The 288358-nt window shown below is 49.0% G+C and overlaps 2 protein-coding genes and 1 long non-coding RNA gene across 4 annotated transcripts; 1 reads left to right on the plus strand and 2 right to left on the minus strand.

The window, feature by feature from the left end:
- Positions 1–98210: 98210 nt before the first annotated feature.
- Positions 98211–105005, minus strand: LOC123354934. The gene is made up of 3 exons (XR_006574968.1): positions 104896–105005; positions 100668–100697; positions 98211–98409 (listed from the first exon to the last, which is right to left on the minus strand). It is a non-coding gene; the product is annotated as an uncharacterized LOC123354934 (long non-coding RNA).
- Positions 105006–105244: 239 nt separating this feature from the next.
- CDON (cell adhesion associated, oncogene regulated) lies at positions 105245–198637 on the plus strand. 2 transcript variants are annotated; one of them, XM_044997127.1, is made up of 20 exons: positions 105245–105364; positions 139796–139930; positions 143154–143426; positions 150634–150780; positions 151072–151215; positions 152307–152594; positions 153902–154171; positions 155013–155366; positions 159437–159729; positions 161509–161683; positions 163261–163389; positions 165299–165505; positions 166395–166576; positions 169086–169191; positions 176400–176522; positions 179167–179394; positions 180583–180869; positions 183413–183492; positions 192401–192654; positions 194518–198637. In XM_044997127.1, the coding sequence occupies exons 2-20, from the start codon at positions 139855–139857 to the stop codon at positions 194682–194684; spliced, it is 3783 nt and encodes a 1260-aa protein (XP_044853062.1). In that variant the 5' UTR covers positions 105245–105364; positions 139796–139854; the 3' UTR covers positions 194685–198637. The 2 variants fall into 2 exon arrangements, with proteins under 2 accessions (XP_044853062.1, XP_044853064.1); XM_044997129.1 differs by lacking the exon at positions 105245–105364 and adding an exon at positions 107577–108952.
- Positions 198638–209438: 10801 nt separating this feature from the next.
- On the minus strand, positions 209439–236543 carry VSIG10L2 (V-set and immunoglobulin domain containing 10 like 2). The gene is made up of 12 exons (XM_044996732.1): positions 236465–236543; positions 234976–235323; positions 230076–230351; positions 229250–229525; positions 226574–226834; positions 225017–225277; positions 222211–222501; positions 219665–219979; positions 212739–212861; positions 211355–211379; positions 210689–210816; positions 209439–210399 (listed from the first exon to the last, which is right to left on the minus strand). Exons 1-12 carry the CDS (start codon positions 236541–236543, stop codon positions 210290–210292), a joined length of 2493 nt encoding a protein of 830 aa, XP_044852667.1. The 3' UTR covers positions 209439–210289.
- Between the last annotated feature and the right edge of the window lie 51815 nt (positions 236544–288358).

Genomic DNA, 288358 nt, shown 5'->3' on the forward strand with positions numbered 1-288358 from the left:
TGTGATTTATTCCAAGGTAGTTAAGTTGTGATGCAGCACAGGCCACTTCAGCCAGACTAGCTGGGCGTGGTCTGAGCCAGCGTACGTGCGAAGCAGACAGCTGTGCAGGGAGGATGCTGGGACCCGAGAGAGGATGTACAGTCACTATCATTAGCACGTAAGCACTGGGGAGAGAATTCACTCCAGTGGATTGAAGCCCCTAGACTGTGTGTTTTCTCTCTCTCCCTGCGCATGAGAACTTTCACCCGGGCGGTGCGTTTTTCCAACTCCAAAGGGTGAGAAGTCGTAACAACGCTGCTGCCTTTTGAACCTGCAGTGCTCCGCTACAGAATTTGCAATTTATATATTTTAAAAGCCACAGATTCCCCCCCGCTCCCAGTACAAACTCTCCTTGCTGGTTTGAGAAATCTAACCGGTTTAGATACATTCAGACATCCATCCCCAGAGACAGGCAAACAAAAATGATCCTAAACTAAATAACCGCCAGAGATGGGCTGTTTTGGCCACTTTCCACCAGGCCTAATCCACGCTGCTAATCTGTTTTGTCTTTTCCAGTAATTTAGCACATTAAGACAGTTATGGTTACATTCTGTTTATTTTTCTAACCCTCACAAAAACCCATAATATAGCCCTGGGCCGAGGGGGGTGGCGGGGAGGGGAGATGGCTGGGAGATTTACTGAAAATTTTAAAAAACAACAAAAACAAAACAAAAAAACACTGAGGAGGGATATTGAATTTTGAGTTGTGTTTTCGGCTCCCCATCTGCAGCACAGCTGTTAGAATGGTCTTTCAGGAGGTGGCGGCCCATTCCAATGCTCAGTTTGCATTCCTCTCCCACCGCCATGCCTTATGCCCCTAGAATGATGCAAGAAATCCAGCAGGGGTTATTTACACAGGGCGGGATTAGCAAGGGGTGGTGTGTAAGTGTCCCCAATTGGTGGTACAGGGCCAGTGCAGAGAGGGTATGAGTCTGCTAAAGCTGCAGTGATTTAGCAGGTGCCTGGTTCAATTTCTGGTATGCTGGCCAAGGTGGCAGCCCGCACATAAATTATTTACTACTACAGTGACTGAAACCCCCCTGGTGCTGTACGAACGCAGAAGAGCCCCAAAGAGCCCACAATTGTACATGACAGAAATGGCGACTGACCTGGGATGTGAATTGTTGGGGGGCCTCAGAGCCTCGGGATGAGCTTCCTCTTTCCAGAGGAAACCCAGAACCCACAGGTCAGCGTGGCCGTGTCCCTGTCTGCGCCGTGTCCCCGGAGCTCATGGGGCCTTCACGATGCTGAGCTACTGAGGTTGGCTCTTTCAGCTCAAGCTCATGCTTTTAGCTCTGGAGGTCAGCAGCTCAATCTGTGGTGCAGCCAACACATAAGCGGCCCCTGGAGGTACTGTGACTCAGAGACGGAAGCAAGATTCTCCCCCAGCTTTGGGATGGAGGGGGAGGAATCCTGGCCTAAACCAGCTAATTATGACACCCTCTGTGCTGACTCAGCTGTGCCGGCCTGCCTGTGGGTGTGTACAGAGCCAAGACTCCATCCATCCCTCCCCTCTGCTCCGGAAGGAAGCGTGCGGGTACCGCGTGCCCACGTCCGAGACCTGGATAGCATGAGGGAGCCTCTTACTGCCTTCTGGATTGAGATCAATGGGAGTTAAAGCACCTAAATACATTTGAGGATCTGGGTCCTTAATGTTTGTTACTTTTGAAAATGAGACATGGGTTCCTAAGTCACTTAGACGCTTTAAACTTTTACTCTGGGTCTTTTTTTAATAGGGTTGATGTTTTCTCCCATGTCAGTTTCAATATTCCACATTCCCCATGTCAGCAATATTTACAGAAGGACACAGAGAGACATCCCAGGTGTGTGTGGGACAGACGGGAATGTGCTCTGAGGATGAGTGATGCCCTCAGAATGAGGGGACGTTGCCAGTCAACATCGCTCATTTCACCTCCCTCCAATTATGCTTCACTGGGTATTTTCTCCTCCGATTTTCGGCCAAGCTTTTAGGAACTGAAATCAAGCGTATGGACAAAGCCTCTGCTAATGAAATGAACTCCCTCATGTGAGCAGTGGTTCTTTGTCACACCCTACGTGTCCTCAGTCTAAGGAATCAGAGCGAAAGGTTTGAGCTAGAGGAAATAGTGTCTTCTTTGTAACTTGAAATCTTTAAATCGCAATTTGAGGACATCAGTGACTCAACCATAGGTGATGGGCCGATTTCAGGAGTGGGTGGCGAGGCTTGCAATGTGCTGATGATCAGACTGGATTGACCATGGGGGTCCCTTCTGGCCTTAAAGTCTAGGAAATTCATTCCTGTGCAGAGGACCAGCACCACTTATATCTCACTGGGGGCTTAAAGTGAGACTTCTGTGGCACACGGGCCTGGAGGAAGGATCAGATCCTTTGATACTGTCACGGGAAGGCCTGCACTGAACTGATGTGATGGTCCTGATTTCAGTGGAACATCTAACGCAATGCAAATAAATAACTAAACGGGCCAAGCCTCTGACAGCTGGATTCACACACAGCAGAAACTGTGTACCTGAGGAGGCTGGGACATCAGAGGTTTTGCACCGTCTTTCAGCTCCTCCCCATCCTGATCCTGTAGGGGCAAGTTGGAGCAGCCTTGGAGCGACCTGAGCTTGTGATACTGATTAGCACCCCTCAAGGGGCTGATCTCCTCGTCAGTGTTGTCCCTTTCCATTCCTCGCACACACACCCCTTCTCCCAGCCTGCCCCAGAACGCCAGCATGCTGGGGGCTGGCGGGTGGTGTGATGTAACTCACCAGCTGAGGATTCCTCTCCACTAGTCCAATTTTCTGGCGCTGACATAAATCTCCTTTGTGCCACTCCAGGGGCGGAGGGTCTGGCCCCCCCAACACAGTCAGAAGCAATGCTAGCTGGGCACAGGAGGGCCACAAAGTACAAGAGCTTAGTCCAACTTTTCCATGATGTCTTCCAGGATTCATGTGACCTCGTGTGACGAGGGAGTTTGCACTGATTCTGTCTCTGCGACGTCCAGGAGTCAAAGGCCATATCGCCAGAGGGATCAGTTAATCACCAGCCCTCTTGTGCTAGCAAATCAGCTGGAGAGAGGGTGGCCTTGGGGCCCAACTACAGGCCTGGGAGGCCACGACTCCTCCCATCTATTCCCAGCAAGTCACCTCACTGCTCTGTGCCTCGCTTTGCCCATCCGCAGAACGGGGATAATCATCCTTCTCTGCCTCGCAGCAGGAGTGTTGTGAGGCTGAATTCATGCATGTCTGTGAGTGACTCACATGCCCTGGTGATGAGCATTGATGAGCTGCTGGCTGGTGTATAAGCACCGATCAAGGGGGTGGAGATGGTGGTCAGTGCACAGGGGGTGAAGTGACTTACCCAGCAGCAGAGCTGGGACTAGGATCCAGGCACTTTGACCACTCTCGTGAGCTGTCTGGTGCAGCCTATTCCTGGGGGGCTCAGAGATACCAGGGCACCCTCGGTCCTGGTACTGGGTCTCTTCCTATGGAGCCTGCCGGGGGAATGAAAATGGCAAGCATGCTAGCCAGGCTTCTCCAGAGACTCAGGGCTTGGGGAAGGGATCAGAAGCTCTTATTTCACCCAGTGTCCTTTGTCCATCCCTTGGAAATATTCTGTACCGCAGCAGTGTCATTTTTCTTTCAAGCACGAGCTGGAGGGAGCAATGAATGCCACTGACATGAAGGATTAATGTCAGCCACATGACTGCCAAGCTGACTTGAACCACCAGCCTTCAGGCGTCCCCCATTCTCCAGTGGGAGCCCCTCCAGCATGCCAGGGCTCCGCGTACCGGAGGAACTCTTTTGACAGCGCTAGCTTGTCTCTTCGCCTTGGCTTGTCAGCTGCTCTCTATGAATCAGGAAGGGGCTGGTCTTGTTAATGAGCTTTTCAATACTGACCCTAGGGGAATGCACTTGGAAAAAGCCAGCCAACTGGAATAACATTAGTTCAGAGCCGAGGGAAGAGAGAGCGTTTCCCTCTGCCTCGCGGCGCGGCAGTGCGCGTTCGGGTGACAGCTTTTACTGCCATGTACGGTTGCAGAGTGCAACAAGCAGGGCAGCACTCAATGTCCTGAAGCTAGATCAGGGCCCGAGCCAACCCTCAGATCACACCCTGGTTTGGGTGGGTGGGAAATCCAGGCTGACCAGACAGCAAGTGTGAAAAATCAGGACAAGGGGTTTGGGGATAATAGGAGCCTATATAAGACAAAGCCCCAAATATCAGGACTGTCCCTATAAAATCAGGACATCTGGTCACCCTAGGGAACTCCTTCGCCAGACTTTGCAGCTCTGGGTCATCTCCACACAAGCCCCATCTGTGCAGTGCTGGATGCTCAGGCCACATGGGCCATCATGGCTGCTGCTGCCAAGCCTTCCCCACAATGCTCTCCTGGGCTACCTTGGGTCTCTGCACCACAGCTTTAAACACTGAGGGTCTGGCTATTTCACCTACCGCTGCCATACCAAGAGCAGCTGCCCTCTGGGGCAAGTGTCCTTCTCAGAGAGGAGACCCTACTGAATTGCTGCCATCACTCCCTGCTGCAGCTGGTGGCCCCCCAAGGTCTCCTGCTCCAGGGCCTACCACTGCTGAGCTTGGAGGACTGGCAAGATCACAGCCCTGGGGGGCACAGTGGCTCACTACTTTAATGAAGAAACTTCTGGGAAAACCAGAGAACTAGTAGAAGACCAGTTTCTATCCAATCTATCTCCAGGCGTCCCGTCCATCTAGCTAGGGACGTGCCGTTTGTTCTGGAGGCACCCCGATTCTTGCTTCTTGTGATGGGCCCTGGGGGTGAGTTGCACAGTCATGGACCAGCTGTTTAGAAAGCTCCATCCCCCAAGATGCCCGCATCTCTCCTTTGCAGCACATTGTTCCAGGGGGGCCATGGTGGCACTGGGAGAGATCCCTGGAGTGATCATTGGGCAGCTTTGCGTATTGGCCCACTCCTGGCTTCGGTTCCCTAGCCCACAGGGAGCGCGTGGAGAGAGGGGACCCTCCAGGCGATCACTAAGCAAGCTGACTACTGCACGCTGACCCACTGGGAGCTCCTGCGGGGTCGGTGGCTCCGTTCCTGCAGGACAGCAGTGCCTGGGTCACCATGGCCAACTCAGAGGCTGATGGGACAATGCACGTCGCCTGCCCAGAGTGCAAGGCTAATGGAGTCTCCTCACCTGTGGCTGACGCCGTGCAAAGCATCCAGGCGTCATGTGCCCCGGCAGAGCAGCAGGGGTTCCGGCACAACAGCTTCATCATCCTGTCTGTGGAGTTAATGTTCTCGCTAGGAACAGAAAACACTCTCCGAGCTGATGTCTTGGCCCTGCTGCCAAACTAAACTGAACTCCACTCGGCACCGTTATTTATTTATTTCTCCAGAGAGCTTGCAGAGACCTCTGTCGAGCAGAACGGCTCCGGGAGGGAGGTGGCTTCCTTCCCAGGAACCCTTACCAGCATCTGCCTCTACCAAGGGGGCCGGGGCTTGCCAGCCCTATTATTTTAGTGCTAATGCTTTCAGCATGTGTTTGTTTGGAGAGGGCGGCGGGTGTGCAAACCGGTGATCTTGCGTGAAGGGCAGGCACTGGGACCAGGGAGGCGGGACCCCGCGCCCGGTAGAGTGTGCAAGTGTTTGTTTTAGAAGTGTTGCTAGTCTTCGGGCTGGGATTGCCAGCAGAGCAGCTTGCGAACAGGCTTTGTTTATTTAGCTGAGTGGAGAGACAAGTGCAAACTCCGCCTGGCCCGCTCTCTGCCTTGAAGGGAGACGGAGGCTGCTGGACGCAGGGCTGTGTCCAAGGGGTTCATGGCAGTAGCAGGGAAGGGTCAATGTCCTGCTGGAAGGGCGTCCTTCTCCCCAGGCTCAGCAGCCCCTGGAGAATGCAAAGCACACAGGCCAAAGCCAGCACGCATCACCCCCCCGTGGGCTCCTGCCAGCCCCTCGGGCGATGGACACCTCAAAGGAGCAGCTCCATGCCTGGGAGGTGGTCTGGGATGCACCCGTGATGCTCACTGCTGGGCTTGTTTGGCCTGTGGTTGATCGTGGGGCCAGGGGCGGCTCTAGACATTTCGCCGCCCCAAGCACGGCGTCATGCCGCGGGGGGCGCTCTGCCGGTCGCCGGTCCCGTGGCTTCGGTGGAGCCGCGGGACCAGCGGACCCTCTGCAGGCACGCCTGCGGGAGGTCCACCGGAGCCGCCAGCCGCCCTCCCAGCGACCGGCAGAGCGCCCCCCGCGGCATGCCGCCCCAAGCACAGGCTTGGCGTGCTGGGGCCTGGAGCCGCCCCTGCGTGGGGCTCTTGTCCACCCATCGGCAGAGCTGCGAGCCGGCACTTTGCAGGCAGAGAGCTTGTCAGAGTCTAGAACCGAAGCCGGGCTGGGCCCGGTCAGCCCTTGCTTATAAGAATAACTGGTGGTCTGAAGGACTCACTAGGGGGCGCTTTTCCCACTGAGACAGCTGGGGCTGGGGCAGCTCTGTTTGTGTGAACGCAGCCAGTGGGAGTAAAATGCTCCAGATTAACTCCACCGTCTCCTGTTAGACAAGATCTCCCTGTGCACGTATCGCTTGGGCAGGAGCTGTGAGTGCCCGCCCTGTGATCTCTGGCTTTTTTCCTAGCTACCCGAGTTGGCTTCACCAATAGGACCCTCACCTGCCTGCCTAGGAGAACTTTTCCCTCTGTTTCCAGAAGGCACCTGCCCAGTGCTGGCACCTGCCCAGTGCTGGCACCCCAGGTATGCTGCAGCAGCACTGGCCCTGCGGCACGTGCGCTTGCTCCCCCGGCTTGTGGTTACTCAGGAATCCCTCCTGCTGCCTCTTTGGCGGCGATTACAATAGGAACCAGCCATGGTCGGAAGGAGCCTTTCCTGCTGCTAAGCTGCTTTTGCAGGTGAAGGAAGAAAGGAGGCCAGGCAGCGTGGGCCGGAGAGGGAGCTGCCTTCCTGAGTTTTGTGCATTCGGGAGGCAGGAAGTAAAGAGGCAGCAGGTTTTGTCTTTCTTTAAGTGGAGGGAAGGAGGCAGCCGCACAAAGATCCTTTTCTTTGCAGCCTGGGATCCTTTCAAAGGGACCTGGGACTGGTGAATAGAAGCCGGCCCCAGGTAACAGCCTACTGGAAGCCTGCTGCTCGGGGGAGCTTGCAGGTGTGTGTTAACCCTTAGAATTGTTGAATGATAGAATATTAGGGTTGGAAGAGACCTCAGGAGGTCATCTAGTCCAATCCCCTGCTCAAAGCAGGACAAACACCAACTAAACCCTTCCTGACACTGATGGACACAGCCGTGCTCCACTATGCTCTGTGTCTCTATGAACATCACCACTCCACCCCACCACGCCCCTCAGCATGCACTGCAAGATGTTCCAACCCTTCCTATCATTGGGGAGCATCTCCTGGGGGAAGCAGACCACTGATCCCTCAGGTCCAGCCCCTCCTGTGTGTCCTTTTCGCTGGCCCAAGGCTGAGGACTTACAGGATCCCAGTAGAGGATACAGAAGTTCCCCAGTGCCCCTCCCAGTCAGAGGTTTCTCTGGAGCAGGCTGGCCTGTGGGAGGGACTGAAGTTACCTGGAGCTAAAGAGTTTCTCTGTAGGCCTGGATGTTTCAAGCCACAGAAAGTTTTTGCATTTCTAGTACTCTCCAGCATAGCAGTCCCTTTCTCCACCCGTCCCACCCTCCTCCTCTATAATCCAAATTAACACCAGCACCCCATTTCCCTTGTTGCAACCCCCTGGACACAGAACCAGATTTACAAAGGTCTTTAGGCACCTAACTCCCTTGGCACATGTGGCCCACAGTTACTAGTCAAGGACCTGCTGATCCTGTATTTCCTGCCGAGCCCAGCGCAGGTCTGGACGCTTTGTGGACAGGCTCCTGCCCTGGGGGGTTTACAGTCGTGGGACAATTACTCAGGACAGAGAGGGGCGCTTTGCAGCTCTGACCCAGGAAGCAACTCCTCATTCTTAGCCAGTCCAAGAGTGGGGTCACTGCCCCGCCCTCTCGGCACAGGCTGCGCTCCCCCAGCCCCAAAACAGCCTGCACCTACAAAACATTCACAACAAAAGTCTCCCCTCACTTTCCACTGCCCCCAGCCTCTGGTGAGCCCCTAGCCCCCCAGGAACCACCAGCACATCTCCTCCCCGATCCACCTGTTTCTGGTAGAAATACCCTAGCAGAGCACACCAGCACCCAGAACGCAGCTCACGAGACACCTGCAGCCAGTCAGCCGCAGCTCAGCAACAGCAGCTTCACACGAGCATCAAGTGTGCCAAGGTCACACGGTCACGCAGTGCAGCTGACCCACCAGCTACTGCCAGGGTTGAACCCCACTGCCAACACCAGGGCCCTGCTAGCCAGGGCTGTGGCACTGATGGCTAGATGCCTCTTGGCCATGGGCAAAGACCATCCATCCATTCTCTTACAGCTGGGCCGCTCCACAGATTGAGCTGTGTTCAGCCCTGGAGTTCCGCGGCCCCACCTGCAAGACATGGCAGGGTTCAGTGGGATCCAGCTGGCTTCCATCGTTCATCTCCGGCTGCCCCCAGAGTGTCATGACAGCCTGCTCCTTCACTTCCAAAGCCCTCACCCGCGGAGTCCCGTGGGCATCCAGCCTCTTCCACAGCCTACTCAACATGGAGCCACTGGAGAAGACAATGGGACCGCCTGGCCTGAGATCTCAGCTGTACGCAGATACGTACACCTCAGATACGGTGAGTACCATTTCCCAGCTCTCCGGCAGCATGGTGAGAAGCAGCTGATGATGAACCCTGGAAAGTCAAGGTGGAGAGGGAAGCACTTCCTCCACTGACTCTCTGATTTTTAAGGAAGCCTGCAACCTTGGCGTGCACTTGGGCTCCTCTTTGCTCCAGCAGATCATCATCAGAGCAGGCCCAGAGATGGGCCTACACGACCCCAGGGTCCATCTGACCGGCACATTCAGACCTGCCATGACAACGCCATCCCAGGGACAATGGAACAGTCACCCTCCAGAGTGAGATTAGTGAGAAGGACACGGAGCTTTTGCAACAACTGGCCCAAGAATCCAGAATCCACTGAAAGCCACCAGAGAGACTGCGAAGCTCTGTGCCTCTGGCGCAAACTGCAGCACCCGCCTCCTCAGTAACAGTACGTCTATAAGCAGCACTTCTGGCTGGAGGGAAGGCCGGCTTTGCGACTGAGCTGCGACTCAAGAGGCCTGAGGTCAGTGACTGGCTCTGGCATAGGCTTCCTGTGTGACCGTGCAAAGTCACTTACCCTCTCTGTATCTCGGTTTCCTGTCTGGGACCATCTATCCCTAAGTCACAGTGTGTTGTCTGGAGAGACCGACAGGAGCGTTCATGCGGAGCACAGCAGCGGGGGCCGGATAACGGCCGAGAAAGAGATACCGCAGTGACAGGTGCCACATAAGATTGGCTGGCAGACAGAGGTGATTTACCACTGGTGCTGCGAGAGAGAGAAGTAGTGAGCCCACGCTCAGGCGGGATCCGGGCAGGCTGAGATACTGTGACCCAGTCTGAGCAGCTCCGTGAGTGGGGCTTGAACCTGGGTTCTCCAGTATTGCTGTAGTGAGAACCATTCAGAGTTCTTCCTTGACTCTTTGATCCGAGTCACTGTGCACTGCAGCTAGTGTGGGACGTCTGGAAATACAGTTCGAATTTTGGAGAGTTATGGCTCTCGTCTTTTTCATTAGCAGCTTGGAGCCTGGCCAGAGGGGTTGCTCTGCCTCCTTTGTTTGCCAGATGTGATTGGAACGGGTCTGTTTATCCTTAAAAAGAAATTTCTTGCGTCAATCAAAGAGAAGCATTTGTGAGGGGTGAGTGAGGCCTGTGCAAAACCATCCATCTTTATAAAGATAACATGTCCCAGGGGAGAACCACGAAGATGGAGCCATGGCTGACAAGGGCTTCAATCTGCAAACCTTGCTCCAGTTTGTTGAGGCCACAGCAGTGTGTTTCAGACACACAAACTCCACCGCAATGGAGATGACCCTATAAGGAGAGCCGTCTGCACCACATAAAAGGACCTCAGATTTCAACTGTTTGATCTGATGCCTGGATCCAGATCCAAAGGAATCAGTCAAACACCCTGAACTTGGAACTGGGATCAGAGGGGAATTGGATTTGGGATAAAAGCACTAGTAAATGTACAGAGACATGCTTGTGCTTATTGTCATGCCGGGCAATAACCCATCGCAGGCTGGAGACCAAAGATCAGGCCGAGCAAGAAGGGAGAGGGTGGGTAGTCGGTAGATAAACAGGTGAGAGGGAGTCAAGCAATTACCTCCAGCACAAGAACCTGGATCCACGGCTGCTCGCTTCCCTCTTTCCCTCACAAAACCCAAGGGCAGGCAGCTGGTTCCTGCGTAGCCCCAGTGCGCTTTGGTTGGTGAGAAAGGCTGGATTCCTGGGTCACTGGATCTGTCTTGAGTGAAGCGTTTCTTCCCTTGTACAGTAACCCGGATTCAACAATAATAGCCTGGAATCGGAAAAGTCACCTATTCACCATCCTCTCTCCGGAAACCCCAGTGTGGCACCTGCATTGGGAGGCATGAGCATTTGTTAAACTTTTGAATACCTTATTTTTATTGCATTTGTGGCCCATTTCATGACTTTGATTGACAATTTGCATGCATAATTTAACCTTGTCATAGAAGACTGACTGGGAACGCCCCGCCCCCATATATATATCCGTGAGGTTTGAGGAAAATGTCATTCTCAGAAAATCTGGAAGGTTCCACCAGATTCTACAAAGGTCCAGAACATTCGAGGAGGTTAGTGGAAAATGAATCCAGATCTGGAGTACCCTGAAATGTTACGTCAAACATTCTACCTTCCCTTTTGTCGCTAACCATAAAAACAGCCCCCCCAAATCTGGTGCCCCCAAAGCCCAGCACCCCAGGTGTTTGCCTGGGTCACCTGCTCCTAAATCCGGCCCTGGACACTAGCCCTGGCATGCCCAGATTGGAGGCCAGAGGGGTTACTGTGACCATTCAGCCTGAGGTTCCATATCATGCAGGCTGGAGATTTCACCCAGCCTTTCCTGCTTCGAAGTAGGTACCTTGTGGCTGAGCCAGGGCACGTCGCTCACTGAGCATCTCCGACAGGAAACTGGAAAAGTAACAGGGATGCAAAGGAGAACTGGGCTAGAAGATAACAGAATTACCATGTCGGAGAGCAACAAAGAGTCCTGTGGCATCTTACAGACTAACAGATGTATTGGAGCATAAGCTTTCGTGGGTGAATACCCACTTCGTCAGACGCATGTCGGAGAGAATTCCCTGTACAGGGACACACACACACAGAGCAACAACCCTTCCCAACTGGGGGTCCCACCTCCCCATCTTCACCTCTGCTTTTTAAGGGGTGCCTGATTAAGAGTGTCTCACAGATAGCACCTGCCAGGAGTTGGCCATCCCCAAGGCAGAGCCGGCCCAAGAGAAATCCCCCAGCCTGGAGAGAGGCTTGGCCTATTAACTCTGCTGCCTCCAGCCAGAGCATGTCCTAGGATGCGCAATGAAACCACAAGGTCCTTTCACAGCCACCCCTGAGACCTATCAAACAGCTCCCCACTCCCCCCAGACCTCAGCCCCCAACAGATGGTTCGTGTTACTGTAGGAGCCTGGGATTGCCAGGAAGGGATTGTGAGCTGGGGCGTGGTGGTATTTACCCTTTGGCTTCCCATAAAAAGCCCAGGTGTTATCTCTTTAATCTGCAGGGTCAGGGGGTCAGTGCTTTTGACGGCACAGTGAGCAGGTTAATGGGATGTCAGGTGGGAGAAGACTGAGGGAATGGCTGGCAGGAGCAGGCATGGCTGGGCTCAGAGAACACAGCTCATGGCTTGGCTCCTGCCAGGGCCCAGGCAGGCGGAGGAAGCCCAGGGGATTGCTCAGCATGGGAGCTCTGGGTGAAATCCTGGCCCCCGGGAAGCCCATGGTAAAAGCCCCGCTGATTTCAGCAGGGCTAAGATGGTGGGGCTGGGAGAACACCACATGGAAACAATTCACAACAAAAAGGCATTCCAAGAGGAAACAGAGAAACGTTTCATTCGGAACAAGCTGAACCAAGCAGGCCCTTAGTCACCGACGGAACATTTCTTGTAATGAAATGTCAGTCTAATCGGCAGAAATTCACACATGTCGCCGGCACCACATTCTCAGATGGAAACAGTTCCAGTTTTCCCAGCCCACTCCAGCTTGCTCTGAGAGGGAGCTGGGGCACGCGGGACAGGATACAGAGCTGGGGGCTGGTAGCCAGCCTGGCCAGTGATGCTGTTAGGCTGGGCAGTCCAACTTGTCCCAGCTTTAAGGAAGGGGATCCCACCCACCTCCTGACCCACCCTAGCCAGGAAGAGCCACAGACCTGAGGCTGTCCACCCTGCCCCTTCGGCACCCAGCAGTGCATGCTGCTCCCTCTGCATGGGTGAGATGAACACGGTCCGTTTCATTACCCTCCGGGTCACTTTGCAGAGAGGCAGCCAGTTGCCAAGAATTTGGATTCAACTAAATCTAAAAGCCAGAGAGAAACAACTCGCCCCAGCACAGGCCAGCTTATGGGATGGCTCCCCCAGGCTCCGCTCCTGCCCCCTGCATTCCTCACCTCTCTAGGTGCATCTGTCTCCGTTCACACCTTGTTATCTCTCTCTCTTTCCATCACTGCCCATGACAGCACTTCCCCTCTCTCTCTCCCCCGGCCACGTCCAGTCCAGGACCTTCACTCACAAGACCCCTCAAGAATCCTTGGCAATAGCTGCCGCAGTGGTGACAAGGAGATGGCCCAGCACCTGGCGCAAAGGATTGTGAGGGGTGGCTTGGAAGTGAAGGTGTCAGACTTGGAGTGGACAAGTGCGGAGAGGCAACAGGGGAGGCGTGGGAGGAAAGAGATGGGGATGTTACTGGGATAAGGGGAAGAGACGGGGAGATGGTGCGACGGGTAATCGGAGAGCACGGAAGTGGGTGGGTTAGGGGAAAAGAGGAGGCAACAGGGCAGAGCCACTGAATTGAAAAGAAGGCGCGTACAGTAGCCGGAACAGCCCTTCGTGAATATTGTCCAGGACCCAGGCCTGATCTCGGTTCCCCTGGGTAACTCTGCAGTAGTCCCAGGGCAGCTAATGGGATGTGGTGAGAGCTCTGTGGTCTGCGTGAGCACAGGGCAGCTGAGGGGACACTGAAGGGAGGATCGTACAGGCACAGGCAGGGGTAACGCACATAGATCCCTTCTTGTATAGGAAGGAATCCATGCATCCCTCTGACTTGCCTTTAAACTCTTCCCCTCCGAGAGCCAGAGGATTCCGCCGCCGGGCCAGGGCGGTGACAAAGCCTGTGACTGTCTGGACAGAGCGTATGGGTGTTGGGTTCCGCTGCCTGTCACTTTAAGGTACCTGTATCACCCTGGCAGGGCAAAGGAACAATAAAGCCTGAAGCCCCAGCCCTAGGGGCATGTTGGGGGGTCGTTGGCCAAAGCACCACTGCCCTCCAGCTATCCTTGACTGCAGGACCGGCCCCTTGTGGGCACAGGCAGCCAAAGTGAGAACAGCCCTGAGGCTGCTGCAGCTCAAGCAGGGGGCTCAGCCCAGAGCAGGGGAGGCACAACAGTCATTGATAGACGCCTTTGCCTGTCCCATTCCTGCACCAAACGGAGCAGAAAACCAAGCCCTGCTGGCGGGCGCTCAGCTATTCTGGCTGTACTGCAGGTGAAGACACCTGAGTCTGCTCTTAGACAGTTTGATCCCGCGAGAACCAGAGCGGGGAGAAGGCGAAGGTGAACAAAAACGCTTTAACGCCCTCGGAACGACGTAGCTACCAGCGCCGACTCCTTCCTGAGCAGCACAGCACGTGTCAATGCTCGGAATTCGCAGGGCCCGTTCCAAGACACATCTTGATAGCTAATGCCATCCGATGGCTCGTAAAGACGTTGAATCAGAAAGACAAAGGGAACATCTGCAAAACAGCTCCCTCCCCATTTTGGCTTTGCCCAACATTCCCCCTGATTTCTGTTCTCTCTGCTGATTGCTAATCTCTACCAGCTGTAACCGCTCACAGATGGGGGAGGGGCTGTGGGATCACGGACCCCAAAATACATGAACCCTCCCAGACTCATAACCTGCCCCCAGGGAGGGCAATACCCTGGGGACATCATTGGGTAATAAGACTCCACTGTCCTAAACCAGCTGCATTATCTGTCTGAAGGTCCCTGCAACATGGGATGGCGATTGTCCCAAAGCCCCACTGAATCACCGTGTACCTTTTCTGCAGGATTCTTGGTCTCCTCCCCTTTCTGCTGATACCTGAGCCTGCAGAGGTTCAGACGTTCAGTTCGGGTAAACACTCCGCATCCCAGATGCTCCTTCTTAGCTCATCTGAACCTCTTTGGCCAAGCTCATGTCTGAGCCAACTGGGGCCGAGGAGAGGAGGTCAAATAATTCAATGCACTGGAGAGAAATGAGGTTTCTCCTTGAGGTCCCAGAGGAGGTCAGGGCCCCACCATGCTAGGCACGGCACAGGCACAGAACAAGAGACAGTCCCTTCCCCAAAAGCTTTACCAGCTAAATAGACAAGACAGGTGGGGGAGAAAACACCATTATCTGCCTTTTATGGATAGGGACACACAGTGTAGCGAAAGCAGGGCCCAAACCCTCAAAGCTGTTGAGGAGCCAGGCCTGAGTGACTTACCAAAGTTCTCTCTGAGAGGCTGTAGCAAAACCAGGAACTGAAGCCAGTTTTTCTGGGTCCTAGCCTAGTGCCTTACCCACCCACCATCCTTCTTGTGGGCCAAATTTTGCCCCTGAGCCTGCTCAGTTTTCCCAGGACTCTCTGATAACTGAAGAAAATTCATTCATGTGGCAGCTCCTTTTGGCTTCATAGTTTGCGAATGAGCAGCTGGCGCAGAGCTGGGCAAACAAGCTAATCATCAATCCAAGCCCCCTTCTCGTTTTGCAAATCACGCACCCAAGCAGGTCCTGAGCGCTGCGAGTGTGGTCACTGTCTGACACGGTTTGGTTCACGTTTGATGGGCACGTGTTTTGCCCAAGTTCGTACATGAACCCCCATTGCTCTGGGGTGCCCAGCAAAATGGGGCTCTGATCCCAGCTGGGCCTTCTAGCTGCTAACAGAATACAAAGAAGAAGAAGAATTAGCTGCAAATTGCATAGCTTTCTCTCCTACTGGGCTTTTATACTAAATTCGTCCCCAGGAAACTATGGGACAAGGACTGTCTTGTTGTTCAATGTTTGTACCTAGCACAATGGGATCCCTGACTAGGACTCCTAGGAGCTCGGTAATACAAATCATATTAAATATGATAATAATGCTAGGCATTTCTGTCTAAAACATCAATCCACCCAGGAGCCAGACTGAACCCTGTACCTGGGGTTTCATTGTAGCTGGGACTCTGAAATAGGGAGAGGAGGGGACGTTGCAGTTCAATCAAAAACCACCCTCTGTGACGTGGTTGTTTTTTCTGCCAGCAGCGAGTGACTCTGTTCAGCTCACTGCAGGCCCATGCGACGTTCCCTGAGCTGAAATTGCAGGCAGGGGTTTTACTGGTGTCATAAATAAACAGAGAGGAACGGTGTCAGAGGAAGATGTTCGGGGAAAGCTGAACGTAAGCATCACAGAAAACGAGTCTGTCAAATTTGCTTTGCCAGGCTGCCTGAGCGTGAGCCCCGGAAAACGGCTGAGCAGGGATCCTTCTCTCCAGGGGCCAGAATCTCCAGCCACCCAAGCTTGGTAGAGGATTGGGAATGGTGAACCTGGCGGGTTTGTTTGGCATAAGGAGAGCAGTGACTGGCACCAGATCTGGTTAAGCAGGAATCCTTGGATCCGGGTCTAGTTTCCCAGGTGATCTGCTAGCACCATCCCCATTCGTATGTGCAGCAGAGCTAGCTGAGCTACAAGCCTTGCTATCCACTCACGTGCACGCACTATGCCCGCATTTCACAGCAAGGGGCACTCCCACGTGTCTTCTGTGAAGGGTGCCTGAGTGTTTGGAGCCTCGTGTCTCTAGTGTGTCTGACAGCAGCTCGTCTTCATCTGTACATGCCTGACCCAGGGCATTTTGTACCAGAAGATATAGACTCCCTCAACAATGCTCTCTGAGCACAGCTTTGGCCATGGCGTTGTGTTGGCTGGCTGGCTTTGCAGCATCGAATACTGCAGTCTTCACAGAATCAGTGCTTACTGTCTGATTTGTATTGGGCTTTAGAAACAGCCCCAAAATGTGTGAATCTAGAGTTTGAAATCCTCAAAAATTGGACCTGGCAGATCCAGAGGCTGGTTCGTACCACAAAAGAGGAGGGCCATCTGGAATACCTGGCTCTGGAGTACAACTCCTCCGACAGTTTGGGGATGTTTGGAATGGGAGGCTGGCTTAGGAATTCTCCCTAGGTTTTTGTTGTGACTATAACGATGAACGACAGCCATTCATTCTACCCAATATTTTACTACACCAGAACAGAGAGGGATTGAAAAATGAGTTTTGATACAGAAAAATCTAACACAGCCTCACCATTTCCATCACTATGAGCAGCCTCCCAGCACAACCCACCACTGTACTGTTAGTCCCACCAGAATAGCAAACAGGAATTGCCATGCTAGATCCGACCCAAGATCCACGTAGTCCAGTATCCTGTCTCCAGCAATGGCAACACAAGATTCATAGATTCTAGGACTGGAAGGGACCTTGAGAGGTCATCGAGTCCAGTCCCCTGCCCTCATGGCAGGACCAAATACTGTCTAGACCATCTAACCTACTCTTAAATATCTCCAGAGATGGAGATTCCACAACCTCCCTAGGCAATTTATTCCAGTGTTTAACCACCCTGACAGTTAGGAACTTTTTCCTAACGTCCAACCTAAACCTCCCTTGCTGCAGTTTAAGCCCATTGCTTCTCGTTCTATCCTTAGAGGCTAAGATGAACAAGTTTTCTCCCTCCTCCTCATGACACCCTTTTAGATACCTGAAAACTGCTATCCCCTCTCAGTCTTCTCTTTTCCAAACTAAACAAACCCGATTCTTTCAGCCTTCCTCCATAGGTCATGTTCTCAAGACCTTTAATCATTGTTGCTCTTCTCTGGACCCTCTCCAATTTCTCCACATCTTTCTTGAAATGCGGTGCCCAGAACTGGACACAATACTCCAGTTGAGGCCTAACCAGCGCAGAGTAGAGCGGAAGAATGACTTCTCGTGTCTTGCTCCCAGAATGCATCCCAGAATCACGTTTGCTTCCGAGGAAGGTGCAAGAAGCCTACAGTAGCAGAAGTGGGACAAACTGCCTCTATATTCTGGTCTCATCCTAAATCTGTCAGAGGAGTTGGACTCCAGAGCCAAGTGTTTCTGATGGCCCTTGCCTTTTGTGGTATGACCCAGCCCCTGGACCTGCCATGCCCAATCTTTGCGGATTTTAAAATCCAGGTTTGCTCCGTGACCTTTGGGACTTGGGCCTGTCTCTAAAAACAACCCAACGCACATCAGACAATGAGCACTGATCCCGCAAAGGCCGTGGATTGGTTTCTGAACAACGCTGCAAGGGAGGATGGAACAAAACCTTTGAATGGCTGAGAAAGACGAGACAGTAAAAGCGTGGCAAAATTGGCTCCCTTGGTTTTTAACTTTGAAATGACCTAGCTTTTTTAAAGCAAGCACTTACTGTATGAAAAGCCCGAAAAGCCCTCTGAAATGGCAGCCCTCTTGCCACTCTTCTCTGCATCCTTCCTCTGTCAAGATAACAAATTCCCAGTGAGCCGTCGTTATTCTTTTTCAAATGATATGTAACTAAACCAAAGCCAGAGTCCACCATCCCTTGGGTGCACCTATTCCAATGGGGCCACTGGTGGAGTCAGGTGAGCAAGTGTCACAGCATCCAGAATAGCAATTCGCTGTCTTCATTGTAATAAAAGGTTCCACAGCAAGTAGGTTCGTTGTGATATGAACACTGCAGCCTTTCTTAAAGAACTGCCCCTTTGGGTAGTTAGAGGGCGGATGGTATTTTCGACTAGCTCAGCATAATCTGAAGGTATCAGAGTCACAGTGGCTTGACATGTCTCAATACGATCCTTTGCCTCTGGCATTTACAGGCAATGTATAGTTCTTTGGAGAGTCTCTGCTCCAAGGACCCTGCCAGCCCTGCTATTGCTGCTGCATTTCACTCAATAAGAGAGGAATGTTTCCATAACCTAAATCCAAAGGTCACATTGGCAATTCATCCCCCCAAACAAGCATATATCCCATACGCTGACAGAGCTCGGCTGAAGGCTTGGGATCCACACACACTGCTGGTGCTTGCGCTGTCTTTGCTTTGCAGGACACATCACTGACCCTGGGGTATCCAATGGATTTACACAAATCCACGAGCTACAGATAAAACAGTCCCACGTCTGTGGATCCAGAGCTAGAATCGCAGCTCCTTGGGCTCCACAAACATAGGCTTTTTGTCTTTTTCGACTGTAATGTATAAGCTCTTTGGGGTACAGCGCCTAGCACAATGCAACCAGCCTGACTGTGGTCTTTAGGCACTACCACAATACACATGGCAGATAATAAATAACTAATCCCAGCCTGCACCATTTGAGTTCAAAGATGGTGTTTTTCTAAATGCAAAGAACCACCATGTGCTTTCAATCTCAAATTACTTTTATTTTAGGATAAGACAGGGAAAATAAGAAAGAACAGAAGTAAAGTCTCTGCAAGTTTGCACATAGTGTGTGTGTATAGCTACCCTCTAACATGCCCCAGCAACTCTGAGGACAAAATGGATGCTGCCTCTGCACCTGGGCAGAGTTCCTAGGGTCTCAGGGCATTACAGTTTCATGGCCACATACATCCCAGAGAAGCTCTCCTTTAGCTCATGTTTCATCTACCATGTATGGGGTAATAACAGGAGAGGGCTCCATGCTGGTAAAGCTAAACTGTCCCTTTACCAAGAGAACTATTTACAGAGGTGCTGAAGCTGCTGCTAGCATTCCAGCCATGTGCACACAGACTGACTTCCTGGTGCCTCCTCCAACCTCTTCCCTCCTGCAACCTGTGCTCATCCCTCCCAGCTCCACTCTTTCCTGTTAATGATTGTTTCCTTTGTGACAGCCTTTTCTGACTTGCTGGGGCCAGAGATTACTAGTATATAGCCCACCATGTGAACATAGCCTGTACTGCCCACCCATGGCTGCCTGTTAGGGTGGTCATTTGCATTCCCATAATACCAGACATTCCAGTACTTCTGGGAACAGCGTGGACCTGCCTCTGTCAATGTGACCCCACCCCCTGCCAGTGTGACCTCTGACACACAGTGTGTGTGAGGTCACGCTGCATGGGCATCACCATTTTTAAGTGCACACCCCGTGAGGGGAGAGCCATTTTTCCAAGCATGCTGCCCCACCCTCGCTGGCATGATCTCAGATGCACGGCGTGTACAAGATCACACTGTATCAGAGAGGGGCTTGTACGGTGTGTGTGAGGTCACACCGGCAGGGGCAGAACACCGTGCTTTCAAAATGGTGTTTCTGCCCAATACCGGACAAAACCACGTCTGGCTTTGTCTGAGTACCAGACAGGGGAAAATCCTAGAACAGCAGTATGGGTCGGTTTAATACTGGATGAGTCACTTGCCTACTCAGAGTCCTTCAAGTAGGCTGGTCTTCAAACTAAACTGGACTTGTCTGTGTTATTGCTCATGATGGGGGGCTTGCACCTACCCTGTGGCTGCCTTTATTCTGTTGGGTGGCGTCCTGTCGATCCTCTGTGTTCCTCAGATATCTCATTTCTGCTGACGTGCTTATGTCTGGCCAGCTGCTGGCTGCGGCTCTTTCTAAGACCTCCCGGTCCTGGCCTTGGTCCCGTCTGGCCAGGTATGCTGGCTGTCTGCTGCTACTCTGCAGTTGTCTTAGGTTTCATCTCTGCATCTGTCCTGAGTGTGTAGCTACTTCAGATGACCTGTGTCCCACTTCAGCTTGGACTGTTGCTTTTTGCCATTGACTATTTGATGGCTGGACCCAGCACGGCTCATCTGTCTATAGTGGCCTCAGGTCCTGGGATCCTTTGCTGTAGTAGGCTGCCTGCTTATCTTGGCATTCTCTTAACTGCTTCTGGGTTTCTCATCTATAGTCTGCATTAACCTCACAATGGTTTTATTAAAAAGAACAGGAGCACTTGTGGCACCTTCGAGACTAACAAATTTATTTGAGCATAAGCTTTTGTGGGCTACAGCCCACTTCTTCGGACGGTTTTATTGTACAACCCCAGCACCTGGTCACATTTCGCCACGCAAATATTGCTGTTTATCAGCATTGCTGGGCTTCACGGCAGCTGGCTTCACAATCAAACTGGTCATTGATCTAATAGCATTGTTGCAAATATGGCAACTGAACGGTTGGCAGCCTTCTTCTGCAACGCCAGTACATTGAGAGGCTTTGGCGCTGCTAGAGGCAGACTGCAGATATCCTCTTCACTGGAAGTGTCTGCATCCTCAGGCGCTGCATGTACTGCTGCTCTTTTCTTCCCACGTTGTTCCGTTTCCCACATCTGTTGCATCATTGCCCATAGCTTGGGACTTTTTCTTTTGGCCTTTTGTGTTGCTTTCCCCAGTACAGACACTGGACCACGATGCCTGCATGCTCAGTCAGTCTGTCTCTCTCCTGCCTCCTGGGTTTCGTTAGTTTGAATCTATATACGTGTTCTGCACTCAGAGCTGTTATTATTGGATCGTTTCCTCGTTCAGTTCAGCCACCCTTGCTCCTTGGAGGCATTTCTCTAGGGCTAGGTCCGTTTCTCTCCTGTAACCTGGAATCATTGGTCCCACAAATAATCCTCTCTCTAATCTGGGAATTGTTTGTGTCTCCAAAGCTCCAAAGGTCTCAGCTCTGTAATCTAGTCCCCCTTCAGCTTCTTGGTTTCTAGCAAAAAAATCAGTGTCTCTCCACAGTCTCATTCTGTCTGGAGTCACAGTACTCATCAAAGCCCTCTCGCTGCGGTTCTGCTGTGTCCAGCATTATTCCTGGCAACAGTGACACTTCTCCAGTGTTTTCCCCCCAGTTAGATAGTAAATGATCTTTTCCTTTTTCTCATCGTTATCCCCCACATTCATCTCTGGTTACAGACTCAATTTCTTGCTTCCATGCTTGTGCCAGGTTTTTTGGTCTGGAAATCCAGCATTTCTGGTGCTTTGAGTCCTTTCATGCTGCCTATCAGTGCTACTTCATTTTCCTGTTAATCACACTCTCTTCCTTGCTGTTTGTCTCACTAGACTGAAATCTGCCACTACATCTCATGTACCACATGCTGGGTAATATCATGAGAGGATTCCATGCTTGTAAAACGAAACTGTCTCTTTATTAAATTTATTTACATTGATGTTGCAACTGCAGCTAGCATTCTAGCCATGTGCACACAAACTGACTTCCTGGTGTCTACTCCAAAGTCCAAACTCTTCCTTGCTGCAATCTGTGCTCCTTCCGCCAAGTTCCCTGCAGGTTGCTACAGCTAGTGTAGTAGGAAGAGAGCCTGAGACATAAGCCCTTGTATCAGAGTCCTGGTATGAGGCAGGACGTGCTCACAGAATCTGGTAAGAACAGGGCTGATATTGCAAAAATACATATTCCTAAGTGCTAGTCACAGAGTACTCACGCAAACACATCCCAATATCAAGTGGTATCTGTGATGTTGCACCCCATAAGGCTTTATGGAAATATGCTTGTGAATGTAAATATGACATAACTGGAACATGTTTTATGCTACATATGCCATGTAACATATCTCTGTAAAGATTATGATCTACTGAATCTATTCCTCCTATTTGTATGCATGTACCATTTTTGTATTTGAAGTTATGAATATTGGCTATGGACTTCCTTGATTCTAAGTAGCCTTAGTAAAGCATTTGGTCAGCTTCTTTAAAAAGGAATGTGCATGTTAAGTGCTCAATCAAGAAACACTTAATGGACAATGGATCTTGGAAGGCTCCAATCCACATAAGAAGTTTATCTGATGATGTTCAAGGTAGCATGTGAACAATGGCTGCTACCTGTAAGTTCTGAGTCATGCATGGACATGTGACTTGCCCATGTGACTCCAAATCTCCATCTTGTAGCTGGGATTCTACACAGAGGGAGGGTGGGGTGTCCACCCACAAGCAAAAATCTATTTAAACCCCTGGGAGACCCCTCCATTTTGTCTTCAGCTGGCTCAAGAGAGAGCCTCTCCACCCCAAAGAATACCTAAAAGAAACTGGGACAAAGGACAGGAACTACAGGGTGTGTGAATGATTGCTGGACCCAGACTAGAAGGAGACTAGTCTGCAAAAGGAAGTTTACTGGAACACCTCTGAAGGTGAGGTTTTATCTGTATTCAGTTTTCTTACTGTATTAGGCATAGACTGGTGTGTTTTATTTTATTTTGCTTGGTAATTCACTTTGTTCTGTCTGTTACTACTTGGAACCACTTAAATCCTACTTTCTGTATTTAATAACATCACTTTTTACTTATTAATTAAATCAGAGTATGTATTAATACCTGGAGGCCGGGGGAACAGCTGTGCATCTCTCTCTATCAGTGGTATAGAGGGCGAACAATTTATGAGTTTATCCCGTATAAGCTTTATACAGGGTAAAATGGATTTATTCAGGTTTGGACCCCGTTGCGAGTTGGGCATCGGAGTGTTAAAGATAGGAACACTTCTTAAGCTGCTTTCAGTTAAGCTTGCAGTTTGTGGGACGTGGTTCAGACCTGGGTCTGTGTTTGTGGCCGGCAAGCGTGTCTGGCACAACCAGGCAGGATTCTGGAGTCCCGAGCTGGCAGGGAAGCAAGGGCAGAAGTAGTCTTGGAACATCAATTGGAAGCCCCAAGGGGGTTTCTGTGATCCAACCCGTCACAGTACCAAGACATCCCAATATCAAGGATGGTACAAAAATATTCCCCAAGGATAACAGGAACACTGACTCCTCCTAAAAGGTAAGGTTAGGATGACAGTACATAATAAAGATGTTTTGCTCAAACCAGTCTGCATAATGTAAGCCTGGCTAGCTCAGTTAGTAGAATATCAGATTTGTACTCTGAGAGTCCAGGGTTCAAGTTCCTGATCAGGCAGGGAGCCTTTCCCCTGATAGCATTCTCCAAGAACTACAAAATGCTGGCAGCCCCAGTGACCTAATGGCTAAGGCATTGGCCTCGTAAGCCAGAGATTGTGGGTTCAAGTCCCATCTGGGATAAGTAAAGCTTTGTTTGATAGCAGCCTTCAACTACCTGAAGGGGGTTCCAAATAGGATGGATCTAGACTATTCTCAGTGGTGGCAGATGACAGAACAAGGAGCAATGGTTTCAAGTTGCAGTGGGGGGAGGTTTAGGTTGGATATTAGGAAACACTATTTCACTAGGAGGGTGGTGAAGCACTGGAATGGGTTACCTAGGGTGGTGGTGGAATCTCCATCCTTACAGGTTTTTATGGCCCAGCTTGACAAAGCGCTGGCTGGATGATTTAGTTAGGGTTGGTCCTGCTTCAAGCAGGGGGTTGGACTAGATGACGTCCTGAGATCTCTTCCAACCCCAATCTTTTATGATTCTAAGGTGATGAGTGATAACTAGCCACGTCAGGGGGCAGTAACTAACTATGTCAGAGGGGCAGTACTGATTTGCTTGTATCGGGGTATAAAGATGTATCTCACAGGGAGTATTTTTGTCCAGCCTAGAGAGAAATGGGAAGTCCCACCGTTCACTGAGCTGGTCCATTGTTATGAGCATACATATATTAGTGATCCGGTAGTGTCTGTGGGATACTAGTACTGTGCTTTGTCGACAATAAACCTGGCTGGGTGCCTTCGTCCCTTAACAGATCTTGTGGTCATTGGGCAGTTCGCTCGAGGTCTGCCGTGCCAGCTGTCTGTGCAGGGCTGGGGCGGCACACAAAGGGAACACACACACACTGCCAAACATCTATCAACATCTAACCACATTGGTGATCCACAACTGCTAAGACAAGTCATAGAAGAACTGGAAAAACGGAAATTAATCTGGAGGTGCTTAGCACCTAACACGGCACCAGTATGGCCAGTAAAAAAGCCAGATGGAACATGGAGATTAACTATTGACTATCGAGGGTTAAACAAAACTGCTAAGCGGGGGGGGGGGCATGGTAGCTGCTTATCTTGAGCTGTTGGATATGGTATCCCCTGAAATGAAGTGGTTTTCTGTACTGTGCAGAGAAGGGAAATGAGGGAAAGAGAACATGAATAGCTGAGTAAGAAGTCTAATGAGGACTGATCGGCTACCATTTGAAATGCTTGTCTTTTCCAGGACTAGTGGAACGTATGGGGCACAGGAGCAGATAGAATCATAGAACTGGAAGGGACCTCGCGAGGCAGGACTAAGTATTATCTAGACCATCCCTGACAGGTGTTTGTCCAACCTGCTCTTTAAAATTCCCAATGATGGAGATTCCGCAATCTCCCTAGGCAATTTATTCCAGTGCTTAACCACTCTGACAGACAGAGCTATAAACTGAAGGGTGTAAGTTCCTGATTTAGTGGGGACTGGCTGAAGCTTTTTTTGCTCCATAAGGTGCTCAGTTTTTGGATTGGAGACCCTCTAAAGAAACCCAAATGCTGTAAAAAGTGGAGTTAGTGATTGAATAAACGTCTCTTTCCCCTCTGAATCACTCACAGTTGGCTCAGCCCCCCTTCTCATCCAGGGGTGCTGTGCAGCTGGAGACACAGGCTAAATCCATTCCTGGGGTAATTCCTTCACCTTTTTGGATAAGATGTAAAATACCCCATGGCACTTTTTGAAAGAGTCAGGGGGTCAGAGAGAGCATCCTGTCCAAAGTCCGGCTCCGTACTTCTATTCCAACACCCTACCTTCTGCCTTGATATAGTTCCTGTTGGAAACAGTTGGGTAGCATTGTTGTTAAACTGCTGCCATGCTTCACCCCAGAAGTGGCTGCATTTTAGGGAGGGGTAGAGGAAAGGATTTCTCTCTGCAGTTTCCCAGGTGGCTTGGGATGCCTGGGGGTGGGAAGTGCTATGTAAACATAAGACAGTTTGATATTTCCACTTGTTACTCTGAATCGGAGAGGGGATTTTCTGCTCTGTTTCCCAATCAGCAGGACACTTGGAGAATTTCACAAAATGATAAGAACACACAGAACAATAAAGGTGCATCCCAGGAAATGAGTCATCAAGACTCTAAGCTCCAGGGCACAAACTCTATCCTCCTTCACTCCTCCCAGCATGAGTTTTGCAGCATGGGGTCTGAGCAGTTCCAAAGAGAGAGGCTGAACTGCCCCATAACTGGCCTCTAGGGGCATCGAGAGTGAGGATCTTCGCTCAGCAGGCTATGGGCCATGGGTCTGCACCTGCCCCATTGAAGTAAACGGGAATTTTGCCACTAACTTCAGCAGGATCAGGTGCAGACTCATTGTGTCCAGACCAAGCAACCGGCTCTGAATTGAGTCTCAGCGTCCAATCTTGGCCTTGGGTCTCTCCCACTTCAGCACATTGCACTAGCAATGCTGCTCATCATGGCTTACTGCACTGGCACACCCAATCATGCAGGGCAAGAGGCCTAGTACTGAAGGCAGGGGTCAGAGAGAAGAGCCCATAGGGAGGGTGGAACTCGGATGGAAGAGCTCGCCGGAGAGGGTTGGGGGGAAACAGCCGTGTTGGAAGAAGATGGGGAGTAGGGTGACCAGACATCCCGATTTTATTGGGACTGTCCTGATATTTACTTGTTTGTCCCATGCCCCGACTGATGTTTGGTCGGGATGCAAATTGTCCTGATATTTTGCCCTCCGGCGCACAGGCGGAGGGGGCTCGCACCCCCCTGCCCCAACTCCACCCCGGCCCTGCCCCAACTCCGCCCCTCCCTTCCCATTGGATCCCTCCCCAAATCCTCGTCTGGCCCTGCCCCCAGCCCCACGCCCTCACTGCCCCCCTCAAGGCACACACCCCGCCTCCCCCGCGTCCCGATATTTCACATCTCTCATCTGGTCACCCTGATGGGGAGACACACTGGTACCGGGGGCGAGAGAGGTGGCAGTTCTGGGAAGGGAAAACGACAGTGCACTGACGCTGGTGTTAGCAACAGAGTTAATGGATGGAGCAGGGAGCAGAGGGGGTAGCCAGCTGTGACTTTAATGGACTGACTCTGGATTTACACTGGTGCATGTGAGATCAGAAGCCAGCGTCAGTCTCCAAGCACTAGCCTCGCCAGTCTCCGTGGCCAGCCCCACTCTCCAGCATCCCTGGTCCCAGGCAGCACAGCGAGGGCGTACTTTTCAAGGAATGTAAGCACTTTCTCAGAAATCTAAACTGTATTTAACTGGAGACAAATGGCCGCAGTGCCTGCCAGAAAGATCTGCCCATTGCCGCCTGATCAAAGAGCTGGGGAATGTGCTGAGGCTCAGAGAAAGGCCCAGAGCTTTATTATCATCGGATGGTCATTAGCTGCAGGTGGATGTTGGTTTGACTCAATGTATCTGGCTGCAGCCTCTGGGTGGCCATCTTTGATGTGCTTCTTTTTGATAATAAAAGCTTCAGACACCCAATTAGAGTGCAGAAATAATACCATGGGACTTAGGCAACCAATCACACACCAGAAATCACAAAGAGTAGACTATTGGAGACATAGTTGAAACAGAGGGTTTGCAAACAGCTGCAAAACGTTCACATCAAATACTCACTGAACAATTTCAAATGACATATTGATGACGATCAAAGTCTGTTCATAGACAACTTGTATGCAGAAAAGGGAGCTTAATGTCTCCAAGAGTTCCCCAGCCCAGGGAGTTTCCAAAATCGGTCGTCTGCTTTTCTCTGTGTGAAAGTGTGGTAGCTAGGGAAGCCCAACGTGCTGTGACCATGCTCTCTCCATTCTGTTCCTCTCCTTTGTGTCTACTCTGAGCTCTGGACACAGCCCTGCCTCCTCCAGACCAGCCAACTTCTGGGCAGAAGCTGGGTTGGAACCTCCACTGCCTTGCATGTTGTGTCACCATTTACATCAATGCAAAATGGGGGCAAAAGTCTTTCAGCCTGTAGGCAGCAAATGACATTGATAAGAGCCTTCCAGGCAGGCAGGGTGATCTCACTTTGATTTTTCTGACAGAAAATTGAATTTGGGGGGAATTCCTGTGGAAAAATGCAATGTTCTGAACAGGGCATTTTCCACCAGAAAGTTCCCAACCGGCTCTACTTAAGCTCTTCCAGCCAGGGAACAGAAATATTCCATGTTATTCCACGGGCACAAGAGCAAATTATCCCACTGCGTAGGAAAGATAGGAAGTATGGGACGAGATCATCCTGGCTTAACCAGCTCTTCAATGATCCGAAATTCACAAAAGAGTCCTAAAAAAAAGTAGAAACTAGGTCAAATATATAAAGGACAAATATAAACAAATAATACAAGCATGGCACAAAATGGCAAGGCACAAAATGAGATTAAGCTAGCTAGAGACATAAAGAGTAACAAGAAAACATTCTACAAATACATTAGAAACAAGAAGACGACCAAGGACAGGGTAGGCCCATTACTCAATGAGAGGGGAAATGTGGAAATGGCAGAAGTGCCAAATGACTCTCTTATTTCAGTTTTTACCAAAAAGTTTAGTAGCAATTGGTCATCTAACATAGTGAATGCCTGTGAAAATGAGTTAAGATCAAAGACTAAAATAGGGAAAGAACAAGTTAAAAATTACTTAGACAAGACAGATGCCTTCAAGTCTTCAGGGCCTAATGAACTATATCCTAGAATACTCAGGGAGCTGACTGAGAGGTATCTGAGCCATTAGTGATTAAAAAGTCATGGAAGATGGGAAAGATTCCAGAGGATTGGAAAAGGGCAAATATAGTGCCAAGCTGTAAAAAGGGGAATAAGGACAAATCGGGGAATTACAGACCAGTCCGCTTAACTTCAGTACCCGGAAAGATAATTAAGCAATTTGCAAACATCTAGAAGATAATAAGGTGATAAGTGACAGTGAGCATGGATTTGTCAAGAACAAATTGTGTCAAACCAACCCAAGAGCTTTCTTTGACAGAGTAACAAGTATTGTGAATGAGGGGAAGCAGTAGATGTGGTATATCTTGACTTTAGTGAGGCTTTTGACACTGTCTCGCATGACCTCCTCATAAACAAACTAAGGAAATACAACCTAGATGGAGCTATTGTAAAGTGGATACATAACTGGTTGGAAAGCCATTCCCAGAGAGTAGTTATCAGTAGTTATCAAGCTGAAAGGGCATATACAGCGAGGTTGTGCAGAGATCAATTCTGGATCCAGTTCTGTTCAACATCTTCATCAATGATGTAGATAATGGCATAGAGAGTACACTTTTAAAGTTTTTGGATGATACCAAGCTGGGAGAGGTTGCAAGTGCTTTGGAGGATAGGATTAAAATGCCAAATGATCTGGACAAACTGGAGAAATGGTCCAAAATAAATAGAATGAAATTCAATAAGGACAAATGCAAAGTACTCCACTTAGGAAGGAACAATCAGTTGCACACATACAAAATGGGAAATGACTGCCTAGGAAGGAGTACTGCGGAACGGGAACTGGAGGTCATTGTGGATCACAAGCTAAATATGAGTCAACAGTGTAATACTGTTGCAAAAAAAGTGAACATCATTCTGGGATGTATTAGCAGGAGTGTTGTAAGCAAGACATGAGAAGTAATTCTTCTGCTCTACTCTATGCTGATATGGCCTTAACTGGAGTATTGTGTCCAGTTCTGGATGCCACATTTTAGGAAAGATGTGGATGAACTGGAGAAAGTCCAGAGAAAAGCAACAAAAAATATTAAAGGTCTAGAAAACATGACCTATGAAGGAAGATTGAAAAAATTGGGTTTGTTTAGTCTGGTTGAGAGAAGACTGAGAGGGGACATGATAATAGTTTTCAAGTACATAAAAGATTGTTACAAGGAGGAGGGAGAAAAATTGTCCTCCTTAACCTCTGAGGATAGGACAAGAAGCAATGGGCTTAAATTGCAGCAAGAGGGGTTTAGGTTGGACATTAGGAAAAACTTCCTGTCAGGGCGGTTAAGCACTGGAATAAATTGCCCAGGGAGGTTGTGGAATCTCCATCCCTGGAGATTTTGAAGAGCAGGTTAGACAAGCACCTGTTCAGGGATGGTCTAGATAATACTTAGTCCTGCCATGACTTCAGGGGACTGGACTAGAAGACCTCTTGAGGTCCCTTCCAGTCCTACGATTCTATGATTTATATGTGACATCACCCATTCATAACTAACTAACTCACCTCAGATTTGAGCTATTCAGTGCGCCCAGCAAACTGCTCACCTGTGAGCTATAGATCAAGAATTATTTTCAGATCATGAATAAACATGAAAGAGCTCTGAGGCACTCACAGACAAATCACAAACAGAAAAAGAGGGGGGAAATGTTGAACAGATGATTGGCTTGCTGTGTTTGTTTTTGCAGCCATGGCAAAAGTGAGTTCATTCAAGTCAAGACTTTCCCAAATCTTATCCATCCATCCCTACGCAACCAGCAGGTTATTTCTTTTCCATATACTAATGACCATTATTGGCAAGCAGTTTTAAATTGCTACGTAAGTCAAAGCAGAAAGACAGACACGGGAAGAAGGTATATAAAATACTACTTTTTCCACATTCTTTCCAACATATTGAAGATGTCTGCAGGGCAATTTAGCTCAGTCTATTGAGAGTAAGAGCCAGACACAAAACCCATTTCAGCCTGAGTTTCCTCTACGTGAGTTGGGGAGAAAGCACTTAGCCATGTGGCTTGACTTTCTCATTCTTGTTTATTTCCCATCAGAGAAGAGAAACTGGTGGACTTGAGCCAGGCATGTAAATGGAACCCAACTCCGGAGAAGTGAGGGGCAAAGAGAACGCAGCTGATTCTTCCAGCAAGCAGAAAAGGAACATGCTGCCTTGGTGGGAGGGAGCTCTTTGCCGTCAGCAGTGATAGCGATTATGTGTTGATGTTTGTGGCAGGCATTGCAATCCATGCCTGGGAAGGACTATGCAAGTTCAAGGTGTTATAGCGAGTCTAGGTGTATTGCTGGGGATAAACTGGGTTCTGTTCCCATCCGTTTCTCCTTCACCTAGTCTGGAGCTGTACAGAACCAGCCCGGGTGTTGACCCGGGGCCATTGTTTCAGTGAGTTTGGGTTGCTCGGTAGCGACAGGTAGTAACGGTGCGGCACTCTGTGGTGTTCTATCCCCAGACCAGTCATGACATGGGGGTTGGCCAGAGTGGAGTCTGGGGGGTTGTGAGCCAAAGGTAGAAAGAAGGTTTGAACAACTGCCGGTGAAGCAAATCTGATGAGCGTCATCCCGGCCCCAGCTCCCACCTTTTTAGCATGATTTCTTCATTCTGGTTTGGTAAGATCTGAGCCATTGAATCTCGAGCTTCAGGGAGCGAGCTGATCCCCAGCTGGGTCAGGAAAGAGCCCCGAGGAACGTCTCTGTTCTGCCCACTCAGGGGCTGCCTCGTGAATTCTGCGCACTGCTGTGCTGGGCTGCGTTCCTGCTCTGCTGCCCCCAGTCCCGGCCCAGGGACGGAAGGGAGGCAGCACATACCAGCAGAGAAAGGGCTTTCCCAGCGCTGAAAGAACCAAGCCGGGCCTAAAGAGAGATGTGTAAAACGGACACTTTGCTCACCGGCGGGCCAGGTGGGATGTCACTCACACAGCCTGGGGAATGCCTCCCCACTCTCTGCCCTGACCTGGGCTGACTCCATCCGTTCTCCCAGTCCCAGAGCCCCAGTCTGTCAGTTCTGTTCCTGTGGGGAAAGGGAACCATTCTCCTCTCTTCCGGGGGGAGCCACAAAGCGTCGCTTGGGATGAGATTCACACTCACAAGAATCTCGTCACGTACAAAGCGGTCATGGCGCAGTGTGGCTGGGCTCTGATGAGCTGACACGAGGCTCATCACCCGCCATGTCAGCTCAGATCAGTGTTTTCCTAAAATAACGCGGCACATGCAAATATGAAGGGAACCCTAAAAACACCGTCGTTGGGACACAACACTGGGCTTTGCTGGCTGTTGAAATGATTTTTTTTTAGTACATTAGAGAGGGGCAGATAGCTTCAAACCTTTATTCTATCTACCGACCTAGCTATCCCATCTTCATCACCACAGGATCTTCACCCAAGCTCCAAGCAGACACAAATTCTTTCCCAAGGTTTGGATGGTTGAGTGTGTGTATGTTTTCAATTACTTAATTTTTCCCTAGCTCTGTCCTCAGGGGTGCCTGCTGGGACCCGAAGAAGGAAAAAGCCCAGGCTAAGTTTCTCTCATGGTGTTTCCAGCCCAGCTGGAAGCAGGAAATACTCAGTTGGGCCAAGGAGGTGAACCTGTTCTCTGGGGCTTGCATGCTGAATTTGACCCTGCAGCTGGCTGAGCGCCTACAGCTCTCAGTGAGAGCTGAGGGTGCTCAGTGCCGCACAGCAGGAGCTCAGCACTAGAGCTGAGTAGGGTGACCAGACAGCAAGTGTGAAAAATTGGGACAGGGGGTGGGAGGTAACAGGAGTCTATATAAGAAAAAGCCCCATATATCGGGACTGTCCCTATAAAATCGGGACATCTGGTCACCCTAGAGCTGAGCCAGTTAGTAACTGCAGTTAATATTCAGCCCTTTGTCATCCCCAGCCCGGTCCTGATTCTTGATGTGTCCTCATTCACAACAGCTTGTCCAAACACATTTTAGCCTGTGGGGTGCTTGTAAGCTGTTTGCTTAAAGTAGTTGCATGATTGGTTGCTTAAATCACATGGTCTTGTTTCTGCTCTCTGGTTGGACCTTCGTACGGGAGGCTAACGAATGACAAGTGGTAGATAATGAACAAGGCCTGCCCCGGTGTGGATTATCAGCTAAATAGTCATCCAAGGTCACTTTCTTTTGGCATTTGGGAACATTTCACATAGAGTGGGATGGCTGGGTTGCTGGAATACTCACAAAAGATCCTGCAAACTCAACATATCCATCTGTTTTCCCATTATTCAACCAGCTCCTTGCAGCATTTTGGAAAGCCAGGTCTAACTTTTTCAGCTTTCTAGTAGCTGGAAAAAGCATGTGGGCTAAACCCTTCACCGCTAGCCATCCCTGGGGAATTTTTATTATTGATATTATACCTTGAGGCCCTGACTGAGATCAGAGCCCTGTTGCGCTAGGTTCTGCGTAGACACAGGGTAAGAGACAACCCCTGCTCCAAAGAGCGTCCAGTCTAAACAGGCAGAGGGAAGAGCATTGTCCCCATTTTACAGGTGGGGACATGGGTGGTGAGTATAAGAGGTTTGGGGAGGCCTCCCCAAACGGGACAAGACACGCTGGCTGCGGTACACCTCCCTTTGGAGGCGCGCCGGCCCATTCCTTTGGAGCACTGCCGCCGCCAGCACCCAGATCATGGCCCCGCCCCGCTCCACCCCAAGCCCCGCTCCTACTCGGCATCTTCCCCTGTGGCCCGGCCCACGCTGCATCTCTTCCTGCCCCTGCTGCGCCACCTCCCGCCAAGGCCCTGCTCTCATTCTGTCTCTTCCTGCCCTTCCACCAAGGCCCCCACCCAACCGCTCCTTGCTCCGCTCTGTCTTGGGGGAGGGGGCAGAGTCGGGGGGGGGAGCATGGGCGGGGCCTTGGGCGGAGAAGGCCGAGCGGGGGTGGGGCCATGGTCCAGACGCCAGGTCCCCCCGCCCCACTTCTAGGGAGCTTCCAGTGCTTGTGCCCAGCCTCGCCAGACGCAAGAGTCACACGCCGCTCATGGGTGGGGAAACGAGGCAGAGCGCGGAAGTAACGTTCAATCACACAGCAAATCGGGGGCCAAGTCTGGACTTGAACCCAGATCTTCTGCATCCCAAAGCAGTCATCACAAGAGCACCCTTCCCCGTCTAGGCAAGAAGCAAAGTGTGGGTCACCACTGACCACTGGCTACCAACTCTCCTCCCCAAGTCCATTCTCTGGTGACAGATGCTTGTCACCGAGCCTATAGGACCTTTACTTAGCAGCAGCAGCAGGATGGGGCTGTCGAAAGTCTGGAAAGAATGCCTTCTGCCCGTTCCCCTGGGGCAGGGCATGGGGCTCATCTCCTGAGCTGACCCCCGGCCCCGGGCCGGCACAGAGAAGGTGTCTGTTGTGAAAGAGAAGCTTGTGCCAAGTGGCAGAATGGAGAAAGCTGTGGAACGGGGGGAACTGTTTTATCCAAAACATATGTTTTTGCCACTATTCTAGTTATCTGGGATATTTCCTGCATGCTTGTTGCTAGGGCAACTGGCCCAGCATGAAAGCTCTATTTACTAGGCCCTAGAATAAGAAACGGCCATGTGGTGTCAATTTTAAAACTTTCTTTCCTCCATCTGTCTCCTTCCCGTGCAGTCCCCTCCGCCGTGTTCCCGGATGGTACGGAGCCGAGCCCCTGAGTCGAGAGCCATCCCTCCCCGCTCACCTCCTTTCCCAGCCAGTGTTGTTTTTCCTTGAGTGAAGGTTGTTTTTCCTTGGCTGCACGGGGAGAGCGACTGGGCAGGCGGCCACGGTGGGACAGGGGGCTTCACTTGGAAGAAAACGTTGAGAGAAGTGCCTGGTGCCTGTGAGCGGGGAGGAGAGGCTCCGAGAGGAGAGGAGTTTGCTGGTGGAGCGGGGGGTAAGTGACTCGTTCAGCTCTTTGGAGGCAAAGCTGGTGGGTTAACAGAGGCATATCCCCTTCCCCTCTCCCTGAAGAGCCCAGGACATCTAACCTGCTGGCTCTCCCAGGGCAAGGGAGATGGGTGCTGCCGTTACTGTCTTCCACTGCTTTTTAATAACCAAACCCTAGGAAAGTATGTGGTCTAGGAGTGCCCGGGCTGCCTGCATAGTGAGTGGGGCTGCCGCTTTGGCTTGAATTCACAACAGGACCCGCCAGACATTCTCACTGGGTCTCCCGTTGGGGTAGCAACGTGACTAAGTCCTAGGACAGGGTCTATTCATGCAGCACCCAGGAGCATGGAAACAACCTCCTGCCGGCTCCAGGTATCACCATGGAATGATCTGTGTCACACGCGAAGCCTTCCTAACTCTTATCCTCTCTCCTGCCTGAAAGGTCCTGGGGCGTCGACAGTGACTTTCCCCTGTCAGGAGAGCGTCCAGGGCATCGGGGCCTGTGCTGTACAGAGCTCAGCTTTGGGTTTCAGTCACGGTGCAGGCAGATTGTGGCACACTGGTTTTTGCCTGACTGGCTCTGTCAGCAGCTGCAGGCCTTAACCAGCAGGTGCAAACCTGTCAGAGTCCCACTGTACACAATGCCAGGCCCGATAACGGCCCTGAGGTGTGAATACAGGCAAAGGAGATCTTTATTTTAATCCTCGCTCTACGGGATGGTTTAGTGGACAGTATGGGTGTGCATGCGTGTGCGTGCCCATTTGTGTAAGGAAGGGGTGATGTAGCTATTGCGATTGGCTGAGGCTGCAGCTGGAAGCCTTATTGAAACCCTGGTGCTGGAATCGCCCATAGGGCTGGTTCTTTCGCTGGCATCTTGGATGCTTGGTGCTTCCCGCTTGACTCTCAGCTCTGCCATCTTTGCCAGACTCCATGGTCCAAGGGTGGGGATACGGGCTCCTCTGCAGAAAATGTCTGCACAGTCACCCCTCTCATGCATGTTAGCTTATATATATATACACCTTAACAATGGAACCACAGCTAGCACCTCTATCGTAGAGATAGGCGTATTATGTATGATACAAATGTCCCCTTTCAGATCAGAGAAAATTCTCTCTCTGTGTTGTATTCCTGTAGTGCCCATCAGGGTGGTATCTGAGCTCTGAACAATGTAAATTAGGTCTTCCTTAGCACTGTCCATGGTGGATTCAGCTCTTCACCCCCACAGCTGCTAGGAAGTCCTGCTTGTGGGCTTTTCCATTTCGTTTCCTTAGCCAACGCTACCTTTCCTGTCTGCTCTATCTTACATCCCCTGTGGCCCCAGCATCTGGACTGAACCACAGCTAAATGTAACAAGTGCAAGGTTGTTCTGAAGCTATATCCTTGCAAGAGGCTGAGTGAAGGGTTCACTTGGTTGAGATGAGTGTTACTGTGCTTTGCGGTCCGTCATATCCCCATCCATTACATTCAGGACCACTTGGCAAGCTGGTTTCATTTGGACCATAACAGGAAAAGCTAAATGTTTTGGCGGTTTCTTTACCATCTTACTCTCCTGACTGGTCAGAGTCATGATGGCAGGCTGCATATCACAGGTCAGGGTCAGGCATGGGACAAGTGTTAGCAACACCTGAGAAACAAACGCAGTCAGGAGCGAGGCTCAGAAATGACTGCTCTGACTCAGAGACTATGACCCCAAGCCAATGATGCAGGGTCCCTTTGGGGAGGTTGTGCACAGATCCTGAAGTGAAACCAGAGGCAACCACTGCAAGGCATGGCTGTTTGGAGGCGGGTTTCCGTCCTGTGTATCCCGCTGCAGGTTCCTCTGAATTCCTAGAGCAGTGGTTCTCAAACTTTTGTATTGGTGACCCCTTTCACACAGCAAGCCTCTAAGTGCGACCCCCCCCCTTATACATTAAAAATGCTTTTTTATATATTTAACACCATTCTAAATGCTGGAGGCAAAGCGGGGTGGAGGCTGACAGCTCACGACCCCCCCCCATGTAATAACCTCACAACTCCCTGAGGGGTCCCGACCCCCAGTTTGAGAACCCCTGTCCTAGATCATCCCCTCTGTAGAACTTTCTCCCAGGCATGGCGAGAGAAGCTAGCAATGCTCAGGAATTGGGAGCGGGGGGAGGAGTTGCGGCTCTCAATGTCCTAAAGTTTGTGAGTTTGCGCTGGAGTTTGCTTGCAATATGCTTCTGTCCGGTGTAGTCTCAGTCCGAGCAGTTTGGTTTCTGCATCAACACTTACTGTATGCCTGTTTCTCTAATAGCGTTCCAGCTTCCTCTTAATCAGAAATAAACATGAGCATTGGCCTGCTAAACCCAGGGTTGTGAGTTCAGTCCTCGAGGGGGGCCATTTAGGGATCTGGGGCTAAAATCTGCCTCGGGATGGGTCCTGCTTTGAGCCTGGGGTTGGACTACATGACCTCCTGAGGTCCCTTCCAACCCTGCTATACTCTATGAAGCTAGTACAGCCACATGATGCTGCTACAATGGGAAGCAGGGAATAATGCTCTCCCAAGGGCAGGACATAGCCATGTTATCAGCCTCTATAGAAAGATGATTGTGCTAAATTTGGCCCCAAAAATTAAAAGACGCTTTGGCAGAACCTAAGACCATTTTTATATTCCCAGAGAAACGGGTGTTTAACAAACCAGCCTTCCCCTGCACTGTGTGTAACCCAACCATTGCCGCCTGATGACAGTGCTGAAGCACTGGAAAGCAAACCTCACTAGAGAAGGTTTCAGAGTAGCAGCCGTGTTAGTCTGTAGCCGCAAAAAGAACAGGAGCACTTGTGGCACCTTAGAGACTAAGACATTTATTTGAGCATGTAGTGGGGTGGATCCCTCCTCCCCCGCTCCTGCCCTGAAGGGCTTAAAACAGCCTAGGAGGGGGGCTGGGGCTGGGGCAAGAAGCCAGGGCTTATTGGGGAAAGTAGGCTCAGCTGTGGCCATGCCCCAATCAGGCCCAGCTGGCCCCTATAAGAGGCTGTGAACCAGAAGCCCAAACAGTCTCTCTCTGTTTGTAGAGGGAGAAGGGCCTGGCTGCAGGGAGCTAGACACAGGGTACCTGAGTGGAGCAGGGCTGGGGACAGGCTGAGGAGCTGGGGAGCTCCAGCCTGGAAAGCCCCAGGCTGCAGCCTAGCACAAGGTCAACAGGTAGTGGGGGTTGCAGAGGGCAACCCTGGGTAGGCCAAGGCAGCAGGTCCAAACCCCTTTGCCTATGATGAGTGGCTGATACTGCAGTCTGCCCCAGGGAATGGGGGCTAGACAATGACTGGCAGTAGCCTGATACTGAGGCAAGGTGGGGATAGTGGGTGGGGGTTCCCCAGGGAGGGGAGACCCTAAGACTGAGGGGATTACTGCTAGGGAGCAGCACCCCAGGTAAAAGGGCACCGGGTCCTGGGAGGGACACGGGGCCAGAGGACAGGTGGATCACTGGCCTGCAGAGGGCGCTCTGGAGCTGAATCGAGCTAATTCCCAGAAGTCACCAGCAGGAGGCGCCGCAGGGGTGAGTCCACTCATCTACAGAGCATAAGTGTAACTGACCAACTTCTGTCCAGTGCCCAAGCTGAGAAGGTGAAAAGCCAATTAGATTGTCATTCTTTCAGTTCCAGTCATCTAAAGCGGCTCGTGGAACCAAAGTAAGGAGATTTGCTTTTTTTGAAAAAGCATATGAGGTGTCTGAACCCAAAAGGGTCTTCTGAAATGCGCTGTACTGTGAAACAGGGTCAAAACAGATAAGTAGCCAGGGTACTAAAACAAATCCAGGATGTCTGCCCTCACGCTTCAGAGCATAAGCCATCTGCTCAGTCACAGGGGGCTGGGAAGGAACTTCCCCCTATGGGAAGATTATTCCATATTTATCTGATTCAGGGTTGCTACTTCTTATAAAGTTGCTACTCCTTCTTATAAAGCATCTTACAGCCGCTGTCAGAGACAGGGTCAGGGCTGGCTCCAGACACCAGCGCGCCAAGCACGCGCTTGGGGCGGCATCCCCCGGGAGGGCGGCAGACGGCCCCGGTGGACCTCCCGCAGGCATGCCTGCGGGAGGTCCACCGGAGCCACGGACCGGCAACCGCCAAAGCGCCCCCCGCGGCGCACCGCAAATCCGAGAGCCGCCCCTGCCGGCAGCCGCGGGGAGCTCAGAACCCTTTAAATCTCTGCCGCGGCGGGGAGTCAGAGGGCTCTGGGCTGCTGGCAGCCGCGGGGAGCCCAGGGCCCTTTAAATCTCAGCCACGGCCGGGAATCAGAGGGCTCTGGGCTGCCCGCTGCGGCGGGGAGCCCAGGGCCCTTTAAATCTCAGTCGCGGCCGGGAATCAGAGGGCTCTGGGCTGCCCGCTGCGGCAGGGAGCCCAGAGCCCTTTAAATCCCAGTCGCGGCCGGGAATCAGAGGGCTCTGGGCTGCCCGCTGTGGCGGGGAGCCCAGAGCCCTTTAAATTCCAGTCGCGGCCGGGAATCAGAGGGCTCTGGGCTGCCCGCTGCGGCGGGGAGCCCAGAGCCCTTTAAATCCCAGCCGCGGCCGGGACTCAGAGGGCTCTGGGCTGCCCGCTGTGGCGGGGAGCCCAGAGCCCTTTAAATCCCAGCCGCGGCCGGGACTCAGAGGGCTCTGGGCTGCCTGCAACCGCGGGGTGCCCAGAGCCCTTTGAATCTCAGCCGTGGCCAGGACTCAGAGGGCTCTGCGCTGCCCGCAGGGGCAGGGAGCCCAGAGCCCTTTGAATCCCAGCCACGGAGGCGGCTGGGATTTAAAGGGCTCAGGGCTCCCCGCGGCTGCCAGCAGCCCAGAGCCCTTTGAATCCCACTTTCCCCCGTGACATACCTAGGGATGCAGGGCCAGCTCCACCGAATTGCCCCGCAGGCGGTCCCAGTGCCCTTAGGTCGGCAGGCGCGTTTCCGCGGCAGCGCAATTCAGCGGCAGCTTCTATGTTTAGCTGAAGCCGCAGGGGATTCCCCCTGCCCTCTCCCCCCCCAGCCCAGGACGGCAATTCAGCGCGCTGCTTGGGGCGGCAAAAACTGTAGAGCCGGCCCTGGACAGGGTACCAGGCTAAAGAGACCACTGCTGCTCTAGCAATTCCTATGTGCTGGGTTCCTCTGAAAGAATAATTTCAGCAATATAAAATCCGGATCAAACAAAACAGCAGTGGGTTCTGTCCAGCTTAGGGGGAGACAATGTGCAAGCAAATCAAATGCATTTCACTCTGATACAATCTAGCCTGTATTTCAGACTCCCCATCCCCTGCCATTGTAGGATTCCCCACCAGCTGCATCCGACGAAGTGGGGATTCACCCAAGAAAGCTCATGCTCCAATAGTCCGTTAGCCTATAAGGTGCCACAGGACCCTTTGCTGCCCGCCAGCTGGAGACTGTAAATAGCCAGTGAAGATTGTAAACCGACAGACAAATTCTTGTCTCTGGTCCACAAAAATGGATGATGGGCCAGAACTTCTGCTAGGGTACATTGATGCAGGCCCATCAACTTCAAGGCTGAATCCACTTACAACAGCAGAGCATTTGACTCCAGAATTGGATGCCAGCACATCATCCCTGCCTAGAGAGGAGAGCAGATTTTGGAGCCAAGACCTGCTGTTGCACAGCAGAATTTTGTCCTGGACTCTGAATTTCTTGGCATTTGTCATTTTAAAGGAGACACTCCCCTGGATCTGGCAGTCAGAGTCTCTATGAGTGGGTTGATCTAACTCCCATTGAAGTCAGTGGAACCCCCTCCCCCATTGACTTTAATGACAGCTGGATCTGGGTAGATCAGATACATAGATAGACTTTGTTGAATGAGAGAACTACATTTCCCTGCTGAATCTATTCTGAATAACATTTTGTTCATTGTCGTTATAACTGAGCCTTTGGGACAGAAAATAACCATTACAAACCTCTTCAAAATTGTGTCATGTGCTTAAAAAATACTACATACCTGCCCTTAATAGGCTGTTCCCCTGTGGGTTCCTAGACACGTGCAGATTGCAGCGTGGTTTATGCTGGGGGAGACATCCCAGGAGGGCAGGGTCATGGGACATTAGCAGGCCTGGAACAGGGAAAGAAAAAGCCATTTAGCCACTCTGAGTGCCTTTTGCATGTTGCTATTTGGGACACCCAGCTCCCACCAACCATGTGCTTAGACCCTCTGAGCTGATTTTATGCCATTCTTATGCATGTGGAGTTACTGTTTTCAGAACTCCTGGAAAAAACAATAGCCCCTGTGGTACTTTATGGGCTAATCTGCCAAGAGGCATTTGTATCCATGGCCCTAATGGAACAGGCAAGGTACGGAGCAGGGGCCAAAGAAAACACCTCCTGAAATCCACTTGGAAAACGAAATAATTTGTATATTAAAAACAAACAGAGACCAGCAGCTGGGCTGAAATAAACCGCCATTCCTCTTGGAGCAGAGCTGGCGTCTGCACCCACAGCTGGGTGAGGGGCAGCAGAGAAGGGGTGATTAATAAGACTCCCTGCTATGAGTAACTCATGTCAGCCAGGCAAGGCTCCACATCACCTGAAGTTTCAGGTTTTTGCCTTCACCCCAGAGGCATCAAATAAAACGTATCACAGCAAATGGCCAGCACCATCAATTAAGGGCCTGCCTTAAAGCCCATTGAAGTTAATGGAACCCCTCCCATTGGCTTGGGAGATAGGGCCCTACAGGCAGAGTTGACAATGATTTTGAAGCCGGAGGCTGGGGGAGAGCAGAGCTATTCCCCACCAGAGATGACCATTCTCTCCCAAAGGCAGTGTTTTACCCAACCATAGCTCAAGAAGACCCTCCCTGCTGCTTTCATTCCTCTCCTCTATCCGTAATCAATGGAGCAGAAATCCCTCTTCGCTGGGACTGTCCATGCAGCTGTACCTGTTATGTGCCATGGCCCCAGGCAGAGAGGGTGGCATTCAAACAGGCCACGTGATGCTGTTTTGGCCAATCAAAGTCAAGAGGAGTGTGACATATAGCGATCAAAGAAAGGGAATAGAGTGGAAAGCAGCATGGTGGTCCCGCAGAGTCCCCGTTCAGCCCCCGAGAGCTCTGGCTGGCTGTTACATGAACCTTTCAGAGACAACACAAAAGATCGAGACATGGAAACAGCCAATCAGACAATGAAACTGCAGGTCCAAAAGTTAGAGTGAGGGTCAAGCCAACACCCTGGGCACCAACCTGGGGGGACTTGTTCTGAAGCTGAAATTTGTGGCTTGGGCCCATCTCCACTAGCCCTCCCCTGAGAGAGTTGCCCAGAAGGTACAGGTGTGCCCCGAGATCCCATGCGAGTGTGGGGAGCAGGCCCTGCCAGGAGACACTCAGGACTGCTAGAAAGTCTGAGTGACACCTGCTAATGGATGGAGCAGCTGGGGGAAGACAGAGCTGTGAGAGCTCAGAACAGCGTTGCTGGAATCCTGTTTTGGAAACGAACTCACTGGTGGAATCTGAGCTTGGAGGTTCTGAACCTGGTGTCACGGGGTTGTGAGCACTCTGCCCTTTCCTATGGCTCAATGGCGAGGCGCTGGCTAGAGGGAAGAGGCGTCCTGGAGACGTTCCAGAACGGAAAAGATTGAGAATGGCTTATTGAAATGACTCCACGCCTCTATCTGGTCTGTCACTAGCATCGCCAGCGACACGTTGGGACTATTTTCCTGATGTTAGTGCTGCTGGCTCAGGGTGGGTTACAAGGTTGAAAAGGTGAAAGTGTATTTTGAGTGCAGCACAAATGAAAAGTCCAGGCCTTACAAAATGGACACTGCCCCCCCCCCCCGCGCCCTCAAGCTTGTTTTTATGCACCTCCCTCCCCCGGCGTTGTGCCCCGCTCTTTGTGAAATGTGGTATGTTCTGTGCTTAGAGCCCCTGGAATTAGCTTAACTCCATGTCCTTTGTCCTTCTCAGGAATCCTTCAGCTGTGAATCTCAAAGCACCTTCCAGACATTCATGACTTAAACTCCCAACCCCACCTGGGAAGTGGGTCAGTATCAATATCCCCATTTTGTGGCACAGAGAAACTAAGCGGTTTTTGGCCAGGATTAACACAGGAAGTCAATGGCAGAGCTGGAAGATAGAACCCAGGAGTCCTGATTTCCAGGCCTGTAACCACTGGGCAGCGCTCCCTCCATTGGGTGTTGTCAAAAACACAATAGATACAAAAAAAATGCAGCTTCTTTGTATAGCAGGGGGAGCTTGCTCAGAATCCCAGGACTTACCCTGTCCCCAGAAGTCACAAATAACATGAAAATTGCTTGTCTAGTATGCAGAGCTAGGGCCGGTGTCAGGTCTGCCCATATGCTCTGTGCAAGTATAGCCAGCATGCGGCTCTACCAGGGCCATGGACTCTCTATGCTCCTCTCTGGAGAGGATACTTAAGTCATTACATGCCTTTTAAGAGCTGTGTCTCCTCCTCAGCCAGGCAGGGAGAGCGCTGGTCATTCGAAGCTGCGAAATACCAAAGGCCTCTAAACAGCCCTTTACGAGATGCTGCGTGTCCGGGCCAGGCAGCCGTTTGATCCAAAGCAGTCATGGCATGTGCCCGTGCCCGGTGTGCCAAGATGACAGAGTCTTGTTTATAATAACAGCGGGGAAGCGTGTGTGAGAGCAGCCTATAAAAGGCAATGTGGGCTAGGGGAGGAATGTAAACACAGCTATTTTTCATGTTCACGGTTAGACTCATCTGCACCAGGGCACAGAGACCTTGCCACGCCTCCTGGGACAGACTGCTGAGGAGCCCCTGACACAGGGAGGCTTGGAGCAGCTCCGTGGCCGGGCCGCGTAAATCAAGTGGAAAAAGCTCTCCTGTCGGGGAATTTCCACACTCTTTACAGAGTGCTGGACGCGAGCAGCCTCTGTTCTGTTCCGACACCGATTCCCTGAGTGGCCTTGGGCGGGGTCACAGCCACCTCTCTGAGCACTGCTGTCCCCATCTGCACAACGAGGATAATCCTGCCTTACCTTCCAGGGCGTGGGGAGGGGTTGCAAATCGTGTGCTTGGAGATCTTCGGCTGAACGCTGCCCTAGGAATGCCAAGGTAGCATGGTGACAGTGGCTGCCCATAAATCAGCCCTGTCAGCCATAAATTCAGAGAGCGGGGTCCCACACGTGTGCCTTGGCAAAGCTAGCCAGGACAGAATCCTTAGCACTTTCACCCAGAGATCTCCCAGCAAGTGCTTTGCAGATCTGGATCCACCACAAAGGCAGGGAGCAGCAAAGGGACGGGAAGAGCCCTCACATCAGTCTGTTGCTGGAGCTCTGGGAGGGCAGGGAAAGGGGTTTCCAGTCTGTGCTGCTGGGGCCTGCATTTCAGCTCGAATTCCCTCCACCTGCAAAGCTCACTGGCCCGCTTGCTGGGACAATAAACACCTGCCTGAGTTACAGAGAATCCATCGTTCTAGTGCCATTAATCTGCCAGCGCATCCCATCTAACTCATCTCGGAGCCCGTAAGCAACTGCTCAGTGAACCGCAGAGGCTCCCCCGTGGGCCATAACATTTGGGGCCTTGCAGGGAGAGCTTGGATGAGCCTTGTGCAACTTCCTGAAGGACAGCAGAGGAGGCAGTTGCTTTGTTAATTACCTGGGGGGATTGTCACCAAAACAGGGGGGTGTCCTACTCTGTTCAAAGACCTTTTTCTAGATCTGTGAACTCGCTGCTGCTGAATGCTGCTGTCCTGACAGGCCACAGGACTCTGTGCTGCTGCATAGTGACAGGGACCCTCCTCTAGTGGGGAGACAAGTCTGGGACCTCCATGAGCTGCAGCTGTTTGTGCTGTGGGACTGGGCTGGGCTGCACCAAGTCATCTCACACCAGGCGGCGAAGAGCCTCCTTGTGCTAACAGGGTCCTGCTCCTTGAACTGCTCTGCTACTGGGCAGCACATCCCAGACCTCACAGGAGCGAGAGAAGCAGCCGAAAGGGAATTGTCACTATTACGGGCTGCTTGCACCTCTGACCCCATTTCTGGTCTCTGCACATGTACGTGCAGGCACACAGACACGCACACGTGTTAGGCCTCGTACCCTCTTCTGTCCTGGGATGGAATTTCACCATTCTTCGCAGACCAGGATCTGGGTACATCCCCCCACTCTCCAGTGGAGCCAAACACTACCAGGCAGCTCTGACTCCAGACCTGAGCCTTCCCTTTGGCGGGTGGAGCGGTGACCAGAGCTATACAGATGGGTGCACCAAAAGCTGTACGGCATCCAGCAGCCTTCTCACAACAAGCGCTTATTAGCAAAGGGAACAAAGCAGCAGTAAAAAAGGGTTTTAAAACAACAACCACGTGACATGTGTCATGGCTCCTGTATCTTATCCTTCACCACAAGCTAGGTTAGATGGGAGTCCCTCCAGAGTAACAGCCCAGCTTGCATTCCTTTAGCAAGCCCATGGTTCCTGGCACCCAGCCTGGTCTCACTTTGCCTTCTAGAGATCCTGAGTCCCAGTCTGTCTGCTTCCCCCTTCTCCCCCCCGCCCCGCCCCGCCCCTCCTCAAAATCCCACCCTCCCTGTGCGAGCCTCAGCCCAATTGCCGTATTGGTCAATGGTCTTGTTGCAGGGCCTGGGAGAAAGTTTTTGTTTAACCTCCCACCAGTTTTTCCTAATCCCCTGCCTTAGACTTGATCTGCGCCTAAAATTTACGTTGACCGAGCTACATTGCTCAGGGCTGTGAAAAAATGCTCTGGATGCTGGCAACTACACATGATTCCAGCCTCCTTCTCCTCTTCCAGCCTTCTCCATAGGCAGCATCTCCCATTGCCCAGCTCCATATTAACCCGCACACATATTTGTGTAATCCCTGATTTCACCAGCATACCAAACGTGGCAGGACTTGTATTAAATCTGGATTTGAAAACCCAAGTTCGTAGGGACTCGTGTTTCCAAACCGTGGGAGTCAGGACTCCTGGGTTCTTTTCCTGGCTCTGTCACTGACTCTCTCCATGACCTTGGTCGAGTTGTTTCCCTGGTCTGTGCCTCAGTTTTTCCATCTGTAATATGGGGATCATGCCCACCTCATGGGGCTGTGAGGCTGCAATTGCTAAGGCTCGTGAAGTGCTTTGAGATCTTTAGATGGATGGGCTGGTAAGGTCTAGTTGTCACGTCGTCTTGTTATGATCACGTAACTGACGGGCTTGTGAGGGGCTGGCGGGGTGAGGGCCAGATCGTGTGAGGCGCTGAGCGTTTCCTGGGCAGTGACGAACGCCTTTGTTCCCGGGGGTTTCAGTCAAAGCTGAAGGCTTTTCTTTGATCTGGCCTTCTCTAATATAAACACAGAGCAACAGGTATATCGACCACCATCACCCACAAAAACCCCACCCAGACAAGACACTCCAATCCACAACCTTCTCCCTCTGGGGAGAGGATGGGAGAACAAACACCGCATCACAGCTGTGTGGTCAGGTTGTGTAACGCACAACAGATGGAGCTCAGCTACTATAAAACCCTCCATAGACTAGAACAGGGCAGGCACTCAGCCCATTCTGGAAGGTGCTCGGCCAGGCCTGAGGGGGAGCTCACCCCTGGGCACCCCTCAGTCCCCCTTAAGCCTGCAGTGGCACATAGCCCTGGGCGCCGGGCGCAGCTCAGGAGGGTCCTGGTCCTGGCTGGCATTTGGCTGGGGACTGCATCCAGAACACCCAGGCTGTTTGCTGTCAGCAGAATCGTGTGCAGGCCCCAGGAAGCGGGGGAGCAGCCTTGGCTCCAGGCCTGAAGCTGATAGCGGGAGGCTGGAGCTCTGCCCACCAGTACCTGGCTCTGCTCTCGCCTTCTTCCCAAGCAGCCGAGAGGAGGCGGGGAGGGCTGGCAGGTCACAGCCCTGTGGGGTACAGCCAGGTGTGGGCTCCCAGCTTCCTAACCCCTTCCCCTGCCCTCAATGGGCTCCGGGGAAGCAGGCCCCTGCCAGGGGAGCCGTGCCGCCGGGAAGCACTGGCTGCTGGTGTAGGGATCCCAGCTCCCTCGTGTCTCCCCCTCTCATAAGTGGGGCCCAGTTCTTGGGTTTGACTAGTCCCTGCTCCAACTCCAGTCAGGACTCAGGCTCCTTAGATGGACCAGAGACATTGAACGCAGGATTGGGACTTCCTAGTACGGCTCCTGCATGGAAACCTGGGGCCTCCCTGCCCCCTCCTGGGAGCCCTGTCCTACCCCCGTCCAGTCCCCCCATCACCCTCTCCCCCATAGGTCTCCACGCACCCCTCCCCTCCCATTTCTCCCTCACCTGCCTGTGCCCCTGCATTCGAGGTGTCCCCCAATCCACCCCGTCCCAGCCATGTCTCCCTCCCCTTGCCCCTGTGCCCCCACCCTGCTCCCCCTCAATGCCGACACATGTCCCTGCTCCTCTGGGATCCCCCTCACTTCCTGCCTCTGCCCTTCCCGTTCCCCTGGCATGGCGCTCACCCCGTCCCCTGAGGGTGCCATGGAAATGTTCCCCCCGCCTGTTGTGGGAACCTGGGCACAGCGTGTACTGCACGGCATCAGCCCGAGGGCAGGGAGTGGTTCCCCCGTGCCACGCCGGCCTGCCAGGGCCGCTACCCTGCAAGAGGCTGCAGGGCAGTATTGTGAGAGCCGGGCCGGAGTGGGCGAAGTGCCGCAGGCAGTGGGATTTGCATACATCAAAGCCGCAGACAAGGGGCCTGCCATCTATTTGTCAGCCTGAGTTAAAGATGAGCCAGCCCAACGCCATTGTCCTGCCTTAATCTAGCCCTGAAAGGGCCACTTTCAATATCTGCAACGCTTTCCCCTGCATCTGCGACTCGGCGCGGGGTCTCCAGCTGTGTAGCCAATGGGGCTGTCATAGCCGTTAGCAGCCGGGCTGCTTCTGGGGCCCTCCGCTAGACAGACAGGCTGGCAGGGGCGTTCACACTCAGCAATCTGGCAGGGCCCAGCTGCACACTCAGCGCACCGAGCTGCTGCCTTCCTCACTTGTGGGTGGCTCTCAATGGCAGGTACCCTCCCCCAGGCTCCGGGACACCTTCACCAGGCCCAGCCAGGGAGCCGAATGCCATCAGCCTACAAGAGCAGCTGACTCAGAGGCCCCGTCCCCTCTGCAGCCTGGCTGTGCCGGGGCACTGGGTGATGGCGTGAGAGTGCCCCAACCGTGACACAGCTTCCTTGGCCCTGGCCCTATCCCCTGATACACTTTGGTGTAGATGGCACCAGCCAGGCGAAAGGCCTGTGAGACAGCCATGGAACGGCAAGAGCAGGGTCTCAGTGGCTGTGCTCCACCAACGTCAAACAGATGGTCTACACCAGCTCAGAATCCAGCCGCAAGGCTTCTGCATGGTTCAGTGATAATGGTTCGCAGCTCCCCAGGCAAAATGAAACCAATGGATGGGGCCACACTGGGTTATAATGCAGATGGGCACAGGCATGTATCAAGAGGTACCAGCATGGGCGATATGCAGTGCCCATGCCAAAGAGGTGAGTGCTAACCAGGGAATGGGGGGAGGACTTTGTCTGTCTTGTGTGGCTCCTGAGATTGGAAAGGATGGGCCAGAGTAATAATGATGCCCCTTCCTGCGCTTGCACTCCATCCCTCTGTCTCTCTCTCTGTCTGCAGCCTCTCTCTGGCTCCAGGAGCTGCTGCTGCCTCTTTGCAACTCGGCCCTCCTGCCAGCTCACTCAGCAGCTTCTCTCCTGGGGTGTCTTCCAAAGTCTCTTGCCACAGAAAGCGTCAGGCAGTCCTCACGCCCGCTGCCCTGTGTCACTGCAGCAGTGACTCCGGGGGTCTTCCTATCCACTGTCCTTAACAACACCACTCTGCAGTGCTTGGTAGGGGACCCAGCCCCACCCTCTGCTCTGGGTTCTCCTCCAGGGCCCTGCAGGGAATAGTCAAACTCTGACCCCACCTACTGCGCCTCCCCCTGGACTCCTTCCTACCATGCTGCTTCTCCCCTTCCTCCTCCCTGCCCCTTCCCCGGGCTCGTTCCAGCCTCTTGGTTTTCTGCCTGTTCCCTCACAGGTGAGCTTCTTTCTAATCAAGGCTCTCCACACCGCCGAAATCTGCCTCGTTTGCCACTGAACTGGCTGATTGGGCCCACTTGGCCTAATTCAGCTCTTGCAGGGCTGGGGTGGGGAGTACCCCCCCATCAACGTTGCCCATCGCAATGGTATCTAGGTACAGAATAGGTGGCTCAGACTGAGGCTAAGCCAATTCTCAGGTATCGGGAGCCAGCACTCCATGATCCCCGCTTTGAGCCATGAGGGTAGAGATTGGGGGACGTTGACAGCAGCCTAGGGGTCAGAGAAAACAGAGCAAGGGCTCAGGGGGAAAGCCTGGAGAAAGCAGCAGCCCTGATGCTTTCTGAATGGGATCTGGGTCAGGGCTGGGGTGAATTCTTGGTAGGAGTGAATTCTTGGAAGCCAGGGCCTCTTCCTACATTCCCAGCCTCTAGCTCATCAGGTTCAGGGCCAATCAGGGGTGGGAGGGAAGATGGCCATTTGGCTTGGGCCTCAAGCTCAAAGGGGGCCTCAAATTTAGACACTTGTTAATTTTTTGGCATTTGATAAGTTTCACAACTTGTTTTTATGCGCATCCCTATCGGACTAAAATGTGACACACACTCTCAGCTTAGAGCTGCAAACTTAAGCAAATAAGAGATGTGATCTGGTAAAAGACACAATTTTTTTGTTACCTGATCATAGAATCTCAGGGTTGGAAGGGACCTCAGGAGGTCATCTAGTCCAACCCCCTGCTCAAAGCAGGACCAATTCCCAACTAAACCATCCCAGCCAGGGCTTTGTCTAGCCTGACCTTAAATACCTCTAAGGCAGGAGATTCCACCACCTCCCTAGGTAACCCATTGCAGTGCTTCACCACCCTACTAGTGAAAAAGTTTTTCCTAATGTCCAACCTAGACCTCCCCCTCTGCAACTTGAGACCATTGCTCCTTGTTCTGTCATCTTCTACCACTGAGAACAGTCTAGATCCATCCTCTTTGGAACCCCCTTTCAGGTAGTTGAAAGCAGCTATCAAATCCCCCCTGATATAGATTTTGTCATATTAAAGAGTTTAAAATGTTCATAAATATTAATAAAAAATATATTGGTTCTGATGGCACAAGATTAGACCATGTGTTGTCATTTTTTATTTTTATTATTGCTGCTCTGTGATGCCCAGGGACGCATGAGAGTGAGGGTATAACAACATCAAAGGAGCCACAACCCTACAAACCAACGTTCCTTTCCTCTGGTCTCTGACCAGGGTCAATATTGGATGGTTCAGAGGAAGACATGACTCACCTCTCCCATAATGCACTGGGAGTTTGAGGTGGGGAGGGGTCTTCCTGACCTCAGCTGGTGATTGGCTTATGGCCTGGAGCAGGAGCACTGATCTTTTCATTGTTAATGGATGGGAGTTACACATGCAACTTATGGTGCATCAGCAATCCATTGCACAGGTGTCAGTGCTGGACCGGGATCTATATGTAGCTGGATGTCACCCGTGCAAGGGGAGGTTGGAAATCAAGAAACAGACCAAACACAAAACTCCAAATCCTACTATCTAGACTGGTTTCAGTGGTAGCCGTATTAGTCTGTTACAGCAAAAAAACAAAACAAAACAAAAAAATGAGGCATCCTTGTGGCACTTTAGAGACTAACATTTATTGGGGCATAAGCCTTTGTGGGCTAGAACCCACTTCATCAGCTGTATGAAGTAAAAAATACAGAAGCAGGTATAAGTACATGAAAGGATGGAGGTGCTTTACCAAGTGTTAGGTCAGTCTAACGAGATAAATCAATTAACGGCAGGATAACAACAGGGACGAAAAACAACTTTTGAGAGGCCCATTACAGACAATTGACAAGAACTGTTTGCAGTGTTGTTGCGGCCATGTTGGTTCCAGGGTATTCAAGAGACAGCAGATATTAGAGGTAATATCTTAATAGAAGGTATTACCTCACCCACCTTGTCGCTCTAAAACATCATATAGTTATTTTTTAACAGTGTCTTGATCTTTTTCCCCAACCTGATGATTTTGGGGAGGTCCCCGTGATTGTTGAGGTCTTGAGGTGGGCCGTCCTCCTGGGAGTAGCTGGTGTCTTGAGCTGAACGTTCGCAAGCCACTGTCCTGGCGGAGAGAGGAATTGCTGTAGAAGAGACAAATGGGTAGGGGAGCAAATTCTGTCTGGGGAGTCAGAGACCGAAGATCTAGAGCGGGGCAAAGTTTTTAGACTGAAACTTTTTTTCTTGGGGTGAAAAATGCAGATTCGGGTCAACCAAAACTTTGAGCAAAAATGGAAAGGTTTGGATTTTGTTTTCAGTTCAAAATAATTTTGGTTTCAAAATGTCATTCAATTTTATTTAAAAAATTAAAAACCAGAACGAATCCTGCTCCCAAAATGAAATGTTTTGACCCCAAATGAATGTTTTAATAGGTTTTTTTCCCAGAAGTGCCAGTGAGTTGAAAAATCAGTTGTGTGCTCAGCTCTAGCAGGGCCTGGTATACGCTAGGATTTAGAGTGGGATATTAGCATATCTCAGCTAACACATCTGAACAGCCTAATGCAGACAAGGCTGCTGCCTTGAACTCATGCCCAGCTGGTCAACCTGAAGCCCAGTCTCCACCTGAAGCCAACGTCAGCCCTTCAAGCCCTAGTCTAGACAAGGCTGGGGCAGGGCTGGAGCAGGGTGCCATGGTGTTGCAAACACACCCCCATGATCCTTTGCTGCATGGGCCTTTGTGCAGGATCCCGCTTGCCAAGCGAGTGCTGTGCTGAGATGCTGGCTGGTTGTCTATGGAGTAAACATTTCTCCTTCCCCAGAGCCTAGAGACGCTTGCGTTGTTTTTCTATCATAAACAAGAAGGCAGAGGCTTCATCGCGGTGTTTATTTGACTTGTCTCCTGTGCTGCGCTGAGCGTTGTGTCTCTAGGGTCATGAGGAAGGGGAGGGAGCATCCTGGGGGGTTGCTGCCTTGGGGCATGCTCCCTGCTACAATCTTCCACCTGGAAAGCTCCTCCTGCCATCATCTCACAGACTACAGATAAACGCGGTGCCAGAAACATCCCGGCTTGGGGAGGAGCCGTGTGCTGAACCCATCGAAATGGGAACCGCAAAGAGAACAGGGAGTGTTAGTGCATGAAAGCCTGGAGCGGAGCAACCACAGTAATAGTATTGATGGCACGGACCACTAGCATCAGCTGAGGCTCTCAACTGGCTTTGGAAATGAAGGAGTTTGTTCTCACAGCAAGGGAGTATCACCCCCTTTTACAGAGAGAAAAACTGAGGCATGGAAAGAGATGCGTAAGTTACTCAGCAAATCCATGTAGGGTCTAGATCCCCAATCCAAGACCCCACTGTGCTAGGAGCTGTATGTCTATTTAGTAAGAGACAGTCCCTGTCCCTCAGAGCTCACAATCCAAACAGACAAGACAGAGCAGGAGTGAGAGTAAAGAATTATCCCTATGTTCCAGATGGGGAACTGAGGCACAGAACTGAAGGGACAAATGGCCATGGAAGTGACCGGAGATTTCCTAAATCCCAGGAGAGGGCCTTGCCCAGGAGACCTTGCTTCCTGCCCGAATCCAGGAGTCCTGAAGCCTCATCCTTCAGTCAGTTAATGTGAAAGGGAACTTGCCTAAGGATAAAATTTTCAAACATGCTAAAGTGACTTAGGAGCACACCTTTGCATTTTCAAAAGTGATTTAGGCACGCTATGGTATTTAGGTGCCTAACTCCCATAGGAGCCAATGTTCGATTGACTACCACTGAGACTTTGACTCTTGGGTCACTTTTGAAAATGGAGCTTGGGTGCCTAAATCACTGAGGCACTTTTGAAAATGCCACCCTAAGTCCCATTTGTAAAGGATCAGCACAAAATCCTGTGAAATGTCTGTGACCTAACCCTGTGTCACTTACAGTGCACAGTGGCTACCATTAAAACCCAGGCTTTGCCCATGAGAGGGTCTGAGATATGCTCTTCCAAGGATAGGAGATAACTACTCGCTGCACGGGTTGTCTGCCAGCAAACGCTCACTCTTTCACGGTAACCTTTGCGTCCCAGAGCAGCACCATGTAGGTGTGGTTTGTTATTTGTAGAGCGCTGACAGTGTGATCAACCCTGCACAAAGCATAGAGGCATGATCCCAGTCCTGCAATGCTTACAGTGAAAGGCCCAATCCTGCAGTCACAGTGAGGTGCACTGCTCACAACTGGGTAAAACTCCTGCCTGTGCAGGTGATCAAGTCACCCCTTAACCTTCTCTTTGTCAAGTTAAGCAGATTGAGCTCCTTGAGTCAATCCCTGAAAGGCAGGTTTTCTAATCCTTTCATCATTCCCATGGCTCTTCTCTGAACCTTCCCCGACTGACCAGCAGCCTGCTTGTATTTGAGTTTGAGTTCAGGTTTCAGAGATGAATGTGGAGGACGTGTTTCATCTGACCGCCGCCATGTGGCCCCTGCCAGTGCCTTAGGGTTTGGTGATGTATTGGGATTGTGAAGAATTTGAGGAATATACCTCACTCACTGGGGGTAGATGGGATTTAGGGGCAGGTGACAGCAGTGGATGGGATTAAGGTCTGGCTCAGATGGATCCCTTAACTGGACAGTCTCTGGCTGTGATAGGTGTGTGGGGTGGGGAGTGTGATCCCTTTTAAGCAGCCCTAAGTTATAAAGCGCTTTGTTTGTTGGGATAATAATATGACTAGCACTGGGCATGGACGTGGTCCGAAGCTCTGAGAAATCAGTGCAAAGACTCATGTGGATCCAGTGGGCTCTGGATCAGGTCCATGCAGTCCGGCGTGTCCCTGTGTTTAGCCCCCATAAGCTGTGTGTCACGTAGTTCCTGACCTGGGGATCGCCTCGTGTCCTGCAGCTTTAAATCCCGTGCTCAGCATTTCTTTAACCCAACTGTTTGTGGTGGCCTGTGGTTAGTCTTGGCTTTGGTTTCTTGGAGAGCAGAGCTATTTGCTTTAGCGCTCAGAGTTGTCTCTCTCTGTGTTTGGTACTTGGAACGTCGGCTCCTTCGCAGGCTGCTTCTCCGTCCAATATTCCCGCTGGACCTTTCCCGTGTTATTTCAAGATCAGCGGAGCATTTGGCGCACAGAACAATGGCTCTATTAATATGCTTGTTTATGTTACAAGAATTTGTTTGAAAGGATTTTGGTGTATTTTTAAATTTACAAGAAAAACTTTCTGATCCTCCGGGTCCCCTGGTGATTGAAATAAAACCTCTGACTTTCTTATACAGCAAGAAACAAAAGCGTTCACAGATGGCAACGGGGCACTCTTCTCACTGTGGGCAAGAGTCCCGGGTGCTTTTGTGCATGGGATTAGAAACACGAGTTGCAAACACCCACCTGGGTTGGCAATGACCTTGCTCCGAGCTACCGATAGTGCTGATACACACCTTCCAGTGTGATCGTGGGCCTTGACCACGTAAAATCTTGCACCAATTTCGTTTCACTCCATCAGCTAAGTGGATGCAATGTGGATGTGCTTCTTTCAGTTTAAACGAGGCTTATTGTGGTTTTGCCGACTTTGATTAGGAACAGGTTTGAGACCAGCCAAAATGAACCCCTCCAAAAGAAAAGTGTTCACAGAGGGGTTTGCACCAGTTTAATCCAAATCGCTGTGAAAACTGATTTAAGTTAAACCCGTGCAACTGTCTCATGTAGACAAGACCACAGCCTTTAACACCAGTTTAACTAATCAGGTTTAAAATCACCCCTAACATTAAGCTGATGTCACTGACCATGTGGACGTAGGTAGCCCTTTAACTATGTCTACACTGAAAAAAACCCCACCTGCATCAGCGAGTCTCAGAGCCCAGGTCTACAGCGCTAAAAATAGCCATGTAGACATTCTGGCTCTGGCTGGAGCTCAGGCTGTGAAGCCCAGGGAGGGAGGTGGGCTTCAGATCCTGAGCCGGAACATTTATCCAGCTGTTTTTAGCACTGCAGCATGTGATGCATGAGCCCGCGTCTGTAGACCCGGGTTCGCTGCTGCAGGGTTCTTTTCGCAACGTAGATGTACCCTCCGAAGCATCCGAGCAGAGTTCCTCGCCGGAGATGGGAAAGCCATTGCTCTGGTCTTGGCATGTCCCACCAGCGTGGACGGGTGGCCCTTTCCCAGCGCTAGCCCAGTTTTTATATTTCCATAGCCCGGGCTCAACCTGTGTCTTTTGGCCTTTCGCTGCCTCCCAGTGTATCGTCATCTGGGTTACAGGAGTACAAAGAGGTCCCGCCTGAGACCAGGGCTGCAATGGACTAGATGCTGTACATACTTACACAGTCCCTGCCCCAGGGAGATTACAGGACAAAGGCAATAGTTACCCCACTTGATAGCTGGGGACCTGAGGCTGAGAGAGATGAAGTGTTTGCCCAGGATCACACAGGAAGTCTGTGGGAAAGCCTTGGTCTGAACCTAGACCTCCTGAGCCCCAGTTCAGTGCCCTGGTCACAAGGCCATCCTTCCCTCGGGCGCTTGGTAGTACACTGAGGAACTGGTGGTGTCCACCTTTGGCTGGGAGGAACAAATACTACCGGTGCTAAAGAGAGCCTGCCATGCTGGAAAGGGAAGAACATTCCCCCACCAGCCCTCACCCTAGGATGCTTTGGACTTTAAAGCCTCTGTTCTAGGGGCATCACAGTGCATGGACTAGAAGGAAGACGCAGTGTTGCCAGCTCTGAGCGTCAAAAATCATGCTGGGCTCCCCCAAATCAGTAGCTTCTCTTCCATACAGGTTCTTATCCCGCCCTGACCCTGCAGTATCTGAGCACCTTCCAGCCATGACTAACATCTGCCCCGTGTGGGTCATTCGTTCTCTCCTCCCCTCCCCTGGGGGGAACTGTGCTATGTCCACAGTCTATGTGCTATGTCCATATATTTTTACTATGTCCACACTGCTCTGTGCTGGAAGTGGAAGGTAGAGAGATATGTGATGATCCATACCTCCTCGGGGAGCTCGGTCTACAGGCCGAGAGTAGCTCTGACTCCAGCACAGGTGAGCTTTAACCTGATGGTAAATTGGCTTAAAAATCATGAGAATTAAAAAAAAACCAAACACCATACATTTTGGTCCTTTGGCTTTGTTGTCTGGGTTTTCAGCCTTCGGAGTCCTGTTTGAAAACTGTTCTCTGCCACCAAACAAACACTGAGATTCTCACCAAATCACTTGTCTTCAGGAGCTGTGGCTTTAAGAAAAACATCCGATGCCACAAGACTCACAATGAAATTGTGAGACTTGGCAGCCCGGGAGATGGCCGTGTGGTGACGAGGTCAGATAGTCATTACAAGCGAGAACCCTGCTTTAATTCATTTAACTGTATGTTGATTTATAACTGAACATGAACTCAATTAAAAACTCTCCTTTTTATAAGCCACACTGGAGTAATTCCTGGGTTTCACAGCTGGACAGCAGGGAAGCCGGCTCTGTAGCTTGGCTTGCAGACAAGCTCTGGTTTGTTTTATTTTGTTTGTTTGGGTTTTTTGTTTGGGTTTTGTTTTTAAAAGGGAAGTATTATTTAGAGTTTGCATGCAGATACTTAAAGGTACCAAGCACTGTGTGTGTGTATTTACATACACACACTCCTCAGGATGTGTGGCTACTCCAGCAGGGTTGCACACGTGTTGCGAGCCTGAAATTCATGCTTGGGGAGCAGCCAGCCAGCACAGGCTTAGGGGCTGCGTTAGCCACATTATGAGAGTTGTAAGTGGTGCATGGACCTATTGTGGGCTCCCTACACAGTGGGAAATTTCATCCCAAGCCTGGAGAGACTCAGGCAGTGTATTCCCCCTGGCAGACATTCACCTCTCTGCTGGCCTTCTTCACTGGGTGAATTTAACCCATTGTGGACCGTACAGTGCATTGGCATGACAGATGCACAGTACATTGCACTGGATATTGCATGGTACCTTGTACAGCACATTGGCATGAGAGATGCTGCACAGCTTCATTGCTGGTAGGAGCTCCCAGTGCTACAAAAAGGGTGGTCTTGTATTTAGGGCACTGGAGGGCTGGTTTTGAATCCTAACTCTGTGTCAGACTCCCGCTGCGGCCCTGGCAGGTAACTTAATCTCGCCCTGCCTCAGTTTCCCTGAGGATATGGGGATAATCATTCTTCTCTAAATTCATCCACAGGCTTGAGTTGCTCAGATACTATGGTGACTGGGGCTCTATAAGAAGGTAGATAGTAATGACTAGAATTGGTCAAAACGACTCTTTTTTACTGGGGCTCATTTTTTTTAACCATTTCCATTCCAAATATATCGGAAACTTTGAAAGGTTTTAACAAAACCTTTCTGAATGAGTTTGTTTGTTTAGAACATTTTCATTTTGTTCCGGTAGGCAAATCCCATTTTCTGTTATTTTTCAACTCCTCCCACTGCCCCATTTTTCCCCACTCGAGGACAGGGTGGAGTGAGGCAGAGTTTGGGGACGGGGAGCGGGGGGCATCACTTTTTTAATTTCTCCATTTTGTGTTGCTTACTCTCAAAGAGAAACAGTTAAAAATTGAGAAAAAAGTGTTACACTTTCCCCAGTAAGTGATACTTTACAAAGGGTTCTTTTCTCTCCCATTTTGCCTTTCCCCTACTATTCCAGTTGATAAATATGGATGGAGGAGGGTAAATAACTGAGAGAAGGTGGACATTTCCCACCGTTTTGAAATGCAAAACTGAAAAATGTCAGGCTTTGTTCCCTATATTTTTCATTTTGAAATTTCTTTGAAAAATGTCACCAGAACTGAGTTTTTTTTCCACATAAAATTTTATTTTTGACTAAACCCTGTTTTGAGAAGGAAAAAAATAAATAAAGCTTTTAGCTGAACAAGTTTTGAGCAGCTCCAGCGTTGACATTCTGTCCACCTATCTTACTCCAGCAGAGCCAGTCCATGAAAAGGTTGTTCTGCAGTTCCTGCCCTAAACCAGTTGTTTTGCACTGTGAGCTGTTCTGTTCCACCCCAGAGACGGCTGCATTTCAGGAGTGGGCATATTGAGTCCTAGGGGACGTAAGGTACAAAGTCTTTGGGGATCATTTTGGGTGAGAGCTATTGGAGGGGTGAAAGACAGTAACTATAAAAAGAATAATGAACAAAAAATCTGGTGTTTTTTCCAAAATGTTTGCAGCTCAGAGAGATTTTTTTTGCTGCTGTGTTTCTGGATCCCATTTTATCCTCCCAGTTCAGAGCTTGTCATGTTTATTGCTGTGTTTGCATCCAAGGGAGCGGGTGGAAGCCTCCTACACTAGATATATCAGTTGAGGTCATTCTGGGAATGCATGAGGTTATGTAGGAAAGCAGGAAAGTATTCAGTTCAAATCAAAAGGAAAATAGGAGGTGGATGGAGCAGCCTCTCTCTCAGGACTATCACCAGGGCAAATGATAAACCATTGAGTTTGAAAAGATGAAATGCGCTCTACAAATGTTCTTCCCCCCATGCTGTGCTCCCCTGGTACCTTATCTGCCTTTGGAAACATCCGAGACAGGAGCTGAGCTCTGCAGAACAGTCAAATCTTTGAGTATTTCCATATCACAGCCTCAGTTTGCCATTGCAAAGTCTGTTCTCTGGAGTTAGATGGAGAAGGCAGCACACTCAGTACTGTTAGATTCAGAGAATAGGGTCTGATTGTAGACGTGCAGGCATATCTTCACTATTGCCTCTAGGAATCACAAGCCTGGATCAGACCCCAAGTCCTTCTAACCCAGTATCCTGTCTGTGACACCACCAGCACCAGCGGAATGAGTAAGAACCCCGCAGTAGCAAAGGTGGGATAATCTGGCCCTCACATAGGTCTCATCCTGATCCCTAATAGTTGCCAATTGCCTTACGCACAATGTTTAATATCCCTTCCAGAATTTTAGTTCTCATCAACGATAACTGGATATTCTTGGTATCCCTATAAATGTTCAATCTCATCTTTAATCTTGTGACGTTCTTGGCCTCAGTGACTTCCTTTGGCAGCGAGTTCCACAGTTCAATCGCGTGTTAGGTGAAAAGTATTTTCTTTTATCCATTTTGAATTTCCCACCTTTTCATTTCATTGGGTGTCCCCTTGTTCTCGTGTTACGAGACAGGGAGAACAGAAGCTCCTGATTTATCTGGTCTAGACCATTGAGGATTTTACATTCTTTTTTAACGTGCCCTCTTTCTGGTCTCCTATCTAAAATGACAGTCCCAATCTGGTTCAGCTGCACCAGCAGGGGCTAACAAGGTTTCATTACAATAGCAAAGAGAAGCTGAATTTTACTTGACTGGGCCTCATGGCCCATTCAGTCTAGTGCTATTATCAAATATGCCAGCTAGTGCCAAATGAAATATGGATGCGTGTGCATCATGAACTGGAGCGAGATTCCCTAATTTCATTCAAACAATCATCAGGTGACAACGATATTCAGTCATTGTCCTGGAGTTGAAAAGTGCACCCTCTGGTCAAAGCTCATTACCAATCCCCTAAACCAGCCAGCCCTTATGGAGCAGGATTTATTTCCATTTCTATACTATATATTAAAAAAAAAATCAGTGCATAAGACAGAGTTTTCTGTACTAGAGAACTCTCCTCAATGCATCCACTAACCCAGCAATTCTAGCTTCCTCTGTCCATGTGATCTATGTATGGGCAGATACCTGCAGGGGTGGATACCAATGCTCCACACATAAGCCAAGACTAGCTGCGTATTTCTGCTCATGGGTGAAATAGGTAATAATGGGTTACATGAACATCGTCCATGAAAATGTTCATTTGGGTCAAAAAGCCAATTTTCCTCACGAGAAAAAAAAAAAGATATTGACCACCCTTAATAACATTTTCAGATCTAACCTTCTGTTATCACTTGTTCATAACTGTCTGAAACACTCTCCTTTAGGCCTGCTATTTTCCATACTTAATCTTTTGGTGAAGACTAATTGTTTTGGAAGATTGGATGAAAAAATCTGTTCAGCTATTTCATAAGTAAAAAAAAGCATTTTCCTACTTTAAAAGACCAACTTGTTTTTTTTTTAAACCACACAATTCGCTCAGAAACACAGGAGTTTGACTCTTGCCAGTGATTCGTGGTCACTGTATAATCCATCAGCAAACAATATATATTTTTTAAATTGGGTGAATAATAAAGTTCTAAGCCACTTTTGAGCATGCTCAGTGGGCATTATTTTTAGCAGAGCCTAATGGAGTTTTGTGACAATGTACATTCCCCCTGACAGACATACCGCTTTAAGCTGTGTCTACACTGGCAAAAATAGTACCCATAATTCCTCTGTCAACAGTAGCAATGTTGGAAGCTAATGTGTAGATGGCACTCATACAGACTCAGGAATTTTACTATCCCTGAGAGGTAGGTTTAATATCATTAGGACCATTTCATTGTCAGCAGGATATGGGACATTTCTCCCCACCCCCACCCCCTTATAAACAAAAAACCAAGGAGACTCAGTGCCAGAAACTTTGTTAATGGACCACCAAAGTTACATAGTCACAAGAAGGGAAAAAAGACAGGGAATGCAAAATGCTTGGCCACGTAGTACATTTTGTAGAGTTTGTGGTCTGGAGCAGTTATTCTCAAATAGTTTCATAGTGGGGAATTACATTTGTAGAGAGATTTTCTTGTGAATATCTCATGTCCCATGCCCTAATCCTTGTGGAAGCTATAACACTGATTCAAACAGAAAAGTAACATTGGGAGAGGATTTAATATAATTTTAGCTAGAAACCATGAGAAGCCAGCATTACATGATCAGATGGGTCTTCGTGGACCACCGTCAGAGTTCCACGGATCCGTCAGGGGCCACAGACCATGAGTCGCTGGCATCAAACTAACAATATAAACAAACATATTAAGCTTCACATAGAAGAGGCACAGAACAGTTCATGTTGCCAGTGACATCTGAACTTTGAATGGGGCCCTCAGGGCACACAAGTCATATTGCTGGGCAACTGTGAAGCACTGGATTCTGCATCCCACCCTTTTGCAGCTTTCCAAGAATACTTTCTAGATTCCCCATCATCGATGTGGCCAACGCTGTGATTTTATTGTGAGGCTATGAGGTGTTTTTCTTGAAGCTTTAGCTCCTGGTGTCAGGTGCATGCATAAGACTCAATGTTCATTTAAAAAAACAACAACACCACTGTACATTTCTAGTCTTCATGCCTGGGGAGAAAAGACTGAAAGTGTGACCTACATCCCCCTTCCTCCCAAGGCTGCAAACAAACACTAAAATAAAGACCCAATCATAGAATCTCAGGGTTGGAAGGGACCTCAGGAGGTCATCTAGTCCAACCCCCCAACATTTATTATTTTTTAAAACTCAAGATTTCTGAGCCAGTCCTGTGACATTGAGGGGCCTGATTCTGGAATGTTTAGGGTCAGCAAGCCCGCGTAATAGAAAAGCTGTAAAATTCAGAACCCACTCTGGATTTCAGACACCCGGCGTTAAGTAGGGTCCAACTCCGGGGTTGTAGTGTTGCCCCTGATAAAGAGAAGCAAAGTTGGATCTAGATTTTGAACCTCTTCAAAACACAGGGCTTTTCGAAGGTGGGGTTTTGACTCAAGCAATCTTCACTTTCAATGCTGGTTTCTTTCCAAGTGAGCCATCTTAACAAGGGCTTCCCCGTAGAACATCCTGACCATGCCCCTCTGTAGAAGTTCCTCTGCAGATGCACGGCTAACTCATAGTACATTTTTGTTGCTTTGCACAGATTTCTTATCAAGCCTCCCCCAGTTTCAAAGCTGATTTGGGGTGATGGTGGCCCTAAAGCCCCTGATTACCTTAATCCAGCCCTGTGAGCAAGGAGAGGAGACAGTGAGGAAATTGCCTCTTTTTCTATTCCTGGGGGAGCCGCGTTTTTGTTTGAAGATGGTTCTTAATTTCCTGCTTTGCATGCTTCAAAGCTGGAGGCTGCCTAAGGGGGTGTGTGGGACCGTGTCAGAAGCAATGGAGAGGGCGGGGTAGGCCAGCCTTGTGGGGGAACGCCAGGGAAAGTGACAGCTGGAACTCTAAAGTGATTGCTGCTCTTCAAAGACAAGATGAGCTAAATTACTGACAAGCAGGCGTGTGCGCGCCACTCCCCAGAGGAGTAAATAGTTTCATTTGGGCAATGGCTTCCCAAAGAGAGGGACGGCCACATTTGAAGAAAAGGTGACCCCGCCAAGGAAAAGTACTGGCTTTGGAGATTTATTTTTTGCTGGGGGGAGGGGGGAGAAATGTGGGGAGGAGGAGTTCTTGATTTTTATGTTGGATCTATCATGAACTTCAAGTCTTGTCTTCCCTGTTTTTGCTGGAGGGCTCCTTGGAATCAAGGAGAACTGGAATTTGAGCTCTCTCAGCCCTTAGTGGAAGAGACAGGTGTGCTGAATCTTTAACAAAGAGATCTTTCCTCCCAACTGTGCTCTGGGTGTTTGAGTTCAATATATGCTAACCAAATCCCACTGAAAATAAAGAGCTTTGAAGAGACTGATTAAAAATCCATTCCCCAACTAGGAGCTTGGGTTTTGACATCCTGATACGTGTGATATCATGATCCTACCAATTCTCTAGTTACTCCCAGATGTTCCAAGAAAAACAGCAGCCCAGAAAAAGCCCATGTTTTGGGAGTGAGAATTTTCGTTCGTATTTTTCATGGCTGCAGGGGGCTGAAATAAATACAAGATCTGATCTCCTCCCAGCATTTTCCCTGCCCTTCAGGAACTGATTCACCATGAAAAGACCAGGGCTTGGATCCTGATCTCTGTTACTTCCTCCAGACTGACACTGGTGTAACACACAGATCACACTCTGGCCCCAGATCTCACTTCCTGTTGGTCATATACGTGGCTGTGAGACACTAAAAAGCCCATGAAAAAACCTGGAACGCAAACACCTGAACCACAAGCTAACCATATTCGGGGCAACATTCCCGGAACGATTTCTTCACAGGCAGAGATACACAATAATCCCCCCCAAAAAGCCGGCACTTCCCTACCCACATGCACATAGACACAACACCCTCACTCCCACACAAGCAAGCAAACAAACAAAAGCCCCGTGAGCGAAAGGAGTTGCTTCTCCTACAGGCTGGGAGGGAAGGGAGAGACAGATCGCTAACTATTGCTAGTTCTGTTACTCAAGCTTGGCTGGCTTTTGGATGGACACTGCTGGGGAGCAGATCTGGGCATATAGACAAACTGTCCTGGCGAGCTCCTACTTACCTTACTGCCGTAATTCGTCCAAACCCACTGAAGCCAGGGTACTAGGAGATCCCAGCTCAGTTCATGCGCCTCACCCATATCTTTCTCTTTCCAGGATTCTAGCTTGTGGCAGCCAGGCCATCCCAGTATCTGCAGCCCCACAGGGTAAGTGTGCTTTGGGATCTTAATTCTCCCTATGTGACAGCTGCCTCTGGCCACCCCAAAGCCTCCTGAGCTAAACGTGTGAGTTGCTCCAGCTTGAGTTAAAGCTCTCTAGGTAAGGGTGTAACTCATATCCTCTGGAGATTGGCACAGAAGGGCTTGTAAGACACACTCTCCATACTACCCTCCCCAGGATACAAGTCTCTGTGCTCCCCCAACCCTCCTGGGACAGTGGCTGCATTGATCTCTCTGGCTGCAAGTGGTAACAGCTGATAATTATCTAGCACTAAGCATTTCAGGTCAAGGTCAGTGGTATTATTATGGCAAAGTGTTTGCACCTTGGCTTGTTGATACAGATGGGGGCCCCTGGAAATGGCTGAGACCAGGAGGCTCTTTCCCTGTGTAAATTGCTGGCTCTGGAGTCAGGGCAGTGCAGACAGGATCCTTTGTGCCTTTATTCAGGCTGCTTTAGGAGTGCAATCAAGCTCTAAGAGGGTCTGCCAACATCTCTCCGCTGGCTCTCAGCCACTCACCCCTGTGTTTGCACTGGGAAAGCCGTCAGAGGGGTTCCAGGGTTGACACACTGACGGCAGCTATGGGGAGGGAGTGCGGCCCGCTTCATTCTGGGGTCCACGTGGACTGGGCGTGACAATCTGTGGTGGGGAACACTGATTCCAGAACAGCTGTCCTCTGTGAGCATAGCAGGGTGCCCTCCACGCCGGAGAGCATGGCAGTTGCAATGGTGGCTGGCCCCTGTGCCTCACCCCCATGCCCACTCATGTGGCAGCCACCAGATGGTGCTACGGAGTCACTCCTTCTCCTGGAGCTGTGCTGGAGCCAGGGCCGGCTCCAGGCACCAGCGGAGGAAGCATGTGCTTGGGGCGGCACATGCTAAGGGGCAGCATTCCGTCCATTCTTGGGGCGGCGCAGCCTGAGCGGCTTTTTTTTTTTTTGCTTGGGGTGGCAAAAATGGTAAAGCCGGCCCTGGCTGGAGCCTGGCGTGTGGGTCGATGCCTGTCCCCCAGAGCTGTGGGCTGCAGCCTGCAGCGCTGTCAGTCCCACTGGGTAATTTTCTCTACAGGATTCACAAGGGGGTTATTGGGAATTCCTCTGCAAAACCCCGTACAGGGCATTTAAACTGACCAATGAGTCCCCTCGGGGCACACCTAGGATGACCAGATGTCCTGATTTTATAAGGACAGTCCTGATATTTGGAGCTTTTTCTTATATAGGCACCTATTACCTCCCACTCCCTGTCCCGATTTTTCACACTTTCTATCTGCTCACTCCAGACCCTCCATAGACCCCAGGGGTCAGAACTGGGCATCAGCCCTGCTCTTGTTATATTGGGGTTACTGGGGGGTCCTGTCGGCCCTGTGACCTTGCTGGACGTGCCCAGCCCAGTGGCCACGGTGCTGTGTGGGGCCGTTCTGAAATGCTGGGGGAGAACACGAAGCCTGGCAGGAATGGGTCTGAGCTGCAGCACTGGCATGCATGGCTGATCTCCCTCAGACAATGGGGGCTCTGGCCCCTCAGTCCCAGGGACACCACTGGTGGCTGCAGTGACATGGTCATGGGTAACGGGGCGGGTGGGCAGTGGTGGCAGCAGATCATAGGGCTCCCTCTAGGCAAGGCCTCCCCCCATCCTGCTCCAGACAGTCTCTGGCTGGTGCTCTCACAGTTGGCAGCCAGGTCCCAGGCGCATGTACGGGCTGTCGGAGCCGCAAGCGTGGCCATCTCAGGGGAGCTGCGGCTGGCTGTTCCAGGGGGCTCAGCTCCTCACGGGAGCCCCGGCAATACAGCCTCCCCCTGCGCTGCTGAGCTGGACGAGGTGCGATGTGAGCTGGGTCTAGGGCTGGAAGATCTGGGACGGGGAGCTGGGTTAGTGCCCGTCCTTGTCCAGGGCTCAGAGTCACCCCTGGGTCTTGGGATGACGGGCAGGAGGCTGGGCAGGAATGGAGCGCCAAGGTGTAGAGTGGGCGCCTCTCCTTGGGAGCGGCTGACAGAGGCGAGGCAGGTGGCTGGCAGGGTGGAGGGCCTTGCCTGGCCAGCAATGAGAAGGCAGTGCCCTGTGTACCCTGGGGTGGTTTCCTGACAGCCGCCTGCTCTCTCAGTGCCCCTAGCACCAACACTGGGTTCCCCAGGGCCTGGCTCATCTCTGGGCTTTGTGCTGCCTGCCATGATGCATCTGGGATCAGAGCCATGTCACACTCAGGGCCTGCCCGTGCCTGGCTCCCAGCCAGCTGGGGTATCTCCACAGCGACTCTCCCCCAGGCCACTCCAAGCCTCACTCTGCATCTGTTCCCTGGCGCTAGAAATGCTTCCCTGCCCCTCGGCAGAAACAGCGGCCTCTGAAACACATTGAGACAAGCTGCCCCAGGCCTAGCGTGGCCTGGCCAATGCAGGCCCCTCCCTGGGCACGTCTGGGGCTCTGCGCTCACCGAGCCCTGGGCTATAGCACCGGAAATGCCCTCCCCACCCCTCTGGCCCCCCTCCATTGCTCAAAGAGGCAGAATCGGTGCTAATGAACCAGTGGAACTGGCAAGAGGGTCTCTGACACGACACGACTCCGTGCTCAGGTATATTGTGGCTGCTCAGGTTGCCGTCAGCTTTACTTCTTCTACACGAGTCGGATGCTCAAAGGCTCTGTGAGCTTCCGCCAGATTTTTACTTGGACTGTTTGCAGCCTCTGGGGCTGCTGCTAGTTCTGCGCCATCACTGTGTTTGCCAGCAGGCAGTGTGGTCTAGTGCCGAGAGCAGGGGGGCGTCCCCTTCTGATTCTGCTACCAGTTGTCTGTGACCTTGGGCAAGTCACTTTCCCTCCAACACAGTTTCCCTGTGTGTGATGCAGGGCAAAGGACACTAGCTTCTTGGGTGGGGGTTGGCAGGTTCATCAACCATGTTTATAAAGTCCTCTGAGAGCCCCAGACGAAAGCAGCAGGATACACAGGCCGTCTGCTTTCTCCAGGACTGCAAAGCACCCTAACAAAGCCTTTTATCACGAGATTTCCAGGCTAGGTTTGCAGCCAGACTTTAGCTATCTGCATTCATCCAAGCTCTGAGGAACAGGTTCGGCGGTAGATGTAATTCCAGTGCACCCTAGATGGGCATTACTCTTCTGCACTTCGGCACCCTTTCTTTCCGAACGAACTGCTTGGGAGCGGTTCGGAAGATGTTGTGTCTGTCTCCAGCCTGACCCGCCCTGCCCTAATTTAGCAACCCAAGAGCTCACACCATGGTCGTGAGAGGTAGAGCCTCGGAGCTGGGAGGGTGAAGGGTGAAACTCATTACTGAGCAACCTTCATGCCTACGGCATCTGGAATATTTCATCAGCAGGAATGTGGCTCGGGCATCTCTTTTCCAAATTTCTCCAGCAATAGCGCTCTGAGCTCTCGGAGCTTGTAAAAAAGCACTTCGTACATTAAGGACAGGGCCGGAAGATATGAAATATCACCTGATACGTTATCACGCCGGAGCAATTGGCTAAAAGCTTTTAAAGAGTGGAATGAAATGTCATTCGCAGGCAACTGCATGGGCGGGGGTGCGGGAGGAGGGAGGAAGAAATAATCTTGGGAGTTTCCTTGCTGTGTCTTTTATTCTGTTTCCAGGATCTGTGGCAGGCCAGGGCGTAGATTACACGTGTCCACCTCATCCCTTTAGGCAGCAGTTTATTCCGCCTGTTGAAATGTTGTACAGAACTGTCTTGACTTTCCAAGTCCCTCGGCCTGTGCGAAATGTCACCTGGGCAGCAACATGTTAATGCATCGGGAGGGGGTTTACCTGCTTTTCACGGAGAAACCGAGGCTCCTGCTCAAGCCACTAACTCACTCACACCTGCCTAAGTTGTTACCCTGTTGCAGTCGGATTCTTCAGCTCTGCATCTGCGGCGTGGCTAGACCTGCTGCTACAGCAGTCACCAAAGCATGGGAAGTGAAGGTAGAAATGGCTTTGTGGGGCTGTCTTGTCCATTTCTCCCCCATCCTCTGCGAGCCAGCGCAGGATTGCTCCCTGAAGCATATTCCCCAGGGCTTTGGGGAACCCACCACTGGCCGAGTCAGGATTGTAAATGAGGGAGCACAGGGTTCAGAGGTCAGGCCATGGGATCGGGGATGAGGAACAGCAGAATAACCAGCACCCTGGGTCAGGTTCACCCCTGGCGTTATGCCTTTGATGTCAGTGGGGTTATGCCGGGACTCAGCATGACTGCCAACGGAAGGACGTCCAAGTGACCATCCCTTCAGTTGCAGAGCACACGCCACCAGCACAGTGCCCATCCATGATGGACTGCAGCCGAAACCTCCAACCCAGACCCCCCAGTTCAATGCCCAGTGGGCAGATCCATCCTGGCAGCTGTGGACCAGCTGGAATGGAAGGAGCATATTGTCTGGTTTCAGTTCTGATGGAGCAGAAATCTCATGCACACTGCGAATCCGGAGAGGTTTCTGCAGTTTTGAGACAAAGTCTTGTGATAACAGATCATGATGTCAAACCTTAGGGAGCCAGTACTGCCTAGTGGATAGAGCAGTGGAGGGGGACTCAGGAGACCTGGGATCTATTCCCATTTCTGCCACTGGCCTGCTGGCTGAGCTTGGGCAAGTCACTTCCCCGCTCTGTGCCTCAGTTTCTCCATCTGTAAAATGGGGGGTAATGACACTGCTGTCCTTTGTAAAGGGTTTTGGGAGCTAGGTGTTACTATTATTAACCTAATCCCCAAACTCCAGTCCTGATTCAACCCTACACTTGGATCCTGAGCCTAGCCTAAATCTGAGCTGGAGGTGGATTTGGGAGATTCGCATTCAGGTCTTGATCCCAGCATGGCCAGAGCCATGTCATGGTCCCCTGGATGTAAAACCTCCGCCCCCCGCCCCCCAGCCTTGAGGGAGGCTCATTTTCAAAAGCCAGATCTGGATGACTCAGGTTCATCACCCATTTGGATGTGTAGCCGTGAATCACCTTGGGAGGTTTGCAAACCTCCCACCAAACCTGCTCCACGTTTGTCATGAAACTGGAAGCTGAGCACGTGCCAGATGGCTGCAGCGGGTTCCCATGCGCGCATGTCACTCAGGCCGTACGCGTGAGAGCTCGGTGAAATCTGATGAGCAATGCCCGGGCATCGCTTGAACACCTGCATCCCGTACGTGTGGACCAGATGTGGGCCCCTCCCAGGGGCCAATGGGTGGAGCCGGGACAATCTCTTTTGCCATGAGAATTCCCTCTGCTTCTCCATTTGACACACACAGCTCCGCGGGGTAGGGGCTTGAGCACAGACAGGATGAGCTGCACGACCAATCAGATATGCATGCCCAGAGCAGGCAAAGGAGCCACACCCCTAATTTTGTGGGACAGATTTAAGGGGTACAGTGAGGCAGGCTCACAGGTGCGCTCTGTTGACCTGACCAGTCTGAACCATGGCTCCCACAGGAGGAGGGAAGCGACCTCATGAGGCCTGACTTCTACTCCCAGATAGGATGTAGGAATCAAAGCCCCTGCATGATTCTCTTAAAGGGACAGCAGGGGGTAAACCCTGCATGCTGCTGACCCTTCCTACTGCATTCGCGAGGAGGCCGTGCCATTTCCAGGTCTGGGTGTTGCGCCTTTCACACCCCTGCCTCTCCAGACAGAGGTGTCACTAGTAAAGGTTTCCGGTGCAGTTGTGGGAGGGATGCATGGCCTAGTGCAGTGAGCAAGGGACAGGAAGCCAGAAAATCCCAAATTCTAATTCCATCTCCCACAATTCATCATCATCTCCTGTCCTCTTTGCATGCCTCGGTTTCCCCTTCTGTACAATGGGGATAACAGCCCAAACCCAAGCCAGAGATGGGTTGGGAGAGTGAATGAGTTAATGTTTCCATCACCCTTTTAAAGCCTAAAGTGCTAAGGGCTGTTATCACCATTCACCTCCTACCTGGCTAAAAAATAAAAATACCGGGCTGAATTTATCTCCAGTGCAGCCAGTGGGTTTGCCCCAAGGATGAATTTGGCCCCACTGTTTTGAGGCCCCAATAAATCTTTTAGGCTGGAGTGTGCTGGTGTGGTATGAAAGCAGCTGTGTTTTCTTAGGCACCAATGAGCTGACTGATATGGTTTTTATTGCTACCACAGAAGCCGTTAGCACGTAAATGTTACTTTAGGGTTTTATAGACCTTGCTGTCTCCCATATTAACCTTAATATATCTAAGGAGGATTTGAAAAGGTGGCACCTCCGGAGAGAAAAGCCTGCTGCATGCGGAGAATCCTCCGCACGGCAAACGTTTCAAAGGTCCAGAGAGGCTGAATGGATCATTCTGCTGCCCCCCACCCCCATGCACACCTCCTCCGGACCCAATAGCAAGGCAGAAAATGCATTTCAATCAGCCAGCTATCGAATCTCTCCCCTAAGAATGCCATAATGCACCGGGCAGCGAGCCAGCAATAACAGTCACGTTCCCAGAGGAAATCTGGAAACCCTTTCATTTCGGAGGGTCCCCAGACACGCTCTCCCCGTATAGGGCATGAAATATAAAACTCGCCCGGGGGGGCGCCGGCTGGCCAGGCGGGGCAGGGGGACATTTGCAAATGAAGCTGCCCGTTTACAATCTGCTGAAATGTTACCGCTCGCGTTCTGATGACCTGTCCGCAGCCAACAAAGGCCGTTTTGCCAGGCAGCTTTGCATGCGTGGTGTCTGGGGCGCGACGGGCGACCCGCGGCCAGGAGCCAGCCCCGCCGTTCCCAGAAGCAGGGGAGCGAGACAGGATGATTTGGAGCGCGGGGCCGGTTTTATTGTCGCCTTTTCCCCGGCCGCCCCATGCTGGTCCGGCTTGGCAATTTGAAATTGATTATTTTGTATGTGTGTATGTAAAGCCCGCCCCCTCGGCTGGCTAATTAAAAGTGGCCTTGTGAGGCAGCGTGCTTTTAAATTGCTGAGGATGGCAGGCCGGCCCCTCAACACAAAAATCATTAATTCTGAAGTGACAGTGTTTCTTTAAGAGGCCCCCATCGTACAGGACGGGGGTCGGATCGAGTTGATTATAGACTCCTGTTCTCATCAATCTCGCTCTCCCCAGGAAGGTAGCGGAAACACGGCCAGAAACTCTGGCTTGCTCTATCGCTCGGCGGGGCCGGGGCCGGCTTCTTTCTCAGGCTCCTTGTCTGTCCCAGGGGGGGGAGATTAGGGAGGGGGCGGAGAGGGGGCGCTGGTCTGGGACACATACACCCACATGCAGGGCAAGTCGGGTTAGCCATTGGTGAGACGCCTTCAATGCCAGCAAACCCCAAGCAGGGCCGCTGTCGTTATTCAGCCCGGCTGGTCAAGTTCCCCGGGATTATCTCAGAGCAGGGTGTGAGCTATCAAAGTTGGAGGAGCAGGGCCATGTCAGCTCAGCTTTGTGGGATTCACTCCCATGAATGCATGAAAGGCTCCCTGTACAAACTGCATTAGATGCGCTCCAAATGTTCATTCCCGATTGGTCACGCTCTGACCCGCAGCTGCATTCCCTGGCTGGAGGAGTGAAAGATGCACTGCCGCTTTGTTCTGCCAAAATCAGTGCTTGGAACCATGACAGGACGATCATATTACTGAACGAGAGGGTCATCCGGAGAAAAAATTCTCCTCGCTGTGACTCGAGGGGGCATGTCCCTCTTGGAACAACACCACGCGAACGCACCGGATCTGTTGCCGTTGAGACGTGCTGGCTGGAAAACAGAAAGCTCCTACGTGGGCCCAGCACTGGACAGCAGCACCTCACTCCTGGCCCATTTAGGACAGTCAGTCCATCCTAGACTGGTCTCCTTTGCTTTCGGTGGGAGGCGGGGTGTTGAGAGAGTCTGAATATAGGCTTCATTTGAAGGGACACTGGCAGGTGAAAAACGGCACGGGCCACACTTATCGGTTCACTCCGGCCTTGCTGAGGCAAAATGTCCCTCCTGGAGCGTACGGATGAACACGGCCCCGTAAAAGCAAATCTCCTGCCTCTAGCCCCACTGGAGGGGATTCACGTGGAACGGATTTCAAAGCGTCACTCTGATCCCTTGGGGCCGAGGGGAGCTGCCACCTGCTCCGCAGCTGGGAGCGCCAGTCTGGGGCCCTGCAGCAGTCAGGGTGTGCTTCAGAACGGCCCTCGGCCCTGGAGAGTGGGCCCCAGGGGTGTCAAGTGAGGTGCTGAATGAAATACAGTCTCTGGGATTCCTTTCCTCTCAGCGAAGAGATCGGATTGAGAAAGGCAAACAGTGTCTGGGCACCAGGGGCTCACAGCAGCGTGTGTACTGCTGCCTTGCCCTGCCCAGCCCAGCCCAGCCTAGGCAAAGCCAGGCCCCTGCTGTTGGCTTGCATCTCTTTTTGTGTGCGCCAAGAAGTCTAATAGGCACCAGCTGTTTCCTAGCCCTTGATGGTTAACCCTAGCCTTCCCGGGGTGGCGCTTTCTGACCTGCCACCGTCCTGCTTTAGGCCGCAGCTGGCTGCTGCCATGTTGGGAGAGGGAACTCTGCAGCGTGACGTGTTCAATTTCTGGGCTCGTAAGCACTTTTCTAGTGGGAATTTTAGAAACTAGAACCACGGCTTCCCTGCTGCTTTGCGGTTCTGTGAAAGCCGCTTTCTGCAAACAGCTGCGTTTGGGCCACAGTTTGACCCGGCATTTGACCCCTTAAGGATTCGTGCTTTAACGCCACTGCTCCTGGGATAAATGTTTCTCTGTCAGTAGAACCTCTCCTGGGGCCCGACTCTGCCAGCTGTACACACTGAGCAGAGCCCTACCTCAGGCCCTTTAACTTCATGCCCAGAGGGGACCCTCTACTCAGAGCTGCACCCCACTTCTGGCTGGGAGGAGGGAGTCCAGACATCCCTGTGGCTGTATTCTCCCCTCCCCTAGTCCAGGGTCTGTGCAGGGGAAGGGGAGGAGACGGAGAACAAGGCAGCACAGCAGCAGCATTCCAGCGAGGACAACAAAGACACTGAAGATGAGCTGGTGTGGGTCAAACCTCCATCCGGTCTGGACGATCTAACTGATTTGTGTATTCAGATTGACAACTGCCCAACCAAGCAGCATGGTTCAGCCCCCAAAACCAGCCTGGGCCTCTTCAAGCATGCAGTTCACTTCAAGATCCAGATCTCAGGCAATTTGACCAGGTCTGCCCATGTCTACCAGATGCATAAAACCACAGACACTTTGCAGTGTGATGTCTGGCAAAGACTGGGCCGGTCGTCGCGTCAAGAAGATGCTAGTCCCCAGCCTTGATAAAGAACAGTCTGCGGCTGAAGCCCCATCCCTTGAGACCATGCAGAAGGGACTGGGCAAAGTAGGAGCACCCCACCTGGCTGCGGGGTGGCTGGGCTAGGGCTCCTCCATCTGCGATGTTTCTGTTCTGGGATTCTCTAAGTGCTGGACTCATACAAGGGGGAAGGAAGGAAGAAGTGTCTCTAGTCCATACTTGGTGTTCAGATGCTTTTACGGGTCATTCCTGTCTCCTTGTTAGATAATCAACATGGGATAACGGTAAGAGAAGGCTGAGACGACGTGGGGCCCAGTTCCCCATTGTCTCATGCCCTGGGTCGCTAATCACCCTCTGCAAAGTGAGGGTAAAATGTGACCCGGTCAGAACATTTAGTATTTTACATTCTTCTTGCACACCTGTCAAGCAGTGATGAATCAAGCCTTTGGGGCAGGGCCCGTCTATTTGTTCTGTGGTTGTACAGCGCCTAGCACCATGTGGTCCTAGTCTGTGGCTGGGGCTGCAAGGTGCTATAATAATACAAATAATCCTTTATAATAATAAAGGAAAGAAGCTAGGCAGCTGCAAGCACCTTGAAAGAAAGGGCTTAGAAGGAGAAGCCTTGAAACAGGCAGGGAGAGGCCACACACAGTTGCAGAATGTTTTGTTAGCACTTGAAGTGAGACTTCAAGTGAAGGAAGAAGCTGGAGAGAGAAGAGAGGTTTCTAGAGGCGAGGGTAGTGGGACGGGGCTACAATGTGCTGTCTGGCCGTGGCTATGCAAGCTACCGGCCAACTTGAGGAGCAATGACGCAAGATTGGAAAGTGGAGGGAGCCAGTGCATCTAAGTTCAGAGAGGTCCAGGATCACTGGTCACTCACATGTTCATCACGGACTCCTGGTCCTTGGATCTTCCCATGATCTGGTTTTGTCAACAGACCTGTGGCCTCCTCTGACCGGTGACAGAAAAGCAGACAAAGGTTTTCCCTTTCTGAGCCCATGTTGGTTATTGCTCCAGACAATAGGGATACGGGCCTCCTCGCACGTCAGTTCAATGGCACTGTGCAGCGTACAGAGCAAATGAGCCGTGGCTTCCTGGAACAGAATCCTCCCTGCCCAGAACAGCGCTATTAAGTTCTTGTGCTTGCTGCTGCCTGGAGAGCCGTGCGAATATAATAGATTCCTCACCCTCTCCCGCAGCCTGCAACATCTTGGGCAAGAGTCCAGCGTCAACCACGGGAGTCGCGAAGAACTGGCTCAGAATGGGAGCCGTTGGGACCTCTGGCCTTACTTCCCCACCTGACCTGTATTGTTATTCTTTACAGTTCTTTACATAGTCCCCCAGAGCATGGGAGGTGCCTCGTAAACACACCTCTGTGACCTGAATCCACCTCCATCCTCCATATGTTCCTCCTGAACCTGCGGTCTCCAATCAACCTCCTTCCCCAGGCTATCTACCTGCAAATCTTTCTTCTGATGGGGAACTTTAGTTTGAATCGCTCCTGAAACCTTTTGCCTTTGCCACTATCTGTCTAGCGCCCCCATAACGTCACAGCACCCTCAGGAGGAGGGCAGTTCAATTATCCCCATTTTACAGATGGGACCTGAGACAGAGAGAGGCTAAGAAACTGGCCCGAGAGCACACAGAAAATCAGTGGTAGAGTAGAGATTTGAACCCCCATCTCCTAAAGCCAAGGTTAATATGCAGACCACTGCTCCCTCTTTCCTGCTGCTCAGGGAGGTGCTTTGTGACTATATGTTAAGGATGCTGATTATATTATATGCTCATGGGGGGGGCGGGGGGGTTGCCACCCCTGCTCCCAGGAGGGGAGGGACAAAGAGGGAGCAGAAAGAGCCTGCAGCTCAGAGGGGCTCCACTCCTCCTTCCCCCCATCTTCTCCTGGGAGCAGGGCTGGCTCCTTTGCTCCCCACCTCCCTTGCTGTAACACCTACTCGGGAAGGGGCAGAGGGGTGAAGAACCCCTGGACCTGCCTTCCCCCAACCCCACCTGAAGAAGAAGGGCATCCTGCAGCAGCCTCCCCGCCCCCCCACCCCCCGCCAGCCGGTAGTTGCAGAAATTAGGCCGGTGGACCTCCCGCAGACGTGCCTGTGGGAGGTCCACTGGAGCCGCGGGACCCGCGACCGCCAGAGCACCCCCCCGTGGCGTGCCGCCCTGCTTGGGGCGCCGCAAATCCTAGAGCCACCCCTGGGCTGGAGGGCAGAACAGATGGGGGCTGGCGAGCAGAACTGATGGGGGCTGGGCAGATGGGGGCTAGAGGGCAGAACTGATTGGGAGCTGGGGGGCTGGGCAGATGGGGGGCTGGAGGGAAGAACTGATGGGGGCTGGTGAGCTGAACTGATGGGGGCTGGGCAGATGGGGGGCTGGAGGGCAGAACTGATGGGGGCTGGCGAGCTGAACTGATGGGGGCTGGGCAGATGGGGGCTGGAGGGCAGAACTCCTGGGGGTTGGGAGGCTGAATTGAGGGGGGCTGGGCAGATGCACTTTAGTTTATTTCCCCTCTCTTTCCTGTTGTGCCATGTATTGAAACTTTTCATTTACATTTAAACACGTTGGAGCGAGACTGCGTTGGTACCTTTTGGCTGACAGTGGCACTCTTTTAATCAGGCACTTAGTCGGACGTTCATGAACGATAGATGAGAAGCTGGATATGAGTCAACGGTGTGCCCTTGTTGCCAAGAAGGCTAATGGCATTTTGGGTTGTATAAGTAGGGGCATTTCCAGCAGATCGAGGGATGTGATCATTCCCCTCTATTCAGCACTGGTGAGGCCTCATTTGGAGTACTGTGTCCAGTTTTGGGCCCCACACTACAAGAAGGATGTGGAAAAATTGGAGAGAGTCCAGCAGAGGGCAACAAAAATGATTAGGGGGCTGGGGCACGTGACTTACGAGGAGGGGCTGAGGGAACTGGGGTTATTTAGTCCGCAGAAGAGAAGAATGAAGGGGGATTTGATAGCAGCCTTCAACTACCTGAAGGGGGGTTCCAAAGAGGATGGAGCTCGGCTGTTCTCAGTGGTGGTAGATGACCGAACAAGGAGCAATGGTCTCAAGTTGCAGTGGGGGAGGTCTAGGTTGGATATTAGGAAACACTATTTCACTAGGAGGGTGGTGAAGCACTGGAATGGGTTACCTAGGGAGGTGGTGGAATCTCCATCCTTAGAGGTTTTTAAGGCCCAGCTTGACAAAGCCCTGGCTGGGATGATTTAGTTGGTGTTTGTCCTGCTTTGAGCAAGGGGTTGGACTAGACGACCTTCTGAGGTCTCTTCCAACCCCAATATTCTATGATTCTATAAAGAGATCAGGAAGTGACGTGCTTTCATTAGTTAATATGATTACATGCTGCACAGTACTTTTCTGGGAAAAAAGATGGTGTGAGCGAATGTCAGAATTTCCGTCACCAAGAAAGGGAGATTACATATCTATTAACCTCTGTGAGATTAACCTCTAATTTTAAATTCATCATTTTAATAGAAGTGATATTAACAAGCTGTTTTAATAGCATTACAGTGTATTTGTATAATTATTCCTTTGCAAGATTTGGTTGGAATATTGTCTACCAGCACACTTCATCTTGTATTTTGAGATTATTCAATACAATCCAGCACTTCACCCTTGGAAGGCTGTGACCACTGTCCGGTAGCAGGCTCACTAGAGAGCAAACACCTGAAGATCCTTTTGGTTCTAGGGAGTTCCCTTTGGGCCACTGAAATGTGGGCGTTGCCTTATCCGAACACCAGAAAATATAACTGAATTCCACTGCTGTAGGTAATGCAGTAATTAAAGCCATAGCATCACTATGTGTATTACTCTGTTATGTGCTGAGAGTTTGTTTTATCTTTCATTTGGCTTTATAATTGGTATATCACATTGAAAAAGTGGATCTGAAATAACCAAGATAATTAAACAATAGAGTGCTTACCATCGGGCATAGATGGTAGTAAAACAGTAAAGTGAAGGAATTGAATAAGCAAAGAGGGGTCCCCATCAAATTAATCCGGCCCTGCATAGGAGGTAGAAAGGGAATGGTTCTCTAGAGACAGAAGATCTAGGGTGTGGGCTGAGCAGGCCTGAAGGAGGAGCTCTAGGAACAGTCCAGCCTGGGGAGAAGGTTTGAGCTGAACTTTATGTGATCCTACTGATGATTTCTTAGTTAATAAACCAAACTCCAGGAAGGAAAAGTTTGGTCTCTACACTGTATGGTCACCACCATTTGCAGTGTAGGTTGTGGAAAGTGCTTGCTCACAAAACATCACATGGAAATCTCACTTAGGTGTCTGAATTACACTAACTGCATCAGAAATTTCTTGCACCTGCAAAACTGTGAATATAAAGATTAAGACATAGATCAAGGCCTGGATGTAAGTTTGTCCCCAGAGCCCTCTGGAGGAAGCAACTGTAAAATCCAACAAATCCAAGTACTGAGGAGTGGAAAAATGGGTATAGAAGCCTCTGACCTCGCCTAGTCCACAGTGTCCTTCCTCCCCCGAACAACTCAGGTTCCCTTCTCTACCTTTAATGAAAATCGAGGCCTTAATGGGGAGCAGAACGGGCTCCTATGGAGGATTCAATAGTGAAATTGTCACTGTATGAAAATTTGAACCCAAAACATCCACATGGTCCTAGAAAAGAAAAGGCAAGAGGGTGTGAGATCAACAGTTGCCCAGGGACAACTTCCAGCCAAGCAAGCTAGACGACAATGGAAGCAATAAAAAGAAAGGCAGAAAGAGAAAGAGCCATCCGGAAGAGTGACACCTTGTGTCCTCTAAACACCTTGTGTCCTCTGGCTGGTAATAACCTGCTCTAGTTGGGCTTGGCAGCAAAAAAGCCAAAGCACCTCTGTGTGTGTGTGTGTGTGTGTTTGGGAGGTGAGGTTACTTTTCCCTTTGAAACATGAAAGGCAGCTGGAAGGCTCCGAGCAGTAATGGAAAGTAGATGGGCGCAGGTCAGACTAAATTAGCCTCTCCATCTGAAATGAAAACCAGCTTGGCTGAAAAGACTTCCATTCTCCAGCTCTCTCCCACTCAAGTCCCTAATGAAGAGGACGGACAATTTATCCTTTGGAAAATGAAAGTGTTAAGGGGAGGGTGTGCAGCCTGCTGTGATTTTCTGCTTTCATTCTGAAGCCAAAGGGTAAATCTGCATAGAAGCAGCTTTCTCCTGCCTGGCTACTTCATGCCATTTCAGCTTCTGCTCTCTGTTCAGGGATACTCTGTGGTGGATCACATAGTGACCTGGCTGGATCCTGGGGGAAGAAAAACCAATGCCACAACAGAGTCCAGAGGGGATCTAGGGAGCAATCCACCCCATTTTACTACCATAAATTAGACTGTTTGGGGCAGGGGCTATCTCTTATTCTCCATCTGTGTTGGGCCCCAGACAGTGGGACCATGATCCCGATTGTGGCCTCTGAGCACCACTGCAAAGGAAATAAATAAACTCAGGGTAATACTAAAGCCCTGTTGTTATTGTGGCGTGGTGTATGTGTCTGTGGCGTATGTGTCCCAAGAGCAGTGTCTTCCTGTGGCCAGTTCCAGCCCTAGCCCAGGAGGGGCCGAGGTGTACACAGTTTGAAGTTCCCCATCCTTTAAAGCATGACTTTAATCATCAAAAAGTGTTAGCGCTAGAACCATAGAATTCCAGCCCTGTTGGCTCTGACCTTGGCCCAGGGGCAGGGCTGTTGTCTTGGCCAGCAGGGCAATCTTTCTAAAAGTGCTAAATGCCCTAGGAGCCTGAGTCCCCACGAAAGCCCAAGCCTAAATTGCTTGAATGCTTTTGAAAATTTTTACCCACAAATCCCAGGGTGGAAATCAGGACACCTGGATTCTGTTCCGAGCTCTGCTGTTGACTTGGATCATCCTCAGCAAAGCACATCACCGCCCCCTGCCTCGGCTTCCCCATCGGTGAAACTGGGGCATTAAAGCTCATCTGTCGCGCTCGGTGGGTGGGGGGAGGCTTTGTTACTGTTTGTGAAATGGATTTGAGATCCATGGGTGAAAGACACCACCAAGTGTACTGTTTATTCATCGACGATTCTCCGTTCTGATCACTGACTATTATCTCGTCTGTTTCTTCCATCCTTGGCCTGTAGCTGGACTAATCTCCAGTGGATTGTCTAAGCAGCTCTTTGCTCTCGCGCTATCATTCCTGGCCCTACCCTGGGAGAGAGACCTCTGTGTTCCATTAGGGGAAGGAGCTAACTGAGAGTGCTCCTGCCATCCCCTCCCCTTGCCTGATTTATGGCTGCTGCGTGGATCAGGGCTAGCAGCCCGTAAATCTTCTTGTTGGCCTGCGGCCTTTCTCAACGCCTTCCCCCAGAGAGCAGCGCTACTTTCAGGAGTGCACCTGGCTGTGATTTGGGGTCTCAGCTGGGAGCCTTCTGCTCACGGAACTGAAGGGCAAAGTGCTCCGTGGATGAGAGAAACAGAATTGCCCAATGTCCAGATTGTACGCAAGGTTGATACAGAGAAAATAGCCCATCTGGCTGCCAGCCGTGGTGTTCTCCTCACCCTCTGGAGTTCCTGGCCAAACGTTACATCTAAGGTGAAGGATGATTAGTGTACAGATTCACTCTGCCTCTTTCCCTTCTAGACAATCACAAGCTCAGATAGTTTCTAATCCAAGTGACACATTCCAGGTGCTTGTTCCCCAGAACCGATGCGTCCTATTAACTTTGTGTCACTCTGCTTCTAGTTGGGACAAAATTCTCCCCTCTGATCCACAGTCCTCATCGCTGTTGCGTACGTTGAAGGCCTGATTTTGCGCTCACACTGTTTGTGACTCCACTGCAATCCCTTCTGATTGACACCACATCAGAACTAGGCTCTCCATTCGTCCCCTGGGCAGAATCCAGCTGACGTCCATGTGAATTGTTTGCGTGGAGCGCTCAATGGAAATCTGCAGCCCTGAGCGGAGGCATGTAGCTCACCTGGCAAATGTGAAGAGGTTTAAGGACAGAATTCCCAGGAGAGCACCCTGCTCCTTAGCTGGGAAACCTCTTTCATCAAAAGCAGCAAAGAGTCCTGTGGCACCTTATAGACTAACAGACGTATTGGAGCATGAGCTTTCGTGGGTGAATACCCACTTCGTCGGATGCATGTTAACATTCTTTCATCAAAGTTATCTTAACAGTGAAACTTTGCCCTGTCAGTCTTATTCAGCCCTCTGCAAGTGGGCCCAGCTCTGCTGAAATCAATGGGCCAAATTTCACACTGTGGAACTCCACTAACTTCAATAGCACTGGGTGCAGCTCAGTGCAGAATTTGGGCTCGCAGAGTTGCAACCTCTTCCACCAGGGCTGAATCTGGACAACAGTGGATCTCAGTCTGAGTAGAGGATGTGTCTATCTGATGGGTGTTAATTGCTTATCTTTCTATCTAGTGGGTTTTGGGCTTCCAGATCTGGAGACTTGAGTCCATTTTTTCTAACTGCATGCCTGGAACGGAGTCCGTGTGTGTCATTCTGCAGCACTGTTTGACTATAGAATCAAACCTCTTGATGTAAACAGTAAAAGGTCCCACCCCTTTGCCATGTTGCGCCAGCGTCTGAGCAAGTGAGGCTCAACCTGACAGGAGCCGGTTGCCCAAAGCTACCAGCAACTTGGCAACAAAATGTGGGGGTTTGTGGGTCATAGTCTCCCTGTCTCAATGAGGCTGTTTATTAAATCACCACCAAACAAAGCGACCAGTCTTACTCTGGAGTCCAATTTAGCCATTTGCATCTTTGTAAAAAGGATTAGAAGCAGCCCTGTTGTTTGGGTGTCATTTTGTGCCTTTGAAACCCTATGACTTCATCCACTTTCATGGCCCTGCTCCCTGCCAGTAATTAGATTTACTTCTGATTTGTTACTCCCGCCTCGGCGTGTTGGAGGGGGTGAGACGCATTCCTCGGAGTGAACATTATTTAAACAAATATGGCAAAGCCTCATTTTCTTTCCTCCTCCCACCCCACCCCCCCTCACTCCACCCCCAGATGGTTTCCAGCATCTTTAATTAACTAAATCTGCCAGAATTTACACCAGCTTCCATTTTTCATGACTTACCGAAAATAATCCCCATGCTAAAAATAGGTCACAAGATGAGGTGAGCTACAAGAGTGCAAGCAGAGGTCCTGCTCTCGCTTCAACTGGTGTAAATCAGCAGGATTTCCATTCCGGTCCATAACCCTGGTGTAGACAAGAGGAGAATCAAGCCCTTGTCACATCAAGGGCGGGTTACTATTTGGGGTTTCTGCAAGTAACTGGGTGGCATTTGGTGCGTGCACATCTCAGCAAAGGAAAGGGCCAGATTCTGCTCTCTGGTACAGGAGTGCAAACTCAGAGTAACCCTTCTGAAGTCATGGGAGTTACTTGGATTCCCACTGGCGTAACAGAGATCAGAGTCTGGCATCCCACACTCAGCAGTTAGCCTTAACAAAAGGCAGTGGCCGGAAGCTGAAGTCAGGCAAATTGAGGCTAGAAATAAGGCACAATTTTTTTAGCCGTGAAGGTAATTAACCATTGGAACAACTTGCCTAGGGATGGAGTAAATTCAGCATCACCTGAAGTTTTTCAATCAAGACTGCTTCAGAAAGATTGGCTCTAGCTCAACTAGAAGTTATGGGTTGCTGCACTGGGTAGGACTCTCTGGCCTGTGCTCTCCAGGGGCCAGAGCAGATGAATTTCTATTTGGGGAAGATGAGAGTGGCCAGGTGCCCGTCTCTCTTTGATCCCCTTTCTGACTAGAGTTAGCGCAGTCAAATATCTCTCAGTGACCTAGATCTTCTCATCCCTGTGCTGTGCACACAAACTATCCTCTCTCCTCCATACACAGCAGACAAGACCTTGGTTTCTAAGGTCCCCTCTGAATGAACCCACCTAGCAATTGCATGGGACTCAGTCCACCTCCCTCAGACCAAGGAAAGGCTGAACGACCCTGCTGCAATTCAGTCCTATCGTTCTAGGCCATCTAGGTATTTCCCGCTGATGCTCATTGCACTAAGCCACCCCTAGCTGCTTGTCCCCCCTTTCCAGGTCTCTGTAATCCCGCATGCTACTCCCCTATTCACCAGCTGGCCCTCCATGCGGAAGCTGCTGCTAACCAGCAGACTCAGAGTCAAAGCTCCGAGAGCCTCATTTCAAAGGAGCTGCATTGTGCGGTGGAGCACAGCTGGAGGGAGACGAAAGCAGAGCACTTGAGGAGTTCAAAAAGCCCCTGGTGCCAGGCCAGCTCCCGCTGGCCTGAGCTGCCCCGGCACTCCCAGAACAGCAGAGTGTGCTTTTCCTCTTCCTGCTGGCTGGCATCTGACGCCGGCATTGTTCCTGGTATCACCTCGCTGATAAAACATGAGCACTTCGCTGTTCGGCCTGGCAGTGAGAGAGCCAGGCAAGACAAGCAAAGAAAAGGGGATATTTAAAGGGCCTTTCAAGGATGTTTCTTAATTCTCTTTATAAACTGCTCCAAGCTCAGTCCATCAGCTTCCCCCTGGGTGGGAGCCTTCCTTCACATTGCTTTCTTGCAACACACAATCTCTGAATTGTGAGTGGCTGGGTCACAGGTGACATCAGGTGGGACATAGTTAAGGGACCTGACTCAGCAGGGCATTGGATGGGTCTCAGGTGAGATGGAGCTTTTCCCCTTGACTTCAGCCCAACTCCGCAGCAAAGAGAAGCTCTGATTAGACGTTTTGTTGTGAGATCACCCCGCCAGTCACAATTCACCCGTTACTTATTTTTGTTGATGGGTGCATGGATTACACTGAAACTGAGCCTCAGAAAGGCAGCCAGTTCCCACTGGACAGCTGGCTCTAATGCTCAGTATTTCCGTGGATCTCAGGCACGGCACAGATCCTCTGAGTGGAGCAGCAATCTAAGCTCCCCACCGCACTGGGGAGTTGTGGCCAGGCAGCCAGGCCAGCTTGGGCTATGAATTCACTCAGCTAAGCAGGGGCAGGGCTGATTAGTAGTTGGCAGAGAGAGCTCCACAGAAAATCATGGTGCTACTCCATAATCTGTATCAGCGCTGCTAGAAGATGCAGTGCTGCTTTGGGGTAAGGTAGAAAGCAGCGTTCCTGTCCACTTGAAGTGTCCCATAGAATTTTTACAAGATTCTGGGCTACATTACATCCTGCCCAACTAAACTCCCTCCGTGCTTCCCCTGGAATATGTTATTCTTCACTTCCTACCCCCAGCTGGTGCAGTGAGATGATGCTGCAGTGTTGTTCCACCTCACAGACGGCTGCATTTCGGGGAAGGGTGAATAATTCCTGCTTTGTAAATGACGTTGAGTATTTTATTTTGAAATGTCACTTATTACGTTTTATTTCCTGGCTCCCTTTTCATTGGTTCTCAATGGACCTCCAGTCAAGAGTGCAAGGTGGGAATAGTAAAGCTCATGACCTTTTGAAGGGCTGGCTCTTAGGTGAATAGTACACGTATCTGTTCTGCCCTTGTAAAGTGATGGAGGAACAAGCGAGCAGCAGATATATGCAAACAGAAGGAAAGGCTTTAATTGAAACACAGGGCAGGCCCTGTGTCCATTGCTCAAGTTTGAACAGTTTGCTAAATTTTGCAAAGAATAGGGAATGGACTTCATCTGTCACATCCTTATCTCCTGCTAGCGGCTCAAATGTTGCTCTTTGGTTTGTCCTGAGTTATAGCACTGCCGTGGTGGCAGGTGAGGGCAGACGGGAATGCCGTTTCTCACCTTGCAAGTCAGATTCTAATCGTAGCTGCAGGAGGCACTTTGGGCGTAACTGAGATCAAAATCTGGCCTGTTTGCTGTCCATGTTTAGTGTCAGGACGCATGGCCAAATCTCCCCGTCATCCACGCTGGCGAGACCCTACTGACCACAGTGGGGTCATGCTGCAGTAGCTGAGAGGCTTCATCTTCAGACGGGCTGAGGACACCCATCATGTGCTAACCCACATGCAGCCATTGCACTTTGGCATGTGCACGCTGCTTCAAAGCCTCACGTTCTCTTCATTAGCAAACAAGTGCCCCTCTGGCAGTGAACTATCTCCCATGGCAATTGCCTTTGCTGAGACACACAGAGACGAGCTGTCTATCATTCCCTCTGATGCATGAAGTAGTTTGTCTTCCTTATGTTAATTTAGTTAGATTCCAGCTAAAGGGCGTAGCTTGTATTAATGCCAGTGCCTAATGAGCAACTCATTTGAATCCATGCAAAGTACCAGGGAGCATGGAGACATGCTAATTAAAGTAACTGCTGTTCTTTAATTAAGCAGTAATTCCCCCCAAAGAGGGCATTATCATGCAAATAATGCCCACTTAGGTGAAGTAAGGGCTTTAGGCAACAGCTGAGCCTCTCTAATAAGCTTGGGAGGGTGGGGGGCATTAATCCAGAATGCATTCACTGGTGTTATAAACCAGAGGGGAAAGTGATTCTCCGCTCACTGATTGAAATCTTTGCCTCTCAGAGCTTTGATATGGGACAATGGGGCCAAGCGTGTGGATGCTGCTTGCATTCATAACTTATGGATGAGCCCAAGCCACAGAGTTCAGAGCTGATTCAGGGCCATCCTAAATGTATTGTGATGGGGCATGTGGATGAGTGAATGGGTTGGGAGCCCTGATTTAGTGTGTGTTAGGGAGCAGTGGAGTCTGGGTATGTTTTGGGAGCAGTGTGATGGGTGCATGTGTGTGTTTAGAAGCAGTCCGTTCACTGTGTATATCGGAGGGAGAAGTGTGGGAACCGCACATGAGGTGTCTTCAGCCATTCCCTCTCCAGACAACATCTCAAGAGGGTGATAAGGCTCACCAGACCGGCCAGATGGCATGCAGACATCCTTTCTGAAGAATCTTATCAAAATCCTCCATCAGCTCTGGCCCAGTGGATGTGGATAGGATAGTAGAAAAGACGGGAAAATATAATAGTGTTTAGAAACACGTATGAGATGAGATCCCAAACTCTGGACTAGCTTTCTAGTCGATCTTCCATAGCCTTCGCAGTGTTGTCAATGGGATTCCAAATGACCGTTTCTTTTCTACTGCCACTCGGTGATGTTGTAATGCAATATTGGCACCTTATTTTCCAGGGTCCCCACAAGCTGAGGACAGTACAACCAGCCTCCTTTTTCCATCTGCCATGCTGGTACTGTCATCAGATAAAATTAACCTATGTTCTTATATGTCAGATTTCCAAGCACATTCCTGCTGGTTTCCTAGCATCCTGTATTTTAACCGTGGAGATTCCAGACCTATCTAATGTGCTGGGACAGTCATTTGAATACTAAGGTTGATATCCCTAATGATGAGAACATGATGCCCCATGGATGGCTGGAAGTCATAAATCATTTACCTTGGAAGCTGTGAAATTAACCTCCTTGTAGCGGGGTAGTTACTCTCTCCTGCCCTGAGGGGTTTAAAACAGCCCTGGAGGAGGGCTGTGGAAGGGCAAGACGCCTGGGCTGATTGGGAGGAAGCAGGCTCAGCTCGGGCCATGCCCCAATTAGGGACCAGATGGCCCTATAAAGGCTTGAGCCAGGAGCTCAAGCAGACAGTCTCTCTCTGTGTTCAGAGAGAGAAGGGCCTGGCTGCAGGGAGGTTAACCAGGTATCTGGAGTGGAGCAGGGCTGGGGAAAGGCCAAGGGAGCTGGGGAGCTCTGGCCTAGGAAAGACCCAGGTTGCAGGCCTGGTAAGGCCTATTAGGTACTGGGTTGCAGGGGGCAGCCCACGGGTAGCCAGAGGCAGCAGGTCCAAACCCCTTTGCCTGTGATGAGTGGCTGATACTGCAGTCTGCCCCTGTGAACGGGGGCTAGATGGAGACTGGGCAGTAGCCAAGACTGAGGCGAAGTGGGGATAATGGGTGGTGGTTCCCCTAGGAGGGGGAGACCCAAAGCTGTGAGGGTACTGCCAGGGGGCAGCACCCCAGACAACAGGGCACCGGGTCCGGGAGGGACACGGGGGCCAAGCGGTAGCGGGACACCAGCCTGCAGAGGGCGCTCCAACAGCTGGAGAGCTAATTCCCGGAGATGACCAGCAGGAGGCGCCACAGGGGTGAGACCCGCATGCTTACACTCCTGTAACAGAGAAGCTACCATACCTCACACTACATCACATTCTGTGCCAATAGGAGTAGGTACTGAAGTGGCCTAAGAAACCTGCGCGTTGGAAACCCTAGAAGTCAATGTCCCCAGTGAGATCAGTGGCAAAACTCCTATTGCGTTTAATGGGACAAGAATTTTACCCCCAGCAAATCAGCTGGGCTCTTTAGAAATAACATTATTAAAGTGAACGTTAGAGCTGGTGGAAAGACACTAGGTTAAAAGCCCTGGAATCCTCTGTCCTCAGAACAGCTCCCCTCCCGCCCCCACTTGTTGCCTCACCTCTGCCCTGTGGGACCCCCTCTAGCGTTAGATGGGAGCCTAGTCTCTGTGGCTTGTTCACTCCCTGGCATCCCTGAGAGACCGTAAACACAGGGGTCCTCAAGGATTTGTTGCACTGATGGTTTTATGATTTAAAACCTTCCTGCTTGGGAAAGGCATTGAGACCATCAGCTTGTTTCTCACAGAGCGAACAGCCAGCGAATGGCTAGCCAACAGTCCGGGCTACCAGCCACTGCTAATCCACACACACAACAGTGCAGGTGAATGGAGAGGCCTGGATACGGTTGGGCTGACAATCAGACCCTTATGGGATGCAAACGAGAGGCCTCCTGCCAGATGAGTTCTTTCATATGGTTGCTTTCCTGCCCCATTTGTAACTAAACTGATATTTGCATAGGTCTTACCAAAATGTTTCCATCAAAAGATTTCATAGTCTGGGGCATCATTAGGAATAGGGCAGATGGAATGACTGAATAGCATGAAGTACCTAAACCTCCTCTCTAACAGTAACCACACAGGAAACTGATCACACCTGGGGCAATACAGAGTGGAGGCTTGACTGTGTGCATTGATCCTATCACCGGAGGGAGCTCCGACTGGCATATAGATAAACCATGGACATGCACAGGTGGATAAGCAGGAGTCAGTAGGTGCATATCTGTTGCATTTTGCTGGGGTTTAGACATTATTATTGCTATTATTCTTAGGTCTAGCTGTATAATATGCTCTCTCACGCACAAGACATAAATCGAATCCCAGCCCCAAAGTGTTTACAATCGACAGTAGGCAGATGCAGAGATGATAGGACAAGCTGCATCAGAGGCAGACTGGACAAAGGTTTGAAGAGTGGGGTGATGGAAATGGATGAGATAGTGAGGCCAATGTTGGTAGAAGAGTTCATCTTTATTACGCTTCCTTTACATGGCGTACAGGACAGGATGATAAAAAAAAAGATCTGAGATGTAGGCCAAGGTAGAGGCATGCAGGGCCCTCAAGTGAAGACAAGAAGTTACAGTGGGCAAGGGGGGAGCCAGTGGATGGGTTTCAAAGTGGGGAGAGATGTAGTCTGATTGACAGGTGAGGACCATAATTTAAGCATTTGTATTTTGGATGGACTGGAGGGGAGCAGTATAGGATTCAGGGAGGCCAGAAAGGAAGAGGGTGCAGTCATCAAGGAAGGAGATGGTTAGGACATGAATTTTAATCATCGGGACAGAAAACATTAAAACACTTGCTTGCATGGCTGAGAGTGGAATTGTGATTCTGTCACATAGTGTAGCCTGCAGCCAGACCACCTGGGATCCTAGCTCTCAGCTAAGCAGGGTCAGGACAAGATACCGTTTGGTGGGAGACCTTTAAAGGACACACTGTAGGAAATGTAGTTGGCAATTCAGTACTGGCCAGCATGTGTCCCTTTTCCCTCTGAGTCACTGCTGATCTCATGCCCTGCAGGGTCTACGGGGCTGCTGTTCTGTGATAGGTGCTGTCAGATGAGATGTAAAGCTGAGGTCCTGACTACTTGTCATCATTACAGATCATGGGCCCTTTTGGCAAGAGAGCTGTTAACCCAGATGTCCTGGCCAAATTCTAACTCAGGCACTGCATTGTCTGTTCTTAAATCCCCACTGCATTGTCAACTGGAAATGGGATTCTTCTTCACTTTCTCTCCCAAACTGTACCTAGTGTTGCTGTGTTTCCTTGCAGAGGTGGGAGCACTGCAGTGATGGGTGAGGCGTGCCCTGTGTGTCACGTGTATGTTGGTTTGTAAATTGCTTCCAAAGGAGAAGCAGGATGGTATGTAACAGTCAAAAAAAAAAATCTTTGGATGGGGACACATCCCCGTCATTCAACCCAGTGACAGCATCTGTTCCAGGGAATCGTGGTTTGGTAGCTTCCATGGCGATACAGAATCTTTGAGGGTACTAGTGTGCACCAAAAGGCGGCAAATATTTCAACTTTGGCCCATTTTCCCCTTCAGAACTCAGCCTCAGACACATTAATTCTGGCTCTGCTGTCTATTGCCTTGTCTGCATTAGAAAGCTGTCTGACTTTAGCTATACCAATACAGTGAAAGCAGCAGAGCCCCCTTAGTGTGGACACAGTTACATCGATATAAAGGTGCTTTATCCTGATGTAGCCATTCCCATAGGGGAAGGGGAATAAGCTATATTGCTGGAAGGCAGCTTTGTACCATTATAAGTCTAGTTTTACTAGGGCTCGTCCCAGGATAACTATTTCGGTAAAATATCACATCCCTAACCAAAACAGTTATCCTGGGACAACTTTTAAATGTAGACCAGGCCTATGGCCCTCTCCAAACTACAAAAATCCACTATCTTTAAAGATGCCTGTGGCCAAATCATAGTCTACTTGTGCCTGTGTGGAAAGGAAAGGGTGTTGTGTGCACGGGAAGGTGTCTACACATGGTTCTCTAACCATGCTTATCACAGGTGTCTTCCACCCACACATGCAAGAAAAAAAAACACATTAGGGCATAGAGCCTATTTCTGCAACCCCTCAATGAATCCACACACCCGTAATCCCATTGCAGTCTATGGGATCACGTGAATAAGAACTGCTCACCCTAAAAGCTGAAGACTCAGGCCTAAGGGTTGGCCACGTCTGTGTTTCACAATCATTGATTCATTGATTCCAAGGCCAGAAGGGACCATTGTGATCATCTCGTCTGACCTGCTGTGCAACACAGGCCAGAGAAAGTCCCTGAAAAAAATCTCTACAGCAGATCTATTTAAGCATTGATTATTTCAGTAGACTAGCCCTTCATTTTGCTGTTATTTTTCCCCCGTGGAGGATCATTATTCCCATTGGGTGGTTAGCATTTATTAGATGGATGCTTTTCAAAACCCTTAAGCGAGTCAAGCGTGACAAAATGCATCTGTTTTTTATACAAGTTGAAAATGCTTTCTAATAATCTAAATGCTGAATAGAATGATGGGCAGTAGGAATCTGGAGTAGTCCCAGAAGGCAAGTGCTGTCTAAAGGAGAAAATAAAAACAAAAGGCCTGAAGCCATGGCTGTGTTTATTTTATTCTTGGCCCGTGGAATCCTTTCACAGGAAAAATTTAAACCAGCAGTAGCTATTTATATAGCCACGCACAGAGTAAACACACATGGACGGGGTTGTCTCCATTCACAACACGGCAGCCATTTTCTTGGGATTCCTGCCACTTCCTGTTTCCATGGAAACGTTGTTTACCCTCTTTTGCTCTTATCGGCCCTCGACGTCTAGACCCAAAAGAATTCTAGTTCGGTGAACTTTGCTGAATAATAAAAGAAAATGAGTTGAGAATCAGACAAAGCTGGCGGAGGCTTCGCCCCCTCCCCACCCCCCCTACTGTATGAAGTCACAGAGTTGTACTGGAAAGCTCAAAATGCCAGCACTCTTATCTTGACTGGAGAGCCGTGTTTGCTTTAAAATGGGAGCCCCTAGGGCTGCTGGGAAACGCACGGCACCAGGCACTTGGTAAACATGTGAATCTGTAGTATGTGTAATACTGTGCAGAGCTCCATGGCTGACAAGTGGTGACAACGTGGGAATTTGTTGTAATTTTTTATGATGCCTATGTGTGCCTCAGTTTCCCCTGTACTTTGCTTGGCTACCCAGTGGGGGGAGGAGGGGAAGGATTGCATTTGCTACCAGCTAAGAGACACAGGTGTGTATGTGTGTCACCTAGCTGTCTAAGTGGACTGAATGGATCAATAATAATGATTGGCCAAGGCCGACCCATCTCAATGGAAGATCTAAGAATGGAAAGTGCGCTCACCAGGCCATTGACACCTATCAAGCAATGACCCCACCTCTGAGCAGGAAAACTGAGCACACATCTCTGCTCGAGAACAAAGGTGGGGGTATGAGGTGGGAGAATAAGGGTTGGCTTCTGGAAGAGGCTGGGGAATCTCTGACCTGGGAAGAAAGGAAGTCAGAGAGCGAGACAAAAAGCCTGAAAATGGAGCTCACCACATCTTGACTGGTGAATTGCTCTAGGCTGACCAGAATGGACTACACTTTAATTTTCATTTCTCTCTGCTAACCTAAGGGCTTCCTATGCCATGTTCCAGTTGACTAACAAACCTGACTGTTTTGAAAACACCGCTTGATTGTCACTGCAAATCTGGGGCAAAGTGCACTAGTCCCTGAAGAGTCTCTGCCCGGAGCCTCGCTGGACTTGCTGAGCAGAGCTCACAGTGTGAAGCAGGGGTACTGAAGCCCTAGAGGTTCAGACTCATGAGGTGGTGATGCTGCGTGACCCACCCCAAAGGAAGAGTGAGACCCCTTGGGTGTCTGGCGCAGCAAAGGGGTTCCTCCAAGAGACTGTTCCAAAGTTCGGGGTGTAGCACCGAGCCTGTGAATCCATGACGCAAGTACATGGTTGAGTAGAAGCTCCTCTTGATTTGCTGGCTAAGAGGTTCTTTAAGCTAATTAATCCATCTCTCCCCTTTCCTTTTAACTCTGCTGACAGCAGCTCCCACCTTGAAGAAACTCGATGTCTTAAAGTCTCTGTTTACCTCCTATCGTTTTTCAAACATGTATAATCAGAGTCTGGCTGGAGTCAGTAACCCAATCTGCTAGCGCTTTTGAAGGGCACCACTATCCTTGTGCAGATAGTGCATATAGATGTTGACTTGCCACATAGTTTTGTTTTGTTTTTCAACACAGAAGGCAAATGAAATGGGACGGCACTCATTCGCCGGGGGTAATTGCTGCGCCAAGATTATTGATTGTAAATATTATGCCTTGAGATTCTAGGCTGTTAAAGTTAACCAGCATCCTCCCTCTAGAGTTATCCTTGGAATTTGAGCTGCTAAAAAAAGGGCTGAGGATGTTAAGGATGAACGCACAGGCTGCTGCAGGCAGAGCTCATTTTTAACTCCTCAGAACAGGCAGTTTCATTCCTAGAGCCATAAACCGTTTTCAGGTTGGCTTTGTTTTGGAGAATCGAAGGGGAATCCACAGGGTCCTTCATGCAAATGGGCCTGAGTCAGGTCCCCGATGCAAATACCCCCAGACTGGGATGCCATTTGGCCCTGGATCTAAATGGTGTGCCTGGTCCCATCTCTGCTGAAAATAAACACTTTGATTGTTCTGTTAATCCAGCTTCTAAACCCGGGGTGCCCACGCTTTGCTCAACAGAGTGGCAGCACCAGCCATTTGTGCCTGCAACTGATTTGTACAAAGTGGAGGAGATTTCAGCAGCCACACTTTTTCAAATGGAGACAACACCTGAAGATACTGGAGATTACAGGTCTACGGTGGTCGGATAAGGATGGAGCATTATGTGATGTGACGGATAATCTTAAAGAGCCAAAGCTCGCTATTGAAGATGAAGGTCGTGCAATGCTGTGGGCCGCAGTTGGCTGTATTTTGACTACCTTTGTCCAAAGGAAAGAATTTTCAAACTTTTGAGGCACCTAAATCTATATTTTAGGCACCTTAATAAAAGTAGCCCATATATTTAGTGCCTAACTTTAAGGCAACCAAGTTTGAACATCTGGAGTGGGGTTTTCTAAAGCATGTAAGTGGTTTAGGAGCACCAGATCCACTGAAAGTGCTCCTAAGTCAGTGAGCACTTTTGACAGTCCCACCCTTTTTCATAAAGCTTTTGTAACAATAGCAGCTTAACTGCAAGAAACAAAAATGCTCATTGTGTTAGCCCGTGAAACAATCCCTTTCTTAAAACACAATAATAGCAAGACGTGGGTGATACTTTTTTATTGGAAGAGCTTTTATAGCCTCAGGAAGGGAAAGTAACATGATTCTGCAGTACCTTGCAATAGGCCCTTTATTTCTGTAGCTGGTAGCCAGAGAGAGACTCTTATTGTTTTATGGATGATGGATAAGCCTCTTCTACCCTCTGGACATTTCTTCTCACCTTTCCTGCTCCTCTTTCTGAAATGTCTCTCTAATGGTAAATTATCAGGTAGGTTTTTGAAAGCCCCAGTCATGAATATGAAAAATCAATGTCCTGGATGTTTGAACCTTTTTGTTTAGTTTGATAATTAATCTTGAAAGAGAAAATTCAACCAACCAACAAAAAATCCAGAGTCCAGTCCTATGAGAAATCATGGACAAGATGCAGATACAAGATTCAATCTCCATAAGTCCTGCCAGTTTTCTATTCCACAGTCTGTATTTGGCACGGGGCACAGACCGAAGAAAAATATCACCAGGTTTGGTTAGCGAATCATTTTCATCAGTCACAGGACTACCGAGGTTGGAAGTGCCTAAAGACATCTAACAAACCCAGTGACTCATTCTGTACATACTTGTACCTTGTTTGATTTTTCTGATGTATTCTGTAAATTGTACTGTACCAGTAAAATAAAGCCTGTCATAATGTTCTGCAGATTTTTTTTGAATTCCTACATGAGGTTTTGTTAGCAGTTGAGAAAACTTTCCCTTGGTTGTGTTTCAAAATGGAAACAATGTTTTTTGATTGACTAAAACCAAAGATGGAAATCAAAATTTTGCAAGGCAACAGCCATGTAGACTTTATTACTTCTCTGGGTTTCTCATCAGCAGCAGAACATCTGGGACTCATACACTTGGTTTCTTTATCCCATGCAGCCATATCACCTCGAGCCATGCTCTTGTTAGCTAGGCGGGTTTGGGCTTGATCTACTTAAACTAATCTATCTAGGTATTTGCGATGCACTCCAACCATAGTATATGAGCAGCTGGCTTGAGTCAACACCTGCACGAGATAGTCTCCCTAGGAAAGCACAAGGTGGTACAGGAAGATACATTGGTATTTCAGTAGGTGCTGTTAATCTGCTTTGAACCAATGCCCCAGCAGGGTGTTAAGGGCTCAGTGGGGACCTGGAGCTGCTAGATGACACATGAGACAGAGAGCCTGTGTTGAAGCTCTGATGGCATAGTTTGCAAGTTAGCCTTGGTTAACTCTGAGCTTGGATAATTCTGTTCTGCTGACCTACCCCTCTGCACCCCACCTCCACCACCCTTTGAGATTCTTCTGTGTAGCTCCTGGTATGCATTCGGGATTCCTGTGATTCCAGTGGATCCAGGGCTTGTTCAGTGGGAATCTCTACTCTGGTTACATTTGCCCTGATCTAAACCCAGAAGCACCCTTCAATGTCTGGATTTATTTACCTCAGAATGTGGAGAACGGCTTGAAGTCTTGCTGAAGCACCAAGGCATGGCTGCACACTCCTGAGGCCGCAAGACATAAGAGTACGCTGGGGATGAACCTCTCCAGCTGATGAGAAGGGGGATGGTAAATTCCGAGATGTTGCTGCATATCTCTAAGAGATATGGACAGGGCCCTTACTGACATTGTCATGTCAGCAGCCTACAGCTGCTGCAAGCACAGGACGCTGAGAAGGGTGTATTTATTAGTAGATATTTAGAAATCATTTGGCCGTGTGAGACGTAGTAAGCTGTCAGCAGCTGGTGGTGACTAATTTTTGAGATCAGTTTATTCCAGAATTGCTTTAACCATTAGAAAATATATTTGATCGTTGTGCAACAATTCTCTGTTTCATTAGATGTGTGGTGGATTTTTTTTAATTTTCCTGTAAATTGTGACCCCATGCTAATATTTATAAATTGTAATACTTCGTCCCAAGAAGCGTGGCTCACTGCTGAATGAATAATAGACTTTACAGATGGAAAAGTCTATTTAGTCTATCCCTTGGGGACCAGCACATGATTGTTCCCTAAGGGAGATTCTCCAGTACTTTGTCCAGTCTAGTTTTAATGTGTTCATTTGAACACAAAGCATGCACAGTATTGCAGCCCCCACTACTGATACCAATGTCCTGTTCTTGCACCAGCATTGCCTTTCTACCAGATGGTAGCAGATGTCCAGGGCCTGGCTGGTCAGCTTCCCAGTGGGGGAGAAATCAGTGACCCAGAATCTCGATATAGTCTACATGTAACTTGTTTTATTTACATGGATACACAAGCCCTGGAACAGAGGTGGTCAAACAGCATATAGGGCAATCCCTTCTTCCAGGAATGTCTGCCTAGTTCCAGTGCCCAGCTCCCAGAGAGCTATTCTGCCTCAAAAACTGACCCCAGTCAGTCCAAACCAGAGAGCAAACTCTCCTGCTACTCACACAGCTCCCCTTCCAAGGAGCAGTGCTTCTGTACAGAAACTAACAACAACAGAGCATGTCTTCCCAAAACTGAACATTTGCTCATACCCTATGAAAAAGAAGTTGGAAGACTATGTGTAACAGCACTACTTGGTGATGCCTGCCATAGCAATATGTTCTCTTTATATGGTACCTATTGTCCTTATGAAGACAGCAGGTAGGCCATGAGGCTCCTGGAAACAGAGGTTTTCCTTTTATAAGGAATCACAGACAACAAAGCCCATATATATTAAAGAACTTTTCTTTTTGCTACTTCAGTTTCTGTCTCTCACCCTCAAAGCCATCCCCTGAGATAGGAATCGCTGTATAATGGACCCTAAAAATCATAGTAAAATTTACCACATTAGGGGTTTGGCTAGGTTACAAGGAATCTGTTCATCTGACACTTGAACCCTTACATCTGGAAGCAGCTGTTCTACCACTTGAGAAAATGAAAATCTCCATTGGCTGTCACTAAAACCTGCACTTTTGTCCTCTACCTGCTAGGGGGTGAGACCATTGCAGTGTCAGCCTTCCTGTCTCTGTAACCAGTGTCTGTGAGTGCAATACAGACCATGACATATGGTTACCCTGATGTCCCCAAACCCCAAATTTAGTAGTTTCCATAAAGCCAACTCCTATCCCAGGCGTCTCAGTGAAGGCTTATCGGTTAGCATGGAAATCGTAGCTATTCTCAGTGTCTATTTACCCTAACTAGGATCTGAGTCTGATCTCGCTTACCCTAGGTTTATGGCACAGTCACACATCATGCTCCACTTCTGATGCCTACAGTGAGAGTGGGACTGGACCCGTGCACAGGCAGAACACCATTGACTTCATTGAACTTCTTACCACTGATTGACACTGATCAGAATCAGGCCCTACATGACAGAGCTGCTTACACAAATCCTTCCTGTTTGTAAATTTCAGGAAACACTGCAAACTGTGCCATGTTCTCAGGTATATACCTTCTAAATAACAGCCTCAGGTGGTTTCGTTTTCTACAATAGGCAGAAAACAAATGATAATACTAAACACTCTGCTTTTTTTTTTTAAAGACGTTCATTAACATCCCAGTCCAACTGGCATGGAAGGCAATGGGAATCTTTTAATCACTGGCAATGACAGTGTGGTCTAGTAATTAAGGTAGCAGGTTCAGGACTCCTGGAATCTACTCTTTACTCAGCCTCTGTCACCCCGTGTGCCTCAGTTTACCCTTCGGTAATAACATTTACCTGCAGCACCAGGGTGCTGTGCAGCATAATTAATTATTGATTGCAAAGTGCTTATTAAAATCTTCAGCTGAAAGGTGCAACTAGAAGAAAAGGATGCAGAAGCTCGCAAGAGATGCCCATAGTAAATGTTTCCGAATGCTAACAGAAAAATTGCATTTTTTTTAAACTTCCTAAATAAAACTCTGTTTTGTTCAGTGCTCTATGAAATGTAGAAAGGCAGAGAAGAAATGGCAATAAAGAGCAGTGAGGAGGCAGCCCCTTCTATCAAGTTTACTCTCTTCATATTGAGCGTAGAAAGGCTGAGAATCCACACCCTGGGGGGGCTGCTATCTTGGTAGAGCGGAGCTGTATTGACAGTACTGAGCGGTTCACCCTAAATAAAAACAGAGCAAAAAAGAAACAGATCTTTCCTGACCTGGATCTTGGAGGGAAACTCTATTAATCCTGCTTCCTTTCTCATGACAATAGGATGGGGTTAAGTGATTTAACTTTAGAAGTGAGTTAAAACGGCTTTCATTTTGTTCTTGTTTTTCTTCTTCTTTTTTAGGATTAAAAAAAAAAACCCAAAGTGTTTTTTCTCTCCCTTCTGGCTTAATTCCTCAAGAATGCCGAGGAACGCATTGAACATGGCTGTCCTCAGGCACCTAACTTTAATCACATTGTAAATCTTTTGTGAAGGTACTGTAGAAAGGATAGGCCATATAGGGTGCTAATTAGCTCTGAGTTAAGCTTCTGAGAAATCCAATTGAAATTAATACTGAGGGGGAGAGGGGGACACATCCAGGAATGCAGGTAGCAGAATGAGAATGGAGGTGAATGAATAGCCTTTGCTGCTTGTATATCCTCACCACTGTGCTAGCCAGACAGGTACCGGGATAAGGAAAATTTAATCTGAGACCATAGAAAATTGCATTGTGGCCTGTCTTTAGGGCCCCAGCCTGGGTTTTAGCTGCTGCTGTCAGCAGGACTATCTTTCCTTTCGGGAACAGAAGGAGAGACAGAGAAACACCATGCTGGGATATAGAGTCCATCCTGGTAGGGGACTGGATTAGGATCATTCTCCTGGCTTTGCTACTCTCTACACGCCAGAGCAAAAAAAAACAAAAAACCAAAAACCTGGGGACGGGGAAAAAAAGGTTAAAGCCAGACAGGAAGAACATGCCAGCCTCATCTATTTCATTTCTTATGATTTCCAGTTTGTTATTTCCAGGGAGTTCTCTTTGTAGCTGTTTTGGTTGCAGAGATTTTTGATACAATGTTTATTTTACACCCCGCCCAGCTCTGTTCTGACCTGGGAAATATGCCATCTGTTATATTTTTTTTTAAATAATGGCTGCTTTGGGGATCTGACAATTAACACGATGTTTTACAATTCACCAGAGCTGTTTCCGGCCACTTAGCAAGAGGGTTTCTTTTTAGCTGTGTCACAGAGTTGGCTAGTAGCAATAAGCAGATAACACCCAGCAAATATCTAGATTTTTATCAGAAAAACATAACAGCAAAAAAAGAAAACAAAAGGAATTTTCAAACACAAGGTTCTAGCTCTGAAAACCTCACACTGACTTCTCCACCGGCCCAAGGCCCAGATCCTCAAAGGCATATAGGCATCAGAACTTAGGGGTCTAAATATCATTGAGGATCTGGCCCTAGGCCCTCAAACTGCTTGGAAGTCAACCTCTTCTCTAGAAGAGACTTCTTCCTGATGACCATTTGAACTTTCTATTGTGGTTTTATAACACAATGAATCCTCCTGCCTCTAACTGAAATATTAGGCCAAAATCTGAGCTGCCTCTGGCCCAGTCTGTGACTGTCAGATAGCCTAGTAATGTTTTTATTATTGATATGTTATGTCTTGGGTTTTTTCCTTAGTGATGCTTTAAGTTTTCCCAAATAAAACTGATTTTCAATCATGGAAATTGCTAGTAGTTGACTAGGATAGACATGACCCTGCTCCCAATTCACTGTCTCTTATTATAAATTAGAATAGATTTGCTTGCTTGGAAAAGGGTACACCTCATAAAGTATGAGACAGGGACTTTTTGTTCTGTGTTTGTCCAGCACCTAGCACTTCATAGTCCCACGTGCTACAAAAATACAATAATAAACAATTGTACTGATTCCTGTGACACCTCCTTCAGTGCATCTGAACACAAAAAATTCTGGGCAACATCTGAAGCAAACAAGTTGCTAGTGTTTGAATGGAATATAGAGCCATGGAAGGAACAAAGGTTGAGAACCCCTGAAACTGAAAATGACATAGATACCAATTTATTATGAAAAGCAGTTTTCTGTTGACTAGCAACACAAAGGACCGCAATCTCAGGCCTGGTCTACACTGGGGGGGAAGGGGAGGGGAGATCGATCTAAGATCCACAACTTCAGCTACGAGAATAGATCGAATTAAAATTACTTACTTTGCGTCCTCGCAGCGCTGGATCGATGGCTGCCTCCCGTTGACTTTGCTTCCACCTCTCGCACTGCTGGAGTTCAGCAGTCGACAGGAGAGTGATCGGGGATCAATTTATCGCATCTACACTACACGTGATAAATCGATCCCCGATAGATCAATCGCTACCCGCCGATCCGGCGGGTAGTGTAGACGTACCCTCAGAGATGCTACAGTCCTGGTTTGGTATGGTGCCGGTATGTTCTCTCTCCTTTTTATTTTGTTCAGAAACATGCTAGGACATTTTTTTTATCTTCCCACTACTGTAGTGGCTGCATATTTATAGAGACTGCTGAACTGGAGAATTGTCCATAAAGTGCTTAAGAATCTTCCTTTGCTGTCAGTAGCATGTAAACAGGTGCTAACCATAATCTTTATGCTTCCTTAAAGAAATAGGTCAAAATACAGTTAACATAATGACTCAAGCCAAGAAAACAAACAGCTTGTCAGGAGAGATCATCCTTTGATTGTTACCCTTGAGGACTGAAGTCTGAGTCAGCATCCTACATTCTTGGATCAATTGGTTAGCATGCAACACATTATTGGAGTGATGTAGAATGCAGGCATTTATTTCCCCAAGTCTAGGCATGCACAGTTTGGCTAAGAAATGGACCTGCTGTCAGTACAAAGGTTATCTGCCCATTGATCGCAGATGGGTGCTAAGTTCCAGCTGCCTCACTGATTTGTATCTGAATAGAGGTGTTTCTTTAAAAAATAGGAGGATGGTAGGTAAAGCCTGGCCTACACTAGAAAATTAGATCAGTTTAATTACATTGGTCAGGGGTGTGAAAAATCTACACCCTTCAGCGGCATAGATGACCTAAATCCTTGTGTAGACAACAGTAAGTCCATAGAAGAATGCTACCACCTCTCGGGGAGGTGGATTACCTATGCAGTTGGGAGAATCCCTCTCTTTGGTGTAAATAGTGTCTCTACACTGAAGCACTACAGTGGTGTAGCTCTGCTATTGTAGCTTTTTAAATATAGACAAGCCCTCAACTCATGTTATTTCCATTTGTATTTTATGTGTTACAACCCAAGCTCTCAAAGTTTAGCTTGTTTCATTAAGGGTTGGGCTACTTAAAATGCTACAGTGGCACAGCTGCTCTGCTGCAGTGCTTCAGTGAAGATGCTACTAATGCCAATGGGAGGGGTTCTCCTGTTGGCATAGGTAACCTGCCTCCCGGACAGGCAGTAGCTGGTTGACGGGAGACTTCTTCCACTGACCTAGCACTGTCTAAGCAGGGACTTCGGTTGGCTTACCTACGCCACTCAAGGGTTATCACATCCCTGAGCACCACAGTTATGCTAACCTAATATTCTGCTGTAGGTCAACATAACTATGTCGCCTAAGAGTGTGAAAAATCCTGAGCAACAAAGTTAAACGGACCAAACCCCTGGTGCAGACACAGCTCGGTCAACAGGAGAATTCTCCCGTTGACCTAGCTACTGCCTCTCAGGGAGGTGGATGCCATGCCAACAGGAGAACCATGCCAACAGGAGAACCTCTCCCATCGGTGTAGGTACTGTCTTCACTGAAGTGCCACAGCAGTACAGCTGCAGCATTTTAAAACCCTTAGACTTTCGCTTGTGGGTCTTTGTAAATCATGATGATAGGACATCATTCTGGACAGCCCTGGAGACTCAAGTCTTCTGTTTATCCATGGGAATAGAGGAAGAATCCCACCCTATCCTCAGCCAATTCACCCTGACCTGGAGGGATCACCTCCAGCAAGAAGAGAGGACCCCAGCCTCCAAGTTCTATTCAATCTTTGGCTCCTCTGCTGACTCTAACAAGGGTGGCAATTGTGGTGATGTGTTTATGATCTGGCCATCTGCTACTGGAAGCTTGTTTCACATAAGGCACCAAACCTGCTGTAGCCCAATCTACAGATTGTATATTAATTATATTGATTACTTAAGAATTCCCAGTTATCACTTGAAGGGTTGATAGGTTCTTGTCTCAAGATCAGGCCCAATATTATTAAAATTACTGTTCAGTGGGAAACCCTGTTGTGCACAGTTGCAACACTCACACTTCAGGAATCCTTCTGCATTTGTAATAGTTTATTAGTACGTTGGCAAAGTCACAAACACTCTAACCCATCAAGGTAGAAAGAGAGAATACAGAATGTCCATCTTCACATCTATATGCTCACACCATCACTTGCAGACCTGAAATGTTAGTTATCTTCCTCATCACCATCACCTTCCTCGTTATCGCCACTGGCCATCATCCTGGCATTTCCCAAGGGCTACATCTCTCTCTCCTCCTGCACACCGGCTGGGGTACAATTTTGTAATATGTTATGCTGATGCCACTATGCCTATTCAGTAGGGGTTTCTCCCCTCTTCATTTGTATTTTCTCCCCCTACTAATGTTGTGGTGCCCTTCTCCCATAGGTTAGTATATTAATTATCTCAATTTATCAATTCGTTGCCATGGCACTCTTATGGTGAGACACCTGCAGATGTTCCTATTCTAAAATATCCAAAAGCTGGTGTTAGCTCATGTTCCTGTGGCTGGCTGGTGTCTTCATGGACAAACTTCCTCCTAAAGCCCTCTATTCCCAGTTCCCCAAAATTTAGGGGTGACCATTAGGCCACTTATCTGTGCTAGAATTCATAGGCCTCAAGCCTTATGCTAACTGCTGAAGCCAATGTCGTACAGGATTCAGGCCTGTAGGTTCTTTGGGTTACTGCTAAATAAACTAAATGGTAAAGCTAGCTCAATGGGGTACACTGCACTGGAGTCAAATTGGTGATTTGGAATGAAGGGCACTGTAAATCATTGATGATCCCATGACCCATTCAGTCCCCCTCTCTTTTCGTTTAGGGCAGGCCTTAATTGAAGTGCACTGTGGTGCTATAATATCTGAGGAACTATGAGAGTAATATGAATATAAACAACTCTTCTGTTGAAAATGTGACTGGGTAAAACTTCGGTGGGATGGGTTTCCATTTTCACTGGAAATCCTCAGTGAGGTCCCTTCCAACCCTGGTATTCTATGATCATGCTAAGTCTATTCTCAAGGAAACCTCTTCTATCCTGGTTACCAGACAATTTGTGCAATGCTTGTGTGTCAAAGGAAACACCTGAAATAATCAATAAAGAAACTTGTAGACTGAGTGTGCTCCCCTACAATCTGCTTAGCTCCTGTGGCCCAGAGACAGTAGTTTAGGCAGTGGATTAGGACTCTGACCTGGGTTCTATTCCAGCAGTGTCATGGAGCTGCTATATAACCTTGGGCAAGTCTTTTTAGCTCTCTGTGTCTCTGATTTCACTCCCACTCTTTGTCTTGTCTGTTTAGTAGGGTCTGACTCTTATCCTGTGTTTGTACAGTGTCCTGTCCGATAAAGCCCTGATCTTGGTCAGAGCCTCTAGGTGCGACTTTAATACAAATAATAAAGGTAGCCTGTTACAATAACATTAGATTGCCAAACTATCTGGTACTGTGGAACCTCAATTACTTGAAGGTCTCAGGGAACACTAAACCTCCAGAGGTTTAGATACCTGGGGAAGTCACCTTTATGTACGTAAATCTATGCATCTAAGAAGACATTTGCAGCTTCAGATGACAGTTTGAGCTGGGTGGTGATTAGACTAGCAAGATTCTGCTGTATATGCTGCTTTATTAAAGTCAAACTTCCTTGTTTAGATGAAAAAAAGTATCCCAAAAGCACAGCCTTCATTCTGATCTCACACCAGTGAGATGCAACCCAGTTGACATCAGTGGAGTTACTCCTGATTTACACTGGTGTGAGATCTGAATAAGGCTCACTGTATTCATTTCAAGGCTTTGGGACTCCCTGGGGGCAGGAAGGCTAGTTATATAACTCCTCTTTATTTACAAGAGTACAGTTTTTACATTGAAATTTATCATGTACTCCATCACCATGGCCTCTGGGAACATCACACTTGAAACCAAGCTGCAGACGACATACCACATAGTTGTTGGTACCTATATTAACTACAATTGTATTATTAACGTATTTCTATTACAAGTTTACTTCTTCCAGTCATACTTGATTAACCTGCCTTAATAAAAAAAAAGACTTTAGAATCTGCACCTTTAATGTTGACAACCTTTATAAGATATTTTTGCCTTTCTTTCCCTGAAGTATCTTCCTTTTCTTTTCCCACTAGTTAGTGAAACTAACTAACTTTATATTTGTGCTGTTTTGCCAGAGCACAAAAGCCATCTTCTTACTAATCACAAGATTGGTCTCCTCTTCCCATGAAGCCGTATCACATTTTCCATCATGCAAATGAAATGTGTAAAATAGTTTTCTTTTAATCTGTTCTACTGGTAAATTAATCCAGCATTACAAACTCAGCAATAGAGTTAGATGATCTGTATATAATAGGTTTAGTCAATTGAATCAGTAAAGCCTAGCCTGTTCACCATATAAAAGGCTATAGAAATCTATGAAATCCACTCGCATATGTTTCCATAAAGTAGACCATACTGCAACTTCTTGTTGTTCCTTTCTGAAAACCAAAAATTATTATATGAGGCAAATGACATTTAATTTCATTACCTTGATGATTTTGCTGCATGATTGTCAAGGCTATGAAGAATAATAAGAGTTTGGGGACAAAGCAGGAGATAGTTAAGTGTTGTAATGCAATCATTCAACGTGTAATTCCAAAGATTATGTCTAATGCTCTGCAATTTAACAAGTTGTCGATATTGAATGTCATTGCATATGATCAGAATTTCACAAATATTTAGTGTGATCTTTTGTGGTTAAATCTGGACACAGTCCAAGTTCAACCCAACCCATTTTTGTTGTTTAGTACCGTCTTTCCAACTTTGGTTTGTTTTAAATGGTATCTGGTAAATTTTCATAAAATGGTCAAAGGGCATGTAGAAAGCAGAACTCATCTTCTCAGCATGGGGGTTGTGACCAGGTGTAAGAGGGTTGTGACCGCCCTGCTGTTGCCACATTGCTACATGGTGGGGGGTGCCAGCGAGGCGGAAGGGGAATTTGGGGGATGGGTTGAGACCCACAGAGGCAAAATATGAGACGCACCATTGCAATTGGCCTAGTCCACTCATGGTTGGGGTTAGATCAACTACTCCAGATGCCAAGCTGGAAGCCCCCCCCCCAACCCTGTGAAACACCTTGGGAGCCATAAAACTCCCTCCCTTCCTGGCATCAGTGCCTTGACTGGCTTCACCCTTCTATGGGCCTTGATGCTGCCTCCCTCCAGACTACTCTGTGGTGTGGCCAGGGTGTCCTGTGAGTCGAGGTTATTGCCTGCACTGCCACCGACCCAGGGGAGCCCTGTGGAGGGGGAAATGGGCCTGCAAGCTAAGGGCCTCCCAACACCTCCTGGTCACAGGCCCCCCCAGGCAGAGGGGCATCCCCTGTGGAGAGTCATGTGAGGTGGGGGGCACAGGGACTATGTCAGGCAGGGCTCTAGCAGTGGCAGTGGCACTGGAACAATTCTTATAGCGGGGATGCTGAAAACCATCGAACAAAACTGTAAACCACTTCAAGCCAGGAGGTGCTGCCAAACCTCCAGCACCTTTGGGAGACCAGAAGGGTGCCCTGTGGAGAGCAGGGGGGGCCTGTGCAGGGGGGGGGGCTGCAGGGCCCTGTGCAAGGGGGGGGCTGTGCCAGGCAGGCTCTGGGAGGGCAGGGGAGCCCTGTGTGTGTGTGTGGGGGGGTGCCAGGCAAGGTCTGGGAAGGCAGGGGGGCCGCCGTGTGTGTGGGGTGGTGCCAGGCAGGCTCTGGGAGGCGGGGGCTGTGCCAGGCAGGCTCAGGGGGGGACCCTATGCCGGGGTGGGTGGGCTGTGCCAGGCAGGCTCTGGAAGGGTGTGGGGGGAGGGGCTGTGCCAGGCAGGCTCTGGGCGGGCGGGGCTGTGCAGGGGGGGGGCTGTGCCAGGCAGGCTCTGGGCGGGCGGGGCTGTGCCGGGGGGGGGGCAGGACCAGGCAGGCACTGGGCGGGCGGGGCTGTGCGTGGGCGGGTGGGGGCTGTGCCAGGCAGGCGCGGGGAGGGCGGGGCTGTGTGTGTGTGTGGGGGGGCTGTGCCAGGCAGGCTCTGGGAGGGTGGGGAGGGGCTATGCGGGGGGGGGGGCAGTGCCAGGCAGGCTCTGGGCGGGCGGGGCTGTGCGGGGGCGGGGGGGGGCTGTGCCAGGCAGACACTGGGCGGGAAGGGCTGTGTGGGAGGGGGCTGTGCCAGGCAGGCTCTGGGCGGGCGGGGCTGTGCAGGGGGGGGGGGCTGTGCCAGGCAGGCTCTGGAAGGGTGTGGGGGGAGGGGCTGTGCCAGGCAGGCTCTAGGCGGGCGGGGCTGTGCGGGGGGGGGGGCTGTGCCAGGCAGGCTCTGGGAGGGCGGGGCTGTGTGTGTGTGTGGGGGGGCTGTGCCAGGCAGGCTCTGGGAGGGCGGGGAGGGGCTATGCAGGGGGGGGGGCTGTGCCAGGCAGGCTCTGGGCGGGCGGGGCTGTGCCAGGGGACAGGGGGGCTGTGCCAGGCAGACCCTGGGCGGGAAGGGCGGTGTGGGGGGGGCTGTGCCAGGCAGGCTCTGGGCGGGCGGGGCTGTGCAGGGGGGGGGGCTGTGCCAGGCAGGCTCTGGAAGGGTGTGGGGGGAGGGGCTGTGCCAGGCAGGCTCTGGGAGGGCGGGGCTGTGCGGGGGGGGGGGCTGTGCCAGGCAGGAAGTGGGAGGGCGGGGCTGTGCAGGGGGGGGGCTGTGCCAGGCAGGCTCGGGGAGGGCGGGGCTGTGCCGGGGGGGGCTGTGCCAGGCAGGCTCGGGGCGGGCAGGGCAGTGCGGGGGGGTGGGGGGCCTGTGCCAGGCAGGCTCTGGGTGGGCGGGGCTGTGCCGGGGGGCGGGGGGGCTGTGTCAGGCAGGCTCTGGGAGGGCGGGGCTGTGCGGGGGGGGGCTGTGCCAGGCAGGCTCTGGGCGGGCGGGGCTGTGCCAGGGGGCGGGGGGGCTGTGCCAGGCAGACCCCGGGCGGGAGGGACTGTGTGGGGGGGGCGCTGTGCCAGGCAGGCTCTGGGCGGGCAGGGCTGTGCAGGGGGGGGGGGCTGTGCCAGGCAGGCTCTGGGGAGGGCGGGGAGGGGCTATGCAGGGGGGGGGCTGTGCCAGGCAGGCTCTGTGCGGGCGGGGCTGTGCGGGGGGTGGGGGGGCTGTGCCAGGCAGGCTCTGGGAGGGTGGGGCTGTGCGGGGGGGGGGCTGTGCCAGGCAGGCTCGGGGCGGGCGGGGAGGGGCTATGCGGGGGGGGCTGTGCCAGGCAGGCTCTGGGCGGGCGGGGCTGTGCCGGGGGGAGGGGGGGGGCTGTGCCAGGCAGGATCTGGGCGGGAGGGGCTGTGCGGGGGGGCGGGCGGGGGCTGTGCCAGGCAGGCTCTGGGCGGGAGGGGCTGTGGGGGGGGGGGGGGCTGTGCCAGGCAGGCTCTGGGAGGGCGGGGAGGGGCTATGCAGTGGGTGGGCTGTTCAAGGCAGGCGCTGGGCGGGCGGGGCTGTGCCGGGGGGCCGGGGGTCTGTGCCAGGCAGGCTCTGGGCGGGCGGGGCTGTGCAGGGGGGGGGGTGTGCCAGGCAGGCTCTGGGCGGGCGGGGCTGTGCCGGGGGGCGGGGGGTCTGTGCCAGGCAGGCTCTGGGCGGGCGGGGCTGTGCAGGTGGGGGCTGTGCCAGGCAGGCTCTGGGAGGGCGGGGCTGTGCGGTGGGGGGGGCTGTGCCAGGCAGGCTCTGGGAGGGCGGGGCTGTGCCGGGGGGCTGTGCCAGGCAGACCCTGGGCGGGCGGGGCTGTGCGGGGGGGGCTGTGCCAGGCAGGCTCTGGGCGGGAGGGGCTGTGTGTGTGTGGGGGGGGGGCTGTGCCAGGCAGGCTCTGGGAGGGCGGGGCTGTGTGTGTGGGGGGGGGGGGGCTGTGCCAAGCAGGCACGGGGCGGGCGGGGCTGTGTGTGTGTGGGGGCTGTGCCAGGCAGGCTCTGGGAGGGCGGGGCTGTGCGGGGGGGCGGGGGGGCTGTGCCAGGCAGACCCTGGGCGGGAGGGGCTGTGTGGGGGGGGCTGTGCCAGGCAGGCTCTGGGCGGGAGGGGCTGTGCGGGGGGGGGGGCTGTGCCAGGCAGGCTCTGGGAGGGCGGGGAGGGGCTATGCGGGGGGGGGGGGCTGTGCCAGGCAGGCTCTGGGCGGGCGGGGCTGTGCCGGGGGGCGGGGGGGCGGTGCCACGCACCCCCCGGGCGGGCAGGGCTGTGTGGGGGGGGCTGTGCCAGGCAGACTCTGGGCGGGAGGGGCTGTGTGTGGGGGGCTGTGCCAGGCAGGCACTGGGCGGGCGGGGCTGTGCCGGGGGGTGGGGGGGCTGTGCCAGGCAGACCCTGGGCGGGCGGGGCTGTGCGGGGGGGGGCTGTGCCAGGCAGACTCTGGGCGGGCGGGGCTGTGCCGGGGGCGGGGGGGGGCTGTGCCAGGCAGGCTCTGGGCGGGCGGGGCTGTGCCGGGGGGCGGGGGGGCTGTGCCAGGCAGACCCTGGGCGGGGGGGGCTGTGGGGGGGGGGCCTGTGCCAGGCAGGCTCTGGGCGGGCGGGCGGGGCTGTGCCGGGGGGCGGGGGGGCTGTGCCAGGCAGACCCTGGGCGGGAGGGGCTGTGTGGGGGGGGCTGTGCCAGGCAGGCTCTGGGCGGGCGGGGCTGTGCGGGGGGGGTGTGTGTGCCAGGCAGATCCTGGGAGCGCGGGGGGGGGGGCGATGCCGCAGCCGCCCACAGGCGGCGAGGGACGGGAACCCCCCGGGCAGGCCGGGGTGGAGGCACCGCTCGCAGGGCAGGGCCCTGGGGCCGCACCTGTGGGCACCGCGCACGTGCGCCGCGAACCAGCCGCTTCTCCGACCCGCCGGCCCTTTAAAGGGCCAGTAGCCCCGCGTCCCGCCCGGCGGGTTCTCCCACGCGTGCCGGCCCAGCCCCCGAGCGGGGCGCTCCCCACCCCCATCTGCAGCCTTGGTACGTTCCGAGCGGAGCGGGAGGGGACGAGCGGCAGTTGGCTGAGAGCGGGCGGAGGGAGGGGGCTCGGGGGCGTGGCCTGCGCGCGCCCTCCGGCGCTAGGCGGCGGGGGCGGGGTCCGGGCGCGCGCGGGGGAGGGGCCGCCCGGGGCCCCGCCGCCGAGTGCGGTCAGTGTGCGCGAGGCAGCGGTCGGGGCGGGCGGTGTTGGATGGAGGGTCCGGTCCGGATCGGCCGCGCGCTCTGGAATGTCCTGGGGGCGGCTGCCGAGCGGGAGCGGGGGCTCTCTGGGCACGGCCAGCCCGGCTGCTGAGAGGTACCGGGGCGGGGCTGCGGGGCGCCGGCTGGCCGGGCCGGGCCGGGACAGGACAGGACAGGGGGGCAGGTTACCTGGAGGGGGTGCTGGGTGCCGGGTGCCAGGCAGATCAGTGTTGGGGTGCTGGGTGCCAGGCGAGGGGTGCTGGGTGCCAGGCGTGGGGAGCGAGGTCGGTGATGCTGGGTGCCAGGCGCGGGGTGTTGGGTGCCAGGCGGAAGGGATCGATTTTGGGAGGTGCTGGGTGCCAGGCAGTGGGGGGATCGGGGCTGGGGGTTGCCGGGAGTGGGGTTGGGGATGCTGGTTGCTAGGCGGGGCGTGCTGGGTTCTGGTTCAGGGGATCTGGGGTGCTGGGCGCCAGGCGGGGGGATTGGGGTTGCTGGGTGCTAGGCGAGGGGGTTGGGGGTGCTGGGTGCTAGGCGAGGGGGTTGGGGGTGCTGGGTGCCAGGTGGATCAGTGTTGGGGGTGTTGGGTGCCAGGTGGGGGGATGAGGGGTGTTGGGTGCTAGGCAGATCAGTGTTGGGGGTGCTGGGTGCCAGGTGGGGGGATTGGGGGTGCTGGGTGCCAGGCGGGGGGGTTGGGGGTGCTGGGTGCTAGGCAGATCAGTGTTGGGGGTGCTGGGTGCCAGGTGGGGGGATTGAGAGGTGCTGGGTGCCAGGCAGATCAGTGTTGGGGGTGCTGGGTGCCAAGTGGTGGATCAGGGTTGGAGAGTAGATGGCAAGCAAGGCTCTCACCTTCCCCAGTGCTCCCAACTAATGAGTGAGTGGCAGCAGGGGGTAAGCCCTGGGTGCTGCGGGGCCAGGGCTCCAGGGCAGTCTCCCTCAGGGACCGTGCATAGGGTTGTGATAGGTAGGACCAGCCTGTGTGATGCCCCCTGTGTAGGCTCCAGGAAAGGTGCTACGCTATCCCTGGATGGTGTTAGCATTGAAGGGTGTTATACTAGGCTATTTACCTTCCTGTGATGCTTAAAGATCTTGGTGTGACTTCCAACCCTGTAGGTACTATAGAATTTCCTGGGAATATAGACAGGTGTGGGGGGAGGGGTGCGAGGAAGGGTCATTTCTGGAGACAGAGATGGCCAGATACCAGCTGCTCCACCTTGGGACTATTGTGGGCTTGTTTTTGATAAACAACGCCTCACATCCTCCAGTTGAAGCCTAGGAAGAGACATAGGAGTGATTGCCTTCCTGAGTTGCCTGGATTAGGTATGAGAGGAGAAGGCTACTCTGGAAGCTACTCTGACACTGCCTCTTTAAGCTCTGATGTTGATAACTTAATCCCGCAAATATTCCCAGAGCAAAACCAAGGGCAGCAGAACCCATGCTACCTGGTCTTCGGTCATTCTGCTGCTAAATACAATAATAATACTCTGGTACCTCATAGACAGAAACGCAATGCCTGGCATATGGTTGGTAAATGTGATTGAGAGAGACAGCTGTCAACTTCCGATTGTCAAATTAATGTTCAGTACAGCTCCTTTTTAACATTAAATTGTAAGTTGCATCTTGTTTTTCTTAAGACTATTTATAGCAGCAGCTGTTGGGAAGTTCTTTTCATTTGGGACAGGATGAAAGATCAGATTTTGTTTGGAAATTTTAAATTAGTTGTTTGTTTTCTAGCCGAGTAGCAGTTAGTCATTCTTACTGTCAAGGAGCAGCGCAGACTGCCACTATCTGTTAAGCACGTGTTGAAATTGTACAGTGCACAAATGAGCAGCTTGGAAAAGTAGACAAACACTGGCAAATGGGGAAACCTTTGCACTTCCTTGAAGTTGAATTCAGCCAGTGTTTTGACTATTTAACATCCAAAATGTGCTTCGTTGTTCTTAATGTTGTTTAACTGCATTCAAAATCTTGGTTAATTTATAATCTTGAGAGGACGATATAATTTCATGAGCAAAGATTCCCAAGATCATTATTTATATGAGGTAACGATTCATGTGCAACTCATTTTTGTCTAATAAAACCCTTCTTGGGTTGTTCAAACTCTTTATCTTTGGTATGAAATGCTTTTGAGCACATCTCAAGCTTCAAGATCAAAAAGTACATTGGACCTCACTGATCCAGCCAGTGTAGGTTTGCATCCAGCTGTTGCAGGTGGTTTGACTTTGAAGTGAGCTAATTAAATTGAAGTTGTTTAGATGGACAGCTTTATGCAGGTCAGCAAGGCAGAGTTGAATGAGATTTGTATACTGGAGTGGGGATTCTTGTCACTAAAAGTGAAAGGTAAACCTAATTTAATTGTTCTTGTTCTATTGTCTCATCAGACAGGGTTTGTTTGCAGTTTGACAAAACATTTTCATGACTTTCTCTTTGCTCATATTAAATTAGGTAGTCTGGGCTCTTTAAGATAAAGTATAAATGGGGGAAAATCTTATTCACTAGAAATGTTTTCCCTCAAACTGTATATATAAACTGAAAAATGAATATATATGTTTGGATTCCATTTGTTTGTTTTTAAACAAACTTTGAGAGGAAAACCCCAGAGTTATTTACTATATTGACTATAATAGGAATATACTGGGATATATTTATTTTCTCTGAATTCCCCAGTGCATCCTATCATCAGTCTCTTTATTGGAATCTCTTTGAGGTAGGGATTTTTTGGTATCTTTCTGTGTTGTAACAGACATTGTACTTTGGAACGTAAACAAAAATGACTGAAATTAAAGGAGAAAGTATAGTTTGTAATGTGGTAATGTAAAATATCTGGAGGATGTAGAAGACTCATAAAATTATAATAAATAATGGCTCTTTTTGTGGCACTTATTCTAAAATAAGGAGATGAGTTGGTACCAGTTTCAATATAAATGCTAATTTGTATTAAAGCACACTTAGTAAAGGAGATAACTTTGTTTTTTGGTTAAAAGTAAGGAATCCTGCCATATGGAATGTCACTTTCAAAATCTTAGCTTACAGGAAAATAAACCCCTTTTCCATGATTTTTTTTTCATTTCCTACAGTATCACTGGCGTGATCTGAATAACAGTACTGAGGTGATATTATTAATGTGGCTTTTTAAAATCAAACTAATTATATTTGCCTGAAAGAGCCACATTAGTGTGATTCTAGCTCCCTGGTGCCTTTTTGGAGCTCTGGAGACAGTCTAGTGAATAGGGCTGAAAATTCATTCTGTATTTGATTAAATGGAACAGACTCGTTGCTCCTTACCCCAGCAGGGGCTATGAGATCTCTTGATCCTCGAAGCGGCTCAGAGACCCTGGGAATTCCATTAGCGAGCACCTGAGGAATTTCTGCCCTGCAGTGCCTTTTTTTTGGTGGTAGTGGGGGGAGAGAGTGAGTAGTATAGCAGTGTTGATGGTGGGCGGAGGAGGCTGCATTAGAAGAATTCATATGTTGGCAGATCTAAAATCAAGGCATGACTTAACAGCTTATCTTGTAAGAGAAAAGCCCAACCCAAAGGCACACTATTAGGCAAGACTTCTTATATTTAAAGTGGAACTGTGGTGTGTATTGGGCACTGAGATGAACTGATCCACACAATTTATTGAACCCGTCTGACTCGTTAATTCTCAAACTGTAGAGACAAATTGGAGGAAAACAAATATAAAAACATATACCTGCAAGCCTGGTGAGTTTCTAAAAACAATTTACAGGATGTCAGCTGTTTTGACTTGACTAATTGTTCATGATTTGGGGTTTTATTGCAGTCTTCCAAAGAAAGTAAATCTATATGATTGTTTTCTTTTAACTTGTCACTGCAAAAGTCAATTTAAAATAATTATATATTTTGCTTCTTTTTTGTCCCAGGTCATTGTAGATATAAAATTATAATGCTAGACGAACCTGAACTCATTTTTCATATCCTCTGTATTGTCTTAAAACTTTAAAATTGATACCTCAATATTATTTTTGCCTAATATATTGCTTTCTCTGAAGTTAGTCTAGAGCAAAAAAGTGTAATTCTTAAAGAACCTTCTGTACATTTAAAAACATCTTGAGCTTTCAAATAACTTGTATTTTTTATTTTTAAGATTTTCTTGATTCAATTATGTGTATTTTTATTAAAATAAAATCTTAGTAACTGGTCTTGAATTTGAAATTAATGTTGGTTAGTTGGTTGTTTTAGTTTTCTCATGAGTGAGTGGGATTATATGGCTGGTGACTTAATGGAAGAACTTTCAGCCAGCCTTGAGCTAATACAGGCTGTTGTGGTACATTTGAGAGTTTATTTTTTATCATTTTGACTAAAAGTAGAAATCTGAATTTAAGTGCAAACTTACAGCATTTCCTGTAATTATCTTAGTAAGTAAATCTACATTATCACTAAAGAAATTTGTAAAGTGTTGTTTTAACTTAACAAAAAATGTATTAACATAAATTAAAATACTTTTTTTCCATATTCTGTCACATTGTCTTAACTTGAAAGGATTGGGAAGCTAATAAATCTGACCACATGTAGGACACCTTGTATTTCAGTTACCTACTTGAATTGTTCTGTGCCAGCAATAATATAGCTACTTTATTACATTTTACATAATGAAGTTCCTAGAAACTAGTTGTACAAGAGTAACATTGAATGCATAGTCTTAAGATGTCAGTTTGGTTAGAATTTTGACTAGGTGTCTAATTTTGTAAATGCACAATTCTGATATGTATACAGGTTAAAGACTGCAAAACTCACTATTATATGTCAAGATTTTATTCACTTTACAGCCATCTGTAATTAGGATTACCTGGTAGCTAGATACACTCTTTTTTTTTTCACATTTGGTGGTTTATTGACAGATGTTTTCATTTCATGATCTTGAACAAAATAGGTCATTCTGTGACATCTATAGCTCTTAAAATAAAGTTGCACTTTGGAGAGCTTAGCTGACAGTTTGACAGAGTCATTTTGTGTGAAGTAAACTGAACAACAAAGTGGTGCCATGCTGTCTATTAAAAAAAATAGAAGTCTTTAGGAAGAGGGTGTGCTTTTGTATTAGACAACTTAGTTGCTGATGGCAACAATCCTTTTCTTAACATTGCTGTAGTATTCTAAAGATGTTCAGATCTTGAATATCATTATTTAAACATTCCATGGCACGAATTTTACTTCAGGTAACTAAACTTCATAGTACACGTCATAACTGTAAAAAGAGTGTTTTTGTTGTGCCAAGCTAAAACTGTGCTACTATTTGACTGCATATGTACTCTTCAGTAATCTAATTACTTAAAATCCAGTGGGGGGGATGTTAGTGGGTTTTTTGTTATAAGAATTAGCTGTAGTTACCACCTGGACAGGTTCACGACAGGACACACCCACAAACTTCCACATCACTGATGTCTGCTTTTCCACCTTAGAGGGGCAATGAAAAAGGAGACTGCCACCTGGTTGAGTCCATAGCATTTCAGTAAAAACCCTTCCTTAACATTGTGAAGTAACATAACTGACGGAAGTTTCTCATTGTTAATGTTTAAAATTGTTTGTTTAATGATTTAAAGCTGGTGTTGGAAGTGGCGATACCAAGATAGGGCTCATTAGCTTAAATAGCAGAAGAATAAAAATAAGAAATGATAGAGTAAAATTTAAGAAAGGGGGAACAGTCTCAGAAAATGAAGAACTGTAGGTCTTTCTAAGGTAAATGCTGTTTTTGATACTTGGATTACCATATGAGCTGAATTTTTATAAGCACATATTTAACCACTTATTCACTATTAAATGTGCCTGAACCAGGTACATCATATTGAAATGCTGATGCTGGAATGTCCCATGTTAGTGGGGGGGACAACAGCAGAACTCAGTTGTTTAACATCTTACAGATGCTGAAAAGTAACTAATAGTTTGCAGTTCTTATTTTTACTCGTGCGTCTGACGAAGCAGGTATTCACCCGTGAAAGCTCATGCTCCAATACATTTGTTAGTCTATAAAGTGCCACAGGACTCTCTGTCACTTTTTACAGATCCAGACTAACACGGCGACCCCTCTGTTACTTTTGTTTGGCGTTCCCCCTGAAAAGCAGGAAAATAAAAACTTTTTCTCATATTTTTGTTCTCATTTTGCAGACATTGGCTTTTCTGTGTCTTGTAGAAGCGAAGATGCCTCTGTTTTGTTGACTACTTTGTTTGTGTGCCAGCATTTTTGATGCTTCCCATGCAGTTCTGGGAACAGTGTAATAGCTGCTGTGCACTCCCTCTGCTGGCCGGCTGTCAAGCACTGCACAGTGCTGAGTGAAATCTGACGTAGGACACTATAGAAACAGTGGCAGCTGATTGATATTTCTTTATACATTTTTGTCTAAGTCTGGATATAAAAAAAAAAGCCCACTTGATTTTCTGGAATGAAAATATGATTCTAAAAGATGATTCTCATCTTAGGCCTAAATTGTTTGTCATTATCTCAAGATTTGTTTTAAATGCATAAAATCAGTTTAACTCCTACTTTGATTCACCTTGTTGCACCAGGGTACGACAAGACATAATTGTAATACAAGTTCAAGTAATGTCATCATCCAAAGATTTTAGCTGTTAAGCCTCAAAACACCTCTACGTGTTATGATCTCCATTTCACAGACAAGGAAAAAGGCAGGGCACAAAGATTCTGATTCACCTGCATTAATGCAGCAACGGTAGCAGGACTGGGAATAGAACTCGCGTAGCCTGGCTCTTGAATCCTGTTCTGTCTAGATATCTCTAACTATTAGAGTAGAGCTCCCTTGTCTAATAAGATCACTTGTTATACTGAGACCCATGAAATGACTCTAACAGCCACTTGAGAGTTTCTGAATTTTCTTCTGTATTTTTTCTGACCTTTAATATTGTTTCAGCAGTCCACTTTTTAATGGTAGCATCTGAAAACAAAGGAAGAAAGTGTAGAGAATTAGTGTAATCAGTGAACAAAACTGTCCTCTCCTAAGATAACACCTGATGCAAGTAAGGTCTGTGAGCACAGGAAAAGTCATGTGATCCTGGTTAAAGTAATTGAAAATCAATTGTTAAAATGTCTTCTCTCTCATTGCTCAGTTATATTTTTAGATCCTCTAAACAAGAGCTAGTTAATCTGTAGATATATTGTCAGTCATATCAGCACTAGTTGCTTTTATGCTCTCCAATGTTCCATTCATTTGACTGGAAAACTACTGTAAATGGCCAGTATGGAGAGCAATGAATCAAAACGGGCACTGAATGATGAGTTTCTGAATACGATTTATAAGTTTATGTGCGCATATATATATATACAAATAAAATTTTCTTTCAGGCAAGTCCACTGGTTCTGACAGTGGTTTTCTGGCCTGCACTGCTACAAGACATATTTATTGGTTCCAGTTGCAATCTCAGCATTTCCCACTGAAGAGCCCATCAGTTCTGTCTGCCTCCAAGTCAGCAAGGAGCTACAGAGACTGGTTCTGAGGCGCACAGGACTTAATTTAAAAATAAAAATTGGGAAAAGGTCTTTCAATTGATCAGTTTAAATGACTGGAGGATGCACTCAAAAAAAAAAATCCTATTTGGGACAAGGCAGGTTTTCTGAGGTGGGCTCCCTATCATGCATGGTTAGACCCCACTTTGTTGTTATGGACCTAATGCCCAAGAAGCCCAGGAGAAAAAATGTTCCTATGCTATAACCAGCAGAGGGGGAGCTATGCCTGTCCCGTTACTAACAGCCGGGTTCCATAGTGGAGAATAAAACATCTTTTCAAGTGCGCACCCTTCCCCTGGTCCATCAGTCAACAAAGGACAGGTGAGCAGCAGCCTCTCTCTCTTGAAAAGTGAAAACATGCAGCCAGCTGCCTGTGGGCAAGCTGAATGTAGCCCTAGCCAAAGTTCCCCAAATGGCTTGGCAACTGCAGGAGTTATTCATCAGAGGCCATTTACATCCTTCTGAATTAGCCCAGACAAGTAGAGCCTTGTCTGCAAGATCTCCTATGGAGAGAGCCAGCAAAGTCCCAGATAGCCTCCAGCCTCCTCAGTCCCAGTTTAAGAAGGAGTAAGTCCCAAATTAAGGACCCATTCCTGTAATTGTAAGGTGCTTCACAGAGTAACCGGGAGCCAGCTAGATGTTGGTGGATGGGTTTATTCATCCTATGTCACAAATTTATGCGCATAGTCTTTAATCGGGGGGAGGGATAGCTCAGTGTTTTGAGCATTGGCCTGCTAAACCCAGGGTTGTGAGTTCAATCCTTAAGGGGGCCATTTAGGGATCTGGGGCAAAAATCTGTCTGGGGATTGGTCTTGCTTTGAGCAGGGGATTGGACTAGATGACCTCCTGAGATCCCTTCCAACACTGATATTCTGTGATTCTAACCAGATCGCTGTCTGTTCCACCATATGCATATCTGGGCTGAAAGGATGTTACCAGGGGCTCTCCTTGCAAGATTTCACCCAGTAAAACAAAAGAGGGACAATGAGGTACAGGCAGCCCAAGCTTAGGGAATCCCTTACACTGTTTAATTGTGGCGTAGACGCTTGGGCTGGAGCATGGGCTCTAGGACCCAGTGAGGTAGGAGGATCCCCAAGCATGAAAGTCTACACCATAGTTAAACAGCCCCTTAGGAGGAACCCAGGTCAACTGGCATGAGGTATCCATGGGTGTCTAATTGCTGTGTCGAAATACTCCAACTTTGTTGTGATATGCTAGCTGGCAAGAGCACATACAAGAGTTCTGACTTCTCAACCCCCCTTGAAGAGCAGGGAGTTTTTCACAGTTTGAATTTCTCCAGGCTTTTAAGAGTCTGCATTTTTAATTGAGCCACTCAGGTGGGTAGCTAGAATGTTAAGTGTTAGCCTCCAAAACAAAACTTGTAATTATTACCCTCTTTCCCTCAAGTGACAAATCTGAGACCTTCTGAACACACACTGCTCATTTCTGGGTGAGGTGGTCATATTTTGGTCCTATGGAGACAAAGTAGGTGAGGCAATATCTTTGATTGGACCATCTTCTGTTGGTGAGAGAGAGAAGCTTTTGAGCTTTCTTCAGACCTGAGACACAGCTCTGTGTACAATCAAAAGCTTGTGTCTCTCACCAACAGAAGTTGGTCCAATCAAAGATATTACCTCTCTCACCTTGTCTCTTTAATGTCCTGGGACCAACATGGCTACAGCAACACTGTGTACAGCAGGGGTCCCCAACATGATGCCCGTGGGCGCCATGGCGCCCGCAGGGGCATCTAAATGTGCCCACATCCTGGCCTCCGGTGGAGCACCCACTGAAATGCCGCCGAGCAAGCGGCGTCATCGAGAGGTGTTGCCGTTGAAATGCCGCAGAAATTCGGGGGCGACGCCTCTTGATGACGTCACTTGTCGGTGGCAAGCGGCATCATCTAGAGATGTCGCCGCTGAAATGCCACATTCGGGAGTGACGCCTCTCGCTGATGTCACTTGGCGGCAAGCGGTGTCATCAAGAGGTGTCGCCGCCGAAATGCCGCAGAAATTCGGCGGCATTTCGGCAGCTGCTCCGCTGCCGCCACGGTCCTTCGTCTGGCGGGTGCCAGACGAAAAGGTTGGGGACCACTGGTGTACAGTATTTTGGTTCTTTCAAATGTGTATAATCCCTCAGTTGTCAAAAAAGTTCCATAAGTAGTACACAGCACTGCAGATTAAGTTTAGTTACCTAATCGCACTATTGTAGACAAACTAAGATGAATTTTTTTTCCCCCTCTCCTGGAGAAGATGCACCTTTCAGAGGCTTCCTATACTCTTTCATTTGGCGTAGGATAATACTGCTTTATATTTACAAGGTAAAATATGAGCCCAACTTCTCATAAGGTTTGTTAGAGGCTATTACAGCTATATGACTATTTTTACTATTGCTGTAGCTTCAGGGAACCTATTGTTTCTCAATAACCTCTTCAAAATATGCATATATTATAGCACTTTAGATATTTGCTGCCTAAAAGTTCTAAAATGATAATGTATCACAGCTTAACTGAGGTCTGAGTTGCTTCTAATAAAATGCAAGCTAAGAGGGGAAAAAAAAACTTGGAACAAAAGATGTTTTCTGCTCTTGCCACTAATCTGTGTTGCAAAATAAAATAGGAATATATACTTTAAATCTTTGTAATGATGTATAAGGAGCCTGGTAATGAATGGAGTGAAACTCTAAAACTCCCTAAAAATATATTCGGATTTTATGCTTAATTAAATCTTTCTAAATTTGGATTTACAAAGTGATGCAGTCTGAGGCTAACACTGTGTTGCACTTTCTATTTGCATTCAAAATTAACAAGAGAGAAGATTTTTGGGACCATCTGATGGTAGAGTTTAGTTGACTCAGCTGTGTCTAATGCCCAGTTAAGTGTCTTGAACTTCTTTAGCATTATAAACCAGTGATATGCGGGTCTCAGTGGTTCAGGAGCAAATTAGGGAGCAGGATTACCCAAAAGAGCCACAGCAGTGTGAATTCATTCTCTCTCTCACTCTGTCTTGTCACAGCAAAATGATTGACCAAGTATTCTGCAATTGGTTAATAACGTAGCAAAAGCATCCTGATTGGTTACTAACTTAGATTGGTTAATAATTAAATCACACTGTTTTAATATCGTGCCTCAAAGAGCTGCAGGAGATACATTAAAGAGCCACTTTTGGCTCCCAAGCCACAGTCTGAGTATCACTGTTATAAAGACAGACTAGGATTAAAGGAGCTGAATTTTGCAAGTACTAGAAGGTTTTGATATTTACTTTCTAAATTCGGGACATCTGATTTGTGTTTTAAAAAAAAAAAAGTGAGCAAGTTTTGGATTTAATTTCTGTTCTTTGAAGTTACCTTGTATCCTATCTCATACATTTATCATTACAATTTAAGCTGGATGTGTCAGGAGGAAATAGTGTGAAATACATTGTTTATGTTTATAAAATGTGTGCATAATGTATCTGCATTTGAAATTCCAAACTAAAACGAATTTGTTATTGTTTATATTCGAAGCATACACTACAGTACAAAATCCTCAAATTGCTATGGAAACTAATCTAATAAGCGAAATAAATTCAGTTGAAGTTTGAAAGTTTTCAGGTTTATAACCTGTTTACTTCCAAAGTCTGAGATGGGGAACTATTGTGTAAATGTACAATTTAAGGCCCCTCCTACTCAACAAGATGGGTTGCAGAAAACTAGAACGGGCAATGTTCTTCTCCCAGCCAGAGGTGTTTTTTACTCTAGAGATGTATACATTGCAGGAGGCAAATGTTGCTTATCTGGGTTTGGGGAAGTGTTCAATTAGGGTGGATGACGTTAATATCAGGTCAGGCACCTCTGTGTGACAGTCTTGTCTATAAGCTTTCTTTAAAAGTGAAAATAAACGCTAACAAAAGTGAACGTTCACTGTCTTTGATTGGCAAGTTTAAACACAGACCAGAATAGTGATGCTACTTAATCTTGTTATTCAGAGGAGCTGATTAATATGCATGTAGGATGGAATTCACCCCAGTAGAGGGCCGGTGTAAGGCCCTATGTGCCACTTGAGCCCTGTATTAAATGATTAAGTGGAGCTTAAATAATGTGAAGGTTTTTGGACCCTTTACCCTATTTTGTGATCATGTTCTGACAATATTTCAATAGCTCTGTGGCAACAAAATGTAACATTCAACTGAGGACTCTTTTAACAAATGTCAGTGATTTCTGTAAGCATTTCTAAAGCACATAGCATTGTAGGGTAAGACCTGTGCATAAATCATAGAAACGGTGAGAAGTGTGTGGAGGGACAATTAATATACCTTGCTCTTGATTTCATTCTGTCTTTAGTATGTTATGACATTTTCTCCTGCTCTGGTGCTTCAGGCAATGCAGTGGCAAATAAATAAGTTTGTTGTGCAACTTTGAAGATGGCGCAGATGAGATTTATCCCAGTCTGCTTTGGGAAAGGGTCTTCCAGCCCCATGGGTCTGCTGTTCTTGGTTTGGTTCCCTCAAGTTCTATGTTGTCCATGTCTGTATGGATAAAAGAGGTGCACTTTTCAATCGGGTAGCTTGGTCATGTTGTCATTGTGTTTTGAACTTGTTGTGTTCATGACAAGTTTCATGGCTCATGTGAGTCATGCAAGGAAATTTAGTCTGTGTGCTAGTGGATCTGTTCTATCGAGGGATTTACGGATCAGTTCTGCACCGTTGGCTGGGTGGCTATGTTATGAATTACCTTTAATTTCCTTATGACTCTAATCTAGGCCCTAGTAGAGTGAGTTTAATATTATTTCTGTCACAGTCAGGATTGGGGCCCATTGAATTAGGTGTTGTACAAGGAAATAGTCCCTTCTCCAAAATGCTTAGAATCTGATTTTGAAACCAGGCACAGCATTTGAGTATAGGAGGGAAGGGGAAGAATGAGAGTAACGAGAGCAAAATCACAGTTAGCTGTTGTACAACTTGATGATAATCATGGGAACAGCAGATTTTATTTACTGACTTTGATAGCGTTCCAAACTGCCACTCCTCCTTGCCATCATTGGTTAGCTGAGTTCTTGTAAATATCATAGCAAAAGTAGGTCTTGCAGAAGGACAGTATATTGGCCTTACAGATTACAATAGTTGAGCAAGGAGACCAGCGTATGGACTGCCGTGACCAGGTGATTATCTGAGAGGGCAGACACTGGAAGATGGCACTCTTGGTGACTAGTGCTGTTAAGTTGTCTAGGGCCAGAAAGAGCCCAGCAAAATCTCTGACTACATGCTATCTTAACTGCTTTTGGGATTTAATCTTAGTTTTCTAAGTCTTCGTATTTAATAATTTTCTAGTTAATGCATTACAAAGAGAACATGTGCTTTTGTACAAAGGTATGGCTCCATCTGGAACACCGTGTTCAGTTGCCTCATCTAGAATTGGTGTGCCTTTAACATTTTCAACCTAAGACTCAGTGCATGTGCCAAGAAATTGAAAAAAGGAAGATTGTTTAGCTCAGTAAGGAGAGTTGATGGAGGTATTCAGAATTATGAAGGGAGTAGTCAAAACTGATCAGATGTTCCCTTTTCTGATGTAGCCTTTAGTCAACTTGTGGAATCCACTGCCATTATATGTAAACCGAAATCCTATAGAGACTACAGCGCACAAGCTTTGCTCTCTGGTTCAAGGGAGCCTCCCATTCCCTGCAGCCATGAGTTTATATGTTCCTAATTGCCCATGATGTAAGACAGCAATAGATTGGGTTGCTGTAAATTCTGGCTGCAGGTATGGATTTAATAGACTAGTTGTACTTCCCTTTAAGGGATCACAGGTAGAATGGATCACTACAAGTTGCAACAGAATGAATCAGACTTGATGGTAAACTGGTTTAAAACACCTTTTGCCTACATTTGACAGAACTGCAGGGGTTGTTGGAGGATGCCAGTGGAAGTGTGGGATTACTTTCTGAAGTTCTTGCAAATTAACTGAGTTTCTTTCTTTAATAGCTCTTTTGTAGCAGGGTTCAGCCACAGAGGGGTGTATTTTTTTTTCATTAAATTCAAACTTGAGGTAGATGGCTTCCAAGTGCAGGAAGTAAAACTGTTGGAGCCAGATCCTCAGCTAGTATAAATTAGCATAGTTCCATTGTCTGAGGGTCTGTTCTTAATATTTTTTCTGGTGCTTTCAGCAAACTGACCATTCCAGTCTTATTCCCATTTTTTTTCTTACTTCATTAGTCCAGGTAAGTGATCTGCCAAGGTATAAACAAGCGTGAACCATCTTGGTGCGTTACATATGTACTCTGCATTAAAAACACTATACTTGTAGGTAGTTTGAAAAGTTTGCCATACAGTGTGTGTATTTAGTCTGCATAGTTAAGTTTGTGGGTGTTAGCTACTTTGGAGTATCCAGCTGAGCTGTGAAAATATGTAGTATTGCTCTTGTCTGGATCTTCTTGTGTCAATTGAGAACTTTGTGTGTTACTAGCATGAAATTAAAGTAAGTCCACCTCGAAATTGCAATAGTTTGGGGAGCTTGGGAGACTATGTATTATTAAATACACCATCATAAATGTACATGATGCTTTACAGGCTAAGATCTGACCCCAGCTCCAAAGAGGTGCCAATGTAAGGACCTGATCAGTAGTTCAAGAATGGGAAGGAGCGAGGATTACTGATGAGGAAACGGAAGCATTCCTAGAAATAATATTTTAAGGCGTGATTAAGAGAAGGGATGGCAGGCAAGAAGTATATCCCATTATAGGCACAAAAGCAAGAATGGAGAACCATTAAGATTTTATTAATAGACAGGTATGTGAGATCAATATTTAAGGCTCTGAAGAGGGGAAAGCAAAGAGCTAGAACCTTGAATTTACTCACTCTACAATTATTCTGATGGAGCCATTAGTCTGTAGTCTGCTTAGTCTGACGGCTTCATCAGAACCATTGTGGTCTGAATAAGTCATTTTTTTTTGCACATTTCTGTTTTATAAACCACATTTAAATAAATAGGCTTAGTTCAGGGATTTAAAAAATAGTTGCAACCCAGAAATACTGTATGTTAATACTAGTGGTTAATCCCTAACTTTCTCTTGAGGCTGGAAAGTTGGGAAATCTGAGATCAGTTCATGATGCTGTGAACCACATATGCTGCTTTAGCAAGGCACAAGGGGACTTGGTGTCACAGTTGCAAACAAAACTAGCCTAAATTGTGCATATTGTATGTTACTTATGAAAAATCCTGTGGTGCTCCTGTAATTTCCTGGATTTTATACTTTCCATCTATAATGCTGATGTTCTATATCAGACGGGTAGCTGTGTTAGTCTGGATCTGTAAAAGCAGCAAAGAATCCTGTGGCACCTTATAGACTAACAGACGTTTGAGCTTTCGTGGGTGAATACCCACTTCTTCAGATGCAAGTCTTGCATCCGAAGAAGTGGGTATTCACCCACGAAAGCTCAAACATCTGTTAGTCTATAAGGTGCCACAGGATTTTTTGCTGATGTTCTAGAGTAGCTACTTGAATGTAGAAATCTAGTGTGAATACTTCTAGGCAGGAGGGCATATGCACAGGCCAGTAGAGGAATATATTCTTTCAGTTACAGGCTCAGAGATATCTTATCTAACTTTGGATAATGTAGAATTCCTCAAAGCACTAAGATTAATATGTTAGTAAGAGTCCAGAGGAAACTCCAGTGGCGTGGTTCTCACAAATTAATTCTGCCCATGTGCATGAGTGGCAGTTGGGTCTTTGATTACCCAACATGTAATGCTGCACAGATGCATCTGAAGTACAAAAATCTGTGGACTCCTTAATATGTTACATGACAGTGTTCTGCTCTGTGGTGTTTACTGTGTGATAGAAAGGCCTCTTTGGGTGTAAACTCAGACCTTGCCCCATTGTAACGTCATTCCGTTGGACTGAACTATGAGCTCGTATTGGTGTGTGTTCACATCAGGAAGAAAGCAAGCAATATACTGCACATGCACAGTACACAAATTGTTAAATGCTCATAACTCTGTTTCAGAACCAGTTTCTTCAGACAAGGCCCAGCATGCATTTTTCAATCAAGACCATATGTGTGCCAAATTTGAAGTTTTGAAACAAAGATGTTTTTGAGTTATCAGAATGCAAACTAAGCATCTGAGTAACTTTAACAGCTGAAAATATCCTGCTGCCCACTTACTGTATCTCTCAAACAGATGAATGGATTTGATTCAGACTTTATAACAGAACTCACCTATGAGCTGACACTAAGCGTGAGAAACTTCAGGCCTAAATGTAAAATTTAAGGGATGTCTGATAAGCAATTGAAAATAAGTGTCCTGGGGAAAGATACAGTCTCAGGGAACCAGGCCCCAAAACATTAATTTCATTTCTTCAAACAAAAGAGCACCTATTTGTAACTCTGTTTCTTGACATTGATTAAATGCTCATACAACATTGTACAGTATAAGAAAAGGTTTAGGTTGGATATTAGGAAAAACTTTTTCATTAGGAGGGTGGTGAAGCACTGGAATGGGTTACCTAGGGAGGTGGTGGAATCTCCTTCCTTAGAGGTTTTTAAGGTCAGGCTTGACAAAACCCTGGCTGGAATGATTTAGCTGGGGATTGGTCCTGCTTTGAGCAGGGGGGTGGACTAAATGACCTCCTGAGGTCTCTTCCAACCCTGAGATTCTATGATTGTATGATTCTATTCTATGAAAATAGCCCAGTCAGTTTTAGTCTCATAACAAATTCTGTCCATAATCATTAATACAATAAACAGATGAATCTTGCAGTTTGCTTTGAAGGCCGAGAGATTCGGCTCTATTAGACTAAGTTGAGGAGCGAATTCTGAAGTTGAGCAGCCCTTTGGAAGCTCCCTCCAGTTTAACCCAAGTAAGCTCAAGTACGGCCATAGTCAGCAATGGTATGGGGTGTCTCATGTTATGTAGCACTTCTTTGGTCAAAAACACCACCTTAAGTTCTACTCAAGCCAACTGGTAGCCAATGCTGTCAGTATACAGCTTCACTTAATGAGTGCACAGCCACATTTTGTGCTAACTTCAGTTTCTAGTGGTTTCACATCGAGCCCCATGTAGAGTTTAAGTAATCCGAGGCTAATGTGACAAGCGGTGAGTCAGTGTGGCACAGTCTGAATTGGATAAAAAAGGCTGCTTCACTTTCTAGGAAACGCATTAATTTGGTTTCTCATTCGTTCCCACAAAAATTATCAGAGTCTCATAGATTCAACATTATAATTTCAGTGCAGGACCAAATGGGAGTAGTTTTTTCAAAAGAGATGCTCTAGTTCAAAAGGAGTTATTTAGGGGAAATTCTCTGGCCTGTATTACACAGGAAGTTAGATTAAATGATCGCTATGGTCTCTTCTGGTCTTGGAATCTGAGTCTGGGAGTTGCATAATTAGGGTTACAGCTTTAGTAATAAATATGGTAAGCTTTATTGACAAATACGACAAGCAAAAGATGATCGATTTCAGTGGTTCCCAAACTTTAACAGCCTGTGAACTCCTTTCACTAGCACGTCAAGTCTTGTGAACCCCCTCCTAAAAATGCATATTTCCAGGGATTTTCTCCAACCTGAGTATAAATTATAAAAGCAGTGATCTTGGAAATGTAAAATGTGTTTTTATGACATGTTTATTACACACTATTTATTATTATTTATTTATTATTACAGTATTTTTATTACACTATGAAAATGGCAACTCTCTTCCAAGATCTCCCTTTTCCAAGATCTCACTCAAAAGGGTTCCTCCTACACAAGCATTCTGGTTTTGAGCAGTCCAGGCAAACAGCACATGTTACAAAAAAGCGTAAACTTGTTCTTCATAATCATTTTAAAAACAATACTAGCTGCCTATTTAATTTTAAAAACAGCAAAAAATATTCACCTCCCTTTCCGTTTCTTATAAGGAGTCTTGACGTTTAAATCTCCGCAGTGTGATAGATGTGATTGCTTTGATCTGCTTAGCTCTTGGAAGTCGAGGGGCTCTGGGCTGCTCGGGATCGCTAGGGACAGCTCTGTCTGTCATTAGGAACCCCCAGGGGTTCACGAACCCCAGTTTGGGAACCACTGATCTATTTGAAGGTGTGTCCAAAGAAGAGCCACCACAGAGATCAGGGCACCATTGTGCTAGTGACTGTACAAGCATAGTGGGAGGCAGTCCTGTCTCAAAGGTGAGGGGAAAGTAACATGCAAATATAGCAAACAATTTGCTGGTTTGCAAATATCCTGTTCCATAATGTTTTTTTTGGGGGGGGGGGGGATATTTAAGGGAAGAAGGTATAGAGAAGAAGCCCAAAATCGTGACCTGAAGTGTTCTTGAAGCAATAAAAATTGTCCTCAAAGTTCATTGCAGACACTTTACTGTTTAATCTGAAACATCAGCCCATAGCATGCATGTGGATTCAATGGAAGAGGTGAGAGAGAACTGAATTGGCATTTATGCTATTGACTTTTTTGAAGCTGCCATCAGTGGACATTCTAGCTTAACGTTCACAGTTTAAATTCCGAAACGCAGTCCTTAATACTGATGTTCTGATTCCAGGATGGAAATGATAGCATTATCAATGATACAAAAAAGGCAGAAGTGTTCAATAAATATTTGTTATATGTTTGGGGGGGGAAGAAACAGATGATGTAGTAATATATGACACTCATTCCATTCCACGAACATCTCTAGAGGATGTTAAACAGCAGCTATTAAAGTAAGTTAATTTTAAATCAGCAGGCCCCGGTAACTTGCATCCAAGAGTTTTAAAAGAGCTGGCGGAGGAGGTTGCTGGACCAATAATGTTGATTTTTTCAGTAAGAATTAGAACATTGGGAAGCTCCAGAAAACTGGCAGAAAGCTGATGATGTGACAATATTTAAAAAGGGTAAATGGGGTGTGTGACCAGGGCCCCAAGGAAGCCAACTGAGGTCACTCAATTAGGGTGAGCTGCATAGGATGGACAGACAATCCCCAGAGCTGTAGATATTCCGATACTTAGATTTACCAAAACAGCTTCTATATTACCTTACTGGTTACCCAGAAGCCAACAACACAGTTCCCTTAAAGCAACCCAGCTGTGGATTACTGAAAATCTTATTCATCATATTAAAAAAGTTCTACCAATCCAAAAGGATTGGACACATGACCTCCCAGGTTAATGAATACTCCAGATCTTACCCAAGTACACGCTTACAGCCAATCTTTATTAACTAAACTAAAATTTATTAAAAAAGAAAAGAGTATTGGTTAAAAGTTCAATATACATACAGACATGAGTACGGTTCTTGAGATTCAGATTCATAGCAGAGATGGTGAGCGTTGTAGTTGCAAAGAGTTATTTCAGAATTAGTTTATAGGTTCTAGTCCAATGTTTATATTCAGGGTGATTCCAGGTTAGGACTGGAGATCTCAACCTTTTGGCTTAAGCTTCCCCTGCATGAAGCATCAAGCAGATCTGAGATAAAAAGGATCAGAACCCAAGGGTCTTTTATACAGCACCAGGCCTTCTTTGACAGGTCGGAGTCCTTAGACGAACAATAGGCTATCTGGATGACTTTGAAGTAGGTCTGTTTCCTAAGCATTGCCGGTAATTAGCTACACAAATTAACATAAGGCAATTTATCCATTAGGCAGTATATCACAAACTTTAAAGAGACACATAGACAATGACATTATTTCATCCAAGATTCATCTAAATGTTAATATTCCCTTTTGATCTTTGAATTAACAGCTATAGTGACAGGCAGGAACTGTCTGTTTACATGGCTAACATTTAACAAGATATGAGTGTACACATACAATTAGTGTCACCTCTAATTTCTAACAATATAGGTTTGCGTTTCCAAGTTCTAGCCTATCTACCATGGAATGGTCCTAATTACCTTTTATATACTTTTCTAATATGTCTCTAATGGTTGACTCTGGTCATTTATCCTGCAGGATGCTTAATCCCTTTTGGCCATGCTTCACATTTTGTATAAGATTTGTTAGAATTATATAACAGTGGTAGCAACAATGATTTTGCATGGTCATACTCTAATCAGATAACATCACAAGGTGACCTGGGTAATTATAGGCCTCTCATTCTGACATCAATTTCAGGTAGGATAATGGAGCAGTTGATATGGGATTGCTCAATAAAGAATTAAAGGAGGGTAATATAATTAATGCAAATAAAATGTGGTTTTGGAAAACAGATGTCAAACTAACCTGATATTTTTTTTTTAAATGAGGTTAAATTTGGTTGATAAAGGTAATAGTGTTGATGTAATATACTTAAATTTCTGTAAGGCATTTGACTTGGTACTCGCATGACATTTTGATTAGAAAACTAAAGCAATATAAACTTAACATGGCACACATTAAATGCAGTCATTACAAGCTGCCTCACAGATAGGTTTCAAAATGTAACTGTACACGGGGAATTGCCATCAAGCAGGTGTGTTGCCAATGGGGTTCCTCAGGGATCAGCTCTTGGCCATAAGCTATTTAAAATTTCTAGTAATGACCCGGAAGAAAACCTAAAATCCTCACTGATAAAGTTTGCAGATGACACTCAAATTGCAAGAAAATTAATGTTGTATATTCTTTAACAGACAAACTAATGTCCTCTGTAGAGAGAGTGGCCACAGAATAGAGGCTGTTTGATTCCTTTTCTGATTATTTTTTTTGAAAGCTTTATTTCATTTATTTGCGTTTGCAGCTGAGTTCGTTACAGCTTTTTTTCCTTTGGTTCCTGTAAGCTCTTTTGATTTAACACATGCTCCTATTCCTGAAACTGCACGCAAATATGTTGGTTTAGTGAGCTATTTTACGTTGGCCTTTGTAGGGTTGGGCCACCTGTTGTCTCCCCCTTTTCCCCCATCCCATGTGATCTGTTTCTGAGTTATTCATTATGTTTCAAATGAAATGTCAGGGTCATCAATGACCTTGTGGTTTTCAGTTTGGATCCGTTGTCTATTTGTTCATCTTGGACTTCTTGCTATGCTTAAATTGTTATTTTGGTGACCAAGGATTATAGCTGGTACATATGTGACAAATTGCCCCATAGTTGTCAGTCATAGCTAGAAACAGGAGCCAGTTGGTGGTGAGTGATCAATTGTTTGTCACTAAATTTTGAAATGTGACATCCTTGAAGGTTCAGTCTTAACTTTTATGTTCAGACTGAACATCTTGTTAAGGTAGGTTCTAAACATGGTATTGATCGGGGTAGGCAACCTATGCCATGCGTGTCGAAGGCGGCATGTGAGCTGATTTTCAGTGGCACTCACACTGCCCGGGTCCTGGCCACCGGTCTGGGGGGCTCTGCATTTTAATTTAATTTTAAATGAAGCTTCTTAAACATTTTTAAAACCTTATTTACTTTAGATACCACAATAGTTTAGTTATATATTATAGACTTCTAAAAAGAGACCTTCTAAAAACGTTAAAATGTATTACTGTCACACAAAGCCTTAAATCAGAGTGAATAAATGAATACGCGGCATGCCACTTCTGAAAGGTTGCCGACCTTTGGTATAGATAGTGGCAGGTACTGTCAAGAGTCCATCATCATCCCACATATAGACCTTATTTGGCTTTCTAAACTTCATCTACCATGTACAGTCATTATATCTACACTTTTGTCCTGAGCAAATATACGATCGTAACAGATTTTTATATAGCCATATCTATATCAATAAACCAATATAAACACTTGCAGAGTTTTGTTCTACACAAAAATTGTTACCACATTTGGAACAGTCATGAGCAGCATGTTACCCATTCACAAGAATCTTCCTAAACTTTCCGGAAAAATGTATCTGGCTGCCACCATTTGCAAACTGACCTTATCCCTCGCTTATACACACCAATACGAAACCATGTGCAGACCTGCATACCATGTTTTATGAAAGTCAGATCAGCCCTTTATTAATAATTAAAACACAAACCTAATAAAAAACATGGTTTGAGTTATGGCTCTTGGATAAGGGAATAGTTGGGGGGGGGGGGAAGGGAATTAGTTAAGGTCAGGAAGGAGAACTTGGGATGTCATAGGGATATTTAATGCCTTAACTGCTTGCTTCATTTATTCCGTCCTCCCGTCCCCACTTTATTTTGTTTAGAAAAGTGTTTTTGTTAGGAATATCTATTAGTTTCGGAGATGAACTCATTCTGAAAGAATGTCATGACTTCTAAATTGAAATAATTTTCCACTCGATCTGTTTTATAGTTAGTTTTTTCAGTAATCTTGCGTGGTAGACAACCTATTTTCATTTGATTCTCAGGCCTGTTTACAGCTTTCATTCTTGGTTTGGAGAGTTACATGTGATCTTTCATAAAGCCACCCTTGAAAATCTAACTAGAACAAATGTTGGAGCTGCGAGACTGTTGGGCTGAGTTTGAACACACACACACACACACACACACACACACACACACACACACACACACACACACTCTTGATGTGGTTTTATTAGGCATAATCTCAAAAGCCTGCCTTTCATAATTGCATAATTCTAATACAAATATTTAATTGTTTTTTTTTAAAAACACATACACAGGGCCCTCCGTCCACATTTATGTAGATGCATGATTTCTTACCTACTTTGTTTGGTTTCTTGTGGTGCCTGCTTCGAAGGGAGTAGAACAGGCGCCCTTTAATTTTTTTATGCAAGTTGTGACTACAGCAAAACTTTTCCTTTGCGCTCAAGCCCTCTTCTGAGTGTAATTAGGAACACATTGATTCTTATTGCAGCTGGCAGCCACACTATTGCCTTTTTCTGCTTGTGACCCCCATGGTCCTGATGACCTTTCCTCGGGTTAGTCGTGGGCCCTTTTCATTGTGATGGCCTAGAAGTGGCTCATGTGGAGTTGATTATTTCCTTGCTCGTCTGGCCTTTTTGGTGCCATAACTCCAAGTCACTTCCATTTTCTTCCTCTGCTTTTGGCTGACCACAGTGAAAGGAAATGCTTTTGCTGGCGACAGGATCAGTTTGCATGCATGGCTGACTCGATTGAGACCCTGAAGGACGAAGGCGGGGGGGGGGGGAGGGTTATGAACACTGTAGGTGCTGCATTTTCTTGTTCAAAGTTGGTGTGAATTTTTGAGTGATTAAGCATTCATAAATATGATGCTTAAATAAGTACATTTCCCTTTAAACAATCAGAGACCTCCCTATCAGCACTATACCTATCAACTGTGTTCTTAATGCACAGCAGCGCTGTTTTTACGGACGTATACTGTATGTTTCTGTAGCGAACGTATGAGTTATGTGGTATGTGTGAGACTGCATCGGTGTCAATTGCACATGACTGCTTCAAGAGATTTCATAACTACCATAAGAACGAAGAATAAACTCCAGGGGCCAATAGTTAAAACTGATGGGCAGTATGCCAGTTGCTACTGGGCTTTTCACTGCCCCCTCCCAACAAATAAATGAAAACTAGCAAAGTATGTGTGCCAGCTGCGATGTGCATTTTTGCCAGATCCCAGGAGGACAGCATGAAGACAGTCAGTGATCAAAGGCTTTGGTGATCACTGAGGAGTCGAAAGTTAAGGGAATGTCTCATTACTTTCTCTTGGAAAACTATAGGCTTCAGAACCTTTTTTTTTTTTATAAAGGTGTCTTGGTGTGAACTTTAATGATCCAACTCCGCTTGTGTACACTGTAACCATAGTATGCTAGTTAATTCTGGAGATATTATTTGCCTTATTTGAAGATCTTAAATTCAGTTTCTCTTTGAAATCGTCAGTCTACTGCATTGCTGCAGTGAAGACTGTAGAGAACAAATTAAAATTAAAAAGACTTTTTAAAAAAAATACTGAAACTTGTGTGGTCTAGGAACAACCGTACTTGATATGCTTTGGTGTCAGAGCATATAAAATGTTTATGATATGGTAACATACTGAACTAAACATTTTTCAGAATGTGAAATGCCTTTGTTGGCAAAGATCTGAAATCCCTGGAATCTCAAAGCCAATGTATTCACAGGGAAAGTCGTTTCTGCTGTCATTTTTGCTACCTTTAGCACAGCTGAGTAATGTCGCCAAAGATAGAGGCTTTCCTTTGGCCAGAAGACAACACAGGGCACTGTTGTCTTTACAGAGAAGGCTATTTGTCAATTTTTAGAGCTCGGGTGGGTAACCAGAGAGCTTTAACTTCTTAACTCTCAGAAGGGGAAGTGAAGTAATGTAACCCTATACTGTGGGTGTCCCTAAATGTCTGACCATGAGAAGATGGGTCTGGATGACAAGGGATGGATCTCTTGATAAACTGCCCTATTCTGTTCACTCTCTCTGAAGCATCTGGCACTGGCCACTGTCGGAAGAGAGTATACTGGACAAGATGGACCCTTGATAACTTTAGAGAAGCAAATAGGAACTTCTTCATAGTGAATATACTTTCCGTTTTCCTGCTCTCTCAGCACAGCTGAAAGGGCAGGTACAAAGCAGCACTTAAATGGGGAAGTACTTGTGTATACAATGGCTAAGCAGCGGAAGCTTTCTATTATTTAATGTTTACATTCATTTAGAGCGTCAATTGGTTTGGGACTTTGTTGTGCTAGTTACTGTACAAATGACAGTCCCTGCCCCAAAGAGCTTTCCAGTCCGAAAGAGAAGACGTAAGAGGTGGATGAGGCCAAGAAGGACAGGGAGGAGGGGATTTAAAAAAAAATGTGTTTTAGAATAGTAGGCAGTTTTACCATCGGGTACATTGTTATGCTGTTTAAAAGTTAGGCCTGCTACCTTATGGTGGAAAAGATGTTTAATCCTATCTAAAAGAATGTTTGTTACCCTCGGAAAGCTTGAAAGATTCCCAAGGGACGCATGAAATACCTCATACCTACTTTTATTCATTTAAAAGAGCCTAAATCCTGTCTTGTGAGGCCACGCACCAGTGTTGAGAAGTCATCACTATTGGTGGATTAAACTTGGCTCGCTGGGCAAGACTGGAAAATTACTTCTGCTTCCATTTCAAAGTTAAATTACAATCTGAAATAATTCATGTCTGTCTGTCTTGTTCCTCTACAGCAGGCCAGTCAGCAGAATTTAGAACAAAAGTTTGCCCCAAATTACTTGGCATGTCATCTGGGCAGCAAAAGTGACTATTTTATCATCTTGGCAGAAAGAAATTCCCTATTAGCCCTATACCCATTCAGATCCTATTATGAGATACTTCTTCGCACTGAAGAGGAATATTTACTCTCTCTTAGTTCACTTCTGGTGTTCCTTAGATACTCTTTAAATTCAGGCGAAATAGTAAAATACTCGTAAGCTTGACGTTTGTGGCAATGTAGGTGAATTACAGCAGCTGCCGGCACTACCTTGGTGTTATGCAGCTAATATCAATGGTGGTGCTTCATTTAGTGTGTGTTCCTTGGATACCATGAATAGCAGTATTGTACCATGAGAAGTGGTACAGCAGCTGTTAGGGCAGTCCAAATAAGCTACTCAGGCTTTTCACCCTTGCATTCGAATCTGCATTTGTTCCGATTCTCGTCTCAATCCCACTTCTTGAGCCTGTGGCAGTCGTTCTGCATTGCACTATACCCGTCTCAGGAATTCCATTCCTTTGCCAGCAGATGGCACCACATAGATAACGCTTCCCAAACTCTGATCTGATTGGCATTGAGTCTCCTGGAAGTCTCCTTGGCACGGAGTCTCTTTAGAACTGTGAGGGAGCTCATCAGGATGTTCAGACCTTCATCTCATGGCAAGTGAGGCTCTGTAACTGGAATGATCTTTGTTCAATATTTGATTAAATATCAGAGTGATTTTTCATTAGTATATCTCAAAGCTTTATGCTGTATCTTACTCAGATGCAAGACTTTAATCACAGTTCAGTAAACTCATGTTTGTTCAGAACAATACTAGTGTTTCAACACTGAACAGAATTAACAATTCTTTCCGACACTACTCACTACAAAGAAACTCTTCTTTTTCCTGGTTTTCATAGCAATTGATGTACCAGTAGTACAGCTACTTTAGAGCTGGCAAAGTCAGGTGCTGGACTAAAAACATTGGAAAATAAACTTTCCTCCAGAGAAGAGGTGCTTCATTGACACTAGAAATCTAGGCCTCCCACACACCACCTCTTTCTAGGACTGTACACCTCACCCCTGACCTGGAGGGAGCACCGCTAAGGGTGAAAAAGTTCATTCTCTCTGTTCATTAAATCCTTGACCACCTTAGACTCTCAACAAACCTGCCAGTTGTAAAGTGGACACCTGTCTGCCAGGAACTTAGCTGGTGGTCTGTCTGTGACAGACTGACAGTATCCACTAATTAGAGAGAGACGGTTGCGGGAGGTAATATATTTTATAGGACCAACTTCTGTTGGTGAAAGACAAGCTTTTGAGCTACACAGAGTTCATCTTCAGGGCTGGGAAATGTACTCAGAATGTTACAGCTAAATACAGAGTGGAAGAGATTGTTCAGCATAAGCAGTTAACACACATTCTAAGGGACCATTCAAGGTGCAGTGGCCTGTTAACACCCCTGCAGTCGTAAGACATAAAAGGGCAGTTAGGGGGTTACAGATTGTTGTAGTCGGCCATAAATCCGGTGTCTTTATTAAGACCCTGGTTTTTAGTGTCTTGCACAGTTATGAATCTAAGCTCCGGGCTCGTCTTTGGAAGCTGTTGTGCAGGTGTCCTTTGAGGGTGAGGACTGGGAGGTCAGATGTGGCACGATCGTTTTGTGAAAAGTCTTTGCTCACGGGTGATATAGTATTTTTGTATTTTATCGTTTTTCTGGGTGAGTTTGTTTGTGACCGTCTGGGACCAACACGGGCTACAACAACAGTGCAGATATCCTGAGCAGACCTCATGGAATTAAGATCAACTTTACTGAATTAAGTTATACCTTTGGGGTGCATTGCATTAAAAACGCAGCTGTGTACATGTTGTTGTGGCATTGTTTGTACCTTCTGAAGCAGTACTTCATCTGTTATCAGACCCCTAGAAAGGTCCGCATACTGGATTCTCCAGGAGCCCACATGGTGCTTGTTCAGGGCTGAAGCTGTGGTGAGCTTAATCCCTTTGGGTGGGGGATTGAAGGACTGCTTCTGCCACAGCCCATGTTAGGATTGGGGTGAACCCTGCTAAGCTTATTAGCATATCCTCTCCATTGATCACCATCTTGTAGTGGTAGAGAGGCTTGCATATCTCAGTGACCCCAAGAGTGATGCTGCCTGGAGTCGTGTACTCCCTATGGTCACCCATGGCAGAATGGTCAAGGGCGAGGTTCCAGACCAAATGTGGTCCAAGAAGTCCCTAACGGCAGAGCAGACAGAGGATAACTGCACAATGGAGGTGAAACTGTTGTGTAATGTTACAACAGCTGTGAAGGTGGATGAAGGCTGCAGTCGTCATGGTGTCTTGTCAAGGATAGTGTGGTGACTGTTATGCACCAGTCTCCGCACTTTAAAAGAAGTCCTGCACAGGCATATTCGAGTTTTGGAGGAAAATAACATTTGCGCAAGTCAGAAGTCTGGTGGTGAGCGGTGAGTGGCGATGGGAGCAGGACAGTGAAATCCGGAAGTTCCTAGTCACAGACCAACACACAGGCAGTGGGTGTGATATACAGTCGCCTTGCTTGAGGATTGAGGTGGGTCAAGCATCTCTGCAGCTGCACCCACGACTGAGCAGTCCTTTTTTAGGATCCACTCTGCTCACCCTACATGGGGAAGAGGTTAGAAAAGGTACCCTAAAAATAGTTTTGCCTCTGTTTTCCTGGCTGGATAGCCACATCCAGCAGGATCACCACCTCAACGGTCAAAAATGTAAAACTTTTCAACTTTGGAACTTGGAACATACATACCCTGATGGACAACTCAAATAGTGACCGACCAGAGTGACGTACAGCTGTTATTGCGCGTGAATTGAGTCGGTTTAACATCGGTATTGCTGCTTTTTCTGAAACTAGAAGAGCTGATGGAGGACAGGTGAGGGAGAAGAAAGGAGGATACACCTACGTCTGGAAGGGAAAATCTATAGATGAACCCCAATTGCATGGAGTGGACTTTGCTATAAAGAACAAGCTTGTAAGGTGCCTCTCTTAAGTACCAGTTGGCATCAGTGAGTGGCTTATGACACTCCGATTGAGGCTCACCAAAAATCAACAGACAACTATTGTGAGTGCCTAGGCACCAACACTGTATGCCGATGAGAATATAAAGGAAGAGTTTTATTCTCAGTTGGAAGTCATTTTATCGGCGACCCCTACAGAAGATAAGATCACCCTTCTGGGGGATTTCAATGCACATGTTGGACGAGACTCAGACCTGTGGAAAGGAACAATCGGGAAAGAAGGAGTTGGCAAAAGCAATTCAAATGGAATTCTGCTCCTGACCAAGTGTGCTGAACATGAACTTATTACGAACACTCTTCTTCCAACAAAAGGAAAAGTTCAAAACATTTTGGAGACACGCACGGTCAAAGCACTGGCATCTCCTCAACTACGTCATAGTTAGTGCCCGAGATGGTAGTGACGTACTTCTCACAAGAGCAGTGACAAGTGCTGATGACTGTTGGACTGATCATCACCTTATTTGATCCACAATGAAAATTAAGATCACTCCCAAATGGAGGCTGCAAAAGAAGCAGGTCAGGCACAAGTTGAAGGTTCAAGATTTGAAGGACCCTATTAAGTGTGACCACTTCCAAGCAGTCTTAGAAGAACAGCTCCCATCAGAGTTTCCGGAGAAACTGAGAAACATTGGAGCCAGTTGAAAGCAGTAATCGTCAATGCCTGTGAGGAAACCATAGGCTACCAAACCAGATGAAGAACAACAAGGCAGCAGGTCTAGATGGGATCCCCACGGAAATCTTTAAAAACGGTGGACCAGAACTAATTTGGCAGCTTTACTTGCTTATCCTTGATATCTGGATAAAGGAGGAGATACCCAGTGAAATGAGGGATGCCCTGAGTGTCACCCTCTTCAAGAAAGGGGCTAAAATGGATTGTGGAAACTATCGTGGTATCTCCCTCCTAGCCATTGCAGGCAAATTTCTGGTGTGGATCTTTGCAACCTGCCTTCTGCCCCTGTCAGAAGAAATTTTACCGAAGTCTCTCAGTGGTTTCCAACCATGTTGCAGAGCTGTGGATATGATCTTCACAACAGAGCAGTTGCAAGAAAAGTGTCGGGCACAAAATCGATCACTCTACATGGCTTTTATTGATCTAACTAAAGCCTTTGATTCAGTGAATCACTGTGCCCTCTGGACTGTACTTTCTAAGATTCATGTATTTATCAGGACATCCAATGTCCTAAAATTGCTTCATGATAACATGAAAGCAACTGTTTTGAGCAGCACTGGCTCCCAGAGTGAACCTTTCAAAGTACAAACAGGAGTCAAACAGGGCTGTATCATTGCTCCAACGATGTTTGCGGTTTTATTGCCATCATTCTTCACCTAATTGCTCGGACGTTTACAGCTGGTGTAGAAATAATTTACAGAATGGATGGAAAGCTGTTCAGGCTTAGCAGGCTGAAACAAAAAGTAAGATTTCCATAATGTCTATTGTGGAACTTCAGTATGCTGATGACAATGCAATCTTTGCCTACTCTGAGAGAGATCTTCAGACTATCCTGAACATGTTTGCCGATGCTTATATATGTCCTGGTTTCACTCTTAATATCAAGAAGACTAAAGTGCTCTATCAGCCCTCTCCAAATGAGGTATTACATGCTCCATCTATCAAAATCAATGGAGTGGCACTGGAGAATGTCGATCATTTCCTCTACCTTGGAAGTCATCTTTCATCCAAGGCAGATATTGATGCAGAAATTCAGCATTGCCTGAGCTGTGCCAGTGTAGCCTTCTCATTTATGGCACAGGATTTTTGAAGATCATGACATTTGAACAGACACCAAGCTTCTTGTTTATCAAGCCGTTATTCTCCCAACACTGTTGTATGGGTCCAAAACTTGGACAGCCTATAGACACCATTTGAAAGTCCTTGAGAGGCACCATCAATGTTGCCTTCATAAGATTCTGAAGATCAAATGGGAAGACAGGTGCACCAATATTAGTGTTCTGGAAGAGGCAAAGACCACCAGTATCGAGGCAATGATTATCTGTCAGCAATTCCACTGGACTGATCATGTTGTCCGGATGCCAGACCATCACCTCCCAAAACAGGTCCTGTTCTCTCAGCTGAAAAAAGGGTACCGTAATGTGGGTGGACCACAGAAGTGTTGTAAGGACTTTGCTGAAGGACAACCTAAAAAAGTGTAATATTGACATTGACACTTGGGAGACACTTGCCCAGGATCGCTTAAAATTGAGTGAAGTCCTATGTGATGGTCCCCTGCAGTTTTTACTTGCTCACTGACAAGCCGAAGAGGACAAGAGGCATGGGAGGAAGGAGAGACTGGCTCCCAGTCATGGTCAACAGAGACCGGCTGAGCCTGAAAACATGTTCCCTCATTGCAACTTGTGGTTCAAGGATTGGCCTTATTAGCCACCTGAGGACCCATAACTCCCATGAAAGATGGTCATACTCGGTAATGAGTGATCGCCCATCATCATTAGCATGTGTGTATGTTCCTTTCTTGTTTTTAATGTTTCTAGTGCTATTCCTTAAGGATAAAAGAGGCTTGCCTAGAAAGAGCTTTGTGGTATCTATAACTGGGAGCAATCACACGGTAACCATCCCTGTTGAGAAAGCAAGCAGGTGTGTTTGGGCACTCTGACTCTGTTGGGCATAACATAGAAGGCAGGGAACTGTGCAACCTGGGAACAGCCTGGTCAGAAGGCAGTGGAGCGTGGGTCTCCACCTAAGAGAGGTAACAGTCTGGGGAGTGGGAAGTCGGAAAGTGGGTGTGCTTGCGTGGCCTGAATTATGACACTGACCATTTCATGTAGGCCAGGGGTTCTCAACCTTTTTCTTTCTGAATTCCCCTCCCACCCCCACCCCCCCACCCCGGCTATAAAAACTCTATGGCCCACTTGTGCCACAACAACTAATTTTCTGCATATAAAAGCCAGGGCCGGTGTTAGAGGGTAGCAAGCAGGGAAAATATGTGGGGCCGCATGCCACAGGGGGCCCTGGGAAACTAAGCTGCTCAGGCTCCGCCTTTAGCCCCAGGTGGCAAGGCTCAGGGCCCTGGGCTTCAGCCCCATGCAATGGGGCTTCGGCTTTCTACCCTGGGCTCCAGCAAGTCTAACACTGGCCCTGCTTGGTGGCCCCCCTGAAACCTGCTCGCAGACCCCCAGGAGGCCCCAGAGCCCTGGTTGAGAACCACTGATGTAGGCCATCGATCAGTCATCAGCTAGAAAGTAATTAACCTAATACATTATAAAATTTTTCTTTGTTGATATTTACGAGACATAAGTACAGTAAAAGGAAAGCTTTAATACATGGCACTGTGGCCTTTATTCTCTAGACTTTATTCTCTTTTTTTTTCTGTTCAACTTAAATGTTCCGCTTACTTGGGTGCTCTTTGGGTAACCAAGTATAAAAATGACAAAAGAGCTGAGCGGCTGCCAATATTTAGATACCAGTTTTTGCAACATCAATGTCTTTGCTTAAAATTGAATTTGAAACAAGTGCCTAAACACTAATATTGCTTTTACAACTGATTACTTTAGATTCATTAAAGCTTTTTCTATCACACTTGTGGTGGTTTTCCAGTCAGAGGCTACTTAGGCACATGCATGAATTCTTGTGCCGTTTTTTCTGTGTACATAATACACTGTAATTGGCCGCACTGTCATTCAAGCCTACTAAGAGATCAAAAGAGCAGAATAGCTGTTGACACTGGCAATAAGGAACATGTAAAAAAGATAAACAGAAGGAAATCAGAGACTGGATAAAAGAGAGATTTCATAAGATAAGGTTTAGTTGAAGATAATGAGCTTTTGCCTTGGTTAAAGACAGCTGCAGTGTAACCCAGTAGCCTCATGCACTGGGGTTAAAGTTGACCTAGAATTTACGTTTCATTGCTTTTTATAAATAAATAGTTGAGGAAAGATTTGGCAAAAAGAAACACCACCCCCCACCCTTTTCGGAAAAGTGGTTCATGTTAACAAGTTCTCTGAATGTTTACTTTGTCCTGTGTGCTCGCTAGTGGGGTAGCTCTCCTGCCCTTGAACCAAGTGACTATTCAAATAAACCAAGCACTTTCTACACAGCTAGCTTTTTCTGCCATCTGTGTTACCAAAAATATCCTTGAGTGCTCGCTAAAGGAATTAGCAATTGTTGGACTCTTTAAGAGTGAGGCATGTAGAATGGTCTTGCAGGCCTATCAAACCTTAATTTGGTGCATTGTCTAACTAATTCAGTAGGATCCCCTTGAACCATTTTTTTAAATTTAAGTGTGATATGCATGGAAAAACAGCAATAAGTAAATAGCATCTAGGAAACATGAAGTGTTTCTACTCCTATTAAGATCGAATACCTTTTTTGTCTTGCTACACTGACCTTCAAGCTTTGAGAATGTGAAAGTTACGTACTGCTTTCCATTTTTCAAATTGAAACATTTGTATCCTGTACCACATTTTGGCCCTCATCGTTTTGCCACTAGTTCTTAGAGGTTTGAATTCTGAGCGGTGTACGTTAGACCAGCAGAGCCCAGGATCCAACCTGTACATCAGATGTACGTTTTCATAAAAATTGCTGACACATGAAGCATTTAAAGAATGCAGTGAATGTTATCAACAGCTACTTGTATAGCCTACGTTAATAAATGTGGTAACTGTGTAGTAGTGTATTTAAATATCACGGGAGGCATTTAGATGAATGTCTACAGATGTATTTCTGCTTTTTTTGAATTTATGTAAATGCCATATGCAGATATTAGGGATTTTGGAGAGGAACATGATCTTATCTCCACTAATTTGGAGGGACACAAATGTCGGAAATTTAAGAGCTGAGATTTCGGTGTATGTAACAGCTGACAGGATAGGTTGATTGTTTCATGGTGTGGTGGATAATATGAAATGCAAAACTGAGATCTGGTATGGACTGTTTTATGGATAAATCATTTGGCTTTCTGTACAACTTTTCTGGTTATGGTTCTATTGTGAGCTTCTTCAATATTTAGTGACAGTATTTAAAGTCCTTCTGTGGAATTAAATTGCAGTGTGTGTGTGTGTGTTTTAAAATTATTGGAAAAGAGGGGTTTTTTAATCTGGTTCCGCATGCATAGTGTAACTGAATGCACAATTATCGGTCTGGAGAAATACAAAAGATGTAGCTTATAAGCCTGTGTAATTAATGTCCTGTAATCTATGATTTGAGGGATGAGAGGATAGAAGAGGACCGCATGTCTGATGAAGAAAATAATTTGAGGTAGAGATTGGTCACTTTTGACAATTAAATATTTAAATTGCGATTTGACTTTTATAAAAGCCAGCCTATGCATACTCTGCATGATGATCCAGTGCAGCAATAAAAAAAAATGAAAACCACTTGTGTATTTCAGTAGGTTGGCTAAGTTTATTTCTCTGTTATGAACAATGGCTGAGTTACATAATAAGACCTACTATGCCAAACATAGCCAATTTTGGGTCACATTCCCGGCGATTCTTGATCAGGTTTTTTACAAACAATATTTTGCTGACCAGATTTCAGTCTTTTGGGGCATGCACTCTGAAGATCATTGCCAAGTAACCTGATTAGCAAGCTTACGGTGGGAAATGTAAAGTATTTTAGCTAAATTGTCAAGACACTCTGTAAACGGTACATGTCATATACTTCCTTGTCATGGAAAGTTTTATATTGAAAATAGCCGAAACCAGCAATCCCCAAACTTTTGAGGGTCTTTGCCTCTCGCGCCCCCCCCTCCAAGGCCAAGAGCGGGACTGCAGCTTGTGGGTGGGGGAGGACATGGACAGCGGTGAGTGGGGCCACAGGCAGCCAGGATCACGGCCATGCACGGCTCCACTTCTGGCCTTGCCGGTGGCCAAGGCTGGGGACAGAAGCCAGGGATGCGGCTGGGGTGGGAGCAGAGCAGAGCTGGGTGCTCCCTCCCCATCCCCAAGTGTGGGATGGACTGGGCCCTGCTGCACTCCCCAGACGGTCCTCCATGCCGTGCCCCACACTTTGGGGACCTCTGGCCTAAACTCTAGTCTAAAATATATAGGGAGACACCGGAGTTGAACCTTAAATTTATTTTGGAATGAGGGATTTCTGGAGAAGGTTTCTGCTTTGTGAAGGATATTGGTTGCTTTGAGAGTACCTCTTCTTTCCAAGGTAAAGGCTTCAATAATGAGCTTTGGTTTTGACATTCTGGGTTGGAAGGAAAAATTTTAAGATGGTCAATTCTGATTTTTTAATAAAATTCTGCTAAAAGCACTTTGAGATAAGAGCTAACCATTATTTTTTTTTAAATCCCTTCAGTGTCAGTCTGAAATATTAAACAACCCCCCCCCCCCACACTGTTTATTTGAAATGGAGTTTTACAGAGCACAAAGGGACACACCATATTTGGTAAATTAGGACTCTCCTTGATAAATTTGGAAAATCTGAAATTCCAGAATCTGAGTACTTTGAAGTTTAAATCAGTGAATGTAAAATTGAGGTTAGTGGGTAAATAATGACTGGTGCTAGATAAACAGGCCCATAATCTGCAAGTTGCTCCACCCAGGGGAGACCTTTTTATGCCTGTGCAGAATCCCATTAAAGTCAAATCCAGATTGGATTTCTAGCATAATACATATTTTGTATCTGTATTGAGTATCCTAGTATGTCAGAATTCATATGTTCTCTCACAGATCTGTGATAAAATAACAATGCTGGCTGATGGATATATCAATACAAGGAAAAATGATTTTTTTCCCCCTCTGGATCTATAATTTCTCAATCTTTGACAGATACAATTTTTAAAACCTCTACAAACTTCTGATTTGTCTCTGCTTCATCTGGAAGTATGTCATATGCTTATGTAACCCACAGACCACAGCTACATAGCCTTGGCCAATTAGCAACTCATGTTTTTAGCTCTGAAGGTCTATGGTTCAGTCTCTGGTGTGTTGGCCAAGAGAGCAGTGTCACTTTTAGATATGGAGAATCTCTAGTTCTTAAAGGTTTGAATTTCCTTGAATCAAATGTCAGACTGTGTTTCTGTCAACAGTATGCAAAGCAGGAAAGAGTATCTGAAATTTACTGTAGATTTTTTTTCTTGTTTATAGTTTTCTCAGTACCTTATCTTAGCGTGGAACTCTGCTTTCAATTTCTGTAATCTGGCGCTATGCATCCGGATCCCAGACCCTTACAGGCACTGCTCTTCATCACTGCTACAGTTCTCTTCTCTGCTACAAGTTCAGGTAAGGCTTCATCTTGACCTAGGTAATTTGCTTGGGTATTAGAAGCCTGTATTTTCAAAATGACTAAGGATTACAGGTGCCCAAAAATTGAACTAAACTGTCATGGCACTGTGTGTACAGTTCAGGTCTTACCTCTTGCTCGTGGAAAGTGCTGTTTTAGGGATGGTTTAAAGTATGCAAAAAGACATAGGTAGAAGTTGAATCTCTAGCAAATTGAAGCCTGGCTGTAGTCTGAAAAGCTCTTATGTAAAAATGGCATGGTTTTAATAACCGAACTGCTCCTTCTGTGCTGTCAGCTTGTCTTAATTTAGCCACAAGCTTTTGCTAGTGTTAGCCCTCCGTAGGCAATGCAGGAGAGTGAGATGAATCTTGTTCTTCAACCATTCTAAAACTCGTTAAGTAAATTCCAGGTTCAGGGTCACTTTCTGCCCCAGGTATACCCTGTGCATCCACACTGAAAACATGCGTCCGACGAAGTGGGTATTCGCCCACGAAAGCTCATGCTCCAAAACGTCTATTAGTCTATAAGGTGCCACAAGACTCTTTGCTGCTTTTACAGATCCAGACTAACACGGCTACCCGTCTGATACTTGACTGAAAACAATGTGGCTTCACAGTTATAGCCGAGGGCATAATTTGAAGACAGTGGAGTGACAAAGATGTAACTAATGCCACTAGTTTTACTGATGCTGATCTACAAACTAGGCAGACCACTGCTTTTCTCTGAGGTCTCAGTTCATGTTTGTAGTGCCAGCATCCAGAAAAAGTATCAAAGCTGAAAAAAATAGTTCTGGCATCTTTAAGTAACCCCAGGATTCCATATTTATGGAGTTGATTTTTCTGAGTAGAACCACACTTGAATTTTCTGTTTGTGCATGTTTTTTTATGGCTCAGTTAAAAATCATTAAACAATCTTTCATCTGAAATTGATCTGTGGAACGAGTGGAAGAGTGAATTGATTTTTAGAAGAAAATATTAATTGAGCAGAACCATTCACAGGAAACTTCACAGGTCACTGTGAAACACACACTATCTAGTTGTTTTTTTTTATATTTCGGTGTTTACAACATATTCACAAACTAGAAACTGCTTTTCCACTACCGTTTTTTTCTGTTTGGCAAACTGATTTTTTTTCCCCTCCCTTCTGTTTCTAACATAACAGAAGTCGCCAGGATTGCCTTTTGTTTGCTGCCTCTGTGCACCAGTTTCTGTTGTTAGCAGGAACGGGCACAAATTTGGAAATTGTTTCCAACTGCTTTCCGCAATGTTTCAGTGGGTAGGGCTGGAAAAACCCTGATGTCTGAGGAGCATGAAATTTGCCCTGGCGGAGGACTTGCGTAACCCAAGTTGTGCAGAACTCAAGTTGTCATTTACCAAATAAAGTTTTTAGCCCTTACAACGGTGAAGATATTTTTTCAAATGTGAATGGTGAGCTGATGCAGACAGCTTCACGATGCAGTTCCATCCTCACAGCCTTACAAATGTGGTGATGCAGTTCCATCTTCATCAGGCTCTACTTTTATACCTGGTGAAGTCCAACTATATGAAGCACATGAAAATCTCAGGTAAACTTTAGAAAGACAAGGTGACCTGAAGGAGAGTTCTCTGTGGCTCAAAAGCGTGTTTTTCACCAGCAGAAGTTGGTCCAATAAAAGATGTTACCTCACCCACCATGTCTCTCTTATATCTTGGGACTGACACTGCATATAACTTAGGTAGACGTTAACATTTTATTTCATCCTAATGTAATAAATTCTGCAGTCTCGTAGATAAACATGCCTAAATTCCAGGCTGATTGAAGCTACTTTGACAGCATAGTAGGTCTAGAACTTTGAAACTCATGTCAAAGTACATTTTACATAGGGCAAATTAGCTACATCTTCAAATTACCATTCTGTGTCCCGTCAGAAGATTTGCAAAGAAGCCATGTGGTCTTCTGTGCATATGCTTACCAGGTGAGGGTGTCCTCGTAAGACCACTAAGTTTAGATTTAGTCTCATTGTGACAAAATCTTCCTGGTCTTTGGACACCCAAACTCTTCTGTGCCTGGTAATCTTATTTTGGAGAAGACTCTTTTCTCACTTACATAATTTTGGATAAAAGCAGCAAAGAATCCTGTGGCACCTTATAGACTAACACGTTTTGCAGCATGAGCTTTCGTGGGTGAATACCCACTTCTTCGGATGCAAGTAGTGGAAATTTCCAGGGGCAGGTGTGTGTGTATATATAAGCAAGCTAGAGATAACCAGGTTAGATCAATCAGGGAGGATGAGGCCCTGTTCTAGCAGTTGAGGTGTGAAAACCAAGGGAGGAGAAACTGGTTCGGTAATTGGCAAGCCATTCACAGTCTTTGTTTAATCCTGAGCTGATGGTGTCAAATTTGCAGATGAACTGGAGCTCAGCAGTTTCTCTTTGAAGTCTGGTCCTAAAGTTTTTTTGCTGCAGGATGGCCACCTTAAGATCTGCTATTGTGTGGCCAGGGAGGTTGAAGTGTTCTCCTACAGGTTTTTGTATATTGCCATTCCTAATGTCTGATTTGTGTCCATTTATCCTTTTCCTTAGAGACTGTCCAGTTTGGCCGATGTACATAGCAGAGGGGCATTGCTGGCATATGATGGCATATATTACATATAATTTTGGATATATCTTATTCCTTCATGAATATTAAGATGGGTTCAATTAGTTCATTGTTGCTGGCTATTTGCTTTTGTCATAATGACCTCCCAGTGGCATGTTAGTCTCTAGTGTTGGGAATCTGTCAAGATGAATATATTTTGAAAAGAGACTATTGCCTGTTCTCCAAAGATCTCCGTTTTGACAGATTACCACTGACACACTGTCTCCTCAAAGAATTGGGAGGTTCTGTAAATGGTTTAATGTTGCATTGTCCTGCTTTTTATTATTTTGCCAGTACTTGTACTCCTGTGAAAAAAACTGTCCACCCTCTGCTAGGACCTATCACCCAGGACTTTGATGTAGGAGAATTTTTGCCACATCTGTGTACAGTGGCCCGAGACTCTAGAGGTGATAATTTGCCAAGCTACGTTTTTGGAGAACAATTGCAGGGAAATACTTCTTATATTTGCACAGTAATAAATAAATCTGGTCCATTCTTCCATACAAGTCAAAATATAACTGATCTAGACAGAAAGATTTCAGAGAGTATTCAAATGTCGTACTGCTAAGTGTTGTTCAGCCATTTAATGTTTTTCTTTCCTTTTAGATTTGATTCCTCGTTTTATTTCTGAGCCCCTGACTACTATCCAGAAGCCTGGTGTGCCTGTAAAGCTTCATTGCTCTGCTGAACCCTCCACAGCTCGCATTTCTTGGATGTTTAACGGACAGAGGTTGGACAGCAGGGTGGAGCAAGTGGAGGTGCAGCCAGGATCTTTGACAATCTTCTCTCTCAGCCCCTTAAATTCTGGTCACTATCAGTGCATTGCCAATTACAGTGTTGGTGCAATTGTGAGCAGGCCTGCTGTAGTATCCATAGGCTGTAAGTTATTTTCTACTTTTATTCCTAACTCCATGGCAAAACTTAGTAGCCATCAACTAGTTGCATGAAATGTTGTTTCTTCCATTGTAGGGATGGAGAAAAACCTGACACATGTAGACTTTCAGGAAAATTTAGAGTGCAACTTTTTTGAAAATATTTTGCATTTTTAAAGAAAAGCACACTAGAACTTTATTGGGAAAATAGTGCTTTTTAAAACCACTCCATATATATTTAACATAACACCCATTTGTGCTTCAGAGATGTAGAAAGATGGCCTCTGCCCCAAAGATCTTGTGTATAATTTAAAATTGATGATGTAATAAGATTACAGGGATGTCACTCTAAAACCTAAAATGTCTGAGTCGGTCTGAAGCAATGGATGCAGCTACAAGCGTGGTTGAGGGCTCTTTTTGTTCAGAGTATCACAAGATTGAAGCATCGCTGGGTTTTCTCATCTGTTGTCCAATTTTAAGTTCTCAGCCATTTTGACTTTACAAATTGCATCTGTGCGGTGTACAGCTACAGTAAAGCATGTATCTATGCCAGGAGACGAATCCTAGACCACTATGATATTCATTGCCACCCTTGCTCTACAGCTAATTGGCATGCAACAGTTTCATTGGTTGTATGTGGGAGACTGCATAGATGAGGGAATAACTTGTGCCAACTGCCGGCCACTCTAATCCACACAGCAACGCTACTGGCATGAACAATAACCCCCCCCACACACACACAACCCCTCATGGCAGCACACAGCCCTCATTCGTTACCTGCACAAATCTCCCAGCCCACCCAGACACAAATCAACACAACCACCTACACAACACCACAGTCAGCATACACAATAACTTTTAAATGTCACTATGAAGTCTAGAATTTTGAGAGCTCTTTTTGTTTAGAAAATCACCAGCCTCAGTCATCACTGGGATACGTGATCTGTTACCATCTGATTTGTAAGTTGGCAGCCATTTTCAGTTTTTTTTACACACATGACTTTACGCATTACACCTATACGCCAGCACGAGCTTTCAGCTGCTAGTTCAAATTGTAATAAGTGAGGATAGCAAACAAAGTGGGGCGAGACAGGTTTTAGCGATAAAATCATGTGATTTCTCAGGCTGGGTATGAGCACATTTTGGTGATCCAATGTAGTTTTTAATTCCTATAAAAATAGGGGTGGTGGTGAATATGAATTACTCTTGTTTAAGGTATCACTGAGTTTTCAGAAGGAAATGAAATACTTTTTACTGTGGTGAAATGCGTTACAAAAATTAGATTGAAACAAGGAGAGTGTAGTAGTTTGAAGACCATTCCATGCATAGAAGGCTGCATATCCCAATGGCCTATGACTCTTCACATGGCATGAAGAAGGGACATATGCTTGTGGGACGCAATTAATGGGTGGGCTAGTAGTAGTATTACATATTTATATTATGGTAGTCCCAAAGGGATTGGGCCCCTGGGCACTGCACAGACAGTGTCTGCCTTTGAAGATCTCACGGGTTAAACACACATCAGCAGAGGATACAACTTAGAAGCAAAAAATATAGTGAAGAATTGACACTACTTTGTTGGTTTATGTGCAGTGTAGTTTGTGGAGGTTTTTAATTGGGAGGGGATGAGACAGGGAGGCAAAGGAAAGAAGGGGAAGAGGACTAGTAGCATGTAACCATGATCAGCAGGCTGGGCTCTGTAGGCATCATGTCAGAGGGGAGTCTTAAGTGGGATCTGAAGGAAGATAAGGTTCATGGCTGTTCAGATTTTATCCAAGTGCTTTCCCTATGTGTGAGGAGCATCATGGGAGGAAGCATGGAGTTGTTTAAAGGAGAAGCTGACTGGTGTGGGTGGTAAAGGCTGGGAATGGTGGAGGTCAATGTGTTAGGTTAGTAATCAGCCACCAAGCATGGGGCTAACTCATGAATGGCCTTGTAAGCAAAGATGAAGCTTGTATTTGCTCCAGAGGTGAAGTGGAAATTAGCTGAGAGACTCCAAGGTGGGGTTGATGTGGTCAGAGTGATGTGCCAAGAAGATGACTTTAGCAGCAGCATTCTGAAGAGGTAGAAATTAAAGATGGCGTTGTTAACAGAGCATTGAGGGTGTTGGGAATAATGCTATGGCTACGTCAGATAGAGAGGGATCGAGTTATCTAAGGCCTCTTTCTGGCCAAGAGACCACACCTTGCTTTGCAGGCTTTTCTAATGGGAAGCAGCAAAGGATACCATCTTTCCAGGAAGAGTGTGCGCTCCCTGTCTCCTCTTTGCCAGTAAAGCTTCCAGTTAGCAAACACAAACTCCCTGTGCCACAAGTCAGTGTCCACAGACGTAGTAGTGTTGAAGAGAGAAAAGGCAGAAGAAGGTAACAGATGTGCCAAAATGATATCAGTTAGGCTAATAACTTATGAAGTGCCTCTCACAACAATGAGGGTCCTGTTTGTAACACTTTAAGAACAAAAATGACAGATCCACAATAGTTAGCATTAAACAGAACTGTAGCTGCTAGCCAGATCCAGGGCCGACTCCAGGCACCCGCTCAGCAAGCAGGTGCTTCGGGTGACACGTCGGGCTCTTCTGCGACAGGTCCCTCTCGGAGGGAAGGACCTGCCGCTGAAGAAGAAAGCGGTGTGGTGTAGCTGCCGCCAAAGTGCCGCCGATCATGATCGCGGCTTCTTTTTTTTCCGCTGCTTGGGGCGGCAAAAACCCTGGAGCTGGCTCTGGCCAGAGGGGGTTGATAGCCAGAATGTTGGAGAAAAATACCCAAAATCCACATGCCCTGAGTGATTTCCTGAAAACAGTCACACTCTTGGCAGGGACATCAGTAACTCTCTGGCTCCCTCTTTTCCCTACTCTCAAAAAAGCCCCCATACCCTTCCTAATGCGACTAATGCCCCATATGTCCCTGGAACCATACAAGGGCTTTTGTCCACATGCTGACCATTTCCTTCCTCCCAAACTCTTTGATTTTATTAAATGCAAACCTTCCAAAGTTACATTCTGAGGATGAATTTAAAACCACAGCGTTAATGAGAAATAAGTGTTCCATTTCTGAAAGTATTTGAAAACACACATACAAAATCTGATTATGTGCTTAGAGGGAAAAGGAAACATGCTCATAGATTGCTTTCTGCAACTATCATCTTAATTTCCAGAAGCAAAAATCCTTTTGCCTATTTTTCCTGTCACCCTCAGTAAAGCAGAGTCAATATCTTGTGAATCTTCTTTCCGTGAGCTGTGCACCGGATAAGGAATGACCAGATACTCTAACTCACACTGATAGTGGTTCCTACTATATGTAGCCACACTGAGACCTAGAAATAATGTTTCTAGTTACAGCTTTTAAAATACAAGGATCCCACAAACTTCTCCTCCAGGCAAAAGAATTTTCTAGTGTAAACTCTCTTGTTGATCTGCTGTGTCATTACAAAACCATACGCTCCTGGCTGCATTTCTTGCTTTCGAATTTTCTGCATTGAGGCCTGTGTTACATAAAGCGCTAACAAAAAGCCCTTTGCCATCTCTTTATTTTTAACAATTCACAGCAATATCTGCCTTACACACAGCAACTGCTAGTAGTAAATGCAAGTGAAGTTCCCAAATGTGGTTTGTGTCAGTTCTGCGAATTCCTTTTGCTGTATTAAATGGGATTTCTTTTCTCAAGTACTTGGACACTAGAACTGATTGGGAAACTAGGAGGGAGGGGAAGACAAAAGAATAATTCATAATTTTTTTTTTCAAAAATGTCCTTTCCATTTTTTATCAATTTAGTTTGGTCAAAATCATCTGTCTTTAAATTCCTTTTTTCTTGGCTGTTTTTCCTCTCTCCTCTTATGTTCCGTCATCTAATCAATCTTTGCCTTGGTTGTTGATCTGTAAATTGCCTGATAATTAAAAAAAGAAACATGAAGCAGCAGAGGGCTCATGGGCCAAGTTCATAAGAAAAAAGATTATGTACCGTTGAGGACAGTTTCCTCGGAGTATGGTTATGTCTGAATTGCGCCTTTGTCAGCCAAGATTTGAGTAACTTCTTCTTAAGGATGCCCCATCTATGGAGCATGTCCAGAATCCCTGTGAGAGGAGAGTTTCTCATAATTGAGAAGACGAAGTGTTTTGGTAAAGTGCTGACCCATAGCAAAACCCCCTCAAGAGACCTCTAAGGCTAATCAGCATAGACAAACTTTACAGGCTGTAAGCTTTGAACATGGAAGGCAGCAGGAAAAGAGCAACTTGCATACTGTACTGCACTACATGAGGGACTTAGGGTATGGCTACATTACAAGCCATACAGCTGCCACTGTGGTGTAGGCACTTGCTACAGCAACAGAAGGCATTTTGCCATTGCTATAGTAAATCCACACCCTCGAGAGGTGGTAGGTAGGTCAAGAGAAGAATTCTTCTGCCAACCTAGAGGTGCCTACACAGGTACTTAAGAGACTTAGTTAAGACTACTTAGGATGTGAATTTTTCACACCCCATAAGCAATAGCTAGTTTGACCTACTCTTTAGGTGTAGACCAGGCCTAAGACAAGCTGTTTCTGGGTTTTTAGCAGCATTAAAAACAAAGTTGGGAGATGCTATAACTTGTAGGTTGAGGTTTTATATTTGACTCATATTGTACAGGCAGTGAATGGCAGATGCTGCATTCCTCGGTGATGTATTCATTGTCTGGTTATGTTTCTCCCAGAGTAATTAACTCCTTTTTGCATGCATAGAGCTTAAAGTACTTGTGGTCCATGTACTATAAATTTCCTCCTGCATTAAGTTCAGAACTAGTAATTGACACACTTAGTTCCTGGGTTGAGAGCCTCTCTGTTCCCTTATTTTTCATGAAGTAGGTCTGTGGAACTTACAAGAGGGCTACATTTTCAGTTTTTTCCATCCTTGAAGTGAAAACCCTTGTCTCTTCATGCAACAGAAGTTCAGATATCTATATCCTAGGTCTGGTATCGAGAACAACATTGTTAGGGCTGTCGATTAATCGCAATTAATTCACATGATTAACTCAAAAAAAATTAATCACGATTAATTGCACTGTTAAACAATAGAATATCAACTGAAATTAAATATATTTTGATGCTTTTCTACATTTTCAGATTGATTTCAATTACAACAGTGTACAGTGCTCACTTTATATTATAATTATTGATTACAAATATTTGCATTGTAAAAATGATAAAGAAAAGAAATATTTTTCAATTCACCTCATGCAAGTACTGAAGTGCAATCTCTTTATTGTGAAAGTGCAATTTACAAATGTAGATTTTTGTTTTGTTGCATAACTGCACTCAAAAAACAAAACATTTCGAGCCTATAAGTCTCCTCAGTCCTTCTTCTTGTTCAGCCAATCGCTAAGACAAGCAAGTTTGTTTACATTTATAGGACGTAATGCTGCCCGCTTCTTATTTACAATGTCTTCTGAAAGTGAGAACAGGCGTTCACATGGCACTTTTGTAGCTGGCATTGCAAGGTATTTATGTGCCAGATATGCTAAACATTCGTATGCCCCTTCGTGCTTCGGCCACGATTCCAGAGGACATGCTTCCATGCTGATGACACTCGTTTAAAAAAAAAAAAAAGTTAATTAAATTTGTGATTGAACTCCTTGGGAGAGAATTGTATGTCTCCTGCTCTGTGTTTTACCTGCTTTCTGCCGTATGTTTCATGTTAGAGCAATCTTGGAGTTTGACCCAGCACATGTTGTTCCTTTTAAGAACACTTTCTCTGCAGATTTGTATATTCTTTGCATTTTGTCAAATGTGAGATTTCTAAAGATAGCTACAGCACTCAGCCCAAGGTTTAAGAACCTAAAGTGCCTTCCAAAATCTGAGAGGGATGAAATGTGGAGCTTGCTTTCAGAAGTCTTAAAAGAGCAACACTCCTATGTGGAAACTACAGAACCGAACCACCAAAAAAGAAAATCAACCTTCTGCTGGTGGCATCTAACTCAGATGATGAAAATGAATATGCATTGGTCTGCACTGCTTTGGATCGTTATCGAGCAGAACCTGTCATCAGCATGGGTGCATGTCCTCTGGAATGGGGCTTGAAGCATGAAGGGACATATGAATCTTTAGTGCATCTGGCACATAAATATCTTGTGACACCGGCTACAACAGTGCGTTCTCACTTTCAGGTGACATTGTAAATGAGACGCGGGCAGCATTATCTCCTGCAAATGTAAACAAACTTGTTTGTCTGAGCGATTGGCTGAACAAGCAGTAGGACTGGGTGGCCTTGTAGGCTCTAAAGTTTTACATTGTTTTATTTTTGAGTGCAGTACTTTTTTTGTACATAATTCTACATTGGTAAGTTCAACTTTCAGGATAAAGAGAGTGTGCTACATCAGCGGTTCTCAAACTTCATTGCACTGTAACTCCCTTCTGACAACAAAAATAACTACATGACACCGGGGAGGGGGACCAAAGACTGAGCCCACCCGTGTTCTGTCACCCTGGGTCGGGGGGGCCAAACCCAAAGCCTTTGAGTAATGGCCCATCCACTATTTCCCCATGCTTATCCCCCCACCTCCCCTACAGTTCCTTACATCTCCTTGTCAGTTGCTGGAAATGGGCCATTCTCATTACCACTACAAAGAGTTCTTTTTCTGTCCTGCTGATAGCTCACCTTAACTGATCACTCTCCTTATAGTGTGTATGGTAACACCCATTGTTTCATGTTCTCTGTGTGTGTGTGTGTGTGTGTGTGTGTGTGTGTGTGTGTAAGTAAATAAAATCTTCCTACTGTATTTTGCACTGCATGCATCCGATGAAGTGGGCCGTAGCCCACGAAAGCTTATGCTCAAATACATTTGTTAGTCTCTAAGGTGCCACAAGTGCTCCTGTTCTTTTTACTCTTTCTTTCATTTTTTACTGTGCAAATATTTGCAATAAAAATAATATAGAGTGAGCATTATACATGTATTCTGTGTGGTAATTGAAATCAATATATTTGAAAATGTAGAAAACGTCCAAAACCATTTAAATAAATGATATTCTGTTATTCTTTAACAGTGTGATTAATCGTGATTAATTTTTTTTAATCGCTTGACAGCCGCACATGAAATGTCACACTTCTTTACAGAGGAGTTCAGAGAAGCTGTCAAAAACAATATTCATTTGGCTCAAAACCTGCTGTATTTGTAATCAGTAATTACTCTTTAACCCCACCTCCTCTGAAATCTACAATCCCACTCGCCTTTGTAAACTATCTTCCAGATCTTGATGATTTTGATACTTCAGTGAAACACATAGTTACAGCAGAAGAAGGAAGTGCTGCCTTCATTGGCTGTAAGCTACCAGAAAGTCACCCTAAAGCACAAGTTCGCTTTCGAGTACGGGGAAAATGGCTGGAACAATCAACAGGTGAGAGATTTTGTGACACTAATAACTAATATAAAGAACCTGCCGCAAAAATACTGGTTGGAATCAGAACTGAGTGATATCCTAAAAAGTTGAAAACTCATTATGCAATTCATTTTAGATACATCTATCTTAGTAAAGACATCCATTACAGGAATGAATTTTTGTCGGCAGAGTTATTAGTTCACAGCAATGTATTTAATAAAACAGGGTGCTAGAGAAATTGACTAAAGAAATTTTTAAAACGGTTTCTTTTAAACTTTTATTTTAAACGAGCCTTTTTCCCTTCCTCAGATAACTACCTAATTCTTCCATCTGGAAATCTGCAGATTTTGAATGTCTCTTTGGAGGATAAAGGCTCCTATAAATGTGCAGCATACAACCCACTCACTCATGATCTCAAATTAGAACCCACTGGACATAAGCTCATAGTCAGCCGTGAGTATTTAGTATATCTACGAGGGTGGCTTTAAAGGATAAAAGCTTCAAACTAAATTGATCCACCTTAAATTAGTATTTTTAATAAACTCTGCTAGATCTTTGTCTTACGATTCTGATGGGTGAAACTCTGGTCCTCTACTATATGTAATCTAGCTAGCAAACGTCTGCAGCATATTTTTCATCTGATGTAACTGACTACAATTTTGTGACTTTAGGAAAAAATCAACCTAAAAAGATTCCTAGCATGAATATTTAGTAGTCTAAAAATCTCTGGGTCTGCAAAGTCTTTCCTGTCTGCATGTGTTTAATGTATTTCATCAGTACGGTATATGATAATTCCATTGTATAGAAATAGTCACCTATATTATCAATTTCATGCTCCCTTCTAACATGAGTTATCAAGTACATGATCTGTGGTAAAATGCTCCCTTTCTGTTCTTTTTGCAAAAGGAGTAATTTATTGCTACTTATGGTTCGTTCTCTTATTAGCATAAACGGGAGTGATGAGAACGTTGATGGAGGGGTAATGAACTCCTCAAGAGTAAAACGCAGCGTTTATAGTAGCAGCATGGTGGGGAGAGAGAGCTCAGTGGTTTGAGCATTGGCCTGCTAAACCCAAGGTTGTGAGTTCAATCCTTGAGGGGGCCACTTGGGGATCTGGGGCAAAATCAGTACTTGGACCTGCTAGTGAAGGCAGGGGGCTGGACTCGATGACCTTTCAGGGTCCCTTCCAGTTCTAGGAGGTAGATATATCTCCAGATATTATATTTTATTTTATTTAGATGTAGGCTCAAATGCCAAAAAGACTCTGCACTTAGCTGCTGGAAGGGGAATGCCCCATGTCCAATAACCACCACTCCAATTGATTTTGAGGGGGTGCCAGTGCAAGAGAGCCCCATCACGCTGTACTCAGCCATAAGGAAAATTTGTCCGCAATGTGAGTGAGTAAATTTGGTAAAACGCAGAACCTCAGGGCTTTGATAGAAAGGAGAGGGAGCCACTAGAGGAAACAGTATTCAATAATCCAATTTAAAAATTGGATCGTTAAGGAGTTTTATCTTTTGTGCCACCCTTTACTCTACTTCCAGGCACTTCTGCAGAAGGCTTTCGCATTCTTCACCCCACCGTTTCTCAGGCTTTGGCGGTACCTCAGCACAGTCCCCTAACTCTAGAGTGTGTTGTTAGTGGGTTGCCTGCATCTCATGTCCACTGGTTTAAGGATGGTCAGGATGCGCTGACTGGAAGCAGGTGGAGACTACTGCACTCGCATCTTGTGACTGACAGACTTGATACATTGGATGCTGGAAACTACTCCTGTGTGGTGGCAAATGAGTCTGGAGTAGTGAAATATATCAATTACACAGTAACTATACTTGGTAAGAAATAGAGGAAGGAACTGAATTGTTTTTTATTTGCAAGTTTTATGTTGAAGACCATTTCTGTTTTTGTTGTATAGTAGCTCTTGACCCTAGGTTCCCTCATGCTCTTTCAACCTAAACCAGGGCTGATGTATTTTAAAATTAATTTTACATCATCAAAGAATTAAGATATGCACTTAATAATTATATCATGATCTCTCCCTGCCTATATCCCTTATGACTCATTATCCTCTCGCCAGATCCTTTGTCCTCCTTTATTGTGTTAATCTATTTTGGATTGTAAACTCCTCGGGACAAAACTAGTAATCTTGTTTGTCTGCAAAAATGCCATGCACATCCTAGTACTGGATGAATCGCGGGCCACGGTAGGATGCATCTCCTTTCCTCGTTCATGGTAGTAACTAAACAAAAAGTTAGCTGGAAGGGGTGAGCATACTAAAATGTCCTCCCTCACCCTCCCATCAGTATGTAGCTGGCTACTGCTGTGCCTCTGTATTTCATCGCATTCCACTTTTTCTTTTGTAGCAATTCTTTCTGGGCACTGCATAACTTAAGATAGAATCAGTCTTGCAGCATCCTTAAATCATATTGAAGGAATCACCCTTTCATCTTTCTCACCCCCAACGTTCTTCTTATTACCTAAAATAGGAAGTAGCTAAGGATGATCCTAGGGCTCATCTCCTGGAGATTAGCACGCTTTTCTATACCTCTTGAGAGTGAAATAGAATTCTAGCAAAAGGCTACAGTCTGGGCTTGCTTGTGTGTGGTTAATGAACAGTGTACCTCTGGCTGCAAGTCTTCTGGATGTTTGTCATAGCCATTAATTTGTAAATAAAAAATATGAACGTTTCTGTTTCTTCATGCTAGTTCTGTGTGGGATTTTCAAAACCACGCAGTGATTGATCGGGGTAAATATGTTAGGGCTTAGATATGTGTATATTCTGGCCAAACAGTCTGAATGGTTTAAAAAAAAAAGTTTGTTTCATAAAGTTTGTACTGAGCCAGAAAATAGTTTTGTCAAAAAAAAAAAAGTTTTCCATTAAAGGAATCCTTTACTTTTGTAGTGTAAGCGTGACTTTTCTGCACTAAAGGAAGAAACCAGTAAAATAAGGAGTGTTGAGCAAATGCCTTAGAAGCAAGTATTCATGTTTCACTGAGCTTAAGACATGACTAAGATTGGTCTACATATGTGTGATAAGTTTGCGTGATTTCATATGGTTGTTAAATGTGTGGTCTAGTAATTAGTTTCTGCGTGATTCCTGAAAGAGCAGCCTGCAGCGTTTCATATTCTGTTTGTTTTATAGAATCTGCCTCAATTTCTAAAGGACTGCAGGATCAAACAGTGGCTGTGGGTGCAACTATACATTTCTCATGTGACATTCATGGAAACCCTGCTCCTAATCTTACCTGGTTCCATAATGCAGCTTCCATCCATCTCTCTCCCCGACATCTGGTCACAGGAAACAGGTTGAAAATCAGTGGCATCACCAAGGAGGATTCTGGGTTGTACCAGTGTGTGGCAAACAATGGGATTGGTTTTATGCAATCCACTGGGAGACTTCAAATCCAGACAGGTATAGGAACATTTTTAACTATCCAAGAACTTAAACTAAAACCTTTGCTTTTTCTGTTACATATTTAGTTTTCTTGCCAAAAGATTTGGTTTATGTATTGACTGCGTCCATTTCTGACCACAGTAATCAGCAAATTATACGATTTATCCATCACTTGTTGAAGTATTTCATGGAGGAGTGGGAGCTATAACCCAGCTCCTTTCTTTCAAGGATCCAGAATTTAAAAGAAGGCAAAAAAAAACCAAAAAAACCTTGCCTCAGAGAGAGTTTTACATGTTTCTCTTCTAGACAGTGTTGGCTTTTATGAAATTTTAGCCACATTTTGACAGGAGGAATATTTGGAGAGCTGGAGGTATTTGGTGACTCAGTTGTCTTGATTCTCAGACTTTTAAACCTAAATTTCAGGGTTAAATCCAAGTGTAACAAAACCTATTTTGAGACTGATAATTGACTCCATTGTCCTAAATCATCTGAGGTGAATGGTTTCAGATTCTATTGGAATTTGTCTGACAAATTCCAGACTTAAGGTTTGAGATTTTTGTTCTTGTACACCCCAAGTGCAGATTGAAGGTTAATATTGCATCTGCCTTCTCCAAACAAGAGCTTCAATACTGTTAACGGTTTTCAGTCCCTTCTTCAGTAAGGCAATGAATTGGGGAATTACTAGCAACCAGAAAACTAAAGAACTGTATAAATGACAAATATTTGAATGTGTTCATTTTTGTACCATATTAACAGCTCATCTGTGCATTAGACAATAGATTCCATAGTAGAGTGAATTAATTTTATGTATGAATTGTGTTTTTTTGTTCTGTTTTTTGTTTTGGTTTTTTTTAAACAGGCAAAGGTTCCAAGCCGGTTATAGTTTCTTCACCAGCTAGTGCCAATGTGGTAGATGGTGGTGATGTTACATTGTCATGCAATGCCACTGGACTACCTATTCCTGTAATCCGTTGGTACAACAGCCATGGACTTATTACCAGCCACCCCTCTCAGGTCCTACATTCAAAACCACGAAAATCTCCACAAACAAGAAGAGGCAGCACGATTTTAGAACCTGTCTACTTCACCATGTCTCGAGCTGGATCAAGCTCCCTATACATTCAGGCAGTTTCTCCAGAGCATGCTGGGAAATACTCTTGTGAAGCAACAAATAAACACGGCTCAGCGCTGTCCGAAGCATTTCTTACCGTTGGTAAGCTAACATCAGTGTTGCCATGAGCCTTTTTGATGTTTAGCCTTTTCAATAATCTGGCATGTGCCTTATGTGGCCAGGTTCATAGTTTTCGCCCATCTCACCTAAGGCTAAATCTTGTACCAGTGTGTCTCAGTATTGTGGCACGTCTTTGGGAAGGGAGATGGCCATGTGGGGAAGCCCCATTTTGGAATTAGAGGATTTAGTTCTCCAGTCTGATCCAATAAGGGACTTTTGGGCAAGCACTAAATTCACTTTACAATCTCTACAGGCTTTAAAAAAAAAAAAAAAAAAAGTATATTTAGAATCACCTGCTAAAGTGTTGTGTAGTTGCAGCCCAGCATTCAGCTATAAAGACTATGGTTCAGGAGTGCTTCCAAAGTCACTAAGAAATTGGTGCACAGCAAAAACAGTGTTTGAAGAGTCAAGTAAATCTTCAGCTGTTCTCAGTAGCGCACGCACACACACACCCTACCACCACCACCACGACCTTAACTGTGGGTAGATGAGAAATCTAAAAATAGACAATATAAAAGGCTTGATCTTGCAAAGGAAATACTGAGTGTTCATTATTCTTAGAGGTTGCTACTAGAAAGAGATTGTTCTTAAACTGAAGGCACAATATAAAAAGAAATCTTTCTTTTTGTTATAATTTTGTTATGTCCAAGATCACAAAAATATTAAAATAATTTTAAAAAGTTACCCTAACAAAAACAAGGGCAAAATTTTAAAAAGCACCCAAATGATTTAGGCTTATGTACATTTTCAAAAGAGACTTGCACTTAGGCTCCTAAGTTTTATTGAAAATCAATGGGGTTTAGCCTTCTAAGTGCCTTTTAAAATGGGACTGACGAGCCTAAATCCTGTAGATAGTTTTGAAAAATTTACCCTTAGTCGTGCTGTACAATCATCAAAACACATCCTAGGGAAAACAGAAAACCCCATTAAAATGTGCTGAGCCAGAAAGCAAGTTAAACTCTATAGAAAATATATTGAATGCATAATTCACATAAAACATCATTTTTTTTAATTGCCTAATTTTTAAACATTCTGGCTTCTGATACAACACTGGTAAACAGGGCCAGCTTTAGGAAGTGCGGGGCCCAATTCGAACAGTTTTGACGGGGCCCCGGCAGGGATGACTATTAAGAAAAATATATATGTGTAAAAAAAACACATGGGGCTTATACTCACCAGGCGGTGCTCCGAGTCTTCGGTGGCACTTCGGCGGTGGGTCCTTCACTCATTCCAGGTCTTTGGCAGCACTGAAGGACCCGCCGCCGAAGTGCTGCCGAAGACCCGGAGCGCCGGAGTAAAAATTAAAAAGGCGCCTCTAGCCAGGAAAGGGATTCTCACTGGGTGCGGGGCCCTCTTAGGCGCGGGGCCCGATTCGGGGGAATTGGTGGAATTGGCCTAAAGCCGGCCCTGCTGGTAAATATGTCCTGAAATATATTAAAATCCTTTTTTAAAATATATTTTTCTACTTCCACCTTGATGTGTAGATGGTTGTTTTTTAGCAAGGGAGAAACTGACTATATAGGGGATTATATAAAAATTGACTACACTCAAAGTGCTATCAGATATATAACACACAGTGAGTTTTTTCCCTAAATGTTTCCAGTTAGACTTTAGTAGATTTTTTTCCCCTTGAATTAAATGTATATATCTGAAATGTTTTCTTTAAAAAAAATAAATAAATAAAATAAAAAAATACGGAGAAAACGATCTCTCAATGTAGTTTTAATATTAAAAAACTCTCATTAACTTCATTAATCGACCTCATAAAACCAAAATCAAACACAATTCTCAGAACTCATCCTGAATTGGAATAAAAATCCTGGCGCCATGTCTCAGCCTTGTGAGAGTGAGTTCTACAAGTTAAATGTCATACTTGTTTTTCAGTTTCAAATTTGTTGCACTGGCTTCTGATTGGTGTTCAAGTGATAGTAAAGGCACTGGTTTTGATCTGTTAACCTTTAAATGGGTTTGGAAGCTGGCTACCTGAGAGCCGCCATGATTCAAAGGACTATTGACTTAAATGCCAAAAGATATTTATATGCCATACGACTTTAATAAATCAGTTCTAATAGCAGAAGTATCAAACCGATGTTGTTCTGCAGTCAGTTCAGTCTACAGTAGGTTCAAGTGAACATGTCAGGTAAAGTTTTCAGAAGCACCTGAGTGATTTAGGAACCTAACTCCGTGCCACTTAGTGTCTTAAGTCATTTAGATGCTTTGGAAAATGTTGCCTGTCTTGAATAGTAATGCCCGTCTTGCAGTGCTGGTTGTAGGAGGCTGTCATTGGGTTTGTTATAGAACACTGACCACAAATCTCCCTGATAACTTCCATTAAATACTAGCTTATTTTGTGGGATTGCTAAGGAATTTCTTCAAAGTGACTATGAAGCTGAGGGCGAATAGATAATCTGACTAGAGAGGTAGTGGAAGTACCCCCCATTACATATTGAAATAGAGGATACAGAAACCTCGACAAATCCTCTGGTGTAGGCACATAAATCTGAACAGCCTTAATAAATATTACTGTCCTGTGGTGTCTATCCACAAGTTAAATACAAATTGTTTGCCAATAGTTAACTACTAACCTTCAGGACTAGTGAAAGCAATAATGCCAGTAGGTCTGCTCACACCAACCTAATTCCCCACATACTGCCGTCCAGTTCCCTGCTCCAGCAGTCACCAAGTCAGATTGTGTACATCCAGAAATCCTTACTAGCCCATCACAGGAAAGTACGCGTTCCAACTCATCAGACGAACAGAACGTTGGGGTTTGATACTAATATGCAGCATGCGTCACTTTCTCACTGGTAAATTTAGTGTACTAGATACACTTTAAGGGTGAGAATATTGTCAGGCATTTCTTCTGTTGTCTTGAACAAGCTGATGTCGGGCCTTGAAGGCTTCCTCTTTGTGTTGCTTATGACTCGCATCCCCAAACTCTGCAGCATTCCTAAATAAACCAATGCTTGCTGAGAACATGGGCTTCAGTTTAAAAAAAAAAAAAACCTTTCCCTTCCCTTTCAGCTTCCAAGAAGTGGCCAAAAATAGCAGCCACCCTTGTTGTTGGTATTTTAATGGAGGTTTGACGGAATCTGAGGTGGCCAGGCCAACACAGCTTACGCTTTACATTACCGAGGAATTTCTGTTTATTTTGTAAACTAAGTTCCCCTTATTCCCCTCCGCTTTCTGGACCCCAACACATAACAGAAACCTACACAGATCTGTGAAAGAATGGGCAGAACTAAGAACATCTGGGAGTCTAGCGTTTCAGTGTGCAACCTCAGAAGCTGTGTCATTTCCCTCAGTGTTCTCACTTCAATATTTAAAGTTTTGATGCTTGTCTTGATGCTAACCTCAGATGTCCAACCTGCCAGCCCATTGCTGCCTGGAATGTTGACAAGCTGTGTATCAATTCCAGGATTCCCTAAGAGTATTTTTGTCTGTTATGCTTTCCAGTACTACTGACCTCATTTCAGTTAAAGCTGCGGGATGGCAGGAGAAGGCACGTAGAGGGCTTTCAGAAATACGTTAATATCACAAATAGCACTTTAGATCTGACTTGAAGCTTATCTTATTCTTAGCAATATATTTTCAAATGAGTTGGCTGGGTTTCAGCTCTGTAACATTCAGTGTTAGTAGAAATTACTCTCAACTAAAACGTCACAAAGTGAGCTAAGAAAATGCCCTTAATGTAATTTTGTACATACTGTACAGTAAATTGTAATTGTACAGATCTGGTTTAATGCCTTTGAGTCGCTTCAAATGACTCTGTTTATGCTGGTAGAAGTGTAGTTATTTACTCTTCCATGTAAGTACATTGCTGCTACCTAATGTACCTGGTACATCAACTATAACACATCCACTGCTGCCGATCTGCCAGGTACTACCCCTTTAGAATGCTTATGTTCAATGAAATGTTGCCCTGCTCCGTCACTGCATAGAAGATGCAGTAGAATCTAGGAGTGAAGGGCAGTAGTTCATTATTTTTTTTTCCAGTGCATGGAGCAAATAGGCTTTGTCTTGTAGATATAACCAGAATTTTTCTTCTGCAGTTCCTTTTGAATCTAGTACAAAAGCTGAAGAAGTCACTCCTATGGAGGTTGCCCAAAGTGATGAAGGTGATGGAGATTATGATACAGAAGTGGGGTTCTCAAATTTGTCTCCGACAAAGTTGCATCTTGATGCAGTTGCTACAGAAAAGACACCCAATGGGGCTTTGCCTCCCGAAGCCCCAATCATCCTCAGCCCTCCACAGACACTCAAGCCAGACGTGTACAACCTGGTGTGGCGCTCTGGAAAGGATGGCGGCTTGCCCATCAATGCTTACTTCGTGAAATATCGCAAGGTACCGCTTCTTTGCAGGAGATAGGCATAACTCCCAAGCAGATAGTTTTGCAGCATTGTTGCAGCAACATGGGTGTTAACAAGAGCTATGGTATCAGCCCAGATTGAAAATAAAATACAGCTGAACCACAGTTTTGCTGTGGAGACACAGGCAGTCTGTTTAGGGATGATTTGAAATTAGGTGCTGCTTTTTCTGGGTTTAACTGGGCCTTGTTCAACAGAACTCGAGTTTTTATTTTCATTGTAGTACCATTATTGTATGTGTGGACTTGGACTCTGGTTGAGCATTATTCATACAACATTAGTAATTTCAAAAAATGCATTTCAAGTCAGTATGTCTGGTTCTGATCTCACTTGCACTGTGTAGTTTGAATAGAACTTTGGCAAGCAGTGAACTTCTTTGATTAGAATTAGAACCAAGCATCACATAGGACTAAATCTTAAATCAGACATTTTTTTCTGAAGGGCTAAGTTACTCAGTTCATATTTTTATAAGTGTAAATCCTTGTTCTGAAGCAGAAATACCGCAAGATATTTTTGACCAGCCAAATCCAGGAAATCTCATGACAGAGCCGATTTTAATTTATGAACCAAAGATAGTTGGTTCTGATAAGTATTCAAAACTTTTGGTGCTTATGTGACCCTTTCAAATTTGTCCATCACTAGCAATTGTATTTTCTATATTAAATGCTTTTATTTATGTATTTTTAGTAGACAGTTGATCGTGGTTTTAAAAGCATCTGTCTCTTCTATCATAAACATTATTTAATTGATTTCCTCCTCTTCCAAGATTTCTTTTTATAAAGCATTAGAAAGAAATGTCTCTTTTGAAGAAAGAATTTGAATCAAGCCTTCAGTATAAACTTTAGTAATCCGTAGCATTTAGAGCTCCCTTCCATGTTTTTATTAAAGTCTTATGTTGTTTAGCAGTTTATTTTTGATAGAATCTCTGCCTTTTTCTTTGGGATTTGGGGTAATGCTTTTCTCAGAAGGTCAAATATTAAGAAAAATCTTTCCTTTGCCTAATGGAACTGGTGAATTCACCGTAAAACAGAAAAGAAAAAAAAAAGGGGGTGGGGGAGGAGTATGTACACTAATAAAAACAAATCTCCAATCTTTCTGCTGATGTTTTCCAGCCTCTGGAGGTAACCAAGCAGATAAAACACCCCCCTCCCCTCTTTTGTGTTACTCATAACCGATAAACATGGAAAGATGCTTAAATTAATGGAAGGCTGGGATAGGATAGGATAGGGTAGTTGACTGTCACCTTTCTCATCTTGGGCTCTGCTTTAATCCAGAGAGGCACACCACCATCTAATGGCTGCTAGGTATTCTGCTTGAAATCATTTGTCCTCATTCTGTTTCCTCAGGCACAGACACTCGCAGTAAATATCTATTGCAATATGTACTAATTAGCATTGTTAGCTGTCTCAGCTGAGTGGCAATGGGCCAAATTGATGTGGAGACTGAATTCTCTCAAACCTTGATATGGGGGATCCTGTAGGTCAGGGTTTAGATTTGTTGCAGGAACATGGTTTAGAAGCTCACAGAGCTGCCGCTTGTGCTTTACCTGCTGTGTGGGTAAAAGACTTGGATTTCCAGGGCTGTCACTGACAACTAAGTAAAGCCCATTGAACATAAATAGACATTTTTGGCATTTTTATATAATAAAATGTCCAGAAAACCAGCTCAGCTGGAGAAGTATTGATATTTTCCCACATCTAAATTTGAAGTCATGGTTTGTCGTGCTCTTAGCATCTTGTGATTCCCTCCTGTACAGCTGGATGATGGTGTCAGTGTCATGGGAAGCTGGCATACAGTTCGTGTTCCTGGAAGTGAGAATGAGCTGCTTCTCTCAGAACTGGAGCCCTCCAGCCTCTATGAAGTTCTGATGGTAGCGAGGAGTGCTGCTGGTGAGGGCCAGCCTGCCATGCTTACATTTCGCACCAGCAAAGGTAGGTGCAGTGTTTCCTATATGCAAAGTTATCGCCAAAACATTCCTGTAATTTAAGATGGATGTGGCTTGTCTATAACACTATTTGTGGAAACAGTGGTTTAATGTAATATCAAAGGAAGCGCCTATCGCAACTAAGGCGGTTGGTAAATGGAGTCTAGCTGTAAGGCAAATTCTGATGGTGTAGTACCATAGCGGCATGCTGAGAGGATTCTTGTTAGTAAAAGACAGCAGACTCTCAATTGTCATGCTGTTTGTGGTGATTATTTACGTCTCAATTCATGAAACAAACTACAAAGGCAACTGCGCTATATATGGACTCTTAGGACTAATCTACACTAGAAGCGCTACAGCGGTGCCGCTGTGCCAGTGTAGTTGCATCGCTGTAGCGCATCTGGTGAAGACACTCTGTGCCGCTGGGAAGGAGCTCGCCCATTGTCACAATAAAGCCACCTCTGTGAGCGGCAGTAGCTATGTTGGCAAGAGACGCTCTCCTGCCGACACAACGCTGTCCACACGGGTGTTTAGGTCAGTGTCATTTATGTTGCTCTGGGGGTGGCTTATTCACACCCCTGAGCAACATAACTTATACCGACATAAGTGGTAGTGTGTACAAGCCCTTACTGAAAGTAGCCTCGCTAAAGTCAGAAGGCAGCCAGGCCCTGGTCAGCCTTTTCCACATAACGCTTAGAGAAGTCGAATCCTGACTGGTACTTCCATTCTGAGTGTCCTCACCCAAATGAATAAAGCTGCTTCAGTCCTGACCTGCGAAACCCCTCTGTAAAAAAGCCTTGGCCTTTCCTGTGCAGAAACTTCCAGTGCACATCGGTGTGCTAGTTTTTGTAGTGCACTCTGTATTGAGAACACTAACCCAGTTCTCATTTCCAACTTAAGTGGGTTTTGAATTCAGGTTTAAACTGACCATTAAATGTTTGAATGACCATGTATTATCCGCTCTGCTTAAAATGTTACTAATGCAAAGAATTAAACAATTGGTCATATATAATACAAGAACTGGCTGTATTAAAAATTATTAGACATTCTAGTGGTTTATTTCCAGGAGCAGGCAGCCATATGCTATGAACACTATTATCACTTTTTAATTGCCAGTTTTGGGGCTTCATTAGACCTATTGCCGCATTGTTGCTAGAGTACTTTCAACATGACTCCTTTACCAATGTTGGTGGTTCCAGTGTGCTGAGGGGCATGATTTGGGGGAAGCCAATGTAACAGGTGTTGAACTCTCAGCAGAAATCTAGGGTGGGGCTAGTGCATATCATGCTTTATAGATGTGCAGTTATTATGGAGGTTACTCCAGCCTGAGACTTGTGCAGTGATTCTGCAGATTGACATGGAGAATTCTCTTCTCCTTCAGCCCCCGAGGAACTCCCTAGTGCGCAGCTAGCCTGACTGGGAATTGGAGCTAGGTTTAGTGCCAGCTGCACCACAGTTCAAGTTGCTATCTTGTGTAAAAGCAATGGGAGGGGGCATAGTGTAAGGATGCAGTGAACAGATCTTTTTTCCGGCAATGTCTTCTGCAGTCGCTGAGTTATTTGTCGTATCTCAAACTTGTTTTAGAAAGAACATCCTCCTCAAAAAACACCCAGGCCCCATCTCCCCCACTTGGCGTTCCTAAACATCCTGTCATTCAGGAAGGGACAAATAACTTCGGAGTGGTCCTTCCAGACCTGTCTCGACACAGTGGAGGTAGGTGAATGGACCGTCTCCAATTCACATGTTAGATGTTACAATATAAAATGAGATGCATTGAAGCTAATTTCTCAAGTGCTTATAATTGTTTGTACTTCTGTGTCACGTGTCCATTTTTATTCCCTGTTTATTCCTTAGGTCTGTCTTTCTGTTGCAGGTCTTCCTCTTGTGAATGATCCGTTAGCAAAGTTCAGATATAAGTGACTTCAAACTACCAGATTATCTATGCTTGCATGCATTTTTAGGGGAAAGGATCAGATTGTTCATGCTTTTAAGAGTGTTAACTAAAAGGTTCATCCCAGTCAGTGAAGCAGTGTATTAAGTAGCTACCTTGATTCATCCAGTCATTTGTTGTGACTTGCAATAATTATTTATGAATCCTCAAAATGCAGTGCCTGTCTTACATAAGAGTGTAATTTATACACTGAGATGTCCTCAAATGGATTTCCCATCCAGTGAATTTGATATTTAAAGGGACGCTTCCCTTGAAATTTAGTCAATCTCTAAAAATGAGTTGAGTAGTTTGCCCTGCTTGACCCCTAATCTCACTGCCAATTTTGATAATTTACAGGGACTTTTTTCTTATGTTTGTGGTCTTCTCTCCTCTCTGACTTTTTGTGAAAGACCAGCAAGAACAGGAGAAACAAATTATACAGAGGAAACTGAAGGTGACAATATACAAAGTGCTATCAGATGCACAAAGTCGGTGTCTTTTCTGTAGTTTATCAGTGATAGACAAACTGGATATTGTAAGAATAAGTAATTCATTTTCAAACAGGTGTGATTTTTAAGTTGAAAATGTCCCTTTAAATATCTTACTGCTAAATATGTGTCAGTCTTCCTGCAGTACACTAAGGCTTGTTTGCAGAGATCATTGTCAAAGCGAGGGTAAATAACATGAGCACAAAAGGTAAAATTTTCAGACACCCACGTCCAATTTTCAAAAGTCACTAAGGCTCCTAAGTGCATATGTCAATTTTGTAAATGAGATTTAGCCTCCTAACTCCCTTCAGCACTTTTGAAAATGTTACCCAAATAGACTGAAAACGAGTTTAAGAATTTAAAATCCAGTTAGTGCCAGATAACCTATTGCCTTTCTGTTCCTTATTAAATACCTTCCTCCCTCTGTGGCACTTGTGGTTTAACAATGTGTATAAACCTAGTGCAGTGAAGACTTAACCATTCTGACTGATGAGACATCTTATAACAAGATTGCTAACACCACCTCTTTCCATTTTCTCTGTTCCCACTGCTGTCTGTAACTTCAAGTGAGTTCAGTAAGTATTGATATCCTTTGTTACATGCTTGGTTTGCTCTTGTTTGTTCTAAATTATGCTTAAGCAATTCAGTGCTTAGTAGTATTTATGGATCAGGTGTGGGTTTTTTGTTTTTTTTCATGGTTCTGGTTCAAATTTTTTATTCTCACCAAACCAACCTGCTGCTGTTGTATACGCTCCTTTTGTTGTTGTACCAAGGAAGAGGTAGGGTTTAGTGTATTAGCATGTCTTTCAATTCTGTTGAGTAAAGAATATAGCTCCCCTATTTTCTGGTTATTTAAGAACACTTTTTTGCGCACCCACAGTTTAGTTGCATTGGTCTGATGCAGCGTAATCACTGATGTTAGAAATGGCAGTGTTCACATCCGTAACTAAGTTTTCATGCACAGTTTAAGGCTTTTTAGTACTAGGGCTCTTCCCAACTCTGAAGGATAAAAGGAAAACTTATAAAAGTACCTCTCATTTTATATACTGGAGGGCCTGTGGGAGGAGGGTTTAAAAATCTCCATGTTTGAAACATTTGGTCTAACTTAATTGATTAAACTAATCATAAGCGTGCTCTGTAGAGAATAGAGTTCCATGTTTCTCATCTAACTCCTATGTACATCTTCCTTGATTTCCCATTTCAGTTCCAGAAGCTCCAGATCGCCCTGCTATCTCAACAGCTTCAGAGACCTCTGTCTATGTCACATGGATCCCACGTGCAAATGGTGGCTCCCCCATCACTGCCTTTAAAGTCGAGTACAAGCGCATGAGCCGAAACAGTGATTGGCTAATTGCAGCCGATAGCATCTCTCCTTCTAAACTGTCAGTGGAAGTTCGCAACTTAGAGCCAGGTATTAAAACTCTTTCACTGCCTTTAGGATTTTTAGTTCCAAATCCTTTTCCTTTTAGATGACCATTTTCTGGTGAGGAGAAGTATTTCTTATTTCTGGTCATGCACTTCAGCAGCTAAAATAACAACAGACTCATTAAGAATACTAAACACGATTACAGATAAAATCTGTGTTTTTAGTTTTGTCTCAGGTTAGGAATTTTGTTTCTTTAATTGAAGTTGGCTTTTAGCTCTCTAAGAAGGAAACAGTCCTCCCACCCCCCGTTCAATTTTTATTGGTGTTTGTTGGATGTTTGTGTACGTTTTCTTTCAACCTCTCCCTGCTTAATTGTCATTTCTGGTAAATACTAAATCTAGGTTATGATTGCCATGTGCTTCTCTGCAGCCATTCCATTTGTTTTTCATTGGTTAGTATTATTGGGCTGGGAAACGAGAGAACAAATATACTAACATCAGCCAACTATTTTGATGAGACAGAAGTTCAGGGGCACTTCAGAAATAGACAAAGAAGGACCGTTGTCCATGCGTGCATTTCTGGATGTCAACTAGTCTTGTGGGATATACTCCCATAATCTTAATTGGACATCCCTGCTTTAGGAGGGGGAAAATAGCATTTCCTTGCCTTTCTCATGGGTGCAAATTTCTTTCCAGCCCAATTATCTGACTAGCTTTTCACCACTGCATGAGAGCAGATTCTGTCCCAGTTGAGCATCTAAAACCACTAGAGAGACATCATTGATGGCGAGCAATTTTCTTTTTGAATCTCAAGAAATCAATTTGGAACTAATGACAGGGGCTTATCTCAGATTTATTTTAAATCATTTGAGCCCTTTTTCTAGTGTTTGGGTATTTTTATCTTGCACCCTAATTTTATCTTTTGCCTTTGAAAGGAGCGACGTACAAATTCCGTGTGATTGCCGTTAACAATTACGGGGATAGTCCGCGAAGCTCACCGTCTCGGCCATATCAAGTCGCTGGCTTTACCAACCGTTTTTCCAACCGCCCAATCACAGGGCCTCACATTGCCTACACCGAGGCAGTCAGTGACACTCAGATCATGTTAAAATGGACTGTGAGTACGCTTTATTTCTGTTCTTTTCTCCTTCTGTACACTAATTCTTACTGATTTGGCAGTTAGAAATCTTTTAAAAGTGAAGGATCAAGAACAACACACTCAAGCTAGCAATGTAGTTGTTTTCCTCAGTACTAAGTGGTATTCTTAAGAGATTCATGGTTGGCTCCATCCCATGAACAATATCAATCTACTCATTTTTTTCCTATATTGTAAGATTTAAAATCTAGAAACCTGAGTTGTTGCTGTACTTCTGATACTGTCTTGTAGTGGATGTTGATTAACAGCAGCTTTGACTCCTCCAAACAGCTCAGAAGTGTTATTTGATAATAGATCCTGTTTTAGTTTGAGTCCTTGAAAAGAATCCACCATTGTATTATGCGCACTCTAAAACGTCTTAACCAAGCCTCAAAATCATATTCTCTGAGAATTTTCAGTAGGCTACATCTGAAGAGGAAATGTATCCAATAAACATTCCATATTGCAAAAACATTCCCCTCCTTTCCTCCTTAACTCCGTCTTTCATAAACAAATATTTTGAAGTCCTTATTGAAATCCACCGTACCATTAGTTTTCTGCTTTCTAGTACACTAAATTAACCAGTGAGAAAGTGATGCATGCTGCATATTAGTTTCAAAACCCAACATTCTGTTCATCTGAGTTTTTTCTGCTTTTGTACACTGATGTTTGCAACCATGGTGCACCATGAGGGTAATTTCTAAACTCCACAGAATTCCCAGTTCTACAGTTTGCCTGAACAATTCAACCTTGAAAGAGGAAAATAATCATCAGTAATAAACTGAAGAAACTTTAGTCTAAAATGTCTGAGGACTACATGGGAGTGTTTTTACAGAATTCTCTATTAGCAGAATGTTAAGTTTGAACTCAAAGGTTAGGAAATACCGACTGTGTCTGCACTACGGGGTCAGTGCCAGCATACGCACGTCAGCATAACCAAGCTGGCATAGCCTCCTAGTGTAGATGCGACCTACACTACAGAAGGAGTTTTTTTTCTGCTGGTATAGGAATAACATTAGCTATGTTGACAGAAGCACTCTTTTTGTTGCCATAGCTGCATCTGCACTGGGGATTTTGTCACCACAGCCATGCTGGTTCGATGTGGGTTTTTTCACACCTCTGATTGACATAGCTATGCTGATACCAGTTTTAAGTGTAGCCTAAGCCAGTCAGTTTAACCCAAGTTAAAGTTGCATGGACAACCTTAACTCTGCTCTCTGTGCCTCACAGCAGACTTCAGCTGCATGACTACATACTATGTCCGAAATTATATAATTCTTGTAATAGCGTTTCGTTTCTTTTCTTTGGTCATAATTTTTTTTGGTCCAGTATATCTTTGACTTAAAATAAAATCTTCAAATGAGAGTAAGTCCCATTTTGAAAAAGGGATATAGGAAGGTGTCCAGAGCTCCCTGCTGTGGACCCCTTCTGGGCTCTTAAGAACTGCAGGAGTCCATCCTCAGCCCTTCAGCAGGGCTTTCCCCAGTCACATGTCTGCATTCACCGCAGTATGTTTGACTAGATTTTTCACAGTGCAGTTAATTTAGCTCCATATACATGCAAAGTAGATCCTTCAGTTCACACCATGAAACCTGATAAAAAGAAATCTGTGCACACTCAGTTTGATTTTTTTGAAAGGCTTATTGCTCTGTCAAATCAAATACAATTTTCTTAAGCATAGATGCCGACTCCATGGGTGTTCTGGGGCTGGAGCACCCACAGGAAAAAAAATAAAGGGTGCTCAGCACCCACTGGTGGGCCCCACTGATCGCCTACCCCTCCCCCAGTGCCTCCTGCCCACCGGCGGTCTCTGCCGATCAGCTCCTGCCCTCCAGCACCTCCCGCCTGCCGAGGATCAGCTGTTCAGTAGCGGGCAGGAGGCACTGGGGTGAGGGGTAGGTGATCAGTGGGCAGGAAGAGGTGGAGCGAGAGCGGGGTGCGCTCGGGGGAGGGGGCAGAATGGGGCAGAAAGAGGTGGAGTGGGGGCAGAGCGGGAAGATTTGGAGCGGTGGTTGAGCAACCCCCGGGAGATCAGAAAGTCAGCGCCTGTCGTCTTAAGCACTGAAAGGCGCTTACACTGAGGCCTGTTTTCAACTTTCAGACCACAGTTGTTTCAGCTGTTCAGAAAAAGATTGCAAGATTTTTTTTTCTTCAGTGGGAAGGGTGTGTATTTTTCATTCTCCTTGTGAACTGCTAGGTCAAAGACTCTAAGAAATTGACCTTTGTGCAGAAATTCTCAGCCAAAATGGAAGTTTCAGACAGCAACTGGTGACTGACAGGGGATTAGAATGGAAGCTGTTACATCATCTGAACTACAGTGGTTTCTTCTACTACTTCTATCTAACTTAAGACCTCTCTTTCTTGAAAATATTTCTGGTCCCTTCCTGAATGAAGTAAATTTATTTCTGTCATGATGTTGTTGAAACATAATCAGATATTTTAATTTTAAATAGATTTATCCTTTAATGTACTATTTTATTCTCTTTTCCAGTATATTACTTCAAGCAACAACAATACCCCCATCCAAGGATTTTATATCTATTACCGGCCAACTGACAGTGACAATGATAGTGATTACAAGAGAGAGATTGTAGAAGGTATGATGTGGCGTATGCATTATCAGAGGCAGTATGCCAGATATTGGTTGGGGAAGACAGTCATGTAACCATAATGGCTGAGTTTACATAAAATCTGAACTACTTTACCCAAACAAATTCAGTCTAAATAATATATTCACTAGCAGTAGAGATCTTAACTTTTTAGCACCAAATTCTGCCCCGCATGAATTTTTCTTCCATCCATAGTTCAAACTTAATAGATTTTAAATTCCACTTTTAAATTGTTCCAGCTGCATCATTGCAAGACCTAAATGCAGATGCGCTTAAACCAGTTGAGCCTAATCCACTAATTTACTAAAATAAAACAAACTGGCATAAATGAGATTTAAACCAGTTTACCTACATCTAACAATTAGGGGTTTCCACTGGTGTAATTAAATGGCTTTTAGATTTAGTTTCACTGGTGCGAGTTTTCTAAGATAGATAAACCCGTAGTTCTTCAAGTGATGGTTCCGATGTGTATTCCACATGTGGGTACGTATGCACACCATGCACCCAAGTCTGGAATTTCTTCCAAGCAGCGTCCGTTGACCCGCACATGCACAGTAACTCTTGTGCTCCTGACCCAGGGTATACGAGGCAAAGCAGGTCAGTGCCTCTCCAGTTCCTTCTTACCACTGCATAGCCTGAGTCAGAATCGCGTCCTCCTTTACTGTTGCAGAACCTGTAAAAATTTATACATTTATAAATAGTTTATCTCTCAGCCTAGAAACTCTAGTTAGTGTATAGTTTAGTTTAGTATAGAATAGAGTACTCCCCCGCCACCCCTCCCTGGTTACGGGACTAGGTCCAGGGTCCATGGATTCAAGAACTGCGTCTCCTGCCCTCGCTCCTTCTCCATCAGCGACGAGTATCACTGGTGCCTGCACTGTCTGGGTGATGCACGTTTCTGTGAAGTGCAGTATCTGTAAATCCTTCCTACTCGGAACTAGAGACCCATGAGCTCTGACTGAAAATGTTCTTGATGGAAGAGGTTATGAGGCCCCACTCCAAACTGGGCCCGGGAGCCCCCGCTATACATCAGCCTCCACCAACCAGCAAAGCCCCTCCAAACATGACCCTTGGAGCAGAGCCCTTAACATCGAAGCCCAAGGACTCATCTCACAAGACTCCCCATGTGAGTAAGAGACACTTGCATGGGCATAATAACGGATCCCTGCAGCAGACTGTCCAGAAAAAAATGTGTTTCCTCCCCAAACTGGTCCAGGTAGGGTAAGGTGTCGCATATGGAACCCACGGAACCAGCTCAACCCGCAAGTTGGAGAGTCAGGTGCAGAAAAAGAGCAATCTGGCAGTGACAGCGGTATTGGGGGTGGAAAGATAGTCCCTTGCCAGTCCCGTCAATGAATGCAAGTCCAGATTCATCGTTGCTACCACCTTGTCTATCCAAAGACCACCTGACTGCATCAGATGTAATGGGTCCTTCAGGTGTCAGCACTGGAACTTCTCGGACTCTGGGCCGTACGGAGACTTTTTTTTAACACTAGAGGATATCTTCTCCCCTGCTCACAATCTCCACTCCTTTCGGGCCCTTCCCACCTGACAGATATCCTTATTCCAGAGGAGGAGCTGTTACCATTGTCTCAAGAGAGGTCCCATCTCCATCCATCAGGCAGGAGCACTTCGGTACTGATAGTACCACTGCTGCCAACAGAACCATCCTTGGAATCAGAGGATATAGCTGCACCAGTATCTCTGTGAGGGTACAGGAGCCCTGATGCATCTGAGACATTATTATCCCTCCAGTTATGACCCACCACCACCCCCCCAGGGACCCCTGATATTGATTCCCATATGGGCCTATGCATTTGGGGCCCTTGGGACCGCTATGGCAGGCGCCCTGGACACCTCTCGGGAGTCATTCCACTTCTCCTCCTCCCATCAGCTGGTGCCCTCAGTGTATGAGAAGGAAGAACCAGAACCGATTCCAATGAGGGCCTCCTCATTTTCCCTGGAAGAGGCCGTCACCCCTTCGTTGCCCTCTCCGCCGGATGACCATCAGCAACATCAGGAGTTGTGGCAAAGGATCACTATTGATCTCCAAATCCTGCTAGATGAGGTCCAGGGACCCTTAACATCGGCTCCTCGACATTGTTGCAACCACAGGAACCAACCAGCGTGGCCCTTCCAATCAATGAGGCCATATTAGAACTGGCCAGAGCAGTCTGGCACACACCAGCAATTTGTGCCCCTATGCCACAAAGAGCCAAAAGATGTTTTGTGCTGACCAAAGGGGGCTGATTTCATGTTTTCCTATCCTGCTCCTAATTCATTGGTGGTACAGGTGGCTACAGAGAGAGCTCAGCCCCACTAACAAAAAATCTATTCTGGCAGATAAAGGGTCAATGACCTCCTGGGTAGGAAGGTTTTCTCCTCTGCAGGCCTCCAATTTTGTTGAGATAATTACCAAGCTTTGTTAGCAAAATATGATTTTAACACCCAGACCAGGCTCATAGAATTTAAAGATAAAGTCCCCATGGAACACCAAGCCCAGTCCCAGTCTTCTCTGGGCAAGGGGAGGTTGGTAGCAAAGGTGGCTTCCCAGGCTGCGGTAAATGCTGCAGGTATAGCATCCAGATCTTTGGCCACAAGACTGGTCATGTGAAGGGATTCGTGGCTCCATTCTTCGGGCTTCCCAAGGGAGGGCCAACATACTATCCAAGACTTCCCTGTTCAGGAAATCCTGACCCAAAGCAGGAAGGATTCTACTAGGCTCTGCTACCTGGCTAAATGGCAGCGATTTTTGGCCTGGGCACATCACCACCAGCATCCACTTGATACTGTAGGCATTCCAGTTATCCTAGACTGTCTTCTCTTCTTAAAGCCCTCAGTTCACTGCGAGTACACCTACCAGCAGTTAATGCCTTCCTCCTCCTGGTGCAAGGATGGTCTGTCTTCACACACTTGACCACAGTTTGATTTATGAAGGTCTCGATCAGGATCTTCTCACCAGACATTAAACCTACGCTTCAATGGTACCTTAACCATATCTTTTCAACACTCACAGGTCCACTCTTCGAACCTCTGGTGACATGTGCCATGACTTATCTGTCCATGAAGCCATCTTAGTAGCCATTACTTTGACAAGAAGGGTCAGTAAGCTGGGAGCCATGATGGCCCCTCCTTATACAGTATTGCACAAGGAGGTTTCCCATTGGTTACATCCCAAATTCTTCCCCAAGGTTGTGTCTGAGCTGCACATCAGTCAAGCAATACTTATCTGTTTCCTGCCCAAAACCCCACGCTTCTTCCAAGGAGAAGAGACTTCACTCCCTTGACATCAGGTACACCCTGGCATTCCACATGCTGAAAACCGAACCTGTTAGAAAATCTGAGACACTCTGTTGCCTTGGCAGAAAGATCACGGGGACAAGTCATATCCTCACAAGTTTCGGGATGCATCTTAGAGTGCTACAAAATAGCAAAGCTTCCCTCTTCTGGGCCTATCCCAGCTCGCTCCATACGGCACAACCTGCCTGCACAGCATCCTTATCGGGCAGTCCGCTGCAGCGCATCTGCGGAGTGGCAGCTTGGAGTTCCAGCCGTACTTTCATATCACACTATGCTCTAATTCAAGCAGCAATTGGCAGATGCAACCGTAGGAACCGCAGTACTACAAACATCTCTCCTACCAGTTTCCTTGCACCTTCCTCCAGTCAACACTGCCTGACAGTCACCCGTGTGTGGAATACATGTTGGGGCTATCACTCGAAGAAGAAATGATCCATGATCATTTGGATCATGGATCATGATCAATGATCCAAAGCAGCCTCCATCCCCTCTGCTTTGGATCCAGTTGGATTGCAATAAGAGGAGGAACTAGAGAGGTGTTAACTCGCACTGCCTTTTACCAGCTTGGTTAGGAGCACGAGGAGAGTTACTGTGCATGTTTGGGTCAACGGACACTGCTTCAAAGAAATTCTGGACTCTGGTGCATACCCATGTGTGCAATACAGATAGTGACCATGCATCTCCAAGAACCTCCAGTTACAGTAAGTAACATCCATTTGCTGTTGCAAATTGGAAAGCCCTCTCCAGTTACTTGTTAGTAGGTGCTTAATTTTTTACTCTGTTATAAGGGAGCTTCTCTGAGCCCAAGATACTGCAACATTCAGTAAATGTTAGCTAATTTGACAGGTTAGCGTAATTCACGCTTTGCTGTTCGAACACATTGATAACAGATACTGTAAGCCAGTGGGTTATTTTGCTGGGAACTTTAGATCATCATTTTCATGGAAGAACTAGTCACATTTTACATTTTTTAACACGCTCTTAATCATCTGGCCTAAATAAATGTAGCAGCCTCGTTCTGCCCCATTGAAGCTAATGGGTTTTTTGCCATTGACTTCAGTTGAGGCAGGACCGGGCCCTTATTTTTCAAATTCTTCCTTCTTTGGCTGTAGCCTGCACAATACTTGAAGGTGTGACAAAAGCTTTTTCAGGTTGTAGGATTGTTAGGGCTGGTCTACACTGGGGTGGGGCAGGGAATCAATCTCAGATACGCAACTCCAGCTACGTGAATAGCGTAGCGGAAGTCGAAGTATCTTAGATCGATTTACCTCTCATCCTCACAGCGCGGGATCGACGGCCGTGGCTCCCCGTGTTGACTCCGCTACCGCCGTTCGCGCTGGTGGAGTTCCAGAGTCGACGGGAGCACTTTCCCTAGATGAGACGCGATATATCGATCCGGGAGAAATCGATCGCTACCCGCCGATACGGCGGGTAGTCTAGACTTACCCTTAAATATCTAGTGTTGGTGCTCAGAGGGTCGCTTCAAAGCTTATGCAGTCAATATCTTTGTCTGTAAACATATTTTAGCTTTCTGTGACACAGAACTTGTGTGTATATGAATGTTGCGCACAGGGCAATTGTTTAAATGTGCCTCCACTGTGCTGTGAAATTTGCTTATTCCTGATTTTCAGGTTTATGCAAACTGAAATCTTTGTGGCAGTCTGCTCAGCTGTCCCAGAGCCTGCAACTGAAATTCACATGGTAGCAACTTGAAACATTAAAGCTTTTTTACCATGTTTCTGTAACATAGTGAAAGCTATTTTCAATTCAAATGTGACTGGATTCTTTTTTACATTAAAAAAGTATAAAGAAGCATGTGATCCTTAACTTAAGTGCCAGGCCTTTTGGTTAACCCTTACACATTACAAATGGCTACCGTTGGCCTTCACAGTCTTCCCTCTGTTGCTCTTGAATCAGTGTTTTGACAGAAGATTTTATCTTGCAAAGACTCTTTTACTGGTGGAAAAGCTGTTGTGATGGTTGTGTTAGTTAACAAGTTGCCTTAAGCTTTCATTAACATTTCCTGCTAAGTCTTGTCTTCTGAGACAGAGTCAAAAGCTTACAGAAGGTTTTTCCTCTGTAAAAGTTGCCACAAGCAATTTTATAAAAATGTTTGTGTGTTTGCATCATATGGCTCTCCGGTATTTGTACCTTTCAGCAAAAGCAAAATTAAACCTGCCCTTTCCTGCTTAGATGGGCTGAATTTTTCCCTGTTGCCTCGATCTTGGAGATTGAATTTTAACCCTAAATGTAGTCTGATGTCAGTTGTTTAAATGTTTTCCCTTCCTAATGGTGCAGGGAGAGCACAGTTAAAGCGCCTGTACTGATTCCAGTTCCTCTAATGGTTTGAAGCAGAAACCTAAAACCTGGTATAGTAATTACTGAAAGGAATGTTTGGGGGTGGAGGAAGAGAGGAGACAGAAGTAAAAAGCCTTGGAAAAATGTGCTTTAGGAATAAGCCAATTCCAGCATCAACCAATATTTAAATACAAGTTGTTATTTGGGGCATCTATTCATTTTAGTGTGTGTGAACTGAGAGCTGTGTTTCATAGGAGTTCACCACTTGGAGCACTGAAAGAAAGCAGTTTAAAAGAGCCTTCCTCATGTCGTAGAGTGAAAAACACCCTCCTTTTTAGGGTATTTTTAGTGACACTGCAGTGGGAATTGTACTGCAGCTTTAATTCTGTTGCGTTAGAATGGAATCTTGATGGCACAGCCCTTCCAGCCAAGTGGGCTTTATTTTTTTAATTAATACTTAAATCAGTAGGTGGTATGACAGTTTCTTAGAAACAGTGGAAACAGTTCAAGGTGGTATTTTCCAAGAGGGATTAGAAGTGCTCAAACAGTTAATTAAACTCTCAAAAAAAGGGTCCCTGTTTATTAAAATTTGTCACAAGTCTGTGAAAGTAAAAACTGAGAGTGATTTATACTGAAGTGCTCTGGACTTCAGGAGAGTGTCTAAATGAAAGATTGGCTAGCAGCCAGAGTTAACAAAATCATTCTATTCAAAAAGCTTGCTTGGATTGGAGTCCATGCCACAAGAGACTGGGAGAGTGAGAAAGACAGGCCTGTTATCTCAGAGTGTTCCCTAGTATGTTTCACAAAAAGTTAAATTATTTGTGGCTTCTACTAACTGAGATAGGAGAGGTCAGAACATCGACTTTAGCTGAATCCTTCCTGTGAAAATATTGGGTGACTTGAATTTTAACTGGGACCTCGCATTTATAGTCACTGAAGATCTCCCCGTACTCATGAAAGAGTCAAGGTATATCACAGCACTCTGGCCAAATTCTAATGTGAGAATAATTAAATTCTGTCTCCCTAAACTTCTCCTGTTTCAGTTTGATACAGTAGTCTGCCTCGCTACTGGCCATGAACATTGTATGTTGTTAATCAGCTGGCACATTCCGCCCTAGAGGCGTGCATGTGAATGATGGATGAAGAGATTCCTGCGTGTATATGTATGGTAGCTTGTAAAGTGCTTAAGAATCTTTCAGGACGGAAAGAGTCATTCCAAGTGTAAGAAATCAAGATTAGTTTGTCTTTAAAATTAGAATTGTGTGTGTCAACCAGAATTTCCGTTTCATAGGAAATTCCATGATTTTTAAATTGATTTCATTCAGAACAGAACCAAAGAATTCTGATATTTCTGACAGAAAAACATTGCCTGAAGAGTTTCCATCAGCTCTGTTTAAAAGTACAAGATGTAATATTTTAAAGATAACGCTTTCTGTGCTCAGCAAGCAAAGCTGTGACAACCCAGCATCATACTTTTGCCCAATGAAAAGGGCATGACCCTATATTTTCTTCCATGACTCAGACATGTTCTCTCCCCCACACTCTCACCTGTCTCATATCAAACAAGAAAACAAATCTTATTTCATTTTTCTTTCTAGGTACAAAGCAGTGGCACTTGATAAGCCACCTGCAGCCAGAAACATCTTACGACATTAAAATGCAGTGCTATAATGAGGGAGGAGAAAGTGAGTACAGCAACGTAATGATGTGCGAGACGAAAGGTGAGTGGGGGCACTTTTGTTTATCCGAGGGCTGGTCTACACTGAGGGGGGATCGATCTAAGATACGCAACTTCAGCTACGTGAATAGCATAGCTGAAGTCGAAGTATCTTAGCTCGATTTACCTCGGGTCCTCATGGCGCGGGATCGCCTCCCAGTGTTGACTCTGCTACCGCCACTCACTCTGGTGGAGTTCTGGAGTCAACAGGAGCACGTACAGGGATCGATATATTGCATCTAGATGAGACGTGATATATCGATCGATCGCTACCCGCCGATACAGCAGGTAGTCTGGACATACCCTGTGAGGTAATGTCAAATGTAAACCCTGATGAGAAAATTACCCCTTGATCTTCTAATCGCTGACCCTCTCATTTATTTTAAAAAGTTGATGGAGGATTGTTTTTATTTACTGTTGCTGAGGTTTTCTGACTGTATAGAGACCGATGCGTTTGTCTCCAGGAAAGACGGTTTGCAAAGATGTTTAGACCTATCGGATCTATTGACAGTCCCAGTTCATCCGATGTTGGTGGTCTTTCCTTAGGCAGACACCATCTTGCTGTGGCTTAGTTGGTTACTGGAGATAATATACTTCTGCCTACACTGTCTCTTTGGGACTTGTTCAAATTCTTAATTCATGAGTAAGTTGGCTGCCACTCACATCAGTTCTACCTGCCTCTGGCAAGAAGATAGGAATACTGTTCTCTGAAAATGTCAGCGTAATTATTTGCAAAAGAAATTAACGATCACAGTCACTTTGGTTTCTTAAGCAAATTAATCTTTAAAATCAAGTGGTGTTGCAGGGGGAATATGCTGACACTAAAAGCACAATATGTCTTCAAATGCACTACTTCTGAGAGGAGTCTACAAACGTGCACATCAAACTTACAGTGCAGTACCTATTACCTGACAGAGCACGGCTGAGAGCTGCAGTCTCTCAGACCACCTACATCTGGTGGAATATATCTACCCAGAGTCTGGCTTAGTTATTAACAGCTCAGTAATTCTTCAAGATTTTAAGACTATACCAGGGGGACAACCTGCTGTCAAACATTCATACTGACATTTCCTTTAAGCGCTTGCAAAACCGTGCTCTGAAGTATCCCGAGCCTCTTTTTGCTAGAAGCTGGGAATGGGCAACAGAGAATGGATCACTTGATGATTACCTGTTCTGTTTGTTCTCTCTGGGGTACCTGTCATTGGCCACTGTTGGAAGACAGGATGCTGGGCGAGAGGGACCATTGGTCTAACCTAGTATGGTCATTCTTATGACCTCTTTCAGGACCAAATCAAGGCAATCTGTTGACACTGCACCAGCAGAGCTGTGATGAGATGGCAGGAGTGATCACCCTGTACACACAGGGTCTTTCCAGAGTAGGAGGAAAAAAAGTTTAAAAATCCTGTTAGCTTATACACATTTTAAAATCCTAATGTAGACCAGGCTGTCTGTATTGAAAATGTTTTAGCAGATCAAGGTGAATGTTGATGAGACTCTAGACGCTGAATGGGGCTTGTTTGGTCAAAGAGGTAATTAGCATTCAAAAGCTAACTTGGTCTTACAGTTCTCTGTTAGATTCCCTAAGCATGAGCTAACCTTTAGCAAAACAAATTCTAATGCTATAAATACAATATTAAAAATGTTCTCTACAAACCCTCATTTAAAATCTTGGTTGTAATATTCACTGATGGAAAAATTTAGTCCTGCAAAATTAATTACCAGTAACTAATTCTTTACATTGTTTTTGGGGAACACAGAGTGGCTACAATTCAGTATGTATTTACTTAGTAGCCAGCAAATATATAGCTGGTGAAATGGTGCCTTTCACTTTAGTGCAGGTGTCATATTGATGTCGTCTTGAATTTTGTAAAATTTCTACCTGGTTGTTAATTCTTGAAGAATGCAGTTTTGAAAACAGTAAAGGTTAGCAGGGTTCACGTCAGATAGAAGCAGGGCATCTGGCGATGGTTAGTTGACAGAAATGCATATTGTGGTTTTTCCTGACCTCAGAAGTGGAAAGATTTGTATTCTTTCGGGTTGGAAGTTAGTGCAATTTCTAGCAATGCTTACGGTCAATTACTTGTTGAAGTATAACTTGGCTTGGGCTAGGTCTACATGGAGGGGGTGTCGACTAGCGTAGCTGAAGTCGGCATATCTTAGGGTCGATTTACCTGGCCGTGAGGACAGCAGCGAGTCGACCGCTGCCGCTCCCCTGTTGACGCCGCCTCCGCGTCTCACCACAGTGGAGTTCTGGAGTCAACAGCAGAGCGATCAGGGATCAATTTTATCACGTCTACACTAGACATGATAAACCAATCCCTGATAGATCGATCACTACCTGCCAATCCAGCGGGTAGTGTAGACATACCCCTAGATACATGGGATTATAGGTAGGTAGATAATAGGCATTTTCTAAGACAAATAGTTACCATCCAATGTTAGTTGACCTCATCAGCTAATGTAAAAATCTTGAGCTTAAAATTTTCTATCTACAAATCATTGGGATACTAAATTTAATGGTAGATATTTCCACTTCATAACTGTATAGTTGAATAACAGATAAACAAACATGTAGAATAACATTTCTGTGGACTTCTCTTTCCAAGTTGGGTTCACAAGACCATGTTTGTCTTCTGTATTTTAACCAGTGAAACGCACACCTGGAGCGTCAGAATATCCAGTGAAGGATCTGAGTACACCACCTAATTCTCCTGATCGTGCCGGTGGAGGCAATGCTGGCCCATCAAATGGCCCTGTTCGGAGCAGCGACATGCTATATCTGATAGTGGGCTGTGTCCTTGGAGTGATGGTCCTTATTCTGATAGTTTTCATTGCCATGTGTCTGTGGAAGAATCGCCAGCAAAACGCCATGCAGAGTAAGTTATTGGTTTCCTCTCCTCCCAGCCCTAGTTTAATATGAAAACATATGAGGGTAATGAAAATTAGATAATAAATATATAGCTTTTATATTGAATGCTCCGAACGGGAACAGTGTTATGATCAAACTGGTATTTGATTAGTGATGTAACAACACATACGTGAAGAGTTTCTTAAGGCACATGGAGTGAGGAAGGAATCTGTGAAAGTAGTAATATGTCTGTTTCTCTGCACTGAGTCCCATTCGAGGATCGAGGCATGTGTAGATTGCTGCAATGTGCTGCTGCACTGCTAAAGATGCCATTCTTTGGATAAGTTACTGAGGCCCTGATCTGGCAACATGTTTAGACATGTGCTTAACTTTAAGCATATTACTAGTCCCTTTGACTTCAATGGCAGTACTCCCATGCTTAGACTTAAGCATGTGCGTAAGTGTTTTTCTAGATAGCAGTATAAAGCCTCTCTCTAATTTTTCCAGATCAAGTGAAAGATCCTGTGGCACTTTTTTTGAGGCTCATTGTAGTGCTGGCAAAGGGCTGTGGAGCAGCTGTTAATAAGCAGAAACCTGCCAGTTTCTGACTAGAAACACACAGTGAAGTACTATGGAATACTTAGCTTTTGTACGTTGCTATAAATGATCCGCTTCTATTCCCAGCAAATACTCTGAGCGATCGGAGTCTTACATGACATTTTAAATAGCTCCCTCTGTTTCTGGTACTTTAATTAGCTTTATTTGCACAGTCTGTGGTTGTTTAAATATGATCCATACTCCCCACCAGCAAACCCAAATTATGCAAAACTTCCTTTGAAACTGAGCAGGACCAGAATAAGCTAAATTGTCTCTGCCAGAGTTTTAAAGCCTGTTGATTATGCAAATGGGCCTGTTTTTACTGAGCAACATCTTTTGCTAAATTCTTTCCAGACCAAGAGGATTAGTATGTGGACATAGCTATTGTAGAGATGGAAAACATTTGCATATTAAGCACTTAGATGTTACAATTTATGGCTACTATAAAAACCCTGAAAAGGGATAGATGAGTCACTTCTGTATCTCTGAAACACTCATCTGCCTTTGGTTTTAGGAGTATGATGAAAAATAAAATATTCTTTAATCATGCATTGAATACTTAGCAAAATTATGCTAACAAAGTGTTCTAACTTTTTCCCCCGTGGGTCTCCCTTTGCAGAGTATGACCCTCCTGGTTACCTCTACCAAGGTGCAGATATCAATGGGCAAATGGTCGAATACGCTGCTTTACCAGGCACAAGCCGCATCAATGGCAGCATACATGGAAACTTCATCAGCAATGGTACTCTCAGTAATGGCTGTCCACACCTCCATCACAAGGTTCCCAATGGAGTTAATGGGATCATGAATGGTGGCTTGAATGGAGGGACTGGCCTTTACCCGGGGCACACCAACTCTCTATCCAGGACACACATGGATTACGAACATCCCCACCATTTAGTGAATGTAAGAGTGCTTTGATGTAAGGGTCCTGATCTTGACCTTGGAATTTTATTCAAGGTGTAAAAGGAAGCTCCAGCTAGTCAAGTCAGTTGTGGAAATACTCAAGTCGTGCTGGAGCTAATAACTACCGGTTACCCTATCTTTGTGCCAGTGGAAGTAGCTGGGCTTGGTGTTTCTCATATTTTCATCTTCAGGGCTTTCCTGCGGCGATTAGGATTAGAGGCACCAATAACTCTATTTATTCTGGGGAGTCTCCTCTTACCCCTGTTTTTAGTCTGAGAGTTTTGAGACTCATGCAATGCTGGATTGAGATACTGTACTGTGTGTGTATATATAACGCTTCTCGGCCTTATGGCTAGGATCATGGGTATTTCTCTCTCTTTCTATCAAATAGATTTAATGATGGTTGCTGATTTTGCAGCTTCATGAATTGACTGTTTTCTCCCCTCCACACACCTGTTTCAGATCTGTGATTTGTAAACTGCGCTATTAATTTTACCATAGCTGGGGTCTCATAAAAGAAAAGCCCCCTCCCGCCCCCCCCGGTCTTGAAATACAACAACATAATACGTCTGCCTTACTGAGTCCCTTATTTGCGACTTTTGAGACTAATTTCTTGAAGTAACAAAAACTGGTCTCAATCTGTGATCCAGCCTTTGTTTGCTGTGGAAAAATATTTAATTTTCTGAAACGTGTCCCATTTCCAAGAGCGAATAATGATTTCATTATTGTCTATGGAAACAGATGGGTTACATTCAAACTTACTCCACTTTTGTCGCTGGTCCTACTCAAAACTGTGAATGTTGCCCAGGAAAACTAAAGGAAACGTTCAAAAAGTCTATGTAATGAATGCTGTTTCCAAAGGGGAAAAAATGGAACAATTGTTTGCTTTAGTAATTGAACACAAGCACTTCATTTTATTCAACAGCAAATTGCCACTTACACAGTAGTTGCTACTTCAGATAACTCCAGGTTGAATGTAGACTATTCATCTCATCGCATGGTTTCCTTTTTGCGCCGCGGTTAAGTACCAAAGATGCAGTTTTTCCTTTGCCTAAAACCAACCGTGGCCTAAAGATTTCTTATGTTGTAAAGCTATCTAACCAACATTAGCGATGCGGATCCTCAAAAGCTTTGGTATTTTGGTTTAGATAAGCACACAGATGTGTTTCTCCAGATATCTGGGGGCTGCACGGACTGTAGATACTCTACGGACAGGCTTTCTTATGAACTCTGTGGCTGGGATTCCTCCTTCCAGGATAAGAAGTGGAAATCACAGAGCAAGGCTTGTCCTAAGCTTATGTACATGGTGTACAACCACATAGGACCCTGTGTTCCAGGTGCACATAGGTGGGGCTGATCTCTAGATCCCTGCTCTGTTCTGTGTGGAGCAGGCCCATGAGATCTCCACGGGACATACTGTTTCTAGAGGACTGCCCCTTGTAAATACCTGCCTTTCTTTTCATCTCCCCCCATTTGGAATGCCGTGGAAGGTTGTTGAGCAAGGATGTCAGCAGCTGTCTCCACTCCTGCACAGAACAAGTGAGTCTTGCGTGATCACAGTACAGATCCCCATTCTTACTGGCATCCCTCTTAATGCTCCAGTGTTTGGGAAGATGAAGAAAAGAGGCCTAGGGGAGAGACGTGGTGTGAGAGGCCCCACAGGTCCCACACGTATGAGTGCACAGGTCTGCAAAATGTAGGACCAGACCTGGCGCAGAGGCATACGAAAATAAGAAATACTGGAGAAGCAGCAGTTACCCAACCGAACTCAAACTCAGAGTTTGAATTAGTTTTCCCACACTCGCTCCCCTTAAGAAAATGCAGAATGGTAACCCAACAGTACAGTACCGTTTTCAAATGACTCACATCAGTGTCCGCCTAGTATTTAACAATGAGGTATGTGTTAATCTGGCCATTTTACTTGCTTGCAATGGGCCCGTTCGGCCAAAACCAACAACACAAAATCCCTCGCGCCCCAGAGTCATTGCTGGCGAAGGAACGACCCCATCTGTCAAAATACAAAATGTTTCAAAAGTCTGTTTAGTGAAGTAAACTGATCTAATCGGAGTAATTACCGGAAAGTGGGATGGGTTTATGTTGTGACATCAGCCCTGAATATTTAACACCCTGTCACTCCAAACGGGGCACAGTTCTCTAATGAATAGGAATTTGCTTTCATGTCTGTCATCAGCGTTAAAAATAAACATATTTACAGTGTGCTCATTAAATTAAACCTGGACATATTGGACTGAAAATAAGCCAGGGAAATTACTACATACTTGTCTAAGCTACAGTTATTTACTTTTCTCTGACACAAATGCTGGCAGAAAACTCAACTAGACTTTGTATAATAGCAGCTCAGTATTCCCATGCCACATTACAAAACACAGATCTGAAGATTGATAAGGTGATTAAGATCCCTAATTAAATCAGAGGTCCTGGGGGTTAACGTACATTGTGCCCATTTATCATAGACTACATCTTGTATGCCTGTGTTGCAATTGATTTTTTTTGGGTTGCTTTTTTTCCCCTTCTTCCTCCAGGGTGGTGGAGTGTACACAGCAGTGCCTCAGACCGACCCCTCGGAGTGCATCAATTGCCGGAACTGTCGGAACAATAACAGGTAAGTTGGTTACACCTCTAATTCTTGGCATCCTCTTCAATGAGCTATACAAACCACAATCTCTGCCAGCACTGTTATGAGTGTAAATGCAGATGATCCCATTTTACGTATGGGAAGCAGAAGCTAAGAGGTGGTGACGATAGCTGGTGAAAATTTTCCAACACAACTTAGATTCATCAGTAAATGTCGCTTTGGTGAGCGAAATGTTTCACCATACCCGCTACATATTTAGCTAAACTTCCATTGAAACAGCAGTGTGCCCTGACACTCAGCCTCCTCCTCGCCTTCCCTTAGCTCCAGGGTGTGGAAAAGCAGATCAGCAAGCACACTGCCTCTACCTATTTCTTGTGCACAGAGAGACAAGTCCCAGGGCACCCTTAGCTCTGGGGGACTAGCAGTGCCTTTCTGGCTCCCAGAGCTGCTGGGCTCAGCCCGCTGGAAGGTTATTGTCAGTAAATGGCTGGAGCCAGGTCTCTGTGGCTGGCAGGCTCCCTGCAGTGGAACAACTTATTGAAATTCATGTTCTTGTCAGTTTCACAGCTGCCAGTTTCACATTTTGTTTCAGGAGCCGGGTATTTCAGTGTTTCTGAAAGGAACGTTTTGGGCGTCTCTGGTTTGGTTTGTCAGGAAAATTTTAGTAAATTTGTTTTTGTTCTGAATTTGGATGAAAACAATCGAAAACCCCAAACTTTCCAATTTCAGCCAATTCTGGTTGTGATTTAGCCAAGGACATAGAGGAAGTCTGTGTGAATATATGTTTGACAGATGAGTCTCAAAGGTCATCAGCTGATGAACGAAGTATCAGAACCTAGACAGGATTGAATAAAGCCAGTATTAGACCCCTGGAGTTGCTGTTGCTCAAATCATTAACTAACCCTTGCTGGGTTTTATTGGGTTTGGGGTTAATGGGGAGGGTTGACCTTTGGTCTCAGATGTACATCTCTTTCGTTCAGTTTCATGCGACAGACCATTCTAAATTGAGCATAAAAAGGTTAGTTTGTCAGCTGCCATTCACATTCTTACTGTCTGTTCTGTATTATGAATTTTCTGCCATCTTCTGAAATCCCCTGAGACCATTTATAAAACCAAAGCAAGTGCGTTGGGGTCACAGCATTCGGTCTTTATGGAATGCAGATTTGAAGCTCTTGAGGCATTTGGTAGAGGTTTGGCCAGCCTCACACTCTGGGCACGTCACAGCAGGAGAAAGGAGATTCCTTTATAGAATTTGAGGTCCAGTAGTGCCTCCTGTATTAAGGTTAGGTTGCGTTTTTCACTTAAAGCAGAGATTTTATCCTTTTTTTCTGTGAAGAATGTGTCTTCTCCAAACTAACCTCACATCAGTGAGTAAAGAGTATTTGTTTTCATGATTTTCAACTAAATCTTGATTTAGTTTGCTAAAATTAATTGAAAAAACGGGACCTTAGAATTCAGTATCTCACTTTTTTTGGACCCTGTTCTGCTAGGAAATGGCTGACTTGTCATTCAAACTCCCCATATTCTTAAATCTCATTGCCATCTACCTTCAAATATAGATTTGAAGAATTCAGGTGGTAATTAAGCAAAGTTGATTTGTTTTTCCTAGAATTCCCAGTATAGTCGCTATTTTCCTTACTCAAAATGACAGTTTCCCATTACTTACAATGGGATTGAAGTTGTTCATACCCTCAGTAAAAGAGAGCTACTAATTTACTCTCAGTGAGGAAGGGTTCCCCTAGTAAAGATGGCCACTGTTGGCCATTGTTAACTGGACTGAAGCCATAAATCCTCCTCAGGGAGGATGCGACCATCTCACTAAGGCTATATCTGCACTGCAGTTGAGGTGCAATTCCCGGTTAGGGTAGACATACACACATTAGCTCTGCGTGAGCTACAATGCTAAAAACATAAGCGTGTCTGTGGTGGCCCAGGTGGCAGCTCAGACTAGCCACCTGAATACAGCCCCATTCAAGATCCTAGCTTCACCTCACATGTTATCCGCAACATTGGGACCCTAGGCCTTCAGATGTCCAGCCGATACATGACAGTGTGAGATACATGAGTAACTGTTATCCTCTGTGTGGACCTTCTGCCAGAGAGGAAAGTGACCTACACTTGGCCAGCAGGTGACACAACTATTTGCTAGACAGCAGTAAAATGCTGGGAATTGGGATTGCTTCGTTTCTAATGATTAGAAGTTAGGAGTTGTATTCCTGGCTCTGGGATGGAAGAATGGCCTAGTAGTTACAGACAGCATCGTCAAGTACATCAGATTGGGCAGGTGCACTTGTATTCCCTCTCCATGGTCCCAGAAGGGCACCCCCTCTAGTGTTCCAGCACCTCAGCAGTCACCTCTCTTGGGTAGAGACACGTGTCTCTCTCCCTCCTGACTGAAGTTTTTCCCAGTCTGCACAGATCTCTGCCTACACTGTGATATCCACAGCAAGCCAGACTGCCTAAACAGGCCAGAGTCTGTGCTTTGCTTTAAATGCAAAACCTTACAAACAGCATGATTGCCATAACGCTTCCTGGGTTCACATCATTTTCCCCCTGAGAGGTGTTACATAAAATCCTGGCCCACAATACTGTGTAGATTCATAGACTTTAAGGCCAGAAGGGACCCTCATGATCACCTAATCTGACCTCCTGCTCATCGCAGGCCACATAACCTCACCTACCCACTCCTGTAATAGACCCATCACTTCTGGCTGAGATACTGACATTCACCTCCTGGCCTGTGGGGTGGCTAGTCAAAGTCCCACAACACACCAAGGAAGACCGGATCAGGTGATGAGGGAGACTGGTGTCGCCATGACATCTCCTGGTCACAAGATAGGTTCTCCCTGCTGCTATAACCCTCCCGGATCACATGATGGTCTCTCCCTCCCTCCGCTCCCCATCTCCTGTTGCCATGACAATGCGCAGGAGAGGGTGCTGATGGGGCTAGGGATGTAAAATATTAAACGGTTAACTGATACCCATTTAAACTATTAAAATATTTTTAAAACGATATTTGCATCCCTGTATCTTATGAGTTTAAATTCTGCATTTAAATTCAAACCAAATATAAATGACTGTTTTTTTCATTATTTAGCACAGTGGTTTTCAACCTTTTTTCATTTGCGGACCCCTAATAAATTTCAAATGGAGGTGTGGACCCCTTTGGAAATCTTAGACCATCTATGGTCCCCCACAGGTCCATGAACCACAGGTCGAAAGCCATTAATTTAGCATATTTAACGGCAAGCACATAATATGGAACGGTTCTTAACCACACTAAAAGCGAGATTTGAAATTTGTGTCTTGGATCAGATTTGACCTCTGTTCTGCACTGTTCACCTGTAGATAAGCATAATTCTTCATGCTATAGTAAGGATTATAGTCAATTTGCTTTTCTCCTGCACTAAAGAACCTGGTGCACGCTTCTTCATTGAGTACTCCTATCTGGTGGGTTTCTGTGTACTTAACCAAATGGCTGTTCAGTCTCTGCTTGCTTTTTTGACCAGTGTCAAAGTGTGCTGCTTGTGGTACATCTATATTAGCTAAACAGGTACCAGTATTTTCAGCAATTGCCATCTCCAAGCAGGCTTTCATGATACAGTGGTGAAAACACCTGCATTTCTGTCTACACTAATGCAGTCGCACCATTGCTGATAGTTTCTGAACTATGAATACTCATTTTTCTAGTGTTGACAAGGCCAATGAGACTGCAATTTGTGTCAGTTTTGCCAGCAAAAGGTTCTCAGGTACTTTTTAAATGGGCACCCAATTTTTTTTAATGTTCTATACTTGGTACTTGGTCCTGCTAGTGAAGGCAGGGGGCTAGACTCGATCTTTCAAGGTCCCTTCCAGTTCTAGGAGATGGGTATATCTCCAATTATATATATATTGTATACAGCAAGCGCATGTAGGCAAGATATTTTGTCTGCAGGTTCAACCCAGGTAAGGCTGTTTCTCCCTAATGCTTCTTTGTGTCCCAGACCAGGGCAATACTTGTATTTTGTGGTCAGATTCAATAGCAGCACATAAACTTTAAATGGACCAGCAAAGCAGTATTCAGCCAATTTGTAATGTAAGTTACTCAGAAGTAAGGTATATAAATCAGGTCATGGGTTGATTTTGGCTTTTTAGCATTGAGATTGGATTTGAAATGCATTTTCCACTGGACAGATTTTATACTATCATTCATACATGCGCTGTGTTGGAGATGTAATTAGTTTTAATCAGAGTTTTAGTATGCACCGTTGGATTTAAATTTAATGAGCCAAATTAATTTACTGAAACTCCACTCCAACCAGTGCAGTTGTACCTGGAATGATATTGAACTCATGTCTTTCAAAAGAAGAGCCCCCAAATAAGCAAAAACAAAACATTTAAAATAGGTTTCACTAAAGGAATTGTCTATTTTTAAAAAACGGGATTCTAGTCAAAACCTCTGTGGAAAGAAATGTCAGCTAATGAATGGCTTTGTTTGAAGACCAGATGTGTTGCATGTGGGTTCTGCAGTGGGTTCTGTGGTATTTCAGTTCTTGGAATAATAAGTACTTGGAGACTGTTTGTTTTAATGTGAGGTGATGGACAGAAAATGGAAGCTGCTGTGCACTGGCACTTTGTGTTGCTATTGTCTTAGGAATGTTTGGGGAGGGGAGTTCCATCCCATGGGGCTGCTTCACCCCACTTCCAGGGATACCTACAAGGACAGACACATTCTTACTACAAAGTCCATATTTTGACCGTATCCATTTCATCTCCCCATGATAGGCTCCGTTCCTTGGTTTCTGGGCCCTGGAAGATGAATTATCTTGATTCTGTTTATTTCCAGCAATTTGGTTTCATGTGAGAGACCCAAGTAAGCACTGGAATAAATCGCCCAGGGAGGTTGTGGAATCTCCATCATTTTGAAGAGCAGGTTGGACAAACACCTGTCAGGGATGGTCTAGATGATGATTAGTCCTGCCATGAGCGCAGGAGACTTGACTTGATGACCTCTTGGGGTCCCTTCCAGTCCTACGAGTCTATGATTCTAAGGTTTTGTACATAAGGTGACCAGATTTAAAACCAGAATTACAGTCCCCTGGAACCTCAGGCTCAATCTCTAAATTATTTTAGATCGAATCCCCTTAAATATGATCTTTGTACTAATCAGAACGACCTGATGGGACATACTTTGGGGGGAATCTAAATAGGAGCAACTTTTTATTATTAAATTTAGCAGTTACCTTGCATAGAAACTCTTCACATAGAAACTATGAATTTGAATATATTTACTTCCCTTTAAATAGAGGGTGAATTCTGTTAATACTTTTGTGCTAAAGGATTAGTTGCCTGTCAGCGGGGCGGGGGGGGGGGGTCTGAATGCAGATATGCTGTCATTGTCAGTGTCTCCCAAAATAGCTTATGTAATAGTCTTCCATCTTCCCTTGCAGTCTAATGATCAAATGCCGGAGTGACCGACCCATTTAACTCTTCTGAATTGCATGCTCTTGGAAAACTAGAACAGCATGGGTTCTGTTAACTAGATGCAGATGTCTCAAAATAGACATTGAACTTCCTAATGCACACGATCAGCTCTGAATACTGAAAGTTCAGCAGTTTATGGAATGCCAAACAACACACAAACCTGTAGCCAGTTCTCACAGGCAAGCTGTCCAGGCTGACAGGGGCATTTAAGAAAAAAGGGTGAGAACATCTTGCATTTCCCAGTGCCAAAAGAAACTTGGTAATAAGACAGTTCTGACTTCAAATAACATACTGGCTTCTCCCAAGGTCACTATCCTATACAATGCAATACGTGATTCTGCATAGCCAGAAAGGCTTGTCCTTCTAGAGGCACATGAAGAAGACTTCACAAAATCATAGACTATCAGGGTTGGAAGGGACCTCCGGAGGTCATCTAGTGCAATGCCCTGCTCAAAGCAGGACCAATCCCCAGACAGGTTTTTACCCAGTTCCCTAAATGGCCCCCTCAAAGGTTTGAGCTCACCACCCTGAGTTTAGCAGGCCAATGCTCAAACCACTGATCCATCCCTCCCCCCAACTTCACTACTTAGAATGCGGCCTGAATAAACCTTGAGTAACTTTCCTCCTTTGCAGGTGGTAAAATGGGCCTCTTCTGTTTACTGCATGTTATTTTGAGCATAGTGACGTATGCGGGAAGTTCTCACACAAACAGTTGAGATTTGTGTGTGGCAGAATACACTAAACCCTTAGTTTATTTATATTTTTTATTTAAAACAAATGGAAATAAATGATTTGGCCCTGAGCCACTCAAACTAAGCTTTTTTCTTTTTCTTTTCTTTTTTTTTTTCACTACCAAACAAGTAACACAGCAACCAAATGAGCACGGTTTCATGCAGCGCAGCCTAGTGGTTCTGCAAGTGGTATTTCGTACGCTCATTTGTAAAACGTCACCATCACAGCAATTCCTTATTGACCTCAGATGTGATGTGGTAGTCCAGCATTGCGAAACTCACTCTTCCAATTGCCTATGTGCTTGGTCTTTCAAGTGTGTATGAGTGGTTTATTTTGGTGGCATAAATATGCTCTCGTGTTTAGAACTAAGTCCTCATTTAACTTGTTTCTGGGTTGATTTCTTTCCATCAGCAAAAGGATATTTTATCGTGTTAGATACATTGTGCTATAAATCTGTTAAACATGTTTCAGATCCTCATGGAATTGTGTTTAGTGACTGGTGCCAGCTCAGAATGGTGCTGTGTGATGCTATACAAGTATCAGGGGGTAGCCATGTTGGTCTGTATCAACAAAAACAACAAGGAGTCCGGTGGCACCTTAAAGACTATCAGATTTATTTGGGCATAAGCTTTCGTGGGGTAAAAAAAAACCTCACTTCAGATGCATGGAGTGAAAGTTACAGATATAATGAGATGGGATAGTTCTGTGGCTGGTGCATATAGCAGGAAGGGTTGCACGTTTAGATTTGGCAGTAGAAATTGTTCTGAGCTGTATCCATTTGGCATATCACTGGATAATCTATGTGTAATATTTGAGAACCCTGTCTGACTCTCATGAGCACTTCCAAACGTTGCTATGGCCAAGGTAATTGTGTGTAAACAGATACGCTTTTCTTTGTAAGCAGCCAGCTCCTGCTGCTATCACTCTTGTTTCCATGTTGATGAGTTGTGGTGTCGCAATCCAGGGTTTGTGTCCTTAATAACTGAATCCTGCAGAATAAGTCAGGTTCTGTTGACTTCCAGAGCATGTGTTTAAATTGAATGTCGGGTAGTGAGGTGTTGGTGAAATAATCGTAATTTTTCTGCAGTGTGATAAAGATTTCCTGTATATTTTCTGCTTTATCACTCTCCACACTAGATTTCGGAACAAAGGATGCACTCTTCTCACAGCTCAGACAGTTTGTTTCAGAGCGCTCCAGTTCATGTGACGGTTCTAAATATGAAAGTTTGAGCTGTGTAACAATTACTGGTACATGTGCAGTCATACTGGAGTGGTCTGTCCCGGGCTTTCACGTTTAACGTGGCTGTTACAAATGAAGCTGCTAGCACTGCTGTGCCCAGAACTTGAGAAACTAAAACATTCTTGGCATTTTCCCTACTTAGGATGAGATAATGCTAGGCGTATATCTACAGCAAAAGCCCTTCATAAACGTCTTTCTGTTTAAAAATTAAGTAGCTCAGCTGTAAAGATTGACTTCCCAGCTTGCCTTCAGTTTGAGAGTCCAGAATGAGTGTCTTCGAGATTATTTTTTGTATAAATTGAAAAGTTACTATTAAGTTTTTTACACTTAAAATGCTGCAGTTGGTTGTATGTAGTTCCTCTGTTTGCGCTAACTAGCTTAGCAATGCCTATTTTTAACATAAGCTGCTCTGTTTGCTCGTTGGATTCGTAACTTAAGCCCTGTGTCATGGCATTTAAAATCTGTATTACAGAGCTGACCCAATGAAGGAATGTGTTTGCAATTGACAATAGATGGCGGGGGGGGGAATGCTAAACAAATGATTCTCTGAATGTTTTTCAGCCATCTGGCGAGCAGGGCAAACAATATTGAATTGTGGATATATTTTCCCCCAAAAAGTCTGAATTTATCGGACAGAATAATTGTAATTTTTGCCACCAGCTCTACTGTATTTACTGGGTTAAATAATTGAGATTTACATGATGAAGTTTTCAAAAGCTTCTTAAATCACTTTTAGTTCCTAGAACGGGCAGGCAAACATTTTGGCCTGAGGGCCACATCAGGTTTCTGAAATAGTATGGAGGGCCGGTTAGGGGAGGCTGTGCCTGGCCTGGTCCCCACCCCCTATCTGCCCCACTCTGCTTCTCGCCCCCTGATGCCCCCCCCCGGGACTCCTGCCCCATCCAACCTCCCCGTTCCCTCATGGCCCCCCAAGGACCTCTGCCCCATCCTGCCCTCCACCAACCCCTCCTCTCCTTCCTGGCTGCTCCCCCGGCACCCCTGCCCTATCCAACCACCTCTTTTCCCTGACTGCCCCCCCGACTCCTGCTCCCATTCAACCCCCCTGTTCCCTGCCCTCTGACCGCCCCAACCCCCCTATCCACACCCCCGCCCCCTGATCACCACCTCGAACTTCCCTGCCCTCTATCTAACCCCCCCTGCTCCCTGACCCCTTACTGCACTGCCTGGAGCACCGGTGGCTGGCGGCGCTACAGCCGCACCACTCAGAGCACCAGGTCAGGCCGGCTCTGCAGCTGCGCTGCTGGGCAAGAGCTCGCAGCCCCACGGCCCAGAGCGTTGCGCTGGCAGCACAGTGAGCTGAAGCTGCTGGGGAGGGGCTGGGGGGCCAGCCTCCTGGGACAGGAGCTCAGGGGCCAGGCAGGAGGGTCCTGCACGCCGGATGTGGCCTGCGGGCTGTCATTTGCCCACCTCTGTGCTAGAACAAAGAATCTGGAGAGATCAGGACTCTGAGTGATTCTTTATTTTGGTTTAAATTCACAGGTGTTTCACCAAAACCAATGGCACTTTTAGCAGCAACACGCTACCTGTGGTGCCCATAGTAGCACCTTATCAGCAGGACAGTTTAGAGATGAAACCGATGAATCATGTGATGGTAGCCATGTGTTTAGCCTCCGCGGTCCCAGAACGCAGCGTCGAGGTGGAGGAAGACAGCAAGGAGAAAGTGGAGCAGCCATCTACTCAGCATTCTTGCTGTCAGGAAAATATGAATCAGATTAACATAGATTACCCAGAAGGTATGCCAAATTGGGGGAGAATAAATCTTGGCTTCCAAGCTGCATGCTTATTGTACAACAGCTGTAGGGTGCTTAATCTGACTACGCCGAAACTAGCAATTAGTCTCGGAAAAGGAAGGCCAGAGTCTGCAAGGTGTTGATCAGCTTGCAGCTCCCCCTGAAGACCATGGAAGTGAAGATATTAAAATGCCTTCCAGGTGCATGCCCTAAATGATGAGTGTTCTAAATGGAACCCCTCCAGTACACTTACTCCAGATAATGTGATGACTGATTTATTTTGAATGCTGTTTTTTTAATGATCTTTGCCAGTACCACCTTAGGCATTGCTCTTATCAGATCTCCTATTCTAAGAAGAATCAGGCTGGGTAATTATGTATATGAGACCTCTAGGGAAAGCCTAGGTACCTGCAGGAAGTGGAGTGTTAATTCAGAGCTAGCTAGGGGAAGCACCAAACGGGGAAACTGGAATTCAGGAATAAACGGTCTTGTTCTTTGGGGCGGCAAGAGCTGAAAGCCTCACGCATTCCTTTATAGCTCCTGGCTGGCCCCAAAAAGAGAGATTTTGAGCTTTCCAGCTGAAAAGACAGGTTGGACTAACATGTTGTTCCCCATGGGAACAGTGTATGCTCCAGCTTGTATGATTCAAGTCACAGCACTGAGATCTATTTATAGTGAAAACAATCATACATTTATTATCAAAGATTAAGATGCAAGAGACAGTGCATAAGGCTAATGCTAATAGTTATATATAAACAAAAGCATAACATGCATAGACGCAGGAACTAGAGAGGGTGGGGGGGACGGACAGCGGTATGGGGGCTGGCTTTCAGCACCCCACTATTCAAAGTGTTCCTGTGCCACTGATAACACGCTTTCTAGAGATTAAATTTAACAGTCTAACCTTCTGTCTAAGGCCGTTTGTCTCACCCCAGATGTCTTTCGCAGCGTTTCGGCCAAGCCTGGTTGAGATCCTACTTGCATGAATGTAACCATGCTGTCCCTTTACTTCCTCAGGTGCAGGGTAAAGGGATGTCTCCTTGCCTTCTGCTTACATCCCTATAGCTCATTGACCTTAGAGACAGCAGAATCTCCCTCTCCCCACCCCCATTTGCTTGTTTTTTTCCTCTGTTCTTTTCCTGTTGATCCTGTATGTAAATAGGTCTTCCATTGTGTTGGCTTACAATACTTAACTTACATTTGACAGAGAGATACTCATCTCACTCCCTGTCTGGAAGAAATGTTTTTCTCTTCGGTTGGTGACAGACTTTAAAACCTATATTTTCAGTACATATACACAGCTCCTTAAATATCCATGCATACGTCAGGCAATGATTATGAGGATCCGTATGACATAATCTTTTTCTTAGAAACCTCACAACCTCATAAATATCATAAAAATGGTGTGCTAGGAGTGATGAGTTTGTCAGGCCTGTTACGAGTTCCTGGTTCACAACGGTGAACCACTTGGCACTGAGAGGTTCTTAGGGTCATAATGTATTTGTATGTTTTATTTAGATCAGAGAGGCAGCTTGCCATTTGAAACGAGGGCTTTGCCCATAATCTCTCAAGGTAGCACAGCCACTATCCACAATCTGATCACTAAATCTAGTGATAACTGGAAGTACATTATTAAAAGGCCTAGAGAACAGGGGAACGTATCGTGAGAAATGCCTTAGGAAATTAGCAATTCCTGCCAGGGTTTAACACTTTACAGCGTCCAAACTAATTTTCACTTTTAGTGGAAAGCAAAGGTTTTACCCAGTTCACTAATCTGCATTTGGAGACAAGTGGGGCAAGTATGCTGAAATAGCGAAGGGGCAAGGAGCGATTTTCGTGCTAATATAAACTGCTCGTGATTTGCAGGTGACATCTGTGCACATTCGGAAACATCAAATCATATTTTGAGCTGGAGCCCTCTTATTCTGCAGCCTGTTTCAAAGGACTGTAATGAAAAATCAGGATGGAATTCACCTGGTGTCACTTTAAACAGCTCCGGGGACCTTCGACAGCTCCACACGCAGGAAACCTGAAGAAGCAGCAACCCGTTTTTCCCCACTCACAGCCAGTAACTGCACAGCAGAGTCACTGACAAGGACTGATGGACGGGGTGTTAATTATAACAGAGAGAGTCACTATTTATTTTTTGTAGTAGTGTCATGAATGTATCTTGTTTCAAATGTTTGCCTTTTTATATTATTTATGCCTGGAGAAATTCCTTTGTTTTTTCCACCCCCTGTGGAATTAGCCTGGTTTTGTATAAAGTTTTGTAATAATATAAAGAACAACAATGGGGAATATGTAGTGTGTTTTCCATGGCTATTACCAGCATGAGAAGCACTTCTGCAAAGGAGCATTGATGTTGAGCGTGCAGATTTTAGAGTGGATCCAACCCGAGTGGTTCTGAAGTTCATAGCAGATTATAGCCACCCTATAGAGCTGCCGTGTCACTGGCATTTGTTGCAATATTTTTACGGCTGATTTGCCTGACTACATTCGAATGCTGTTGTTTCAGGCTCTCCTGATGGAAAGAGATTTGGTAATGGAACCTCAACATAATGAACCCCAGCCGATCTGTTTATACGAATGGTACAGCTGGTCGAGTAGTAATACTACTAATCATATTTTTAGTTATCTCCAAGTATTGGAAAACCTCTAATGTTCAGAGAAAATTTCATCATTCCCCAAACTTTCATGCCTTTTAACAGGAATGATTTATCTGAACATTCTTACTGGAAGGTCACTATTTGTTGAATTTAAAAGTATTCGTCATCTAATTGGGGAACAGAAAGTATTCCACATGACTTGTGGGACCAGCTATATAATATACATAAGGAATAATCTACATGAATAATTTGTGAACAGCCTGGAGTCTGAGCATTGTTTATCCAAGCTCGTCAGCACATAGTGATTTATCTGAACGTATTCGTTATTCTTGTTAAAGGCTCTCAACCAAAAAAGGCTGCTAAATTCAGAAGAGTTATTGGCAGCGAGTATATAACTGTCTCTTATTAGCCAGTTGTTTTGCATTCTTGTGCATGTTTTAAATTTCGCTGCAGGTAAATCGGGCTGAATTTTCTAAATTTACATCTTAAGCCTGCTCATGCATGCGCACCTTGGGATTGATAAACCAAGAGTAAATGCCAGCAGGGCAAAGTGAACTCACTCTGAAATAAGTGACAGAGTCCTTTGACACCTTTGTAGACCAACAGACGTATTGGAGCATAAGCTTTCGTGGGTGACATGCATCTGACGAAGTGGGTATTCACCCACGAAAGCTTTTGCTCCAATACGTCTGTTAGTCTATAAGATGCCACAAGACTCTTAGTCTGGATCTGTAAAAAGCGACAAACATGGCTACCCCTCCGATACTTGTCACTCTGAAATGTCCAACTGCTTCAGTTTCTACGGCATATTAGTACTTAGTTGCCACTAATTCCACTAGCTTAATTTCCGGTTGCCTCAGAATGGACCTGTTCAATTTACAGTAGAATCTCCAGTGGTTGGTACTTTTCTAATCCCCTCACGAGATACACCGCTTACCTCGATATAACGCCACCCGATATAACACAAATTTGGCTATAACGAGGTAAAGCAGTGCTCTGGGGGGGCGGGTCTGCGCACTCTGATGGATCAAAGCAAGTTCAATATAACACGGTTTCACCTATAACGCGGTAAGATTTTTTTTGGGCTCCCAGGGACAGCGTTATATCGAGGTAGAGGTAAAATATTCAGTAGTGCTGGTAGTTGCATATTTCTAAACATAACCCTGGTTAGCAGAGGCAGATCTGGGGTAAGGCTCACATTCCTAAAATATGATGCACTGTTAGCACAAATGATTTAAACTAAAGTATAATGAACGTTTTGTGATGCGTTAGCCCTGCCTGTTTGTTCGCTTACAAAGGTAACGTTCAATCCTTTGCAATGGATCTCCCAGGGACTGAATGGTATTTTAACTCCATGGTTTGAGAAAAAGGGAAAAACGTATTGTTTGTGTAATAACGCTCTCCTCGCCTATTAAATAAGAGCCTGGAGGTGTTGCTTTAGAAAATTGAGCCCGGTGCTGTCGCAAACGGTGTCCGACAAACCACAGCTCAGACAATGGCTGTGTATGAAGAAATCTGCCTGTATCTCAGACATAGCAGCTGGAGCGTGATGTAGGTGTTGCGATGTTAACTGCACATTTTTTTTTTCAAATTTAATCAGAGTAAATAAAACAAACTTTCACTTGTAAAACACTCTATCCAAAAGTCAGAGCCTATAACCCAAGGAATGAGGCACATAAATCACTATTACTGCCGCCCTGAGGCGACACATGTGCAGTCTCCTTTTAATGGAATGAATATTTTCCTAGCGAGAAACGCCCCGAGGGGAGGGTGGGACGCAAAGCTGCCCTATTTGAATCACAAACCACTTACAGAAGAAATGAGGTGGTGGCTACAGGTGCACTGAACAGGAGAACCTCAGTTACAAACACCAGAGTTACGAACTGACCCGTCAACCACACACCTCGTTTGGAACCAGAAGTACACCATCAGGCAGCAGCAGAGACCCTCAAAAGAGCAAATACCGCACTGTACTGCATTAAACATAATCTATTAAAGGGAAAGCAGTGTGTTTCTTCTGCACACTAAAACTCCAAAGTCAACGTTCAGTTGTAAACTTTTGAAAGAACAACCATAACGTTTCATTCAGAGTTACGAACATTTCACAGTTACGAACAACTTCCATTCCCAAGGTGTTTGTAACTCTGAGGTCCTATTGTACCACACGGAGTAAGAGATGTGTATCATAAAGACTGGCTCTGTACTTTTCTAACTATTGCAACAAATGTCAAATGCGGCATGCGTATATCCCGTATGTGAAAATATTATATATAATATAGGATATATATTGTATATTTTATAAATACAGCCCTTAAATGAGAACTTACTGGGTTTGATCTGGGTCACTATGCAAGAGTTTATTGCAGTAGGAAACTAGTTGATGCTGTATTTGCTTGATGGCTGGGAGAGGGGGTTGCACCAGATGTGTACACAAGTTCTCTATTCCTGCTGTCCAGGTGTATAGTATGTGATAATGGATTAGTCTGCATGTTTGTGAGACCTAATTAGCATCCGAGGAAGGCAGACTCCCGTCGTCTAGTGTGATCTATTGAGTGCAATGGCCGATCTCGTTAGGTTACGAAAGTTGCCTGTTAAGAGAACTAGCATATTAAATGCTTTGACAGAGAGATTCAGGAAACTCTGCTGTAAGAGTTTGGTAGTTTGGCGCAGGAAACCAAGGCAGGTTCGTATGAGCCCTTGGGACATAAACTGCTTTGAAAGAGTCAGATTTGGGGGGTAGGGCTTCTACTCAAGGAAGAGAGTGTTGTAATCTGCCATGTTAGCAGGGTCTCGTCGTGGACTGCTTTATTTATAATGAATAACACTGTTTTAAGTGTTTTTCTTTTATTGTATTTTATTTATAAATATATATATATATATGTGTGTGTTTGCCTTTCTGTTTAGGGGACGTGTTCTCCCAACTACAAGTGCATAATTACAAAACTCTACACACATCCTGCCTAGATGCTGTGATTCCCAGGTCATGCAAATCAGTCCAATCCCATCCTTAACCTTCAGCTAGCACCAGCTCCCCAGCAAATGCTGAAAGACCTTGCCCCTCTGCAAACCCTCCCTGTTCTTTAAAGCTGGCTTGGTTTTGTGCTTTGAATGTTGTTTTCCTTTGAAATCTAGAGGGCACAAACTCTAGAATCCTGGGTTCATTGGCAAGGGTTTTGGCACCAGGAGGATGAGGTGCATTGCTAGAGCTGTGAGGAGGAAACTTATATTAACTGCCTATGTTATGCTTGACTCTAACCAGTGTTACGTTCTTTGCTTCTATGGGCACTACATACATAACCCAGGGTTTGTTGGTTTTTGTTTTTAAAAGATTCACTGACATCAGACCTATGTGCGTTTCCCTTTATCCTTTTTTTTTTTTTTTAAACACAGAGGCCCTCTGAAGCTTCCTGGTTGTTACTAGCCAAATCTTGATCTCTCAGAAACAACCCATTTAAAAATCCCGTTTCAAATCTTTCCTCTTGGTATGTGCTCTAGTTATGTAATGGTCTGTCTTGATATGGATCTTGGTAGAAAACAGACCAAGCGACCCTCTCTGATCCTCCCCGTATCTGAGACAGTCATTCAGCTGTCGTACTGCCCAAGGAAAATGTTTCTTTCTGTATTTCACCTGTGTGGTCTTTGAAAGCAATGACTTAAAGATGCATGGTTTTTGTATCATATAGAAAAATATGCTATATTTTCCTAAAAAAAAGTTGTAATATTCTTTTGAAATTGTATATATATTTGTGATGTAGTTTTTGACAGAATTTGTTGGTGGTTTGATTAATATTAAAGAGAATGCTGCTGCTTTACGAGTGATGCTTATTGGATTGTCTGCTCTTGAATCTATAAGTGGTGTGAATTCTCATTAGCCGAAAGCTGCTATATCACTACTTAATACAGGCGAAATTATTTACTAGTTTCATATTTAATTACTCTTCACCAAATTTACCCTACCCTAAAGAACCGTGAATTGTCAACAATATTGTTAAGTCGTAGGCAAAGACTAGAAGAAGCCAATGGACTTATAATTAAAAAGAGAGAGAGAGAGAGAGTGGATAGCTTATATGGCTTAGACAGAAATGATCTGGGAAAAGGGGTAAACAGTGAGGTGGCAAAATTTGCAGATGATACAAAACTACTCAAGATGGTTAAGTCCCAGGCAGACTGTGAAGAGCTACAAAGGGATCTCACAAAACTTGGGTGACCGGGCAACAAAATGGCAGATGAATTGCAATGTTGATCAATGCAAAGTGATGCACATTGGAAAACATAATCCCAACTATACGTATAAAATGATGGGGTCTAAATTAGCTGTTACCACTCAAGAAAGAGATCTTGGAGTCATTGTGGATAGTTCTCTGAAAACATCCACCCAATGTGCAGCGGCAGTCAAAAAAGCTAGCAATGTTGGGCATCATTAAGAAAGGGATAGATAATTAGACAGAAAATATATTGCCTCTATATAAATCCATGGTACACCCGCACCTTGAATACTGGGTGCAGGTGTGGTCACCTCATCTCAAAAAGATGAATTGGAATTGGAAAACATTCAGAAAAGGGCAACAAAAATGATTAGGGGTATGGAACAGCTTCCATATGAGAAGAGGTTAATAAGACTGGGACTTTTCAGCTTGGAAAAGAGACGACTAAGGGGGGATATGATCGAGGTCTATAAAATCATGCCTGGCGTGGAGAAAGTAAATAAGTGTTACTTACTCCTTCTCATAACACAAGAACTAGTGGTCACTCAATGAAATTAATAGGCAGCAGGTTTAAAACAAACAAAAGGAAGTATTTCTTCACACAACACATTGGCAAAGAGTTCCACAGGTTGATTGAGGATGTTATAGACTCAAAGACTTTTAAGGTCAGAAGGGACCATTATGATCATCTAGTCTGACCTGCACAATGCAGGCCACAGAATCTCACCCACCCACTCCTGTAACAAACCCCGAACCTATGTCTGAGTTATTGAAGTCCTCAAATTGTGGTTTGAAGACCTCAAGCTGCAGAGAATCCTCCAGCAAGTGACCCGTGCCCCATGCTGCAGAGGAAGGCGAAAAACCTCCAGGGCCTCTGCCAATCTGCCCTGGAGGAAAATTCCTTCCTGACCCCAAATATGACGATCAGTTAAACCCTGAGCATGTGGGCAAGACACACCAGCCAGCACCCAGAAAGGCCAAGACTATAATAGGGTTAAAAGAAGAACTAGATAAATTCATTCCTGTTCTGTTCATTCCCTCTGGGGCACCTGGCAGTGGTCAGTGCACCAGGCTAGATGGACCTTCCAGTATGGCCGTTCTTATGTTCTTTCATGCAGCATAAGGAAGCCGCAGAGCTTTGACTGCATATGGTTGTGGTGTTCCACAGCGGGGGAAGATTTCAACCCTTTCTTGTCAGTAATCTGGGAGTGGGACCTTTGTTTAATTCATAGACAGAGTTCTTTAAACTGAAGTTAATGTTACTAATGTCTCTGTGTCTGAAGGGTAAGAAAACTAGGTGAACACAGAAGCTTTAAAAACCAGACTTTCAAATATTAGACATTGGGGGTTTTTTTATTCAGTACAATAACACCAAAACTGAACCTTAAAGTGCGTCTCTTCCACCAGGTTTGGATAGAGTCTTTAAGGTGCTGCTTCTGGCCTACGCAGTTGCAGTTTTGGTGAATGTTGCATAAAAGATGAGGATTATTTACCAGTACTCAAGATTTGCTGGTGCTTTATAAACATACAAAGCACAATCTCTAAACTGAATAATATTCAGCTTAGTTGTGCCATATCTACAGCTTTAATGTGGCATTAGCTCCTTAAAGGCGATTGGCAAAGGGGGCTCAGAATGTGGGTTTCTGTCTGGCTGATGGGTGACGAGGGCATAAAAGGCAGGGGTTAATCTGGGTGGGTGGTTTTTGTCTCTAGAAATAACAAGAACCTGGTTTTGCTTGGAGGAGCCTTGTGCAAATGTTCCAGCTCGGATTGCCAACTTTCTAATCGCACAAAACCAAACACCCTTGCCCTCTCCCCTACCGTGCCCTGCCCTTCCCCCGAGGCCCTGACCCTTCTCTGAGGCTCTGTCCTCGCTCTCTCTCGCCCTCACTCACTTTCACTGGGGTGGAGGTGTGGGCTCTGGGGCGGGGCCGGAAATGAGGGGTTCAGGGTGTGGGAGGGGGCTCCGGGCTGGGGAAGGGGGTGGTTGGGGCATGGGAGGTGGTGATGGCTCCAGCTGGGGGTGCAGGCTCTGGAATGGGGCAGGGGATGAGGGATTTGGGGTGCACGAGGGGGCTCCGGGCAGGGCTTTGGAGTGAGGGAGTGGGCACAGGGCTGGGGAAGGGGGTTGGTACAGAAGGGGGATTTGGGCTGGGGCTGAGGGGGTTGGAGTGAGGGAGTGGACTCAGGGCGGGGACAGGGGGTTGGGGTGTGGGAGGGGATGTGGGTTCAGGGTAAATAATCCTCATCTTTTATGCAAAGTCCACCAAAACTGCAACTCTGGGAGGGGGGGGTCAGGGCTGGGGGTTGGGGTGCAGCTGTCAGCAGCGCAGTAGGGCTAAGGTAGGCTCCTGGAAGCAGCCAGCACGTCCATTCCTATGTGGAGGTGTGACTGGGTGGCTCTACACGCTGCCCATGCCCGCAGGCACCGCCACTGCAGCTCCCATTGGCTGCGGAGCTTCCCTGATCGCACCTGCGCCTAGGGGCTGCAGGGACACGCCAGCCACTTCCGGGAGCTGTGCGGAGTCAGGCCAGGCAGGGTTAGCCTGTCTTAGCCTCACTGTGCTGCTGACCAGACTTTTAATGGCCCAGTCAGCAGTGCATTCCGGTCAGAAACCGGACGCCTGGCAACCCTAGTCCCAGCAGCTGCGTATTGTGAGCTAGCATGCCTGTCTTCACTGACGGGGTGGACCTGCTGAATTTGTAGCAGAGGTCCTTTCTCCCAAGTGTTCTTTAGGTATTGACCTTAAATAGGTTTTAACAAAACCAGAGTTCTAAAGCGTTTGACTGCACATTCCTTCCCTCCCAGTTACTCAAAATTCACTTTCTTGTACCGTCGTATCATCATTTCACTAGTCCATCAGCCACCATAGTCTTCCAGTGTGCGCTAGACCTGAATTTCTGTTGTAGATCAAGTAGAAAGCCCTCCCCCCCCCCATTTTTACATAAATCTTTCAAACCATCTTTATCAGTCATAAAGACGCAAAACCAGGCCCAAACCCGCTTGGTTGTAAATGTTCAAGTCATGTTTAAGCATATTAACGCAGCCCAAGGAATGTCCTCCTTGGCTACTTGCCAACAATCCGCTCCCCTTACAACTAATCTGTCAACTGTGGCCAGAGTTGGCATTATGACAAGCCAGGATATTTGTGATGAGGCAACATGTATATCCTTTAAGGCATCATAAAATACTTCCTTGAACCAAAGCCAGGCCTCATTCAGACACTTACAAATAAGGAATGGCAGGCAAAGAGGTCAAAATTGTAACGACTCTGAGTTCAGTCTCCTAGAATATCAACTTTTCCTTATGAATTAAAGAGTGTCCAGGTTATATCACGTCATTCTTAAGCATATCTCCAGGGGGGAAGGATGAGCTAAGATCAAGTGGGAAATGGACTGGACCAGAGAATCTCATGAGTGGATCATAGGATCATAGAATGTCAGGGTTGGAAGGGACCTCAGGAGGTCATCTAGTCCAACCCCCTGCTCAAAGCAGGACCAATTCCCAACTAAATCATCCCAGCCAGGGCTTTGTCAAGTTGGGCCTTAAAAACCTCTAAGGAAGGAGATTCCACCACCTCCCTAGGTAACCCATTCCAGTGCTTCACCACCCTCCTAGTGAAATAGTGTTTCCTAATATCTAACCTAGGCCTCCCCCACTGCAACTTGAGACCATTGCTCCTTGTTCTGTCATGTGCCACCACTGAGAACAGCCGAGCTCCATCCTCTTTGGAACCCCCCTTCAGGTAGTTGAAGGCTGCTATCAAATCCCCCCTCACTCTTCTCGTCTGCAAACTAAATAACCCCAGTTCCCTCAGCCTCTCCTCGTAAGTCAGGCTCATGGATCATCAAGTTATGTCAATTTCCATTGATGTAAGATACTAAATGTGTACATCTATTTTTTTTCTTAGGATATTTGGCTCTGGAACGTATGAACAAAATAAAAAGGGTGATAATGACAACAAATGTAAAATCTAATAGGGCACCTCCCACCAGCTTGCCAGAAGTAAATGATTCTGGGCCAGGCCTGCAGAATTTCTGAAGATAGTTTAGGAACTTATCATTCCTCGGGATTCTCTACTTGGTAACTTTATAATGCATTCTAGCTCCATGCTCCCTTGCCTCATATATCACAAGTCATTTCTCTTTCAGGTTTATACCCTGTAGGTATTTGTAGGATCATCACATGCCTCCTTGGCCATTAGATGTCCCAGCTAGGCCCATCTCACACTTCTGAGCTCTCCTCATGAATTAACCCAGCGGAGACTGATTCTTTTTTCCCCCTTCTGCCAAGTTCCTCTATGTCAATATCTTCCTGGTTGTTGACTGGAACTGTGCAATACCCCATGTGTGGTCACACCAGCATTGCACAGAGGGGCTGCAGCCTCCCTGCTCACTGATGTGGTGCCTGAAATTGCATTCCCTTTTTTTCTCCAAAGGCATCTGATGTTATGAACTTGCTGCATCACTGTCTGCCCATGATAACCCCCGGGTCTCTTCAGCCGAAGCTCTGCCCTGCCACACTAAGCAGCTCTTTTCTCATGCCTCTGCGTGCCAGCCCCTCCCAAATTAGTAGCTTCAAACTTCAGTCAAGTGTTTCCTCCCTCATCCAAACCGTGAAGGAAGGTATGAAAGAGGCTGATCCTGATGCCAGACTCAGGGCCGGCTCTAGACCCCAGCGCACCAAGCGCGCGCGTGGGGTGGAATTTTGCCGGCAGGGCGGCAGGCGGCTCCGGCGGACCTTCCGCAGTCATGCCTGCGGGAGGTCCACCGGAGCCGTGGGACAGCTGACCTCCCGCAGGCATGACTGCGGAGGGTTCGCTGGTCCCGCGGCTTGGGTGGACCTCCCGCAGATGTGCCTGCGGATGGTCCACCCGAGCAGCGGGACCAGCGCACCTTCCGCAGGCACGTCTGCGACAGATCCCCCGGAGCCGCGGGACCGGCGCCCGGCAGCACGCCCCCTGCGGCGTGCCGCCCTGCTTGGGGCAGCTGGATTCCTAGAGCCGCCCCTGGCCAGACTAGTGGGGGACTTCAGAGCCATCTCTCCTCCGCTCATGTCATTCAGCCAGTTTCCAACCCCTATGGCTACTCCAGAGCCTGAGTCTGGTTAAGAGTTTGTGCGAGGAAGACTGTAGGTGCGATTCAGGCTGGGGCGGGGAGAAACGGAGAGTCGAAGGGACCGATTTGCTGAAGGACTCAGCTCCAAACCTCTCTGCCAAACGTGGGACCCACATGTACTCATGCAGGAAATTTCAAATGCCATTGGACTGGTTTCCTTCAGGGGCCGGCTTCACTGCAGAGTTAACCCAGACTCATACCCCAATCACGCACCGCTGGCCGCCCAGTGCCTTTAGGGTGAGGCGTGAATAAATGGCAACAAAAGTGAGCCACCAAGTCGGAGTGACACTGCAGGTAACGCTGCGACCGAAACCAGGGGCACTGGGCCGGCGTTTCAACCTGCTCAACTGTCAGCAACTCCCTTTTTGCCCCTCAGCTTCTTTACACCCTTTGTGGTTCTGCCTTATTTGGGCTCTCGACCGACGGCTGCTGCCAGTATGGGGCGTTGGTGACTGGCACGCCCCAGGCGCTCGTCCGACAGTTCTGCCAACTAGGAGGGTTTGCCAGGGCGTAAAGTCACCATCAGGGTTGGTCTCCTCCCGGCAGGGCTGGTGACTCCCCACGGCCAGTGCCATGAACGTCGGCAGCTCACTGGCTTCTTGTGGAGCCCTGGAGTGGGACGCCAGGAAAGAGCATCCCTGAGAGCCAGGCTCCCCAGTAGAAGCCGGTGGGCTACCAATGCATGGGAGCCTTGATGTCTGACTCTTTAGTGTGGCCCAATTACCCGGTTCCTCCAGAGGCGAGGTCCAGGAAGAGCAGCCCTCTCCCCGCAGCAGACAGCCTCGTGGCAGGCCAACCCCTTGCCGTAGCTTCCAAGGCCTGGGAAAGGGAGGTTACAGCTTTGTTCTGGACTGGATTGGAAGCACTGTCACTGAGCTGCCAAGTGTCCTGGCTGCGCCCTCTGTTAGGGATCCGGCCCTCAGCCTAGGAGCTAGACCAGTGCTTTTTGATGGGTTCGATTTTCACTGAGAGAGCACCCAGACCCCTCTGCCGGGGCCGTCAGCCAAACCAGGGAGCCCAGCGTCACCAGTCCTGATTCCAAACGTGCAAACCAAGCGTGTGTGGCTGACCCAGGGCTCGGCCGAATGTGTCCATCACAAAGGAGCGAAAGGGAAAAGGCACAACCCCCTTTACTGCCTCTCTGGGGTTCCCCTCGCTTTTGTGTAAGTATCCCCGAGGCCGCCCGTCTCCCTGCAGGGGAATGTAGCAAGGATCCCAGCTGAAAGCCCTGGGAAACGCATCACTGCTGAGCCTTAGGGCTGGCAAACAGAGGCCTCGCTCCTGGGGGAGGACTCTGCCTCCCCCATCCAATCCCCCCAGCTGGTGGACAATAGCGATCCAGGCTTTGGCAAGGGTCTTGTTTGCTAAGGGGGCTCTTTGTTCCACTTCCTTATTGCCAGTGTTTTATCAGGTTGGCCTGTGTGTTGTTAACAAGGGCTGCAGAGGCCTGAGATTCCAGGCACATGAGACAGGACCAGGATGAGTGCGGCTGGGGCAGTCGGTTCCCACAGCGCAGCTGTTTGTGCGCACCAGAGACAATGGCAGGAATGTCTCCTAGGGCAAGGTAGTTGCTGAAATCCTGTGTTCGGCGGCCAGTGGATTAGCAACGTTGGAGCTGATCGGTTGGAGTCGACACTTCTGTTTGCATCTCTCTCCCCCCCCCCACCTGTTCAAACAATGGGCTGAGCAAACAACTCTTCAACCAGCCTCCCCCTCTCCTCTTGTCACTCACTCCAGCCCCGGCCTGCCCCCCCCCCCCCGGCTTTCATTAACCTGGGAACTGCTGCACCCCGGCCGGCGAAGGGCTGGGTTTGCGTGGCTCCTGCAGAAGACGTGCAATCAGGAGGGTGCTTAACACGGGGCAGGGCTGGAACCCGCCCCTGGGTTGCAGGGTGCGATGGCCGGCGGTGCAGCATTGTGGGAGTGGCGCGCTGCCTCTGGCTGCCTCACGCACAGTGCCGGGGCCCGGGGGTGGCGTGTCTAGTCAAGCATCAGTGGCCGTCGTGGGCTGAGTTGGCTGCTCCTAGTGGGCGAACAGGCTTGACTCCTCGCTTGGACTGGAAACGCGCCCAGCCGCTGCCCGAGCCCTTTTTCCGGTACCAACCACCCTCCTTTGCCCTGGGCTAGTTCCCGTTTACACCCGGGCTTGCAGACATGAGTGACAAGTCCTGGCTGCAAACCCTAGTGCAGACCTGACTCACCTCCTGCCCCCATCCCGGCCCAGGAACCAGAATAAACTGCCCCCGTGCGAACCACAGCGTCAGCAGTCTGTGTTAGGGCCTTAGCTGGGTTTTACTGGTAGAACTATGTGGGGCAGGCAATGTGACTATTTTACTGCTTCAGTAGCAATGTGCGTTAAGCGGCTACAGGTTATGCCCCCTCCTGTACAGGAGTCGCCATCCCGCCGTTAACACCGTTAGCCCAATAGACCTGCCTCCCCAGGAGGGAGTTTGGACACTGGAACCAGCCCGGGCTAGCGAAAGCAGCAAAGCTTCCTCACGTAGCCAGGCCGCTGGACGGGTGTGGCCGAATGCACAGGGCGGTTGCCAGGGCACCGTGCTGTGGGCTCCAGCGTGGCGAGGGGCGGGGAGGAGTTCCTGTCTGGAAAGGGAGCTGTTGATTAGCCCGGCTGCTTTTAGGATTGGGGGAAATTGCTGAGGAATTCACAGAAAACCATCTCGTCCCATATATTTTCCTTATGGCCCGGTGAATTATTTAGACCCGAGGGGTCGTGGGACAAACGGCTTCTTTCTCTGCGGGCAGTACAGCCCAGAGCCGAACCCTGTTACACCTCGGGATTTGCTGGGTAAACGCATTGGACCTTTTTGCATGTTTTTTAAAAACCTCTCTGCTTTGATCTTGGTGTGTATTGGAGATTCACGCTGCCGATGAGCCGCGATTGGGCACGGAGGCTGGTGCCTGATTGGTGGCGCACACAAGCGTCTCCGGCACAAATGCTTATTGGATAACATGTAAGTGTTATTGTCTGAGACTAGTCGTACAATTTGACTGGAAGTCGCCGTCCTGGCTCGGATGCAGCATCAGCGTGTGAGCCTGGCCCAGTCGCTGCTTCGCTGGGCCTCAGTTTCCCCACCTGTTTGATGGGATAATGAGCCCCACTTTGGTAAAGTGCTTGGAGCCCCTTGACTGGGTCAGGTCGCCAGCACCACAAGGCTCTTGGGAGACGTGGAGGTGGGAGCGTCCCTGGGGACAGCAGGGAAAGGCTGGTGCGCCTCCTACTGGAATGGCATTGCAAAGCCGTTGTAGCGCCATCTCGGGCAGCTGCGACCAACGGCTTTCTGAGGGCTGGGGGCTAGTTTGCAGCCCTTGCCTGGGCCCTGCTGCTGTGAGGTGTGGGCAGACCCACCTCGCAGGGACACATCTGTAGGTCATGTCTGGTGCAGGCGATGCCCACCAAGGGGCCTGCAGCTGGCAGCCACCACCAGAGGGCAGCATCCTGCCCCCCCACGTCCCCCTAGCGAGGGGAGCTCCCTGATCCGCTCCCCGCAGACCAGGGCCGAGCATGAGCGGGTGGGGCTGGCGGCTCCCCCTAGTCTGGGCCAGGGCCTCAGCGAGCCCAGGTGTCTCCACGCTTGCTTTTACACCCATTTCCTTGACCAAACAGAGCAGCCGCTCCCCCGAGAGCTCCCACCCGCAGCCCTGGGGCCCCTTTGGTTTTCTCCTCAGCCTGGGTCATCCCTGAACCCTGGCCACAGCACTCATGCAAGGAGGGTGGGGCAGGAGCCCTGTGTGTGACATGTCAGCCTCCAGCTGGCGAATGGGCAGGGCTTTACCTGCCAGGGCATCCCCCAGGGCCAGTGGACAGACTCCTTCCACTGGGCCCGGTGGTACCAGCATGAAGGGACCTGGGGAGGCCGCACTGGAGGCAGCCCAGCTGGTCTATGTGTTAATAAGCATCTGGAGCAGCTGCTGCTGGGCCTCTTGGGCTACCTTCTGGGCCTGTGCCATCAGCCATTCCAGCCCAGCTTCCATGCCACGCTCCCTCCCCCCAACTTTGTGCCTCTTTGGCAGAGAGGGTTAAATCCCACTGCATGCACCACATGGGAGCAGGTGTCAGAGCCGCCCAATCTGCTCTCAGATGCTGGCCTCACATGGCAGAGTCCAGACTCACCCCTCTGGGGGTTTGGCTTTATTAACACAAACAAATTAACAATACAATCCCAAAGCTCAGCTCAACCCTTCTCCCTAGGCTGGGCTTCCCATTGGGCTCCTCCCACTGGCCTGCTCAGCCCACACCCCAGATCCTCTCCCCCCAGCAAGCAACTCCCACCTCCCTGATACCCTGGGTAGGTAACTAGTCACTGATGGGGGTGAGGCAGTAGAACTCACTTATCCCTCTCCCAGCATGGGATTTCAAGCTAACAGGTTAGCAGGTGTGGAGGAAAGGCAGCAGCATGGCCTACCAAAAATGGGGGGTGATCAAGGATTTGTGGTTTCAAGTCATAGAATATCAGGGTTGGAAGGATCATCTAGTCCAACCCCCTATTCAAGGCAGGCCCAATCCCCAGACAGATTTTTTGCCCCAAATCGCTCCCTCAAGGATTGAACTTGCAATGCTGTTTAGCAGGCCAATACTCAAATCACTGAGCTAGCACCCCGAGTTCCACCTCTCATACTGAGTCCTGGTCTGGCCTTGGGGAAGTCAATATGCCACTCTGTGACTCAGTTTCCCCATATGTCAACAGGGCTAATGGTCCTATCCTTCCTCTGAGAAACCCTCTGAGGATCTGGCTGGAAGGTGCTGACTAACCAGAGAGTCTAAGGCTTGGACTGAGGATGCGGGAACGTGCGACTGATGAGCTACCACTTTATTACTGAATGCATGGCCTGACTGCAGCGGGTGAATGGGAAAGACACGGGGGGGGGGGGGCTTTTCTGCGACTTTCTGCTGGCCAGAGGAGGCTGGGAAGGTGGGCTGTTAAAAGACTGGGAAAGCCAAGAAATACCCGAGGGCTTGCTACCTAAGGGCTGGCTCCACTAGACGGTTTGGCCACATTAGCTACACCAGGAGAGTTAAGGTGTAGAAGCCAGTGCTTATACCAGGCCAGCGTATGCCAGTGGGCAAGCGAGATAAGCTACCCCAGGCTCAGCCCCCTCCCTGCTGCCCATCGAGCCCAAGCTGTGGGCCGAGCCGTGGAGGAGTTGCTTGCAGGGAACTGTGCCTTGCTGCAGGGGCCCGAATCCAGCCTGGCGCCCCCACATCCCCTTGTTTGCAGCGTGTGTCCCCCGCCTTGCTCTAGACAAGACTGCTGCTCCTGTTCACTCCAGCCGAACCCGCTCCCTTGTGTCAGAGAGGGGAGCAGCGACTGCAAGTCACCGGCCAGCTCCCCGGGCTCTGTCCTGCCTGCAGAGCTCAGCGCTGGGCACAGAGGAGCGAGTTAAGCCGCACGGGAAAGTGCCACCCTGCTAATCGCTATGGGGTGGGGGATGGGGAGAAAGGGCCGAAATCCCAGCGGATTCCAAGCCCCACGGCGAAGCCTCCTTCCAGGCCCTGCGTTGGTACGTTGGCTCCTGCCCTCTGGGGCATCGTACCCAGGGGCCGTTTTCTTCTCAGCCGCACCCTGACAGTCTGGCAATGCCAGTCCCTGAAGGGGCCCTGTAAATGCCAGATCCCCTTCCCCTCCCCCGACTGCAGCCCTTCTTGCGGGGCAGGGGTGCTGAATGGGTCTGATGGGGGCCGGCTGGGATTCACGGTGTCGCAGTCACTGTGATTGTGACATTGACCGGAGGGTCGTCAGCGGCGAGATCTGGAGCTGGGGGAACCTCCTGGGTGGATGTAGGGGGCTCTGGGTGACACTCTGCAAAAGGGAGAGAGACACAGCAAATCACTGAGAGCTGGGAGCTCCAGACAGCAAATGGTCCTGGGTGAGCACTGTAAGCCCACCAGGGTCCTCCAGGAACACCCCTAGCCCGCCCTAACTGCCCCCACCCCGCCCTGCCCCGCCCAGTAGGCCTGCACACTACTGCCATAAACAAGGGAGATAAACCCTCATGCTCCAGGGCACAAGCCAGTCAGTCATTTGCAGGGTCAGGAAGAAAGGTCAGGGCCCCTCACTGTCGTATCAGCTGCACTTGTGCCCCAGTTACCTGCTGATGCCTCCCCGACCGGGGGGGATGTGCCCCCAAGCTCTCCGCCCGTCTCAGCCTCTGCCACGCCTGCGGCCGTCTCAGCGTCTTCTGGAGTGCTGATGTGCTCGTGAGCCTCAGGGCCAGCCCTGGGGACAAGGGGGGGAACGTGCCTAAAACCGTTCCTCACAGACCACCCAGCAGGCGCCAGGGGTCATGGCGGGCACTGCGCACAGAGCTAGGGAGCCATGGAAACAAGCCCCCGGATGTGTATGAAGGGAGCGTCTGGCCAGCAGGAGGGTGGGGGGGAGGAAAGGCAAATTGAGCCGTGGGGAAGGAGGTGGGGGGGCGGGTGCCAAGGGAACACTGGGGCTACCCTCGTGACACGCTGTTTGTCTGGCCTGGCTTTTGGCTCTTGGGAGCAGGTCCATTGATTTCAGTGCAAGTCTGAAGCCTAAGCACCTTTGAGGATCTGGCCTGGAGCGCCCCGTCTCGAGCCCCTGGGGGGTCCGCGTCGGGCACCACAGGGCCCCGAGCTCTCGGAGCTCCCCCTGAGGCAGCTCGGGGATAAGAGCGTGATCAGCGGGGTAGTCCCGGGAGGGGAGGGTGGCCGGGGGGGAGCGGCTGTGGAGGGCCAGGGTGTCTGCTCACAGCTGAGGGAGGGGATGGCTGTGCCAGGACACTTACATGCCGAAGAGCAGGTCGTGCAGCCCTGGGGAACAACACAAGGAGATAACAGGGTAAGAGCCGCTCCTAGCGCTAGATCCCAAAGCACCGTCCCCCAGCCCAGCCTGACCTGGGGCTCCAACATGAATGTGCTTAACCCAGGCCAGGCCCGGGGCAGTGGCAGGCCCTCTCTGCTGAGCAGCACCAGAGGAAATGTTCACGCACAGCCCTGTGCTAACAACCCAGCCGTCCCTGCCAGCAGCAGCAAAACCTTTGCGCTGGGCACTCTGGCCACAGGATGAGGAGGTTAATTCACTTTCATACTCATTGACATCGGCTCCTGCACCCGACACCCCAAACTGCAGAGAGGGTTGAGCCATTGGCTCAGGACTGCCAGCTCTCTGCCCTTCTGAGCAGCTCTCCGCCTGGCACGCTGTCCTTCCTAACCCACCTCCGCCTGACACGCTGTCCTTCTTAACCCACCTCCGCCTGACACGCTGTCCTTCCTAACCCACCACTGCCTGGTATGCTGTCCTTCCTAACCCACCTCCGCCTGGCACGCTGTCCTTCCTAACCCACCTCCGCCTGACACGCTGTCCTTCCTAACCCACCACTGCCTGGTATGCTGTCCTTCTTAACCCACCTCCGCCTGGCACGCTGTCCTTCCTAACCCACCTCCGCCTGACACGCTGTCCTTCCTAACCCACCACTGCCTGGTATGCTGTCCTTCTTAACCCACCTCCGCCTGACACGCTGTCCTTCCTAACCCACCTCTGCCTGGCACGCTGTCCTTCCTAACCCACCACTGCCTGGCATGCTGTCCGTCCTAACCCACCTCCACCTGACACGCTGTCCTTCCTAACCCACCTCCACCTGGCACGCTGTCCAACGTCCGCCTGACACGTTGTCCTTCCTAACCCACCTCCACCTGACACGCTGTCCTTCCTAACCCACCTCCGCCTGGCACACTGTCCATCCTAACCCACCACTGCCTGGCACGCTGTCCATCCTAACCCACCTCTGCCTGACACGCTGTCCTTCCTAACCCACCTCCGCCTGGCACGCTGTCCATCCTAACCCACCACTGCCTGGCACGCTGTCCATCCTAACCCACCTCCGCCTGACACGCTGTCCTTCCTAATCCACCTCCGCCTGGCACGATGTCCATCCTAACCCACCTCCGCCTGACATGCTGTCCGTCCTAACCCACCTCTGCCTCCCAGTCTAAAGCGTTCAGGGTGTATCCGTCACTGCAGCACCAGGCACCATCGGCTGGGTCCCAGTCTAGCTGTGCTATGTGGGCATTCCCCATGTTCTAGCCCTGTGCTCTCTGCTGCGCCTTCTTCCCCTGATCGGAACGGCCCCAGGGGCAGCGAGAAGGGGCCCCGGTCTCCCCCGCACTCACGTGGGTTGTTGTCCCGGTTCCGGACAATGTACTGAAACGCCAGCAGAGAGGCAACCGCCGCCACGACCATCCCTGCCACTGCAGCACCTATCACGGCAGGGTAGGCGTTGAAAGGGGGGTCGGCTGGAAGAGAAAGCAGGCCGGGGTTCAGTACCACGCAGCTCGAGCTGGGGAGCCCTGCAGGAGGAGCCTGCTAGAGACAGGGACCTGCTCTCCAGGCGAGGGCCACACAGCCCCCTGTGCAGACCCCCTGGCTCCCCAGCTCTCACCCCTCATGTATCTCAGAGCAGCTCACAAGGGGTTGTTAACACAGACACACAGGAGTCCCCCGGCTCGGCCAGCAGCAGTGCCCAGAGCTTGCTGTGTGACACAAAGCCAAAGGGAGGCGATTACTGCCCCTGCCCCGGTCGCACTGTGCGCGGAAGATGCTGTTACCCTCATTGGACAGGGGGGCAACTAAACACACAGTGGCAAAGGGAGCTGACCAAGGCCATGTAGTGAGTCAGCTGCAGAGCAGGGACTAGAACCCAGGCGTCCTGGACCCCAGGCCTGTGCTGTAACCACTGGAGCAAGTTCTAATGGCCCTCCTGGAGTCAGGGCAGCCCCACTCCAAATTGGGGCATCTAAACCCAAATATTTCCTCCTCTTGGAGCTCTGATCCACCCCCGCCTCACTCGTGGCCTTTGGCTCCGACAGTTGGGGCTGGGGGCCACTGCAAGCTGCTGCCCAGTTTTGGCAACAATTTTCACCACCGAGAACAGCTCCGATCCGGGGCAGGCCCAGGGACAGCGTTGACGTGGCTAAGTGGCCACAAGCCCAGCCCAGGTGGCCACCTCTCTCCTAGCTGGTTGATGAGCTCAGCCCTGGTTGGGAGGATGCTCCACTGTGGAGCAGGGAGGGGAAGGGCTGCAGTGCTGAAGATGGGTCTCTCCATGGGCCAGATTCCACTTGGCGTAAGGTCAGGCCAGTGGCAGATTCCCGGGGTGAACCAGGCCCACCAGCCGTCGGTAGGGGCCGAAGCCACATGCTGAGGAAGGGGCTGCCCTGGCTTGGGGCCCCGGCAGGCACAGCCACGGAAAGGCCTCGGCCAGTGGTGCCCAGCCCAGCCTGTTCTGCAGCGGGGGGAACGTGAGTGCAGCAAAGGGAGCCGTCAGCAGAACAGCCACCGGCCCTGGCGCCTGCCACAGGAGGAAGATTTTGATTTTGGCTGCAGTTTGGAAGCTCTGCCGGCATGGGCGGTGCGTGAAACCCCCTCCCGCCCTTTGGGGAGGCTAGACACCCCCCGGGACCCACCCCTTCTGCTAGAAGCCCGGCTGCTACCCCACCCCATCCGCCCCCCTCACCCGCCAGAGCCCCGAGTCCCCCTCCCTCCCTCCCTCCCATGGCTGGAAGAGTCCCAGCCAAATTGCCCTGAGCCCCGGGCCACTGGCCCAAACTGAGCCCCCGCTGGCTTTGGGGGAGAGGGGGAGCGAGGGCGGGGTCTTGGGGGGAAGTGTGGGCGGGGCCACAGCCTGGGTTAGGGGAGGCTTCACCTCCCCTGGCATATGATACCCGCCACCCACGTCCTCTGGGCGGGGTCGATCTTTCTGTGCGTGGCAGGGCCAGCGCTGAGCATTAAACAACCGCAACAGAAAACTTTCCACCGCTTGTACACTCCCTTCTGAGTAGAGAGACCGGCCCCGATTTAACTGACCCACTGGATCAAATCCAAACACACACAGATGGGCAAGAAAATCCACCCATTTCTTCCTCGGTTTTTGTAGAGGAGTCACGTCCAGTGCTAGGAAGGAAGGAGGGGCGTGTGGTTCAGGCGCGGTCCGGAGCCTCATGGGAACCTGAGTTCAGCTCTCAACTCAGATGCCCCCTGGTTAACCTGGGGCAAATTTCTTTCTCATTCTACGTCTTACCATCAACGCCATCTAAGCCGGGCAGGGCTTGTTTTAACAGCAGCCATGGCTGTGCAGCGATCCCCCAGGGATTTGAGAATGGGCTAGCCAGTGTTCACAGTGCTGAGCTGGTCAGGACCCCTGGGTTTTATCCCCAGCTCTGCTACTGAATAATTTGTGCCTCAGTTTCCCCATCTAGACAATGACACTTACCTGCCTGGCAGGGGTGTTGGGTGCTTTAATGTTCAGAAAGTGTTTTGAGTCCCTCCCGTGAAAGGCAGCGGAAAAGGCCCAAACACCCTGGTTTTTCCATGTCCATGGATCACTGCCGCCAGTGACATCGGTGAAGATCGGTGCTCAGCTAGTGTCCACTAGCGGCACCCCTTGGGGAGCTGTTCAGAGAAACGCCCTTGAAGCAGGTTTTAAAATGCGTCTCTGTCTGAAAAGGGCATCACGGGGCTCCCTAAAGGTGCTCAGTGCCCGGGGGAAAAGGGGGTTTGCTGACATCCCTGCCGACTCAGCCTGGGATCTGAGGGTCACACTGAGTTCGCCCCATCTCTCTCTTTGTATTGGAGATTCTGCAGGCCACATTGTGACCTCAGCAAGGTCAAGGCCCACTGACTGGCTCCAAAACTCAACCAATTGGGACATAACGAAGGGTCTTGTCCATGCTGCCCAGGACGGACCACACCTCAGCTGCCTCTCCTGGTGCTGGGCTGGTTCTGCATGGCAGGGCCTTCAGGCCAAGCCAGCTCAGCAGAGCTATACTCAAGGAGACAGGGGCTGTCTTTTTGCTCTATGGGTTGTACAGCACCTAGGACAATTAGGCGCGGTCCATGCCGAGGGTGCCTAGGTGCTATGGCACTACAAGTAATCAGCTGTTTTGGTCCCTAAAGTCAGCAGATCCAACTCTTGTGCACACAGGGGGCAGACTTGCTTGAAAAGTTTTCGCTGAGACTTTTTAATTGATGAAAAATGGCTTCCCAGTGAAGATGGAAATCGTTTGGTGGACATCCCCGTTTCCATCAGAAATTGTAGGGCTTTAACTGAAAATGTCAATGCCAAAAACGGAGACTTTTTTTGGTTTTTTGATGACCCCACCCCACCCCCCAAAAAACCAGCCAAATGTTAAGGAAAAGTTCAGTGAAAACAAACACTTTTTTTGTTGAAAATTTTTGCAGGGGAAAACGAATCTTTTCCCAGCCAGCAAAGAGAAGGGACCATTTTAGTCATTTTTCAGGAGTGAATCGCACTTTAAAGAGAAGTCATTTTCCAGGAATTTCAAGCCAGTCGTATAAATAATGAAGCCAAATTGGAGTAGCTTCCTCTGTGAAAATGTGACTCAGAGCATCCTCCTGTTGTATTAGAGTGACCAGATGTTCCGATATTATAGGGACAGTCCCGATTTTGGGTCTTTTTCTTATATAGGCTCATATTACCCCTCACCCCCTGTCCCGATTTTTCAGATTTGCTTTCTGGTCACCCTACGTTGTATCCCCTATTGGATCGAATGCAGCGTGGATTCCGGTGTGTCGCAGAGACAGCAGCAGTGAGTGAAACCAACCCGAATCGCAGCCAGGGCTAACAGTGACAAGTAAACAAGTGAGCAGAGTGACTGCTTGGGGCTGTGCAGTGACATCTGGAGCGAGAGGGTGGGGAGTGCTTCCCTGGGAAGGATAATCCTCTGCAGGAAACCGTGCAATTAGGATAATGAGATGATGGGGAACAGAAGTGACAATCACACTGAAGTCTTCAGAGATGGGGTCCCCTCCAGATCAGACGGCACAGCACCGCTAGGAATTGACACCCACTCCTGGCAACTCATGCATCAGGGTCAGCTGGGGGGATACAGCAGACTGGGCCATGCAGGAGGCAAACGGAGAGGCAGGAACAGCAAAAGGAGGCACAGAGGGACCCCGGAAGAGGCATGGGAAGAGGAAGGAGCAGCGGGGGGTTCGTTCTGGTCATGCTGACACCATTTCAGACCTAGCACCCTCTTGCCCTGGGCCTCTTGTTATCCTAGAAAGGAGTTAGGCAGACAGCTACTGAGTTTCACAAGAGCTGAACCATGCCGAGATTTCCCCGCACCAGCACTCCAGCAGGTCATCAGCACTTGGTCAATGAAATCGCACGCTAGCAGCATTGCATCATCAGGCCTAACTCTCGCTGGGTGATGACGCGCACAGGGCGGATCCTGTTGCTAGAGCTGCTCCTTTCCATGGTAACCGGACAGCCCTTTCTAACCGAGCCCATCCAAGCGGCAGGGCAGTTCGGTGACTCCCGGCAGCTGTTACTCCTGCCCTGCAGAGCAGAACCATGCTCAAGAGACACCCCCTCAGTCTCCATCCAGGACCAGCCAGGGACGTTCACGCTTCCAATCCCTCTTGATGCTGTCCTGAGGAGACGGGGTGTCCGGGAGGGATGGGTACTGGATTGCAGCAAAATGTAGCAGATAAGCGGGGGGGCTGATAATGTCCCACTGGTCCCACCTGCCACTCCAGGGAAATCTTTTGCTGCCACAGAAGTGCCCCATGAGCCAAATGGCACCAACAGACCCAGGGGGTGTTCCTTGGGCCTCTGCTCATGAGCCAGCCAGATGACAGCAGTTATCGGAGTCCCTCTCTGGTGGCTGGACTTGGGGTTTCTGCACCCGGTACGTTTCCCAGTGGATAAGTCCTGTGGACCTAATAGGGAGGAAATCTCTATTTTCCCATAGAAATTCCCCTCCAGAATGCACGAGAAGGTGAAGCCTAGAGCAGTGATAGTCTTCCTCAAACCCCACAGGGAGGCTCAATAAGCCTATGGACAGGGTGGCATTTCCCACTAAATTCCATATGACTTTTCCATAAGTGGAGACCCGAACCAGGCCCCTCTCGCTCCATAACAGCAATTCCAGCAGGAGCCAGGAGAGCTCATTTTGGTGGAAGCTGCTCAGCTCTTTGGCTGTTGGCAGCCAGCCGGAGGTCTCTCGGGAGCACAGAGGTGGGTGATCTCCTCTATCTCTCAGAGGGGGCCATGGTGGATTCAGACCTGGTTGGTGATCAGTCTATGCCTGATTGAAACTGCCGAGGCCAGAGCTCCCCACTAACGCACAGGAAGTGAGGGTGGGAAAGGACCATGGCCCAGTGCAAGCACCCTGCCTGCAGTCACAGGAAATGGGCCATGGGGTTACCCAGCTGACTCCCTGCTCCACAGGAAGCAGCAGGGGCGAGATCCACAAAGCTATTTAGACTCCTAACTTCCACTGACAATTTAGGAGCCTAAATACCTTTGCTGATCTGGGCCAAGGTGCCCAAGCTCCCAGGCAGCCTGCCCTGAAAGGGGAATGTCTTCCTTACCGTCTCTTCAACACTGCATATGAGCACAAATCCCCACAGTTAAGCATCTAATCCATTCTATAATCCAAGATCCCTTTGGTACCCAAGGAACGGTCCATAGGTTGCCCTTGACTCTGGTATTGTGCCTCCTGCCTGCCTCTCTCAGGGCAGAGAATTCCTGTTCTGTAAATTCGGGGTGGGCACTTAGCAGGACTGGCGCGAGCCAGGCCTGGCCACTGCACCTCACCAGCGTCTCACCAATGGCTCTAACAGTGCGGCAGAATTTAACCTTCAATTTGGGGACAAATCTGGTTCTGGCTCCCCCTGTCTGCAAAGAAAACTTCAAAGTGCGAACGTGCTGTAGCATGGTCTGAATGAGTCTGCGGACAGAAAACCCTCGGGTCCCACTCTGATCTCACACACTGCAGGAAGTTAGGTGGAATACTTCTGATCAGCCGTGAGTGAGAACAGAGTCAGGCCCAGTAGCTGTAAAGGAGGTGTGACCTGCTCCTACTGCCTCAGTGTGTTAACTCTGAAACCTAATGCTTACAGGCCACTGCTCATCAGTTGATAAAAATGCACTCAGCTTCTCAGATTCTGGGATTGTGATGCTGGGTGGGATTTGAGTACAATGCTGCACTTCTCTCCAAGCTCATAGCTGAATAAACAGACAAAGTTACTGCCAATGCTCCTCAATCCAGCACCCATAGCCCTTCCACGCCTGGAATCCTCCGCACTGCACTACCAATACCCTGCACTCCCAACTCACAACACCCTTGTCCCAGCCGTCTTCCACTGCACCAGCAGGGCCCAGTGTTCAGGTTCTGTGAGCAGTTTTGTTCAGCTCCACTACGAACACTTGAAAACATTCCCTGCATGATGTGGCAATGCTAGTTGGTCTTCCAGCACACCATCCTCTGCACCCCGAGACAATGACACCATCCCCTACAGCCCAATACAACGCTATCCCCTACACCAGTACAATGACACCATTTCCTACATCATAATACATTATCCCCTACACCCCAATACAACACCGTCCCCTACACCCCAGTGCAATCACAACATCCCCTACACCCCAACACAATGACACCATCCCCTACACCCTGATACAATGACACCATCCTCTGCACCCCAGTACAATGACACCATTCCCTACATCATAATGCATCATCCCCTACACCCCAATGCAATCACAACATCCGCCTACACCCCAACACAATGACACCATCCCCTACACCCCTATGCAATCACACCAATCTATACCCCCACAATCCAACTGTGCTAAAGACCTACTCACCTCTGGCCCAGTCTTGCTTGTGGGGCTCTGTCCAGCCGTGCCAGCGTCACACAGCCCTGTCCTGTTTGCTGTGATTCACACTCAGGGAGGGACATGGCCCTGGGAGCTGGCTGCTTTCCAGGCCCTTCATCCCAATGTGACAAGAATCCTAAAGGGGCTGGGTGAATAAATGGGGCTTGGTCCTACCTGTCTAGCTGGAACAGGACAGAGATACACCTGCCATTCGCTACAGCCCAGCATCCTCGCTCCACCTCACTCACACCCCAACAGACCCCCCCCACACATCGCCCCACACAGGCCCAGCCCTGGGAGAGGGAGTGGGGTTCTGGACACGTGGACGGTGGGCAGCCGCTGCAGTAGGGGATCCCCCACTCCTGCCCCCAGAGTGGAGCCCAGCCGGAGTCTAGGGCCTAGTCACTTCACCTGGGGTCTTCCCCTCGGACGGGTGCCCGGTGGTGCGGTGGTTGACAGCCAGGATGCGGAAGGCATACACCACCGCCGGGTCCAGGCCGCCCACCCTGTGGTCCCGGATGTCAGGTTCTATGTCACTGGCCACCGTCTCCCAGGCCCGGGCTGCCGACCGGGACGGGCCCAGCGAGGATTTCTTTGCTTCTTGCCTTTGGACGACGAAGCCGGTCAGGTTCCCCGAGCCCTGCGTCACCCACTCCAGCTGCACCTCGGTGCGCTGCCGGGTGTACATCAGCTTGCTGATCGTCACGTTGGGGGGCGTCGGGTACTCTGCAGGGGGTAGGGAGCGTGTCAGTGGTGCACCCAGAGAGACAACCTCACCCCTCTGATCCCATGCTGCTCACACACACACGCACACACACACAGACAACCTCACCCCTCTGATCCCATGCTGATCTCACACACACACACACACTCAGAGACAACCTCACCCCTCTGATCCCATGCTGCTCACACACACACGCACACACACACACACACACACACTCAGAGACAACCTCACCCCTCTGATCCCATGCTGATCTCACACACACACACACACTCAGAGACAACCTCACCCCCCTGACCCCATGCTGCTCTCTCTCTCTCTCTCTCTCTCTCTCACACACACACACACACACACACACACACACACACGCGCACCTAGAGAGAAAACCTCACCCCCCTGACCCCATGCTGCTCACACACACACGCGCACCCAGAGAGACAACCTCCCCCATGACCCCATGCTGCTCACCCCCACACACACATACACACGCACCCAGAGAGACAACCTCACTGACCCCATGCTGCTCTCTCTCACACACACATACACATGCACCCAGAGAGACAACCTCACCCCTCCAACCCCATGCTGCTCACACACACACACGCACCAAGAGAGAAAACCTCACCCCCCGACCCTATGCTGCTCACACACACACACACACACACAAGCACCCAAAGAGACAATCTCACTCCCGACCCCATTCTGCTCTCACACACACACACACCCAAAGAAACAACCTCGCACACACACACACACGACCCCATGCTGCTCACACACACACACACACACACACACATCCCCTGTACACCTCAAACAGATACCGGGCACCTGCACATCACCACACACATGCATAAAGACCCCTCATCTTTCACACCTGTTCTCACACACATGCTCCTTCCCTTCCTCTCTCACTGTATTCAGGGTACAACTGGCCAGTCAGGTAATAAAGGGCTGCACCTGCCTCCCCCACCTGGAGTGAAACCAGCCTCAGCCCAGTCCCCAGAGCCTGGGGTTTGCCAGAGTCCCACATGACCTCACTCAGTGTCATAGAAACCAAGGGGGTGAATGAAACAGGAACCCCTAGGAGTTCACCCCATGGTGTCTGCGGAGCCCAGGGCTGCATAACGTGTTTATCCAACCTTCTGAAGTAAATAGGATGAAATTCAATAAGGACAAATGCAAAGTACTGCACTTAAGAAGGAACCACCAGTTGCACACATACAAAATGGGAAATGACTGCCTAGGAAAGGGATCTGGGGGTCAGCGTGGACCACAACCTACATATGAGTCAACAGTGTAATGCAGTTGCAAAAAAAGCAATCATCATTCTGGGATGTATTAGCCGGAGTGTTGTAAGCAAGGCATGAGAAGTCATTCTTCCGCTGTACTCCACGCTGATTAGGCCTCAGCTGGAGTATTGTGTCCAGTTCTGGGCGCCACATTTCAGGAAAGATGTGGCCACATTGGAGAAAGTCCAGAGAAGAGCAACAAAAATGATGAAAGGTCTAGACACCATGACGTGTGAGGAAAGATTGAAAGAAGTGGGTTTGTTTAGTCTGGAGAAGAGTTTTCGAGTACGTAAAAGGTTGTTACAAGGAAGAGGGAGAAAAATTGTTCTCCTTAACCTCTGAGGATAGGACAGGACGCAATGAGCTTAAATTGCAGCAAGGGCGGTTTAAGACATTAGGAAAAATTTCCTGTCAGGGTAGCTAAGCACCGGAATAAATTGCCCAGGGAGGTTGTGGAATCTCCATCGTCGGGGGGGTTTTAAGAGCAGGTTGGAAAAACTCCTGTCAGGGATGGTCTAAATTATACTTAGTCCTGCCTCAGTGCAGGGGCTGTTCTGGACGATCTCTCGAGCTCCCTCCCATCCCGCCATTGATAGGCTTCTACCAATCCGCATTGAGAACATGCCCATGACTAAACCTCCTGCCCACACGTTCCCCAGCACACCCTTAACCCTCATCTCCACTTCCCTTCCCTCCACACCCCATGTGGGCCCCACCAAACTCCCTACCCACCTCCCCTCCTCCCCACTCCTGGTGGACCCCATCAGACCCCCTCCATCCATTTCCTCTGCCCCCCAGCCCTTGCTATGGGGCCCCCAGTCCTCCTCATCCACTTCTCCTTCCCAGCACACTCCTACCTGCTTCCTTCTAAACTCTGCCAAGCCCCCGTTTGTCCCCCCCACCCCCGTGTGGTTCCCATGAGCACCCGCCCTGCCCCGCCGTACTCTTCACGCGGAGCCTGATGGGGACGGTGGCGTTTCCCACGGCGTTCACGGCCGCGCAGTGGTAGGTGCCGCTGTCCCTCATCCACTCGGTGTCCCGGATGGTCAGGTTGAACCAAGCGTCGCCCTGCTGCAGCCTGTACCTCGCAGCGTCCGGCCGGATCACCTGGTGCTTGTTGTTGAACCAGAACACTTCGGAGCCCAGGTGGGGGCCCTGCAGCGCGCAGGCCAGCTGGACCTCGCCGCCCTCGAACAGCAACACCTCGGTGCGCTCGGCCGCCAGCTTGGGAACATCTGTCCAGAGAGAGAGAGACGGGGGGCATTGCAGTGAGAGCAGTGCCCAGTCAGGGCACCTCACCCTCAACAGAGCCGGGGCCTGTCCCGTGAGCCCCGCAGGGATCCCGGGGTGGGGAGCCGGGGTCTGTCCCGCGAGCCCCGCAGATATCCCGGGGAGGGGAGCCGGGGCCTGTCCCGCGAGCCCCGCAGGGAGCCCGGGGAGGGGAGCCGGGGCCTGTCCCGCGAGCCCCGCAGGGAGCCCAGGGAGGGGAGCCGGGGTCTGTCCCGCGAGCCCCGCAGGGCTCTGGGGGAGGGGAGCCGGGGTCTGTCCCGCGAGCCCCACAGGGCGCCCGGGGAGGGGAGCCGGGGCCTGTCCCGTGAGCCCCGCAGGGAGCCCGGGGAGGGGAGCCGGGACCTGTCCCGTGAGCCCCGCAGGGCGCCGGGGAGGGGAGCCGGGGTCTGTCCCGTGAGCCCCGCAGGGAGCCCGGGGAGGGGAGCCGGGGCCTGTCCCGTGAGCCCCGCAGGGAGCCCGGGGAGGGGAGCCGGGGCCTGTCCCGTGAGCCCCGCAGGGAGCCCGGGGAGGGGAGCCGGGGTCTGTCCCGTGAGCCCCGCAGGGCGGCCCAGCTCAGGGAGGGGAGCCAGGGTCTATTCCAGCTCATGCATCATCACCAGGCTTGGTAACTAATTTGCAGTTCCAGTGCAAGGCCAAATACTGCCCGCCACAACCCCTGAGCGCCCCTGGTGATGACGGGGGGACTGTACAAGGGTTGCCAAATTTCTGATTGCAGAAAACCAAACACCCTTGCCCAGCCCCTTCCCCCAGGCCCTGTTCCTTCCCCCGAGGCCCTGCCCCCACTTCACTCCATTCCCCCTTGCTCTCCCCGACCCTCGCTCACTTGCTCATTTTCACTGGGCTGAGGCAGGGGCCTTGGAGGGGTGTGGGATGCAGGAGGGGGCTCTGGGCTGGGGGGGGGTGGGGGCAAGGGGTCAGAGTGTGAGAGGCTGGGGGCTTTGAACTGTGGCAGGGGGTTGGGGTGCAGGAGGGGGTGAGGGGTCCAGCTGGCGGTGTGAGCTCTGGGCTGGGGCCAGAAATGAGGGGTTCAGAGTGTGGAAGGGGGCTCTGGACTGGGGCAAAGGGTTGGGGTGCAGGGGGGTGATGGCTCTGGCTGGGGGTACAGCATGTCCCTGCGGACCCTCGGCGGAGGCATGGCCAGGTGGCTCTGTGCACTGCCCCCACCTGCAGGCCCTGCCCCCGCAGCTCCCATTGGCCATGGTTCCTGGCCAATGGGATCTGCAGAGCCAGCACTCGGGATGGAGGCAGTGCGCAGACCCCCCATGGCCACGCCCTTGCCTAGGAGCCGGAGCGAAATGCCAGCCGCTTCTGGGAGCTGCGCAGAGCTACAGCAGACAGGGAGCCTGCCTTAGCCCCGCTGCGCCACCGACCACACTTTTAATGACCCGGTCAGCCGTGCTGACAGGAGCCACCCGGGTCCCGTTGAACACCGGATGCCTGGCAACCCTAATGGGCACAGGTGTCACTGAAGGCAGAGTGAGGACTACTGGCCCCTTGTGAGGACCGCTGTGGGCTGCAAACCAAGGGCTCTGAGTCAGGAATCACCAAGACGACGGCCATGGGAGCCCACGAGGCCATTCCTGCATGCACACAGACCACCCACCAGGGCCGCCTCCCCTAGCATTTGCGCTGAGTGCGCCTGGCATCGGGGCACAGTTCCCCCATCTGCCAGCTCAAGAAGCCTTGTCCTGGAACCCGCCTCAGCCCCCTGCCCTGCCTGTGAGCAGTGGGGTGGAGCAGCTGTAGGGGGCAGCCAGAGCTTTGCCCCCTCCCTCAGGAGCGGACCCCATTTTCCCAGGAGGGGTGACAGGGAGCAGAGAGGGTCCAGCAGTTCAGGGCAGCTCTGTCCCTTCATCCCCCTTCCCTCCCTGTGAGCAGTGGGAGAACTTCTCCGTCCCTCCCGCCTTCCCCTCCAGCATCTGGGCTGGGAGGGGGCACAGGGGACTTGCTGCAGCCTCCTCCAGGCCTGGGGAGGTGGGTAAAGAGCCCCCGGAACTGCAGGAGGAGCCGAGCTGTGGCTGGGGCGGAAGGTGGGGCGAGAGGGAGGCAGATGTAATGTCACTTTCAGAGCCCCCCCACTTTTTTCTGGCCACTTTGAGCACTGAGGCTCGGGAGCCGGTGAGGTTTGTCGCTCACACAACATTCGCCATGAGCCAGTGAAGGGCGGACATGGCGCCTGGTCCCCGCTTGGGGCTCCGACACATGCCTGGGGACGCTCTTCAGCCAGCTGTCCACAAGAGCGTTCATGAGCCAGACCCGGCCTGGATTTTCCCTGTTGCTGGCCTGCACGGGGGTCACTCCAGCCAAGCCGTGAAGCTGTGGAATCTGCCTCTCGGTCAGGGCTCCAGGAACTGCAGAACTGGTGCCACGTCCCACCCGCACTCCCCACACTTGCTTTGCCAGCAGTTACATGGCCCACGAGTCCCTGCGGCCCCGGCGGGTGGCAGCCGGCCTGCTTACCCAGCCGGACAAGGCACTCCGTGGCTCTGGCCTGCAGAGGGTGGGCTGCGATGCACGTGAACTCCTTGCCCCCGAGGGTGCTGTTGGACTGCATGACGTAGATGTTGCTGGATGGTTTCAAGCCGCCCAGCACGCGGTTCCGCCAGTCTCTCCACCAGAGTGTGACACGGGGCAGGCCTCCCGCCCAGTCGCAGGACAGCATGAGAAACTCGTTCTGCTTCGTAGCCATGGCAGAACAGGTGGGGTTCCCCACGGGGACCCCTGGGGGACAGAGACAGCAGCATCTTAGAGACAAGCATCCCTGCCCACATCTCACCTGGTGGAGACGCTGCACGTCCCATCATGCGTGTCCCCAGGTCTCTGCTCTCCCCACATAAACTGGGAAGAGTTGGGTGTTTCCAAATGCCCCAAAGGGCATTTTCTGCCCCAGAACCTCTGACATACAAACTCTGGGCCTCATGTGGTAAATACCCCAGAGAACCAGCACTCGCTGGCCCTGTGGGGAGCTCCATGGACTTACATCCGTGTGAGTGAGAGGAGAATCAGGTCTAAAGCTGGGACAGTTGCCAAGACACCAAAGTCTCAGCCACACGCATGTGGGAAAGGGTTCTTAAAAACCCATGCCCGAGCGGGCACGCTAAGGTACAGTCCCACAGGCTCTCCAGCCCGTTAGAGAGACCAGGCCATGAAGGAACCAGGAGAAAACATGCCAACATCCCTAACACTCCTCCACACCCCTGGAGACCTCCCTGCACCTCCCATGGGAGTCCTGAGCCCCCGGGTGCTGGGCTAGCTTGCTGACCACAGCACTCTCTGGGGTTTGCACCACCTGTGTCTGCTTCCACTGGACCAGCACGGCCTGCCAGGCCCGTCTTCTTAGTCAGGCACAAGCGCCCCTTGGACATTTATGTCATGATGCTGGGTTGGTTCATCGTGACGGGATGGGATGAGCGACATCATCCCATTGAGCAAAGCCGTCACCGGGACATGATGTGACTTGGCACCGCGATGGGGTTTTGCAGGCCCTGGATGTGATTTCATGGCCTACAGGCACCTCACAAACAAAACCCCTCCAGAGCGAAGTGGTTCTGGAATACAGATGAGCCTGGAGAGTTAATCTCGTGGCTGCACGGGGTCCTGACGCTGCAGCCGTCTCACCTGTAGGGCCAGTGTTTGCACTGGGGGCATCAGCACCTTATTCCTCTTTCCGCTCTGGGAATGAGAGTCAGAGCAAGGCGAGCTCCTACACAAGTCACCTTCACTAGCCATGTCACAGCGCTGCAGCCATGCAGTACCCATGTAGTTCCCTGTTGCCAGATGAATGGTGCCATCTACCCAGGCCCCTGGAGCCCTGAATGGCCACTTGAGGCCTTACAGTAAGCAGGGAGGAACTGCACCCTTGTTAGGAGAGCTGCTTTCCACAGCATCGGCCTTGTTTCTACCCGCCAGCTGGAGACTCCATCTCCATATGCTGGCGTGGGTTCTCAGGGGGCAGAGCACTGGACCTGGTGTTTCTCTTCCTGGGCGGCACTGAGGGGGCAGTGTGAGGGTACTTACACACAGTGGTGGTGCAGACAGCATCCTCTCTGAGCGCTGGGTGGGAGGCCAGGCAGGTGTACGAGCTGCCGTTCTGGACGTCCACCCCTCGCTGGATTCTGGTAGCATTGGAGTAGGACGCTGCAGCGTCTGCTTCCCGGCCAGCTCTCACCCACCGCAGCCGCGCGGGGGGGAACCCGCCAGGCCACGAACACTGCAGAGCAATGTCCCGGAAATTGGCAGCAGGGACTGGTGTGCAGCTGGGCTTCCCCTCGGGCAGATCTGTGCGTGGGGCAAAGATTGTATCAACAGCAAGAGGAGTTAGCAACACCGGGAAGAACACACGGCCTGCTGCCTGGGGCTGCCATGCGCAGGAGATGCACTGGGGCCAGGGAGTCAGGGACCACGGGGCAGCTCTGCCCGTGTGGCTCTGTGGGCTGTTCCCAATGGGGCCAGCTCCCTGGCGAAGCGCGTAGGAGCAACGGAGAGGAGCAGGGAGAGCACAGGGTACTCGGCGGCCTGCGACGTGGGTTTGGATCGCTGAGCCCAAGACGTGCTGGGCGGGCCCTGGCCGCCGTCAGTGCTAAGGTGGGAACGTGAGGAGCAAGAGCAGCCGATGGAGAGCAGAGGTCGAGCTCCCTTGGGCACGTTGCTGTCCCTCTGGTACCACGAGACTGCTCCCCAGCAAGGCGCCTGAGCCAGCGCCAGTGTGAGGGAGGGGCAGGGCAGGCGTGTGGCCCCTCTTCTGTAAAGGCTGCCCCCTCACTGGAATGGTGGTTTGTACCCTAGGCGGGGTAGCTGTGGCCTCAACCCAGTGACACCCAGGATCTTTGGAGCTTGCAGAGGGCAGAAAGCAGCAAGCTGGGGATGGGCAGCAACCCAGCGGCTCTGAGACGCTCTGGTGTGCCGGGGACGGGACAGCGACCCAGTGGCTCTGAGATGCTCTGGTGTGCCGGGGACGGGACAGCAACCCAGTGGCTCTGAGATTCTCTGGTGTGCCGGGGATGGGACAGCAACCCAGCAGCTCTGAGACACTCTGGTGTGCCGGGTATGGGATATCGACCCACTGGCTCTGAGACACTCTGGTGTGCCGGGTATGGGATATCGACCCACTGGCTCTGAGATGCTCTGGTGTGCCGGGGACGGGACAGCAACCCAGCAGCTCTGAGATTCTCTGGTGTGCCGGGGACGGGACAGCAACCCAGCAGCTCTGAGACACTCTGGTGTGCCGGGGACGGGATATCGACCCAGTGGCTCTGAGACACTCTGGTGTGCCGGGGACGGGACAGCAACCCAGCGGCTCTGAGACGCTCTGGTGTGCCGGGGACGGGACAACGACCCAGCAGCTCTGAGACACTCTGGTGTGCCGGGGACGGGATACCGACCCAGTGGCTCTGAGACACTCTGGTGTGCCGGGGACGGGACAGCAACCCAGCGGCTCTGAGACGCTCTGGCGCGCCGGGGACAGTCTCCAAGATGTCTCCCCCGCTGTGCGGAGCCAGAGACATTTGGACACAGCGTGACCTGACACCGATTTTTCAGGCAGGTGCCAGCTTTGCAAGTGTCACAGTTTCAGTGCCAGTTGTTGACTAGAGTCAACCCCTCCCCCAGCTGCCACAACCCTCCAGCACCCTCACCCCCTCGAGTGACGCTTTCCAGCTGCCAGAATCCACCCAGTCCCCCTGACCAGTCCTTCCAGCTCGCTGATCTGCCCAAATCCCCCTGCTCACCTTGTGACAAGCCCCCAACCCCACCTGCCAAGATCCCCTCCAGCCCCCCATTACAGTTCCTCCATCCCAACCTCCCCAGCTGCCAGTGATCCACCCCATCAATATCTTGGAATGTGTCCAGTGGCCTCTCCCAGAAATCTGGCCCCTCGAATGGCTGGCTCTGCTTGGAAAGGGTTTGGAGGGCTTGACACCTGGTCTAAATGAAGGGGGAGCAGGCGGATGTTGTGAGGAACAAAGCTACCGGCTCAGGATTTAGCAGGGAATTCAGCTCTCTTACGCATTTCCACTCCCCAGTCGCCGTCATCACTAGGCCCAGTGTCTCTCCCAGCAGCTCACTCTCCAGGTCCTCGTGCACCACCGCACAGCAGCCTAAGCTGGAGATCCAAACCGAGTGGAACCATGCGCACAGATGTTTACTGCTGTGCTCGCCACGGCTGTGAGCAAACATTCTCTCTTTGTGATCATCTGCTAGACGACCTGCCTCTGGATCACTTACACAGCCCGTCTCTGCTGCCCCACAGCCCCGCCGGCCCAGCTGGAGGAGCCCGACCAGAAAGAACACAACAGCTGCCTTAGGCCACACACACCATCGATGTCACAACACTGCCTCCCTTCCATCCCGAGGTGCTAAGCCCTGAGTGATACTGGTCCCGTGGAAGAGGCTATTCTGCTCTCACAAAGGCTGGGTCCCTGCTTGGTCTGGATCACTCGGGACCAACAGAGGTGGAAACCTCTCCGTTCTTCTCATGAGCCTTAAACTGCCTGCTCTCAGGCTTGAAGAGCTCTTCCCTAGCTTCCTGGTACCTCTTTAGCTAACGGGTGACCATGAGAATCAAAGAAGGGAAGTAAGGGAGGGAAATGCAGAGGACAGAGAGGATGGGACCAGACGGGGGATGCCGCTGCACATGCCAGAGAGAGCGCATACCCAGATGGCCGCGTGCCCAGCCATGGGGAGGGACGCACTTACAGTAGACGGTGAGGATGATGGTGGTCTGCGTGCGCGTGTTGAGGAGTGCGTTTTGGGCCAGGCAGGTGTAGGTGCCCGTCTGAGTCCGGGAGATCTTGGCTATCACATACTTCTGGCCAGAGTAGATCTGGGAGCTGTTGTAAAACCAGACGTAGTGGCTGGGCGGGTTGGAAGGGGCCAGGCAGGTCAGGATCACCTCCTCCTGCTCGTTAGCTGAGAAGCCGTTCTGGTTAATAGCAAACGGCTCAACGTTGATCACGGGTTCATCAGGGCCATCTGCAGAATGAAATAGGAGGTGGTTAGCACCTGGCTGATGGCAGGAAGGGGAGGGGCTCTGTTCAGATGACCGTCCAGCAGCTGGATCGTTTATCTGAATCTTTTTGATCCAAGAATAGGACGTGGGGCTCTGTAGCCCAGGAATGGCAGGGGGGGTCCACTCTGACCCCCTAATGCTGAGGGCAGGGATGGGGTTATGACCCCCAAAGTGGTTGCCAGCAGTTGTTTTCTGGGGGGATCATAATCATATTTCCATTCCAAATCCTCGGTCCTTGTCAGACACCGGGGCAGCTGGGCTGCTGCTTGGGCCATGTGCCCAGGGGTGCCTGGGAAGGCAGCACAAAGGATTCTGGGCTGGGAGGAAGAGAGTCCGGAAGCCCTGGTTATGTTCTCCGGGGATGCTCTTTAGGAGGTGCTGAGAACCCCAGTTCCCACTGGCCTTGGTAGGGGTTACGGGCACCCGGCAGCTGGCAGGATCGGGCCTGGAGGGGGGGGCGTGTACAGCAAAGCAGAGGGGCAGGACGTTTGCTCCTGCCTGCAGGTCACCTACAAATGACGTCGAGATACATCCTGTCGCTGGTCTGGCTGTTGACCTCGTTGTGGGCCGTGCAGGCGTACCAGCCCATGTGAGTCCGGTTAGCCGCCGTCAGGTTCAGCAGCCCGCCGGCAGCTTCCGCGACAGCCACCGCACCCTCCCTGTTGGTGTGCCGGTGCCAGGAGTACTCGATGGGGGGCGTCCCCTCCTTCACCGCACACGTCATCGTCACCGCCGCGCCTTCCACCGGCGTAGAGTCGGTCATCTGCAGGAAGGGCTTCGGAACGGGAACTAGGGGAGACCAAACACACAGCTCGGATGCGAGCTCACCCGCTGCAGCCTCTTCGGATGCACTCTGCCCCGTTCCCCGTCCAATCCGCTCCAAACCGCCCCATGCCAGCCCTCGTCACCATGCCCCCACCCCCATGCTCTCCATCCAGCTGGCTCCAGTCCCATCTCAGCCAAGCCATTCCTTTCATGCTAATCCCTTCCATTACGACCTGCTCCGTTCTTTTCCAAGCCAGCCCTTGCTATTAGAAGCTCGCCCATTACACTCCCAAGCATGTGATTTTTCTGCTGTGCCCTTCAGACCCACTCTAACGAATTGCTAGAGACAGAGGGAAGGTTCTAGGGAGCCGTAAAGCGGCGGGGTCGGTCATCCCCCCACGATGGAAGCTGCTCCCAATGCAGCGTTGTCTGGGATGATCATTCAGCATAGACGGCAGATCAGAGGGAGGTGGGGCAGCAGGAGGGGGCAGGACAGTCCTGCAGAGAAAGGCTCTGGGGGGGCACAGAGATAGCTGAGGCAGGACGGGGTGGGGAGGAGGTCAGAGGGGCCAGGGAGCCATGAGTTGCTGGGGGAAGGAGGCAGTGAGAGGTTGGACAGGTGATGGGGAGAGGGAAGAAGATTAAGGCTTCCCAGCCGCCCACTGTTTTCGAAGGATTGAACTGGATGGCAGCGTGTCCAGGCCCTGGTGCTGATGAGCTGGGGTGCAGGGCCAGGCAGGCCAGCTGCAGCACTCGCCCTCCGAAGCCTGCTGGAGCCCAGAGTCTACGGGGGAGCTGCCCAGATGGTTTCATCACAGAGCCAGGAGAGGGGCAGGCCAGCTCCCAGCCCCAGAGCCAGCTGGCTGCCCTCCACAGAGATGGAGCTAGCAGGGCACTGGGACCTGACCAGGCATGCTGGGGATGGGGGAGTACACGAGGAAGGCATTTCCAGGATCAGACCACGGCTTCCTTCCCTGGCCTGAGGGGGCAGCAGGGGCAGGAGGGCAGCTCTCCCCTGGCCCGCCTCTGGGAAAGGGGGAGAGCAATCCCTCTCATCCTGCCCTGCCAAGACGTGTGCTGGGCACTGGAGCACTGTACCACCGATGGTGCCCTCTCGGGATCTCGCTCTGACCCCTTGACTCGGGGAGAACTGTACAGGGTCCGGCAAACCCCCATGACCTGGCTGCCGGGCGCTGCGCAGCGCCAGGTACCAGAGCCCTCCGCTGACTGACTGGTGCACCACGGGGGAGAGCCAATGCCCACTGACATCAATGAGAGCTCTGGGTCAGGGGAGCGGCGAGCTGGGTTTGGCGATAAATGCCCTGAGTTCTTCTAACAAGCACCCGGTGCCCGCCAGTAGTGGCCCTGGGACCAGCAGTAACTCTCCTGTCAATAGGGATATCTGGATCCGGGTGTTAGTCTAGGCCTCTCCAGGGCCCGGATTCTCCACTGCTTTGCATTGGTGGAGCCATTTACAGTGGTGCCGAGCAAGAGCGAAGTGGGTGCAAAAGGTTCCCTGATCAGAATTCTCCACTTACTCCAGGGGCAGCGGCCTGTCCCCACAGTGCACATGTGTATCTGTGCTGGGGATATGCCTGCCCTAGGTGGGTCTGTTGGTGACTAACTCTGGTGGCCCTGCCAGGTACCACAGGAATCCAGTGGCTGGATGCTGTGATACCATCTCTCATGATTTTATTATAAGCCTGATGATATTTGGTGTTTTTTCTTAAAGCCCCAGCTCCTGGAGTCAGGTGATGACACGAGCTGCTCAGCTGGCATGAAAAAAAGTAAGTGGCTGTGGAGAAAAGTGCGTAAACATGACCCAAGACAGCCAAAAAGTTCCCCCAAAAGCATCAAAACGGCATATTTTGTATAAATCTCATGATTTTAAAGCCACTCATGAATTTGGGGGGCACTTGCCTCGTGACTTTTGACCTCATAGAGTTGGTGATGCCAAGGCTGATTTGTGCCTGGCCAGTGGACTCTCAGCCCCTTGGTTTTACAGAGCAGCCCAGAGGAGCAGTGTCCACCCCAGAGCCATCGGCGCTGCAGGCTGGGAACCATTCGAGCGAGAGCACTTGCTGTGTCACTACGAGTGACTGTCTTGCTGGAGCCAGCCTCTGTCACTTGGCACGGCTGCCTCAGAGACAGCTGCACATGTGCCTCTGTTCTTGGCTGCTGGAGGCACTGTGTGATGCTGCACTCGATTGATTCTGTGCCCAGGGCAGATTGAAAACCTCTGCACGGTTCGGATCAGAGGGGACCCGGGGCGAGGGAGCACCCCGCCCCCACCATTAAAATATGCCGCTTCAGCCGACAGAGCCGTGTGTGGCCTCTGCTTTTTGGTGCCCAGCTCGACACACCCATGGCCTGGTTCTCAGAGCTGCTCGGCCTCCACAATCCCAAATGGAGTGGTAGGAGCTGCGGGGGCTCTCCTCTGCTGTAATGCCTGTAAGAACTTGGCAACCAGCTGAGCCCACGGCCGGTCGTGCTAGCCAATATTGCCTCCTTTCTCTCCCCATCCGTCTGTCTGTGGCCCCCCAATTCTTGTCTTAGACTAAGACAGGGTGGGGACTGTCTTCCTGTTCTGTGTTTGTACAGCACCTAGCACCATGGGGCCCTGGGCCATGAGGGGGGCTCCTTGGTGCCACCACAGCAATAAATAACTGAAGCACCCCAAATCAGAGGCTAATATTAAAAATGTTGGTGCTAACCTCCCCCCGCCTCAGTTTCCCCATCTGTAAATGAGAATAGCTATCCTCACCCTCCTTACCAGGGCAAGCTCAGTTCACTGACACCTAAAGTGCTCTAGGGTACTCCCAGGGCAGGCGTCAGACAAATGCCAGGTGTTAGAATTCCTAGAACAGGTTGCTATTCCCAGGAAGTTTATTCAGAGACTTTTCCCACCAACCGATGAGTAAATAATCCCCCTCTATGGAGCAGGCAATGAATCATTCGCAGACGTGTCCCATCCATCAGTCAATGAATGATTAGTGAGTCATTTTCCCAGCTCTGCCTTGTTGCCATGTTTGTTTTCGCTCTGGAATTACAGACTGAGAAGTCCCAAATCTCTCCCTTTTTATATCTCCAGTGATTGTGGTAAGGATGCCTAACAGCACCTGGCTCACATGGCTTTGATGTGAGCTGGAATAAACACCTGATGGGACTGAAATTCTTTGGCTTTTGATATACAGGAGGTCCAACTAGGGGATCTAATCAGTCCCTTCTGGCCTCAAACTCTGAATGAATCTATGAAATGTTCTGCCTTTATGAGAGTATGCAGCTAATACAGAAGAGAAAGCCAAGGGGCTTTGATCCCTGGACAGATGACAGCTCTTCCATCGGCAGCGAGCCCCTGAGCTCTGGAGTTCATGGACATACCAGCGGGAAGTGGCTGCCCGGCCCTGAGGGACATTCTTCAGGAAGATAATCTCCCAGCAACCAAGAAGTATTTACCAGTGGAGTCTATCCATCCCCAGCCAGCAGAGTGGATGTGAACAGACACACTGCACAGGGAGGAGCTGAGAACTGCTGGGTGTCCCAGGAAAGGTGGGAAATACACCCCCTCGCGGGTCCGGCAGAAAATCCCCGACAGTAACCCCGCTGGCAAGAATACTGGGATTCGGCCAGAATGCTGCAGCTCCACCCACAACTCCAGCTGGATTTCAAGAGGTCTAAGTGCGCCTGCTTAGATTGCTGAGCAGAACATCTGCTTTGCTTTGCACCAGCTGGCGTGATGATGCAGAATGTGACTGCGGCGTGGCTGCGTAGGACACCACTCTGCTCAGCAGGGTGCCTGGGGATGTCCCTCTCTCCCTGGCAGTCTCTAGCCAGGTGAGATCCAGGCACAGAGGGCACGCAGAAGGCCAGGGCCCAGAGCCGAGAATGCCATTGTGCCCGCAGATTTGTGCTGTTGTGGTTAAGGTCAGTAAGGCTGGGCAGGCAGCCCTGCCATCTCACTCACTCCCATTACACAACCCTGTGCCAAAAGGCTCTCTTCAGGTTGCTCCTGACTGAGGAGAATGTTGGCCATGCTACACAAGGCCTTGTAGCATAGGGTCCCCAGGAGAGGAGCCTCCAGAAGGAAGCAGAGGAAGTCCTATTTTTGGAGGCATTGAGAACTAAGCTCTTTGGGGCAAGGACTGCCTGTTTGTTTGGTGTTTGTACAGCACCTAGCACAGAAGTGCCTGGCCCTAGGCACTACCGCAATATAAGGACAGGCTGGGTTAGGCAGCGGGGAACATATTGCAGGGGACATCTTGGGAGGGTGGAATAGCTGGGACCAAATGGGTCTCTTCCGTCTCCCATCATCTTTGCAGGCAGCACCATTTCAAGGGCAGCGTCACCTGCAGGGATACGAGGCACAGACGCGTGGGGGTGCGTGTGCAGTGATTGGAGGTGATTGTTGGGCGTCGGGGCCCCTGGATTCTAGTCCCACCCTGGGTGCGCCCCACTTCCCCTCCCTCTGCCTCAGTTTGCCTGCTGCGGTTGCACCCCACCTCGGTGGGGTGGGTCTGCGAGGGTTGTAACAGGGCACTGCAGAAGGGAGCACAGTAGGACTGTGGCTTAGGGATGGGGGACCCTGACTGGTGCCTCCGTATACTTGTTCAGAGAGTCCCAGAGGTGACGCGGCCTCCACGCTACCTACCCAGCACGACCAGCTCTATGTAGAAGTAGCCAACTTTGATCTCGCCGTCCTCCTCGAACATCGCCTGGCACATGAAGCGCCCTTGGGCAGCCGTCTGCAGGTCGCTCACTTCCAGGGTGCCGTTCCTCAGGCTCACCTGCCCCAGGGCTGCAGAAGCCTTCTCCACCTTGGACTCTATCCCGTTGCTGATGGCAACGGCCCTGGGCACCAACGAGCCCAGCTTGGTGAAGCTCCAGAAAACCACCATGGGCGCGACCACGTCGCCGCACGCCAGCTGCACGGACCGGTGCCGCACCCCCCGCACGGCCTGCTCCTCGTACTTCGCATCGCCCGGGTGGAGGAGCTGAGCTAGGGTGAATGAGAGAGGAAGGATGGGCCCGGGGTTAGAGCAGCAGCCTGCGGCTCGGGCGACCGGGGATCAGTTCCCTACTCCGGAAGAGGCTCTTGGTGCATCACTTCCCCTCTGCTCAATGGGGATACAGCACCGTCTGCGTTGTGGGGACGGTTGGGAGGTGCCAGTAATAGGCGCTGAAGACAGCATAAGAGAACAGTGTTCTCTGGAGCTCTAGGGAGCTGCCGCCAGGGTCACCCCCTTTTCCCAAGGGATAGAAGTTAAAACTTTGCCCTTAACACTCGTTTTGTGTTCTCCTAGCGGGCGAGAGCCTGGAAACACACAGCTAGGGAACAGGAAAGACCAAGGGCCAGATCCACAAAGGGAATTGGGGCCACTGGTGTCCCAGAAAGAGCCTATTTGACACAGGGCGGTCACAGAGCGGCAGTCGGTGCTCCAGGCCCAGCCCTTCCACGTTTACACTTGGAGGGTATTCAGGGCTGGCCCTGTAGGGTGTCATCCCCACCCACAAGCTGCATCCTGCCAGGGTGAGAGGGGAGCTCATACTGCACGGCCCGTTTGGCTCGTGAGGCGGCCAAGCGTGGGGCTGGTTCTGCGCTGTGGGGTCCTGTCCCCTAGGAACTCCCCCGAGCTCAGCCTTTCAAAAGGGAATCTGTTCCAGGGAGTTGGCAGCCCCTCCAGCCAAGGACGGAGAGGAATCGATTTAACCGAGAGTGACACGTCCCCCGAGAGGAGGGGTGGGCGGCAGCAGAGAAATGGAGCCTGCTGAAATCTGTGCTGCGTATGCCTTTGCTCCCGGGAGAGGTGGATAATGGGGAGGCGCTACTGAGCCAGGAGGAGTTTTCCAGCACAGTGCCCCAAGTCTGGTACACCTAACTACCTCTAACTACTGGGGGCTGAGCGCACTGGTTATTTGGAATTAACCCTTTGCTTCCTCCCCTGGATCCGTCAGACCAGGCCTTGTGTCATCATGTACACCAGCTCGAAGTGCCGCCGGCTCAGCACGGGGCCGCTCATGTTGGCTTCGCACGGGTGCAGGGCACCGGGCCACTGTGCCCATAGCAATGTACCTAGCCCATTCTCTCTGCAAGGGAGCCGTCGCCCAGGGATCTGGCTGAGCCAGAGCACGGTACTCACCGTAAGCCACTGTTGGGAGAAGGCAAAATATTTTCAGCAGGTTTCGAAATGGTGAGTTCCTTGCTGATCCATAATCCATGTCTCCATGTCACTCTGAGAGACAATCAGCCCTTAGCTGCCTCCACGCTGGCGCATCTCACTCTGCACCCAGCCCTGCTGCCACTTTTTCCACCTCCTGGTGAGTCCGAAGCCCCGGATGATCTCTGTGGTGTGGGAGCAGGACGTGTCTGTCTCCTCTTTCAATCTCCCGTCCGCCTAAATGCAGCCCAGTTCGGTCTCAGGTTACTCTGGATCGTCCCTGATTAGTCCTCAATTATTCATATCCCTTCTCTTCCTTAATCACTTTTCCTTGATCTATTATGCAGGCACCTCTTTACGGAGTCACCTGTCGCATTCCCTTGGCTTGGTGTCTCACGTTCGTGGAAATCTGACTTGAAACTACTGAAGAGTCCCCAAGGGCGGATCTGGGGTCTGATGGTCAGGGACTGGGGTGCTGCCCAGAGCTGTGCGGGTCAGGGCCCTCTCCCTGCACCAAAGCCTTAGCTGTGCTTGAAGCTTCAGGTTACCACAGACTCCAGAGCAAACTGCCTCACCAACAGACCCAGGGCCCCATTACTGGGTGTAGCTTGGGTGGAGGGCAGCATCCCTCTCCTCCCAGCACCTCCAGGCGACAGCCGAGAAATCCCTGCCGGGGCTGCCAAGCACCGGGCGGGGCTTGATGCAGAGTACGAGGGAGGGCATCATCTTCCCCCTTTGAAGACATGGGCCCCCGAGAAGGCCCAGCCAGCGTCTCTGGTCATTTCATGTACTGAGCTAAGGAGGGTGCAAATCTGAGACCTGCCTGGGACCTTCCTGAGAGAGGCTATATAATGTAAGCTGGGCAGTGGGGCTGCGTCTGGCTGCATCTGAGGATGCTCCCATCCTAGCCTTGGCATCTCTGCCCAGCTGGCCTGGCAGAAACGACCCTGTATTGTGGGCCCCGTTCAGAGCAGACACCCAGGGGAGAAAGGCAGCGTTTGCCATATCAGAAAAGTCCACCCATCCATCTGGACCTGCCCCAGTGCTTCCTGGGAAACCAGTGCCTCCAACCCATAATGGTCCTGGCTATTTGTGCAGAGCTGAGCATAAGAGGCACATTTCCTTCCTGACCCTTGCTGAGGGGTCGGCTGAAACACGAAACCCAATCACCCTTATCCCAGAGCGTAAAACGAGCAATGGTCCTACCCAGCCCCTTCACAAAGCCAGCTACCATGTGGCCTCTTCCAGCCAGGAGCCCATTTCCCTGGCACCTTCCCACGGGCAGGGGGGAGCTGTCAGAGCTGAGTCTGTGGGGGAGCCTGCTCTCAGTGACAACGCTTTCCAGAGACGGAAGGAAGCAGCACCCTGAGTCTCAGCAGGTGAAAGAAGATTTCGATGGGCTGCTGCTTAGTATTTGCAGTCCACCTCCCGGAGAAGCCAGGTTAGGTATCCGCCGTGGCATTTATTGATGACTGGGGTCGACGGTGGGTTTCACTTTCATCCAGGCTTTAAAAACAAACCCATCAGCTGAGCAGCACCCATCAAGCTCAGGGAGCCACTGGGACTGCCCACGGGCCAGGTCTCAACAGGACTGTGTTTTCCTCTACAGCGCAGACACTGGCAGTTAGGGGAACATCTGCTTTCCAGGCCTACCTGCCATGTAAACCCCACTGGGACAGATTCGTTACCATCACGTCCTGGAAACTTGATCCCTTCGCTCTGCCCGGCCCTGCCCCGTCAGCCTGAGCTGGTCTCAGCCACCCCCCACTCAGCCTCGCAGGCCTGCGCTTCTGTAGCCCACAACATCACTCACTCCCTGCGGCTTGCCACAGCTTGTGGGCATGGCAGCCAGATGTGCTGTATGCATCCTCTCAGTCAGCTAGTTTGGACCAGGACTGGGTGATGATGGACTCAGTTGAGGAATGTGCAGCCCCTGACACAACTGGAACCTCCAACCATTTTCCTTAGTGATGCTCTGCAACCTCCTGGCTGGCAGGAGAAGTCTTGATGCATGAAGATTCTGGCCACCCCTGCTCACTGCCTTTGCCTTTCACCTGGGCTTTGCTTAGGACGGAAAATGCTGCAAGTGGACAGTCTGCTCACTGACTGTGATAATTCGCCAGAGGAGGACGATTGCTGAGGCTTGGACTTGTCCATTCTGGGATGTACACAGGACAGCAAACCTAGTGCTACTGGCCGGTGCTAGCTTGACATCTCCGGAGACTGAAATCTGCCCGTCCACATCTGTCCGTGCCTCGCCCTGGATCTGGGTAACCTGTGTCTAGGGTCAGAGATGAGGAGAGGGCAAGAGGCCCATATAACCCTTAGTGTCAGTCAGGGTGAGGATTAGTGCTGAGTATCAGCAAGGAAGGATGGTCGTGTGGTTAAGGCACTGGACTGAGCCGGGGAACATCTGGGGTCAGTTCCTGCCGGTGGGACCTAGGCAACTGAGTCAAGGCTTGTCTAGACAGAGAGTTAGTGTGTGGCAAGCTGGGGTGTAGCTCTGCCATGCACCAACGGAGCTTTACCATTGACTTCAACAGGCATGGGATCAAGCCGATCGGTTGTGCTCCCTTCCAGGGCTGTGGGGGACTGTCTTTTACACTGTGTAGTTAATAGTACACAGGGCTTTGCTCATAGCTGAATCAGGCCCCCGGATCCCATCGCCCATCCCTCTGCTATGCAATGGCTGAGCAGTGCAAGAGCGTGCAGCCAGCACCTCCCCGTAATCCTGTTCATGGGAAGTGACCGGCAGTGCCTCGCCCCGGAGAACAGCTCACCAGCGTCCCCAGCATTCGAGCTGCCCAGTTGCTCGCCGCAATGTTTGGTAGAAACAGTCCTTGTGACCGACGAGTTGGGCTGTAGCTCGAAGGCGAGGCCAATCGCACAGCCCGCTCGCTGCTGCAGACAGAGGCAGGAGTGTTGGACTAGAAGTTTCCATCAGAGCTTTTCTGGGCGAGGGTGAGGGCTGTTTATCTTGGAGACGTCCCTGAAGTCACAGCCACGCCGAGCTCATTACACTGGCTTGAGGCTGGGGTGACTTCACCTGTTTGGATTCGCCTGGTGTTTAATAAACTGGCCCTTTTTTTCCTACGTTCCTCTTTCCCTCTGCACTTCCCTTCATGTATTTTTTTTCCATTCCTTGCCTGCAAAAGGGGTCGCAGGGTTCTTGCTCTCGCTCTCTCCTTCGATCGCAGCATCTCAGACGAGCATTGCCAGCTTTGCCAGCTCTCAGCTAGATGTCCTCGTGAGAATTCAGGGCAGGGTGAGGTGAGGTGGTTACTGCCCCATTTTGATCTGTACAAGAGCAAAGCGCTCTCAGCCTGCGAGCAAGTGTTCATTTTCACTGGGGCACAAGGGCACTGATTGCACAGCAAAGTGGCAGTTTTTCACTTTTCAGTTCTGGGGCAAGCAGCAAAAACATCAAGTCAAAAGTGGACCCTGTCTGCTTTGCTTTCTACAGGGCTGGCGAAGGTGCGATCCCTTAGCTGGAGGGCGGCAGGCCAGATCCCTGGTGGCAAAGACCCGTCTGTTCATTCCTGGGGTGGGGAAGTCCTGGGAACACATCATCAAAATGTTTCACGAGTTCCCACCCTTGCAAACACAGTGAAATAAACTAAAGCTCATAGCAGGACAAAAGGCCCCCGGGTGTCATTCCCAGACAATTATTCAGAGCAATATGAGCTCTAGCTGCAGCCAGGGAGACTCAAGGATCCTCTTCCCAGAGATCCCTCCTCCCCAAATCTCCCAATCAAGAGTCAGCTGCTACGTATGATTCTTGGCTTTTGTAAGAACGGCCCATGGTCCATCTAGCCCCAGTATCCTGTCTCTGACAGTGGCCAGTGCCAGAGGGAATGGACAGAACACGGCAATTTCGAGTGATCCATCCCGTGCTGTCCAGACCCAGCTTCTAGCAGTTGGAGGTTTAGGGACACACGGAGCTTGAAGTTGTGTCCCTGACCATCGATGGACCTATCTTCCATGAACGTACCTAATTCTTATTTGAACCCAGTGATACTTTTGGCCTTCACAACATCCCCTGGCAACGAGTTCCAGGGGTGGACCCAGAATTACAGGCCTTAAAGAACCCCCCTGTCCTTAACTAACAATGCACTTACAATACCCACAACTATGAAAATAGCCTTCTACACAGCAGCCACCAAACAGTGGACAGTCAACTGGACGAGACCCTAGCAACAGAAATCCATTCCCTTGGGGCAGGTACCATCTTTTTGTTCAGTGTTTGGACAGCGCCTAGAGCAGTGGGGGCCCGGTACATGACTAGGGTTCAGAGATACGACAATACAAATAAATAAAGATGAGACCAAACCAAACTCGCAGTTCCAAGCAGCCAGCCCAACTTCGATCTGAATGTGAAACGTCTGCCCGGCTCCTCTCTCTAGAATGGGCCAGACTCCAGAACTGTACCCACGTGTAGAGCTCGGACCCAGCTCTGCATATAACCCATTTCATGTGAGGGTGGGTGAGGTCTGGGATGCTGCCATGGCAGGACAGATCTCTGACCCCCTCATAGCTTCATAGATTGCAAAGCCAGAAGGGACCATTATGATCATCTAGTCCAACCTCCTCGCCCATGTTTTGTGGGCGAGTTTGGCTATAGTTCTAGGAAAACCTCCAGTCTTGATGTAAAGACTGCAGTGATGGAGAATCCGCCATGTCCCTTGGTAAAAGTCCTTCCAGCAATTTCTCCAGGCTCTTTATATCACCTTTTATGGATGTGTTTTTTTCACCCCCACCTTGTCATCAGCAGGGTTTGAAGGCAGGCCCAGGGAGAGCCCACATTCAGAGGAAGTACCGGCAGGCCTATCACCTTATGCCAAACCTGGTAAAGGCATGTCGGGGAAGGCCTGGGCTTGGATGGGAGACCCCCAGAGAGCTGTGCACCCTTCTGCCCGCTGCATTAGCCCTGCACAAGCACCCCAGCCTGGTAACAAAGGCACTGTGCTGCTGGGAGAACCCCTTCCAGGTGAGTCACCAAGCTGGACGTGGGGTGTGTACCTCCTGGGGCCTGGGTCTCTCTGTACTGCACCATTATAGTCCTAGGGCTCTGCTGTCGGACAGAAGCAGCCGCCACCTTGTCTTTGGGTCAGCTGCAGCGTGTGGCAGGGGAAACACACCCTTTGCACTGCCTCCAGGGGATTGGCCTTTTGGTCTTTCTTCTGCTGCTGTTTTCCTTTAAGCGAAAACGAAAGGCACATGGGCTGGAGGCGTGTTCAGTATAAACCGAACCCTGCTTGTGCCGCCCACTGGTGAAGGAGCTGAGCTCCTGGCATTTTGTAACATATTTACCCCACAAGGGAGGGCAGCCAGGGAGCTGGAACACCCAGAGGCTAAGTGACTTGCCTGGGGCCGCACACCGAAGCCCGGTCTCCTGGGTTCTAGGCTAGAACCTTGCACAGAAAGAGCCCTGGCAATAAGAATATTCCGGCATCACTACAGCTACCTACAGCTCGGGGGTGATGAGAGCCTTAAACCATTAGGTGTTTCAGGATGCTCAGCCACACATGCAAAGTGTTGCTGTTCATTAGCAAGGCCACGGACAGGGCAAGGAGCCAGGAGACCTGGATCTGCACCTGTCCAACCATGGCAAAGTCATTGAACCTCCCCCGCCTCGGCTTGCCCATGTATGAAACTGGGGCACTGAGCCGCTTGGAAAGTGCTTTGAGATCCGGGGATGACCCATGCTATGGCACAGAGATGCGACACATTACTGCCTGTCATGGACTCACTCCCCTCGTCCTTGGCCTGCTGGCATGAGGATGTTCACAGCACTGGGCCTGTGCGGTCTCCTAGCACCTTTCACCAGCACTAAACTCACTACCAAAACCATGTCATGACATGTTTGAAGCCCTGAGGTGGACTGAGCAGGCCAGTGCTCTGCCACTCCGGGGTGAGGAGGTCATGGCCAAAGACAGGAGGGTGAAGCATCAAAACGGAACTTTTTCTTTAGCTCCAAAGGAAAGCTCCTGAACTGCACCGGGCAGATATAACCCTGCTGGCTTGTGTCCCCACTAGTGGCCTTTGGAACCACCCTGAATGCCATCTGCCAATGGCCTCCCTAGACCGAGCTCCTGGGGACGATCGCCAGCCATACAAAGTAGTTCTTATTACTCTGGTAGCTCCCCCAAGCTCCGGTCAGGATCTGGGCCCTGGACAAACAGGCCAACCCTGTGCTAGCAGGCTACCGTCCGAGTAACTGCCCCACCCATGCCAGGAACCTGGTGCCCCCGGGATGTGACCCAAGAGGACAGTGACTCTTAGCAAAGCTGCGGGGACGCAGGGCTGAACTCTCCAGCCAACTCCAGCGGTATTCTGCAGTCAGAGAGAGTCAAACACCCTCTCACCCGTCCTGCTTTCATTCAACTCTCTGCCCTGCGTAGCTGGAGGGAGCCGTTAGCCAGCAGAAGGGTCTCCCCAGGGAGTGACCCCGGGGAACCCTCAGCGGGGGATGATGCAGCATGCTCCTGGAGCCCGTACGCCGACTGGGCCTCGTTACGGGGGGCCCCGTTCACACATGGGAGCCAGTTTTCCCTCCAGCCCACACACGCTCCACGCTGAGCTGCTTTTCATTACTGCAGTTTACTCACATCACACGTGCGGGGCTATAAAACGCCAGCGAGGGAGAGCTCCCGGGTGCTCCTGGGCATGGTTCCACAGCCCATTCGGAGCTAGGCTGGGAAACTTCTCCTGGCTGACTTGATTTCTCAGGTGGCTTCAGGGGGGGTTTCTAGCTATCTTAGGTGCTTACATAGCCCCTGTTCCCATAGTATCCGAGCGCCTCACTGTAGCCACCCTCAGCAGCCCTTGGGAGGCAGGGGCATGCTCCCCTGCCGCCACTGATCCTCAAAACCCCTACTCAGCTGCTGCAGAATCCTGGAGGTGCCCAGGGTAAGCCAGGCCCTGGCCTGAAGAGCTTGCAGTGTAAGGGCTAGACTGTGATTCAGACTTGGGGGGAGCCCTGGGGCTGGGTGTGCCGGGGAAGGGAGGGGGGCGTTGTGCCTGATTGCTCCCTACGGGGGTGGGGATGGGCAGCCTCTATGTGCTGGAGACAGCAGCTGAGCTGGCACAGGGGCAGCAGTTGCTGTTGGTACCGGCCGGCGGAAGCAGAGGAACTGTGGCTCAGCGGGGTGTCTCTGAGTCACAGGGCAGGCAGCCTACAGGCGCTCCAGGCTCCGGGCTGGGCCTGCAGTCACAGTCTGACTCTAAATAGATGACAGAGGCAGCGTGAGTCATCCCAGCCCACGGGCTTCCTCTGGGACACACCTGCCACCTGTAGCCAGCACGGGGGGGGGCCCCCAGCGGCAAGTGGCACTGGCTCCATTAGTGCCCACTGCCGCTGTAATGCCCTGTGCGTTGTCTCTCTGTAGGGCAGGGGGGCTGGAACAATTTGTATAGCAGGGGTGCTGAGAACCATTGAACCAAACTGCAAACCCTGTACATAATGGGATCCACTTCGAGCCGGGGGTGCGGCAGCACCCCTAGTTCCAGCGCCTATGCCTGCAGACCTGGGGTAGGCTTCTTGGCTTCCCATTGATCAGGAGCTGATTGGCGTTCTTCCTCCTGGGAGTGCCTGGAGCAGCCCCCTCCTTGCAGAGGCACCAGCTGTCAAAGGGAGGGGGGCAGTCGTCTGGGTGCCCCACATGACTGTTGCACACAGGGCTGGCTACATCTTGCGCACTGTGTTCTGCGGTCCCAGTGCACTAGGTGCTCGTTGGAAGGACCCGGCCTGGAGCATGAGCTGTCGCTCTGTCGGACAGGTCCTGCAGGGGCAGCTGCACTGCAAACTCCCCCAAGCCAGCCTCCGCCTGGAGAGCCCATCTCTCTAGCTGAGAGGGGAGCACAGTCATTTCCCAGCTGTGGGCCTTTCGGCAGTGACCGCAAACAGCGGGGGCCTGTTGTTCCCAGCTAGGAACCAGCAGCCAGCAGCAGGGCCGGCCCACAACATTTTGGCACCTGAGGCGGGGAACTCAAATGATGCCCCCATGCCCCCTCACTTGGGCCAAAACTTTGAAAGGTCTCAATTCTGCCTTCTTCCTGTTCTACTCCGCTCATGGTACTGCTCTGCTACCTACCCCAATAAAGGAGAACTAACAACTTAAAATGCCTTGTTCCAAAATTTTAAGTAACACTTAACTTTCAAACGCCTGAACAGCAAATGTAACTTTTCTTGTCTGCATAGTAAACACTGGCATTTTTATCTGTTTGAATAATCAAAGTGGTGCTTTCCGTGCCTTCATGGTTGCAAAGATTTGAACTGCTTCCTGAAGGTCCACAGTCTGGGCCAGCTCATGCTCTATTGAGATGGTTGCAAGGCCGACCAGCCTCTCCTGTGTCATTGTGGAGCGTAGATGTGTTTTTATTAACTTCATTTTGGAGAAGCTGCATTCTCCACTGGTAACTATTACAGGAAGTGTTAGAAGTATGCGCAGAGTAACAAAAGCATTTGGAAAGAGGGTGGTCATCCTATTTGTGCACATATATTTCAGAACAGCCTTTGGAGTTGATCCTGCTGAAATATATCTTGAAAGGGCTTTCAGGTCATCACCTAAATCACTCGCATCAATATCGCACATGTCATCATGTGTCAACACTGTCTCGAGTGCCCTGCATGGCTGGTGTAGGTCTTCTTTGGGTATAGTGAGGAGTTTTGGAATATCATGCAACATCCCAAATATACTGCTGTGTTCCTTGAGCTGCATGAAATGTTCTTCAACTGACTGTATTGCACAATCTAGCACCTGGTTAAAGAATTCAACTTTGAATTGTTGTCTGGTGTCTCCTATGGGATTATCCCGTGCCTCGTAATCAAAATGTCGTCTTCTTTGGTGACTCTTGTATTCTTGAATGGTTGGGAAAATAGCTTCAATGTGAAGTTCCTCTGCCAACTTCTGTGCACTCTTCAGGAACGTTTTGAAATCCCTCATCTGACCGGCAAGACTGTAGATGTGACTTTGCTTTGTCCAGTTGTTCCATTGCTCCAGATATATCAAGGTCAACACCTTGGAGTCTCTTGCTTACAACATTTATTTCAAACAGTATGTCATGCCACTACACTAAGCCACATAGAAATTTGAAGTTATATATGTTTCTGGTGATTCCATTTCCCTCTGCCACTGTTCTCCCACAGTTCCTGTCATAGTATTATCCTCCATAATGGCAACTACGGCATCATCTATCTTACCAATTTGGTGTTTGATGGGCTTTATCGCCTCCACTCGACTTTCCCATCATGTGGCACTCAGTGGTTTCAGTGTCAGAGAGGATGTTCCCAGCTGTTGCTTCAAAATTTGCCATCGATGAGTTGATGCAGAGAAAAATACATAGATGCTTTGAATTACATTAAAAAATTCAGCAGCCTCGCTAGAAGCTGATGCTGCATCACTGACCACCAAGTTCAATGAATGAGAACTGGATGGGACAAAAAAAGCTTAAGGGTTTAACTCTCGGATCCGTGTCTGTGCTCCTCTGTTCTTTCCTCTCACGTTGGCACCATTATCGTAGCCCTGACCTCTCATGTCAGCTATCGCAATTCCCGTATCTTCCAGATTTTTAAGAAGCACATTTGTCATACCAGCTCCTGTATTATCATCAATGTCAATACATTCTAGAAAATGCTCTCTGGCAATCACCGTTGCAGGGACATTTTCACTAGGTTCTGTTGTTGTTACAAAACGCACCATTGAAGTCATTTGTTCCATATGGCTGATGTCAAGTGTGCAGTGCAGAATAACAGAGTAATATCTTGCTGACTTCAGATCTGCCACAATCTTCTGTTTGACTTTTGTTGCCAGTAACTATATGATCTCATTTTGAATTCTTTTCCCAAGGTCGTGGGGTATGTCCATTTCTTGGGTGGTGACTCTTCTTAGATGCTCCTGGAGTACAGCATCAAATTCAGCCATCAGCTCCACAATGTTAAGGAAGTTTCCATTGTTTGGCACATACAGCTGATCTGAAGTGCCACGCAGTGCTAGGTTTTGGGCAGCAAGCATTCTCACAATGGCAATGGGCCTTTTCAGAACATTTTGCCAGTAAAGAGACTCTGATGCAATTTTCTCTTGATGCTGATCATCTATGGTGGCCTTTAACCTTAGTCTCATCTCAAGCTCTTTCCACCTATGGAATGCTGTCTGGTGATTTGCTGCCTTCTCATGGCATGCCAGATTCCTAGCCAGATTTTTCCAGTCCTTTGTTCCTGTAGAACCCAATGTTGCTGGAACATTAGACTGGAAGAGTTTGCAACAAAAACAGTATGCAGCATTCTGGGGTTTTGAGTACATAAGCCACGGCCTCTCCAATTTGTCACCATTGGGGATTTCACGCCAGTAATGTGTTGGATGGAAACTTCTATTTTCATTGTCTTTGGGGAATGTGAAGTTTGTCACTTGCTGTGGCCCATGCAGTATAAGGAAGTCCCCCAGGCTACTGCTCAAGTGGGTCCACAATCCTGGATCATCTAGACTTAAGGAACTAAACTCAGCAGCAGCTGTTTCTTGCGTTTCCACCACACTCTTCTCTGATCTACACTTTTCTTCAGGAATGTGCATGGTTACATCCATTTGAGATGGAGATATGGATGCTGCAGTAGTTGCCAGGTCACCTGCACTCTGACTAACTGGAAGATCAGGCATCTCCTCACCACTCACATCCTCACTGGGGCCGGAAGACTCACCGTGAACATTTGTGTCTATGTATCTCAGGAGAGCTCCTTCCTGCTTAGATAGAAAAGCTTCCTTTGCTTTCTTTCTTCTTCTGAATGTGTTTCCTTATTTCACTCATGACTGCTGTTCTGTACCAGCTATAGTGGCTCTCAACACTCAGTTGAAGGGGACAGATAAGCCAGCTTGTAGCTGGGCTTGAGTGAGGGAAGATATCAGCATCTTAACTATCTCCTGCTACTTCAGTTGACTGCCTGTTCTCCTCAAGTGGGTTCAGGGAAGCAGCAGGAAACAGAAAGCTCCCTGAGAAGCTGGTGTTAATCAGTCCAGGCTCCTGGGGTGCTAGAGAGGTACATAAGAGGCTCCTCCTCCTCTCTCTCCTTGCAGCTCCTGCTGCTTTCTGTTATTCCCTCTCACCTTTTCTTCTGCCTGCCTGCTATGTCTCTTGTGCCCTCCTTCCTCCAGCACAGCACTCCACCATCTCTGTGCATCTAGAGCAGAGAGAATACATATGCACCAGCAGCAGACACAATTTTCTACACTCTGGGTCCTAATGGCGCCTCCTCACAGTCTGCCATCTGAGCTGGCTACCTCAGTTCATCTCATGGTAAGGCCAGCCCTGGCGGCCTGGCCAGCAGTGATTCCAAGTGAAATGCATTTCAGTCACTGCTGCCCTGAGCTATCTGGACCTGGCGAAAGCCCCTATCTCCCACGAGCAACCCTCTGCCAGCATCTTCTGTGCTGATTGGGTCCCTGGAGAGGCGTGTGCTCGTGCCCTCATGTGTTTGATGACAGATGCGGGTCTGAGTCAGGGATGGTCTGTTCCTGAGTTGCCCCTGCTAGGGGGCTATTCTGCTGCAGCAGGGAGATGTGTGAGTGAGTATGAGGTTGGAATCTTAGCTGCTCCACTAAGCAGCTTCTCCCAACCCTGAAATGCAACCCAGGGTTTGCAGAAAGTTGCTGAAAACCCCTGAAAGCACGTTACACAAGGGGCAAGGGGAGCGGTGCGGGCGGCAAAGGTTCTTCCCTGAGTGATCCGTGTCACTCCGGCGCCACCGGAGCATTAAGATACCCACCCGGAGGCTGAGTTCATCTGACTGACAACATCTGTGGGCAGCAGGCAGCCCTGAGCCGCTCCCACAACACAAACACCAGCCAGCCATCCGACCTGGCACCTTCTCCAGCAAAAAGTGCCAGGCTTTCATTCCCTTCCCAGACTGCCTTTGCTGGGCTGCCCCAGCCAGCCTCCTGCCCCGCCAAGGGATCTAAGCACCATCCAGCGGGGAAGGGCCAATGATATGGATGTAGTCCCAGTGTTTCAGGGAAGTTTGTTTGGACCAATCAGGGTCAAGATGGAGACTCTGGCGTATGTAGATGCTATTGTCTGTTCTCTACGCCTTGACATTTCTAAGAACTCCGCAGAGTTCAGCTGCCATTTTCTCTGCAGAGTTGCTGCAGTATGTTAGTGTGCATGCGCGCGCACACACACACACACATGCTGTGCTCTCTCCTGGAGATGCTACTTATTCACCTTAACCGCAGTAAGTCCCTGCAGGCTGAAAGTATGTGATTGCTTTCTACATATGGCAATACAGCACAGGGAATCTCTTCCGTTGTTCCCAGTGGCTGCTGCCTTGGGGTCTGCCCTTCCAGCGACTTGCCCTGCAGAGGACCAGGTGCATTTCACCGTCAGTCGCTGAGAGGCAAGGGGGTGAGGTGATATCTTTTATTGGACCCACTGCTGTTGGCGAGAGAGACAAGTTTTCGAGCGACACCAAGCTTGACCTGAAGAAGAGCTCTGTGTCCCCTCGAAAACGTATTTCTCTCACCACCAGAAGTGGGTCCAGTAAGAGATGTTACCTACCCACCTTGTCTCTCTAAGATCCTGGGACTGACATGCCTGCATTTCCAATCACTAGCCCCTGAGTACGAGCCCAGAGGAGAAGAAAAAGGTGAGTGCGGGGAGCTGGGGACAGGAGCCGTTTGAGAAGGTGAGTGCATTTCCAACACAGCTGAGGTGCAAATATTGTTTGTCAATGCCACGGACGGGCTGGGCTGGGTTCTAAAGTACCAGGGCGCTTGGGCGCACACAGGCATGTCTCAGGTTTTGGCTGCAGATTTTGCACGTCAGCTGCCCGCTGGGGAAGGGTCGCTCTCTGCTCCCGTCGAACAAGACTTAACTCCCCTCCCCTGGCACAGCGGACAGAGGAGTGCCTGGATGGGACACAAAAAGCCAGGTTTATCCAGGGATGGAGGAGAGACAATGTGCACTTCCGCTGTTAAGTGGCTGTTGGCACTGATTCAGACCCTGGCACATACCACCTGTGCCCCAGTTTCATTAGCCCCTGGGGGCTTTGCATGCACACAGAGGGTGAAGGTCCACCCCAGCTATGTCCTGTCTCCACCGGCGTGGCCATGCCCTCTCTCTGCCCCATGCCTGTCCAAGACCATTCCCGGTCCTTGTGGAAGTAGTGCAGGACTGGAGGAGCCTGTGCCGGGGGTATTCCCGAGAGCCCTCATGCCTGCTCAGCGTCCCCGTTGCACCAGCCTCGCTGGCATAAAGGGGCCACAGCGCAAGGGTGAACGTAGCCCAGTGCAGAAGAAGGCCTTGGGAAAGTGGGGCCGACAGTATAGCTAAACCCCAGGCAATGGGGCCTGCCTCTTTATGGACTGCTTATGGTTTTCATTTGCTTCCTTGTTAGGCACAGGGTCCCATTCCTGGAGGAAAAACCCTGCAGTATTTGTTCTGTATTCCGGCGCCGTGCTCTGAAAATCTAGCCGTTCCTGGCCGAGACGTTCCACCTGGTGCGGTTGGACTCACAGACGCACACAGGTCCAGGATTCGCGATGGGCCTGGAACAAACCCCCGGAACCTGGCACCCTCTGGAGTTGGGGAAAGTTGGGATCCAGGTCAGAATTTTGCAGCCCAGAGCGTTTTCTAGGTAACTGCTCTGTGCAGGTTCTTCAGCCACCGGCAGTGAAGTGCTCGCTGTGTCCCAGGCTATTTCTGCCCCGCGGTTTGCAGCCTGGCAAACACCTCAATTTACTCTCAGGTTTGCTTCCTCCCAGTCAGCCTCTTCGTGCAGAAAATAGACTTGTTTGCAAAGTGTGGGTTTTCTTCGTGGGGTGGAACTTAGCAAAAAATAGAAACCCCCCAAACCACCCCCGCATCTCAAATCAGGGGAAGAAAATGCAACATACAAAAAAGGAAGGAAAAAAACACCCCTCTGGGCAACATGCATATTCCTGTGTACCAGCAGCAGCAACCAAATCCCAGCTACTTGGCCAGGCCTTCGTTCCATCCAGGCTGCGCGTCAGTCCCTGAGGGACTGATACTGTTACCACGCAGGGTCCGGACCACACACAGCGCCTTCGGCATAACACACGCAGAACGATCAGGCTTTCTCCAGTTACACATGCAGCTTGCTGCAGATGATCCCTCCGCCCCCGGGATCCCCAGATCGGGGCGCCTGATGGGGCGTGGGGGAAGGAGGGCTGCGCTGGGGCCGAGCAGGATTATTTGAAACGGCTTGGTTTGCTTTCTTGAAACGAAAGCGACCAGTGACGGGCTAAAGCTGCCTGCGTTCCCAGCTCCAGCGCTGCAGCCAAACCTCCCAACCCGGGGAATCTCATCAGCCTGTTCCCCTGGCTGTGGGTCATTCAAATGTTCACCCGGGAGTTCCCGTCCTGTGGAACTTCCTGTCACTGTCTCAGAGCAGCAGACAGGCCCGTCCGTGGGAGGGAGGGGCCATTGAGGGCCAGCTTTGCAGCATAGGCAGGCGAAAGCAGAGACCCCCCCCCCCCCCCGATCAATCTGGCTCCGTGGACTGATTTTATTTCCAGCTGACTTCAGTGCAGTGCTGTCGCCAAAGCAGCAAGGGCACGGCCAAGCAGAGGAGCTGCTATGCTGAGAATGGAGCCTGCGGAGCCCCTCCTGTGCCCTGTTAGAAACGGAGGCAAAGGCCTCCAGTGTTTGTGCGCAGTGCGGTGCAGTGCATGGCTTAGGGTGACCAGACAGCAACTGTGAAAAATTGGGACGGGGGTGGGGGGTAATAGGAGCCTATATGAGAAAAAGACCCCAAAATCAGGACTGTCCCTATAAAATCAGGATATCTGGTCACCCTAGCATGGCTGGCTGTGCGGGGGCGGAGGGGGTGTTGTGTGCTGGCTGGGGGGAGGGGTGTTGGCTGAGGGGCCGTTGTGTGTTGGCTATTTGCAGTGGGGTGCGTGGCTGGCTGTACGGGGTGGGGTTGTGTGCTGAGGGGGTTGTGTGTTGGCTGTGTGCAGTGGGATGCGTGGCTGGCTGTGGGGGGGCGTTGTGTGGGAGGGGTTGTGTGCTGGCTGTGGGGGTGGGGGTTGTGTGTTAGCTGTGCACAGTGGGGTGCATGGCTGGTTGTGCGGGGGGGTTGTGTGCTGGTGGGCTGTGTGCTGACTGTGTGCTGGCTTTGTGTGAGGGGTTGTATGCTGGCTGTGTGTGGTGGGGTTGTGTGCTGGGGGGGGCTGTGTGTTGGGTGTGCGCAGTGGGGTGCCTGGCTAGCTGTGTGGGGGGTTGTGTGCTGGGGGGCTGTGTGTTGGCTGGGCGCAGTGGGGTGCGTGGCTGGCTATGCAGTGGGGGGGTTGTGTGGCTGGCTGCACGGGGGATGTGCGTGTGTGCATGCTGGGGGAGGGAGTGCATCAGCTGCTGTATGTTACTTTTCATTTTTCCAACCCCAGTAAATAGACGGGCTGGTTTCTAAGGAGACATTGCCTCATGGGCTTGGAACTGGGCCTTACAAACAAATGGGGGACGCCTGGTGCCAGAGCCCTGCTGTGCTGCTGCCTGGCGCAAGGATCCCCCCCTCCCTTGGAGTCCCTGCAACCCTGGGTGCCTGTGGAGGGAGGCACCGGGCCCCACCCCTCCCAGAGGCTCGGGCAGAGGGTGAGGCTCACTGACCCCCCCCTTCAGGCTCCGGGAGCAGAGGGAGAAGCAGACTGGGGAAGTGAGGGGAAGAGGAGGGACTGGTATGACTATAGGTGGTCAATATTTCCCCAGCAGCCAAGCCCCTACACCACTATGGCTCAGCCCCCTTCCCAGACGGTTCAGCTACACCAGCACCACGATACCAGCCGGAGTGTGTCCACCCCAGGGGTTTGTGCTGCTATCACCACTCCTAGTGGAGACAAGGCCTAACATGTCCATTTGGGCAGGGTCGGGGGGAGCAAGTTTAAATGCCATCAGCTTAGACGCCCTTAGGACTTAACTCAGGCCTGGTCGACATACAGCTTTGGTAGCAGCTTCATTATTTTGGCTATGGGGGTGATTTTTTTGCCCCAAATAATTCAATTGGTACAACCGCTAGTGAGGCTACTGTTTTACCCGCATAAACGGGCCTTGTACCAGTAGAGCGTATTCTCCCAAATGTAGCTACCCCAGTGACAACCGATTTAACGGGCTCAAACATCCGGAGCTAACGCAGTGCCAAACCAGGGCGGACGCCAGCCTTAGGCTGCTGCCCACCTCTTGTCCGTTACTCAGGTCAGAGCAAATTCGTCCGTTGCTTTAACACCTCCCAAGGACACGTACTCGCTGCTGAAGCTAACAGGAACCCGGCGGTGTTGCCAGAGGATCCGGTGTCCTGTCCCCATTCAAAGGCATTGCTGTCCGGACGGTGTCCTCACATGCTTCATTTCACGCTCCCGTTTATTGGTTTGGGGGGAAAGCACTGCAGCCTTTTCCTTGTTTAAAATAAGCTATTTTTAGTGGGAATAAAATCCCTCTGTAATTATGTAAATGTCAACCTGAGAAAATGTTTCCCTGTTTTATTCTATCTGGAAGGAACAGCTTGTTCCAAAGCAGCAAAGAGCCGTGAGGGCTCCTCACTGGACGAGACAAGCTCTGCATGTGACGAGGCTCCGGCCCAGCCCTGTGGGTTTGGAGAGACGCAGAGCGTTTCCTGCGTGCTCCCCACACACTTGGCAGCTGCACGCCCACCCGTCCCGCCTCAGAGAGCCGGGGCACACACGGCGCATGAGCGTCACGGTTCAGCTCAAGGATCGTCTCCCTCGGTGGGGCCGAACGAGACGCAGTTTAAGGCCGCGCTCTTCTGAGAAAACCATCCGGCTGCCACGCTGGTAGGGAGCAGAATCGTTGGTCTTCGAGACTTTGCTCATTGACAGGACTCAAGCAAGCAGCAGGAAATGCATCCCTACAGCAAATACATCCCTACGTCCAGCCAGACAGAGCTGCGTCCCAGTGTGCCTGCCTTCTCCACCATGTTGTGGCAAGGTGAGTTTTGTAGAGCCCCATTGCGGCCTGCCGTGGCACTATCCATCCTGCTGGGAGCTCTCCCAGGCACGTCTCTGTCAACTCCACCCAAACTTAGACAAAAGTCCCATGTGCCCCTCCTGGGCTCAGCTCTCAGTTCTTCCCTGACCTCCTACAGAGCACTGGTTCTGAGAGTTTTTCTCCCCTGGGAGTCTCCCTTCTTCCAGGGCCAGTCCCAGAAACCACCCTGCCTCCTGCAACCCTTCTCATTGGGAGTTACCCTCTCCAGCGCCTACCAGAGGACCCCCATGACCTACCAGGACCCCCATGACTCCTTCCCAGCTGGCCCATCTGCTCCCTAGCCAGTCAGGACCAGCTGGGATGTAGGGTGGCTGATCCCTCAATGCTGAGACAGAGCCTGACTCCCCTTAAGGGGCCAGCCAGCATATGACACGGTCCCAACAGCAAATATAGCCTTAGCCGCAGCCCAGCTGTTTCGATCCAGTGGAGGAGGGGGTGTTTCTAGTGGGGTTCCACAGGGTTTGATTCTGGGCTATTCAACATTTTCATCAATGATCTGGAAGGAAATGCAATATCACCGCTGATAAAATGTGCATCTCCCAAAGATTGGCAGAGTGGTAAATTATGATGCAGCCAGAGCAGTCACCCAGCGTGATCTGGATCGCTTGGCAAGCTGGGCCCATTCATATAGAATGTGTTTTAATACAGCCAAATGCAAAGTTACACATCTAGGAACGAGGAATTCTGGCCACACCTGCAGAATGGGGGTCTGTATCCTGGGAAGCAACGTCTCTGAAAAGGATTTAAGGATCACGGTGCAGAAACAACGCAACATTGTCAGCGACCGGGGTATAGGCAATCAGGCCTAGTGGTTAGAAGACCCAGGAGTCAAGCCAAGGGTCAGAGCTGAATAGGGGTTTGGGGTAATAGTAGCCTATATAAGAAAAAGACCCAAAAATTGGGACTGTCCCTATAAAATTGGGACATCTGGTCACCCTAGCTACCATGTTGGCTCAGCCCCTCTTTACCACTCTCCCACTCATGGACCACCCTCTTTGTAGGAGCTGGATTATTTTACAATGACTCACACTGGCTGCTTTTTACATTTGTCATCCTGAATTACCAGCGGGTTTTGTTTGCAAAGGAGTAACTGCAGCAGACACCTAGGGCTTTAGCTAGGGATAAGCGTTTGTATCTCGCCAATCAGTTCTTCAATTTAGGGCTAACAATACTTTAAACACCCCTGCCTTTTATCAGAGAACCTGTTAATTCTCCAGACTCTCCAGCATTAGTGTATGCTTCCAGCTCTGCTACATCCTGGCCTCAACCTTGTCTCCACTAGCACGTTTCTTCGCATGTGCCTCCCACTGCCCAGGCGGTCGTGCCAGTATAGACCATTCCCTGGGTCCGTGCAGACTGCTGGAGTTGTCTCTGTTGTGCTCTCTGGGTGCACAGGCAGCACCCTGGTTCAAAGGCTGCTCTTTGTGAGCGCTACCCTCTGTGGGGCTGACCCAGTAGGAAATGTTGAAACAAATGTTAGTACAGGCAGCACCTTGCTGTTTAACTAGCTATTGGACACAAGTGAGAAATGATGCATTCGCACGTCAGTACAAATGGGCATGATTCACACTGAATGCAGGACACACAGGCACAATGGGTTAGGTCTAAGCTCTCCCCCTTGCCTTACAGACTGTGACAAAGTTCCTCCTCTACCTTGGTGGGTCCTGCGCTTATCGGCAGATTTGCTCACCTCAGTGATCCTCCCCTCTGGTGGAACCCACAGTCTGGGTCAACGCCTCCTGTGTCTGATCAGGAGTTGGGAGGTTTGGGGGGAACCCGGGCCCGCCCTCTACTCCGGGTTCCAGCCCAGGGCCCTGTGGATCACAGCTGTCTATAGTGCCTCCTGTAACAGCTGCATGACAACTACAACTCCCTGGGCTACTTCCCCATGGCCTCCTCCAAACACCTTCTTTATCCTCACCACAGGACCTTCCTCCTGGTGTCTGATAACGCTTGTACTCCTCAGTCCTCCAGCAGCACACCCTCTCACTCTCAGCTCCTCGCGCCTCTTGCTCCCAGCTCCTCACACGCACTTCCTCTCCTCTGGCTCCCCCTTCCCTGACTGGAGTGAGCTCCTTTTTAAACCCAGGTGCCCTGATTAGCTGCCTTGATTGGCTGCAGGTGATCTAATCAGCCTGGCTGCCTTAACTGGTTCTAGCAGGTTCCTGATTACTCTAGTGCAGCCCCTGCTCTGGTCACTCAGGGAACAGAAAACTACTCAGCCAGTGACCAGTATATTTGCCCTCTACCAGACTCCTGTACCCCACTGGTCTGGGTCTGTCACATGACGTAACGCTTGGCCGGAGCTGGCTGTTCCTGAGGTTTCTCCTTGCAAGACCTTTTGTCCTTCCCTAAAGCTCTGTCTTGCCCTAGGGACGTGCGTAGCCAGATATTCAGAAGAGCTCAGCCAGGGGCGGCTCTAGGAATTTGGCCGCCCCAAGCATGGCGGCATGCCGCAGGGGGCGCGCTGCTGGTCCCGCGGCTCCGGGGGACCTCTTGCAGACGTGCCTGCGGAGGGTGCGCTGGGAGGGTGGCAGGCGGCTCCAGCGGACCTACCCCAGTCATGCCTGCGGGAGGTCCACCCGAGCTGCGGGACCAGCGAACCCTCCACAGTCATGCCTGAGGGAGATCCGCTGGTCCCGCGGCTCCGGTGGACCTCCCACAGGCATGACTGCAGAAGGTCCGCCGGAGCCGCCTGCCGCCCTGCCAGCAAAATGCCGCCCCAAGCGCACGCTTGGCGTGCTGGGGTCTGGAGCCGGCCCTGAGCTCAGCATAGCAGTGCACCCAGGAAGCTGAGCTCTTCTGAATACCTGGCCCTTAGTCTTTCATGCTCCTGAGTTGGAGCTAATGAGACCCATGTACTCTGTCTGTCCGGGTGAGTCAGCAGAATAACTCTGCTCTGCCACCAAACCCAGTTACAGTGATATTCTCTCTCAAGGCACAGAGTCAGACTCCTGTAAACATCTAGATTATTCCCATGAAATTCACCTGAACGATGTGGGCCTAGATTCAGTTTGAAGCATCGACATCCCGTGAGAAAATGGTTTCTCACTGGTGGGAGGTGACACTTTCAGTTTCAAACTCTTTGGAAAGGTAATGGGCTTGTTTTCTGCCTTGGAGAAAACACTTGGGCACCGGCAATGGGGACGTGTGAGCCCAGATTCCTACCGAAACCCTTCCTACCTCAGATCCCGATGTCTTGGGCAAGTTTGGTCAGGTGCAGCCCACACGGTCGGCCTTTGTATCCTGCCCCCACCAGCCTGGTTGCATTCGAGACCGACATCCAGCACCTCTGACGTCTCTTTCCCGAAAGTGAGGGGGATAGAGTGGGGCTGGAGCCAGCGCCCCTCGATGTGTCTGCCCCATCCCCCCTCCCCACTTTGATGTGGTTCCTTGGACTGCTGAGGGAAAGTGTGAAGCCCAACCTACCCGCTGGCTTGTAAAAACAACCTGTGGTTCTAGCTGAGCCTTTAGTAATGGGAATACTAGCTCTGACCTGGCTCTAATGACACAGAGTGGGGCCTCCTGGGTTTTCTTCATACTTGGAGATGCTCCGTTACCCCGCAGCTAGCTGCAAAAAGAGAGACGGCCAAGCCGGCTCTGGATCGGTTAGCAGCTTATAAGGAAAGCTATTTAATTCCGACTGGAAGATCCTTCCTTTGATCAGCCGGGCTGAGCTGTGAGATTAACGCTCTCTTTGCAGCCAGCTGGGAGCGGAGCGAGTGCACAGTGCAGCCACGCGGGATGGGAACTGGCAACCTAAGGACTGAACCCACGCTGCATCAGTGGCTTCCCCAGCTGGCAGAGGCTGTATTAACTAGAGCAGTGACTGAGACGTCTGTTCTCTTCCCTGGGGTACCTGTCTGATGAGAATGGCACTGCTGACCTGAGGAAGGCACCTTGTTTCTCCAGTTAGAAAAATCCACTGTGAGTCGACAGCTCTGGGAAATTACCTCTCTCCCACCCATAAAAGGCTTGTAAATATCATAGCAGACGCAGGCATCCAAATTTAGCAGCGCTTCTAGCTGACAGGCAGTACACAGGGATCATATCTCCCCCTGCTGACATGCAGCCACTTCTAGGGTGAAGCACAGCAGCTCTTCGACAGCTCACAGCAACCCTACACTGCCGGTTAAGAGGGCAAGAGTTACGGTATGTTACGGCCAATTGAAACAAGCAGAGGGATTTAAGGGGAAAATGTAATTCCCAGCCAGGATGTTGTGGTGAATGTGCCTCTTATGAAAATTGCTGTGGGATAATTAATATTAGGGCCTTGGTTTTACAGCTCATCCACAGAGACGAAAGCAGCATTCTCTGCCTTTGTGCTTCATGGTTACTGGATTAGCAAGCAGCAGCGTTTGGAGCGGGCAAAGATACACAATGGGATTTACCATGTGTAGTAAAATTCTAGGCAGTAGCAACGTGGTTCTCTCTAGCTTGGGGCTTCTCGAACTGTAACTAATCTGCCTCCTGGATGCCGAACCAGCAAGCGGCCTCCCCCTCCTTCCCGAGAGCCCCTTTCCTAGTGCCAAAACCAACCTCACCTGACAAGCCCAAGGATAAAAATCTGAGGCAGGGAAAAATCACTGGAATTGGATCCAATCCAAAAGGTTCGTGTAAGGATTCCATCTTCCCAGGACTGGGAGGGGTGGAAGGTTCTTGCCAGTGGAGCTGGATGAAATTTTTCAGCCAAAATAGGTTCCGCAGACAATGCAGATTTGGTGACACCAAAATGTTGCCGGTACTGGCGTCAGTTTGGCTGAATTTGTTCACGTTAAAAAAACAATCCGAGAAAGCAGAACCGTTTTGATTTTTCAAATCAAAATGACTTTTTGTTTCACTTGTCTCAGATTTATTTTGAAAGAATTAACCACACGAAAACCCCACTCGGCATCGACACGGAATATTTCATTCCACCCGGAACAATTTTTCGGACTGGCCAGCAAAGCAAAAAATTCACGATTCCCCCAGCCAATGTTAGCTCCTGCGCTGGTGACAAGAATGAGTTCATTGTGAAGGGCCACAGCTTGTAGATTGACATTAAAGGGACTCCCAATACGAGGCAGGAGAACAAGGAGTGGCATCGCTGCACTCCCCTGGTGGTGAATTCCGTGCCTGAGGCAAACGTGCCCTACACATCTGCCCTTCGGGATGGGTCAGCACCTGTCCCACTGCAGCACTGCCCTGGCCACCTGGTGATGATCTCAGATGCTTTGCTAGTGGCGTGGTCTCTGGGTGGCAGGTTCCGATGCCAGCAGGGGCAGGGATGGGGAGGGCATTACGGTCTCCCCCAAAGAGCAGAGCTCTGATTTGAAGCAGCTGGAACAATTTCCCTGAGGGGCGGGTGGCAGACAGGGTTCCTCGCTGATTGCTCCGAATGCCCCATGGAGCAGGTTCATCTGTGCAGAGGCGCCTGCAAGGGATTGTCACGTGTAAGTAACTGGCGTCATTAGCCCCACCTGATGGGGTCGCTGTGGGACTCCAGCCTGTCTCACATCCCAGTGCAGAGGCCAGGGCTGCAGGCCCTTCCGACACCACCCTCAAGCGCCCCGTGCATGCAGCAGACTATAAGCATGCATGGTGCAAATGAATGGATCCTGTACTGGGGCTGGCAGGATGCAAAGATGCAAATTCCCTCAGGCCAGCAGGTCCCAACACAGCCCCTCAGGGACAGGCCAGCAGAGGGGTTACTAGGGTATCCAGCTGCCCTCCAGCCTCGCCTCGCGCCCCTGCTGCTCAGACACAATTTCCTTGGCACTGTTAAGAAACAAGCAGAAAAACCCAAACGCTTGTAAATCCCTCTGCTGGGAAGCGCTCCCTGCAATGCCAAACTCCGCTCATTGCACTCCGGTGTATTTAGCGGGTGGGATTAGCACTGTAGTTCCTTCCTGCCCCGTTATGCCCTGAAGCATGAGTTTTGGTGGCCCTTGGAGCGCCATCACCCAGCAACCAGAGCCCAAGAGCTGCTCTCCCCTGGCTGAGTCCGCAGAGGCCTTTGGGGGAGTTGGCAGCCACACAGCCAAGCTGAGAGCAGATGAGAGGCACCCTGTAAAAAACATGGCACTGATCAGTTTGTGAGTGGCAAAGGCTGGTCCTGGAGAGGGATTTCAGTGGGATGCAGGCACCCAACTCCCTTGGGCTCCTTTGAAAACCCCCCAGCTGAAAGCATCAGCTCCCGCCGCCAGCCGGGGGGGGGGAATCACACAGCGTCTCTGGGTGAGGAAAGGTGCAGCTTTCTCATTCTCCACCTTGCTGGCTGTTGCTTTGCATTCAAGGAGGGCCTTTGTGCCCTGCTGGGTTTGATATTTCATCCCTCAGGCTCCATTTAGCCCAGGGCCATTAAATATACATGGGTGTTTGTAACGGAACCGCAGTGCCATTGCGCAGGAGCTGGAAAGTTAGAGGGGCCGGCTGAGCCTCAGTGTTGCCACTGGGTATCTTTGACATGTGCGGCGACGGGCACAGAGCTCACCCTGCGGGGGTGGGGGGAGCTGCTGGCTCAGACAAAATAAACAGGGTGAACAATGAACAGTGAAATGGGAGCCAGTGGCTGGAACGGAGAATTTCCCTGCCCGCTCCACGTCAGGGCTGGCTCTGCTTCTGGCACGCAGCTTCTCTTGCTTGGCATGGCTGCCCCAGACGCCCGGGAGGGCTGGGCCACCTCGTCTCGGGCACTCTGCTGTCCCTCAATACAAGGGTACGATGGGTCGTATTTTACCAGCACGATTGCTCCGCATCAGGGCTCCGTGACAGCCAGGAAGATGGCTCTCAGCGTGCCATAAGTGACCCCGGGACGCAGGAGGAAAGCAGGCTCCTGCAGATCCAGGGGCTGCACACGCATTTCCTCTGGGGGACCTGGGATAGCACCCTGGACTGTCAGCACCAAAACCACCCGCGCCTGGAGCCAAAGGGTAGTAACAAGAGGGTAGTAACAAGTCCTTTAGTCTCACCTTCAGCTCACACAAAGCCAGTTCTTCCTGCACCCGCAGAAACTCCCGGCTTCCCAGAACACCTCCTGAGAGACCGGCTAGCAGCCCCATGCTGAGCCCAAGCCCGGGCTCTCAGGCACATGCCAGCACCCCACACCCACGGCATAAATGCCAGGAAGCCCTGGAGTTTGCAAGGGGCAAACCGCCCACAGCTGCTTTCAGGGGGGAAACCAGAACGAACAAAAGGGGCGTCTCCAGGAGAGAGCACGGGATGTGCACATCGGGTCTGCAACATGCGGCGCCAATGCTGTCCCACGGCACAGCAGCTCCCTCTGCAGGCAGGGCACAAAGCAAAACCAGTTGCCACTGCCACAGCCCCCGGTCAGGGCTTTGTGAAAGACCTCGGGGAAGAGGCCTGCCCTAAGAGAGGGAAAGGACCTTCACAGCTATGGGGGATGCTCCAACCCCCTGGGAGGAGCCAGAGGAAGAGCTGGTTCCCACCGTCTGGGGTGTGCTTGTCCCGATCGCCGCTGGAACCCCCTGAGTGGGCCTGGGAGTGGCTTAGTGCTCCAGGGTGGCAGCACTGCATTATATTTATGTTGGTCATGAGCAACTTCTGGGCCCCCTGGTTTTCTACAGCCTCACTTGCGAGCAGCAAGCCACTGGTACTCATTACAAGCTAGCTCTGCAGATGGGTGCCGTGCTCCAAAACCTCTCCCCTTGACTTTAAGTTCCGGGTTCAAATCCAGCCCCAGCGGCTAATGACTGAAATATACCAGTCCTCTTAGCTGGCTAGCAGACGACTGAGTGCACGTGGTGTATGAACACCCGTCTCACCTATCTGAGATCCTGGCTGAGGCTCTGGTGCTGCCTGCTCTGGGATAAGCCATCTGCAAACTGCTGCCTGGCACCGGCCCCTAATTCACTTAATATATTGAAATGATGGGGAGGGGGTGAGGCAATCACACACCTAAGTGTTACCTGGTCTTTGCAAATTGTTCTGCTGGGGGATGGGAGGGAGGGGAGTAGGTCAAGATTTTGGGCCGCGGCTTCTTTGTTATAAAAGCAATACTTCAAAGCACAACCAACGGCCTCCTGAGCAATGTGCTGGCCCTGCAATATGACTCTATGCAGGCGACGTACAATTTTGCAAGATCGGTTGCAGGGTTCATCTCAAAGCCATCACCGTCAGTCTGAATATGTCTCATGTTACCTTAGAATTTGCTCTGCTGATAAGGGCTGAATCACTAGCCACAGGGACAGGGCAGCATGGGAACAGGACAAGGCCCCTTGCACTGGTTTCTAAGCAATCCGCGAGAGCAGAGGCCTTATTGGACATGCTGCAATCTTAAGAAGGTGTCTTAAAAGAGGCAAACATCTTGGGGCTGGTCAGCATAATCTCCCCGCTCTGAATCGCCCCAGAAAGGCTACATCAAATGGAATGACTCAGAAGAAAGGGATTGAAACAACAGACAAAGCAGCTGATTTAGAGGGTAGAAATGTAGTGGGAGGATTATACAGTCCACAAGGAGCAGTGAGTGCCAGGAACAGTTACAGAAAGTAAAATACCATAGGTCCAATGTTACATTCTCACAGAGAAGTTAGATGAAGACATAAATACTCTTGCTGGAAGGCTGCAGCATAACACGGCTTTATTTGTCGGAATCGGAATGATCACACCCAAGAACCCAAAACCAGAGAGAGACAAAGCAGGCTGCTCCCTACAGCAGAGAGGCACAAGTCACCCCATCTTACTCTAGACCAGCTCGCCGCAGACTCCTGCATGCTTCCCTACAGAGTCCACTAACCAGCAAGCAGGGCTAGGAAACCCTGCCCTGAAATTTACAGTTTTCAGTGGACCCCTCCACCCACCTCAATACTGCCCCTCAGCAACTTTACAGTCAAAGACCCGGCCGAGATGTGAGTGAGAGCAGAGTTTATTCCTGTGTGTCTCACTGGCTCCCCTCTCTACCATGGTGGGGGGTGTTAGTAACGGGACGCTTCCAGTCACTGGCTGGAGTCTGGCCCATCTCATCTCTGTCTGCTGTCGCTGCAGCGACTATGTGAAGCCAGCGCGGGTCACAAGGAACTGGCACCTTGCAGTGTCCCCACCAAATCGGAAGGGGTCGTGCAGAATCTCACCCCAGAGGTGGGGCCCTCCAGCTCAAGACTAATGCGTGTTGGCTGGCGGAGCCTTGGCCTGCTGCCGACGCTGTCCTTGTCTGCAGGTAAGTGAGGGTGTCAGGCCGCACGGCTCACGATGGCCATTTGCAGCTGAAAGGAGAGAAGGAATGAGAAACAAACCCAGCCCTAGCCAACGAGAGCCCTGCGCTGACTGAGCAGCCGTTTGACAGCATGGAACGGTCTTGCCACGCCCAAGCGTCTGGGCTAGAGAGTCTGAACCAGTGACCGAAAGCTCAGGTCATTTCCTTCCCTCTGGTGATGTTCTAGCCCCATTCGTTCTCTGGTTGCCCCGACTCTCCCAGGAAAAAGAAGGGAAGTGAAAGCCGAATTCCTCAGGAAAAAAGCTGAAATAAACGATCTTTCCCGGTCTTCTTTCTCTGTCAGATAGAGACCAAAAAAAAAGGAGCCACCCTCTTTATTTTTCCTTGGCAGGCCACCTCTCAATTGGAACGAGGCAGCCAGCAAGTGGGCCGAGGACAATGCTCGTAGAAGGAGTGTTTGACTGCAGATGAGTGCAGAGAATGACTTTTGCATGTGCCTTTCCGGCAGCCATTTGTCCAAATCAGGGATCAGGTTTCTGGAGACAGCAGATGAGGAATTAGGAAATGTGCAGATAACACAGGAAACAGTGATTCAAAGGTCAGAGGCTCTTAAAACTGACATGGCACCAGGGCCAGGAACATATATTTGATTGCACACAAGAAGAATAGGGTGGAAACTGGAGAGGTTTGCCAAGGTCTGGCTTCATTACGGAGCAATCCCTGAGGATGGAGGAGTAGTGAACTCAACTCCGTTACTGTATAAAACGACATCTGGGGACGTGGGAGGAAATTGCTAACCAGTTGGTTTGACAGGGGCTGTGGAAAGACCGTAGGAGTTATTTTAATGCACAGAGTGGAGAAACACTTGGGAAAGCCCAGCAGGATTTCAGGAAGGGGAGACTGCATTTAAGGAGTGGATTAGATACCTAGTGTTTCTAATTGCCCCAAGTCCTCACGTGCAAGGCATTCTGATGCTCCACAGCCTAGCTGGGCACGTTCGAGCTTTAATCCAGTTTGTGGAGAAGCTCTGCAGTCGGTGTATGCATGGGTTAGGCTGGATGGTCTTGGTGATCCTTCGACTCTTAGACTCCCTCGTTCATCTTCCTTCATGGGCCTTGGGGAGTTCCAGGTAGCCCAACATGTTCATAACAGTTGGAACTCTGTATTTGACAGCGATTATAATCTACTGTCATGCTTCAGGGCTTCAGTCAGTCACCTGCAGGGTCAGGAAGGACATTTTCTGCCCATGCCCAGTTGTAATCTGGGTTTGCCTTGAAGCATCAAAGTTCTGCCACAGCTAGAGACAGAAGGATATCATTTGGCTGGACCAGTGCTCTGAGCTGGTACAGAAAATCCTGTCAGATGTCTTGTTCACATGCTCAGGGCATTGTTCTCAGCCTGAGGCATACAACTGCGTAGTGTCCGAAGGACAGAAATGCTTTGGTTTAACTGAAGTTGTTGGGCTTGGTGTAGGGGTGTTCGGAGGAAAGGTGATGGCCTGTGATGTGCAGGAGGAGGCCAGAGCCCACTGATCCACTCTGCCTGCTGCCACCCCAGAGCTTCGTCATTGTCTGTATGTACCTGACATGCTTACCAGGACAGAGAGCACAAGTGTGGGGTGACATCATCTCAGTCCACACTCCAGCTGCTGAGACCCACAGGCCAGCAATAACAGCCCTGAGGCCTTAGGAGCTCACCTGAGTTGAAGGGTGGATCCCATTGAAGAACACCAAGTTTCTGCTGGTCTGGAGGGATTCCAAGAGCCTAGGACGGGAGAGCAGCTTTCCATTAGCAAGTTAGTGCCCAGCACATTGTGGGTGCTCCATCAGCAAATCAATAACCATTTGTGGGGCATGGCTGGCCACCGCACGGTTCTATTTCTGTTCTCTGACTGGAGGAGTGACACTTTGTAAACAGGAGGATGGGAAATTCATGATTCTGGCACCAGTTCTCATTGGAGTGAAACTTCATTGGCTAGATGAATGGCCGTGACTACTGGCCAATATCCAAACCCTTGTGAAGGTCTGACAGTTATAGCCCGGGAACACGGTGCTTATATACAAACATTCCCAGTGAGCTCCTGTCAACATACAACCCCAACTGTGCTCAAAATGCTTCTTCACTTGTGTTTCCAATAAGAACTCTACACCCCCCCTCCCCGGTGTCATTTCTTGTGTAAACAATATTCATTTACTTTTTGCCTTTCACTCACCTTAGACTGTGTGTCATGGGGTGGACACACCCCATCAAGGGGTGTCCAGTCCCATACTGTCAGTGGGAAGCTTACACACCTTAGGGAGAGTCCACATCTCCTAGCTAGGATACTTATCCTCTTCCCTCTTACTTTCACAGTCTAGCATTCGAGCCCCTGGCTTAACTAGGTCCTTTTAGCTGAGGGTGACCCTCTCATCTGGGACAGGCTAAGCACAGTTCTGCTCCCCTTTACTCACACAATAAAGACAACAACACTGATAACAACATATCACTACCCCTGCATTCAGTACTAAAGTGATTTGTAACCCAACACCAGCCAAAGTTGATCACTTTGAGCAACACCGCTCTATCTGCTGGATATAGAGGCAGACTAGGTGTGTTCATGTAAATACAGTTTGCTCCTGAAGTCTCTCCCCCTCCCAGCTAGCTGTCAGGGAAGAACTCATTCAGACCCTGCTTACACTGCCCCTGCCGGAGACCTCACTGCCTTGGCTCTCCCACCCTGCTGGAAGGGAAGATCGGCAAATTCAGACCTTCAGGGGTTGCCAAGAGAGCCCTCCCTTATCAGTTTCAGGCTGAACCAGCAAGAGTTGGTCCTCCAGCACCTAGAAGAGCTGGGAGCAGGCAGAGGCCAATCGGATCCCAGCAGACCACATAAAAAGGGCCGGCTGCTTACTAGGGGCCACTGCCAGTTCTGGGTGGAGGCAGGACAGGGAGGCAGGTTCTCCCTGCTGTAATCAGTGTAACCTGACCCAGTCAGGGGGTCTCGCCTTGATAACACTGGTCTCTGTGAAGGACCAGTCTTTATATCATGGACTTTAATGCCCAGGTAGCTATTCTGAGTTAAGATTTAATTTGTTTTCTGTTAACCCTGGAAGGGTCTAGTCCTGGACCTGGTCAGAGGGGACTGGGTAGAGAGCTGGCCTGGACGGCGGGCAAGGTCATGGAGGCAGCAGACCATTGCGGAACCAGGATGCAAAAGGGGGCACCGCGGCAGCGGAAGCTCTGCAGCATCGCGTCCTGACAGCAGGGGATGCTCGGGGGGGAGCGCAAAGCGAAACAATAACCGATAAAGTGGACACAAAGAACTTGGACATCAGTGTAACAAAACAACTGGAATGTTTTGATAATTTTTCATTGAAAACACCAACAAATCGACACGTTCCTGCAAAATGTTCCTATTCTGTGGAATCCGCATTTTCCAATGGGAAAACCTTCCATCCGATTTGCCACCCCGCTCCGCTTGTCGGGGTGGATGCCGAGCACTCTTTGTGCTCAGGGCTCTGTACAATCAGAGGCAGGCCCAGCACGCAGGCCACCCGGTGGGAGCTCCAGCAGGTCGCAGGCTCACAGGATCGGGCCCTATAGGCCAGAATCTCCCGTATTGCCCTGGGTCGCCATTTACAGCAGCGTGCAGTAACTGTGACACAGCTAGATCGGACACCCCATATCTGGGAGCAAGAAGCCCCAGGTCAGTTCCTTGCCCCCACAGCTCCTGCACATGAAAGAACCTGCTGGATCAGGGCCCAGCCCTACTGACTGACCAGGGATCCAAGGGAGAGCAGGAAAAGATCCCTACGCTGAGATCTATGCCGTTGTGGAATAGTCTCCCAAGGGATCAGTGGAAACCCTGTTGCTTGTGCCATTTACAGTTGGGTTGGACGAAGCCCTGAAGCATGTTCTACCCTGGCCCGATGAGCTGGGGGAGGAGATGACCTAATCCGTGGGTCTCTTTTCCAGCTCTCTACTCCATGGACCTAGCAATGGTTTATTCCAAGCAAGCTGCTGTCTTGGGCATCAGTAGTTCTGCTTCCCTGCTCCTGCGGCAGGCTGGCTGGCGAGTTTCACTTGCTTTTCCGATGTTCGTTAAAAGGTGTCCTGGGAATGGCAATCCTGCAGAGTGCAGCCCTCCCCGACAGTCCTTCCCGCACACTCCCTTCCTCCAAGCCCCACGTTTTCAGGAGCAGCCCCTGGGGCCGCGGTCCTGCAGTAAGTGTGCGTGGACAGATCCCTGCAGCTGCACAGAGCGCTGGCGAAATCAGTGCCCACGTACAGCCTCATGGCAGGATCGGGGCCTGATGTTGAGTGGCCAAACTGAGCCAGTCAGGACTGATTCCCAGAGGTGCTGCATGCTCCCAGATCCCTTTGGCTCCAAGTGTGGGTGCTCAGCTCCCCTGTATCAGTGGCCCCGCGGTCGGCAGCACTTTCAAAGCTATGATTTTTTTTTCTTGGCTCGTAACGTTTCCATGGACTCTCTCAGAGAAGCTCGGCCCAGGGGGCTTTAAACCCACACGCTCGGTGTGTGCTTTCAGGGGTTTGCTCGCAGAGTCACTAGCGGGTTTTGTAGCGGGGTTCTGGAGTCTCCTAGGAGGAAAGTCCGAGGAAGCAGCACGGACTCAGAGTCCTGGATGCCCCTGGGCTAGTCACTTAGCTCCTCTGGGACTCTGTTTTCCCCTGGGGATAATGACCCTCATTGCACTGATACTCACTGAATGCTTTGGAGCTGCAAGGACCATCCTATACCAGTGTCAAGTTTCATTGTTACTGAGCCAGACCCTGAGTTCCACCCTCAGGCAAAACGTGATTCAGCCCGGCTAAAACCGCTGTCCAGCTCTGGGTCATTCTAGAGTGTCATTGACTCAGGGCACAAACGCAGCCGGGGAGCAGGATCTGAGCCATGGCAGCCAGTGGCTAGGACATCTCTCCGCATGTTCACGAAGGTCCCTTCTGACCTCAAAGTGAATGAGTCTATCAGACCAGCCATGGGCTAGTACCAGGCTTTGTATTGCTTTTCTCCTGCCTATTGTTCTAGCAGACTCCCAGACAGGCGAATTCGAGAGTCAAGAGGGAGATTGAAGCCCTTGATGGATGCGAGGCTGCTGTCTGGTTTCGTTGCGGAGGCTTTGTATTGCTTGGCAGGACTGCACCTTACAGCGGGGGGAAGGATGCCTTGCTTACAGTTCAGACGCAAGTCAGCCGTGGTTCCCTGTATCTCACTGGACAGCAAGGCTGATCTATGTGCATGCTCCACTCTGATTGCCTTCCTTGATTACTGGTTGAGGAAACACAGGGATGGCCCAGAGCACTCCAGCCTGTATTTCCTGGAATATTTTCTCAGAGCCTTGCCTGTGACCTTGTCTTGCTGTATGTATTTGACTTGGCGCAATTGGAATAATAACGTTCTCCAGCCCTGAAGCTCTCCATGTGTTACATTCCACGCTAGGTATTTCTTCTGCCTCTCTTGCTTGTCTCCCTAATGTCCTATTTGCACTCGAGATGGGCCTGAGCTGTAACATTCGGCTCTGCTTTCAACCCCACCAGAGTTCAGGGTTGTTTGAGTCCAGGGATAGGAGTGTTTTTAGCTGGTTACGCAGTGTCTGGATTCACTGCGATCCCCAGCTCCATGGTTCTCATTTATTTCTTGTCAGGACGTTAATCTCATGGGGCCACGGAATACACACCCACTTCTGGATCCTCTCCTGGCCCACTGCTGCCCTCCAGGCTGTCTGGAAGGAGATATTCAGTCTGAATCGCCCTCTCCCTTACCTCAGAGTGAACTAGGGGCAGGCTCACTGCAGGTAATGGAGTGATGCTGGGGCAAAGCCTGGGCTGGTTAGAGGGGAATGAGGCCCATCGCTTTCCTGCATTGACCACAGCGATGGATGTTCGTTAGTGCAGTGTCTGCTGGCGTGGTGGGCTCCCATGAAGCACATGGCGTTCAAACTCATGGGGAGTCATCTCCAAAGCCTGTCTGATCTCCTCCACCCACTCTGCCAAGCCATTGTCCAGGCCCTGCTTGTACAACCCTCGGTTGCTGTAACCTCCTGTTCTCTGGCATCCGTGACTCATCTCACCCAACTCCAGTGTGCCCAGGACACATCTGCCTCACTGGGCCCTGAGATCACACCTATCCCTGCTCCAAACCTTCCCACCAGAGCCAAACTCCTTGCTGCTGCCCAGCTCAGCTCCATTTTTCCTCTCCAAGTTGGTCTCTTCTCACTCCCCATCTTGCCCCGTTCATCCCCTTCCCCCACTCTCCCTCTATCCTCTTCCCCAATGCTCACCCCAGGCCCAGTGAGCCTCACCCACCACCCTTCCAATCTCCCCACCTCCAACCTCTCCTGAAAACACACTTCTTCCAGGAGGTGACTGCAGGCAACTCTCTAGAGGTGTATCGCTAACCGAAGCACCCACCTGCTTGTATTCTGTCACCTGTGCCCCCTTCCTCTCTTCCACAGGCTCCCAGCTCAGGTTCAAGGACATTCCTTCCTTAGTCAGACGGGTTGCGACAAATTACCTGGGATTATTGTAACTCTCCAGAGTGCTCGGGAAGAGTCACCAGTCGAGCGGGACCGCTTGTTGCAATGGGTCACAGGCCTCACCTGGTATTCTTTCTGTCCTCTGATTGGCTAAGTACACCACTATTTATGATTATTACTTGTACTCCAGTAGCATCCAGTCCCCCACTGCAGCGATCGCGCTCCCGTGGTGCTCGAAGGTGCTGTACAGACACAGCAGAAGACAGCCCCTGCCCTGGAGAGCTTGCAGTCTAAACAGACATCAAAACGGCTAAAGAAAGGAAGCGTTATCATAGTCGTCTCCATTTCTACAGCATCCCGGAGAGATAAAGTGACATGCCTGGAGTCATACAGTGGGTCTGGGGCAGAGCTGGGAATTGAATCCCAATCTCCCGAGTCCCCACACAGTGTGAACACGCCTGTGTGAGCACAGCCAAAGGGGATCCCTGCAGCGAGTCGCATGGATGCTTGTGGGAAACGCTTGGTGGGATCCCACCAGTTCCTGGACCCAAAGATTATCACAGGCACCTGAGCCATCAGAACATGTTGCCCCATCACATGGGACAGAGTGTTTTGAGCACATGTGAAGTCACTTGGTTAAAGTAATCCAGGCGCCCCTGACATGCTAAGCACCAGAACAAGGGGGCTGAAGATATGGAAGAAAGTTCTTAGCTAGCCCCGTTGAGGAGTACGTGCATGCCTCACAAACATGAATCAGGTTAACCGCAGACCACTTCGGGGCAGCACGGAAATATTATCCCTATTTTACAGACAGACTGAGGGACTGTAGGAGTCTGTGTCCGAGCCGGGAACTGAATGCAAAGTAATTAAGCCCCAGCCTGTTTCATGGGGCTGCAAGATTTAGGCTACAGGCCCCAAGCCTTATACACATATCATCCCCGCTGATTGCAATGGGGGATTTACATGAGCGAGGGCTGCAGGAAGGGGCCCTACCCTGGAGCCCCCGAGGTGTGCTGGCTGGAAATCCAGCACCAGGCAGGCGTGCATGGAAGGTAGGTGCGGGGACTAGGAAATACGGACAACGTTACAACCCAGATGTTTTTTAACATACATTGAATAAAAAAATCTTAATTGGTACTAAACGAGCAGGCTCCAATTATAACCCTCCAGGGCTCTTTTCCATGTCTAGTGGCATTTTAACGAATGCCGTCACTTTTTCCTTTGGCGAGTCGCTTTCAAGGTCCGCGTGCAGCCTTTGTGAGTTCTTTGGGGTGCGGGGTGCTTATCCCCGGTGACATCATTTGGCCAGGGCTGAGGATCAGAGGCAGTCGATTAGATCCGTTTTCTGTTTCAATTCCTGGTTGTTCTTTACAAGCTGAATTTTTCCCCTGCGCAGGGAGGTCCTCACAGCCTCCAGCATTCCATTTCCATGCTCCCCTCTCCTGAGCGCAACGTGCAATGGCAGCTTCGTGGCAGCAGGGGAGGAGTTCGGGTTAGAAACGGGCTTGAGGCGCAGCAAGATCTGGATCCAGGTTCGGGTGCCTGGGTAACGATCATCATCCTGAGCGCTTCTGTAGCGTTGTCCTCTGTGTATCTCAAAGGACTCGCTCGGGTCAGTCTCCGAGCCCCGTGTTACAGAGGTGGAGCCTAAAACACTGTGAGGTTCAGGCCAACATTTTCCAGTGATGTAGGGTGCCTGACTTGAGCTACCTAATGAGTCACTTTGGCTTAAGAGGTTTATCCAAGGTCCCAGAGAAGGCCCAGAACCTACAGCTCTGCTACCACCTTTGAATCCCACCCACTGCTCCAGCCATGCTCCTACGGCCCCTTTCTTTTGGCTGTCACTAGTTCTGGTGCATTCATTCATGCACACGAGGGGGAAGGAACAAATAGCCCATGCAACATCTCCCCCACCTGCGCCCATCTCTTATGCAGGGGTCAGCAAGGCAGCTCGAAAGAAGAGTCGTGGTTCTATGCTCGGCCCACTACCCAGCCACACCTGCTAAAAGGGTGCTGGAAATGCCACTGCAGTGCATGCCCAGGTGCAATTCCTCTCGCAGCTCAGCCACGTGAGCCCCGACCCTTATTTCCTGCCCTTTTCACTGTCTCCAGCAACGCCCCTCCAGCCAGAACCTCCCCAGCCCAAGGGGAATTTCCAGAGGGTTTGTTCTTTTTTGCAAAAATTGTTGCATGGGGCTTTTTGCAGCCAGAGACATCGGTTTCTTTCCACCTCTTTAAGCTCCACCATGTCACACCCACTGGGTTATAATGGGCATCATTCAATGACAGAGACAGTCAGCTGACACCCAGCCTTCAGCGCCATGTGGAAATGTTCTGCAGTCGTTGCATTGAATGCAGAGGTGAAAGTAACCTGGTCCGGTCCGGACTGGACTGGCTTCTCCGATGGTGCTTTAAAGGGCCCGGGGCTCCCTGCAGCGGCTGGAGCCTCTGGCCCTTTAAATCGCTGCTGGAGCCCCACCGCCACTACCCCAGTGGCAGCTGGGCTCCGGCGGCAATTTAAAGGGCCCAGGGCTCCCCGCAGTGGCAGAAGCACCAAGACCTTTAAATCCCTGCCTGAGCCTGGCTGCCGGAGCCCCGGGAGCGGAGATTTAAAGGGCCCAGGGCTCCCTGCAGGCCCCGCCTCTTCTGATTGAGGCCACGCCCACTCAGGATTGTAAATCCTTTTTCGTTACTTTCCCCCCTCATTTAATGGTACATTAAGGTCTCCTTTCTATGCAGGGAGCCAAATGCAGCCCTGGCGTGGGCAGGTGCAGCACCTTTGACTGCAACCTACACCTGCTTACACCAGGGCTGGCTGTCGCCCCTAGGTCCAGGTTCCAGCTCCAGGCCCATATTCCCACAGGGGAAGCATTTGCATAGCAACCGCATGACCCCTCCCCTCCAGTTGTATAGACTGGACCCAGAAGTAGGGCCTTGTCCTCAGTTACACAAAGACCTTTGGCAGCAAACATGGGGCCTCCAAGTGAGCAGAAGCCATCCCCCATGAATTCCCCATGCTTAGGGGGTCCTCCCTGGCTAGTTCAGGGCTGGCAGGAGGGTGCTGTGCTGGCCCTGCTCCCAGCCCCTGGCACACGTCAGGGGTGTGGCTGGCGTGCACTACACTACAGTTATTCCTGCCTGCCACAGGGGGCGACGGGAAGCAACGTGTAAGTCAGAGCAGCCCCGAGGCATTGACCGGAGCAAGCCCAGGCTATGGGAGTGCAGCCTGCCCCAATGCAGGCCCACGGAGACAGTCCTGCCCACACTGGTGCAAGTGATGAGACTCCCATTGGCATGCGGCCAGGGTTTCTGAATGAGAATGGAGCTATCATTGGACCCCAAGGGGGATGCTGGCCTCCTAGTGGACGGGGATCTCAGCAGGCTGCCCCCGCCCCATGGCTCTGACTGCTCGGGACATGGGGATAGCAGTGGAAGACGTTCTGCTCATGGGAGCGTATCAGAGGTAGATGCAGCGCTGCTGGGGCAGGCTGGGGAAATGGTTCCATGGCTGAAGACAGATCTCCCCCATACACAGCCAGGGGGTTGTGTCCATGGGCTCGGCTGGGTTAGATGGGGAGCCTCAGAGTTGCTGTTGGAGGCCACCCATCCCCCTAAGGCTGGTGGGAGCCTTGGCAGGTTTGCGTTTATGATGGGAGCAGCAGCTCAGAGGATGAAAATGGCCTGGAAAAGAGACTTTGAGCCAGCTGCAGAACTCACGAGAGCCAGGGCCACTCTGCGGACATCGGCATCACTTACACACGCAGCAGATTTGCCTCCAGATGTACCGAAATCCACGTCTAACACCTCACTCTCATATGGGATGGACTTCCAGCCACGCCAAGGGCTTGTCTTGCCGTGGCAGACAAAAGCTGGCAGGGCAGAACAGCCCCTTGATGCAACGTGCATGGGCCTGGATGGTGAGAATCAGGTCAGCCCCCTGGTCCAATATATAGTATATAGGCCTAGGCAGTGAGAACCAGGTCAGCCCCCAGTCCAATATACAATGTATAGGCCTGGGCAGTGAGAACCAGGTCAGCCCCCTGGTCCAGTATACAGTGTATAGGCTTGGGCAGTGAGAACCAGGTCAGCCCCTGGTCCAATATACAGTGTATAGGCCTGGGCAGTGAAAACCAGGTCAGCCCCTGGTCCAATATACAGTGTATAAGCTTGGGCAGTGAGAACCAGGTCAGCCCCCAGTCCAATATACAATGTATAGGCCTGGGCAGTGAGAACCAGGTCAGCCCCCTGGTCTAATATACAGTGTATAGGCTTGGGCAGTGAGAACCAGGTCAGCCCCTGGTCCAATATACAGTGTATAGGCCTGGGCAGTGAGAACCAGGTCAGCCCCTGGTCCAATATACAGTGTATAGGCTTGGGCAGTGAGAACCAGGTCAGCCCCCAGTCCAATATACAATGTATAGGCCTGGGCAGTGAGAACCAGGTCAGCCCCCTGGTCCAATATACAGTGTATAGGCTTGGGCAGTGAGAACTAGGTCAGCCCCTGGTCCAATATACAGTGTATAGGCTTGGGCAGTGAGAACCAGGTCAGCCCCCAGTCCAATATACAATGTATAGGCCTGGGCAGTGAGAACCAGGTCAGCCCCTGGTCCAATATACAGTGTATAGGCTTGGGCAGTGAGAACCAGGTCAGCCCCTGGTCCAATATACAGTGTATAGGCTTGGGCAGCCTAGCCCCTTGGTGCAGTATAGAGTGTATCAGTGTGGACAGTAAAACCCGGACCAATGCATTAGTGCAGGGTACATGTACAGGTTTCATAGAATAGAATATCAGGGTTGGAAGGGACCTCAGGAGGTCATCTAGTCCAACCCCCCTGCTGGACAGCTGGAGGCTTTCAAGAGATCACAGTTCTCCAGCAACCTGACGAACCCAGCTCTATTGGTGACAGGTTATCGGCATGCCAGGAGACATACTCCATGAGCCCCATTCCCAGGGATTCCGTGTTCCTTCAGACACTGCATCCCGAGCCATGCATGCCAAAGCGCGCTGGCCAGTACCTGCACGCCACCATGGCCAGTTCAGCGAACTGCTTCACATTGGGGACCAGAGGTCTGGCACTTCCACACACGACTCGGGCTTGAGGGTAGGTGAGTTCAGCCCGGGAAGGGCAGCGTGGTCATTGGCAGGAAGTGGGGAACCGCGGATTCCCTCGGCAGGGCGAGGGGGGAAGGAGACAGGCTTTTACAAAGTGCCTTGTCTGAGCTTGTACTGGGAGACTTGGCAACGGGAAAAGGATCTGCAATAACCATGGCAACAAACGACTAAATAATGACAATTAGTTGGAACAGCACTGGGAGCCGGGCCAAGGCAAACAGCATAAAATTACCTGCAATTTCTCATCGCCAGCATCAGCTCTCTCCAAACAGCCCATTTTTTAATTAGAATTAATTGCTCATTACCAAAAAAATTACACCATTAATATTAAACATGAGACTACCTGCGAGGAACTCCTTCCAGAGGGAGCCAGCGCCAAGCTAAACAGCCCTCTCTCCTGTGTCTTCAGACTCGGCCCAATTTGCCTCATAACCTGCAGGCCCCGAGGGGCTTGCATGTGCTGAGAGCTGCTGTCATCACTCCCTGGGGGCCTTGCAGCAGGTGGGAGTGTGGGGAGAGCTGCTTCCTGGCATGAAATGAAGCCCCTATAGGGCGGGGTTTGCTCAGCGGAGCGCTCTCGGCTGACGGAGACAGCTCCTACCCCCGCCGCTCACGGGGTCTCCTGGGGGCAGAATGGTTGCAGATGGGGGGGATTGTAGGGGGGCAGACTGGGGGTGTGTGTCTGAGGCCAAAGAATGCTTGCTCCATGGTGGGGTGAAGAATTCCTCCGCCCTGTGCAAGATGGGCGCTGGCATGAGGACTGGCTGTTGTTTCACTGTAACTGGAGGACCTGGCTGGTCCCAGGTCCACTCCTCTCCACAGGGAGTGCTAGCAGCTGCGGATTTCCCAGTGGGATCCCAGGCCTTTTAACCAACATGTCATCCAGGCCAGCCCTGAGCAGACTTAGATGATGCCGCGGGTACAGCACTGGTACTTTGTCTGGTAATAGGGCTCCCACCGCTGCCACCAGGGCTGGTGCAGGGATAGGCCAGTGGGAAATGGTCCTGAGCAAAAGGCTAGGTTAGACAAAGCCTGAAAGAAGAATGAGGGAGTCACTTTCCCTTACCCCACCCGCCGCAGAGGGGTGGAACTTCCCCCATCCTTCTCCACTCAGCAAGATCAGAAGAGGAGGGTGTGATGATAGCTGAGCATGGCCGCAGTGCCAGGGGATTAGCGCAGCAGAACCCAACTGCAGTAATTAGGGAAAATAACGTCCTTGTGGGATCTAAGCTCCTTACTTGTCCAGGCAGTTTCCTAGGCAGAGCTGCCCCTGTTGATCACAGTGTGTCCACAGGACAGCGTGCAGTGGGAAGGGTGCCGTGTTCTCCAGCAGCGATGGATTGTGACACCGCTGAATGGAACCGGCTTGAGCCCCCAGCCAGTAACCTGGGGAGACTAAACCCAACTCAGGGCGCCTCTAAGAGTCAATGCTTCTCCTTTCACAAGCACTGAGTTTGTGTGCAACAGAATAAACCGCTTATTAAACAGGACAGAGAACCCAGCATTAATCTGGGAAACACAATCACATGCCCTTTGCCTCAGTTTCCCAGCTTGTGGTGTGAAAGTTCGACCGACAAATGTCCCTTTAAAACACCACTCCCCTCTCCCCCAGCTGCTCTTAGCGAGGCACCAGCAGAGGCATTGCCTGATACCCTCCTTCAGGGGTGGGAGATGACCCCCTGTGAATGCCCCTCAGAACGCTGGGTCTTTGCTGACCAAGGACAGCAGCTGTGAGGGGGTGCAGTGGGTGGGGGGTGGTTGCCTATGGTCACATGAATCGTGGTTGCAGTGTTTCCCCAAATTAACACTGGGTTCCCTCTCCCGTCTAATGACAGTTCTCTTTTGTTATCCACAGACGCGGTGCTTGTGAGATGGGCAGGGCTGCCTCTTAGAGGTCCCCAAAGATGGTGGTTCTTTTTCCCAGGTTCCTGGGTGGGGGCTCGGGCCCGTTCTGGGGCATATTGTTAAGAGGAACCCCTGGTTACTGAACCCGGCCCTGCTTGTTGTCAATGCCACCTGGCAGAAGGGCTATCCCCCCGCTGCACCCCATTCACAGCCGGTTGTCCTTTGTTCAGAGATGTGTTCACATGGGTCCACCTCCCACCCCAGCTCTACAGGTAACAGAACTTTCCACGTACAGGGAGCCTGTAGAGCACCAGTGAAATGCAGCCACATCTGGAGTGGAGAGCAACAGAAAACTGACACTCACAACAGTGGGGGAGGGCAAACGCTGGTGCTCATGGAGTGTTGCAGGTTTTTTAATCCTCAAACAGAGTAGGCAGCACCTTGGTTTATAAGGTCTCCCTGAAAGACCAGCACCCAGCAAGCTGATCTGAACTGGATGGCTCTACCTCCGAATGACAAAGGCCAGTTGAGTTACTAGTGTAAATGAGGGGAAACACCTGACTGTGGATAATTCAGGGCTTCCTGCTATGTACACAGACAGGGCAAAGCCTAGAGCAGTAACATTAATTCCCTGCTTCCTTCCCTGTGCGGCAGACACATGCTTGGGGAAGATGACTAACTAGTCTATTGTGTGGAAAGATTTTGGCTTCTGGTGAGACGGCTGGAAAAAAAATACTTTAGCTGCTCCCCTCCCAATTCTGGGGTCCCTCAAAAGAGCAGGGGAGCACCAGCAGCAAGGTGCCAGCAGTCCCTTGAAACCTGCAAGCAGGACAGCCCAGATCCTCAAATTGTTGTTTGCAGGGTTGTTGTAAACGTGCTGCTCCCAGGATACAAGCCAGACAAGGTGGGAGAGCTAAGATCTTTTGTTGGACCAGCTTCTGTTGGTGGAAGGAACAAGCGTCTGAGCTTTCGAGCAGACCTGAGGAAGCGCTCTGGGAAGCGTGTCCTGTTCAGCAACAGAAGTTGGTCCAGTATAAGGTATAGAGGTCTATAAAATCATGAGTGATGTGGAGAAAGTGGATAAGGAAAAGTTATTTACTTGTTCCCATAATACAAGAACTAGGGGTCACCAAATGAAATTAATAGGCAGCAGGTTTAAAACAAATAAAAGGAAGTTCTTCTTCACGCAGCGCACAGTCAACTTGTGGAACTCCTTGCCTGAGGAGGTTGTGAAGGCTAGAGCTATAACAATGTTTAAAAGGGAACTGGATACATTCATGGTGGCTAAGTCCATAAATGGCTATTAGCCAGGATGGGTAAAGAATGGTGTCCCTAGCCTCTGTTCGTCAGAGGATGGAGCTGGATGGCAGGAGAGAGATCACTTGATCATTGCCTGTTAGATTCACTCTCTCTGGAGCACCTGGCATTGGCCACTGTCGGTAGACAGATACTGGGCTAGATGGACCTTTGGTCTGACCCGGTACGGCCTTTCTTATGTTCTTACCTCACCCACCTTGTCTCTCAGATCCCCACAGGTATTAAGGCGCCCCTTGATCTGGGCCTAAGTAACCAGCAGCAGGATGGTTCTTTGTATCCTTCCAGTGCATTTATCCGAATTCCGCCTCAATAAATACAGCGCCCTTGCAGACGGACTCCCCTTGCCCCGACAGGTTGTGCGGCCGGGCTTTGAAGGGCAATTTGCAGCTCAGACTGGGCTGTGACTGGCTGAATCGGAACAAGCGAGTACCTCGCCCACATTCAGACTTGGCTCCTCAAGCTGCAGGGTGCTGGGTTATTAACGTTGTTGTTGTTATTCGTTACGCAATGAAAAATGGCACAAGCTTGTGCAAGATCTAGTGAAGAAAGCCGCTGACCTGAGTTAATAAGGCACAAATATTCGACAGTGAGGGTGATTAAGCATGAGAACACCTTGCCGAGGGTTAGCATGGAATCTTCCTCGCTGGCAAGAGCGAGATAGGATTTTTTTCCCTAGAAGCTCTGCTTTAGTTCAAACAGGAATTAACGGAGACGTTCTCTGACCTGTGTTATGCAAATCAGACCAGAGGATCCCAGCAGTCCCTTCTGGCCTTGGAATCTAGCTAGGAAGGTTTGCAGGATAAAATGGTCCTGGCCACTTTAAAGCGATGACATTCTGCATCCAAGGTTGTGGTTCTGACGCATCTCTACCCATTGCACTGAATAGTTATGTCAATGGCACGGGGGTTATACCATGCACAGAGAGGCCTGGTGGGACTAGCTGCTTTATCAGAACTGGAAAGATCGTACACTGTATCTTTCTGTCTCCAGACACGACTCAGATTTGTCCAGACACAATCGTGGTCTCGTTGACATTTCGAAATTCAATCTGGGTAGATCAACACCCGTGGAATTAATTAAGCGGTGCAGAAACAAGCCGTCTGTTTGCCCTGCTGAGGTGTGTCTGCTTCCCTAAAGGCGCCTCTGTCAGTGTCTGGAGACGGCTCTCTATTTTGTCTGCAATCAATATGGGAGTGAGATTGCACAGATAGGCTCATGCCATAAAGGCCAGTGCCAAGGCAATTTGATAATTATGAAAATTCTTTCTGTCCTCACTGTTGGCTTTGCTGACACCTAGGAACTTGAAACCGAAAGCTTTCTGCTCCCTCGCGCTTCTCTTTTCCTGTGCAAACTGGTTTGCTGTTCTTGGTCTGCTCACGAGGCTGGGCACTGGTTTGTTATTGTAGGGTCACTGACGAGTGCTGGACTGTGCCGGCTGCCTTGTTATGGTAGGGATGCTCACTAGGGCCCGGAGGACAAGTGTGCTCCCAGCCCCTGCTCTAAACATGAGACGATGCAGCTCCCACGCCGTGTTCCAATGCAAAGCAGATTTATTTCCTGACACTGACACGAAGGCAGCCAAGCCAGCAAGTCAAGAGAATTCCCCCCACCCACGACAAACTTGGGGAGCACAGAAAACGTTACAAGCAGTGTCCCCTGCAGAGTTAACTGCTGGAATGGTGTCCCTAGCCTCTGTTTGTCAAAGGGTGGTGATGGACAGCAGGAGAGAGATCACTTGATGATCACCTGTTAGGTTCACTCCTTCTGGGGCTAGGGTGACCAGACAGCAAATGTGAAAAATCGGGACAGGGGGTGGGAGGTAATAGGAGCCTACATAAGAAAAAGACCCAAAAATCAGGACTGTCCCTATAAAATCAGGACATCTGGTCACCCTTTCTGGGGCACCTGGCATTGGTCACTGACAGTAGACAGGATACTGGGCTGGATGGACCTTTGGTCTGACCCAGTACGGCCGTTCTTCTGTTTCTCGCCCTCGGCTGCACTGGTACGGGGGTGGACACAACGATCATTTCTATCTTGCTCCCTCTGCAGAGGACTAGCAACGCTTCATTATTTGTCGTGCCTAGGAGTCCCAGTCGTGGGCCAGGAACCAGTGTCCCCTCTAATTTTCCCACCCATGTGCGCAATGAATTGTATGTGCACCAATATGGAGGTGATGTGTGACACGCCACCTTCTTATCGGTGCACATAACAAAATTCATGTGGCGGGGGTGGGGCTGAGGGGTTCGGAGTGTGGGAGGAGGCTCAGGGCTGGGGTGCAGGGGGTGAGGGCTCTGGCTGGGGATGCAGGCTCTGGGGTGGGGCCAGGGATGATGGGCTCAGGGCTGTGACAGTGGGGGTAGATGAGGGGCGGGGGAGGAAGGCTCTGGATGGGGGTGCAGGCTCTGGGGTAGGGGCAGGGATGAGGGGTTTGGGGTGCAGGCTGCCCCAGGGCTATGGCAGGGAGAAAGGACTCCCCCCAGCCCTCTCTTCCCGCAGCAGCACCTGGGCTGGGAGGGAGAGGTGCCTGTCCCCACCTCGGCAGCTCCGGGGCTGGGGCTGCAGGATAGGTGCCTCTCCCCCGGCCGCGGCAGGTCCAGGTAGGGGTTGGGCTGGGGAAGGGGTGGGGCACCTCTTCCCTGGCCATGGCAGGTCCAGGGCTGGGCTGGGTGAGGGCTGTGAGGGGGCACCTCTCCCCCGACTGCGGCAGGTCTGGGGCCAGCGAGGAGAGGCGCCTCTCCCTGCTGTAGCAGGGCTGGGGAGAGACCTCTCTCCCCGCCGCAGCCCTAAGTGCCTGTGCGATGCTTAATAGGCTGCTGCACGGCCATGCAGCTTAGAGGGAACTTAGACCAGGATCCCACTGTGCTAGGCACTGTACAAAGACACAACAAAGAGACAGTCCCTGCCCCCTACAGTTTACAATCTAACTAGACACTTACCTATTCACCACTTGCAAAGGGCCAGATTCTCCTCCGACACACTGCAAATCCATTGACTTGAGTGGAGTTCGTCTCTTAGGATCCCGAGCGAAGAGACGACCCAAGCTCAGTGCCTGATGGTGAGCCTGTTTCCACAAGGCCGACACAGCCAGGGCCTGTGATGCTGAGAAGCAGCAGCTGTGCCTGTGCTCTCCATATTTTGCTTTTTTGAAAATTACAGAATCGTCGAACACTATGGCTGGAAGGGACCTGAGTCATCCCCAAGTCCAGCCCCCTGCACTGAGGCAGGACCAAAGTATAACTAGACCGTCCCTGACAGGTGTTTCTGCAACCTGTTCTTAAAAGCCTCCAATGATGGGGATTCCACAACCTCCCTTGGAAGCCTGCTCCAGAGCTTATCTACCCTTATAGGTGGAAAGTTTTCCCTAACTGAAATCTCCCTTGCTGCAGACTAAGCCCATTGCTTCTTGTCCTGCCTTCAGTGGACATGGAGAACAATTGACCACTGTCTTCTTTATAACAGCCTTAACCGATCTGAAGCTTGTTATCCAGTTCCCCTTCGGTCTTCTTTTGTCAAGACTAAACACGCCCAGTTTTTTTTAACCTTTCCTCACAGGTCAGGTTTTTTAAACCTTTAATCAGGACTCTCTCCAATTTGTCCACATCTTTCCTAAAGAACTGTACACCATATTCCAGCTGAGGCCTCACCAGTGCTGAGTAAAGTGGGACAATCACCTCCTGTGTTTTACATACAATACTCCTATTAATACACCCCACAAAATTAGCCTTTTTCACAGCTGCATCACATTGTTGACTCATATTTAGGGCCCTACCAAATTCACGGCCATGAAAAACATGTCACGGAGCGTGAAATCTGGTCTCCCCCCCTTGAAATCTGGTCTTTTGTGTGCTGTTACCCTAAATTATACAGATTTCACAGGGGAGATGAGCATTTCTCAAACTGGGGGTCCTGACCCAAACAGGAGTTACGGGGGGCAGAGGGGAGGGTCACAAGGTCATTTTATGCGGGGTCATGGTATTGCCACCCTTACTTCTCCGCTGCCTTCAGAGCTGGGGGGTGGCCAGAGAGCAGCCGCCGCTCTCCAGCTGCCCGGCTCTGAAGGCAGTGCCGCCACCAGCAGCAGCACAGAAGTAAGGGGAGCAGTACCACAAGCCCTCCCCTACAATAATCTTGCAACCCTCCCACAACTGCCTTTTGGGTCAGGACCCCTATAATTACAACACTGCAAAATTTCAGATTGAAATAGCCGAAATCATGAAATTTACTATTTAAAAAAATCCTATGACCATGAAATTGACCAAAATGGACCCTACTCATATTCATTCTGTGATCACTATAACCCCCCAATCCTTTCTGGCAGTACTACCACCTAACCAGTTATTCCCCATTATGTACCTGTGCAATTGACTTTTCCATCCTAAGTGAAGTACTTTGCACTTCTCTTTACTGAATTTCATCCTATTCAATTCAGACCAATTCTCCAATTGGTCACGGTCATTTTGAATTCTAATCCTGTCCTCCAAGTGCTTGTAACCCCTCCCAGCCTGGTGTCATCTGCAAATTTTACAAGCACACTCTTCACTCCATGATCCAAGTCATTAGTGAAAATATTGACTAGTCCTGGACCCAGGACGGACCCCTGTGGGACCCCACTAGATCCACCCTCCCAGTTTGACAGCAAACCATTGATTGCTACTCTTCGAGTACAGACTTTCACCCAGTTGTGCACCCACCTTAACGTAATTTTATCTGTGCATTAGTGTTTCTTACTAGATACAGGGCCTGACACTGCTCTCGTTTATAGTGGGTTAAATCTGGGGTGAGTAACTCATTTATGTCAATGGAACAAGAGACAAGGTAATCAGGGCCATGACGTGTAACAGTTTATATGTGACACAGACACTACAAAATGGCCCTATGATCTCAAGGGAGCCGGGGGTGATAAGGCTCATGAAGCACTTCGCCAGTGGTGCAGAGGAGAGGGCTCAAGCGTCTTAGCATCAGCCTTGGTTCCTTCCCAGGAAAGCCTCCTTTTACATGTTATTAGGGTGACCAGACAGCAAGTGTGAAACATCGGGACAGGGGGTTGGGGGTAACAGAAGCCTATATAGGAGAAAGCCCCAAATATCGGGACAGTCCCTATAAAATCAGGACATCTGGTCACCCTATATGTTATTAACCTGCACGTTATTTTGGGCAGCCTCTGTCTATGGCCTGGGACTATTTGATACCTTAGTTATTAATCAGTTTGAGCAGGCTCAGGTCTGCCCTAACATGCCAACCCTAACTACACTGCACTGGCTGCAGGGGGATACATGCTGTGAGACCACCACTGCCCACCACTGTTTTCAAGAAGCCTCTGGAGCATTTGGCAGCAGTGAGGCCTAGAGGTTTGTGCTAGCACTAGAGAGAAATGCCTGGGCTGCGACAGCCGAAGAAGAAAAGAACCCTCGTCCTTCCCGTTTGGACCTGGCCAGGTTACTAGTGAGCGTTAGGTTGCTGCTCTCTAACCTGGGAAAGGCAGAAAGGAAGCTGATGGGCCTAGCTCCAACCAACGTCTAGAACAGGTTTGGGGTGGTCATGAGGTTGTGGAGATTGGAGGTGACCTGCCGTCACCACCCCCCTTGCTGGGGTAAGAACCACTGACATCAGAGAGGAACCACTGACATCTCTTGTCTAGTCCATCACCGGCAAACGAGCCCAGATCGCTCCTTCCCATCCACGTCCTAGTGTTTTACCCAATCTAGCTTTAATTGTCTCAAGCAATGGAGCTTCCAGCACTTCCTGGGGGCAGATTATCCCATGGTTCTGCAGCTCTCACTGTCAGGAAATGGATCCATATGGTCTGTTTATGCCCCCAGGTCAGCCCATGGGCAGAGGACTGTTCCTGCCAGAGATGGACAACTCCCAAGGAAAGAGCAAGCTAAGGGTGCCAATCACACCGGTTTTACTTCCATCTGCCCACCCAGCCGCAAGCCTGAGCGGAGCTGCACTGGGCCTCAGTCACTCTACGCAGACGCCTGTTGTGGTTCCAGAACTAATATGATCAAATAAACTGCCACGGACACCCCCTGCAGAGAGGCTTTCCAAGGTCCCTGCCGCTCGGAGGGGTCTCCTTGGGGTGTAACTAGCTATCCTGGGGCTGACAGCAATTCATGAATACAATTGACCAGAACTATATCAAGTGTACTCTTTATGGCGGTGGGTTTATTAAGCCAAGCCACTGAGGCTTCGACTTACTCAAGTGGCTTGTGGCTTAGTAGTTTTGACACCGCTACAGTACAAGGCTACTGTTCAGTGCACTTGTTCACTGCCTCGTTGGACTGGCCAATTCTACGTTATTTTAACAGAGTCGACCACAGTAGCTGGAGCCGTGCTCAAACAGCGGGTCATTAGCAGGGCTGTTATTGTTCAAGTCAATTATCTGTGGTGAGCAGCAGCTTTGCTACATTATCCCCAGGTTTGTTTTATAGACCCATGGCCAAATTCTCATTGCCGCTCTACTGCTGGTGTTAATCTGGAGCAACTCCACCAGGCTTTTGGGGGTGCTCTGGCTTTGCATTGCTATTAATTGATTTACGGTTTCACCTACAGTCCCACTGCGCTGGACCCTGGCCAGGCAGTGAGAAACAGCCTCTGCCCCAAATAGATAAGACAGAGACACAGACAGGGACGGTAACTGGCCTAGGTCACCCAGCAGCACAGCTGAGAACAGAACCATGGCCTCCTGCCGCCTAGCCCTATGCTGTATCCACTAGCCCACACTGCCTGCTGATTTACACTAGCACAGAGACCTCCTCACTCTTTCCATAGGGAAGTCCCTCTTGATGGCTCAGTTCTGCTGTGACGCCTGTTGGCTCTTAGAACACATAAGAAATGCAGATCAGCTTGTAGATGTTAAATGGATCAAGGGGGCAGATCCTCAGCTAGCATAAATTTGTAATGCTCCGTTGACTTCCATGGGCTCTACTGATTCAGGCCAGCTCTAGATGGTTAAGATCAGGGCCCATGCTAGCCACTAACTGGCTGGTGTTCAAACTATTCCATAACTGCAGGCTCTCATGCATATTCGTCTTGAACCGCGGGCACTGGCCACTGTCAGAGACAAGGTTAGAGGGCCCTCAGTCTGCTGCCATCTTAAGGGACTGTTGTAACGAGTGCCAGAAAAATTGCTTAAAGGAGCCATCTCAAGCAGTACAGAACATGCCTTTTGCAAAGGCATAAATGACATGAAGGCTTTGTGTGCATGCACCCATGTATACACCCACTCACCGCCAACTGGTTAAACTAAAGGGCTGTTTTCAGACAGATTTAGGCCACGTCTACACTAGCACTTATGTCAGCAAAACTTTTGTCGCTCAGGGGGTGTGAAAAAAACACCTTCCTGAGCAACATACGTTTTGCTAGCATAAGCGCTTGTGTGCACAGCGCTGTGTCGGCAGGAGACGCTCTCCCACCAACATAGCTATCACCGCTTGTTGAGCTGGTTTTATGATGTCAATGGCAGAGCTCCCTCCCGTCGGGATAACGTGCCTACCCAAGTGCTCTTACAGCGGCATGGCTGTATCGGTACAGCTTTGCATGGTGAGCTTGTAAGTGTAGACACGGCCTTAGTTAAAATGCTGCAAGCCCAGTGTAGACGCTCTTCTTTGGGATTAAAAGCAGTTTATATCGTATTGGTTTCTTCCTGGCTTAAGCTAAACTGAAGCAAACCATTCTGAAACCTGAATAACAGTGCTTATACAGGGGTTTGCACCAGTTTAACTAGATTGATTTTTAAACAGGTTTAATTTTCCCATGTAGACAAGCCCTAAGTAGTCAATATTGAAACCGCAGGGAAAACCTTACAGAACTGGCTATCCCAACTAGCCCTTCTCATGCACCCAGCCCAGAGGAGATGATGAGGACACTCAAACAGTCTGTTAACTCTCCACCGCCACCAAACTCTTGGCCCTTCTCCCCAGCCGAGCAAAGCTTCTCCTGCCTTCCTAGTCCTCCTGCAGAGCTCCAGCTGGGCAGCCCCTCCCTCCAGAACACTTCTTCTCATGATCTCATCCAGCCTGCAGCGGTTACAGTTAGCAAGGGAAGGGGTCTATGGCAAATGCATGCAGGGAAGTAGTGACAGCTGCTGGGAGCTCCTGCAACCAGGTCTCATTCTACAGCTGAGTCTACTAGGAGCACATGAGCTGTAGCACGGAGCAGGTACAGGGTTAGATGACATAGGGCTGGTGCTCAGCTTACGCCACAGTTCTCAAGTTGCACTAGCCCTTACACATTCGTCTACCGTATCCAGTATTTTGCAGGTCCCAGTGGAGCTGGGCAGAGGTAGAGTAATGGGAAAATTCCAGGCGGCCACATTGCAGACAAGATGCCACCGAGGGCAGAGTTTAGCTTTCACTGCAGCTTCTTTGTGCCTGGGGTTCAGATTAAGTTATACTATGGAAATGGGGCATATGGATATGGGGAAGCAGAGCGGCAGATCCAGGGCCAGGCAAGCCAGGGGATGCTGGTTTTATTCCTGGTTCTGGCTCCCCGCTCTAGCCCGTTCCTGCTTCTGGGCCTCAGTTTCCCCCACTCCAAGGAGGGTAATGGAGACCCAACTCACACAGGGGCTGTGGTGGCCAGTGAATAGCACACACGGACTGAAAAGCAATGGGCTTAACTCAAGGCTCTGTGACCCTGGACAAGTCACTTCATCTATCCTGCCTACCTCACAGGGATGTTGTGAGGATAAAATACATTAATAATCATGAGCTCAGACCTGATGGTGAGCAAGGTCACATAAATACCTAGGCCGTCATTTGTACAGCAACATGAGAGGCTCTGGCTGAAAGGGTAAGTTTGTTACCATGGAATGAAATTATATTGATTGCTCACTTAGCTCGCCAAGGGGCGGCAAACGGGACAGCTACTCTGACATGAAGGAGCCAGCCTACCTCGAGTGGTTAGGGCCGTCACTTGTTTAAATAGGTTTCACTCAGCGTCGAGCCCGAGGCACCTCATTTTATTAGCTTTTCTTTTTCATTTGAGCACGGCATCTGGAGCCGTTTAGTGCCAATTTTCAGTGGAATTCTTGCAGAAACGTTCACTACCACTGTTCCTGGACAGATCAAGTAGTGGAACAATTTACCGCTGCAGCTTATCCATGAGGAACTCCAGACCATTCGGATTATGCTGTCCAAAGCACTGGGCTCTGTCAAGAGGAGCTCAGAGATGCATCAGCCACCCCGGCCTTGCTCAGAAAACAGCTCTTGTGCTCACGGCGCGGCCCCACAGCTGGTTCCAATGTTCTGCACGAACTTTATTGAAATAAAAACCTCAGTTTATCATCCCTGCCTCACCGCCCTCCTGCGGATTAGCTATATGTGCCATGGGCTATCACCGCAATGTAGGGAGAATGGGGTGAAGGCAGGGTTGGGCCTGGCAGAGAGAACTGGGGTGCTACACTGTGCTGGCCCAGGGCATTGGCTGGAGCAGAGGAGAGGATGTGACAGCAAGCTGCCCTTGCCCCTCATAGCAAGGTTTAGGGTCTGTACCTGCTATGGTACCCTGGGAGCTGGGTTTAGGGCCTGTACCTGGGACACAGGCACAGCCTTTCCTAACCAAGGTTTATTGGCCAGGAGCCGGTTCTCAGCTGTAGTAAGGAAGCCAGTTGACACCATCTATTTATTTTTGGCTGCGACCTACTGGACCAAATGCCTCACTGTTCTGGGCCTGCTAGAGGCTAACACTGCCTGTGCTGTTCAGTCCTCCCGGCAGCGTTCACACCCTCAGGCCTGTCCACATCAGCTCTCAGAACCTCAGCCAAAAATCTCTCTTAAACACAGCACAGCATGGCTCACACCCTCACCACGCCCAGCCTTAATTCTGGTACAAAACTGGAGTTACAGCCCCTCCACACCGTAACTCTGAACTGTGGCATAACCGACGGGTACGAGGGTGATTTCAGCAGGCCCCTGGACTGAATCCGACTGGCCTTTATCATCAGAAGAGCAGAGCTTTCTACATGTCTTCTGAGGAAACCAAGACTTAGGCCCATCCACGCTACAGGAATAATCAGATCTAGAAATGAGAGCTGGTCCCCCATTTTCGAACCAGGTTGGCTGTACCACTGTCCCCTACAGCATTTTAGTGTGTGGTCCACCATGGCTTTTCCATCCTGCAGCAGCGTGGAGACCTGCGTGCCCAAACCACGCTGGTCTGCACAATTAGAGAATGTGCTTTGGTGCCTTCTACACTGAAGACAGACTGTGCTTTTCCAGGGCCAGGGAACTACTGTGTTCCAATAGTTGGGCACCAGGTCAGCTGACGGACGCCTAGAGTATCTACAACCTCCCTTGGGAAAGCCTAGAGTATTGCTTGGGATGGAATGGACCTTGAGCGGCCACAGAGTTCAACCTCACGCACCCACAACTAGGGCAGAACCAACTAACCCCAGACCATCCAATGGGTGTTTGTCCAACCTGTTCTCAAAAACCTCCAGCGACGGGATTCCACAACCACCCTTGGAAGCCTGTTCCAGCACTTAAGTACTCTTACAGCTGGAGTCCAGGCTCTAGGACCCTGCAGGGTGGGAGGCTCCAAACAGAGCCTGGAATCTACACAACAATGAAACAGCCCTGGAAGCCTGAGGTCCACAAGCCCAAGTCGGCTGGCATGGACCAGCCCCGGGTTTTCCTTTGTGTGTAGATGTACCCTCAGGCACTGAACGTGTATGAAAAACTCTGTCCCACTGGACACAAGAGGTCTTGCCATGTTCAGAACCAAATGCAACACTCAGCTCTACCTCAGCAATTTATTCACACGAACAGTGAAACTGTTGAGGGTCAGGGGTATGTAGCAGAGACCACAGAAGGGAATGGGATCTCTCAGTAGCTAGGGTCAGCTGCATGGAGAGCTTTAACTATCAGGCCAGTGACCTTGGAGTCTGTACTCAATGAGAGAAACTGAGTGCAGGGCAGAGCATCAGATGCACACAGCTTACTGCCTTTTGCACCAGTCTGAGCAGC

The sequence above is a fragment of the Mauremys mutica genome, chromosome 22, assembly GCF_020497125.1.
Source record: "Mauremys mutica isolate MM-2020 ecotype Southern chromosome 22, ASM2049712v1, whole genome shotgun sequence".
Lineage (NCBI taxonomy): Eukaryota > Metazoa > Chordata > Testudines > Geoemydidae > Mauremys > Mauremys mutica.

What these genes read in the sequence shown, in the direction of transcription:
- CDON (XM_044997127.1), top strand. Translation starts at nt 139,855, where the DNA reads ATGCATCCGGATCCCAGACCCTTACAGGCACTGCTCTTCATCACTGCT. An exon ending in ACTTCGTGAAATATCGCAAG is followed by an intron (nt 159,730 to 161,508) that starts GTACCGCTTCTT and finishes CCTCCTGTACAG; the next exon opens with CTGGATGATGGTGTCAGTGT. An exon ending in AGATCATGTTAAAATGGACT is followed by an intron (nt 166,577 to 169,085) that starts GTGAGTACGCTT and finishes TCTCTTTTCCAG; the next exon opens with TATATTACTTCAAGCAACAA.
- VSIG10L2 (XM_044996732.1), bottom strand. Translation starts at nt 236,543, where the DNA reads ATGGATTATGGATCAGCAAGGAACTCACCATTTCGAAACCTGCTGAAA. An exon ending in CATCAGGCTCCGCGTGAAGA is followed by an intron (nt 219,980 to 222,210) that starts GTACGGCGGGGC and finishes TACCCCCTGCAG; the next exon opens with AGTACCCGACGCCCCCCAAC. An exon ending in CACGACCTGCTCTTCGGCAT is followed by an intron (nt 210,817 to 211,354) that starts GTAAGTGTCCTG and finishes CCTTGTCCCCAG; the next exon opens with GGCTGGCCCTGAGGCTCACG.